Source organism: Perognathus longimembris, chromosome 10 (genome assembly GCF_023159225.1).
Source record: "Perognathus longimembris pacificus isolate PPM17 chromosome 10, ASM2315922v1, whole genome shotgun sequence".
NCBI lineage: Eukaryota > Metazoa > Chordata > Mammalia > Rodentia > Heteromyidae > Perognathus > Perognathus longimembris.
Genome location: NC_063170.1, coordinates 48,158,055 through 48,446,412, shown reverse-complemented (window position 1 = coordinate 48,446,412; position 288,358 = coordinate 48,158,055). Strand labels below are relative to the sequence as shown.

The window sequence follows — 288,358 nt, the reverse complement described above, 5'->3', positions numbered from 1 at the left end:
TTCAGTGTTTCTCTCAGTTAAGTCCCAGGAGCATCCAAGACATGGCCAGGACACCTCTCCACCTTACCTTGTGGAGCCCGGTAACCTTGGGCAGGTACTCAACAGAGTATGTCTTGTTCTTGTCACTGTCAGGGGTCACCTGTGCCTAGGAGAGAGGATGAGAAACAGTAGCTGCCAGGGGTGGGTGAACAGCATTCAGTGTCAGACGAGGTCCTACACCCCAGTCAGAACCCTGTGGTTCTGGCTACTTCCTGTCCCTTACTCCCTCAAAGGATGCCAGCAAAGCGGCAGCCACACAACCACACAGCCAAGCCTGGATTCTCGCTGTCTCCAAACTGTCACTCTAGATGACAGAGAACCTTAAACATTTACAGGCTCCAAGTTGTTAAAAAACCTATGAAATACCAGACTTGGAAAAGAATAAGCAAGTTGGGCATAAGCCCTTCCCCAGAAGGGAAAACAGACAATTCATCAGGAAATTTAGTATTTCCAGAGTTTGTTTGCATGCTCTGAATAAAGTATGGCCTTATGAAAGTAAATGAACAGAGAGAATAGCAATATGCAAAGGCCCTGAAGACGGCTCAATGATTGCTGTGAAAAGAATAGGGCAATCATCACCACAGTCTCACACCTCAACTAACAAGACGTTTGCTCAATCCCAAAAATCATTTTATTAAACCTTCTGGTGCTGGGAATCAATGTATATTAGATGCAAGGCATAGTTCTTGGGCAAATTAACCACCAAAACCCTCAATATCCTTTTTGGTAAAGAATATTTTGGCTGAGCTATAGTGGGGGAAACAGAGGCATAGCCTCTGGGGATGCTGGAGAGCACTTTCCACATACCTCTTCCTTATTCCCTTCAGGGTCTTCAATAAACACCATCACATCTCCCTGCCCGGCACTGATGGTGTCCACAGTGAACTTGGCCGGCTGCTTGACCATGTTTCCAGTAGGCTCAATCCCTGTCATGAGTGTATACAGCACACTGTCATCTAGGTCAGCCCTGGCACAACCCCCCACCTGCTGTGTCTCCTTCAGGGAACTGGGGGATGGAAAGTGGCCCTGTAGATCTCTTGTGAAACATAAGGACAAACTACCAAGGCAGGGTAATCAAACAGGTCCAAAGGTTTAATTATGTTTGTATAATTTTTTTTGGCATGTATGTCAGTCTTGGGGCTTGAACTCAGGACCTGGGAGCTGTCTCTTTTGTGCTCAAGACTAGCACTCTATCCCTTGAACCACAGCTTCATTTCTGGATTGGAGGGGGAGGTAATTAGAAATAAGAGTCTCATGAACTTTTCCTGCCCAGGCTGGCTTGAAACTACCATCCTCAGACAGCCTCCTGAGTAGCTAAGATTACAGGTGTCAGCCACTGGCACCCAGCTTTCTGTAATTTAAGCAATGTCAATTCTAAACTATCCAGAGAAATGTAGATAATAATGGTTAAAAAAAAAAACAAACAAAAAACAGTTGGCAATTAGCAATCGGGGCTGGCCTGGGTAGAGGCAGAAAGTGGAAAATAACATAGAGCACTTTTCATTAAACACTGTTCTGCATGGCTTTCTCATTTTAAAAATTGCATTCCATGATCATTTCTTCAATTAAACTGTTATACTACAAGATAACTGGGCAAATCCACCTCAGATAGAGCCCCATGTTAGTGTAAGAATTTATATCCTTTACTCCGTTGCCCTTAGTTGTAGCATGGGAAAGCAAGATTCCACTCAGCCAGGCTGCTGGACATGGACTTGGTTATGCTACAGAATACCCCATCACCACAGAGATCCTTCAGGCTGCTGCCCTTTTAGAGCCTCACCTCCTTCCCACCCCACCCTACTCTTATCTTGACAACCACTAATCTTATCTGTTCTCTACTTCAGTAATTTTGCCATTTCAAGAATGTTACATAAATGAAATCCGACACATTTCAACCCTATGGGAACTGCCTTTTCCTCCAAAAATTCTCAGTAGAATCATGCAGACGGATGCATAGTCCAATAGCTGCTATTATTTCTTTCACACTGAGTACTATTCCATGGTATGGAATTGTGTAATCATTCTCCCACTAAAGGACATCTGGGTTGTTTCTGGGTGTCAATGACTTATAATTCACATACAGGTTTTGTGTGAGAATGTTAACGGGAGATGATAATTCCTGAAAACCATCCCATCTGCTGCTGATTCCTACAAACATCTCCTGAAACTCTTGCACGTTCCTGAGTGGGAAGGGTTTGAGGGATGACCTAGGTCCTGACACAGGCTGCTAAACTCTTGGGATTTCCTGAGTGACAGCATGTTTTGTTCCAGAAATCCCTGGGACTGGTTACCAGAAAGGCTCATACCTGTCATCCCAGCTACCTGGAGGCAGAGGTAGAAAACAGTTCAAAGCCAGCCTAAAGAAAAATGCAAAACTGAAAAATAAAGTGGACGGTGGCTCCAGTGTTGAGCACCTACCTAGCAAGTAGGAGGTGCAGAATTCAATCCCTAACTGCTCACAGTGAATTAGAGAGCTAGTTGCTGTAGGGAAAAGGCCTGGTGTTTGGCACAAGGAGAAAAGTACTGAGGGTGGAAGTAGAGGAAGAAATTGCTTTTCTTTAGTTGTGACTGAGAGAATAAAAGGATAAGTGGTTTTTCCTATATAACTAGATTTCATGCTTCTGGGATAAATGCCAAGGCACATGCTTGGTCACATGGAAGGTACATGTTTTGATTTTTGTTGTTTTGTTTTGTTTTAAGAAACAGCCGAGCCAGGGTGCTGGTGGCTCATGCCTGTAATCCTAGGTGCTCAGGAGGCTGAGATCTGAGGATTCTGATTTGAAGGCAGCCCAGGCAAAAGTCTGAGATTCTAATCTCTAATTAATCACAGAAAAAGGAAGAAGTGGCACTATGGCTCAAGTGGTAGAGCACTAGCCTTGAGCAAAAGGAGCTCAGGGACAGTGCCCAGGCCCAAAGTTCAAGCCCCTAAGGGAGGTGGGAGGTGGGGGGGAGAACAGCCCAGGCCGGGCACTAGTGGGTCATGCCTATAATCCTAGCTATTCAGGAGAGTAAGATCTAAGGATTGAGGTTCAAAGCCAGCACAGGCAGGAAAGTCTGTGGAACTCTTATCTCCAATCAACCACCAGAAAACCAAAACAAGCTGTGTACCAACCTTGAACAAAAAAGTGCTCAGGGACAGTGCTAGAGTTCGAACTCCAGTATGGGAATGGGGAGTGAACCCCAGCGCAGCCTCTCATTGTGATTTGAGCTATATTTGACATGAGGCCCAGATGTCCTATAAGTAGGGCAGGGACTGGGAGAGGAAGTGACAAGAGTGCTCCCTGTCACTGAAGAAAGTCCTCAACAGCACACAAAGACAATTCCTTGTGCCGAGCTCAGACTTTGAGATTATACCTTGTTGTTTGCTGGTCTAGGGGCTTGAATTCAGGGCCTGGGCTCTGTCCCTGGACTCCTTTTGCTCAAGGTCAGTGCTCTACCACTTGAGCCACAGGACCACATCTGGCTTTTTCGGTAATTTAACTGGAGCTAAGATTCTCACAAACTTTTCTTTTTTTTTTTTTTTTCCTCACAAACTTTTCTGCCTGGGCTGGCTTCGAACTGTGATCCTCAGACCTCAGTCTCCTGAGTAGCTAGGATTACAAGCATGAGCCACTGGTGCACAGCCAACCCTGAGCTTCTTTTGCTCAAAGGCTAGTGCTCTACCACTTGAGCCACAATGTCACTTCTGGCTTTTTCTGTGTAGTATACTGGAGATAAGAGTCCTACAGAGTCTCCTGCCTGGGCTGGCTTCGAACCTTGATCCACACATCTCAGCCTCCTGAGTAGCTAGGATTACAAGTGTGAGCCATCAGCATCTGACTGAGATTGTAAATGTTAAGACTTGAAAAGTTTTTAGTCTGATGATCTAACCTATCAGGTGCTACTTTTGCAGACTGTGCTTCTAGCATCAAATCTAAGAGAATCGTTCTTTTTTTTTTGGCCAGTCCAGGGGCTTGGACTCAGGGCCTGAGCACTGTCCCTGGCTTCTTTTTGCTCAAGGCTAGCACTCTGTCACTTGAGCCCCAGCGCCACTTTTGGCAGTTTTCTGTATATGTGGTACTGGGGAATTGAACCCAGGGCTTCATGTATACGAGGCAAGCACTCTACCACTAGGCCATATTCCTAGCCGAGAGTCGTGTTTAAAAGCTCAGGAGCGGCAAGCACAGCCCCATCTGCTCTGACACAGTTTGGGGAGGACATATTTACATTTTCCTGATCACAACCACATCAGCTGTGGGGTTTTGGTGGCAGCAACTCTATACTAAATTGAGGAAGTTTCCCTCCATTCCTCTTTGCTTAGTTCTTATCACAGATAGCTGCTGATGCCTGTCAGTTGCTTTTTCAGCATCAACTGATAGAATCATATAATTTTCCTTTATTAGCCTGTTAATGTAATATGGCAGATCCTGCTGGCAGTTTTTCTAATAGTGACCCAGCTTAGCATCATTGGAAGACCCTGATTGGTTGTGATGTGTAATTTACTTTACATATTGCTACTTAGATGTTCCTGGACTTTACATTAATTGTCCTCCTGGATTTTACATCTGTATACTTGGAGACACTGCTCTGCCCTCTTTTACTGGGATCTTTAGTTTTGTTATAAATTTCTTATTCTCTCTTCATACTTTCTGAAAATTGGTTTTAATTCTTCTCTAAATGTTTGGCAAAATCCTATAGTGAAACCATCTGAGCTTAGGTTTCTGTTTCAAGAGCTTAAGAGTTTTAACAAATTAAACCTCCCCAGTGGTTATGGTATTATTCAAGTTATCTACTTCATTCTGGTTATATCTAGATATTTGTGATTTTTGAGGAAAGTACCTCTAGACAGCCATCATTTTGTTTACCATGGTCTATCTTCCTGTTATTCCAAGATCTCTTTTGTTTTCTGTCTGTTCCAAGAATTTCTGTTAAAAGGCCATTTTGGGGAAGTGAGGGAGCAAAAGAGAAAAGAGCAGCACTGGGACTTGAACTCTGGCCTCTGCCTGCTAGGCAGGTGCCCTACTATCTGAGGCATGTGTCCAGCTCTTCTTTTTGAGGGAGAATGTGGAGGAACTTTCAATATTTTCCCAAGTAGGGCTCATATTTTTGCCTGGGTCAGCCTCATACTAGTAATCCTCCCACCCACAGCCTCCTACATAGCTGGGAGGAGAGTTATGAACTATCAGTGTATTGATTGAGATAGCATGTCCAAAACTTTTTGCACAGGCTGGCCTTGATTCATGATCTTCCTGCCTCCTGTCCTGAATAGCTGGTAGTATAGATATGAACCAATATACCCAGGCCTTTAAGGAGATAGAACTACAGGTGACAAATATTTTTTCATTTTCCTTCATCTGAAAATGGAGTAATGTCCTCTCCTTTCCTAGAGGGTATTTTCCCAGGACACAGGATTTTAGGGTGCCAATGCTTTTCTTTCAACACTTAAAAAACTGTTGTTCTATTTACTTCCCTCTAGCCTGCATGGTTTGAATAAGAAACCCATTGTGCTATTTTTCCCCATTGGATAAGTTATTGGTTCTTTCTTACAGCTTTTAAGTTTGTATGGTCTCTGGTGTTTTTGAAGTTTATATAAGTAAGTCTCATGGACTTTTCTGCCTGGGCTGACTTCAAACCACAATCCTCAGACATGTCAGCCTCCTGACTAGCTGGGATTACAGGCATGAACCCTATGTACCTGGTCACCGGCCTCTACAACTACCAACTTACAGCCAATGCTCTGACCACTGACCATGCCCCTCCTGTGTCATTCAAACCCCAGACCTCACATCCTCATCTGTAATTCACTGTCTTTAAAAGATGTTCTTCAATGCAAATTATCACAATCCAAAAAAAGTCTTAATAACTTCAGTCAAGGTTCAAGTTTCCAATTATACGTATCATGAGTTTTTCTAAAAGTCAGTTTGGAATAGGATCCAAATTAGGCTCACATAGATTCCTCAATCTCTTGTTTCGTTAATTTTTAAAAATATTCTATCTCTTTGCCTATCTTCTTCATTGTTAAAGACACTGGGTTGTATGTTAGTGTAAATATTCCACACTGTTAAGGAAGAAATGCCAGATGGAGAAAACACATGATTTGAACTCATTTCAGCACAGGCAAGTGTCTAGGAAAAAAATGTCTTCAACTTTGAAGGGAAAAAAAAAAAAGAGACTGACAACTGTAAAGTGGACTTTTGCCTTCTACATTTTCATTTTCTCTTGTGCTTTGGGTCATTTAACAAATTGATTTAAACATGTGCTAACAATACTGACAAACACCAACACCTATGACTCAGAAACAACTTACTCTACAGCTTGTCAAAGGCTGGGCTGGGTTTGTGTCCCCTGGCTAACCATGGTTGGTTAGGAAGCTGAACCACATCCCCGCACAGTAAACTGTACAGCTGAGCTTTGCTGGCCATGCAGAGAGACAGCGGCTCCCTTTCATTATTCACACTGAGGGGGCATAAGGCTGGCTGTGCAGTAAATGCTTCATACAGAAACATAGGTTTTGAAAATGGGTTCTACTTAGGTCATGCATGGATGCTTTCAACCCACCTACCCCCACAAGGAAGCCCACCACAAAGACCTCTCTGTGGATGTAAATTCTCCTCACTCAGCCCTCTCTCCTTCACCCCACTCAGACAAGGCAAGTCAGGGCTCCCTGAATGGATCTGCAAGTACAAACCAACTGGCCACAGGGATCTATACAACATCCAGAAGAGAAAATAAACTTTTCAAGTCTGTTAGAGAATAGAGAGTATTCTCCATTCCTGCAGTAGAGCCCTAGAAACTAAGTAATGTATCTACATGGGAGAGAAAGGAAAATTGCCTTGCTCTATCTCATTACTGGGGAAGGATGATGTCTTAGTGGCCATACATCGTAGCCCTGTCACCTAAAATGAGCATTTTGTTTTTCTACTTTTAAAGTGGAAAAGAAGTTAAATGCAAATCAGGTGTCTGAGTCTCAAACCTATAATCCTAGCTACTTGGGAAGTTGAGATCAAGAGGACTGTGGTTCAAGTCCAGCCCAGGAAGAAATGTCTGTGAGACTATTTCAAGGAAGTAAGGGGGTGTGGTGATGTATACCGGCCATTCCAGCTAGGACTGGAAGGGTAAACTAGGCAGATCACAGTCTTGATGCAGCCCCAGGCAAAAAACAAGACCCTAGCTCAAAATAACCAGGGCACAAAAGGGCTGGAGGCCTAGCAAATGTGAACCCTTTAGCTCAAACTCTAGCACTTCCCTTCCCCCACTCAAGCTACACATGGAATGATCACATGTTCTACAACTTCATGTCTGGGCTCTACCCAAACAATTCAAAGCAACGCCTCAGATCCTTTCTGAAAGGATATATCCTGGCCATCCCAGAGGACCATGCGGAGATAATCACAGACAAGGTTCAAGAGAAGAAGGTTCATAAGGAGGTTTATTAGTGGAGCCAAAGTTCCCACGGGAGAGGGAGCTACATGGAGTCTGCACCTTATCCAGGTGGCAGCTTCTCTCTCTGGGGGTAAAGGGGAAGTAGGTAGGTAGTGAGTAGGAGTGGCTCATTAGGTATAGGTGGATCTGGGGGCTAGTGGGAGGAGCTGAGGACCTGAGGCTAGGGAAATGCTAACACTTTCCACCCATGTTCACAGCAGAATTACTCAGAAAAGCAACAATGTGGAAACAACCCAAATGCCTATCAACAGATATACGGATAAACAAAACATGGCAGAAATGTGATACAATACCATACAACCATAAAAATGAGTGACATTCTGATACATCCTACAAACATGAATAGACTCTGAAAATATATGCTAAGGGAAGTAAGGCTGACACTAAGGCACCAAGACTGTAGGACTCCATTTCTAGGAGGTACACAAGCAGATCAGAGAGACAAAGGAAGAACACAGCTCACCAGGAGATGGGGGAGAGGAGGCAGTGAGTGTGGTATTCGCCTCTGGGAAGGTGAAAACCCCTCTTGGAGATAGAGAGCTGATGGCTGCATGACTAGCACAAACTGTATACTTAAAATGGTAATCGTTTGAAAATGATTAACTGAAAAACAATGCAAAAACTACACATGCACAGAGGCATGAATGGGAAAACAAGATGTGTTTCCTCCCACAGTACACAACACTTACAAAGAGCAGAAGGAAACCCGTGACCAGCCACATTCCTGAACTATAGCATTGTGAAGAAAAACCATCCCACATTGACAATGGGAAAACAGGATAGGCAGTGATAAGGTTATTTCAAACAAGCATTTTATGCCCTGAATTGATGCATTCCATGCGGCCAATTAAGTTGACAAGGGATTTATATGGCTCTTTGCAGCATTTCCGCCATTAAGGAAGCATAATCTTTAAAGTGCTGTGCTTCTTTTCTTATTTTTCCTTTTGCTGTTACTGGGGATTAAACTCAGGGAATGAGTGCTGTCCCTTAGCTTCTTTCCTCAAGGCTGGCACTCTACTACTTGAGCCACCTCTCCATTTGTTTTTTTTTTTTGGTGGTTAATGCAAGATAAGAGTTTCACAGGCTTTTCTGCCTGGGCTGGCTTCAAATCACAATACTCAGATCTCAACTTCTTGAGTAGCTAGAATTACAGGTAGGAGCCACAGGCACTCAGCTTCCAGTTTATCTTTCTAATCACCGTCTTTGGTTATGGCACAGAGAGAGCAAGTATGAACATGCCAACCTCACAGTGACTGTCACAAAGTGACACCAGTAACACAAGGCCTGCACAGACCCTATGACCCAGCCAGACAGAACTGTGAATGGCAAGCGTGTCTGCCGTGGCAATGGCAGGCACCATGCCCTAAGAGGCAGATGAGGAGATACACAGGATAGAGTGTGTGTGTGTGTGTGTGTGTGTGTGTGTGTGTGTGTGTGTGTGTATGAGACCTCGCCCTGCTGATCTTTATCATCAACAAAACTAGGCTGCAGGGGGACTCTTCTCTTTTAAAGAATGTGTGCTTGAAATCAGGTGTCACCCACAGCACCAAATGGCTTGAAATGGTTTTGGTCACTGCATTGTGAGCAGCAGTGTCCTGTGGATCCTGTCATAAACAGGATGTCTCAGCAAGGAAGTGCTGCCAGGGGTTAACAATAGCTCCCATCCCATCTAGAAAGCTGAGGCAGCTTTCAGCTACCAGGAGAGATGAATCAGCAGCCAGATGGCCCAGACTCTTGCCCCACCCCCACTAGACTAGTAATCTTGCAGAAGACCCATCTCCCCTTCCCCAAGTGGGCCAGCCCCCCATTCCTCTTCTGAAAACTGGGAGCTATGGCCCTGGGTAATTCCAGAGTTAATGCACTGAAGGTGCAGCAAGTTCATCATGCAGTGCTACATGAAAGCAAAGGCACTTCTTCCAGCCTCAGACTCACAAGCCAGAATACAATACTTGTGCACAAATAAGCATTAGGCTTCCCATGGTATTTCCACTAAAACATGCCTCCTCCACTCTAGCATGTTTTCCTGGTTACTTTGGAAATGGAGTCTCAAGGAATTATCTGTCCAGGCTAGCTTCCTATCACAATCTTCCAGATCTTCTCAGCCTTTTGAGTAGTTAGGATTACAGGCATGAGCCATCAGAGCCCAGCTTAGTATGGTATCTTTAAGAATTAAGTTTATCTTACTTTCTTAATTCTAAGCACATTCCTCCCAAAGCTATACTCTTTATAACCAGAGAATCGACACATACCTCGGCCATACGCCCTGGCTTTCTTTGGGTTGAGTTTGGGTTTAAGAGGAGCGCCTGGCTTGAGCTTGGCTTTGGGGAACTGAGAGAGGTAAGTCATCACCGAATGCTCGTCCACATCAGGATGAATAATTTCTTCAGGAGTGATGACCTAGAATGACAACACAATGCCATCAATGCCTGCATCACTTGGAAATCCATATAGCGTTTTATAACTACCTCTTAAACTGAAAACTACAAATATTAAGAAAATGAGTCAGTGCTTCATTTAAATAAAATTACATTAAATCAAGACACCAAAGATTATTGGGTATTTCAACCTTTTAAAGGTGTCACTGTCCCCGTTGGAAGCTGGAACGTCCTCTCCAGAAAATTCTGGGTGTCATTGCCAAAGATTCAAAACCCCTGCTCTCCAAAGACTCCATTTACTTCCCTGGCCTAATATTCTAGAAAGGATAAATGAATAAACAGCAGCAGGAAGAAAAACTAAGCACATGCCAAAAAAACAGAAGACATATATATAAACTAGCTTCTCTTGCTTAGCTATCCAATGTCCACATCTCTATTAACTCAGCTTCAAAGAAAAATATAAAGGAAACCAAAAAGAAGCCAGGTATGGTGGCATGAGACTAGCCTGGGCTGCATAGTGAGATCCTGTCTCAAAAAAACAAAAATATTAAGGGACAACACAGGTACACATAAGCTATGGGGTAGCAATCAATTGGGAACCATTAAAAATGGGAGGGGGCAAACAACTGCTGACATTCAGCTGAGGAGCAAGATGAGACCCAGGTGGACAGGTGATGTCTCTGAAGATCTCAACAGACTAGGTCCAGTTCTACCATCTGACCTGGCCCTAGCCGCATGCCAAGTCCTCCCTGCCTACCAATGGTGCCAGGTGGTAAGCTACACCTCTTCAAGTGAAGATAAAGCTTTTTCATGAGCTAAGTTTTAACCAAATGTAATGAAAAGATATACCAACACTTCACTACCTAAGATAGGAAGGAAGGAAGGAAAGAAAGAAGAGAGGGAGGGAGGGAGGAAAAAGAGAACGGGATAGGAAGGAAAGAGGAAGGGAGGGAGGGAGGAAAGAGAGAAGGAGAGAAAGGCGGGGCGGGGGGGGGGGGGAGACCATTTTGGTGCTTAGCCTGCAAGAAGAAGAAAGTTCCTGGGATTTGAACAGCTGCCTACAATACAATCCACTAAAAAGTTGGATGTGTGTTCATTTGGCATTTCTTCCCAGTGGCTCCTTTAACAACGGTACAGTGCCAACATCACATGAATGTCAAAAATAGATGGTTTCAAGTTTAACAGGAGATGAAAAATACACCATTCAACTTCCTGAGTGGGGAGAAGGAAGCCAAGAAGCTGAGACATGATTCAAAGACACAGGCAAATTTTCCTCCCTTGCAAGAAATGTTGTAATAAAATACACTGAACTCAGAAATGGAGTCTCGTTGCCTGAGACCTTGACCCAGTCTGTTTCTTCAACAAGGACTTTTACCATCGAAGTCATAGAGCTAACTCAGTGGGGAGTTTTTAGAAGGAAAACACTGGCTATTACATTATACATGGCTAAGACTTATTCAGCTCCCAATCCTTTTTATTTCCATGATGGCATGGATTATAGACAACACAATTTCCTCAACCATTTCCAATAATGAGTTATCCTGGATATATATTTCTAAGTCTTAAAGTGTGAGATTAAAATTGCCTTCCTTACGGGAGAATGATGGAAGAGGTAACATTGATCAAGATGCTTTGTACTTACAAAATGACATAGTGAATTGAAACCCTTTGAACAACGACTTAAAGATAATAATAAATGTCTTTTTTTTCTTAGTGGGGGTGGGGAGACAGGGGGCAGTGTTGGTCCTTGAACTCAAGGGGCTTGAACTCAAGGCCTGCACACTCTTCCCTGAGATTTTTTTTGCTCAAGGATAGTTCTCTACCACAGCTCTACTTTTGGCTTTTGGTGGTTAATTGGAGATACAAGTTTAATGGACTTTTCTGACCAGACTGGTTTCAAACTATGATCCTCAGAACTCAACCCTCTAGTAGTTAGGATTACAGGCATGAACCACCAGTGCCTAGCTTACCTTTAAAAAAAATTGCCTTTCGGGGCTGGGGATATGGCCTAGTGGCAAGAATGCTTGCCTCGTACACATGAAGCCCTGGGTTCAATTCCCCAGCACCACATATACAGAAAACGGCCAGAAGTGGCGCTGTGGCTCAAGTGGCAGAGCGCTAGCCTTGAGCAGGAAAAAAAAAAAAGAAGAAGAAGAAGAAGAAGAAGAAGAAGAAGAAGAAGAAGAAGAAGAAGAAGAAGCAGCAGCAGCAGCCAGGGACAGTGCTCAGGCCCTGAGTCTAAGCCCCAGGAGTGGCAAAAAAAAAAAAAAAACCTGTCTTTCACAGCCTAAAAACATATAACTGGGCACTAGTGGCTCACACCTGTAATCCAAGCTACTCAGGAGGCTGAGCTCTGAAGAAAAGCCTATGAGACTCCTAATTCCAACTAACCAGCAAAAAGTCAGAAGTGAAGCTGTGGCTCACGTGGTAAAGTACCAACCTTAAGTGATAAAGTTAAGCAAGAACACAAGGCCCACAGTTCAAGCCCCAGTACCAGCAACAAAAAATAAGTAAATATTTTTTAATTAAAAAAGAAAAAACATTCTGGCAATTTCTTATGGCACAACCTAATAGTACTCATGCTCTATCTGGGCTTTTGAGCCTTCAAAAAGTATTTGGAGCACAAAGAATAGAAAGTTAGCTGGCATGCGACTGAGTGACATGAAGATTCCTGAATGTGCTCAGGCCCTGAAGAACCTATTATTATAGGTAAACTGAGGAAGATGGGAGAATGTCACAGGTATTGATCAATGCTCTTTGGAGGTCAGATTGTTGCCTGATCCAGAAAAGCATCCATTTTACCACAAACAAGCCACTGGCAGTCTCAGGGGCCGCGGCCAAGGCAGACACTATACCTGTGGGACGCCCAGCCAGTCGTCCGCCTGCTGCATGGCTTCTCGTGCGTTATCCACAGGCTTTCGTGGATCCCAGGATTCCCAGTCCGGACACAGGCCTGTTAACATAACACAAAAGATGCTTTTAGCATTGGTTGACTAAAGAGATTAAAAGAATTCATGTGCCCTAAACTAAAACCAGTTACCCATTTGGTGTCTGTCTGTCTGTCTGTCTATCTGTCTCTCTCTCTCTCTCCTAATAAAGTAGTCCCTTATATATGTTTTTATTTCACTATTTTTAAGTAGACCCTACATATTGAATACAATGTGTTTATCTGTATATTCATTCGGTCTCTGAACTCAGAGAAAAACATTGGCTCCAAGATTTCACTGAAGTAAGGGCCAAAGGCATGGATGGTTCAAGTGGCAGAACACATGTACAACAAATCCTCCCAGTTCAAACCACAATACTGAGAAGGAAAAAATAAAAAGCTCATTGAATTATATATTGTATGGAGAAAAATAAAAAGAAATGTACCAGTGAGGAAATTATTTTACATTAGCAAGGATTTCTCCACTAGGCTGTTATCTTCTTGCATTAAGACAGGTATTATCCATTCCTTGAAGATATGTAACAAACAAGGCCTATAAGACCACTTGGATACCAGATGTTGGTGGCTCATGCCTGTATTCCTAACTACTCAGGAGGCTGAAATCTATGGATTGTAGTACAAAGCTACCAGCACCAAAAAAAAACAGAACAAAATAAAAAGAACACCATTTGGGCCTAGTACCTTTGTACCGGGATTTTATTTATTTATTTCAAAACGGGCTTGAAACTCGGGGCCTAACACTTGCTAGGCAGGAAGTTTATTACACTCCAAGCCCAGGATTTCTTTTTTTTCCTGCCAGTCCTGGGACTTGAATTCACTGTTTCTGAGCATTTTTTTCCTCAAGACTAGTACTCTACCACTTGAGCCACAGCTCACGTTCTGGCTTTTTTGGTGGTTAACTGGAGATAAGAGTGTCATGGACTTTCCTGCATAGGCTAGCTTGGAATCTCAATCTTTAGATCTCAGCCTCCGAAGGAGCTGGGACTAAGAATGTTTTTTCATAGTATATCTATATATACCTAAAAAGATTAAACTAGTATCTTGTGTAATTCAAACATCCATATAAATGTATAAAAATAGTTATTTCAGGGGCTGGGAATATGGCCTAGCGGTAGAGTGCTTGCCTTGCATACATGAAGTCCTAGGTTTGATTCCTCAGGGCCACATAAACAGAAAGGGCCAGAAATGTAGCTGTGTGTGGCTCAAGTAGTAGAGTGCTAGCCTTGAGCAAAAAGACAAAGAAGAAGAAGAAGAAGAAGAAGAAGAAGAAGAAGAAGAAGAAGAAGAAGAAGAAGAAGAAGAAGAAGAAGAAGAAGAAGCCAGAGACAGTGCTCAGGCCCTGAGTCCAAGCCCCAGGACTGGACAAAAAAAAAAAAAAAAGTTATTTCAAAAGCTTTTCAAAGTACACATTGTTTAAAAATGGAGTAAAAATCCTGATTTCAACTAAAAAGTGGTATCCTAAAGTGGATCCTCAGATGGATGAAAGAAAGCACTAGGAAATGCTACCCTAATGCTATCCTTTGAATTATTCTCAGATGATACCAATTTATAAGAACAATGGAGGAGTCTTCTTTCTTTACCCAATTGACACTAGCCAGCAGTTCTGCTTTGAGGGTGCCAAGAACCACTACCTTACTAAACATGATGTGCCCGACCCATAAAGAACACTCATCAGGGCTGAATTGCAGCTCCGTGTAAAGTGTCTTGCCTAGCAAACATTAAACCCTGGGTTCAATCCGCAGTACTAAAGGTACTTTTGAAAAGACAACTAAATTATATATATATGTATGTGTGTGTGTGTGTGTGTGTGCATATAAAGAGCACTCAGTAGATGGAAAATATGATTATTAGAACAGATTTTTAACTTAATAATTTGGGAAGGCATATAAACACTGGCGGCTTTTTTTTCTATTGAGAAAAAGGCACCAATCTTAAGCCCTCCATGATGATAATTACAATCTTGTTGTATACCCAACCACTCAGAAAACAACCCATCTGGGTAGGAAAGGCTCCAGCTGGATCTTAACCAAATACTACTCCACTGTAATACAGAAAGAAAAGGGCAAAGAGAGCCATATATAGTCAAACCAGTGGTTAATCAAAATGGGTACTTTTCACTCAATGAAGTTTTTGGATTTTTTTTCATGCCAAACCACCTAACAGGGCCACATATTTCTGCCAAGGCCAACAAGAAACTAGGCACCAGTGTGGGAAGACATAGGACTTTTTGATTTTTGGAGCTAAACCTAAGGTCTGCTCCAAGCCATCACTGGGGATTTAAATAAACACTGGAATCAATGCTCAAGCATGCTATGAAGATAGAGCTAAAAGATCTGGTACTGGAAGGGTAACAAACCAGTTTTAGTCCCACATCTGTCTGTCTTACAGTAGGTAGAATCCAGAAGACACCCACCAATCACAGTGAAGCCAGCTTTCCCACAGAAAGCCAGGAAGTGTAGGGCCTGCACATTCCCATCTCCAATATATGGTTAAGGCAACTGTCAGCTTACTTACCTGGAGCACAGCTGTCTACCAGGGCTCCCAGGGCTTTGCCATCTTGCCAGTTCTGGTTAAAGTTGGTAATGGGCAAGTAGGGGATCTTGTTCTGAATCCATCCCAGCAACCTCTGCTTTGGCGTCTGCTTCTTGGCATCATCATCCCCTTCATCCTCCCACACGGGCATGGAGATGGAGTAGTGGAGGATCAGCGTCCACACCAGGCCCAAGATGAGCTTCAGGTTCCCATCCACGATGGCTTTGCTATCTAGGAAGACAGGCACAGGCCTGGTCATTCTTCTGTTCTGAGTTATACAAGATCACACTCATGAAAAACTGAAGTTCTTATCCACAGAGAACTATACTGAGATTTTTAAGAGTGAAAAGACATGACAGTAGGATCTGTATATATACTGTGTGTATGTGTGTAGAAAATACTTAAGCATGGAAAAAGAATGATTCCAAAGGGTTCACTAATGCCTCAGTGAAATGCATGAATCTGTCTCTGCTTTTGTGTATGCTTACATTTTTCCCATAACATTTTTTATTTAAAGAAATCACTTCAGAATTATATACAATAAATAACCCAGTAGCACATAGTCTACCAAAATACACACACACACACACACACACACACACACACACACACACACACACACACACAGAGCTGGTCCTGGAGCTTGACCTCAGGGCCTGGGCACTGTCCCTGAGCTTCTTTTGCTCAAAGCTAGCACTCTACCACTTGAACCACAGCACCACCTTTTTCCACCTTTTTCTGCTTATGTTGTACTAGGAATTGAACCCAGGGCTTCATGAATGCTAGGCAAGCACTCTACCACTAAGCCACATTCCCAGCCCAATAGATATCCTTTTGCTGGGAATATCTTTCACCTCCATTTCCTCTGGGACACATCTGTTCAGGTTCTGGATGCCCAGGCTGATGGTGCTCCACTCATACTGTCATGTGTAAGTGCCTTAGGGCCTTCTCCCTCAATACTGTAGGGGCAGTCCATCTGATCCTCTGCCTCCCATCCCTGTGCTAGAACAGAGTGCTGTTTTCAAACTCAGTTCTTCCATTCCCTGCCTCCCCACCAAACTACCTGAACACCGGTTAAAGGCACGTAATGAAACCCAACTACAGCCACATGGACAGCTCATGCTGCTCAAAACTGAAAGGCTCAGTGGGGGCTTAAAAAATACTAACCTGAGGCCAGGTGCTTGTGGCTCACAACTGTAATCCTAGCAATTCAGGATTGAAGTTCAAAGCCAGCCTAGACAAGCAGGGTCATGAAATTCTTACCTACAATTAACCACCAAAAAGATGGAGGTGAGCTGGGTGCCAGTGGCTCATGCCAATAATCCTAGCTATTCAGGAGGCTGAGATCTGAGGATAGTGGTTCTAAGCCAATCCTAGCAGAAAAGTCTTGTGAGACTTTTATCTCCAATAAATCACTCAGAGAAAGCCAGAAGTGGTGCTGTGGCTCAAGTGGTCGAACACTAGCCTTAAGTGTAAGAGCACCAGCTAAAGAATCATGCAGAACATGCGTGAAGCCCTAAGTTTAAACTCTGGTGCTGGCAAAAAAAAAAAAAAAAAAAAAAAAGGAGGAAATGCTGTATCTCTTTCTCTGCCCAAAAACCACTGAGAATTTAGAAATAGCAAAGCATTAAGTCAAACATTGGACATGTGACCATGAGCCCAGCCCTGTGTCTGAGGTCTTACATTGAATGTAGCAGAAATGGTCCATGTAACACTCAGAACTCTGAGCGACTCACTGCATGGACCACAGATTTCTCCTGCTAGCAGTCCTTGATGGGAACTAAATTTTATGTATGAGATCTCCTGTTATGGGAGGTTGTCTTTGAGTACCAAGTTACTGCGTCGTGGTCAGCCGAAAGTCCAGATCAAACAATCTTTACACCAGTTTCCTCTATGGAAACTAAAGCAAGAGCAGAGGAGGAGGGGGAGGAGGAGAGGGTGGTGGGGATGGAGAGAAAAGAGAGAAAAGAAGAAAGGTGTATACATCATAAGACTTGTAAGGTAACGGGGGCTGGTCTGGCACACGGCAGGGTTTGAGATTGAGTATGAAGTCTCACCCGGCCTCAGTCATCAGTCTGCAAAACTCAAATTTCCCCCAAGTTATATGTTAAAGGCTTTTCACAAGCAAACCTGCAAGTTTAATACGTAACTCAAAACATGAAGCCAGTCACTCTATTTTTATCCAACTTACACATGTTGTTCTAAAGGAATGAGACAAGAGTCTTTTTCAAAAAGATTCTGGGGGAAATATGACCCAGCTAAAGTCTGAGCCAAATTTATGGAATATACAATGCCCAGGACTTCTGTTTCCAATGAATTCAAGGTGGGTGTCCAAACAGGAAAACCCCTATTACAGCCTCCCAGGGATAAATGATACCTTCACTCTGCTATTCTAAGAAGCCAGAGGGAGAGAAGTCCTCATTCCAAAAGTGATTTTGACAGGTGAAGGTTCAAATACTTAACCGAACTCTTGGAAAAATAAAAAAGATGGAGACTTGCCCAAAAGGCCTCCCCAGTTTCCCTCAGTGGGAAACAGGAGAATCCCTAGGCTTGGACCTGAAAATGCTAAACAGCATGGCAGCCTCCATGTCTGACCGTAAGCAAGGACGTCAGCACTCTCAGCCTTGTATTTGCTCTGCAGGGTTTATGTGACTTTAATAAGCTTGGAGCAGAGCTGCAAAGGAGGAGAAGGAGGAAAAGGCTGGATCCACCAGGAAGCCTCTCCAAGCAGCTCTTAACAAGCCAACGCCCAGCCCAGCCTGCCCGCTCAGCCTCTCAGCATCAGCTCTGATTCTGGTGGGCTGGAACATGGCCCCCGACTCCTCTCCAATCACAACTCCCACATAACTATTCCTGGCTCTGGACACCACTGACCCTAAAAGCCACACATAGTTTCTCAAACTACTTAAAATTATCCAGTGTTGCTCTTAGGTAAAACAGTGTCTCCCCTCCCCATTTTTACAAAGTTCATTTGAGCTCCTGAAAACATAGGGTGAATTTTTGGGGGAGCCGGGGAGGGTAATGGACAGGTAGGGGAAGTTCTGGGGCTCAAAACTAAGGGCTAAGATGCGTATGTGTCTTACACTTATGTCATTCTTGCCTATCAGTTCTCCAATCCTTGTTATGGATTTGTATCAAATCAGCTACTTTTAGCCTTCTTTAGAAACATCCTAGAAACCTCTCTTCAGTGAACTCCTCCATTCCCAGGGATCAGAGAGATGGTAGCTTTTCCCCTCCTGCTCTCATCAGCTGGGCTAGATCTGTCCAACCATCACTGGACCATCCCCGGGGTTCCCACAGCCAAACCCAGCACCTTCTCACCTGGCTGCCAAGGATTAACCAGGACAGCAGGGGTTAGTAACCTATGAGGAAGGACATCCAGGTTTTTGCTATACTGAATGAGGACCACAGGTCATTCTCTGGCCCCAATACAGCCAACTAGTGACTGCAAGAAAGGAGGAGAGATGGCATGCATGCTTGAACATGTCGCTAAGTCTCATTCTGTACTATAGATTGGCTATCTGAGGAACTCTGCTCTCTGCCTACTCAGCAACACCTGCTCAGAGGCAGGGTGGTGATAAGAACAAGCTTTGGAAGCAGCAGCTCAACTGTATGCCATTTTGGATTAAGTCAGTGTCTCTGAGCCCTCTTCCCCATCCACCATAATTAGGTTAGAAAAGGCAGAGAACTGGCACACAGCTAAGTGCTTAATAGAAATGTTGACCTCTCTCCCCTCCAGTATTTACTCACCAAACATCTTGGTGACTGCTGTGCTAAACTCTCCAGCCCAGAGCGGAAGCCATAATCCAAGTGTTATGTGCAAGCAAGAAACAAAAGGAAATACTCTGGATTTACGTGTGGTTGGGATGTTCGATTTCATTTTGGGGCCAAGCAAATCACTAGCAAGACCATGGCCACAGCCACCAAGACCTCTGCCTCCCGGCCTACCCCATGCTGCAGTGCACCTCAGGCATGCAAGGCTTCTGCTAGGAGGGAGCCTCAGCTGACTGAGCGGCCCACATGGCCTGGGAGACAGCTGACTGACAGCTGGGCAGACCTTCCTGAAAGACAATGTGGTACTCAGAGCAGCTCACATGGCCAGGTATTTTTTGGCCTCTTTCTTCACTTCTGGGCTTCCTAGAACCCCAAGTTTTTTCTTAATCCAGGCTTCCAGCTTACATGGCCTGGAGCACCCTTCTCATCCCCGATCTGGCCTGGTTACAGAATAACCCCTCTTAAGGTAGGAGCCCTTCTCTATCAGGGCACCTTGTAACTGTGGCTAAATAATCACCATGTGCGTTGGTCTCCTCTGCACAAAAATCAGCTCCACTGAGTCAGGAATGGAGCCACTTTTTCTCTCTGCTGTTCATGTAGTACTTAGCTCTCTGGGATAGAGTCTGGCACACTCGGCTCCTGCCTCCTCCTCCAGAGTCCTAGGACAGGCAGCACTGCATGTTACAGATGGGTTGCAAAATAGTGAGCAGCTGGACACACTTGTAATCCCAGCTGTTGAGGAGGCCAATCTGGCCTCAAACCCTGGTCCTCCTGTGGCTGGGATTACATGGGGGGTGCCATCTCAAGGCTTCTTGTGTTATTGATTGTTCACATGATGATACAGCCAGCCATGGTATAGGCACATGTTGTGGAGAGTCACTGTGGAGGACTCAGACTCAGCAAGAATGACTGTGAATATTAATTAGCCCATGCCTGCCATCAGAATGACTGTGGCACATTGGCAATACCTGCCCTGGCCATGGTGGGGAGAGAGGGAAGGCCTTACTTCTCTGCAACAGAATTGAGCAAGCATTCCCAAATCCCTGATGTGAGATCTCTACTACAGGCCCAGAACACATTCCTTATGCATAACCTCACCTTCAAATTTCCTACTTTGCAAGCTATTCCTTCTCACATATGCAACTATTTTTCCATAAAATAAAAACTATCAGAACAAACCACTTCACAAATACCTGGATTTTATTTTGGCATTGAGAATTTGGTGAATTTTCAGATCATAAATACTACCACAGATGTGTTCTGATGACCAATTTGTCCCAAACACCCTATTTTCCATTTAAGGGCCATCCTTTTACTTTAAAAAGTTCCATTTTCATCACTCTGATTTTCCTGTCAATGTCACTTTTGAAAAGATTTTTTAAAACCACTTTCAAGGTTTATTTTAAACTCAACAACATAGCCTTACTGAACAAAAGGATACGTAAAAACTGGAGAATGCAAAGGAAGGGGTGACAGTGTCTAAAAAGAAATGTATTCTTTAACTTATGTAACTGCAACCCCTTTGTACCTCATCTTTATAATAACACTAAAAAGTTAAATTAAAAAGCAATAAATGAGATGCGTACACATTAAAGGCCCTAGAATATAGCAAATGTCCTTGAGCTCAATCTTCCTGAGAGATTCTTTAGAAGTTAGACTAAGGACTGGGTTCCAGTAGGAAAGAAAAAAATGCAAAAACACTCAAACATTGTGAGAGCCGTTCATGTAAGGCTTTTAGGTCCCTGCACAAATTCATTCCGTTGTTGCCAGAGTTCCTGGGTAACTAACAGGACAAGATCCCCAAGGACTCCTAAGCAGGGGTGGGGAGATGTGGGGCCCACGGTCCAGCCACTGGGAGCTTCAGGATAAACCCCAGCATGAGGCCTCACCGCACCAGCACCACGGTGGCCACCAGCCTCTGGCTCCCAGCTCTGGCTCTGAGAACAAGTCCAGCTGAAATAACAAGCGCTGGCTGCGAATGGAGATGTCTGTGACCTCTTCACTCCAGCTCAGTTTGTCGTGTGGAGAGGCCACCTCATCTGAAGTGCGGCTAGCTGCCTCATCAGCTAAGCCAGGCCCACCCCTGGCTGGGTCCATGTGCAGCCTAGGCTGGAGATGGGGTGGGGGGAATTTAGAAAGAGATGAGTGAGAGCAGGAGAACGATGCCTGGGTACACCCTCAAACACTGCTCCCCTTCTGTCAACAGCAACAAAACCATGACAGCAGCCCTTTCTTCTCTGGGCCAACCCCTGTATGCTGTGCTCCGCCCACCCCACCCCCACCCCCTACACACACACAACCACAGCTTCATGAGGGTGCCTTTGGTGGTTACTTCCATTTTACAAATGACATTACAGAGGTCTAATTTTACTGCCAAAATCTTACTGCCATTTAGGTACAGATTCTGTTAGCACAGCCAACGTTCTTTCTCTACTGCCTTACATTCTGTGACAACAAGCCAATGAGAAGAATCTAGTCATAACTGTTTGCAGAAAAGGTGACTGGGTATTATTAGTTGCACAGTTAGGAAGACTGTATGGCTAGAGGAAAAACAGGCTTCTCTAACCCCTGGAGCAAGGACTCTGGATTTCTGCCAGCCCCATTTATTCTCATCATCCTTCACCTGCAAGGATCAGGGAGAAAATATGGCAGCATGAGAGGCATAAACCAAGACTTTCTCAGCCTCTACTGTTCTCTGGAGTGTCTGGTGATTGAGTCCTCTTCCTCCATCCCAGACGTCTCCATGCCTGCCTCCTGTATGGGCAGGAGTTACCCTGAGCCATCACTGGGAGAACCTCAAGTTCTGTCTCAGGGGCACAAACTTTGAGCCTGTCTTTGTCCTGGAAAACTGAAATTAGGGTTATTCAGAGTCTTGAAAGCCCAATTTGTTCTCTTCTGTTTTCATAACTAACACTCATTTCCTAACAGCCAAGGGAGAGCCAGGTCCAGCACAGGATACAAATTATACTTCTAAAACAGAAAGTGATTTAAAACACGCCATAAGGAGATGGTAACATTATTACAGTGAAAGTGTTTATAACAGAACAACAAGAAAATACGTTATAGAATTTATTTAAAGGAAAAATGAAAACCTGTGTCTTTTGTCTTTCATACTAGATTAAGGTTTCTGAGAGTTGTTTTTTTTAATAATGAAGGGTAAAACTTAAATATAGTAAGGCTAGGTATTCATCCTTCGATTGCAAACGTGTAAATGTTGAACCTGGTTACAAAATCAGATCAAAGCGGCTCCCTTGGCTTGGAAGGGAAGTAAGACATCAGTTTCCATTTTCCCCCTGTAACTCAGCTCATGTTACAATGCATACAAGCCTGTTACAGACATGGCAGCCTGCCCAAAGATTGTGAAGTCATAAAAGGAACAAAACTCCCAAATTAAAGTCATGACTAGAATCAAGCTGAGGGAAATCGCAAATAATTTATAACCACTAGTTCTCAGGATATCACTAAGAGAAAGCGGATGAAACTGGAGGAAAGAAATTCTCAGAGGCTGGCCTCCAGACACAGCCACACTTTGCATAAAACTGATTTCCCCATACTAAGATTTAACTCAGTGAACAGCAAGAACCTGTGTCTGTGAATTGGAACCTGTCGACTCACAATGACACAAGGCAACCTCCAAAGGCAATCACGTCTCTCCTCAGTCAGGATCAAACTCTCTACAAAGCTGTCGGCCCAGAGACTAGTCACCTTCTTGCAGGTGGAATTCCACACTTCCAACACCGATGAGTGGTTCATGGAGATGGATGGACTTGAACTCACTCCACTGCAGGGTGGGTCACTTGTTCAAGTAAGGGGGGGAGGGGGTGCGGTGGGAGGGGAGCTGTTCAGGTACATTAGGTGAGTGATTGGTGGGACAGTTGAAGTTCATATGTCCTGTCTAGGAGGGTAAAAGGTGAGCCAATGCAACAGAAATACTTACAAAACTATATGCTGTAAACCAACTGTACAACTGGGCTGGGGAGGGAATTGGGGAGGAGGGAAGGTGGGAGAAAAATGAGGGAGGAGGTAATAAGCTGAATAAGAAATGCACTCACTGCCTTACATATGAAACTGTAACCCCTCTGTACATCACTTTGACAATAAATACATCTATTTAAAGAAAAAAAGAAAAGCCTGGTTCACCTCCCAAGCACACAATGTGTTAGCTGGTGGAAGAGGATGACTGTAAGTTGGCCAGTTCTATGGGTTCGGTCTCCTCATGTGAAAAATGAGAGATAACCAGGCTCACTTTATCAAACCCTGGTATCATGGTACAGTAAACCAGGTAGCAAACTGTCCAGAGATATTAACAGGGATTGTTGATATGATGTTAGCCTGGGGACTAAGAATACCCAGTAAGGATTATAAACAATATTCAACACCATCCTATTCTACTTCAAGACTGCTAGAGCCCAATGCCCCAGGATTCTGCCTTGCACACAGAAGAGTGTTCCATCTGCTAGCAGAGCACATGAGGGACCCAGGATTAAGGCTGATAGAATCAAGATGTTTTTTGCTCAGTGAGCTGCTGAATGGGCCTGGCAGTCTACAAACACTGCAAGCCACCTCGACCCCTCCAGCAGATTCCTGAGCAGTCTGTAGGGGCCAAGCCAGGCCACTGCTGACAGAAAATTAAGTTCAGGGTCAATAAATTCAACTTGAGGCATAAAGTATTCAAGAAAGTTCTCTAACATGACTTTTTTTTTTGTCCCCCACTCAGAGACTGGGAGAGGTTTTTGGCACTAAAGTGATTGTTAACTAGTAAAGCAATTCATTACAGAAACATGATAGGGGGTGGAGGGATGAAACTACCTAAATACCTCCCAGACAATAAGTAGTTAAAAGAACTTTACTTTCAAGCAAGGAAATGACAGACTGTTAGGAAAAGGAATAGGAACGATATGTTAAATGTATTAAATAAGGAATCAAGTAATTTACAGCAAAGGATGGGATGTGTGTGCAAGCCTGCTTTTGAAAAAGCCCGGCTGCATGTGAACAGCAGGCCCAGCTGCGGGCTCACCTCTCCTCCCTGGCTCTCTGGGAGGAAGACAAAGGATGCTATGCCAAAGATGACCTTTCCTTGGTGGTTGCTGATACCTGCTTCTGTAATGCTTACACTTTCCAAGTCTGTGCTGTATTTACTCCTTTTATGATCAACTTTCCACATACTACCAAAGAGAAAGAAATTTTATAATAATGCACATAGGAAAGAACTCTTCAATTGAGGACCGTAGTTCAAAGCCAGCCTGGGTAGAAAAGTCTTTGAGACACTTATCTCCAATTAACCAGCAAAAAGGCACAAGTGGAGGTAGGGCTCAAGTGGTAGTTGACCAACTTTGAAAAAAGCCAAGTGAAAAAAAAAAGCAAGAGGCCCTGAGTTCAAGACCCAGTAGTGGCATAAAACAAAACAAAACCCTCTTCATTTTATCTAGTCAAATTGTCTATTAGGATTTGTAGGCATTAGTATACACTAATGTATACATACATATAGGATATATAGGATATAATAGACACCAATACATACAGGGGATATATATATATAATATGCAGGATATATTTATACACACATTCATATATACACATCTAAATACATATATATCTGGTAGTACTGTTTGAACTCAGGACCTCATACTGGCTATACTCAGTAAGTTCTGTACCACTTGAGCTATGCCCCTAGTCCTTTTTGCCTTAATTATTTTTCAGATAGGGTCCCACATTTTTGCCTGGTCTGCCCTTGAACTGCACTATCCTCTCAGAGATTTGCCGCCTGAGACGCTAGAGTGAGTGCAGTAAGTTTGCGTCTGAGTTCCCCTCCCCCCTGAAGGAATGACATACTGGGCCCGTATCTTTGTACAGAATCCTTCTGGAAGACATAAGAAACTGTTCACCAACTCCAGTTGCTTCTGGGTGGAGGAGCAGGGCATGGAGTGAGGAGGACTGGGAAGAGATGGCCCTCAGCCCCATACTCGTCCAGTGACTCCCTCCGTGTATTCTCTATCCACACACGACACTTTGCACATTTATCCGGTTGTCTTTCTGAGCATCTCCTTTGCCCTCCTTCCTCACAGTGGTCATCCAAAAATGCCTTCCCATTTCTTCTCACCAGAGACACCTTTCTGGACCAGCAGCCAGTGGGAGCTAGCCTTGGCTGGGAATGTGGCCTAGTGGCAGAATGCTTGTCTTGTATACATGAAGCCCTGGGTTTGATTCTTCAGCACCACATATATAGAAAAAGCCAGAAGTGGCGCTGTGGCTCAAGTGGTAGAGTGCTGCCTTGAACAAAAAGAAGCCAGGGACAGTGCTCAGGCCCTGAGTTCAAGCCCCAGGACTGGCAAAAAGAAAAAGGTGAAAAAGTTTACTAATAAGTAGAGTCTAGGGGCTGGGAATATGGCCTAGTGGCAAGAGTGCTCACCTCGTATCCATGAAGCCCTGAGTTCAATTCCTCAGCACCACATATATAGAAAAAGCCAGAAGTGGCACTGTGGCTCAAGTGGCAGAGTGCTAACCTTGAGCAAAAAAAAAAGACAGGGACAGTGCTCAGGCCCTGAGTTCAAGCCCCAGGACTGGAAAAACAAAACAAAACAACAACAAACAAAAAAAAACACAAACACAAAGTTGAACAAGTAAGAGCAGTAGAGCAGGGGGGTTTGAACCCAGATCATTAACTGCAGAATCTGCTTTCCATCTTCCACTCCTGGAGACCAGAACAGGCCTGCAGAGAAAGAGGCCCATACACAGGCATCATGGCCTTCACAAATGTTTCAAAAATGTAAATGTAAGCATCGAGAAAGTGGGGGGGGGGGGGGGACACTGAGGGTTACATCATCTTCCTATGAGAGATTTATCACCCTGCCCTGAACTCTGTCCCATGATAAATGGTCATGACATTAAGATAAACAGTCAACACCAGTAGGACACCCTCACTCCGAAAAGGGAAACACATTCTGACATTCCTGAGGCACACTGTCCAAGCAACAGGGCAAGTGAGTGACACGCATTAACATTCATGCCAACACCCCAACCACCAGCTGTTGCATGAGTAAAGACACACAGTCTGCAGCCAGATCTCTTTCTTGCCAGTTCATTGATTGTCTAGCTTCAGACAGAAGTGGCCTGTAGGCCTGCAGGAGCACCAGCTCCTGTCTGAATTTGGATTCTCAGACCACACAAAAACCTTTCTCGAGCTCCTGGCTACAGGGTTCTTCTACTAGTGTTTTCCTTCAGTCAATTCACTGTTTTCCACCTCTTTAAGGGATGACACCTGCAATTAAAAGTCTGAGATACTAGTTGCATTTTTAAATGCCTGTTACAACTGTTAAATGTAGGTTTGCTAACAGTATCATCTTGAGTGCCATCTTTTAGGAAAGACCACACTAGATGCTCACTGGCTTTTTCCAGACAAAGAGGGTTTCTGTGGACAAATAATTAGGGACATGCTAGATTTATCTTTTAATTTTAAGTCTCATTACGAGCCTGGCACTGTTAGCTCATGATTGCAAACCAAGTTATTTGGGAGGAAGTGACCCAAAGAATCAAGGTTCAAAGCCAGTCCATGCAGCAAAGTCCATGAGGCTCCATCTCAATTAACCAGCACAATGCCACACTTGAGGTGTGGCTCAAGTGGTAGAGCATCAGACATGAGCAAAAAAAAAAAAAAAAAAAAGTCTTGGAGAAACCCTGAGTTCAAGCACCAGAACTAACCCACACAAAGATTCATTATGGGCTGGGAATGTGGCTTAGTGGTAGGGTGCTTGCCTAGCATGCATGAAGCTCTGGGTTCAATTCCTCTGTACCACATAAACAGAAAAAGCCAGAAGTGACACTGCGGCTCAAGTTGTAGGCTGATAGCCTTGAGTAAAAGAAACTCAGAGACAGTGCCCACACGCTGAATTCAAGCCACCCACCAAGTAACTGCTACTATGCATAGTACTGAACAATTTTTGAATTGCTACAGGACTTATCAGAGCCTTTAATATGCAAACAGATAATGACAATCTTCAGGAGAGAGCTAGAATGTGACACTGTATTTATATTGGGCTTGAACTCAGGGCCTGAGCACTGTCCCTGGCTTCTTTTTGCTCAAGGCTAGCACTCTACCACTTGAGCCACAGAGCTACTTCTGGCCTTTTCTGTTGATACGATGTTGAGGAATCAAATCCATGGCTTCATGCATGCTAGGCAAACACTCTATTGCTAAGCCACATTGCCAACCCTGATACTGTATTTCTAAATGTTGTTGGATTTGAGAACTTTTAAAAATTGTATCTTGTGGGCTGGAGGCATGGGTCCAGTGATAGAGTCCCTGCCTAGGAAAGCCTTGAGTTTAAACTTTAGTATTATAGCAAAATAAACAAGCCAACAAACAAATTATATCTCAGAGAAAGGTTGAGATGGTACACTACTTGCCTAGCACATTTGTGAGGCCCTAACTTTAATCCCCAACACCACAAAAATAAGCAGGGGGGGCTGGGAATATGGCCCAATGGTAGAATGCTTGCCTCATATACATAAAGCCCTAGATTCAATTCCTCAGCACCACATGTATAGAAAAACCCAGAAATGGCGCTGTGGCTCAGGTGGTAGAGTGCTAGCCTTGAGCAAAATGAAGCCAGGGACAATGCTCAGGCCCTGAGTCCAAGGACCAGGACTGGCAAAAAAAAAAACACCCACATAAATAAATGAATACATATTTACCCTCCAAGCAAATTAATACACTACAGAAAGTAGTTCAAGGAATGTTAAACTATTCAGACCCTCCACAAGCACTTTCTCTTAACTGTCCCCCAAATCTGGGCAATTTACATCTTACAGAATAGTGAGGTACAGGGAGAGGGAGACGGGAAATAAACATAAAAGAAAGAACTCAGGACGGTTAGCTTTTGCTAATCTGCCGCTGTGACTGTGGTAGTCATTAAGAAAGTGGAACCCTGCCACTTGGAATCAGCAAGTTGTATGGATGAGGGACAGAAGGGAGAAACTGCCCTCCTCCAGAATTGTTCATAATTAAGGGTGCTAAGGGAAGTACAGCCCTAAACCACAGCGTTTATGAAACCCTGCTGATAACCAACTCACTCCACAAACACATTGAGACATCTTCTTATTCCAGGGCAAACTGTAATTCTTAAAACAACAGGCAATGATTTAGAGGACTTGGGGCCCAAACCAGCCTCCACCCTACTGGATTTGCTTTAGAGCTTCTCATGTCAAAATTTTCATCAACAGAGAACACATTGCTAAGTGGGAGGAGGCAGAGGGAAGCCCAGAATTCAGACCACTGTTTAAATGGATACAATGAGAGGATGTCGTCCTGATGTGATGAATATCTAATTATGTGGCAGCCCAGTGCTGGTGGCTCACGCCTGTCATCCTAGCTACTCAGGAGGCTGAGATCTGAGGATGATAGTTCAAAGCCAGCCAATACAAGAAAGTCCATAAGACCCTTGCCTCCAACCACCAAAAAGCAGAAGTGGAACTGTGGCTCAAGTGAAGGAGCACCAGCACTGAGCCCAAACCAAACCAAGGACAGTGCCTAAGCCCCTCAAAATAATCATGACACAGGGGCGGTGGGGGGGGGGGGGGGGGTAAACTTCCAGATTCTTCACCCAACTGTCACTTTACACTTCTTGGAGAGGTCTTTAGTAAAACTAAGGATGAGTTCTACAGTACTGAAGGCATCCAAGGAGCACCCACAGTGTTGCTTAAGCATAAATGGCTCATGAGCACGACAATAATAAATAGCATGAGCACCCTGTTTGGGTGCTGGAAATCACTCTCAAAGCTGCCTCGCAGCATTAGCTCTAAAGCTGAGATGTAGTCAACAGTAATGTGTCTGTCTTTAGCATCACTGTGATTCTAGAACCTAGTGTGCTGCCTTCCTGACAACAGAAAATGAGAAAAAGGAGCTGTGTGGAATCGCATTCCTGTAATAACCCAGCACTCTGGAGGCCGAGTTAAGGCCTGGCCTGGGCTACATAACAAGACCCTGTTGATAGAAAATAGGGAAGAGGAAAGGAAAAAGAAGGAAGGGAAGGAAGGAGAGGAGGGAAGGAGAGAGGGAAGGAGGGAAAGTGGGACAGGGGATAAAAGACACTACTATTATTTACTACCTAACCAACAACCACCCACCAACCAGTCAGCCCACCAATTATAAACTAGCCCAACCAAATAACCACAAGCTATGAAACAATCATCCACCTACCAACCCAAGATCAATCAAATTACCACCACCAATCAGCCAACTAACCAAACCACCATCAAGCAGCAGACTGGCCACCCAGATAATCAACTAATGAACTAGCCCTAAGAACTCCAATAGCCTCATTCTTGCCTACTACCATTTCCCACCAAATCCCTTCTTCCCAGTCTTGCTGGCTGGGACTAAGTTGTTCTGCAGCCCAGCTAATATCAATCAAGCTCCCTTTAAACTCCTTCTAAGCCTACAAATGCAAACTCCTCCCACATCGTCCACAGACCCCCCCAAAGGGCCTTCCACTCCCCTGGGTACAGACAGATCCTTCTCAGGGACTACAAAACAATTCCAAAGCTGGGTAGGGTCAGACAGATCAGAATCAGCACACCCTGTCATCATCAGTTGCTAATTTTAATATTCACAGAAACTTCATGGCACTGGAAAAAGGACTCCAGGTTACTTTTCATGTATCCCAAGGACCTCCAAGTACACATTATGATTGCTAAGAAATCGACTGTAAAATAACTGAATTACCCAGGGCCAAATATTAAAACATAAATATAAACAAAAAAAAGCACAAAGTCAGGTTGGGGGTGTGGCTCAAACAATAGAAAGCATATGGCCCTGGGTTTTAACTCTGACATTTGCAAAGTATCCCACAGTAATACACACACAAAAAAAATTTTAAGTGTGAAGGTAAGTGTGTTTATGGTACTTGGTATGCAGGGCTCAGGGGCCAATGTCTTCACATGCCCCAGCATCCTGGACAAAGCAGGAGTCTCTGATGTCTTCACTGTGCCTGAGTGCCACACTCTAACCCCCTCTCTCTCCCCTTACTCTGCAGCCTCTCACCTATCTGTCAAGATTAGGCTTCCTGTGACACATTTCCTTCCCTCTGGTGCTGTGCTTTTTGACTCCAGAGAAGACCTCACCAAGTACACCTTCTCATAAAATGTGCTGGAGGAAGCTAAATGTCCAGGACAATTAGCACAGCAAGCTCCCATTCTTTTCTTTTTTTCTTTTAAGTCCCAGATCAGGACTCTTAACTCAATACCTGCCACTTTCACTCACTGGCTAACACTACCAACTGAGCCACACCTCCAATCCCAGGAGCCACCACTCTAAATAACTCCACATTTTAGGGCCTGATCTTCTAAGTCAGAGACTCTTGCATGAGGGCCTACGAACTTAAACAGGGCAAAAGTTGAATCTTTGTTTTTAGCAAACTCTCTCTAAAATCTAGCATTACTTTCCATTATGAATGAAGACGATCATATATGGGAATATTAGCAGTACCTGTGTTTTGCCATCAGTGAAATCAGAGCATTTCCTATTATGTCACAGTGCTGGAGACAGCCTGAAATACCCTTTATATCCATGGCTTCATCAAAATTGTGGTTACTTATTAGGCTCACAGTTATATCTTGTTCCTAAACATTTTAGGGCTGGAATGTGAGCTGAGTGGTAAAGCACTGGCCTAGTATGCACTAGGCCCTGGGACATCCCTAGTGCTGTAAAATAAATAAATCATTTTTGAGATTCTTTACTCCCCAGCAACTGAGGCTTGCTGCCTGCCAGCCAGTGGGGACCCTAGGCTTGTATTCCAGCACCTCCCACTTCTGGGCTCTTTGCTCCAAAGTTCTACAACCCAGAATATCCTTTGTTTCCTGAAAATAGTTAGCAGCCCCACCCGAGCCACAGGCCTTCCTGACACCCATCTGCAAGGCTCTGTAATGAACCAATTCCTGTAAAACACTCCCAGCAACCTGGGCACATAGTTTTTTCCTTCTAAGACAAGGCCCTCTTCTGAATGCCGCGCTTTAAAATTAGAGTGCATAAAATTTTCAAAATGAACACATTAACTGCAGCCAAAGACCTAATAGAAGCTCATGCGTGCGTGTGTGCGTGCGTGTGTGTGTGTGTGTGTGTGTGTGTGTGTGTGTGTGTGTGTGTCTGAACTCAAGGCCAATGCACTCTTACTTTTTTTGCTCAAGGCTGGCACACTACTCGTTGAGCCATACCACCATTCCTGGCTTTTTGGTGATTAATCAGAGATAAGGGTCTCACAGACTTTTCTTCCCAGGCTGGCTTTGAACCATGATCCACAGATCTCAGACTCCTGAGTAGCTAGGATTACAGGCATGAGCTACTAGAGCCTAGCTTCCAACTTTCTACAAACAAACAAATATTTTTGAAATAACTAGTTTTATCTAGAAATCTGTTGGTTGCTTTTTGGAAGTTGGAATCTAGGTAAAGTTGGAAAGTGGAAAGCTCCACTGGGTTTCAGCTCTACAGCACAGGGGTTGGGGGAGGCCAGCCATGGTGTTAACATCCCACCCCCATCCCATGGTCCTGCTCACTCTCTCCTAAGACCTTTAAAACCAGCTGACAGGGGCTGGGGATATAGCCTAGTGGCAAGAGTGCCTGCCTCGGATACACGAGGCCCTAGGTTCGATTCCCCAGCACCACATATACAGAAAACGGCCAGAAGCGGCGCTGTGGCTCAAGTGGCAGAGTGCTAGCCTTGAGCGGAAAGAAGCCAGGGACAGTGCTCAGGCCCTGAGTCCAAGGCCCAGGACTGGCCAAAAAAAAACAAAAAACCAGCTGACAGGAAGGGGGAGCATGGAACAAAGCTGCCACCAGACAAATGCATGGAAGGAGGTACTTGAACTAGAGCTAGCAGGGACAGGTGAAGAGGCACCATGGGCTCCAGTGGAAACTATTTGGTCGATCAGCATGACCCTTTACCCAAGTGTGGCCCTGACACCCTCTGAGCACATACTCTTCACCCCATTAACTAGTACTTCCTCTTATCTCTGACCCCAGGCCTGAAGTCATTTGGGAAGAGTCAGTGCATCCCTTGGGTCACCAAGGGATGACCATATAGCCATGAGCTATAAAACTGTGTGCTATTGTCCTGTCTTCTCAAACAACCTGTCACCTGCTGGATGTCACCCTCAGAACAGTCTGGAAAATGCTAGGGCTTGCAGCTTCTTTGAACAGTTCCCCAACTCACCAGCCGCTGTCAACAGGCAAACTGCTCTGAAGTTGGGGCCATTTTTGAAGTTAGATGTGAGAATAGTTTGTAACCCAAACAGACTCATTGAAAACAAGTTCTTTTTGGTTTCCTTTGAACTCCGCTTTATTTGGGTGGTGTCTACCACTTGAGCTGTGTCCCTAGCCAGGCAATTTGTCAGATAATTAGGAGATGGATTCTTGAGGACTTTCCCGCCTGGATTGGCTTCCAAACTGTGATCCTCCAGATCTGAACCACAGGGTGCCTGGCAAGTTCTTAATTGAAGGACTGGATTTGCAGACACATGTTAGTATTGAGATACATGGGATGATTTCTTTCTCTGATCGTTAGATTTTTTCCCACTTATAAAATACTCCACCACAATCAACCTAAATTTTATTCATGTAAATATAATGAAGTGACTCTCTCCCCCAGCCCTATCCTGCGAAGCCAGCTCTCTAACAGGTCAGGTAGCTTAGTGCTATCGCCAGGCCCATGACCTCAGGTAGTGCCTAGTCAGGCCAGGCATGACTTTCTTCTAAAGCCTCAAACACTACTGCAGCTCACAGTCTCAACTCTGGCTACATGTGGAACAGATTTTTTTTTTTTTAAGTTCCTCCCTCCACCCCCATAAGAAAACAAAATCAGCATCTCTTGGGTTTGGAACAGGGATCCACAATTTTAAAACTTTTTAGTACATTCTCATGACAACCAGCATTTGGAATCAATGTCTTTGTGAATAGGCCTCACAGGAATCCCACCAAAATTACCACCCAAGAGCAAGACTCTTCTTGTATAAATGAGCCAGAGACAGCCCAAGGAGATAGATCAAGAAGAAGAAAAGCTGAGAATTGTATGGGCCGAAACTCTTCAGTGTGTCAAGGCAAAGGTTAGTCTTGCTTGGATGACATAAGCACACCACTGTCTCAAAGCAAGGAAACCATACTCTAACAAAGAAAAGGGTGATTGTGCCAGTACCTTGGAAGAAATTGCTTCAATGGTTCAATTTCTCTTTCTTAAAGAAGAATAACTGAAGCTGGGTGCCAGTGGCTCATGCCTTTAATACTAGCTCCTCAGGAGGCTGAGATCTGAGGATCATCATTCAAACCTAGCCTGGGTAGGAAAATCCATGAAATTCTTATCTCTAACCACCAAAAAGGGGTAAGTGAAGTGGTAGAGCACTAACCTTGAGCAAAAAAGCTGAGGGACTGAGTTCAGGCCCCAGTGCTGACACTAAAAACCAAAAAGAAGAAGAAATAGAAAAACTGGCAATGATAATGAGACCCCACTCAGGGCAGAACAAAACCATGTTGCTGAATTTTTTTCATGCATTAGAAAAAATAAGATTACATCATTTGCAGGGAAATGGATAGACCCAAAGCAAATCATATTAAGTGAGGTACAGCAAGCTCAGAGAGACAAACAGTGCATGTTTTCTCTCATATGCAGAAGCGAGATATAAAACACACTGGGGCATGATGAAAATTATACAGGATTCTAAGGCAGTCACACACAAACAGTAAGACTAAACATGGATACATTTAGGGAAGAAGCCCTTAAACATTTAAAATACTATTTCTAGAAACAAATTCCAGAAAACACAGATTTTTGTTGTTGGTGGTGATGATGGTGATATGTTTCTACTTTTTTGTTTGTTGTTCTTTTTTCTGTCTTTTGCAGAAAGAAAGGGGGTTTAGAAATGGAGGGAAGAAGGATGAACAAATGCAGGCATGGTGCTCTGTAGATACTTTGTGGAAAATGAGCTATGCAACTTGTGGGCAGGAATGGGAGGGGAAAGTTGAAGAAGAGGTGACATTGTCCAAAAACAAATGTACTCACCACCTGACTTAAGAAACTGTAACCCCTCTGTACAACATTTTAATAATAACAATAAGGGTATATATTTTAAAAAGAAGAAGAAGCAAACATTCATTGGAGAGACCGTGACTATTATTCCTCACATTAAAGCCACAACCATTTCCAGTGATGACTGGCAAGGCTGGGACCAGAAATACACAAAAGCTGAAGTGTGCTGACAACACTGACTTCTCCTAAGATGTCCTTCATTCACCTTGCAGAGGCTCTACTATTTGCCCAGTGGGACTCCGGAACTCCTCCTCTGTCCACAAACATACATGGAAGAAGAACAGCAATATGAGTCTGTTCCAGTCTCCCATTTCAGGAGATATCCAGTGCACCAACATTGTTACAGGGGACAACATTGGGGCCACAATGCTCCCAAGTTCTCATCTGACAAAAAAGCCAGATAGGATGGTGGCCCAAGCATCAGAACTTCCATACCCAATGGGACAAGTGGGCAGTCAGGACTTCAACTGGGCAGAACTGCTTAGGTCACTGACTTAACAGTACTGAGGTTTGAACTCAGGACCTCTACTTGCTAGCTAGGCACTTTACTACTGAGCCATGCCTACAGCAAGGGTCACCAACTCCTTAAGTGGAACTTCCAAGAAGCCTAGAGAGACTCGAACTGTAACACTCATCCATGATGAGAACACCACCGCCACCCCCACCTCCAATCCTTGGAGCTCCTTTTCCCAGACTGTTTTATGGGAGACTTCAAATAAAATTAAGTGGCTGTGGTTACCCTACTCAGTACTTGATTTAAGTACCCTCTCCCATCAGATAGCCTACTCCAACAGAGCAAATTACCCTTTAAAAACTGGGGGAGGGGATTTTAAAGCTAGTTGTATTTATTCCAACTACCAAGGTAAATTAGGGGTACTGTGTCTAAGTCCAGAGGGCTTACATGATTACAATCAAGGGTGAGATGAGATGGCAAAAGGACCCAAACAGTTACAAAATGTGAATTTTCTACAACTTATGCTGATGCAGCCTAATGAACAATTTCCACATCAGCCTCCCAAACCTTCCCAATTTAAGGGCCCCATTCAGAGCTGCCAAAGAGTCTTCACACCCCCTTTTGCAGCTCCTGGAGTGTTCGCAGAGAGCTGTGCCAACTTTTCCAGGGCTTAGGGCCAACAGTATAATCACTGGCCACATTAGAAGCTTCTGGTTGCTCATCAGAACCCAGAAACCTGGCTGGGGGCTGCACAGGCAGGAGGCTCATCAGGCTTCCGGTCATAATAAATTCCTCCAGGCCCCACCTGTGAAACTCCATTCCCATTTATTACCAAAGCTGGAGCCATGGCTCTGGTGGTTTTCCTGAGGCCTGGAAGCTGGCAGATCCAGCTGATGACATCACTGACAAGCTCCTGACAATGGCTCCCAAGAGCCTAAACCTCAGCTAATACCTAGCAAGAGCACATTCCTCCCCCATGAGGTCATATTTAGCTAATTGCTAATCTAGCCCCCACCCCAGTGCCCAAAGCCATCTCAATGAGGTGCCAGGACAGTACCAGTTTCCCCCCTGCTCCTGGGGACCATGTATAGTTGCAAACACCAGCCCACAGCAAATAAGTAAGCAGGGGCAATTCTGGGCTGTCAGTAAGCCCTAGAATTGCCAAGTTTTGCAATAAAACTACAGGATATCCAGCTAAATATGAGTTTTGGTAAAGGACAAATGACTCGAGTATAAAGTCTGCTCTATTCTACGATTGAAAACACACAAGCACTACTTACACATGGGGCATGCTTGCACTAGAATATCATTCGCTGTGTACCTGAAATCCAGATTGGTGTTTTCCATGGTCACCCTACTGCAAACACATGTAAATCCTTACTCTTCCTTCAGCTTGATTTCCTAATCTATCAATTATACAATACAACAAATGTACTGCAGGAAAAGAACAAAAAAGGCTGGTGGTGTAGCTCAATGGTAGAGGAGATGCTTAGTATGCAAGTGAAAAATCCAGGGGTGAGGAAGAGGTGGAAGCAGAAGGCTGAAAACTTCAAGGCCAGCCTGGAATATAGGGAGGGAATGAAAAAGGAAAGAAGAAAGACAAAGTTGCCTTTAGAAAACAGATTAGAGGCTGCCAAATTGTGTATAAGTGAAGTCACTGAAGAAATGGAGATGGTAAAAAGTATGGAACAGAATTTGGGATGATTGTGCTTCATACTTGGGAGTTATGAAAACTAGAAATTAGTTGAAGCTCTCAACATGATTTAGGGAAGAAAATCCACAGCCTCCAGCCAAAGTGTTGATGGTTGGGGGAAATCACTTGGCCCTATATAAAACACAAGGAATATGTTCTGTGGAGCAAGCAAGCATTCATATGCTGACCTGGAACAATGCCAAGCACAGAGCTTAGAAGCTCAGGTGAAGTTAAGGAATAATGACGTTCCTAAAAGTAACCCATTGATCCAACATCCCTTCCTGAAAGCATACCCAAACATATGTATTTTGGAATCTTGTTTCTTGAATTGTCAGGAAACCAAAATTTTATACACAGAAAACCTACAGATAACATGGAATATGTTGATTTGTTTAAAAAACAAAACAGGGCTGGGAATGTAGCCTAGTGGTAGAGTGCTTGCTTAGCATGCATGAGGCCGTGGGTTCGATTCCTCAGCACCACATATATAGAAAAACCCAGAAGTGGTGCTGTGGCTCAAGTGATAGAGTGCTAGCCTAGAGCAAAAAGAACCCAGGGACAGTGCTCAGGCCCTGCGTTCAAGGCTCAAGACTGGCAAAAAAAAAAAAAGTTATTTCAAAAGCCTTTCAAAGTACGCATTGCTTAAAAATGGAGTAAAAATCCTCAGATTTAAACTAGGGACTGGTGGTTCATGCCTGTAATCCTAAACTACTCAGGAGACTGAGATCTGAGGATCATGGTTCAAAACCAGCCCAGGCAGGAAAGTCCATGAGACACCTATGCCTAATTAACCACCAAATAAGCCAGAAGTAGAGCTGTGGCTCAAGTGGTACACACACACACACACACACACACACACACACACACAGGCACACAGGCACACAGGCACACAGGCAGGAAAGAGGGTGAGGAGGAAGAAAGAAAAAGAAAAACTAGGGCTTGGAATGTAGATCAGTATAAGAATTCATGCTCAGCATGTATAAAGACATGGTTTTAATCCTCATCACAAAAAAGGGGAAAAAAACAAATTAATTCAATTAACATAGTTCATGCATCCACTATGAACAGGCCTATGTTAAGCATTTCACAAAGTCAGCTTCATACTTGGAACAACCCCAGGAAACCAAAACCCATTATTATCCTGATTCACAGACAAGGAAATCAGGGCTCAGAAACTTGCCCAAGGCCACACTGCTGGTGAGATTAAGAACTAGATTCTTCTGCCTGTGAGCTTAAACACTCTGCCACCCTAATCTTCCTGTACCCAGACCAGCAAAGCAACAAGGCAAAGGAACTGTTCAATGTTTAAGGCTGTCAAGCACCTAGACCTTATTTTTATTTATTTATTTATTTTTTTTTGGCCAGTCCTGGGCCTTGGACTCTGGGCCTGAGCACTGTCCCTGGCTTCTTTTTTGCTCAAGGCTAGCACTCTGCCACTTGAGCCACAGCACCCCTCTGGCCGTTTTCTGTATATGTGGTGCTGGGGAATTGAACCCAGGGCCTCATGTACACGAGGCAAGCACTCTTGCCACTAGGCCATATCCCCAGCCCCCACCTAGACCTTATTGTAAAGCATCCTCACAGCTTCTCAGGACGGGAAAGAGAAAGAAGTTCTGAGAAGGCACATTAATTCAAGAGCACTCTGTAAGTCCAGAGACACTTCTACTTAAAGTAAATCCTTGAATACTCCATTTGGTCAGCCAACCCAATAATAATAATAATAATAATGTGAGAACTGCTTGCTCAGTTTAGAAAAGTGACTGTATAATCAGATACTTAGGCATCTTGATTATAGTCCAGTCCTACAAGCAAGACATGGAGATTCTCAAAAAAAAATTTTAAAACCAATTTTCTTTTAATGCAACATAATTGGCAACTAGCTATTCAGGAGGCTAAGAGCTGGAGGATTATGGCTCAGTCAACCCAGGCAGAAAAGCTAATTGGAGACTCGTCTCCATTAATTGGAGACTCGATTTCCAATTACCCAGCAAAAAGCTGCTAGGCTGGAGGTGTGGCTCAAGTGGTAAAATGCCAGGCTTGGACAGGAAAGTCAAGTGAGATGGCTAGGCTCTGAGATCAAGCCCAGTACTGATAAAACAAAATACATACAACGGTAGCCCCTGGTTGAGGAAAAAAGGGGCACTTCTCACAGGAATCATACAAAATAGGACAAAAGGATCAAAATTCTGGGAAGCTGTAGAAGCCAATATTTACAGTACAAATAGGATCAAGTCAGCCACTAGTTACAGGTTAAAAATAAAAATATTCATACAATTAATTGCTTGTTACATAAAAAGGCATGAGTTGCCAGCAGGGACTTATAAATGCAAGATGCCATTTTTCTCCCAAAGAAATAGTTAACTAATGGATGAAAACTGCTGGGCAAGAATATCTCTGTGCAGCCTCAGAGATTAGTTATTAATTATAATTACAGATTACTAGATAATTATAGTAGAGGAAAGGTACCATCCCAACGCCAGCCAGCAGACTCCACTTAGACCAAACGATCACACTTAGCACCACTAATGACAGAACAAATTGATATGATGTTCTTGCTGGAGCCGGGCCATAGGACATTGGAGCACCTAGGAAATAGCACTTGCACAAACTTTCTCCCTGAATTGAATAATGAGAAAAGAAAAGTTCTAGAATACAGAACAATTCTACAGTCTCTTTACTCCAAGGGTGGGCAGCAAGTGGCTGGTGTTGACATCAACTGGGTGTTAGAAATGCTAGAAATAGGGCTGGGGATATAGCCTAGTGGCAAGAGTGCCTGCCTCGAATACACAAGGCCCTAGGTTCAATTCCCCAGCACCACATATACAGAAAACGGCCAGAAGCGGCGCTGTGGCTCAAGTGGCAGAGTGCTAGCCTTGAGCAGGAAGAAGCCAGGGATGGTGCTCGGGCCCTGAGTCCAAGGCCCAGGACTGGCCAAAAAAAAAAAAAAGAAATGCTAGAAATACACGCTTTCTGGCCAGATACTGGTAATCTGTAATCCTAGCTACTCAGGAGGCTGCGATCTGAGTATGGAGGCTCAAGGCTTGAAGCCAACCTGGGCAAGCAAGTCTGTGCATTCTTATCTCCAATTTATCACTCCTTGAAATGGAGCTGTGGCTCAAGTGGTCAAGTGCCAGCCTTGAGTGAATAAAAACTAAGGGAGCATGCCCAGGCCCTGAGTTCAAGATGCAGTATCAACACAAAAAGGAAGGAAGGAAGGAAGGAAGGAAGGAAGGAAGGAAGGAAGGAAGGAAGGAAGGCTGGTAGACCACACTATATTCCAAAAGACAATATTCTAGTCTTGCATGTTACCAAGATGCTGCTTTACCTTACTAAAGTTGAAGACATACTGGTTCTACAAGACCCAGGGCCTATCTAGCTTCTTCAACAACACCACTGTCATGAAAGACAAAAATGAAGTTAGAGGGGCTGGGAATATGGCCTAGTGGCAAGAGTGCTTGCCTCGTATACATGAAGCCCAGGGTTCAATTCCTCAGCACCACATACATAGAAAATGGCCAGAAGTGGCGCTGTGGCTCAAGTGGCAGAGTGCTAGCCTTGAGCAAAAAGAAAAAAAAAAGAAGCCAGGGACAGTGCTCAGGCCCTGAGTCTAAGGCCCAGGACTGGCAAAAAAAAAAACAAAACAACAACAACAACAAAAAATGAAGGTAGAGGGACTACTGTAGATTAAAGAAAAATTATGAACTAACAGTTGATAATCTTCCATTGGCTTATGGCTCCTCAAAATGCAATTAAAAGAAAAGGCCCCAAAAGCTACTTGGAAGCATTTAGAGAAGCCCAATATGAAATATTATTATAGTATCACAGCCAACCTCCTGGATATGCAGTGACACTGGGTAAGATACTCTTAGATGGCTACTGAGGTGTGAGGGAAACGACATATCCTAGGCCCTTCCAAACTGCTCAATGAAATACAAGCGGGGGGCTGGGAATATGGCCTAGTGGCAAGAGAGCTTGCCTGGTATACATGAAACCCTGGGTTTGATTCTCCAGCACCACATATACAGAAAATGGCCAGAAGTGGCGCTGTGGCTCAAGTGGCAGAGTGCTAGCCTTGAGCAAAAAGAAGCCAGGGACAGTGCTCAGGCCCTGAGTCCAAGCCCCAGGACTGGCAAAAATAAATAAATAAATAAATAAATAAATAAATAAAAAGAAATACAAGCGGGAGGGACTGCGAATCTAGCTCAGTGGCAGAGTGCGTGTGGGGCCCTACACATGGCCCTGGCTTTTTCTTCTGGTACTGCAACAACAAAACAGCATGCCATGTGTACTTCCAGAAAGAATGTCAGAATAAGCATATGCAGCAAGACCCTAGCAATGATTTTATGAGAGCTTGTAGTAACATTTTTTGGTATTATCTGTAAGATTGAGGATTTTCAATAAAGTTTGGAGAGAAAAGAGGGGAAAAAAATTACATCACTGTTAAAAACCCAAAAAATTTCAAAGTCAGTCAAGCGTTTGGAAAATAAATATAAGGAAAAGGTTAATTGCAACTCTGGCTATTGAACTTTACTGTTAATTAACACGGATTGATTTTCTTGGCAATATAAGAAATATCTCACTTTGTTCCAGAAAGCAACGTTTCCTCCAGGTGTCAAAATATTTCACAAAAGCAGCAACTACCCAGGTACAAGCAGGCTAAGAAAGCCACATAATCTCCAAAGACAGAAGAGACCAAGCATTCGGGGGGGGGGGGGGGGGGGGGACGACGACACTCACTAGGCAATGGAAAAGTAAATCTGGAAACATAGTTTTGTTTCCTCCAGTGCTAATGACCAAGCCCAGAGTCTGAGCATGCTGGGCACCAGCTCCTCCTCAGAGCTACATACATCTTCAATCCCACAGCTTTATTTTTAAACTCTAATACATTCTTTTTTTTTTTTTGGCCATAAAAAGGGATAAAGTATGAATCTAACAACCATGGATGAACCTTGAAAATCCTCTGCTTAAACCGAAAGCGCAGTGGATCACATGCTACAGCGGAGCAGTGAAGTCCACTGATAAAGGTGCTCATTAGTGCCTGCCAGGACCTGATGGGAAGAAGAAATGGGGGATGATTACTAATGGGGGGAAGGGATAAAATGTGAAATTATATAGGGGTACTAGTTGTACAGCTCTCTGAATGTACTACAAAATTCACACATTTAAGGTGAAGTATATGGCGTGTATAGATGGATATGGATATATGCCGGGCTAGATTTACCTCCCCTGGTGCTCTACTTACTCCCTTATCAGTACTCCCCTTTTCACCCTCTCCCCTGGGCACCCGACCCGCAGGCGGCCAAGGTGGAGCGAAGGGACACGGGCAAGCCTAAGGTGCACATGGCCGAACGAGATCCCCTTTTCCTCCCTCCTTACCCACCAAGGAAGCCAGGCACAGATAGATCTCGGAGACGCTTTGGAGAGCAATCCAATTTAACCGGGAGGGGCTTACAGTAATATAGTAGTGATGACAAGGATTGAGCATGAGCTGGCGAGCTTGTCCATCCAAGAGCAGCTCCCAAGGACCTCCCTCATGGGCTAACGTCACTTCCCATAGTACCGCCCTCTGGGCAAAGCCCTCGAAAGGACAGCACACGTGCTCTCTGGCGCACGGTGGGGGATGGTCTCAAAGCTACCCCTTCTGGTTCCAGACCCAGAAGGAGATAGGTGTGGCTCACTTCCACACTGCCCCAGGGCTGGGGGAAGGGTGGCGTCTCAGGAGAGCTCTCATTGCCCTTCCCCCCTTAAGGCCAAGATGAATCCTCAACAGATATATCAAGATGGTTTGTTGTTATTTTGCCTTGTTTCAAACCCCAAAACTGGAGTTTGAACTCATGGCTTTTTCTTGCTGGGTAGGTACTCTACCACTGGAGCCACACTCGCAGGCCTTTTTGCTTTCATTGTTTTTCAACTAGGGCCTTGTCTTTATGCCCACCGTGATTCTCCTAGTCACACTTCCTGTGTAACTGGTCATATGCCACTGTGCCCAGCTTTTCTTCTGCAAGTCTCTAGGATTATAGGTATGAGCCATCACATCTGGCAATAAAGTAGTTTTTCAAGAAACTACTATATATGGGGACGTGAAGGAAAACTGGGAGAGAGAGAAGAAAGGGGTAACATTGTTCAAAAAGAAATGTACTTATTATCTGACTTACGTAACTGTAAACCCTCTGTATATCATCTTTATAATAACAAATTTAAAAAATGAGAGAGAGAAAAAGAAACTACTATATATTTCTCCAGGCTATAAGCTCTGCCCTATTCTTCCTAATAGGAAAGAGCACTACAGTTGTAAGAAGACAGGCTGACTCCTTGTGACTTAGGACCTGTCTAGGGGGCCTGGATTGTAGTCCAGCCCCCATAACTTCTGTGTCACCATGAGTAGAAGCTGGTCCTCCCTGAGATTGTATCTTCTAATATGTAAACTCAGGGCTAGATCCTGGATCTGAAAGCACTTCAAGAAGCTCCAAGTCATTCTATTAAAACCAACTCTAAGTTCTTTAGTTCTATTTTAGACAGCTGTCATTGAACTTCCCTGGACTTGAGAGAATAATAAAAGTTCACTGAGTTTATCTAAGATCAAGTTTTAGATGGCAGCAAAGTCACTTCCTTTAGATGGTGTTTGGGATGTGATAACATGGTATCTCTCCTCACAACCAGCAATGTAATTCTGTTAAAACACACACACACACATACACACACACACACACACACACACACACACACACACACACACACAAAGAAGCAAGAGAAAAGTCCATTTCAACACTGACAATGACATTGAGAACTCATGAAAGTTTTCCCTGACAGCCCTGAGAATTTCATTTAAGCAAGCAATAATAGGATCTCCCAACACTACTGGCAAATGTTAATACTGGGAGCAATGCCAGCCAGTGAACTAGGAATTTGGTAACCAGGGATTTTCACACCTAGCAGAAGTCAGGCTGGTTGGTGGGACACATCCCTTTTTCCAGGCCCATCCTTGCACGCTCACTGCTCATCTTCTGGGCCACAGAAGTCAGACACTGGAGCCACAACGGACCAAGCTCCTCAGAGCCAAAGCAACACACTGGAAGTAATCAGTGCTGATTACTGCTTGGGGAACTCCTTGGCCTGAGCACATACTTTGATTCAGGTTTTCCAGTCAAAGCTGACTTGGGCCTGGAAGGAGGAAATTCCCATTCATACTTCTTCGGCGGTGCTGTCTCCTCTGCAGGAAGGAAGGGCCCACACAAGAGTGCAGGCCAGCTCTGAGAGGTCCCAAGGCACTGATCTGGGCATCACTTTCAGGCAGGAAGCAGCCATCTAAGTTGCTGGATGGGAACCTTGGCTGACATTTTGCTAGCTTGGAGGCTTGGTACTAGTTATTATCAACATTTTGGACTAAAGAGTTGCTTAATGTGTCTCAATCAGACAAGAAGACCTATCTGTGCCTTCAGAGTTATCTATGTACATCACAGCTTTAAGGGCAAATTCCACCCACCCACCCTGTGTGTCTTTTTTTTTTTGGTTGGATAGTTGGTTGTGGGGCTTGAACTCAGGGCTTGGGCGTTGTCCCCCAGCTCTTTTTTTTTCTTTTTGCCAGTCCTGGGCCTTGAACTCAAGGCCTGAGCACTGTCCCTGGCTTCCTTTTGCTCAAGACTAGCACTCTGCCACTTGAGCCACAGTGCCACTTCTGGCTGTTTTCTATATGTGTGGTGCTGAGGAATTGAACCTAGGCCCTATTCCCCACCCTCCCTGAGCTCTTTTGCACAAGGCTAGCATTCTACCTTTGAGCCACAGTACCACTTCCTCTTTTCTAGTAGTTAACTAGAGATTAGAGTATCCTGGACTTTCCTGCCCTGGCTGGCTTTGAACAGCAATCTTCTGATCTCACTCAGCCTCCTGAGGATCTAGGATTACCGTATAGGCATGAGCCATCAGCACCATGGCAATGGTTATTTCTGATGTGGTATACGCAGCTGGGTACATGTGCAGGCCTAAGCACAGTGAGCGGTTCATTGAAAGGCCTATTGCCATTTAAGGGGTCTACACAGTAAATCCTGGGATTTATGTGGGAATTGAAAGCTTTCTGCTGCTGCTACTGCTGCTGCTCTCCCTCTTCATCCTCCTCCACCTCTTCTTCTTCTTCGGTGACACTGGTAGTTGGACTCAGTACCAAATGAACCATACCCCAAACCTTTTTGCTTTTAGCTTGTTTTTCAGATAAGATGTCCAGGGTGGATTGATCCTGATCCTCTTACCTCAGCCCCAGAGTGGCTGGGATTACACATATGAGCTGCCACACACAGCATATGCAGCTAAGCCTGAAGCAATGTGGAGATGACATTAAATCAGGCTCTGGTGACCCTTTTGAACCCTACACCCAAGGGACTGAAACTTCTCAGTTCTTAGGCAAGTGGGTGCTTTTGACTTCAAGTAATTCCAAATGGATTTCTACACATAACCTTCTTGACAAAAGAGTATTTTTTTCACTTAAGCTAGCAAGTTTTTCTCACTTGCATTCAAAAGAATGGTGTGAAATATGTTTTCAGCATAACCTTCCCAGTCTACACAGCTGAAATTTAAGGCTGATTTTCACAAAATTACCCAGTAATATCAGAGGAAGAAGTCCATCAGACAAGCTGAACTCCAAAAGTGTAAAAAAAATCACCAATAGAAGCTGGGGTCCCTCTAGTAGCTCAGGCCTATAATCCTAGTTATTCAGGAGGCTGGATCATAGTTTGAAACCAGCTTGAACAGGAAAGTCAGAGAGACTCTTATCTACAATTAGCCACCCCCCCCCCCCACAAAAAAAAAGCCAGAAGAGTGCCCTAGCATGAGTTCAAGCTTAGTGGAGGGTAAGAACTTAAGAGCTGCTTTGTGGCAAGAGATGAATGAATTGGGGATAGGCGTGCTACAGACACTAAAAGCTCCTCTTAAAGGTAAATAAGCAACAGCACAAGCTAAGACGATCCTCTAGTCAAACAGAGCTATTGTGCTTCTGATTTCCCTGTGTAAAACATCAGGCCAATCCACTGTGGCCTTTCCCAGCCAACCTGGGAAACCAGGCTGGGACACCTCACAAGTTGTTCAGGATTCTAGAAGACTTTGTGTACCAAACACGGGCAGCTTCACTGAAGACTAAAGCAAAAACTGGAGAGCACTTCCAACAGCCCCTATAGGCCACAGGGTAGAATGGGGCCAACTGGGAAATTGAAGAAATAAAATGGTTTACCAAGTAGGCCACAGAAAACATCTCAAGAATGCTAAAATCTCTACAGTCTCTTAATGAGTCACAGAAACCCTGAAAAGAGAGGGCCCTCTCTCTTTCCCCTTTTCTGGGGCTGTTTGACAGTTAAGTTGTGAGGCTGGGACCACCCAGTGGGCTCAATCAGGACCAGGCTGGGAGGGTTGCTTCAGAGGAAAGAGCACAAAGAAAAGCCAAGCAGGCCTCCAGGAAGGGCTGGAGAGGTAGACGACGTGAGGAATTTCAAATACAGTCCAGATGACCCTAGCAACCACACAGCTATGTTAACCTCTGTTGGCTAACACAGAGGGGCTACTGATCCCAAGACTGTTTGGCTCAAGCTAGATTTTTGGGTAAACAAAACATTTTAATTCCCCCTGCCTGATAAGTGCCCCAGATACCAAAGGTAGGAGGAGCAGGTACACTACCTATATAATTAGATACTATGTTAGAAATGAAGAGGTTCAGACACTTGCCCCATTGGGGTACTGGTTAGGAGAGTGAGACATTTGGGGAAAGCAAGGAGCCCTCTGGGTCCAGCCCCAACCCCTGTGAGGTTCTTAGCAAGTGCCATTTACATGTAGAGAGGCCCAGACAGCCCAGAGGTCCTGACTTGGGAGTCTTTTGGCTCAGAGACCCACCCAGCAACACACCAGGTGCGCTTGGCTAGCAGAAATGGATTCACGCTCTAGATGACTCTTTGCTCCAAATCTCTGCTTGCACATTTTCTTCTAGAAATTAGAACAAATAATGCAAGCTATTGTAATAACAGAAAGTGATACCAAAAGCCAAAAGGATACAGCTAAGTCCTTCTGTCCACAGATACCAAAGTTCTGGTCTGTGGATTCCATGCAGATCTAGTCCAGGGCCAGCCTCAGTCACTTGCTTACCAGCTGGGTCACCTCCAATGATGCCTCAGTTTCCTCATCTGTGCCATTCCTCAGTCTCTTTAGGAACCAAACTTTTTGTAAAACACAAAAGTTTACCTATTTTTGTGATCTACAAAAAACAATACAGATTAAGGAGACAACTGGGGAGGGAGGATGGAGGTGCTGCAAAGCTACAGAGACCTGCCAGGCAAGGGGTGGGGGAGATAAAAAGACTTAGGAAAAGTAGAGAATGTAGCTTAGTGATAGAGTGCTTGCCTAGCATACATGAAGCCCTGGGTTCGATTTCTCAGTACCACATAAACAGAAAAAGCTAGAAGTGGCACTGTGACTCAATTGGTAGAGTGCTATCCTTGAGCAAAAAAAGAAGCTCAGGGACAGTGCCCAAGCCCTGAGTTCAAGCCCCAGGACTAGAAAAAATAAAACCAGATGCACTCAATTTCTACGTATGAATGGGAGAGAAGGGAGGTTGAAGCTGTTTGGTTTTTGTTATTGCTGGGATTGGGGTGGTTTTTTGTTTGTTGTTGTTGTTATTCTGGAACTGGGCTTGAACTCAGGGCTTTGGTGATGTCCCTGAGCTTTCTTGCTTAAGGCTAGAGCTCTACCACTTGAGCCACAGTACTACCAGCTTTTGAGTGGTTAATTGGAGGTAAGAATTTCTTGGACTTTCCTACCCTGGCTGGCTTCAAATTCTTACACTCAGATCTCAGCTTCCTTAGGAGTTAGGATTATAAGCATCAGCTATTGATGGCCAGCTTTGTTGTTGTTTTGTTTTGTTTTAAAGACAAGGCCAGGCTGGGAATATAGCCTAGTGGCAAGAATGCTTGCCTTGTATATATGAAGCCCTAGGTTCGATTCCTCAGCACCACATATATTGAAAAGGCCAGAAGTGGTGCTGTGGCTCAAGTTGGCAGAGTGCTAGCCTTGAGCAAAAAGAAGCCAGGGACAGTGCTCAGGCCCTGAGTTCAAGCCCTGGCAAAATAATAATAATAATATAAAATAAAGACAAGGTCTTGCTATGTAGCCAAGGCTGGACTTGAACTTACTATAGCCCAGGCAAATACCCTCCCCCACACTTCTAGGATTAGATATGCACCACTATGCCTAGCAGATGTATGTTTTAAAGAAAACTATGTCCTCCAACCTAGCCTCAATCCCATGAGGATTTACAGGCAAAGAGCCCAAGGCTCCACCCTACCCCCCATTTCAACATAGTAAAGCCAAAGGCTCCAGGAGAATAAGCTGTAAATGGTCAGCTCCATGGGGGTGGAAGGTAAATCTGTTTACTCACTCCCCAGCCTAGCCTAGAGAGTTCCTGCCTATTTACTTTTGCTCCCAGGGTCAGAGTGTCCTGGACATTCACCAAGCCTAGGGCTGCTCGTTAAGCACAGTGCTGGAGGGGCGGAGGGACTGGCCACAGAGCACCAGAGGGGGCCCCACCCCCACCCCTATCTGCCTATCTTCTACCTCCTCTTCACAGTAGGGGACTAAATCTCCAGGCAGGGGCTGGGACTCCAGCTGAACACCTGAGCCAATTCCTGAAACTCCCCTGTATCAGTATAACTTGGTACTGTCTGTAGAGGGCAAACAAACAAAGAATAGTAGACAGTGACATACATGACTGGTGTCCTTCCATGAGCAAGTCAGAGCTCTTCCCATTCTTTGGGAGGAAAAGAATCAATAGGTTTCTACTTCAGAGCTCAGAAAGCCAGTTGTGTGGAATGCCACTGTGTTGGGCCATTGTTTCTGAGAAGTTAAAGGAAAATAGAATATACAATCTAGTAGGAAATATAGCAACCAGGAACAAAGCATGGAGTGACCATCTCCAGTCCACACAAGTCAGCTGCTGCTCAACCACGAGCACTTGGGCATCAATGCCCCATCTATGAAATGCCTACACCAACCCAGTTGTCCCTATATGTAAATGGCAAAAGTGCCATCTTCCATTAAGAATCTGCTCAAAAGTAACCAAGCGCCAAGCACTGTGGCTCAGACAAGTAATCCTAGCTGACAGGGATGAGCACAGTTTAAGACCAGCCAGGCAAAAAGTTCCAACTCAACTCAGCTGAATGTGATGGTTCATATCTATCACCCCCCAGCTACATAGGAAGCATCAACAGGAGGATCGAGGTTCCTGACCAACTCAATTATAAACTCAAAACTCTTATTTTTCTAAGAAACCAAAAATGTACTGGAAAATGGAAGCAAGAAAATAAAACAGAGTGAAGATGTAAGGTCCCATCCCTGGAGGGCTCCTTGCAGATGCCCCCTACCCGGTTAAGTTTCCACCCAGTAACCTGGGTAACCAGCAAACCTGGAGGCAGTTACCTTCCCCTTCCCTGAGGTCACATCCTAATCTACCTGGGCTGGGAGTATGGCCTAGTGGTAAAGTGCATAGCCCGTATACATGAAGCCCTGGGTTCGATTCCCCAGCACCACATATATAGAAAAAGCCGGAAATGGTGCTGTGGCTCAAGTGATAGAGTGCTAGCCTTGAGCAAAAAGAAGCCAAAGACAGTGCTCAGGCCCTGAGTTCAAGCCACAGGACTGGCAAAAAAAAAAAGACATCCTACACAGAAAACAAAGGGGCATGATCTCCCTGATATATGACTGTTAACAAAGGGAGATGGAGAGACAGTAGAGACCAAGTCTGTGAATACTGTATATGTTCTTGATACATTGTATATTGCATATATGTCAACCTGACCTAGACAAGGGATAGAAAAACAGGTCGTAAGATATCATAAGAAATGTACACACTGCCCTACTATGTAACTGCACCCTCTATGCACAACACCTTGTAAAAAAATTTATGTCCAATTAATAAAAAAAAAAAAGAAAAAAAAAAGACATCCTAATCTACCTGGCTACACTCTCCTTCCCCTGCCCTAGATAAGGCAGGGGCAGGTAGGGGTTGCCCCCTCTCTCCTCTCTCTCTGGCCATGCATCATCTCAGCCACTGGCCAGCAGTTCAGTACTAAACTTTTCTCTCCTGCCTGAATACCATGTTCTCCTTTACCTTGGTATTCTCCTTTATCAGCTACCTACTTTAAAAACCTAACAACAGACATTTAAATTCCATCCATTCACCAAAAAATCACATTGTGGTGTTGAGGATGTAGCTCAGTAGTACAGTGTTTGCCTATAATGCATGAGGTCCTGGGTTCAATTTCTACTACCACAAGAAAATTTAAAATAGTCATATTCTTTCAAGAAGCAAGCCTGTCTTAATTGGGTCCTTAAAGAAAGACTTCAGTAACTGTGCACTAATCTGTCTGTAATCATTAAGAACAATCTTCAACAAGCTTTTCAAGAAATGAGTAATATTTACTTTCCCTGGCTTTGCTTCCCATTTAAAGAGCAGCTGCTTATTCTTTTGGCAAGTGACAGTCGTTTTCTATTTCTATGCAAGTTCTATTGTTTTCTTTTGAAGTAAAGGAACATAAAAATGAGTACATGCAACAAAAACTATTCAGAAAGTAATACTGAAAAACGGTGGTGACAGAACAAAGCCACCTGCTTAGTGGCTGGGCTGGAGGTGAGCCATGGTCATAAATGGAATCATGGTCATTTGATTGTAATCTGTGTGTCTAATGCTATGGGAACACACAGGAAGAAATGACTCACTCTGTAGGGACTAGAAGAGAGGGCTCCACGAGGAATGATGGGACATCTTAGTTTTGTGTGTGTGTGAGAGAGAGAAAGAGTGCACTAGTCCTGTGGCTTAAACTCAGAGCCTTACATTTTCATTTGGCTTTTCTGCTCAAGGCTAGTACTCTACCATGTGAGCCATGCCTCCAGCTCTTCCCCTTTTTTTTTTACAGTCCTGGGGCTTGAACTCAGGGCCTGAGCACTGTCCTTGGCTTCTTTTTGCTCAAGGCTAGCACTCTGCCACTAAAGCCACAGCGCCACTTCCAGCTTTTTCTATATATGTGGTGCTTAGGAATCGAACCCAGGGCTTCATGTATACGAGATGAGCACTTTACCACTAGGCCATATTCCCAGCACCCAGCTCTTCCTTTTTTGCTGAATGTTTGGAAATAAGTCTCACAGACTTTTCTACCCACCCTAGGTTCAAACTCAGATCCTTAGATAGAAACCTCATCCAACCCACTTGGTTCTTGAATGACAAGAATGAATCAGTGGCCAGAGACAAGAGCAGGTGCACAGAAAAGAGCCCTGAAGGAATGTGCTATGGTGGAAGTGGGCGGCAGCATCTCACCAAGCCCAACTTGCTTCTGAGGCACTTTACAGGATAAAATTCAATCTCAGACAGGGGCTGGGTATGTAGCTCAGTGGTAAGTGTTGGGAAAATGGAGGAGAACGGAAAGGGAATAGACCAGATTCAATCATCAACAGGCAAGGACTGTTTATTGAAGAACATTGAGGGGTACAAACCTTCTGAAGGGTTTGGAGATTGTGCTGCTGACTGGGTTTTGGGGTGGGCTTATATAGGGCTTAACAAGGAAAGAGCAAACAGAAAATGATTATGGTCCCAAGTGATGTCTTTGACCAGCCCCACAGTGGAATGCTCCACCTGAGGTGAGGAGCTATTGTCCCTTGGGGACCAAGGGTGGTGTCCTTGGCCCAGCCTGGATTGAAATGGCCTTGGACAAGCATGTGACCAAGCTTGCTGTCTTGTTTGACCTTGGGAATGAGACAGGAATCAATCCTTCATATTCCATCTTTAGATACATAGAAAGAATGGGCCTAGAAGGGAGAGGTAAGTCCTTCATATAGGATCTTTGGGTACATAAAAAGGATGTGCTGAGAAGGGAACAACATGGAGTTATGAGAACAAAGTAGATTCCCATCAGTAAGAGCACTTGCCTAGCATGTACAAGGCACTGGGTTTGACCCTCAATACCACAAAAACATCATAGATGAGTGTTGCTTGCTGAATAAGTGGGTTTTGCTTTAGTTTATTTTTCAGATAAGGTCTTAAGCTTCCTGACCAGAATTGGACTCATGCCAGGATTTTCCTACCTCTGCCTCCTGCTTAGCTCAGATTAGATATGACCATCATGCCCAAACCTCAGGTAGTGTTATCAAGCTATAAATTGATTTCATATCTAAGATCAAACTAGCATCAAGCCTAGGTCAGCTAGGAAAGAAAATTATGACTGGGATATCTGTCATAGACAAAGTAAAGAAACAGGGCTGGGAATATGGCTTAATGGTAGAGTGCTTGCCTAGCATACATGAAACCTTGGGTTGGATTCCTCAGTGTCACATCAAAAAAGCCGGAAGTGGTCCTTTGGCTCACGTGGTAGAGTGCTACTAGCCTTGAACACAGAGAGGCTCAGGGACAGTGCCCAGGCCCTGAGTTCAAGCCCCAGGAATGTTGAAAAAGAAAGTACAGAAACAGTGCTCATGACTTGCTGAGCCTGATTCTGATCTGGTTCTCAAAATTAACAGATGAAGAAACAGAGGCCTAAGAACACACAGTTGGTGATGAGCAGTCAGTTAGGATAAACCAGGAAACCAGACCTCATTGGCTCATACCTGTAATCCTAGGTATTCAGACGGCTGAGATCTGAAGATCATGGTTTGAAGTCAGCCTAGACAACAAAACCCATGAGATTCTTTATCTCCAATTAACTGCAAAATAATAAAAGTGGACTGGGAATGTGGCTTAGTAGAGTGTTTGCCCAGCATGCATGAAGCCCTGGGTTCAATTCCTTAGTACCACATAAACAGGAAAGGCCAGAAGTGGTAGAGCCCTAGCCTTGAGCACAGAGAGGCTCAGGGACAGAGCCCTGGCCCTGAGTTCAAGCCCCAGGACCAGAAAAAAAAATTAATAAATAAAATCCGGAAGTAGAGATGAGGCTCAAGCCATAAAAAGCACCAGCCTTGAGTAAAAAAGCTAAGGTACAGGGCTCAGACCCAGTACCCAGGGCTCAAACTCCAGTACTGGCACCTGGCACGCGTGTGCATATGCGCACACGCACACACACACACACGCGCACACACACACACACGAATCCTGACTCCAACTTTCTTGTTCGGTGTTCTAGGATCCTCTTCCATCTGAGTCACACATAGTTAAGACCATGGATTTATTTAAGAAGATAAGTAAATCTGTCATAAGACTTGAGGCAATTAATTAAGAAGCTTACATTTATGCATTCCAAACAATTAAGCTTTGAGAAACAAGGGCTCTGGTGAGCTCACCAGAGAGAAAAGGATGATCTCCATTACAAGTACCTATCTGAAGAAAGTTGGCCCCAATCAAAATCTTTCCATGTTGCCACCCCGACCTGAGCCTGAGGCAGCTCATCTGTCAGGTGAGGAAGGGGGTGTTCTGTCATAAGGGGCCACTCTGACTCCAACCAGGAGTTCTCCAAGCTTCCACTTTCCTAGTAACAGAAGCTCCCATCTGGAATAACACTCAAAATGACTGAGGCTGCTGGCTTGTCACAAGTCCAAGCCCTATAACCACGATCTTTTCTTAGTTTTTAATTGGGGAGAGTCACTGTGGCTGAGCTACATTTTCCTCTTCTTCAACACAATCCCTGGAAGGCATTCAAACCAGCTACTCCGCACACATTCATACTTCCTTTCAAGTGTGTGGGGGGAGTGCTTTCACTAAGCTGCCATTTTGCCTCCCCTTCAAATGGGAAACCAAGTCTGTAAGTTTGAGGTTCACAAACAAAGTTACTTTGTGTTTTAGAAGGCATGGAAATTATGCCACTTAAATTTGAAATCAGATTTTATTTCCTATCCACATCTAACACCTTTTAATTATATAGACAGCTTAAAAGAAACCTCACTCTACAATTTGCACATGTGTGCATGCATAGGCATCCTGTTTGATCTGTCTGTGAAGAGGCAAATCTCCCTTCACAGATGCAGACCCTAACCCTGCATCACAGCCTGTGACACTGTGTTTCCCAAAATAAAGGGGGAAAATGGTAAGCATAGCAAAAACAGTGGATTCTATGACTTTCCTCTTCAGTATCTCCCATTTCAGATTAGGGTTACAACATGTGATCTAGGTGAAACCAGCCCAACAGTCAAACATCCTGGCCAGTGATCGGTCAAGGAATGGACAGGTGACATAGGCAGGACCAATCACAGTGAAGCTCGGGGCTTTTCTGGGTGTGCTAGGACCCATGCCTGCCTTCTTTCAGAATGGTGTGCGGTGTGTCTCTAGGAGAATTGGGGCCAGGGCTCTCTGGTGATCTACTTTCTATTCAAACCATGTCATGCCTTACTCCTAGACTTCACAGTTGTTGAAGCCAATGAATAATTTTTTTTTGTATATATACCTGAAGTGTCTGGGTTTCTTTTCTTTTCTTTTTTTTTTTTTTTTGCCAGTCCTGAGCCTTGGACTCAGGGTCTGAGCACTGTCCCTGGCTTCTTTTTGCTCAAGGCTAGCACTCTACCTCTTGAGCCATAGCACCACTTCTGGCCGTTTTCTATATATGTGGTGCTGGGGAATCGAACCCTGGGCTTCATGGATAGGAGAGAAGCACTCTTGCCACTAGGCCATATTCCCAGCCCAAGTGTCTGGGTTTCTTATGACTTGGAACCAATGGTATACATCCTAACTGGTACATGTTCAAATTCTGTCTGTAGGGCTGGGAATATGGCCTAGTGGTAAAGTGTTCACCTCATATACAGGAAGCTCTGAGTTCAATTCCTCCACCCCACATATATAGAAAATGGCCAGAAGTGACACTGTGGCTCAAGTGGCAGAGTGCTAGCCTTGAGCAAAAAGAAGCCAGGGACATTGCTCAGGCCCTGAGTCCAAGCCCCAGGACTAGCCAAAAAAAAAAAAAAAGAATTCTGTCTGTACTACTTCCTGATAGCAAGTTACCTAACCTCTTTGTGCCTTGTTTCCCCATGTATAAAATGGAGGTAATGCTCATTTCAGATGAGCATTAGAATTAGTTGGGCTATGTGAGGCAAAGCAGCAGGTGAGCACAATCCCAGAGGCAGAGCAGCTGTTGGCTTCCTTGCCCATCTTTGACTGATGACTGTGACAGGTTATATTTTGTTTGCAAGAAGTGTCCACAACTCCACCCCAATAAACCATGGGTTAGGACCACAAGGATGTTTTCTTGTAATTAGTCATAGAAACTATGGACAGAGGGCAGATAAATTAAAAAGTGACAGAAGGTCAACAGCTAGCTTTAAAAATACAGTACACACACACACACACACACACACACACACACACACACACACACACACGCTGGGCCAGGCACCAGTGGCTCAAACCAATAAACCTAGCCACACAGGAGGTGGAGATCTGAGGATTGAGGTTCAAAGCCAGCCCGGGGAGACAAACCGAGTAGAAACTTATCTCCAATTAACCAGAAAAAAAAAAAATGGGAAATTAGGCTGGGGATATAGCCTAGTGGCAAGAGTGCCTGCCTCGGATACACGAGGCCCTAGGTTCGATTCCCCAGCACCACATATACAGAAAACGGCCAGAAGCGGCGCTGTGGCTCAAGTGGCAGAGTGCTAGCCTTGAGCGGGAAGAAGCCAGGGACAGTGCTCAGGCCCTGAGCCCAAGGCCCACGACTGGCCCAAAAAAAAATGGGAAATTAAACCGTGGCTAAATAGTCGAGTCCAAACCATGTGTGGAAAAGCCATGAGGCAAGAACGTGAGGCCCTGAGTTCAGGCCCTGGTATTGGCACACAAAAAAAGAAACAAAGCAAAACACAAGCCAGATGTGGTGGCACACAGTAAAATTCCGGCACACAGGAAGCTGAGGCAGGGAATCTGGAGTTCAAGTCCAGCCTGGGCTACATAGTAACACCTCTCCCATCACACATACACACACACAAAAAAAATAGACAAAAAATCTTTTGAAGCTAGCTATGTTCACTGTCTTGATTGTGGTGATGTTCTCTTGCTGTGTTTTATACATATAAATGTATATGATATATTACATGTTTTATATATGTGTGTGTGAGTATGCAGAGAAGCTTGTAAATGGTACACTTTTAAGTGCCACTTGTTGCACATGAGTCATATTCAGTGAAGCACTTTTGGGCTCATTTATCCTGATACTAGGACTCTAAACACTTGTCACATCAGCAGAGTATGGTGGCAGTACAAAGGTGCTTTAGAACGTGCCTCTCAGCTGGGTGCTGGTGGCTCTCAATTGTAATCTCAGCTATTCCGGAAGCTAACATCTGAGGATCCAGATTCAAAGCCAGTCCAGGCAGGCAAGTCTGTGAGACTCCATTTAACCATCAGAAAAGCAAGAAATAGAGCTCAGTCTGTGGTAGAGTTCTGGCTTTTTTTTTTTTTTTTTTTTAAGCTAAGGGACAGTGCCCTGTCTCTGAGTTCAAGCCCAGTACTTGCACCCTGTCTCCCAACACTCATTCCACTATTGAGACATCCCTTACCTGGACTTTCACCTACTTTCAGAGACAATGCAAATGCTTCAGCAGTCCCTTGAAATACTGCCTTGAGAAATATCTCCTGCACTTGGACAAAAAGCTATTGAGTGGAAGCTCCTGAGGCAAACTTCTGAAACTCTATGACTTTGAGAACACCAAACTTGCCATGTTCACAAGCGAGAGGAGGGCCTTACATTGGAAGGTAATTGACTCATGTGTTTCAACATACTTGGGAGGGGAAAGATGGGAGGGGGTGTTAATCCTACTCAACACAAATGAATGCCTTTGTCTTAATGTCATCCTGACATCTTGAAGATGATCTATTTTATTCTTACAAGCTTGGCCCAAACTTGTCTTTAAAGAAAATCAACAAAATAATAACCCTAAAGTAGTTTTCTCCTTCTCTTGGTTAAGCTGAATATCTATCTGTTTGTTTGTTTGTTTATTTATTTCTTATAGGCTAAATCTCAATATGTTGCCCAGACTAACCTTAAACTCCTGGGCTCCTTTCTTTCCTCTCCCCTTTGTCCTACCTACCATATCTGGGACTATAAATGTACGCACTGCACCCAGCTGGATACACAGCCCCCTCCCCCCAGTATTCGTATTTGAATTCAGAACCTCACACTCTTGCTTGTTTAACTGGTGCTCTACCACTTAAGCCACATCTCTAGCTTTTTTTTTTTTTTTTTTTTTGCTTTAGTTATTTTTCCAGTGGAGTCTCACATTTATGCCTGGGCCCAGGTATAATCCCTTCTACTAAGGTGGAATGATAAGCTTTGTCCACTATACCCAGTATTATTTTTTCTTGCCAGTCCTGGGGATGAACTCAGGGCCTGGACTGAGCTTTTTTTCTTTTGCCCAAGGCTAGCACTCTACCACTTGAGCCACAGTGCCACTTCCAGCTTTTTCTATATATGTAGTATGAGGAATCCAACTCAGGGATTCATGTGTGCTAGAAAAGCACTCTACCACTAGGCTAAACTCCCGGCCCTCCAGTATTTTTTTTTTTAGACTAGGTCTCACCATGTTGCACAGCTAGCCAAGTTTTTGCACAGGCAGGCCTCAAAACATGAATTCTCTAATGTCCTCCACCCACATACCTAGATTTCAGGCTTGAACCACCATGCCAGACCAAACATCCACATTTCTGTGTTAAAAATGTAATTTCTATCTAGGAAAAGAATGCTACAAAATTATACTTAAGTGACAGAAATATTACTAACCACATGACATGCCTGCTCCCCCCCAAGATCAAAAGGCATGAAATAAAGATTGTTTTAGTGGTGGGGTTTGGGAATCCAACTTTGCTAAATCTACTCTCACAAAAATGTGTCTATCCAGAGACTGTTCCAAATCATATGATACAATCCTACAAGAAATACATCTTACTAATTTCATTTAGTTAAAAACAAAATGCAGGGGCTGGGGATATGGCCTAGTGGCAAGAGCGCTTGGCTCATATATATGAAGCCCTGGGTTCGATTCCCCAGCACCACATATATGGAAAACGGCCAGAAGGGGAGCTGTGGCTCAGGTGGCAGAGTGCTAGCCTTGAGCGGGAAGCCAGGGACAGTGCTCAGGCCCTGAGTCCATGCCCCAGGACCGGCCAAAAAAAAAAAAAAATGTAGGTTAGGAATATGGCCTAGTGGTAGAGTGCTTGCCTCGCATACATGAAGCCCTGGGTTCAATTCCTCAGCACCACATATATAGAAAAGGCCAGAAGTGGTGCTGTGGCTCAAGCAGTAGAGTGCTAGCCTTGAGCAAAAAGAAGCCAGGGACAGTGCTCAGGCCCTGAGTCCAAGCCCCAGGACTGGCAAAAAAAAGAAAGAAAATGCATGCAGGTTTATACCAGTAATCCTAGCTACTCAGGAGGCTGAGATCTGAGGGTTGTGGTTTGAAGCCAGTCCAAGCAATAAAGTCTGTTAGACTCTTACCTCCCAAAATCCAGATGTGGCAGTGTGGATCAAGTAATGGAGCCTAGAGTGAAAAAGCTAAGGGACAGCACCTAGGCCCTGAGTTCAAGTCCTATTAATAGGAGGAGGGGGTGTGGAATGGATGGATAGATAGACAGACAGACAGATTTTTTTTTAAAACCAAGCCAATTTAGATGGTTTAAAAAGAGGAATGCGGGGCTGGGGATATGGCCTAGTGGCAAGAGCGCTTGCCTTGTGTACTTGAAGCCCTGGGTTCGATTCCCCAGCACCACATATACAGAAAATGGCCAGAAGTGGCGCTGTGACTCAAGTGGCAGAGTGCTAGTCTTGAGCAAAGAGAAGCCAGGGACAGTGCTCAGGCCCTGAGTTCAAGGCCCAGGACTGGCAAAAAAAATAAATAAATAAAAATAAAGAGGAATGAATGGGAGGGCAAAGGGAAAGTGATAGAAGGGGTGAGTTTGATCAGGAGACATTGTATACATGTATGGAAATGTCACAACTACTGTATGCTAATAAAACATAATTAGCTCTTAAATCTTTACGCCCATTCTCTGAGAGACTATGATTAGCCTCAGTTTACCAAGTCCAGCGAACACACCTCTGAGTCCCAGAGTAAACCCCAGACAACCTCAGAGCTGCCTGGCTCCATTCCTCTCAGAAACTTTAGGGCAGCAAGTGGTTCCCTCAGCTACCTGACTTGCAGGCAGAAACATCACACCTGCCTATCAAAGGACATCACATTTCCTCAAAGGACAGCACACATTCCTAGAGATTAACAGCATTGCAGAGAGCCATTCTTGATGTGTGCCTTACTTTAATAGGAGTGGAGTGAGTTTGCAAAGACATCGTGGGGCTTCTCTGTTATTTGGAAGGTGGTGGTCATCGTGGTGGTGGTGATGGAGGTGGTGGTTTTTGGAAACAAGGCCTCCTATGTAGTCCAGGCTAGCCTCTAAGTCCCTGTCCTCCTGCCTCAGCCTCCCAATATGCCACCAGTCCTAGCACAACCACTTGTTTGTCTCATCTAGTTATAATCAACATAATTCCAGGGGAGTCTGAAATTCAAATCAACTTTTAAGGGAGTTAGTTATATCCTAATCCCATTACATAAAACTCTAATGAAGTTTCTATAATCATTTTGGACTGAAGTAAGTTTAGTGTACTTTTCACAGGAAATTCAAATTCAAAAGAGAAACAGTCTAAACAACTCTTATTATGGACTCTCAATATACATGGCAGGATTCAGTCCTGTGGTTTTCTGCTCTTCATCTACATTTGCTCCACCCCTGTGCCTGCATCTCCCCTCCTAAAGGATAAGTAACTGGAAGTTAACGAACCCCTTATACCCACATAAGCACGCAGTAAAGGCTGTACAGGTATGTGAACAATGTCAACATAATAGCCTCCCCCTCTTATCTATGGGGAATCCTTTCCCAGACTCCCACTGGGTGTCAAAAGCAGACAGTACTGAACCAGTAGCTCACTTCCTTTGCATTTCAACTAAGCACTTGTGCAGGGTGGCAGCAGCTCTGCAAACTGAAGCATCTCAATAAATCTCATATAAATCTTCATAATTCCTCAGGTTGATCAGTAACCTTGGCATAGGGATGTGTGTGTGTGTGTGTGTGTGTGTGTGTGTGTGTGTGTGTGTGTTGCTAATAGGGCTTGAACTCAAGCCTTAGCTTTTACACTCAAGGCTGGTGCTCCATAACTTGAGCCACACCTCCACTTCTGGATTTCTGCTGGCTAATTGAAGATAAAGTCTCACAGATGTTTTTCCTAGACTGGCTTCAAACAGATATCCTTAGATCTCAGCCTACTGAGTAGCTAGATTGCAGGTAGCTAGATACAGGCACCTAGCCAGTTTCCCCTTTTCATTGAAAGAGTGGAGACCTCATGCTGAGAACAGGCAAGCTGCTGGCTGAGATTTAATAACACTGTTTTGGGTTTATTTATGTGGTTACCTTCCATTTACTTAGTGACACTGCCTTTCCATTATGATAGTGACACAAAGTCTCCTTTGCAAATACTTTGGTTGTAAAAGGCGAGTCAACTGCAGGGGAAAATCATATTAAGTGAAAATTGACATGGAGACAGACACAGGACATGGCAAAGGTAAGGTTCTTCTCCAAATGACTAAAGTGTGGGAAACACTGGCCTAGCCTGCTCTCCCATCTTTTTTTTTTTTTTTTTTGCCAGTCCTGGGCCTTGGACTCAGGGCCTGAGCACTGTCCCTGGCTTCTTTTTGCTCAAAGCTAGCACTATGCCACTTAAGCCACAGTGCCACTTCTGGCCATTTTCTGTATATGTGGTGCTGGGGAATCGAACCCAGGGCCTCATGTATACGAGGCAGGCACTCTTGCCACTAGGCCATCTCCCCAGCCCCCTGCTCTCCCATCTTGCAGACAGAAAATGGTTCAGAGATGAGAGTGAAATTGGTATTGGAAGCAGGGCTAAGAATAAGAGCTAGTGTCTGAGCCTGCCATCCACTTGGCATCTGCAATTCTGTCCAAATTCATTGCCCCAGACCTTTCCCATGGCCAGAAACTGGCCTGCTGAGGGGCCATGGTTAACACCTGCTGATTTCATCGATCACACCTAAGTGAGAGTCAATTTTAATAGCTGGAGAAACAAAGGCATTGTACAAGCCCTTCCACTTTTGCCTTGTCACATGGAACAAGTACCTGGGCTGACTAATTTTTTCCTAAGTTAAAATTAACGATCTGCATTAGTCACTCATTCTAGTCCCACCTTCCCAGAGTCTTCCTTTGGCAGAGCTGGTGAGCCCAGGAGAGATTGCCTAAAAATGACAGTCACATTGCACCATTAGAAAACTTGTGGTAGACTGCTTGTCTCTACCATACAAGGCCCTAAGTTCAAACCTCAGCACTGCAAGAAGGGAGGGGGAAAAAGGGTAGGGAAGGAGAGGAGGACCTGTCCCATTCATAGAAATCAAGGAGCAAGTGGGAGACTTAGAGGGCTTACACAAAACACAGACAGATGGATCTTCATCCTGGCAGGGCAAAGACTGGCCTGACTCCTGAAAAGAACTGAGAACCCTGGGCCCTTAACTTGCCACCCTTTCTACTCCCCTGGCCAACAATCTACATACAAGTTAGCTTTCAAGCACTACTGTACAAATATTGTCACATGACATGAGGTTGAGTGAAGGCTGGATTGTTGGTGCTGGGTTGAAGGTCACACCCAGGATGGTGATAGCTCTATGGTGAGCCCAGATGTCAAAAAGCTAGGCTTAGGAGACAGGAAAAAAAGATGCCCAAGGCCAAGGCAGAGACAGCCAGACTCCTGAGAGTGGGAGTGTCTGGCATACCTCCCTCCGCTTGAGGCCAAATGCTGCCCAGGCATTAGTGGGAAGCTGGAAGTACTGGGACTCAGCAGTGCAGCCCAGGCTGATGGCACGTTTACTAAGCACCAACACTCACTATGTGCCAGGCAGCCAGGCACAGAATTAAGAACTTCACATTCTCTTTCGCACCTCAGAACTCTGTGAGGAGAGTATTTTAGATTTTCAGTGGCTCTTTTTGTTTTGGGGTGTGTGTGTGTGTTTCTGTTTTTGCTTTGGGTATTTTTGTTTGTTCATTTTGGAGGTCTTGTGCCTGTACTGGGGCTTGTACTCAAGGTCTGGGTACTGTCTAACAGCTTCATCACTCAAGGCTGTTACTCTACCACTCAGAACACAGTGCCACTTCCAGCTTTTGGGTGATTAATTGGAGGTAAGTCTCACAGACCTATCACCTGCCCAGGCTGGTTTCAAATGGCAATCCTTAGATCTCAGCCTACTATATAGCTAGAATTACAAGCATGAGCTAACAGTGTGCCCAGTTCTGTTTAACTATTACTTCTAGAGTTGGTGGTGGTGGTGGTTTGTTTTGTTGGTTGTGGGGCTTGAACTCAAGGCCTGGGTGCTTGCTGTCCCTGAGCTCTTTGGCTCAAAGCTAGTACTCCACCACTTTGACCATGGCTCCATTTCTGGTTTTTGAGTGGTTAGAGATAAGAGTCTTATGGAAACTTTTTCTGACCGGGCTGGCTTCAGACTGCAGTCCTCAGATCTCAGCCTCCTGAGTAGCTAGGATGACAGGTATGAGCTACCAGCACTTGCCTAACTTCTGTTTTAACTGTTATGTGTGAGCCACAGGTACTTAGTTGTTTCTGTTGTTTTTTGTTTTGCTTTGTTTTTTGTTAGTTGTGGGGCTTAAACTCTGGGCTTGGGCACTGTTGCTGAGCTCTTCAGCTCAATGCTAGCACTCTACCTGTTGAGCTGCTGCACCATTTCCAGTTTTCTGGTGGTTAACTGGAGATAAAGAGTCTCATGGACTTTCCTGCCCAGGCTGACTTGGAACCATGATCCTCAGATCTCAGCCTCTTAAGTGCTTGACTGGGACTATATCACTAATCTCTAATGGCACAAGCAGGGGAGTGAGTCCTGCCACAGCAACAAGCAAGAGCTGTCTGTCTGGTCCATGATCCCAACCACTTGGGATCCACAATCCCAATCACTCAGGAACTAATTTCCATTCCATTCCCTTTACCTCCAGAAAGGCTGATGTGTGATTTCATGAACTTGGTGTCCAGAGGGCTGATGGGAAAATGAAGCCCAATGCTATGAAGCCTGAAAGGCAGCAAAGAGAGAGCCAAGCTGCCCAAACCTATCTGGTTACTTTTGGGTTTGTTTGTTATTTTTCATTTGGAGTGGGTGCATGCACCAGTACTGGGGTTTGAACTTGGGGTCTCAAGCTTTCCCTTTTGGCTTTTTTTGCTCAACATTTTATCACTTCAACCACACTTCCAGATCTGGCTTTTTGCTGGTTGACTGGTGATAAGAGTCTTAGACTTTTCTGCCCTGGCTCGCTTTGAACCTCAATCCTCAGATCTCAACCTTCTGAGTAGCTAGGATTATAAGCATGAACCACTAACATTTGGCTCATCTGGGTACTTTTAAAACACACTTAAATTGCAGATGGAGCTGAGCAACTAAAAGCAGCAACTATGCTGCTTCTATATTTCTATGCCGGGCTAACCATGAGACAAAGTCATGAGTTACCAAACATAATCATTGCTATTAACAGAACCTAGCAATTCCAATAAAAGTTGGTCTTAGACAGAAAGTGGCTGGAGCACTGGTACTCCATAGTTGACCAGTACAAATTCCTGGACCAGTAATGGCTTCCAAACCACAATAAGACTTCCAATTTTAGTGCTGGCTAAGGCACAACAATAATTCAAAAGTGAATCTTGTTACCACCATCAGTTATGACCAAAATGATTTCACAAGACATTTCTAGTCCAGTCCCCTTGTTCGCTGAGAAATGCATCTCCTCTTCACATTCCAATCAAACGGCATTTGACTTAAGCAAACCTCTCTGAAAGGAGAAAAAAAGTGTGCTCCTTACAGGTGATTTTTCTTTTTTCTGGATCCATGTCTGATCCTTGTGCTTGCTCTGCCACTTGAGCCATGCCAGCCCTGCTTTTTGGGGTGGTTATTTTGGAGAGTCTCACTGCCTTTTCTGCCTGGCCGCAAACCACAATCCTCTGGACCCAAGCCAACTGAGTAGCTAGGATTACAGGCATGAGCCCCCAGCACCCAGCTAAAATGTTCTGTCTGTCTCTCTCTTTACTAGAAATCATTAGTTAGATGGGGAAATTTCTGTTCCTCTCTTCCCTCCCCCCAACCCCAATATTGAGGCTTAAACTCAGGACAAAAGTGCTCTTATTTAGCAGTTTTCACTCAAGGCTGGCACTCTACCACTTAAGCCATAGCTCCACTTCTAGCTTTTTTAATGGTTAACTATAGACAAGAGTCACCCGGACTTTGCTACCAGGGCTGGCTGAAAATCAAGGTCCTCAGATCTCTCAGCCTCCTGAGTAGCTAGGATTATAGACATGAGCCATTGGTGCCTGGCTCGCAAATAGATAGATAGATAGATAACAAAAAACACTGAGCATTGAAAGTAAATTTCAGACTTCTGAGCCAAGCCAAAGGCTTTCAAGGGAAAGCCAGTAGGACAGGATTCTAATCTCAAAAGAGAGTCTGAGTAATAGGTATCCACATCCCCACTTGCTAGGCAGGGTGTGCCTTGGTTTCCTCATCTTCATCAGTATACTAGACTGCCACAATAACTATGTGGTAGAGTTGCCATGAGGTCCCTTCAACTACTGTGGGGAAGCATTTATCACATGCCTGCAACTCACTGTGTCTCCTGAAACTGACACTGCCATTATGGTGGCTCTCAGTGGCTTCTTATTAAATTTGTTTCTGGAACTCCATGCAGCAACTAGGAAAAGACCTTGTTCTTTACCAGTTGAAGCAAATCATCGATGCCTGGGGAAGATGCCTCTGAAGTGCTAAGTTCTCCAAGCTCCACATCACAGTTCCCAAACCCAGGTGTTCCACAGGAAAACCAAGCCCAGTTCCACTACACATCGTTGCTACTTCCCTACAGGCTGCAATGCTTTGTATTTTCTGCAAACAGAAGCATCGCAAACAAGTCAACCTACTGAGCTTCTTATTCATTTAAGAATATGCTCTATGCTACAGACTGCTTGTTCCATAAATTATTTATTAAATTCCTACTAAGTGCCAAGCTCAGAGCCACAGAGAACAAGGGATAGAGCCCTGACCTGGAACAGTGGAGTTTCGTGGCAGAGGAAGACAGGCAGGTCTGGAGACCAATCCAGCTGGGGGGGGGGGGGGGGGGGCGGGGCACTAAAGGAAGAAGGGGGCCTGGCCTTCAACTAGGGAGTAACTCCATGAATGCCCAACAGGAAGGCCAAGGAAAAGGGACAGAGAGCTGATTATCATGAGAGGCAGGCATGCAGGAAGTGTAATATGACACCTGGATACGTCCGGTAAAGGGCTCCCAGACCCAGGGGCATCGCAGGTGCCAGCTGGCCTCTTTCTGCTGTGAGGAGGAATGTGACAATCCGAGCACACAGGTGTTTCCAAGCCAGGATCCACCAGGACTCCTGGGCACAGAACACGTTTTATTTTTTGTTTTGGTACTGGGGCTTGAACTCAGGGCCTACCTAGACACCGTCCCTTAGCTGGCACTCTACTGCTTGAGCCATAACTCCATTTCTGGCTGGTTTGGGTGGTTAATTGGGGGTGAGTCTCATGGACTTTATTTTTTGCTGGGGCTGGCTTTATATTGCCATCCTCAGATCTTAGGTTCTCCTGAGTAGCTAGGATTACAGGTGTGAGCCACCAATGCCTGGCTCAGAACACTCTGCATCCTGCCCCCCAGATGAAGAAGTTCAGCTGAAGGTTCCTGCTCTTCAATCATGCCTCTACCCACTGCCCTCTTGTGAAAAAGGAACCTTGTAGCTAGAATCCAGAACTTTGCGCCATTCCTGGAACTGCCAAGTGGCAAAGGCCTTTTCGGGTCTCAGCCCCTTATGTCCTCCCTCTACCTCTTTCTGCTTAACCCCAAGGAGACCCAGGTGCAGAAAGCCAAATCATTCTTGTTTCCTTAGAACCTGTTAAGTTACTACAGGGAGGCAAAAGGAAGAGTGACTTACACTCAAGTCACACAAGCATAATACCAGCCTGATAGGAGATGGACTGTTGTCTTGAGGGAGTGCCCAAAGGGGACATCACGGACTCTTATTGTAGTCACTGGAAACTTTGTGCAGTCCAGTGTCCACTCCAGCACAAGGCAGAAGGAGGCCCTGTGGCTGGCCTTGTGCATCTGAAAATCTGAATGCATGTGCCATAGCAAATTTACATGCCCTGCCACAAATCCCCACCCACTTCCCTATACAGTGAGAATGCCAACATTCCACTCCAGGTTCCAAATAAATTCTACCTCATTGGTTGCCTTTGTATCTAAAAGGAAATTCCAGAAAAGTTGTCTGGCATGGCAAAAGCTGCCCAGGCCTTATGAAAATACCCAGAAAGGTGACCCATTTAGTCAAAAGAGCTTTCAGATCTCCATGAGAAAAGGAATTCATGCCAGCATAAAGGGCCTTCAGAGAAGGAGAACAGGAGTGTTGTGTTAACGCCCAGACCTTTCAACAAGCCAGCCCTGAGCGGCTGTGGAGGCTGAGCGCTGAACCGGCTAAACACACCACCTTCTCTCAGAGAAGCCCTTGGGGAACAGGCCCGGCTCCCAGCTGCTGTGGGAGCCTCCAGCAGCCTGCTTGTCCCTGAGATTGCCTAAAAGTGAGCACAAAGCCTCTTGTTTGAATTGCAAGCAAACTGGCCACTGGGCCAGAACCACCAGCCTGACAAAGGCCAGTGCCAGGTCAAGAAAGAAAGGCACCCTCCCATGGGTTAATGTTTAAAGGTAGCACAGGGAGCGACGTGGGTGAGTCATTTTGATAGACCCCAGCTGGGCCAATGTCCACTGTCACTAACATTTTCTGGCATGCTGACTCTCACTAACACACATACACACACACAACTGTGGTGTCAGACACACACCTCTGCTTTGTGGTATGCACTAGAGCCCCCAGGATGCAGGATAGAAAGCAGGAGGAATTCCAAAGGCACCTCCTTTCTCACCTCTGGTTCCTGGCCTCACACGGCAAGCCCTGCCCAGCCCCCTCCAAGAAAAGCAACCTCTTATTTAGTTGGTCACTACTGTCTACTTCTGCAGTGGTTTCACTGCCATTGGGAACTAATGGCCAGGAAAGAGAAATGGCTCCAGAAACTGTGGGAAAGGCCTCGAACAAAGCATGGAACCCAGAAGTTTTATCTTATGGAAGGCAATTTCAACATCACATTAATCAAGCACAAATGTGTAAATTTCATAGGAAAACAAACTACAAAACAAATCAAATGCAACTGACACATGTAGCAAACAGTCCTTCCTTCCTACAACCCCTCACTAAACAATCAACCTACTTTACGTTACAATGAATGCAAGCCCAGCACAGACACATAAAAATACTTCACAGCATGATGCAGGGGAAGCATTGAGCCCAACCTGAGGAGTAAGGCAGAATTGAGTCTTGCTTTTCTCATCTATTAAAAACAGGACGACATCCTGAGCACGGGTGGCTCATACCTGTAATCCTAGCTACTCAGAAGGCTAAGACCTGAGGATCATAGTTCAAAGCCAGTCAAGGCAGGAAAGTCCAGGAGACTCTTATCTCCAATTAACACCAGAAAACCGGAAGTGGAGCTTTGCACAAAAGAGCTCAGGAACAGCACACCAACCTTGAGTTCAAGTACCATGACAGGAAAGAAAGGAAGGAAGGAAGGAAGGAAGGAAGGAAGGAAGGAAGGAAGGAAGGAAGGAAGGAAGGAAGGAAGGAAGGAAAAGAAGGAAAGGGAGAAGCTACTCCTCATAGCTGGTTATGGTGGTACATTCCTTTAATCCCAGCACTGAGGAGGGTAAAGCAGAAGGATGAGTTTTGAGACCAGCCTGGGCTACATAGTAAAACCCTGTCTCAATCAATAAAGCCATGCAGAGTTTAGAATAAGGACTGGAAGTAACAAAAGGCTTCAGACAATGCTTAGCAGAAGAGGCATGAAAAATACTCTATATTTTATGGATGTCTGAAGCTGGATGGGACCATCAGGTCAACACTGTGCACACAATCAGCAACATCTATATGAACTGCTGGAACCAAGAACAGCCTTAGAAAAACAGAGGGCAAAGGTCTTCCTTGCCAAGCTTACTACCTGCACTGCTTAGAAAAAGGCAGGCTAAGTCAGATGCTCTGTCAAAATAATTCAAAGTTGTACTGATAAAACAAAAAAACAAACAAACAAAAAACCTATTTCTTCACTTATATATGGTACAAGAAAGTTTGATTAAGGACATTCTACTGCTTGGGGACTGGCTGAAAAGGGGATGAATGATGACAACTGTCCTTCAGTAAGTTTTGTCATTATCTATTAGTAAAGCATGATGGTACATGTCTATAATCCCACTACTTAGGAGGCTGAGATCTTAAGTATTCTGACTTGAAGCCAGCCCAGGTGGAAAAGTGCACTGGACTCCATCTCCAAAACAACCAGCAAAAAAGCTGGACTGGGGGCTGGGAATATGGCCTAGTGGTAGAGTGCTTGCCTCTTATACATGAAGCCCTGGGTTCAATTCCCCAGCACCACATACATAGAAAAAAACCAGAAGTGGTGCTGTGGCTCAAGTGGCAGAGTGATAGCCCTGAGCAAAAAGAAGACAGGGACAGTGCTCAAGCCCTGAGTCCAAGCCCCAGGACTGGCAAAAAAAAAAATGGTGGACTGGAGGCATGACTCAAGTGATAAAGCACCAACAGGACAGCTTTTTCCTTTACCTTGCACATAGCTACTCTCCTCTACTTTCATCACTGCAATCTTAAGAAAACCTGTGATTTTCTGCATCTTTCTCAAGTACTTTCCCTAAGACATGGAGTTAGTTTCCCATGGAAAGTGATATGGCCTCCTAAAAACCCTAGACTATTTCCCCACCCCAAAGTACTGTTGTATTATATGATAGCCTGAACTCATTCAGTGACTACTAAACCCATTAATGAATAACCAGATTTACAGCAGCAAGGTAAGCTAGCTGCTAGTCAAATGTCAAGAAAGGCAACTGTAATCACTGCAAAACAGGAAATAGCACCGATTTATACTGAAATGGCTCATTCCACTGGATTTATTCAGTTAAACTTATTGGAGGATGGGGTTATACGACACAGGTTCAATTCCTTAGACTAACCAAGGAGGAAAATTAAATTCAAAATAATGATATGGAGGGCTGGGAATGTGGTTTAGTGGTAGAGTGCTTGCCTAGCACGCATGAAGCCCTGGGTTCGATTCCTCAGTGCCACGTAAAAAGAAAAAGCCAGGAATGGCACTGTAGCTCAAGTGGTAGAGTGCAAGCCTTGAGCAAAAGAAACTCAGGGACAATATCCAGGCCCTGAGTTCAAGCCCTAGGACTGAAAATTAATAAAGAAGGAAAATTAAGTGGCTATAGAAGTAGCTAAGTACTAGACCACTTGCTTGTATGCACAGGACCCTGGGTTTGAGTCCCAACACCACAAAAAGAAAAAGTAAACTAAAAGAAAAAAACTAAACCAAAGGTAGAGATATGGGCCCTCACAACATATATGGATTCATACAGCCAAGAAATGGTAGATTCTTTTGGAGGGGTAGGGAGTTAGTCATGGGGCTTGAACTCAGGGCCTGCATGCTGTCTCTGAGCCTTTTCCACTGAAGGCTAGCACTCTGAGCCACAGCACCACTTCCAGCTTTCTGCTGGCTGATTGGAAATTAAGAGCCTCAGACTTTCCTGTCTGGGCTGGCTTTGACCCATGCTCATCAGATCTCAGCCTCCTGATAGCTAGGATTACAGGTGTGAGCCACTGGCACCAGGTCATAGATATTTATTTGGATTTCTTTTCCAAAGAGACTAAGCTTTACTAATACTTGATACTGATACACACACGCACATGTGCATGCACACACACACACGAAACATACTTACAAAAGTAAGGAGAACATTTAAAAGTTTGCATTGACAGGAATGAGACCCCAGCTCAGATGATCTTTACTGGGTTTACCCACCCTATCCTAAACTTGCCCACAGGGGACACTAGACAGACATCCTTTCAGCCTCAGACAACCCTGCCTACCTGTCCTACATCCCTCTCACCCAAGTACTTTGACCAACCTGACACATTCTTTGATGCTCAACTACTGCCTACTTGCTTGCCTAATTTTAGTCAATCTTTTCTACTTAGTTTAAGGTCCATTCCTCCATGGAATCTTCCAGATTGCCAACTCCAGCCTGGGTGTAGGTACATTAAAATAAGAAGGGAGGAGGAGAAGAGTTCTCAGTATGTAATCCAGGATGGTCTTGAACTTCCTGCCTCAGTCTCCAGAGTGCCTATGTACTTTGAAGCCCTCTTCTTGTGAGGGGCTGGCATCTGGCTCCTTGTTGCTCACAGCATAGACTGCAGGGAGCTGGTAGGAAAAGTGGATCTCAGCCTTTTCCCCAGCCCAGCTCAAGCAGGTTTACATTGTAAACCAGGTCCCAGGTGAGGTGCATGTGCCTGGAGGGGGGGGGAGGGGGGGGGGAGGGGGGGGGGAGGTCCTACTCCGAGCTGCTCTCCAGTGAGCTGGCTCTTTTCCCCTCCAAGCAATGTGTGAGGAAGGCAGTGGACAAGACTCTATTCTTGTGGGCTTTTCCAACTAAAACTGGACTTGGTTCAGAATTAGTTCTAACACAGCAGACAAAAGCAACAGTGCTCAACGCACTCAATTGGCTGCAGAACAAAGATCTGAGCTGGGGTTCAAAAACACAATAATAAACCAAATGGTGTGGCACATTCCTATAATCCCTGCACTCTTTCAAGGCAGAGGCAGGAGGAGCAGAAGTTCAAGACCAGCTTGAGCTACATAGGGAGACTCTGGCTCAAAACAACAAAACATATACACACAGGATGAATGCTAGTGGTTCACACCTGTAATCCTAACTACTAGAAAGGGTGAGAGCAAAAAGATTGAGGTTTGGGATCATTGTGGTGTGTTTATGAGACCCTATCTCAAAAAGAAAGAAAAGAGAGAGATGGAGATAGAGATAATACAGGACTAGAGGTGTGACCAAAGTGCTATAGAGTGGTACAGCAAATGTGATCCTCTGGGGTCAAGCCTCAGTGTACCACCACAAACACAAAAAAAAGCACAATAAATACTCATAATAACGTTAATATTCTGTTATACAACTTAACCTAATCAAATATAAAGCTGTCAGTAACTCGAAGCTATTCTCCTGCATGTTATTCATGGAGAAACAGACTGTGAAAAGCCAAAACCTGGGACCAGAGCTGCACAGTGGTTAGGGGCAAAGCAGGGATCACAGTCCGGGAAGGCCAGCTTCAGGCCCATGCCCTGAGGCATGAGGGTTTTGTAGAGCCTCATCAGAGCAGACCTGGAGGTAGAGAATGACTGTGCAGGATGAATAGTACCCGTAACCATGGAGCTGCTAAAGGCAGCTCAGAGCATCTACTGCTCTGAAAAACAAGACAGCCAACCCTCAAGTAAGCCAGCAGCCCTCGATGCCCGCCTCGCAGTGCAGCACCCAGGCCCATGGGTAGGAGGGCCTGCAGACACACTTGGCTCCAAATCAAAGCCCTCCTTCCGCACACTCTCCAAGAACGAAGACGGCTGCTGGCTGGTACGCGGGCCCTGCTGCTGCCAGAGGAACCCGGCAGAGGCCTCACCACCATCTGGAAGTGATTTGGCCCAGAGATTCCTGACCGGGGTGGAAAGTTGGAATGACCAGCCGCCTGGAGCTCCCGTCCAGCTCGGAAACAAAGCGGGTGTGAATGGGCCCCTGAGGCAGCCATAACATCCCAGGGTCACCCTCTTCCCAGGGGGACACCCTTTAGACAGCTCCCAACTCTATTTTGGCAGGGAGGAGGATCAACAGCAGCTTACCAAGCTGGTCTCCCAGAGTGGCACTGACTTTGAATGTCCCTTTGGTGTGCAAGCCCTCCATCATGACTTTTGAGAATACTATGGGAATATTATGGGTGCTTTATTTAGTCAACAAGTATTCACAGAGCACTTATTATATACTCTGAACTATTCCAAGCATTTTCTTAAGATATTAACTTGTTCCATCTTTATAACAACCTTTCAAAAAGGTACTTATTATCCTCATGTTAGCAACAAGACAACCAGGGCAACAAGAAAGTTCTTAACAGCTACTTTGTGACAAGTGGGATTTGAATCAAGTCTCCTCACCTTTAACCCTATAGTCATGTGCTACATTGTTGCAAATGGCACAGCACTTGTTGATTATGACAAATTATCCCACTTTGCTACTTTTTAAGTGCTCTCTGGGTTTGGACTACATTGTATCCAAAGCACACATGGAGCAGTTAAACTAGGAACAGAGGGGCTGGGAATATGGCCTAATGGCAAGAGTGCTTGCCTCCTATACAGCAGGCACTGGGTTTGATTCCTCAGCACCACATATACAGAAACTGGCCAGAAGTGACGCTGTGGCTCAAGTGTCAGAGTGCTAGCCTTGAGCAAAAAAGAAGCCAGGGACAGTGCTCAGGCCCTGAGTTCACGACCTAGGACTGGCAAAAAAAAAAAAAAAAAAAGGAGCAGAACTTGAGTTTTGGGTACCTAATTCAGTGGTGATGGCCCAAAATGGGGGAGGTAAGAGAAAGGCACTGGGTACAATAGTAATCAATCCTCCACCACCACCACCACCCTGTACATGTGCGTGCACACACACACACACACACAACAGCCCAGTAATCCTCCTGAGGTGGCCCACATACAAGTAAATTAAGCAATTAGGGTCAGGCCATATCCATCTGCTTGTATCTCAAACCTGTAATCCTTGCTTATTTAGGAGGCTGAGATCAGAGGATCACAGTTGGAAACCAGCTCAGATGGGAAAGTCAATGAGGCTTTGGGAGACTTTTTTTTCCTCCAAGTTAGCTGAGCTGTCCAGAGAGCCAGAGAGATTTCTGGAAAGACAAGTAAATAAAACTGCTAGCTCTAGCAAACAACTAGAGCTAAATATGCTGAGGTCTCAGGCCATAACAAGAAACTAAAGAAACATTTTCAACTTTGGGATGGAGCCTAGGGTGGGCCCATCTTCTGATGAACCACAAATGTGAGTAATTAAACAGGCAGGGTTGATTTTCAGTGGGTTCTAGGCAGGCATGCCAGTCCTCTGGTATCTTGTGGTCTCACAAGCAGGCTCACATACACGATTCTGGTGGTTCCTATGATGTATATTGTTGGGAGCTACCCAAGGCTCATAAACACCAGTATTCATCCAATGGTACCTTCTCTAATTATGGAGTAAAGCACAATGTACTAGATAGCAGGAAATCTAAAAACAAAAGACAACCAATGAGCAGAGCACTGGTGACTAATTCCTGTAATCCTAGCTACTCAATAGGCTGAGATCTAAGGACCAAAGTTCAAAGCCAGCCCCGGCAGGAAGTAAAGAGACTCTTATTTCCAACTAACCACCAGAAAACTGGAAGCGGTGCTGTGGCTCAAAGTGGTAGAGCATTAGCCTTGAGCAAACGAGCTAAAGAATAGTGCCCAGGTGCTGAGTTCAAGCCCTCAACCACAAAAAATAAACAAAAACAACAAACACCAATGAAGACACACACAGCACGCATTCCTCAACAGATCGGGGCCAATGGACCCCACCTCCTACATTGACATGAGATATAACCCCCTGGGACTGTCCCCAATATTCAGAGAACCAATCCTGTCACTCACAGAGAGCTGTCTTCTTTGATGCCAGAGATTTAAAGTACGGGTATCCACTTACCATCCCAACAATCCAGCCCTAAAAAAGGGGGGTAAGTGGGGGCTCAATTGTACCAATCTCTGACATAAGCAAAGTCAAGTGAAGCTCAATTTTGACAGCATGGGAAACCTGAGTTCCAATCATTGCGATGTGCTTGCTCAGCTGGGTCACTTCCACAAGTTACTTCCCTCCTGTTTCCATTCTTTAGGGACAATAATATAAGCAACATCAACAGTAACCACAGCAACCACTTTCTAAGTACTTTCCATATGGCAGGCAGGATAGAGCCAAGCATTTACCCTTCCAGGGTTTTCAGAAGGGATCATTCTTGAAGAGGGTAAGAACTGCTATTTGTCAATGACTATCATGGCTATTCAATGCCAGAAATCAACAGAACACAATAAATACCTGGCAATTGCACCAAATGGAGCTAGCTGGGGTCACTCTCGGCCAAAGACAACATAATATCAGCAGTAAATACATGAACTGAAGTCTTTTTCATGACTTTTGCATGACTGCCTGTCTCCAGAGGCTGGAAAATCTGTTTGCTATGAGATCTTTCTGGACAGCAACTAGACAGGAGTCAATATGTGATCATACCTGTTGACCCAGGAATGCTACCTTGGGGAATAGGAACCAAACAATATTTTTCAAAGGAAAATGAAAGCCAAGGGCTGGGAAGATGGCCTAGTGACAAGAGTGCTTGCCTCATATACATGAAGCCCTGGGTTCGATTCCTCAGTACCACATATACAGAAAAGGCCAGAAGTGGTGTTGTGGCTCAAGTGGCAGAGTGCTAGCCTTGAGCAAAAAGAAGCCAGGGACAGTGCTCAGGTCCTGAGTTCAAGCTCCAGGACTGGCAAAAAAAAAAAAAAAAAAAAAAAAGCCAAGTGCCAGTGGCTCATGCCTGTCATCCTAGCTACTCAGAAAGCTGAGATCTGAGGATCACAGTTCAAAGCCAGCCCAGCCAGGAAAGTCCATGAGACTCTTATCACCAATGAACCAGCAAAAAAAAAAAAAAAAAAAAAAAAGGCTGGAAAATGGAGCTGTGGCTCAGGTAGTAGAGCTCCAGCCTTGAGTGAAAAATCTTAGGGACAGTGTCTTGAGTTTGAGTCCCAAGACCAGCAAACACAAAAGAAAAAGGAAATCACACAGTGTAAACTGTGGTGGTCTACAGAAAGGCTGTCAATAGCTAAGGCCCACCAGTGGAGGAAAGGAAACCATTCCTGCAATGGCAGGACAATGGAGGCCTGAGGCTCTGAATGGCCTCAAGAATGAAAATTACAAGGACCAAGGCCACCTTTAACACCTTCCAGCCTCTAGAATGATACACAAGCCCAGAGCACCAAAGCAAAGTCATGCTGGACGCAGCTGCTGCCTGTGTAAACAGTTGGTAAATTAGGCAGCCCAGGGTTTTTCTGGAACTGTGGTTTCTTTTTTTAAGAGATTCTATGTCATGTTTGGATACTCCTGGTTTACTTTAAGTTTCTTTGTTCAGTTAATTAAATAAATACACACTTTTTAAAACAAAGAAGAATGGATCCACATTGACTCAGCCAGGCCTTGCCATTCATTCCTCAGAAGAGGAAAGAGTTCCAGGGGAATTATGAGGTTCTCCTTCAACACAAGGGAAGACCCCCCCTCCCCCTAAAAAGACAACAGACACCCTCCCCCAGAAAGCTCCCCTCGGTAAAGATACCACACCCCTGGAAGGGGAGGCCTGCTGAGAAGCTGGCTTGGTAGTCATAGCTGCCTAGTCCCAGGAAGTAGGAAGCAGCTCTACCTGCCAGAACAGGTGTGGGGGAGGGCAAGGCTGGGAGGAGGCTCAGCCTAGAGGGAACCCCTTTTGCACTGGAGAAAGTCCCAGAAGCCACACCCTTTCTGACCGGAGTCTTTTCTTTCTGACTGCAGTGTTTAAAATGACCTGGTTTTCGCAGGAAGAGACCCCAGCCCCAGGCCAGTACTTCCCTAGCAAGACAAACACACACACACACACACTCACACTCACACACACAGAGCATACATAATTGCATATTCACACTGTGCGGGAACTCTTTAAATATGCAGAGTACATTTATACAGTATGCTCCTACTTGCCTAGTGCATGTGTGCCGACAATGAACACACATGAACACAACACATTCCTTTGTCCCTATTATAACAAACCCCATCCTCAGCAACCCCGTGACCCTCCCAGAAGCCCCCCAACTATCCGAGGCTACAAGAGAGACTACATCCCCATTCTTGCTCCTCAGTGCAAAGGGACAGGAACCCGAAATCCAACTCCCCCTCCTCTCTCAGGAAGACTGAAGGTGGGGGCAGGGGAGAGGAAAACAAAACCCTAATTGTCTCCACTCTTTCGATTCTCTGGCCCCCTAACCGTGTGACCTTGGGTAAGTCAACTCTCCGGACCTGCCAAATGTAAAATGGGTCTCAGGACCCTTCGCTCCTGGGATGACTAAGGCCGGTGATGAACGTGGAAGGCGGGGGCGTCTCAGCTGACGCTAGCTGGGCCCTCCACAGGACGGTAATGACTACTTATCACCACCTCCAAGGTCTCCCGACTACCCCAACCAGCGGCGAGTCGCGCCGGCTGCGCGCCGGAGCAGGCAGGCCACACCCCCGCGATCGCCCGCCGCGGGTCCCCGCGACGGCAGGGGCGCGCGCCAGGTCCCGTCCCCACCTGGGCGGGGAGGTCCCAGGCGGGGAATGCCCGCTCCCTCCCAGGTCTCCGCGGCCCAACTCGGAGCCAACGCCCGTCCGGGGGCAGCCAGTGCACGGGTTTGGGTGCACCCCACGAGTGCTTCGGGACTCGCCCACGGGGGCGGACCACAGAACCGGTTCCCAGTCCCCCCCCCCCCATCCGCCCCAGCTCTCATAGGGGCGCCCCAGGCGCAGAGAGAACACACATCTCCATCCTTCCGTCGGGTGACCTCAATCCTCACCCTCACCCCACAACCAACTCCAGGGCGCACGGTGGGGAGCGCCGCGCTGGGCAATCTCGCCAGGTCCCAGCCCGGGGATGACACCGGGGATGGCACCTAGGTCCTGAGGTCCCTCGCCCCAAGGATGACTCCCCTGGCCTGGGCGGGGCGGTGGAGCGCAGGGCAGGGAGCCCTCCCCCAGCTTTGGCGGGGCGCACGGGCGGGAAGAAGGTGGGCCCCCGCCGCCGATGCCTGGGCCGGACCCGGACACTCACCGATGGACACGAGCTTGATGCTCTCGTGGTCCAGGAACTCGAGCGCCACGGACACGTTCTCCAGCTGCATCTGGCGGAAGGTGGGCCGCTGGTGGTACTTGCGGTACATGCGCTTCTGGCTGAGCACCTCGAGCAGCGCGATGAGCCGCAGCCCGTCGCTCAGGTCGGTCTGCAGGTTCCCGATGCGCTTGTTCACGCACTTCAGGTGCTCGTTGCACCAGCGCGTGAACGTGTTCTGCTGGATCTTCTTCCACGGCGCGTCCTCCGCCAGGTCCTTCTCGGTCACCGGCATCCTGGCGGCAGGGAGAGAGCGCGAAGAGCAACGAGCGGAACGGTCTGGTGTCCGAAGGCCCCACAGGCCAAGGGAGAGAGAACCAAAGGGGAGCGGGAATGGGACTCGAACTCGCTGCTACCAGAGCCGCGGCCGGAGCTGCTCTGAAGTCGCCCGACCCAAAGCGCGAGAGGCGCCTGGCCCCGCGCCTGCGCGCTGCGACGCCCCGCCCTCCAAAGCCCCGCCCGGTCCGAGCCTAGAGCAAGAACTCCCTGGCCACGCTCGCCCCCTGCCTCCCGCAGAGGGCACTGCGCCAAGGTCTCCAACGTGTCCGGGGCATCTCTTCCTTCCCGCTACCACCCCAGCAAGCTACCTTTGCTGCTGCTGCTTTTTGATTTGGGTACCTAGAGCCACACCTCCACTCCCGCCGTGTGTGTGTGTCTCCTAGGACTTGAACTCAGGGCCTGGGCACTGTCCCTGAGCTTTTTAGCTCAAGGCTAGCACTCTACCACTTTGAGCCACAGCTCCATTTCCAGGTTTTGCTGCACAACTGGAAGTAAGAACTTCAAGGACTTTGCTGCCCAGGCTGGCTTGGAGCCTTGATCCTCAGATCTCAGCCTCCTGTGTAGCCAGGATTTCAGGCTTGAGCCACCAGCACCCAGCCCATTTCCAGCTTTTTGGTGGTTAATTGGAGATAATTGTCTCCAGGACTTTCCGGCCTGGACTGGCTTTAATTCACAATCCTCAAATCTCAGCCTCCTGAGTACCTAGGATTACAGGTATGAGCCACCAGCAGAAGGCTTTGTGTTCATAATTGAAAGCTAAGGCCATGCCTGGCTGGCCCCCAGAAGGGCCTCGGTAATTACTTAAATGCTCATGCCCCCCCCCCCACTACCAATTAAGCAAAGTAATTTGCTGGGGGTCAGCTGGTGATTACTAAACAAGGTTATACTGTTCCCTAATGGCAGCACCTAATCCCCAGGAATTAGCCTTTGTCCCTCAGCACCCCCTTCCCCCTCAGCAGATTCACCAAAGGCAAAGCTGGAAATCTCAGCCTCCCCTCAGGCCCAGAGCTCAGTTTCACATACTTTGCTCCACCCAAACTCATCCAGCGAAACTTATCAGCCAGAGTGATCAACTCAGCCCAACCAGCAGGCTGTGCATCGGGTAAGATTCCTCTGTAAATATCATTTTCAAAGAAAGAGATAAAGTTAATTATAGTAAGTCACAATTAGAGCAACGATCTGTCTGGTTTTACCCAGGATGAAGGCATTTCTTGAGGTACAGGTCTTTCAGTGCTAAAAGCAGGAGAGGCCTTGGCAAACCAGAACCTCCACTACATGCACAACATCATCACGCCAACGAGAAATCGGTATTTGCAAATACTTTTCTGTTTATTTCTCATTGGTTCTTTCAAATCCGATGTGTGCTTCCCCTCCCACCCCTATCCCCTTTTTTTCTCTAGTATTGGGGTTTGAACTCTGAGCCTAGGTGCTGTCCCTTACCTTTTTCTACTCTAGACTCTATCACTTGAGCCATGGGTCCACTTTTGGCTTTTGGGTGGTTAAATGGAGAGAAGAGTCTCCCTGACTTTCTTGCCTGGCAAGGCTTTGAACCTGGGTCCTCAGCTCTCAGCTAGGATTACAGGTGTGAGCCACCTGCACCTGGCTCAATGTGTACTTTATTGTTTGCCTGCTTGTTTTTGCAGGGCTAGGGATTGAACTCAACACCTGAAGTGATGTGTATTTTCTGCTTATTGCATGTATCACCTCTGAATAATCACTTTGGCTGCTGGTGGCTATCATAGTGGATAAGGCAGGACAGAAACACTTGATGTTGAATAAGCTAGTTCATAACTGGGAGATGTACCATACATGTCTAGAGTCTTGACCTTGGGCCACCATCTCTGCCTGTGAAATCTACCTCCAGAACTTCAGTGTGTGAGAGACATCCCAGGAGAATCTCCATACTCTGGTATCCTGGGGTTTACTACTATTATCACATGTCAGGATATTCAGCGCTGATAATGTGGCTTAGTGGTAGAGTGCTTGCCTAGCATGCATGAAGCCCTGAGTTCGATTCCTCGATATCACACAAACAGAAACAACTAGAAATGGCGCTGTAGCTCAAGTGGTAGAGTGCTAGCCTTGAGCAAAAGAAGCTCAGGGATAGAGCCCAGGCCCTGAGCTCAAGTGCCACACCTGCCTGCCAAAAAAAAAAAAGTCAGGATATTCATAATACTTAAAAATAGCAGTAATGATAAATAGAGCTGGACACTGGTCACTCATACCTGTAATTCTAGCTACTCAGGAGGCTGAGATAAGAGGATTGGGATTCAAAGCTAGTCCAGGCAAGAAAGTCACAAAAAAATCTTATCTCCAATTAGCCAGCAAAATATCTGGAAGTGGAGCTGTGGCTCAAGAGGTAGAGCACCAGCCTTGAGCAAAAATGCTAAGGACAGCACCTAGGCCCTGAGTTCTACCCCAAATTCTGTTACACCACACACACAAAAGTACTTTCCACTTTGGGAGTGCTGGCATTATCTCATTCATTGTTCACATACGCCTCGGAGGTATAAGTATTTCCATTTTACAGGTGAGAAAATTGAGGCAGGTAGGGGTAGTCCGATGCTTAGGGACACTAAGTGGCAGAGCATAGATGCAAATGAAGCTGTAGTCATGATTTAGAGCAGGGGCCTGTGGCTGGGCATGTAACACAATCATAAAGCACTCTACTAGTGGGATAGGAAGGGGGACCTTAAATTTGGTTCCCAGGTCTACAAGAAGAAAAAAATAAAAGCAGAGACCTGAAGCTCCAGGACCTTGCTTGTGTCTCCCAAACTAGTCATGATACAGAACAAAGTACAATAGTATGAATCAGTGAAAAACAGCTAGAGCGCCTAGCATAGAAGTGCCCTCCAGAGGACTGATGCGGCTATGCTGTGATTATTACCAGAAAGCTGGGGCTGAAAGCTGCAGATCCATTGATAGATAAATTGTTGTTGTTTTTTTATGGTGCTAGGGTTCTAGCCCAGGGCCTACTGAGCTCTAGGCTGGGGCTCTCTCTCTATCTCTAAACTCCACCCCAGACTACAAGTTGTGGAGTGTGAAGCCCACTTTCTATAGGGAACAGAGATGGAGAACCTGGCCTGGCAAAAGCACTGGCCTTCTCTGCAGGGTGGAGTCCCAGTCCTCTTTGCCCCAGGGAGGGGCCTTCCTCGTGGTAATTTTACACCACTGTCCACACCCTGTGGCCAAGAAAAGAAAGCAAAATCTATCTGAGAATATTTGCTCAACCTCTCCCTCCCAGGGGAGGAAGCCGGTTCCCCTAGCGGCTCACTGGAGAGGTGACAGCACACACACACACACACACACACACACACACACACACACACACACAGATCTAGTGCTGGCTGTGGGGACCTAAGAGCAGCTCGGGCCCCACTCGTGGAGAAAGCCCCTCTGTGGGAAGGGGAGGACGGTGGTGGGAGAGCAGGCCTTCCCAAAGAGGTAGCAAAAGCTGATGAAGTTTGAAGTTCCAAAAGATCCTGCCAGCCTTGCCTGAGATAAGGCAGAGGTCACTGGCAGCGTTTAGAAGACCCATTCTTTGTTATTTTGTGAGCATGTGTGTGTGTCATTGATGGGGCTTGAACTCTGGGTGTTGTGCACTTGCTAGACTTGGTTGCTTAAGAGATGGCACTCTACCACTTGAGCCACACCTCCAGCCCATCCTTTTGCTAGTTAATTGAAGATGATGTCTCATGGACTTTTCTGCACAGCTGGTTTCAAACAGCAACCCTCCAGATGGCAGCCTCTTTAGTAGTTAGGACTTTATGCACGAGCCACTAGTGCTTGGCTGTATAGTTTTTTTGAGACAGGGTCTCAATATATAACCCATTCTGGCTTCAAACTCCTAATTCCCCTGATCCTCCTGCGTCAGCCTCCCCAGTACTGGAATCCCAGGCCTGCAGCACCATGCTTGACAATGAGAGACCATATAAGCAACTTAACATCAACTATCTTTTAAAAAGTTTTTCTCAACAATGCTGTGATGATACTATTATTATTATCTCCTATAAGTAGGGAAACTGAGGCTAACAAAAGAGAAAGCTGGGCTGGGAGGTACTCCACATAGAGCACTTGCCTACAAATGTGAGAACCTGAGTTCAAACCCCAGCATGCCCCTAACCAAAAAAAAAAAAAAAAATTACTTACTGAAGGTCTTAAAAGTATTGTCAGAACCTGGATTCAAAATCCTGTCTAGGCTGACCCAGTGGCTCAGCTACTGTTATGCCAAGTTGCGAAACAACCACCAAGAAGGCCACCGAGACTCAGACATTCCGAAATGCAAAAGCAAGGCTTTATTCAGGCGAGCTGCAACTCGGGCCTCGTCCTACCCACCGACACAGCGGAGGTTAGGAGGAAGCCCCGAGCTGCGCTTGCACAGGGCTTATAAAGGCAAAAAACAAAGTTACAGCAATTAGGTGTTCAAGCAAGCAAGATTAGGACACAGGTACAAATCTGATTGGCTCAGGGCTCGAGGCACTCTGGGGGCAGTTAGAGTTAAGCATTCCCAGTGGTTAGAGTTCTCGACCGGCTGGGCCCTAATAAGCTTGTCCTGAGTTTGCTCACAGGGCCTGCTTATCTCAGGTTCACATGGTAAAGTGGGGTCCGTGTGGTAAAGTGGGGCCTGACTTCAAAGTCTGGCTCTTCACTACTACTACTCAGGAGAGAGATCTGAGAATCATGGTTCAAAGCCAGCCTGGATATGAAAAACTCCATGAGATTCTTAATCTCCAATTGACTACCAAACAGCTGAAAGTTGAGCTGTGGCTCAAGAGATAGAACACCAGCCTTGAGCAAAGGTACAGTGCCCAGGTCCTGAGTTCAAGCCTCAGAACTATCATTAAAAAATAAAAAGCTTAGTAGAAGCCAGTGTCTCACACCTTAATCCTAGCTACTTAGGAGGCTGAGACCTGAGGATTGCAGTTTGAAGCCAGACTGAGTAGGAATGTCCTTGAGGCTCTTATCTCCAATTAATCACAGAAAAAACTGGGAGTGATCCTATAGTTCAGGTGGTAAAGTGATAGTGTTGAGCAAAAGGGGCAAAGGAACAGCACTCAGGTCCTGAGTTCAAGGCCCAGTGTAAGGTCCATCCCAGGAGGGCTACGTGCAGAAGCCCCCCAACCTGGTTAAGTCTCCACCCAGTTACCTGGGTAACCAGCAGAACTGGCAGCAATTACTTCTCCCTTCCCTGAGGTCACATCCTAATCCACCTGGCCACACCCCTTGCCCCTGCCCTAGATAAGGGGGGGGGGGTAGAGGTCCCCGCCCCTTCTCTCTGGCCATGCATCATCTCAGCCACAGACCAGCAGTTCAGTAATAAACTTTCTCTCCTACCCGAATACTGCATGGCGTTCTCCTTTATCAGCTACCTACTTTAAAAATCTAACACCCAGGACTGATCAAAAAATAAATAGATAAATTAAAAAAACAATTAACTAGTCCAACCAAGTCTAGAAGCCAGCTCTAAGTCCTTAAGCTCTTCAGTTGCTCAGAACACACAGGCATGATAGCCCCAAGCCCAGCTTGATTGCCCAAAGAGGCTAAAGGAATGAAGCCAACCACGGCTTATTCCACATCTGTGTGCTGTTCATTCAACAAGACTGGGAGGCAGGGCCTGCTAAGGACCTTGACTTAACCCACAGGGCCTGCCTAGCACAAGGCAGAACCCAAGGCCAAAGCTTACTCCAACCCCAGCCTTGCTGGAATTGGAAGGGAAAAAAATGCAAATGGCTGTGGCTCTCTTTCTCCACCCAGTCTGGCTTTCACTTCTTTCTACGATTTATGCATAACTTTTTTGTTGTTGTTGTTGTTGTTTTTCTTAACTGTAGATAAAGCTACAGACAAATTTTCTGCTAAAGAAAGCTCTGTCTAGCCTCTGGTCACCTGACAAACCCAGTGCGCCTTCCAAGTGGAATAGCACTTCCTCTGTGGTGGCTTCCTCAAGCCCCTACCATCTCCCTTCCCCTACAAGCCAGCATTAGCAAATGGCTTTAGTCTCAGCACACTCAAGGATGGAAATTGTTTATCTTGATTCTGCGGGTCTAATAGAGAGGAAGTGATTGGACCCACTCTGAATTAGCATGGAGCAGGGACTGACTGGAAGTCACAGGTGAAGTGATTTCCTCAAGGTCATAGAGTCACATGACCAGAACCCAGCATGATGCCTTCAGATGCCTTAGTCTGAACCTTGATCCAAAATGTATGTCCAGGGGCTGGGAATATGGCCTAGTATACATGAAGCCCTGGGTTCGATTCCTCAGCACCACATATATAGAAAAGGCCGGAAGTAGCGCTGTGGCCCAAGTGGTAGAGTGCTAGCCTTAAGAAAAAAAAAGAAGCCAAGGACAGTGCCCAGGCCCTGAGTTCACCCCCCCAGGACTAGCAAAAAACAAAACAAAATGTATATCCAAAGGTATTTATTGCAACAGCTGGGCATAGTGGCCTGGCCTGTAATTCTAATACTCAGGAGACTGAGGTAGGAAGATTGTGAATTCAAGGTCAGCCTAGGATTCAGGGAATCATAGGGAGATACTATCTTACACACACACACACACACACACACACACACACACACACACACACACACACACACCAAAGTAGGTAGATTGATTCATGCCTGTATCCTAGCTACCTTGGGAGGAGGTTAAGAACCAGAGGATATCAGTTCCAGGCCAACCAAGACAAAAAAAAAAAAAAAAAAGTTCCTGAGACTTTATCCTAAAGACAATCAACAAGTAGGGCACCAGTGGCTCATGCCTATAATCCTACCTACTCAGGCGGCTGAGATCTGAGGATCATAGTTCAAAGCCAGCCCAGGCAGGAAAGTCTGTGAGACTCATCTCCAATAAACTACTCAGAAAAAGCAACAAGTGGCACTGTGGCTCAAGTGGTAGAGCACTATCCTTGAGCACAGAAACTCAGCTCAGGGACAGTGATCAGGCCCTGAGTTCAAGCTCCACAACCACCACCAACAAAAACCCCAGCAAATTGGGGTTGGAGGCATGGATCCATTGGTAGAGTACTTGTCAGTAATTGAAAGCATCAGGTACTGAGTTCAAGTCCCCATCTCAGATCCATAGAGAAAAAAGAAAAAGATAAAGATAGCCAGCAGCAAAATAGAGCATTAATATATGTTACTATATGCACAGAGTTGCGTTCAGTTGCCAGGGGGCTAGACAGCTTCCCAGAGTGCCAGTCTTGAGAGAAACTAACCCACCCCTGGACAAATAGGACCTCAGGTGGCCACAAGGGACAAACCTGTCTGAATGTGAAGTGATGAGCAGAAGCACTGCCCTGTCAAGGGGGAAGTTGAAATGTATACCACCACCATTGATCAAATTTTGCCACCAAGTCAGAGTCCAGCTAACAGGTCCTGTCAGAGCATCTGCTTGCTTCCAACAACTCAAGATCACTTTGTGTTTTTTGTCAGTCAAGAGGCTTGAACACAGGGCTTGGGCACTGTCCCTGAGCTTTTTTGCTCAAGGCACTCTACTACCTGAGCCAGTGGCATTTCTAGCCTTTGCTGTGTATGTGGTACTGAGGGATCAAACCCAGGGCTTCATGCATGCAAGGCAAGTAGCCTAAAACTAAATCACATTCCCAGCCCTAGAGATTTTTTTTTAGACATAGTCTCACTACATAGACCATAGTCTCACTATGCAACTTAAGCAAGGCTTGAACTTGCGATCCTCCTGCCTCAGCTTCCCAAGTATTGAGAGTGCATCACCACACCCAGCTGACCCTAGCGATGTGTTATTGCATTGCCTGAACTGCATCCCTGAACTGCATCCCTTTAAGATACCCCCAAGATGCTGGCTGGCTTGGCCTACTTCAATTCCAGGACAATTCCAAAGAAGCTAAAAGGCCAAGTTACATTGGCATATGTTAAAAAAAAAAATCCTTTACTTTGAAAAGAAAGAGGAATGTTATCTTTTATTAACAGAAAGTCTCTTTCTCCACATTCAGCCTAAGTGAATTTTGAGTAATGCTTTTTTAACTATCAGGTTGAGAGGATGCCAGATTATTAGACTATTCAAAACAGGCATACACCTCAGCCTCGCTCTGCACCCAACTGTGGAAAGCAAGGGAGAAGAAATATGGAAGGATTTCTGGCAGTGAATTAGGGCAATCATTAAGGAAGAAAACTGTAAGAACTTTTACTTTCTACCTTAGAGATTTTTTTGGCTACATTAAATGGTTTGCCAAGTTTAAATATATATATATATATATACATATATATGCATACATACATACATATAACAAGTGTAAAATGGCACAGCTACTTTGGAAACAGTTTCTTTGAAAGTTAAACAGGGAGTGGGACACTGGCGGCTCACGCCTGTAATACTAGCTACTTAGGAGGTTGAGATCTGACGATCATAGTTCAAGGCCAGCCCACGCAGTAAAGTCCATGAGACTCTTACCACCATTTAGCAAGCAAAAACCCAAACATGGAAGTGTGGCCCTAGTGGTAGAGTGCTAGTTTTGAGCAAAACAAGCTAAGAGAGAGTACCCAGGCCCTGAGTTCAAGTCACAACACACAATACTGGCACACACACACACACACACACACACACACACAGAGTTAAACATGACTAGTATGTGAGAGGCCCTGGATTCAGTCAGCACTAGAAAGAAAAGTTAATCATATACCTATCTACCATATGATCCAGCCATCCCACTTACAGGTTATTACCCCAAAGGAGTCTATAACAAGTCTTACATCTGGCTCTTTATATCAGGTTTATATGTAAGTGTCCAAATTTGGAAATAACCCATAGGACCAGTAACAAGTGAAAGGATGAACTACATGGTGTATTCACGCAGAACAGAGCTGAGCAAGAGAAAGAAGCTAACTGTAATGTACACAATGACATAAATGAACCCCAAAATAACTATGCTAAGTAACAGGAGCCACACCAAAGGAGGGAAACAGCACATACTGCACTATTGCATTTTTTCTTTCTTTCTTTTTCTTTTCTTGTGGTACTCATATGGTTGGTTGCCTCGTTTGACTGGTGTTCTACCACCGAAACCACATCTCCAGCATGTTCTTTGCTGGTCATTTTTTATCAGAAAAGGCAGAGTGTAATAATTACTATAAAAGAAGATATTTATTTAGTGGTAGAGTGCTTGCCTAGCATGCATGAACCCCTAGGTTCAATTCCTCAGTGCCATATAAACAGAAAAAGCCAGAAGTGGTGCTATGGCTCAAGTGGTAGAGTGCTAGCCTTGAGAAAAGAAGCCCAACTGGGAATATGGCCTAGTGGCAAGAGTGCTTGCCTCATATATGTGAAGCCCTGGGTTCGACTCCTCAGCACCACATATATAGAAAAGGCCAGAAGTGGTGCTGTGGCTCAAGTGACAGAGTGCTAGCCTTGAGCAAAAAGAAGCCAGGGACAGTACTCAGGCCCTGAGTCCACCACCCCCCCAGGACTGGCAAAAAAAAAAAAAAAAAAAGAGTTCCCAGAGAAAAGAAGCCCAGGGACAGTGCCAAGGCGAGGAGGAGGAGGGGGAGGAGGAGGAGGAGGAGGAGGAGGAGGAGGAGGAGGAGGAGGAGGAGGAGGAGGACTAAAGAATGTGGTACTTGGGGGGAGGGGGAAATGAGGGAGTAGGTAACAAACAGTACAAGAAACGTATCCAATGCCTAACGTATGAAACTGTAACCTCTTTGTACATCACTTTGACAATAAATAGAAAAAAAATTTTTTAAAAGAATGTGGTACTTAGCTGGGCGCTGGTAGTTCACGCCTGTAATGCTAGCTACTCAGGAGGCTGAGATCTGAGGATCATAGTTCAAAGCCAGTCTGAGCAGAAAAGTAGTCCGTGAGACTCTTATCTCCAATTAACCACAAGAAAACTGGAAGTGGTATTGTAGCTCAAGTGGTAGAGCACCAGCCTTGAGCTAAAGAGCTTGGGGACAGTGTCCAGGCCTAGAGTTCAAGCCCCATGTTGGACAAAAAAAAATGTGGTACTTTGTATATTTGTATATTTTGCTATAGAGCATATATGCTGACATTCCTATAAATATTAACCTCTGCATATATATACGTATATATATATATGAAATATATATATATGAAATGTACATTTCCGTGTCTACCAGATATTGTTTGCTGGTCATTTTGAAGATGGAATCTCATAGAATTTTCTGTTCAGACTGCTGTTGAACTGTGAGCTCCAGATCTCCGCTGGGGGTTGGTGACTCACACCTGTAATCCTAGCTACTCAGGAGGCTGAGACCTGAGGGTCATGATTCAAAGCCAGCCAGGACAAGTTCTTGGGACTCTAGTCTCCTGTTAACCACCAGAAAACCACAAATGGAGCTGTGGCTTAAGAGGTAGAGCAGTAGCTCAGGGACCTGAGCCCAATCCGTGAGTTTGGGGATTTATTTATTTAGTGCACGACTGGAACTAAATAAAAAGGTAAACAAATAAATAAATGGAAGAAGGGAGGGAGGAAAGGAAGGAAGGAAGAAAGGAAGGAAGGAAGGAAGGAAGGAAGGAAGGAAGGAAGGAAGGAAGGAAGGAAGGAAGGGCTGAGGAAGAAACACAGGAGATGCGGGCTGGGCACACAACAGAGTGCCAGTTGTTATTGTGACCACCATCAAGAAAGAAAACTACAGGCTCATGCTTGTAGGGTTAGCTAGTTAGGAGGTTGAGATTTGAGGATCTCAGTTGGAACCCAGCCTAGGTAGAATTCCTCAAGACTCCAACTGCAATTAGCCAACAAAATGCCCAACTGGAGTTGTGGCTCAAATGGTAAAACACCAGATGTGAACAGAAAAGCTGAGCAACACAAGGCTCTGAGAAAAGAAAGAAAGTGGAGCACTGGGGGCTGGAGATATGGCCTAGTGGCAAGAGTGCTTGCCTCATATACATGAGGCCCTGGGTTCAATTCCCCAGCACCACATATACAGAAAACGGCCAGAAGTGGCGCTGTGGCTCAAGTGGCAGAGTGCTAGCCTTGAGCACAAAGAAGCCAGGGACAGTGCTCAGGCCCTGAGTCCAAGCCCGAGACTGGCCAAAAAAAAAAAAAAAGAAAAGAAAAAAGAAAGTGGAACACTGGTGATTCACTCCTGTGATCCTAGCTACTCAGGAGGCTGAGCTCTGAGGATAATGGTTTGAAGCCAGCCAAGGCAAAAAGTCCATGAGACTTTTTTTTTTTTTTTGGCCAGTCCTGGGGCTTGACCTCAGCACCTAAGCACTGTCCCTGGTTTCCTTTTGCTCAAGGCTAGCACTCTACCACTTGAGCAACAGAGCCACTTTTGGCCTTTTCCATTTATGTGGTGCTAAGCCACTTTCCCAGCCCCTCCAAGAAACTCTTATCTCCAATTAACCATCAGGAAACTGGAAGTGGGGCTGTGGCTCAAAGTGGTAGAGTGCTAGCCTTGAGCAAAACAGCTCAGGAATAGTGCCCAGGCCCTGAGTTCAAGCCTCACAATGAATAAGAAAAAGAAGGAGGAAGAAGAAGGAAGGAGAAGAAGAAGGAAATGAAAAAGAAGAGGAGGAGAGAAAAGTAAAAGAGAAAAAAGAAAAAGATCTGAGGCAGGAAAATTGTGAATTGAGGCCAGCCTGGGCAAAACCTTGTCTCAAAAATAACAAGAGCTGAGGTTGTAGCTCAACAATTCTGTTCTCTTAACCCTGACAACTCCATAGACCTGAGGCTCTCTCCTACCTCCCTTTCTGCCATGTTTTTCCAGCGTACACATCCCCTTGTAGTGTTCACTAGGTACACTGGAGAACTTATGGATCTGCCTTCCTAACTAGCACCAAAAAGATGCTACTGCCTAGAACATGCCTGGTATATGGCAGGTGCTCAATAAATATTTAATGTCACACAAAGGAATGAATTCTTACTAGAGGTTTTGATATCAAAGGCTTCTCTCAGTCTGGCGACATGAATCAAGTCATCTACCTCTGGGGCCTCATGTTCCTTGGTAGAGAGAGGGAAGTAACATCTTTGATCCTGATGTCACTGGCAGAGCCTCAGGGGAAGGCACGGTGGTCATGGGAAAGTGCCACCTGCGCACGCTCCACTCAGCGGCTGAGGGTTTGCTCCTTGCCAGACGCTGATGCAGGCAGGGCAGGCATGTGTCAGAACGCTCCTGCCCTCGGGGAACCTGAAAGCTATCTGCAGACAGACACGTCAACAAATACTTCTAACCTGACTAAGCAAACTCCCAGCCACTGTAAGCAAGGTGCATTCTCTCGTGTCATCCTGTAAAGTAGCCACCAGCAGCCCTGAGTGTGTATGTGTGTGTGTGTGTGCCTGTGTGCACGCGCACATGTGTGCTGGTCCTGAGCTTTTATGTTCAAGGCTACTGCTCTGCCACTTGAGCCACAGCAACACTTCTGGTGTTTTTGTGGTTTATTGGAGAACCATGATCCTCAGATCTCAGCATCCTGAGTAGCTAGGGTCACAGACGTAAAAGTCTGGGGTATATGAGTCATATGACTCATATGTGTATATATATGTATGTATTTATATATATAATTTCTAGTTTTCTGCTGACATTTTTCTCATCTAATTTCCTAAATCATATTTCCTAGTCCTACCTCATACCGGGGGGCAAGTCCGAATTCCAGGCACATCTGTGTGGACCACTTTCTTTGGTGCGCTTGGTGAGCAGGTCGCCCTGCTCTGACCCTCCCCCCACATATAGGCTTGTTCTTCTTCTTTTTTTTTTTCTTTTTTTTTTGGCCAGTCCTGGGGCTTGGACTCAGGGCCTGAGCACTGTCCCTGGCTTCTTTTTGCTCAAGGCTAGCACTCTGCCACTTGAGCCACAGTGCCACTTCTGGCCATTTTCTGTATATGTGGTGCTGGGGAATTGAACCCAGGGCCTCATGTATATGAGGCAGGCACTCTTGCCACTAGGCCATATCCCCAGCCCCTTGTTCTTCTTTTTTTACAGTTCCTATTTTAATTTTTAAAATTGTTATTATAAAGGTGAGGCACAAAGGAGTTAGAGTTACCTGTACCAGGTAATAAGTATATTTCTTTTGGGACAGTGTCACCCCTTCCCTCAGTCTCTCCCAGTTTTTCCCTCCCATCCCCACCCACAAGTTAGATAGTTCATTTTCAGCCCAGTGTCCAGTGAGTCCCATTGCTGCATTTATTCACCCTTTTTCGCGAGGCTCTTCTGATAGATCAGAGTTTAAAAAGCATAACATTATAATGGCATTTTTTTTCTAGTATAGGAGCTTAGCCTAGACCTGGAGTTCACTCATGACTGGCACTCTGCCACTTGAGCACACCTCTACTTCTGGCCTTTTGCTAGTTAATAGAAGATAATAGTCTCTCAGTTTATCTGCCTGGGCTGGCTCCTAACCTTAATCCTCATATCTCAGCCTCCTGAATAGCTAGGATTATAGGCATGAACCACTGGCACCCAGCTGATAATGGTATATTGAATAGATTTTAATGAATGACTTTCCCTGGAAACCACACACACACACACACACACACACACACACACACACACACACACACACCCTAAAACAAACATGTAGGTTGGTGAAACTGCAGTTTTTAAAGTTGTGTTGCCTATTCATGTATCTGAGGAATATTTCCCCTATTTCATGGCATGGAAATTAATTTCTTAGGGGAATTAATTTTTTAGAGAATGACAAATGACCTCACACATCACCCAAATGAAATAGTTTAAGAGAACATACACGTGATTCCTCTCAGTTCTCAGACTCACTAAGCTGACCACAAGGTGTTGGCTGGGGCCACCCAAAGGCCTGGAGAGAATCTGTTCCCCTGTCCTTTAGATTCCAAAGTCTGCCTCTAGTCTCATGGCTGTTGGCTCTTCCTTCCATCTTTAAAGCCATCAGTGTAGCATCTTCAAATCTCTGTTTTGGGTTTAGGGTGGTAGTTCACACCTGTAACCCCAGCCACCAGGAGCCCAAAGCAGGAGGATCACAGTTTGAGGCCAACCTGGGCCAAGATCCTACCGCAAAAGAAACCAAATTCCCCCAAACTATTTTTCCTCTCTGCTTTGTCACTACATTGTCATCTGTCTTCCAGACAGATAGGAGGGAAACCCCTCTTGTAAGGAATGTTGTGATGACCTCAGTCCATTTGGATTATCCTTGAGAAACTCCAGATTCCTAACTGAATCACATCTGCCCAGTCTCTTGACCATGTAAGGCAACATTCCAAGGTCCCAGCATGAGAACAAGAACCTTGCAAGGGGCATTATTCTGGCTACCATGACACCACGTGCAGGCAGAGCCTGGAGGCAGGGGCTCTTAACCTAGGCAGTTCAGTCTCTCACTTAGTATCAGACCAACAGATCTGACCTCCATGTGCTCCCAGGCAGAGGTCGGCAGTGCCGGGAGAGGAACCCGGAGCAATTCAGACTGGCCCAGAGTGGTTCCTGGGGCAGGCCTTGGCTGGGAGCCCTGGCTCTGAGTCAGCTTCCACATGAGTAAAAGTCCCTGGTGACAGAGTGACAGTCCCCACCTCGTTAACACTGGATGTCTTAGGATTAAATGAGCAGAGACCTAGTAGCTGCTAATCTCAGTGCTTGCAACAGAGAAAGTGATCGCAGTAAATGCTGGTGATTAGGCATTGCCTTATGGCTGAAAAACAACTTCTAAAAATTACATTTTGTTATCTTTAAGTAGTTGGACAAAGGAACTGCCATTCAACAAAGTAGGATATGAATACAATGATCTTGCCTGATGTCACCCCCCCCCCTTTCATCATTCTTCCATCCCTCCAAACAACCCCTTTCCTCAATTTTTCTACTTTCATAGGACATGCATTGAATATCGTCACTGCCTTCTCACCCCGCTTCCTCTCCTCATTCTTCTAGCCCCTCTCTTTAACCTTAACACTATACATTTCAGGTATCCAATTCTTGTTATTCATTTTGTTGGACTGTGGGTTCTTCTAATCAGCTACACCATTTGAATTCCACCACTTGAATTCTCCCCTGCAAATACCATACATTGTGTACACGTACATACAACCCCACATGCATTCACTTGTACATTTGTAAATTAGTTCTGGCTCCCACATATGAGAGAAAATATGTGTCCTTTGTCTCTCCGGTTCTGACTTACTTCACTTAACATACATTTTTTCAGGTCTATCCATTTCATTGCAAATGGATGAGTAAAATTCCATTGTGTTTCAACACCATGTTTTCTTGATCCATTTGTCCACTGAGTGCATCTGGGCTGTTTTCATACGTTGGCTATGGTGAATAGTTCTGCAATGAACATGGTTGTGCAAGTGACATTACTGTGTCCTAATCTGCAGTCCTTTGGAAAAATGCCCAAGAGTGGGTGGTATTGCTGGATTATAGAGTAGTTCTATGTTTAGTTTGTGGGGGTTTTTCTTTTGCCAGTCCTGTCTGTCCCTGAGCTTCTTTTGTTAATGGCTAGCACTCTACCCTTGAGCCACAGTGCCCCTTCTGGCTTTTTCTGTTTATGTGGTACTGAGGAATTGAACTCAAGGTTTCATGCATACTAGACAAGCACTCTATCACTAAGCCACATTCCTAGCTCAGCAAAGTCACCTTTTTTTTGTTTGTTTTTTGTTGTTCTTGGGCTTGAACTTGGGTGCTGTCCCTGAGCTTTTGTGCTCAAGGCTAGTGCTCTATTTTGGGGGTGGTTAATTGAAGATAAGAGTCTCATGGATTTTCCTGCCTTCAAACCTTGATCATCAGATTTCAGCCTCCTGAGTAACTAGGATTACAGGCATGAGTCACCAACCCTTGGACTATTTTGTGTTTATTTGTTTGTTTTAATACTGGTACTAGGGCTTGAACTCAGGGCCTTAGGCTCTTGTTTAGTTATTTCACTGAAGACTAGCACTCTACCATTGAGCCACAGCTTCACTTCTGGCTTTTTAAAAGTGGCTAATTGGAGTTTCACAGCCTCTTCTGCTTTGGCTGGCTTCGAACCACAATCCTTAGACCTAAGCTTTGTGCACAGCTAGGATTAGAGGTGTGAGCCACTGCTGTCTGACTGTGCATTTTGACAATGATTGAAGCTGAGCTCTCACAGTACCCGGTGAGGCCCCTCAGAGCAACCCACCTGGCTTTGATGAATCACACCTTTTCCCTACAAGCCCTGGGCTGGCAACTCTGACTTAGTCACCATGGCTCCCACCCAGCGCACATCTTAAGTGCTGTAAAGATGCTCTTTTTGAGAGGGTTTCTGTTTGACAGACCAGGAAGCTTTGGGTAGAGGATCTGAAAGACAAATTTATAGTTCCCCAGTGATGGAGGTGGGGTGTTTCAATATTCAAAGTCTAGCTCATATCACTCCATTCCATCGGCTATGCTTAAATACCTTCTGTCTACTTGGCCTTGGGCCAATATTCAGGGGGGAATATTCTTGGGAATATTCATGAGGATAATAGAAGGGGTAACATTGACCAAAATGTGTTAAACTCATAAAATTGGCATGCTGAATTGGAACTCCTTTGTACAACTATCTAAAGATAATAAAAAAGAAATATTTAGGAAGCCAATGAATAAAGTAGGAAAGAACGTGTTAGTGAATTAGTGGCTAGTGACTCACGTTGACCTATGACAGTACAGGCCCTATGGCCGCGGGACATCACCTCACTGGAGTCCTTAACACCTGGAAGGGAGATGATGCACCCAGTGTTCACTGTAGAAATGAGAATGAAGCTGGAGCAGCTGAGGTGATGTCCTGAGGTCACATGGCTGGCGAGAGGAAAGGCTGCTCCTGATCTGTGTTTGAAATAGGCTTCAAATAAAGATCAAAAGCCAGGCACAGGGCTGGGGATATAGCCTAGTGGCAAGAGTGCCTGCCTCGGATACACGAGGCCCTAGGTTCGATTCCCCAGCACCACATATACAGAAAACGGCCAGAAGCGGCCCTGTTGGCTCAAGTGGCAGAGTGCTAGCCTTGAGCGGGAAGAAGCCAGGGACAGTGCTCAGGCCCTGAGTCCAAGGCCCAGGACTGGCCAAAAAATAAATAAATAAATAAATAAAGCTAGGCACAGTGATATATGTCTATAATCTCAGAATTTGAGAGGTAGGGTGATCACAAGTTCCATGCCAGCCTGGGGTACACACTGAGTTTGAGGCCAACCTGGGCTAGATAGGTTAAAGTTGTGCTGAAGTGGGTGTGGGCTCCAGGAAGCAGGAACAACATGACAAAGATGTAGACAGAAGGAATAACAGCCAACAGACAGTGAGAGTAAAGAATGTGGGACTAGCTGGGGGCTCACATCTGTAATCCTAGCCTTTCAGGAGGCTGTGATCTGAAGAGCACAGTTTGAAACCACCTAAGGCAGGAAAAGTCTGTGAGACTCCTGTCTCTCTTTCACCACAAAATGCTGGAAGTGGAGCTATGGTTCAAGTGGTAGAATGCAAACCACACACTAAAGAACTCAGGGACAGAACCCAGGCCCCAAGTTCAGGCTCCAATACAGGCACATGCACACATAAAAAAGTGGGAATTATCTGAGGAAAACAGCTTCAGACAGAGTACCATGGAGGTGAAACCTACTTTAAGGCTTGCACTCACTCCGTCTTGGCTGTGTGGTCCTAAGGCAACTACCCCACATCTCTGAACTTCAGAAAACTCACTTTTTAAATGGACATGACAGTATCACCCTGACAGGGCACCTGTGGGGTCTAAATGTAATCATGACAGATAAGAACAGCCAACATGGGAAATGGATTCAGTTTCTAGTCTGCGGGTCTCTTCTCGTCCCCCTTTACCTCACTTTTCATCCCTTTGGGAACCCCTCAACACCCTTAGCCTGACAACTGGGCCCAGCTCACCTTGGTTTTTGCCTCTTCCATGAAGCTACTCTGCTTCCTAGTGTCAGGGGATCTCAGGGCCCTGCAGCACATAACAACACACACACACACACACACACACACACACACACACACACACACACTCCCCACCCTAGTGAGATGTATACAAGATTGCAACTCCAGGAAAAGAAGCTGTGTTCACCTCAACCACAGCTGCGTCCTCTGCCTGTGCAGAGTTGGCCATATGTCAAATACAGGAAACAAATAAATGGGTAGATGGAGGGATGGATGAACGGATGGATGGCTGGACTGATGAACAGGTGCCAGGCTAAGGGGTGGCCTTCATCCTACAGGCTGTGAATAGCACTGGGCATTTGGCACTCACAAGTGTGTTGCCTCACTCTGATACTTCAAGCTTAAAAATCTACATCCTGTCCCTGCCCTGGGCTGGGTGTTTGCTCTCCTTTTATTTCCATAACGCAATTAATTGCAAACACTGTCAATCCAAGGAGACAGATTCTAGAAGGACAAACAGGCCCTCTCACATGAGCAGGAAAAAAAAAAAAAAAAGGAACCCATCTTGCTATTATCTGTGGCTGGCTTCAGAATCCTGAAGTTTGCATCCCCCAAAGGGCACTGTCCCACCTTTCTTTCTTCCTCCCCACCTTCTTTCTTCTTCTTCTTCTTCTTCTCATTTCTTCTTCTTCCTCTTCCTCCTCTTCCTCCTATTCCTCCTCATCCTCATCCTCAATCCTTCTTTTTTTTTGCCAGTCCTGAGGCTTGAACTCAGGGCCTGAGCACTGTCCCTGATCTTCTTTTGCTCAAGGCTAGCACTCTACCACTTGAGCCACAGCACCACTTTTGATTTTTTCTGTTTATGTGGTACTGAGGAATTGAACCCAGGGCTTCATATGCATGCTAGGCAAGCACTCTACCACTAAGCCATGTTCCCAACCCACAGTCCTACCTTTCTATTTCCCTTTTATCTGTAAGGAAACATAAAGCTCACAGCCTTTACCTTATCTCAGTCATTTACCATTCCCTGTGGTCTATTTCACCCCTTGTTCTCCTAAAAGTTAACTTACACCCAATTGAAACTATAACGTGCATTCCCCCAATTTGATGTGCATTCCTCATCTCACTTTTCCATGAGGTCACACACTAGTTTGTGTAACTGCTATGCAGAAGGTGTTCTCCTTGTTGTGGGACACCTGGCTACAGACTGGATCTCACTGGCCCAAGCAGCCTGGGGCTGGTGCGGAAGAGTGTGGCCTGGCCATTGTCTTTGTCTTTGTGTAATAAAGGTGGAACAAAACATATATTATGGTCTGCCTGTGCACAAAATAGCTCTGGGATGAGTCACAAGCAAACAGAGACAGAGCTAGGACAGACTTCTCTTTTTTGGCATATTTTGCATTTCCAATCATGAGATTGTGTGTGTGTGTGTGTGTGTGTGTGTGTGTGTGTGTGTGTGTGTGTGTGTGTATTGGGGCTTGAACTCAGGGCCTGGGTACTGTCCTTAGCTCTTGCCACTCAAGGCTGGTACTTTACCACTTGAGCCACAGCTTCATATCTCTCTCTCTCTCTCTCTCTCTCTCTCTCTCTCTTTCCTGATGGCCAACTGGACATAAGAGTCCTGCCTGGGCTGGCTTTGAACTGAGATTCTCAGATCCCTCCTGAATAGCTAGGATTACAGATACTATCAGTATCTGGCTGATCATTGTAAGGTAATTCAATTAGTAGAGTATGTGTGTGTGTGTTTATGTTTTAATTTTTTGTTAGTCATGGGGCTTGAACTTAGGGCCTGGGCACTGTCCCTGAGCTCTTTTGCTCAAGGATAGTGTGTTCTACCACTTTGAGCCACAGCACCACTTCTGGTTTTCTGGTGGTTCATTGGAGATAAGAGTTCCAGACTTTCCTAACTGGGCTGGCTTTGAATGAGGATCTTCAGATCTCAGCCTCCTGACTAGCTAGGATCATAGGCATGATCCACAAGCACTCGGCTTAAATTAGTATTTTAAATATAAAGATTTCTGCTGTAATTCTAGCTACTCAATAGCCTGAGATCCAGATAATTGCGGGGACAGAAAAGTCACGAAAGGTCCTGTGTTCAAAACCCTAGTACTGCCATGCGGGGAGAAATATATAAATATTTGGGTTCAGGCAGGAGGCATAGCTCAAGTGGGAAAGTGCATGTCTAATAAATGTGAGTCCCTGAGTTCACGCCCCAAATGGATTAACAAAAAAAAAAAGAAAAAGGAAAAAACAAAATAAGGCCCTCCTAATTTTTAGTGGACTAAAACAAGAAAAATAGCCCATTCATATATAATTATTTAGTAGTACTGGGGATTGAACACACAGCCTCTAGCAGGCTGGACAAGTGTTTTGCCACTTAAGCCATGCCCCCCAAGCTGTCTTGAATATAAGCTTTGTTTTCACTTGATTTTGGGGGCCCTGAGCATAAATTCACATGTTCCTCTTTTGGCCTCTGGGCCTCTGTCTATGGGAAAGGGACACCTCGTTTTCATCGCTGTTGCATGCTTGGCACAAAGAGAATGCCCAGTTACTGTCATCCAGGTGATCAGTCTCCATTTAATAGAATAGTGAGCTTCTTTTGTGGATGTGCATTTCATTCCACAGTGACCATGTAGCTCACTCAAGGAAGCAGGAAAGCCGGGTTAAACAGCCTCACGTTTCCCAGCCCTGTATGGTGTCATTTGCTAGCTGCCCACATGTCCCTTCAGAAGGTGCTAAACCCCTTTCAGGCTGGGATGGGTTTGTCCTATATTCTTCTACAAAACCCCTTTCCTCAAAAAAAATTTTTTGCCTCTACATACCTTTGGCTAGACCAGCAGGGCCATCATCATCTTATTTTTATTTTTTTTGCTAGTCCTGGGCCTTAGACTCAGGGCCTGAGCACTGTCCCTGGCTTCTTTTTGCTCAAGGCTAGCACTCTGCCACTTGAGCCACAGTGCCACTTCTGGCTGTTTTCTGTATATGTGGTGCTTGGGAATCGAACCCAAGGCTTCATGTATACGAGGCAAGCACTCTTGCCACTAGGCCATATTCCCAGCCCCCACCATCATCTTTTATTTTATGTTGATTGTAACAGCCATTTCTCATGTTGAAACATCCCCATCCACCCTGGTCAACAGAACTTTGCAGGTAGAAACACGGGTGCACCCCTATCCTTCTGTGACTCAGCCAATCCCTAGTATGACCTTCCCTCTGCTCAGTCCCCTTGCTGCCCAGGACGACCGCGTCTGCATCTCCCTTCAGAGGGGGTCCAGCAGCTTCCTTGCTGGCCATGGCTCCAGGGGAAGGTTTGGAGCCTAGAGCTTGACTGTTGCATCTGCTACTGTCCAGCAAGATGCCAGCCCAGATGGGGGAGTTTTTGCAATTATTCTCAATGTGCCCACCTGTAAAATGGGATCACATCCCTCTCATCAAGGCCATCAGAAAGCACTTTCAGTTCAAATGAGACCTCAAGCTTCCCCCGAGGGCTTAAGGGCAGGATGGAAAGTGAGAGGTGGAGGGGGGGAGGGGAAGTCCACAGCAACCTTTCCCAAAATATGCAATTTAGGAAGAGGACAGGAGGAAGCTCAGATTTTTAACTTCAGAATTCAAGAGAAATTCGATGTTCTACGCTTGGAGGTTGAGGTGAGCCTCAAGGGTGCTCGACCTGCTCACCAGCTTCTTGCTTAGGGGTGCCTGGCACTGACATTTCTGCTGTGTCTGAACATTCTTTGTAACTTCCGGTCAAACATCCCACGTGTTCCTTTTGCATCAGGCTCAGCAAACTATGCTGTGGGTCCTCTGTACTGGCTGTATGTATGTATGTGAGGGCTGGGGAGGGGTGGGAGGATGGCTGGATGCGCGGAGAGGAGGCTGGGAGCTTTGCCGCAGAGGTGGAGCTGCAGCCTCTGGGGTGGGTGGGGGGAAATCGCTGGAGAAGAACTGGGGTGGGAAGTGAACTTCTTAGGAAGTCTTGCTAGACTGGAAACCTCACCTTTTAAATTCCTAAGAAAGAAGTCTTGCCAGGCACCAGTAATCATCCCTATTTAAGATGGAGGAGTTAGATTCGAAGCCAGTCTGGGTTTAAAAAAAAAAAAAAAGTCCTACAGATTTCACCTAACTAGCCAGCAAAATGCTGAAGTTGGGGTTGGAGGTGAGCAAGTGGAGATCCTGAGTTCAAACACTAGGATGAGGGAAAAGAGAAAGAAAGGGAGGAAGGAAGGAGAGAAGGGAAGGTGGAAGGGAAGGAAAGGGGGAGGGAGAGGAAGGAAGGAGGGAGGGATAGAGGAAGGAAGGAAGAGAAAGAGAGAGAAAGAAAAGAGGGAAGGAGAAAGAGAAAGGAAGGAAGGAAAGAAGGAAGGAAGGAGAAAAAGAAAGGAACCTTCAGTGAAACTCATTTCTGAGAGTGGTGTGTGTGTGTGTGTGTGTGTGTGTGTGTGTGTGTGTGTACTGGCACTGAGGCTTGAACTCTGTCCCCTTAGACTTAGACTTTTTGCCTGGGGCCACAGATCCACTTCTGGCTTTTTGTCAGTTAACTGGAAGGAAGAGTCTCATAGACTTTCCTGTCCAAACTGGTTCTGAACCTTGATCCTCAGATCTCAGCCTCCAGGGTAGCTAGGTAGGACTTAGTTTTGGAGGGAGAGTGAGTCCCAGTTCACATCTCTGCCAGGGGGAAGAAATACGGAGCCTGGATTGGGTCTGTCAGCACTGGATCCCAGCCACCAGCTGGGTGTGCTCGCTGTGAGAGCATAATAAGCCAATAAGAAAGCTGAAGGCTTCCAGCTGCATTCTTGCATCTGACTAGGGGCACCTGTTAATTCTTTGGGTCTCTAACCTGCTATTCTGAAGGGTAGGAATACTTACTCCTAGTGAAGGGCTCCTCCTCTGGGTCTCAGAGAAAGAGTCACCCAACTAACAGGAAATGAAGGCACTTAGATCCTGGCCTGGCCCTCAGCCTTCTTCTGGTGCCTGAGTCCCACTTGGATGTTGGCCAGCCCCACCCCAGCCCCTGACCTGTCACACACTGCCTCTGGTTGAGGCCCCAGACACGTCAATACGCTCCTGCTCTTCTCTCGGCTCCACACCTTTGCTCCACTAAAACCACACCCCTTCCTTTACTGCTCCAATCCAAACCCTAGTTTAAGACCAGGGCCTCTTCAGTCCCTAGCGTCTCTGAACACTTGTAAGCACAACAGGCCACAGGTAGAGTCTGTGCCGTGGCTAGCCCATGGGCTCAACTTCTTTTTTAGAAGACTGATTTGTTTGTTTGTTTATTGCCAGTCCTTGGGCCTTGAACTCAGGGCCTGGGCACTGTCCCTGTTAGCACTCTACTTCTTGAGCCACCACACTACTTCTGGCTTTTTTTTTTCCTCTTTCTGTTTCCATGGTACTGAGGAATTGAACCCAGGGCTTCATGCATGCTAGGCAAGCACTCTACCACATTCCTAGCTCCTCAACTTCTTTTTTATGGTGGTTTCTGTGCTAGGTGTTCCGCTACTTCAACTTCCCCAATTAAGTTGATACAGTGAAATTCCATGTTGTAATTGGCTGAGTGTGAGTACTGGAGTCAGAAAGACTTGAATTCAAATCCTGGCTCTAACAGTATGATCTTGGGAGTCTTACTCAGCATTCCTGAGTCATCGTTTCCAGTCCTGAGTCATAGTTTCCCAGTTATGAGGTAAAGTTGATGGTATGGGTTGGATGAGATAATGTAGACATGAGCGGACACCAGTGTCTAGACACTGTCATTACTATTGGGACTGGGAAAGGATGAGAAGAACTCTGGATAGAATGATACAGATGATAGTAGCCAATAAAGATGCTAACTTAAGCCGGGCACCAGTGACTCATGCCTGTAATCCTACCTGCTCAGGAGGCTGAGATCTGAGGATCACAGTTCAAAGCCAGCCAGGTAGAACAGTCCCCATGGGACTCTTATCACCAATTAATCACTTAAAAACTGGAAGTGCTGCAGTGGCTCAAGTGGTAGAGCACTAACCTTGAGCACAAAGAGGCTCAGGGACAGCACCCAGGCCCTGAGTTCAAGCCCCACAACTGCCCCCCACCAAAATGCCAACCTAGCTGGGCACAGGTGATTCACACCTGAAATCCTCACTCCTCAGGAGGCAGAGCTCTGAGGATTGTGATTCGAAGCCAACCCGGGCAGGAAAGTCTCTGAACTCTTATCTACAATTAACCAGAGCAAGCTGGGCACCATGGTTTAAGAGCTACAACACTAGCCTTGAGCAAAACCAAACAAAAAAACCCAAACAAACAGACAAAACCACTCAGGAACAGCACCCAAACCCTGAGTTCAAGCCAGAATCAGCACATGCACAAAAGAAAAGATGTCAACCTATCAGATGCTGGGTTAATTGTAAGGATTCCTCTTCTTCTTTCTCCTCCTTTAACTGGGACTGGGTTTGGAACCCAGGGCCTTGTACTTGCTCAGCTTGATGTTCTATCACTTGACCCTTTTGCCTGGATTTTTGCTTTTACTTGCCAGTCCTAGGCCTGAGTGCAGAGCCCAAGTACTATCCTTGAGCTTTTTTGCCCAAGGCTAGCATTCTCCAACTTGAGCCACAGTTTCGCTTCCAGGTCTCTTTGAGTAGTATATTGGAGATAAGAGTCTTAGGGTCTCAGCATCCTGAGTAGTTAGGATTACAGGTGTTAGCCACCAGCACCCAGTTGCTTATTATTTTGAAGATGAAATCTAGGTAACATTTTTTTCCTAAGCTGACTTTAAACTGTGATCTTCTGGATCTCAGCCTCCTGAGTAGCTAGGATTCCAGGTGTGAGCCATCAGCTCTTGTATCCAAGTGCTTCATTTTGAAGGCTTTTAATTCCCAGGCTTTCCCTGGAAGGCAGATGTTATTTTCTTCATTATGCAGAGAAGGAAACAGATTCCCAGAGGTTATTTCATGCATTGCTTAAATTACCTCTGATTACAGGCTTGAGCCACCAGTGCCCAGCTGGGGTTTGTTCAGTACATATTTTGTATGGTGCTTGAATGATGTTCTAAATACCTAGATAGCCCTTGACAGAATAAACCTTCCCCAGCCCTGGATCATTTTATTTAATCCTCAGCACAACCCTGTGTGTTAAGACACCATGCTTATCTCATTTTGCAGAAGAAACTGTGCTCAGGCAGCTTAAGTATCTTGCTCGTTGGCAGGCTGCAGGACATGGTGTCCAGGTTTGTGCTACTGGAGGTACTGCAGGGACTTTCCTGGGTTCCTGGGGCCCAGTTGATTCCTAGCCTGTCTGTAAGTCACAGCTCATAAATCACAGCCGCAGATGAGGAGGTTGGGAGGGGAGTGACTCCCCTCCTCTCTGGCTGTAAGGATGTGAGGAGATCTGGTGAGTCTCCCCCTACTCCTCCCCAAACCATCCCCATGTCACAGTTGGCCGCTGGGTATGTGGAAAGGCCAGTTTTCCTGGAAGGCAGGATAAGGAGGGAGCTGCCTCCCATCCCAGTGAAACTTGGGGTGGGGAGGGTTTGTCATCCCAGGCTTGGTTGGGGTATAATCGAGAGGCTGGGCAAGATGACCACATGGTACCCACTTGTGTGGGATTGAACATCCTAACCCAAGAGGTGAGGGCTTTAGCTCTGACAGTGATGGCATCCTGTCAGTGCCATCTGACAGGATGGTGACTCCTCCTCCATTGGGGGGTTTTTGCAGATTTTTTTATGGCTATTCTGCTCAATCTGATCTCTTCCCCAAATACGCTGGATAGAGAACTCACCCCAGGTAGAGAACTTTCCTTGCCTTTGTTTCTGAGTTAATGTTGCTATATAACTTAGGCTGGCATAGAACCTTTTGCCTCAGCTTCATGAAACCCTTCTCTATAGCACTGGGACTACAAACATGGACCACCACATTTAGTTGGTGGATATTTGATAACAAATGATATTAGAAAAAAATTTCCATATATCCATTATCCAACTTGAGTCATCGATAAGATTTGCTCATACTTGTCTCAGTTCTCCTCGAGATCTCTCTTACTTGTATATGGGTGGGTGCATAGTATTTAAAGCAAATCTCTGATCTCATGTCCATTCATCTCAGTATTCAGTGTTTTAAAAATGTGAATGTTATGGGGCTGGGGATATGGCCTAGTGGCAAGAGTGCTTGCCTCGTATACATGAAGCCCTGGGTTCGATTCCCCAGCACCACATATATAGAAAATGGCCGGAAGTGGTGCTGTGGCTCAAGTGGCAGAGTGCTAGCCTTGAGCAAAAGGAAGCCAGGGACAGTGCTCAGGCCCTGAGTCCAAGGCCCCGGACTGACCAAAAAAAAAAAAATAATGTGAATGTTAGGCTGGGAATATGGCCTAGTGGCAAGAGTGCTTGCCTCATATACATGAGGCCCTGGGTTCGATTCCCTGGCACCACATATATAGAAAACGGCCAGAAGTGGCGCTGTGGCTCATGTGGCAGAGTGCTAGCCTTGAGCAAAAAGAAGCCAGGGACAGTGCTCAGGCCCTGAGTCTAAGGCCCAGGACTGGCAAAATAAAAAAAAATGTGACTGTTAGGGCTGGGAATGTGGCCTAGTGATAGAGTGCTTGCCTAGCATGCATGAAGCTCTAGGTTTGATTCTTTAGTACTACATACACAGAAAAAGCTGGAAGTGGCGCTGTGGCTCAAGTGGTGGAGTGCTAGCCTCGAGCAAAAGAAACTCAGAGACAGTTCCCAGGACCTCCTTAAGGACTGGCAAAAAAAAAAAAAAAAAAATGAATGTTAGCCCAGCAATGGTGGCTCATACTTGTAATCCTAGCTACTCAGGAGGATGAAATCTAAAGATTGAAGTTTGAAAGTAGCCCAAGCAGGAAAGACCATGAGACTCTTATCTCCAATTAAACACCAAAAAGCCAGAAGTAGAGCTATGGCTCAAGTGGTAGAGCACTAGCTTTGAATGAATAATAACAAGGCTGGGAACATAGCTTAGTGGTAGAGTGTTTGCCTAGCATGCATGAAGTCCTAAGTTTGATTCCTCAGTACCACATAAACAGAAAAGGCTGGAAGTGGAGCTGTGGTCAAGAGGTAGAGTGCTAGCCTTGAGCAAAAAGAAGCCAGGGACAGTGCTCAGGCTCCAAGTCCATGGCCCAGGATTGGCAAAAAAAAAAGAAAGAAAGAAAAGAAAAGAAAAAAGAATAAAATTCATAAAAAAAACAAAACAAAATTCAGGAACAGTCCCAGACCCTTAGTTCAAGCTCCAGGAGACACACACACACACACACACACACACACACACACACACCACAAAGTAAACATCACCTTTTTTAAATGGGCTAGAGGCATAGCTCAGTGGTACTGCCTCTGCCTACCAAGCACAAATCTCAGCAGACCCTCACTGAAAAACAAAGAACAAAAGTGACCATTTCATATATAACCCTAATCCTATTATACCTAATACAATTAATGGAACCTATTTTCCTTAGAAGCATTTCAAATTACAGCCTATCTTCTTTCAGTCATACATGCTCTAACTTTTCCTTTCGAGTGTACCACAGAACTTGCTATGTTGCTTACTACCCTCTTATCTGCCTTTATTCAGCTACCAGCTCTACAAGGGAAGGCATTTTGTTCACTGAAGTATCACTGGGCCAACAAAAGTCCCTGACATATACTGAATGCCCCAAGAGATACTGGCTGAATAAGTGAGCTTATAATTTAAGGCAACCTAATAAGCTAAGTGACGAGGCTAAAAGCCCATAATCCTCATACGCAGGAGGCTAAAGCAGGAGGACGCTTTATAGCCAGGTAAGATAGAGTAAAAATAAGTAGGAAAAAGGAGATGAAATGAAAGTACAGGGCTGGGGATATGGCTTAGTGACAAGAGAGCTTGCCTCGTATGCATGAGGCCCTGGGTTCGATTCCCCAGCACCACATATACAGAAAACGGCCAGAAGTGGCGCTGTGGCTCAAGTGGCAGAGTGCTAGCCTTGAGCAAAAGGAAGCCAGGGACAGTGCTCAGGCCCTGAGTCCAAGGCCCAGGACTGGCAAAAAAAAAAAAAAAGAAATGAAAGTACAATTAAGAAGAGACCAGGAGTAAGGTTGGAATCCTGAGAAACCATTTACTTACTATAAAGGTAGTTCATCAGTTAGGTTCTGAGCTTCCTAGATGAAAACCTTATTTATTTAACAACTACTCATTGTACATTCATTATATGTTGCACACTAGTACCTGGGAGATGCAACAGAGAACAAGATGAATGTGATTCCTGTTGTATTGTTGTTTCTATTTTAGTGGAGAGGGAGAGAGATAACACACACATGAATGAATGAACAAATGAATGAATGAATATTTATAGCTGGGCACTGGTGGCTCATATCTTTTTAATTCTAGCTACTCAGGAGGCTGAAATCTTAAGATTGAAGTTTGAAGCCAACCTGGGCAAAGAAATTGGTGAGACTTATCTCCAGCAGAAATGGTGGACTGGGGCTGGGAATGTGGCTTACTTAGCAGTAGAGCGCTTGCCTAGCATGCATGAAGCCTTAGGTTCAATTCCTCAGCACCACATACACAGAAAAATCCACAAGTAGCACTGTGATTCAAGAGGTAGAGTGCTAACCTTGAGAAAAATAAATAAATAAAAGGAAGCCAGGGACAGTGCTCAGGCCCTGAGTCCAAGCCCCAGGACTGGGGAGAAAAACAAAATGGTGGACTAGAGGCAGTGATAGTTGTGAGGGAAAATGCTGAGTGAATGTGCAAGGTCCTGAGTTCAAGTCTCAGTACACTCAATCAGATAAATCCAGGTAGTGTTCAATGCTAAAAAAGAATATATAACATTGACAAAAGACTTGGCAAAGGTCGATTTGGAAAAGATGGCCAGTCAGCCTCCTGAGTAGCTAGGATTACAGGCCTGAGCCATCAGCAACCAATTTCAATGAAAGTTTTGTGGTGATCATTTCCACTTTCAACAGCTAGCTGGGGAATCTGTTTGCCAGTGTTTATTAAGCACTTGGCTGTATGCAGAGTGAACTCTGTGCTGCAGGTCATGGAATTGCAGTGGAACCGTCCCAGAATCTCTGGATTATTCTAGATGTACAGACCCCTCACCTCATCCTAGTGAATTGTCACCAGTGCAATTGTCACCAGTGATTTCAATGTAAGGTGGATAACTTAGACCTAGTAGAGGCAGGGTGGAGGAGCTCAGCCACAGTCCACAAGGGCTTCATGGAGGTGGTGGATTCAATCTGTAAACCTCTTCCAGGGCTTTGCCTTCCCAGGTGAACAGGAGGCATTCCCAGATGGTGAGCCCTCACAATGACCTGCTTTCCTCTTCCTGAATACCCTCTGCTGATTTGGCCCAAATATTGGCCTTGGCTTCACTCCTGAGCAAGCAGGCTGGGAGTGAGAGAGAACAGCACCCTCTCCTAGGGCAGAACCCAGACTGGCAGCCATGTGCTCTCTGGCCTGATTGAGAGAACGGCTTCCCCATGCTGAGAGGGCCAGGACCTCTACAGCTGGGCCCTGCTTGAGCCTGGAGCCAGGACTTGTCAGTTCCCACTACTTGGTCACTCCTGTAGCTCTGGGTTCAATTCCTGTCTAATCAGCCTGTGACATCAGCACACCTTGCCACACCTCTGTTCCTGTTCTCTAGAATGGGGTGTTTACTGTACTGACTTCACAGCACTTCTGGTGGATTGAGAAAGACTCTCAGCATGGTGCTGGGTTCAGAGCCTGAGAAGGGTGGGATAGGCCATGCAGATCTGAGTGGGGATCTGAAGACTCCTTGGAATACCCCACTCTTTACTTCCTCTGAGCCTCAGTTACCATCTCTGTCAAATTAAAAGGAGAGTAGTCTCTGCCTCTTCAGTCATGTGCCATAAAGATAGCAGGTGCGTCCGATTTTGTGATTATCTCTGGAAAAACCCTTCCAAGTTGAACTGAGATGATGGTGCACACTTGTAACCCAGTACTTGGGAGATGGAGGCAAGGAAGATCGAGTATTTATTACCAGTCTCGGTGACCTACGGAGACATTGTCTCAGAAAGAATAAAACAAAAATGTTTCCAGTCATCTCAGGACAAAGCTTCCCTTCGATTCCTGTAGTCTGTAATGGGAGGAGAGAGTGAAACCAGCTAATTGTATCACTGATGGCACGTTGATGCTTTTAACCCACATAACACTCTGTCTGTTGCTGCTGCTGTAATGAAATACTTCACACCTGGGTGATGTATTTATTTTTAAAATAAAAAAAAAACAAATCTATTTGTTTATTTTCAATGGCAAGGGCCAAACTCAGGGCCTCCTACATGCTAGAATAGTACTCTAGCACTGAGCTACACTCCTAGCCGACCCCTTGACAGAAATTTAATTTCTTTAAAACAAAACAAAACAAACAAACAAAACCCTCATTTCCATTTCCTGGAAGAAATTTATTTTATGACAGTTTTGGAAGCTATCAAGTCCAAGATTCAGGCTCCAGCAGGTTCCGTGTCCTGAAGGCCACTCTTGGCTTACCAGCTTACAATATTGATCCTTACATGGAAAGAGGAAGGGTCAAGGACCAGTTGGTTGCTCCCACCCTTTCATGTGGCACTAATCCCATTCTTAGAGCCCTCAGGACCTCATCATCTCCTAAAGGTCACTCTTTTTTTGATGCTGGTCTGGGGATTTGAACTCAGGGCCTCTGCATAGTCCCTGAGCTCTTTTTGCTCTAGGCTAGTGCTCTACCACTTGAGCTACAGCACCACTTCTGACTTTTTGGTAGTTAACGAGATAAGAGTCTTGTGGGCTTTTCTGTCCAGCCTGGCTTTGAGCTACAATCATCAGAGCTGAGCCTCCTTAGTAGCTGGGATTACCAGTATGAGCTACTGGTGCCTGGCTCTATGAAACTCTTATTTCCAATTAAGCACCAAAAAAGCCAGAAGTGAAGCTGTGGCTCAAATGGTAGAGTGCTAGCCTTGAGTGATAAAGCTCTGGGACACAGTCTATAAGTTCAAAACCCCTAGTAATAGCACAAAACCAGAAGATCCAGGACGTAAAATGAAGACCCTCAGTGGCTCTCCCTGGTGCTAACCCTCCACATCCTTGGCCTGAAAGGAATGGCCCAGTAAGGCTGGGCTGTGGAAAAGCAGTATGGGTGAGTAGCTAGCCCTGGAGGGTAGTGGTCTCCTTGTGTTGCCTGTCTACCTCTTCCTTTGGCACCTGATGTCTCTGCTTTACCATGCCATTTATTACAAGAGGAACATGCATTGTAATGCCCAGATTATAAAGCACCCAAAGACAACCATCAGAGTCCACAGTCAAAGCCAAACTGCAAGGGTCGTTTTATTGCAAGTTCGAACCCAGTCTGCCCCCCACCCCCACCCCAGTGCACTCATTGCCAGTGACGCTGAGAGGCCCTGAGCACAATTCCAGCACAGCTTTTATAGATAAGTACAGGGAAGATGAGGAAGACCCCCGGTTACAAGTACAAGATTGGTTGACATTTGCCCTAGTTTACTGGTCGCCTCAGGATTGGCCTGGGTCTTCCCACCGGAGCATGGGTCAGATGGCCTTAACTCTGGGGGTGGGCCTCCAGGAGTGGTCACGTAGCCACATTCCTGGAGCCAGACGGTTCCTATCTCCTGTGCCCAGGTCCGGGCCGGGGTGTGAGAGCTGACAGTTATGTCCAACTTTGAGTGGGCTTCGGGTGCGGACAATTAATCACGTCCTGGGCCAGATTTGGGTAGTACAGAGTTCACGGTGGGGGGGGGGGGTGGTTACAGAGTAGCTATAGGAAGACTGCTGGTATTTTTTCACTTCCCCATGGGTTAGCAAGCAAAGGTACAGAAGCAAAATAGCTGTTAGGGGCATAATGGTCACAATTTTGTTCTCTACGCTCTACAGCATGATTGGCTTAGCCAATCAGAAAACCCCTTTCCCAGACTGTGTTCATAGGCATGTGACTCACAATAAGCCAATCAGATTCTTTTTCTGAATTTCTTTGCCAGAGCCTCTCCACTGGGGTCAGCATGCTGGTAGGATTTGAGGTGGGTGGCATTCAATGGACATGCTGGTCACCTGTAGGGAACAATGTCTGACGTGACTGATAAAAGCTGAGAGGGGCAGAGTCCTCATGACTATAGGCAGCTCAGTGACTGAGTCAGAACCTTTCCTTTTTTGGAATTGCTTTTCTGCCTTGACTAATAAGGCCCGGTCTCTCTCACCAGGCTGGGAATTTCCTGCTCTTTTATCTTCTCTTCAAGCACCACGCCCTCCTTCCCCTCCTGAGCCTGGAATCTGAGTCTGTCCCAAGGTTACCTAACAGCTCACTTGTGAACCCGGGCTGCTCCCCCTGGCTTGTGGAGAATACCGGAAGCTAGCTTCTCAGCTGAACACCCAGAGAAGGGAACCTGTGGCTGACAATGAACCCTTGTCATCTTGGTGGGATCATGGATGGGACAGCTGTTTGCTTGGGTGGAGGAATCCCCAGGGAGAGCTCCTCAGGGACTCACATAATGAAAGCCCACCATCACCCTATTCTAATCTCTGATGAGTTAATTGTTGACTGTCTAAGAGGGTTGTTGTTTTTTTTTTGTTGTTTGTAGGGCTTGAGCTCTGGACCTGGGCACTGTCCCTGAGCTTTTCAGCTCAAGGCTGAAAAGTAGGTAGCTGATAAAGGAGAATGCTACCACATGGTATTCAGGCAGGAGAGAAAGTTGATTGGCCAAGGTGGTGCTTGGCGGGAGAGAAGGGGACCCCCCCCCCAGCCCTGCCTTATCTAGGGCAGGGGCAGGGGGTGTGGCCAGGTGGATTAGGATGTAACCTCAGGGAAGGGGGAGGTAACTGCCTCCAGGTCTGCTTGTTACCCAGGTAACTGGGCGGAGACTTAACCATGTTGGGGGGGCATCTGCACTGGGCGCTCCCAGGGCGCACCTTATAGCTAATGCTCTACCAAGTTGAGCCACAGTGCCACTTTCCAGTTTCCTGATGGTTAATTGGAGATAAGAGTCTCATGAGGGCTGGGAACATGGCCTAGTGGCAAGAGTGCTTGACTCGTGTACATGAAGCCCTAGGTTCGATTCCCAAGCACCACATATATAGAAAACGGCCAAAAGTGGCACTGTGGCTCAAGTGGCAGAGTGCTAGCCTTGAGCAAAAAGAAGCTAGGGACAGTGCTCAGGCCCTGAGTTCAAGGCCCAGGACTGGCAAAAAAACAAAGTCTCATGAACTTGCCTGCCTGGGTTGGCTTTGAACCGCAATCCTCAGATCTCAGCCTCCTGAGTAGCTAGGATTTACATTCATGAGCCACCGGTGCCCAGCTTGTCTATGAGTTTTGAATACTGAATCTTTTGTTTCCTTAGCAGAACAAATCTGAGTGATTTCCTTCCTCAGATCTGAACTTCAGTTTTCTCATCTGCAAAATGTAGATAGAATGACAACCCCGTCCCCCTCCCCCTCCCAGGGGGTTGTCCCCAGGGGTAAAGATAAAAGGAGATGGCCAGGGGAAGAACTTAGTGTCTGGTACTTGGCAAACAGCCAGTACATCTGTGGAATAATAATCATATTCTGAAAATATTTTGTTTGAGAAGTAGAGAGGAGACACCCTGGGCTACTCGCCCATGAACAGCGAGGGGAGGAATGCTCCCCGTGGCTGTCAGGGGCTGGGTGTGAAGGGCCAGTGGCCACCCTAGGGACGTCCCTACTAGCCTGTTGGTGCTGGGCGCAGGGCCTGGTGTTTGCAAGCTCCCCTACCACACCCAGCCCCTCACCCCTATGAGTCAGCCCATTCCTTAAGCTACAGCAAACCCTCCAGTCACTTCCTGGCGGGCCCCAAACAAAGGCCTAGAACCAGTAGTCCAGGAACTGACCCCTCGCTGATAAGAGGGTCTGAGTCAGCCTCAGGGTTCTCCCTAGCCCAGGACCGGCTCCAGGCCCTGCTCCTGCCCTTCTGCTGCCCCGGGGCAAACTGCCTTTTTACTTTTTACCACTCAGCTCTCCAGCACCACCTATTGGAAGAAACAGGCTAAAACTCTCCCTGGGAGGAGAAGGCGGCCAGGAAGTGGGCACTCCCTAGAGTTTATCCGGCAGATTGGCCCTAGTGGGGCAGGGGACAAGAACAGTGTGGAGCTGGAGGTCAGGGCAAAGGTGAAAGGAAATGTCGGACACACCTCTAACTAGTACACCCACTCCAGGGAGAGGAGCCTGGCTGAGATCTCCTCACCCATCCTCCAGCTTCCCAGCTCCACTCCAACCTGACCACCCTCCGTCCACCCTGAAGCCAGAGCCGCCTTCTTTTAAAGCTCATTTGTGGGTTCCCATTGCTGCTCAGAATCTTGCTACATGCACTCTCCACTTTCCCTTGAGGGAGAGGCCAGATGTCTTAAACAGTACAAAATACCATGGACTGGGTGGCTTAGAACCCAAGGATTTTAAAGGAATATAAACATTTAGGCCACAGCATTGCTTGGCTTTTTTCTCCCCTGACTCCTAAGGTCTCCTGTGAAATGAATTATACACATTTCCTAGAAAGGACCCATAGTTGAGTGAGTGAATGGACACTTGAAGAAATGCTACCTGGTAAAAGCGGCATTTCAGTTATCTTGGTATTTTTAAATTTATATTTATCTATCTATCTATCTATCTATCTATCTATCTATCTATCTATCTATCTATCTATCTATCTATCTATCTATTTATTTTGCCAGTCCTGGGGCTTGGACTCAGGGCCTGAGCACTGTCCCTGGCTTCTTTTTTGCTCAAGGCTAGTACTGTGCCACTTGAGCCACAGCGCCACTTCTGGCCTTTTTTTATATATGTGGTGCTAAGGAATTGAACCCTGGGCAAGCACTCTTGCCACTAGGCCATATTCCTGGCCCTCCTGGTATTTTTTTGTGTGTGCTAGTTACGGGGCTTGAACTCATGGTCTGAGCACCATACCTAAGCTTCTTTTGTTCAAGGCAAGCCTTCTACCACTTGAGTCACAGCTCCATCTTCAGCTTTTTTGGTAATTTGTTGGAGATAAGAGTCTTGTGGACTGCCCAGGCTGGCTTTGAACCTTGATCCTCAAATCTCAGCCTCCTGTATAGTAGAAATTACAGTCATGAGCCACTGGCACCCAGATGTGGTGGTATTTAAACACAGAGAGAAACAGAAGAGGAAGATAGGTAGCTTCCAAATAACCATCACTCAGTGCTTTCTTGCTACCTGGGCTTGCAGTCTGGTCTTTTCCCAGGCGGTGGCTCTGTGGGTAGTTCAAGAAGCTCAACACGTGCCAGTTTTGCTGCCTTAGATGAGTATCTGTGAGTCTCCGCTGCTTCTCTAGAAAGTGAGCTGGTGCTGCCTGACAGCGGTGCCAGGGCCTAGCAAGGAAAGCGAGTACGATAGACAAATGAATGCCAGCAGGTGCTTGGTCTACTCCATCTGTGATGAGGGTTTTCTCAAGGGCAGTCTTGGCTGCTTTCCTGGTGTAGGTCAAAGGTAAGGGCCAGAGTAGAGGAGGAGGGGGGACAAGGCTAGGCCAACCCAGATTTTCCAATTGTTCCTGGCCACGTGTTTGCTCCATGGGGCCAGCGGGAGGAAATTCTCTGCACAAAGACCGGAAGACAGAGGTGCTCCTGTGTCAAGGACAAAGCTTGCAGTGGCGCCTGAGGTGACCCCAGAACCCACAGCATTTTTGGAGGAGGCATAGGAATCACATCTCTAGCCCCCTGTTGTCCCTCACTCTGTCTAAGAGCCTCAGGATGTCACAGATGGGAAAACTGAGGCCCAGAAGGGTTATGGATTTGCTCTCAGTCATATAATAGGCCACACCTTTCCATCAATCTCTTCCTCCTCCTCTTTTGATCAACTTCAGTATCACTGAGGCCCTCCTAGAAAGTAGTTAGTAGTTGGCAGTCCCTCGCCAATTGCAATTTTAAGAGAATCTAGTTTGTATATGTAAATATTCTGGCTCCATTTCCTTCCTTTGGCGCTGAGGTTCACGCATGCTGGGCAAGCGCTTTCCACCCGGAGCTACGCCTAGCATGTGTAAGTTGCCAACAGCTGCATTGAGAAGCAATTCCCACGCCACGCCATGCCCTCACAGTGAGCACACTGTGCTATGAGGTTTAGAAGTTGACACAGCAGTGCAGCCGCCCCTAGCAAGCAGTTTTTTTATATGCGTTCCTCACGCCATTTCCCCACCCACAGCCAACTGTTTACTAGTCCCAGGAAAAAACATAGTCTGTCTCTATAGTTTTATATTTTCCAGAAATTATCCTCATTTATACCCAACCCCCTTTGAAAAAAAAAAAAAGCCAAGCAAAGTGCCTCAGGCCTCTAATTCCATCACCCAAGTGGCAGAGGCAGGTAGATATTGAGTTCCAGCCCCGCCTGGGCTCCATTTCCAGATTTCTCTCTCTGAAACCACAACAACAAAACCAACCACTGAGAAAGAACCCCTGCCCCCTCCCAGGCCTGCAGAAAGAGCAGGAAAAGGGGGCCAAAGAAGGGGGCCAGACTCCTCCTGGTTCAACCCAGACTTCTCAGATAAGCCTCAGGCTCAGGCCTATGGGGTCCCATCAGCCCACGAGTGCCTTCCACAGGCAGGAAGCAACAGCAAGGGCAGCTGTAGTCTTTCTTTCAGCCTGGCCTGGCCACCTGTTGTTTACCTGAAAAAAGAGAGATCTAAAGACAGAAGCCAGGAAGCCCTCACTCCCTGAAGACCAACCCAGAGGCCATTTAACATGTGACACACTGGGCGCTAGTGATTCACACCTGAAATCCTAGCTATGCAAGAGGCTGAGATCTGTGGATTGCAGCTAAAGGCCAATCTAGGCAGGATAGTCTATGAGACTCATACCTCCAATTAACCACCAGAAAACCAGAAATAGAGCTGCGGCTCTAAGTGGTAGAGCAAAAGAGCTCAGGGACAGCACCCCAAGCCCTGAGTTCAAGCCCTATGACTGACAAAATATAAAACTCTGGGAACGTGGCTTAGTAGTACAGTACTTACCTAGCATGCATGAAGCCCTGGGTTCAATTCCTCAGTACCACATAAACAGAAAAAGTTGGAAGTGGTGCAGTGGCTCAAGTGGTAGAGTGCTAGCCTTGAGCAAAAGCAGCTCAGGGACAGTGCCCAGACCTTGAGTTCAAGTCCCAGGACTGGTATAAATAAATAAATAAATACATGTGACAAATCGTGTTTCCTCAAGTTTGGATGGCAAGGGCTAGACCTAGTGCTTCTTAGGCCTCCAACCTGCCCAGGTGGGTGCTGGGGGGACTGTTGGTCCTCATCAGGGCAGTGCCAGGTCCAGCTAGAAAGGCTGTGGTTCCCAGCCTCTGCCCCTGAGCCTGTGAGCAGTCTTCCAAGCTGACCATGGCTGTTAATGTTCAGAAAGGTGAATTGCTGCACCACCCATGAGACGGAGAAATCATCTTCTAAATCAGACCCAGAATAAGCAGCAGGGGAGCTCATACACAGGAGCAGGGCAGGTTGGAAGGAGGCACCAGGCTGGCCTTGGCCTGCGAATCACTGGGGCAGGTGAAAATCAGAGAGGTCTCTGTTGTCTTTATTAGGAACTTATCTTGCCATGTTTGTTTTGTTTTGTTTTGTTTTGTTTTTGTACAGTCCTGGGGCTTGGACTCAGGGCCTGAGCACTGTCCTTGGCTTCCTTTTTGCTCAAGGCTAGCACTCTGCCACTTGAGCCACAGCGCCACTTCTGGCCGTTTTCTGTATATGTGGTGCTGGGGAATCGAACCCAGGGCCTCATGCATACGAGGCAAGCTCTCTTGCCACTAAGCCATATCCCCAGCCCCTCTTGCCATGTTTTAAAGGGGGAAGGGACTGGAGATTTTCCAGTGTGTCCCACAGAATAGCCTTTTTCACCCCAAAAGTAGTAAAGCTTGCATGTCAGTGGAGACAATTAGGATCATTGTAATAAGCAGTTAACAGCCATGTGCCAGTCTGTGTGCTCATACTCAGGAGGCTGAGATATGGGCATTGAGGTTTGATGCTCACCAGGCAGGAAAGTTTGTGAGACTCTTATCTCCAAACACACACACACACACACACACACACACACACACACACACACACACACACCCCAAAGGTAGAGCTGTAGCTCAAGTGGTAGAGCTCCCAGTCTTGAGCAAAAGCTAAGGGACAGTACCCAGGCCCTGAGTTAGAGCCCGAGGACTGGCATGCACACACACTCACACACACCCCCACACCCCCACACCCCCACACACAGTATGTCATCAGCACTTTGTGCTAAGTGCTATTTTAGGGATATGTACAATTAGCATCACATTTCACAGAGGAGGTAACTGAGGCCCAGGTGCTGTCGGGAGTCATGTGTGTGTTTGGGGTGGGGGGGGGGGCGGAGCATGGATCTAGGAGCTGCCCAGGAAGTTGGCCCTACGGTCCTTCTTAATTTCCTGTGCAGTACTGACTTCTTGTCAGTAATTGTCTTTTGCTGAGCCCTATTAATAGGCAAACACTCAATACTAGAATGGGTCAAAATTGATCCCAAAATTGTTTGTGGTTTTGTGTGCGCATGTGTATGCACATGCATGCTGGTTCTGAAGCTTGAACTGGTTTTGAAGCTTGAACTCAGGGCCTAGACACTGTCCCTTAGCTTTTATGCTCAAGGCTAGTGGTCTATCACTTGAGCCACAGCTCCACCGCTGGCTTTTTGGTGGTTAATTGGAGATGAGAGTCTCATGACCTGGCTCAGACTGACTTTGAACTGTGATTCTCAAATCTGGGCCTCCTGAGTAGCTAGGATGACAGGCATGGGCCACCAGCACTCGCCTTGCCTGGTCTCCTTATACAGTGAGGGAGGCTCGGAGCCTGCAGGTGCACACAGGAGGAAGAAGCCTCCTGGCTTGGAAGAAGCCTCAGTGATTGTTTGGGGTGATGCCTGTACAGGCCAAGAAATGCCAAGGGCATCCAGCCACCACTGTGTTAATGGAATTAATGTAAGGCTTTCAAAATGAAACAATTTTGCATTGTCATGGGCCCTAAATCCAATGGCAAATATCCTTCCAAGTGACAGAATAATGCGTGAAGCTAGAGGCAGAACTCTGAGACAGGAAGTCTCAGGCCAAAGGGTTCCCAGGGTTGCCAGGAGCTGCCAGCAGCCAAGACAGGCAGGAAAAGAGTCTCCCTGGAAGCTTCCAGAAGGAACTAGACTCTCTGACACCTTGTTTGCAGACTTGGGGCTGTGTGAGTTATGAGAAGATTAGTTTCTGTTGTCTTAAATAATTCAGCTGGTGGTTATGTGATGGCAGCCCCAGCAAACTCACTGTCACTTTCTCAAACCCAGCTTGGTCATTTTGCTAGTTTCTTATTAATAAGTAAACACAGTGAGTACAGTGATTCATGCTTCTAATGTTAGCTACTCATAAGGTTGAGATGGGAAGGCTCAAGGCTCAAGGTCAGCCCGCGGGGGGTGGGGGGAACCATGGAGACTCCATCTTTTTTTTTTTTCCTGTTGGTTGTGGGGCTTGAACTCTGGGCCTGTGTGCTGCCCAAGAGCTCTTCAATTCAAGGCTAGCGCTCTACCACATGAGCCACAGCACCACTTCCAGTTTTCTGGTGGTTAATTGGTGATAAGAGTCTTATGGACTTTCCTGCCCCAGCAGGCTTTGAACCATGGTCCTCAGATCTCAGCCTCCTGAGTAGCTAGGATTACAGGCGTGAGCTACCAGGGTCTGGCTAGAGACTCCATCTTAACCAATAGAAATCTGGGCTTGATGGTAAGCACCTGTCATCCAAGCTATGGTGGGAAGCATAAACAGGAGAATTGCAGCCAAAGCTGGCTCAGGCAAAAAGCAGAACCTTATTTAAAAAGTAACCAAAATAGGAAGCGTTAGACTGAAGTGGTAGAGCATCTGCCTAGCAAATACAAGGCTCCAAATTCAAACCTCAATACTGCCAAAAATAAAAAATAAAAATAAGTTAAACACAATGATTTACAAAGGACAACTTCTAAACCTATACTTTGCCATAGCATGAAGTATAGACTCAGCAGCTACTGCATCTTACGCAGTCCACTGTTTAGTTAGCATCACCCAGCCCTCTTTCCCAGGCATCGGAACGTGCAGGCTCATGCTCCCAGCTCGCCTTGGATGACACTTTACCAAGAGCTTCACAAGAGAAAAAAAACAGTCCTCTCAGCTTTGGTCACTTTTTTTTTTAGCATTGCCAGTCTGGCAACAGAAAGCTAAGAGGCAGAGAGCAAAAGGCAGTGGGCAAAAGGAGGGATGACCTTTTCAAAGCTAATGCTCTGACTCCGCGTGTGAAGCACTGGGATCAGGGTTCAGTGACATGGAGCAGGCAAACAGCCCTGAGGACAGGGAGGTCATTTTGAAGCTGACTCACAAAGATTGGCAGAGAAATGTGGGAGGAGGAAGCAGATAGGAGCAGGGTCCGTTCATGGGACAGGCGGGGAGCAAGCCTGGGCTCTGATGCTTAGGAGTGGGGGGGCTTGCTATAGGGGCTCAGGTTCCACGGTGCCTCCTTCAGAACCTGAAGCCTGGGGGAGGGGGAATAGGAGCAGGCAGCAGATAGTTGGAGTCCCTTGCTTATTGACTGTAAGAGCAGGAACTGGATCCTGACCTTCCCTTGCCTTATTTGGAGAATGATCTCTCTTCCCACTAGTTCCCAAAAGGCCTTGACAGACTCAGTGAGAAAGCGCAGGGCCTGACATGAGGCTGGCATAGAAATGTTAAAAAATAAATTAAGTCATCCTTGAGTACAACTCCCTCCGCTTTTCTGAAGAAATCATTGCGAGAAGGAAGATGGGAGGCAAAAGCATCTTAAGTAATTCCCCACCCCCTTTATTGTACTAGTACTGGGATTGAACTTAGGACCTAGGTGCTCTCTCTTTGCACTCTACCACTTGAGTGACAGCTCCACTTTTGGCTTTCTTTGGTAGTTGGAGATAAGAGTCTCATGGACTTTCTTGCTCAGGCTGGCTTCAAACAGTGATCCTCAGATCTCACCCTACTGTGAGTAGCTAGGATTACAGGCATGAGCCCAGCAAGAGAGCCGTATGTTGAAAGAGAAGGGATAAGAAGGGCCTTTTGGGCTGGGACTGTGCCTTACTGATAGAATGCTTGCCTAGCATGCATGAAGCCCTGGGTTTGATTCCTCAGCACCACATAAACAGAAAAGGCCATAAGTAGTGCTGTGGCTCAAGTGGCAGAGTGCTAGCCCTGAGCAAAAAGAAGCCAGGGACAGTGCTCAGGCCCTGAGTTCAAGTCCTAGGACTAAAAAAAAAAGAGGGGGTGAGACTTTTCCAGGGTTACTTGCTAGAAGCTGCCTTGAGTGCTGTCTAGTACATGTGGATGCAAATCCAAGACTTTCCAGTATGGCCATCTTCTCCCTGCTCCATCGGAGACATACAAAATCTCCTTTGCCCAGAGTCTACCTCTAAGGCCTCTTGTGGAGCCTAAAATGCAGGAGGGGGGAGGAGACGCAGAAACACCAGCTTGGAGACCCTGGCTATGAATGAGCCTTCTGTTTGCCTGGCCAGTGCATCTGGAATTCTGTATGAAAACAATGAACTGGAGGGAGGTAGAGGCCTGTTCCCCATGGCTAGTCACCGTATGCCCTTCCCTGGCTTAGAAAAGACGTGCTTTGTTTGAAGCAAAGTAAAGGAGAAGGTGGAGGTTTATGCTGAGGTTTGGGGGTGCTCAGGTGTTTGGGATTGACATGCTAAAACTTAGAAGGCAGAAAGCAGAAAAGTATGAGGCCAACCCAAGCCTGAGGTTTTAGACACATAATATTCAGAACTACATTCATGTGAGTGTAATGCTTAATAGTTTGCAAAATACTGCTTCAGACCTCTCTCTCTTTCTCTCTCTCTCTCTCTCTCTCTCTCGAGCCAAAGCTCTGCTTCCACTTCTTTTTGTAGTAATTAGAGCTATGAGTCATGGATGTTCCTGCTTGGGCTGGCTTCAAACCTCAATCCTCAAATCTCTGCCTCCCAAGTAGGATTATAGGCCTGAGCTAATGTGCCCAGCTTGTCTCATTTTCTTTTTCTTTTTCCCCCCCCCGTTATTTAGAGAATACTTTATTAGTTTCCGTAATCAAACCCATGTAGATAAGACCTTACATATTTAATACAGTGCATTTACCCCTGTACAAATGGAAAAAAAATTAAGTTTAACGTTTCTAGACCAATATGGCTATTAATTTCTGTACGATGCCAACTCAACACGGTAAGCTGGGATACTTTTTCCAAAGTTGACAGCATGGCTAAATGTATCATTTTCTTTCTTTCTTTCTTTCTTTTTTTTTTTTTTTGACCAGTCCTGGGCCTTGGACTCAGGGCCTGAGCACTGTCCCTGGCTTCCTTTTGCTCAAGGCTAGCACTCTGCCACTTGAGCCACAGCGCCACTTCTGGCCGTTTTCTGTATATGTGGTGCTGGGGAATCGAACCCAGGGCCTCATGTATACGAGGCAAGCTCTCCTGCCACTAGGCTATATCCTCAGCCCGTATCATTTTCTTGACAGAGAGCTTGGGGAAGAACAAAGAGCAGAGATTCATACAGTCTTCCATCTGGCTGGCCAGGGATGGAGGTGTGCTGGGCACTGCAGGTACCATGCTTTCCTCACCACTATGCCTGTGTCCTTGGGCATTGGACAGACTGGGCGGAGTCATTTGGGACATGGAAAAAGTTCATCAAGGCACAAGTTGCTAAAGGAAGGAAGGTGTGGCTCCTGGAAGGCTAAGCATGAGGACGAAGGAAGTGCCTGGTATGAGAGGCTGGCTATTCAGACTGTATTCTATGGCAGTCATCAGCTGCCATGACTGGTTTAAAGCTGGGAGCAGTATGGTCTAGCCTAATGTGGGTGTTTTGCCTGCATGTCAGTCTACACAGAGAAACAGGGCATGGTGGCAGAGCAGCTGCAACAAGTCTAGTAAGTTGGGGGACAAGTGATAGATACACTGGTGAAGGAGCTCACAGAGCTAGGTGGGCTGTAGCTGTAGCTTAAGGAACTGTGCAAGGGCTGGGATTAATGGCTGTGAGAAAAACTGTCTTTTCTATCCAATGTTAGTTCCTGCTTTGGCCTAGTGGTTTGGCTGTTAAGGAAAAGAGGAACTGCTTTGGGATAAGCACATTGTGAATCTGAGCTCAACCAAGCTGAGCAAAGGGGCAGGGCCTGCGGAGTTAGGAATAAAAAGGGAGCAGCCTTCTTGCTCTGTGTGCTTGTTTGCCAGAGTTTTGGCTAATGGCACACCCTTCTGCACAGAAGATTTTGCATTGCTGAGACAATTCTTGTCTATTGTTGTGACTCCCGTTGTTCTTGGAGAGCATATTTATAACACAGTCCAGGGTGCTGTGCACAGAATTCCACTTTAACCAGAGCACATGCATCCATACTGAGATCTAATAAAGATTAGGTTTTAACATTCTTCTTCTCATTCAGAGGAATAGCTAAAGTCCTCACAACAGCCAAGTGGGGTCCTGGTAAGTTGGATTCCATTACCTCCCCGGCTTCTGCCCTTACTGCTCCCTTTCTTACCCACCCAGCTCTGGCTTCTTCTACTGTTCTCTAATGGAATGGGCACAAAACACCAGGCATGCTCCTGCCTTTGGGCCCTTGCACATACGAATCCTACTGCCACGTCAGTTCTTCCTTCTGCTATTCACACAGCTTCATCTTCAGATTTCTGCTCAAATCTCACCTTTTCAAAGGGACTGTCTGGGCCACTTGATAGGAAGCAGCAACCTACAGATAGTGGTGCCTACCCACCATGCCAGGCTGAAGCTTCTGCCACAGTGGAGGATAAATAGAAAATTACTATGAAAAGTAAGTCTACATGCTGACTTAACTAACTTGCTCACCTTATGCTCATGGAAAAAGCCAAGTTGCCTTTGGTTAAGCCAATACCTACAGGAAGTGGAGGGAACTGTGACTGCCTAGGTCTTCCTATGATTCAGTCCAGGCCCCTCTAAGCTTCCTGGTATGGAGAACACCCTGTTCTGAAGAAATCTTTGATCAGAAAAATGCCATCAATGTCTGGAGCCAGAGATCTGAATCTTTGCAAGGAGATAATATGCAAGAGGAAACTGAAGAAAATCTGAAAATTGCAGTGGGGGCTGATGGGTGGGGCAGGCCAGTACACAGCCCTGTTCGGTGTTTATAGTTTAATATGGAGAGACATTGCTCTGAAGTGGGAAATGCTCATGGCAATGGGAAAGACACAGACAAAGCCTTCCAGATGTTGAGAACAAAAAGGAGTTTTTTTGGCTTTTATTTTTGAAACAAAGTCTCCCTGTGTAGCCCAAGTTGTCCTGAAACTCATGGTCCTCCTGCCTCAGCCTTTTGAATAGCTGGGATTACAGGCATGGAACTGGCAATTTCTGATGGAGATTGAGGGACAGAAACAGAAATGCCTCTCATGGATCACACACACACACACACACACACACACACACACACACACATTTTTGGGGGCTCCTTCCAATGCAGAGCATGGATCTCTGTCACGGGACAGCCTTTGCATGCTGTGGATGTACACTTGAATGGCATTCCCCATCTCCCCAATCATTTCTTCCACTGGAAACTTCTTCCTGGTGTTCTCTCTAAACCTTGCCCTCCTTCAGGCCTAGGTCTGGTCTGTATGAAGACACTCATTCACACCTGTCATGTTCCCACCTTCCCCTGTAAATCCTGCTATGATAGCTCAAATCTTTCCTTTCAAGGCCTGTCTTTGAAGCCTCACTCCCTTCGATTTGGCTAGACTGCTCCCTGGAGAAGTCATTTGATTCAGTCAATGCAAAACACAGCCTGACTTGAATGGTGGAACATTTTATGCTCCCTCAGGATGCACAGACAGGAAGCTATTTGGAACTGACCAATCTCACCAGTCTTTGCAGTTCAGATCCTTTAGAAAGCCATTACTGAAAGCTGACAGATCACTGCTGTTCCACAGGGCACTCAGCAAAAAGGGCAACCTTGTCACATAATGGAGGCAGCCTGGCCCAGGGGCCTGCGTCTGCTGGGAGAGTCATGAAAATTGTCTGGGCAGCACCGAGTAGAACTGGGGCCCATGTAGCTGAGGCACTAGGAGACAGACTAGGGGTTCCAGTGGCAAAAATACTTCACACACCTATGCATGTGCCCTCCATGTTGCAAGAGGGAGTAGGGTAAACAGTGTGTGTGTGTGTGTGTGTGTGTGTGTGTGTGTGTGTAAGAAGAGCACTGCATAAAGGTTTGCATTAGCCAATCAGAAGCACCCAGATGTGTAATCACTAGTGCAGTTTCTAGTGGTCTAGAGGGACCTGAGAAAAAGAAGGCTAACATGCTGAACACAGGTGTTATCTATCAGGTCCACAAATCAGCTCTAAATCTTGTCTGTTAAGACTTCGTAATTTTTATTTTTTTGTTGGTCACAGGGCTTGAACTCAAGGCCTGGGTGCTGTCCCTGAGCTGTTTTGCTCATGGCTAGCACCCTACCATTTTGAGCCTCAGTGCCACTTCCAGTTTTCTGGTGGTTAATTGGAGATACGGCAATCATGTCTTAGGCCTCCTGAGTAGCTAAGATTTCAGGCCTGAGCCACAATGCCTGACTATTTAGTGTGTGTGTGTCCACAGTGGGGCTTGAACTTAGAGCCTGGGTGCTTTCCCTGAGCTTTTGTGCTCAAGGCTGGTATTCTACCACTTGAGCCACTTCTGCTTTTTGGTGATGAACTGGAGATGAGTCTCATGGACTTACCTGCTGAGGCTGGCTTGGAACCCTGATTCTCAGATCTTAGCCTCCTGAGTAGCTAGGATTACAAATGTGACCCACCAGAGTCCAGAAAGACTTTATGATGATGATGATGCCGGTCCTGGGGCTTGAACTCAGGGCCTGAGCACTGTCCTTGGCTTCTTTTTGCTCAAGGCTAGCACTCTACCACTTGAGCCACCATGCCACATCTGAAATTTTCTGTTCTTGTGGTGCTGAGGAATCGAACCCAGGGCTTCATGCATGCTAAGTGAGCACTCTACCACCAGGCCACATTCCTGGCCCCTTATTATTTTATATCTTCAAATGGCCGTATAAGGGAGTTGCAACTGACTTTTGTCCATTTATGTGTCCAGTGCTCCTGGATCAGAGTGACGTTCCTATCATTCTCCCTCATTATATATATATATTTTTTTTGCTTAAATTATAAGGCATTTATTATTAGAAACTAGGACAAAATGAGGCAAAAACTTTCCAAGCATGGTTGGTGACTTGTGAGGCTGGAAGTCCGTTATAAACTTCATGAGACTTTTCCTTTCATGATACAGGATCAAAATCTGAAGTCTCTAAAAATCAAGTTTTTTGGTTCATCACTAAAACTCATTTGGCAGAATGACCTGGTCTGAACTGACGGATGGTAATTATGGCCTTTACTTAGTCCATTTAGTTAAATATTTGTAAGGTTTACTGCAGAAAATTGCACTTTATATACACATTACCTTTCAAAATACAAACGTTCAGTTCTAATTGGCTTTCATGGTTTCATAAGGAATTGCAGGTTAGATGTATTAGTACATTAAATGTGTCTTTTGTTTTGGAATTATAATGGCTTTCTTGGATGAAATGAATTAATAGTAGCTGTGTGCACATTTGTTTTTTTGTTTTTTTTTTTTCTTTTGGCTAGTCCTAGGCCGTGAACTCAGGGCCTGAGCACTGTCCCTGGCTTCTTTTTTGCTCAAGGCTAGCACTCTGCCACTTGAGCCACACCGCCACTTCTGGCCATTTTCTGTATATGTGGTGCTGAGGAATCGAACCCAGGGCCTCATGTATATGAGGCAAGCACTCTTGCCACTAGGCCATATTTCCAGCCTTGTTTTCTTTTTAAACAAAAACTAAAGTGTGGTAAAATTAAGTAACAACTGTGAATTTAGTGCTAGGATTCTGGGAACATTTCACTGGCCTGTGAATTCTAGCTGCAGTGTAAGATACTCCTGGTGTTTTATGAGCTAGGTTGCTTAGGACAGAGGTTGACAGCTGTTAAACTGGGCCTTAGGTATGTTTTGTCCATCTTGTACTGACCTCTCTACTCCTCCCCCCTTGAATACAGAAAATGAACATAAAGTCCAGTTCCCAGTTTCTCTTGAAGTCAGAAGACGTTGGCAACGGTCCTAAACAGCCAGACTTTCAGTTGGAGCCTCATCTTCTTTCCAGCTGACACCAACACCTGATTTGCTTCACTGCCACTGGTCGCAGGACTAGAGTTGACTGCTTTTCCTAGATCAGACCTACTGGTCATCAGATTGCTTTTCTTTTGTGGTACCAGAGGTTGACTTACTCAGCTCGCTTTATGTAGCTGACACTCTACCACTGGAGCCACATCTTTAGCTCTGTTTTTTTGCTAGTTAGTAATAAAGTCTCCTGGATTTCTCTGCTCAGATGAAGATCTTCTAGATCTCAGCCTCCTGAGTAGCTAGGATTACAGGTCTGGGCCACGAGTGCCTGCCTGATCACCAGCTTTTTTTTTTTTTTTTTTTTAATTTTGGGGGGATGGGAGGCATGGCTCAGTTGGTAGTGGGCTTGCCAATGAGTAAAGTGTTATGTACCGAGTTCAAATTCCAGTCCTTGACCAAAAAAAAGTTTTTCTTTTGTTTTTTACTAGCTTACATGACCATCATCAGCTCCTTACAGGAATGATCCCCTTTTCATTGCAAAACAAGGAGGCTGCTGTGCTGTGGTAGGCCTGTACAGAAACAGGCCTTTTGTGGACAGAGGAAGTCAAGGAAGATAAAGAGCAACTCGTTTGGTTCAGTGGACTCCTGAGCTGATGACAGGAAAGAACTTACTTAAGAACTCCTTCTCACTTTCACAGACGTCCTTGGCAAAGCTCCAATAATCATGAACACTGTCATAGCTGGCCTGAGGCCCAGCAGCTCCAAGCCTGTGGGTGACAGTCTCCTTTGTCTATGAGGGTGGCATCAGAGGAAAGACAATTCCAGAAGAGTTTACATGCATATGAAGATGAGAGAACCATAAAAGGTAAAATAAATATACCACGTTTTGGTTATTCAGTTTAGTTTGGTTACTTGGCTTATACCTTTCTGGTTAACCAGAGCTACCATTTTAGTCTTGGTGGAGCTTGTATAGATAATATACCACTCACACAGCCAGTGCTCCCAGGTGCAATGCAAAGAGACCTCTTTTCCTCAAATGCAGACAAAACATGGAAGATAGCACAGAAAACACCTATGTACTTGTCACCCCAAATAAATAAATGTTGGGTTTTTTCTTTGTATCAGTTACTGAGGCTAGAACTCAAGGACTCATGCATGTTTTCCATTGGTTTTCGCTCCCAAGATTGGTGCTGTACTGCTTCCAGCTTTTTGCTGCTTAACTGGAGATAGTCTCATGGACTTTTCTCCTGGGCTGGCTTCAAACCTTGATCCTCAGATCTCCGCCTCCTGAGGAGCTACGATTACAGGCTTGCCTTACTGGTGCCAGTTTACAAATGTTTAATTTTGTTATGAATGTTTCTAAACAAATAAAAGGTAGAAGGGACAGTGTTTATGCCCTTGAGTTCAAGCACCAGTGCTGGCACACACACACAAAAAATTAAAGAACAAACACATTCATTTCAGCTAAAATTGCTAACCTTTTCTTCTTTTGCCTTCATCCATTTAAATTTCATTTCCAGTTGATCATCATTTCACAAGCAATAGAGGAAGCTGGTACTATTCTAGCACAATTTGTACTTTCCCTACATAGAAAAAGTCAGATGGTTTCCTTTTTTTTTTTTTTTTTTTTTTTTGGCCAGTTCTGGGCCTTGGACTCAGGGCCTGAGCACTGTCCCTGGCTTCTTTTTGCTAAGGCTAGCACTCTACCACTTGAGCCACAGCACCACTTCTGACCATTTTCTCTATATGTGGTGCTGGGGAATCAAACCCAGGGCTTCATGTATACGAGGCAAGCACTCTTGCCACTAGGCCATATTCCCAGCCCGGATGGTTTCCTTTTTATTCAATAGTTTCTACTCCATTGGAATAGATATAAACTCAATTCTTTAATTGTTGAATAGTGTCTCATTACATGGTCACAACACAATTCATGTTTCCTTACTGTTACTTTTCTCTGGCCCCTTTTGCCCTTTTATTCTCAATGTTCCTGTCTTCTTGATAGGTTTTAATTTCAAACTCTCATTAGTGTACCAATCTTTAAAAAAAAAGAAAAAGTGGCTCCAAAGATAGTCTTATTACCATTCTTTTAAAAAGGAAACTGTTCCTTTTAACTTTACACCCACCCCATGCCCCAATTTCAAAACACATCATTTAATTGTCTTGGTCATGGACATTTCCCAGATGAAATTTTGTATTTCGTTCCCATAGCTTCTGGTTATCAGAAAACCCATGCTTTCCTTTATTGAAGGAGTTTGGTCCAGCCGATGTTGGTGTATCCCTTCCAATATTCTTCATTCTCATCTTTGCTTCTGGAGGCATTTCCTCTGGCTCATTATCTTCATCTTCATTAAAAGCTGCTGCTACTGAAAGGGTTTTTGGAGCAAGAGTTGGAACACTTTCCTTGGGCTTAGTTGATCCAAGTTTAATGAATATGGCTGATGGTTTCTTTGTTGTATGACTACCTATGGCAAATCCAAACTTGGAGATCTTTGTAGGTTTTGTTGGGAGGTCTGCAGTTTCTTCTTCAGCTGATCGCTTCTCAACACTGCGACTGGAACTTTCCCCTCCATTACTCTGGAGGCTCCACTTCGCTACGGCTTTTCAGGCTTCTCCTCCCCGCCTTCCCATCCGCCATTTTCCCCACTGTGGCCTTTCTTATCTTCAATGTCTTTTTTATTCTTTTTTTTTTTTTTTTTGCCAGTCCTGGGCCTTTGGACTCAGGGCCTGAGCACTGTCCCTGGCTTCTTCCTGCTCAAGGCTAGCACTCTGCCACCTGAGCCACAGCGCCCCTTCTGTTTTCCATATATGTGGTGCTGGGGAATCGAACCGAGAGCTTCATGTGTTGGAGGCAAGCACTCTTGCCACTAGGCCATATTCCCAGCCCTCTTCAATATCTTCTATAACAAGGTAGCAAATCATATATCATAAGATGTGGTCTGGAAACATACTTAGCTGCAGGATAAAATACATAGCTGTGTAATCCACTGAGTAGGCAAGACACAGTAAACATATGCCTCCAGTCTATTAGTGGATTCATCAATCCATGTCTCAGCTCATCCACAGGAGCTTCCTTTCAGTGAGGTGGCTGGGATGTATGGAAATGTCATTAATCTCACTATGTAAATTTAGTACACACCAAAACTGTTTTAAAATTGGAAAAAAAAAGTGCTTCCCATTTGCAGTGTCTTTTCCAAGATAATCAAGCTCAGCCCTTCATGTTTGTTTTTTTTGGTCAGTCTTGGGGCTTGGATTCAGGGCCTGAGCACTGTCCCTGGCTTCTTTTTTATGCTCAAGGCTAGCACTCTACCGTGTGAACCACAGCGCCACTTCCAGCTTTTTCTCTTTATGTGGTGCTGAGGAATTGAACCCAGGGCTTTGTGCATACTAGGAAAGCACTCTACCACTAAGCCATATTCCCAGCCCCCTTCATGGTTTTTAAAGTCAAGTACTTCAAGAGAAACCACATCTGTTCTGTTCCCCCACCATCCAGAGGCACAACTCACCTTTGGCTCCGCAGCTGGCTATCCTTGGCTTGGATGACTGTGTGGCTGACACTGAGAGGAAATACACCCTTTCTCGGTGGCTCCACAGCTCCTGTGTCTTCTACTGCACTGCAGTGTCTATAGGGTGCTTCCTTGTCTGCGTTTGCCCTCTATGTTCAAAGCCCTCTGAGCACAGGGAGTAAGTACTGCCAGGATCTGGAACAGTACATATCAGACATCCAGTATTTGCTAAATAAATATATATACAGTCATTGAGACCCGGAGAGAAGCAGGGAAAAAAGAGAAAATCTTGGTCCTCAACTTTATTATTCCAAGTCAAAAACTCTCTGCAACTTTTCCCTGATAAGCAAAAGGTGAGAGTAGAATATGAAAGGTTTCTCTAGCATTCTAATTCTATGTATACACTTATAGATATGTAATCACTGGAAGAAGCAGCCAAAGTAACTGGGGTAGTAACTGAAGCAGAACCATGCACTACTAGTTGTGGAAAACTTCTGATCATACAGCGATGGGAATGGTCTACACCACACCAGTGGGTGAAGTGGCCCTGAATGTGGTTACAACTGAAATTCTAAACTGCGAGGAGCAATTGGCTTATTACCCAAGTAAGCATATTACTTCCTCAACAAGGTGATGGTGTTTTCTTGGAGTTCATAATGTTAAAATCATCTCATTCATGCACACAGAAATTCTGAATAGGCAAGTCATTCAAATGACTTAAAACAGATGTACTAGTTCACCTAAAACTTTGGTATTTGCAATAATTTTTCAGTAAGCATTCTCAGAAACACTTATCACAGTAATTGTACTTCACATAGGTTATATTTTTAATCTTCACAGTACCACCACAAATAAAAAGCATTATTTGCCATACTTTATAAACATAGATGAGGAAGTGGAGACTCAGGAAAGAAATCATTTACTCAAGGTAACAAAGCCACTAAAGGGCAAGGTGACAATACAATTCTTTTCATCTTCTATCCCCATTATGTAGCACCTTCAAATAATTCCTAAATATACATGATAGGGTTATTAAATTATTAGTGTGTGTGTGTGTGTGTGTGTGTGTGTGTGTGTGTGTGTGTGTGAGTGTGTGAGATGGTTCTGGGGCTGGAACTCAGGCCCTGGGCACTGTCACTGAGGTTTTTTTCTCAAGGCTAACACTATCACTGGAGCACAGCTCCACTTCTGGCTTTTTTTGGTAGTTTATTGGAGATAAAGTCTCATGGCAAGGGAAGGGTAATATTGTTCAAAAAGAAATGCACTCTTTACCTGACTTAAGTAGCTATAACCTTTTGTACATTGTCTTTATAATAACAATAAAAAAATTAAATTAAAAAAAAGCAGAGAGGGCTGGGGATATAGCCTAGTGGCAAGAGTGCCTGCCTCGGATACACGAGGCCCTAGGTTCGATTCCCCAGCACCACATATACAGAAAACGGCCAGAAGCGGCGCTGTGGCTCAAGTGGCAGAGTGCTAGCCTTGAGCGGGAAGAAGCCAGGGACAGTGCTCAGGCCCTGAGTCCAAGGCCCAGGACTGGCCAAAACAAAACAAAACAAAAAAAAAAGCAGAGAATCTCACAGACTTTCCTGTCTGGGCTGGCTTCAAACCATGATCCTCAGATCTCTGTCTCCCAAGCAGCTTGAATTACAGGTGTGAGACACTGGTGCTTGGTGGGTTATTCAGTTTTTAACTGCTATGTTTAAAATTTCACCGGAATACTCCTCTCTTTAACTTCAAAGCAAACTTCACAAATCTGGACACATTGCTGATGAATATACTCATTTATCTTCTTGAGAAAAACTGAAGTAAATACAAAACAACTTTATTCAAAGTTAACCAAGTAATTATTTTTTTATATTGGAACTTACATTTAATGAGCCTTTCCTGGCAAGTGGGTTACATTTTGACAATAGCCATACTAAGAGGGGAAAAATTAGAGAAGTTAAATAAAAGGCTGATGATATAACTCAGAGTAAACAACTCTGTGTTTTCTTTTCCTTTGTGTTGGTCCTGGGGCTTGAACTTAGGGACTGGGCTCTGTCCCTGAGCTTTTATACTCAAGGCTAGCATTTTACTATTTTAAGCCACAGTTCCACTTCTGGCTTTTTGGTCAATTAACTGGAGAAGAAAGTCTCATGGACTTTCCTGCCCAGGCTGGCTTCTAACTGCAATCCTCAGATCTCAGGAGTGAGCTACCAGTGCCCACCTGCATTTTCTTTTAAATGCTGAAGAACACCAATATATTATGTTGCATAGAGCCACTTCAAGCAAAGACTATGAACAACCAAATAGTAGAGTCCAAAGCAAGAATTTCAATGATATCCAACTCAAACATGCATAGGGAGAGTAAAGTTATTTTATTAAATCATGCACATCACGTGTGTTAGTGCAAATAGTTTAATCTGTACTCCAGAAATTCTATTGTACTTTATATCTTTACAAAATAGATTTCAAACAATTATTTACTTTAAAAAATGTAATTTTGAAGTTAAGCATTTCAGAACAATATTTGCAATAACCTATATACAAGAGGTACTGGGTACCACTGGCATATTAGCATTCTGTGGTGGAGTGGCTTCCTGCAACAGAAAATGATGAAATCAACTATATGACAGTATTTTCTATAAGTCATTTGTGACTAATTCCTCCATAAACCTAGTGATCCTCCCAACAGCAATCCCAAGTAGCTTAAAAACATAACTTTTAAAATATAAACAATGACTGGCAAACATCACAAGGCAAATTATACCCTAAACTCCCATTTCATCATCTGCCTAGATCTATGTATTTCCACAGAACATTGAATCCAAATCACTGACTTTCCCCCCCAGTCTTTACCGATGCCTTAGGACATTCTTTGACCTAAATAAACTTTACTGACATAACTATGGTGCTGCACATAACCATAGCTAAGCTTTCACTTCTGTGTTTTAAAATTTATAATATCAAGCAGTGTTTAGGTGCTTCACTGTGATTGGAACACTACCAATCTTGGGAACAGTGCTTCTAATTAACATAAAGTCCCAATTAACAAGAACAAAAGAAAATAACCATTTGCATACCTGACCGGAAATCTGTGGGTAGGTAACAAGAGCTCACCTTGATGTGAATTAGTTCGGAAACATCATAACCAAATTAAGTCAATAAAAGCTTATCTAAAAAGATATAAATCTTTCTTCAATTAAACATGCTTGGAGGAAAAGATGACAGAAAAAAAAATCATGCTTTCTAAAATGTTGTATATGAGAAAGTAACTTGGCTTTCAAAGAAAATATCTCTTTAAATACATGAGGTTTAATAAATTACATTCCAATTGACTCAACAGTTTGGTTGACTGCACTGAAATTGTGTAATTACTGTTTTTGCTCCCAAAATACTTCAGTTTGCTCAAGAAAATACACACTCTCATGGAAAGTTTTTCTAAGTTGATGTCCTCTACATCTTCAAGTCACATTAAGGCTGAACAAATGTGCACATATTCCCCAAATTATCACTATAACAGAATATTATCCAAATGTATTTTTCCTTAAAAAAAAAATTCACACAAATAGTTGTCTCTAAATCTTGTTCCCAATAGCTCAGTGGTTTTATAACAAGTAAAAATGGCGTAAATATGTAAAAAATATATCTATATATATGTGTATACATTTCAAACTGATAGGCACTGAGCACACAGGGCCTCTCTTCCCATGTATATGTTGCTTGTTTGGTTTGGGTAGTTATCAAATCAGAAAAATGAATTATCTGGCCATCAGAATTCAGAGTAAAATACCCATAAATTTAATGGTATAAATAATTTGGTGTACCAAGAAGCCTACTTTAGGCCACCATAATATTCAGAATCTCAACATACTAATTTAAAAATTACATGAAAAATTACAAGCAAATTATTGCTTACAGTAGAATAAAGTCACACTTTTATATCCTCTCTATAGACAGATACACTTTATATAATTTAAAGCAATGACCCTATAGCTGTATTCTTGCACTTTGCTGATTTAAGAGGTAAAAAGGAAGAAAATGGTTCTGTTTGTCTCCAGCATGAGTGTGATGCCAGCTTCTAGAGGGCGGGCGGTGTACAGACTCAAGGAACACTCTCACGGAGAAGCTCTGGCAAGACCTGGCACATACAGCACGATGGCTGTCACCGCAACCAGGGCAGCCAACATGGGCATCCAGGGCCAGGGTTTCTGTGTGGAAAGAAACCAAGAGTCAATATCACATTCTCCCCTCTTTTCATACCTAGTAACCCCTTGATTCCAGGGAGTCCTGAATGCTTAACAGAATATTGGAAAAAAATCTTGTCCTTGCATTGTAAGAATAAAGTGTCAGAAAAAAAGGAAAGAAGAGAGCAAATGCAAGGAAAAGCAGGGCTGTAACAGCAGGACCAATGCTGGGAAGTTCAATGCATCCCAGGAAAAACCTGGGAAGTTTTCAGTGACTTCTAAATACCCTCTGGGCTTTGCCTGCTTTATTTACTATGACATCCATAGATTCCAATATAAGTGATGCCTGCTGTATGTTTTTGCCCGAAGTGTTTATTTCCTGATGAACACCAGACTCACATGTTAGCATAGTTCTATACAGAGTCTATGGCTAAGGGAATAAAAAGAAAATGGTCTACCCGGGCTGGGAATATGGCCCAGTGGTAAAGTGCTCGCCTCATATACATGAAGCCCTAGGATGGATTCCTCAGTACCACATATGTAGAAAAAAGCCGAAAGTGGCGCTGTGGCTCAAGAGGTAGAGTGCTAGCCTTGAGCAAAAAGAAGCCAGGGACAGTGCTCAGGCCCTGAGGCCATGCCCCCAGGACTGGCAACAAAAACAAAACAAATAAAAAAAAAAAGAAAATGGTCTACCCTTTGATTCTCTAACTCAACAACCACAGACAACAAAATCAGGTCAGAGTCAGGATGGAAAAAAAAAATATCATTAGCTAGATCCTCTGACACTGTTAAAGATTTTGTCTAATGCAATGAAGTTACATGATCATTTCATATGTTCTGCTCATATGTGTGCCAGTTAGAGGCTAGCATAGATGGCCTATGACCTGTTAACTTTCAGAGGCCTGGCTAGGAATATGGCCTAGTGGCAAGAGCGCTTGCCTCGTATACATGAAGCCCTGGGTTCGATTCCCCAGTACCACATATATAGAAAACAGCCAGAAGGGGCGCTGTGGCTCAAGTGGTAGAGTGGTAACCTCGAGCACAAAGAAGCCAGGGACAGCGCTCAGGCCCTGAGCTCAGGGCCCAGGACTGGCAAAAAAACAAAACAAAAAAACTTTCAGAGGCCTGTATCTTTTATTATCTTTCATATTTATAGCCAGAGATGAAACAGGCAAATGGTTGCAACAAAGAAACTCTACACTGTAAAAAGGTAAGAGGGAAGAAAAGAGGGAGAAGAAAGCTGCTAAAAACTTCAAAGATGCAAACTCTTCATTTCTCATTCAAATCTGAATAAACATATAATTGGGAAGGGGATATGAATATTGTTGATACTGTTTACTCCAGTTTGCTAGAGATAAAGACTCAGTTAAAGGAAGCATATTAACAACTGGTTACGTTGGAATTAATTTAGGGTTAGCATTACTACAAAAGAAACAAGACAAAATGTTAAGTGATTAGTTGATTGTTCATTGGTATGACACAAATACATGGCATACTAAATGAAGGGTTTGCTTCAGCTAACAAAAACACCCGTGTGGTTTTGCCATGCACTATATTACAAATATGGCACAAACAGGTGACGGGGACATACAGACAAGGACTCAACAGTAGTGCTTGTACCTTTCTCTACCACAATGGACCGAAACACCAAAACAGGAAAGCCAGGAATAGGCCGATGAATACGGCTGGGACGGGTTGTAATATGGAAGGCTAAAGAAGGGAAGGGATATTAAAATCATTTTATGCTATGAAAAAATGAGATAAGATGATTTAGACCCCAGGGGGGTGGGAGGAAGGAAAGGAAAACTAAGGTCATAGAAGTGTATCACTCAGATTTCACACTGATTCAAACATTTTAAAGACATCTAACACAATCTAGAAGGACAAATTGTGTTACTTAGGTTGGCAAACTAGCAATTTAAAAGGTCATTATGGGTACACTAATGAAACAGCGCACATTAAGACAGAGCAATGAAACACTTCAAGTGATGCTCTGATTCATAATATTTTATTATCTTTGTTCCATATCTGAAATTCATTATTGGATAATATATATACTTCTTTGGTAATAGCTAAGATTTATTTTACTCTTCCATCAAAACCTTTTCCTTTCCCCACTTAAAACTCTTCTGCTTTTGAGGAGGTATTTCTTGCAGGCTTAAAAAGTGCCCTTTGTTGGGGCTGGGGTTATGGCCTAGTGGCAGGAGTGCCTGCCTCATATACATGAGGCCCTGGGTTCGATTCCCCAGTACTACATATACAGAAAATGGCCAGAAGTGGTGCTGTGGCTCAAGTGGCAGAGTGCTGGCCTTGAGCAAAAGGAAGCCAGGGACAGTGCTCAGGCCCAGAGTCCAAGCCCCAGGACTGGCCAAAAAAAAAAAAAAAAAAAAAAAAAGTGCCCTGTGATAGTGTACTTAAATTAGGCAAGAATGTGAAATAATGTATGATAAAGGGCTGGGAATATGGCCTAGCAGCAAGAGTGCTTGCCTTGTACACATGAAACCCTGGGTTCAATTCCTCAGCACCACATATATAGAAAAAGCCAGAAGTGGCGCTGTGGCTCAAGTGGCAGAGTACTAGCCTTTAGCAAAAAGAAGCCACGGACAGCACCAAGACCCAGGACTGGACCAAAAAAACCAAGTATGATAAACATTTGGTATATAAGGATAGGCAGCTTAGTTTCAGGAAGAAATTTATTTATTTGTTTCAGTGTGGGAGCTTGAACTCAGGGCCTCGTGCTCTCATTTGGTAGGATAGTAGAGTGCTACCCTTTAGTGAAATGCTGGATCTCTACCACTTGAGCCATGCCTCTGATTGAGCCAGTTCTGATTGAGTTTTTAAGTGTCACAACAAAGGGAAACTCACCCTAAGGTAAAATATAAATTTTTTATCACTATAAATACTGGGGAGGGGGTCCATTCTGACTATGCTAGATGTCTTCATAGGTTAACTTAGAAGAAGGTAGACTGAAATTCTATAATCAGAGGTATATGGATTAATACAAAAGAACAAAGTAATCAACCACTGTGATCTGATTTTAGAATTCTGTAATCTACTTTTAACATAAATTAATGCAATCCATTTTTGCTTAGCATAAAGCCTTCTTATTCAATTCATCAATTTCTAAAAGGCTTCTACATAAGCAGGAATCCTTTACTGTCTAAAATCTATGACTTTCTGAAGCAAAGACAGCTAGACACAACTCATGAGCATTCAGAATACAACTGCACAATTGGATGGCCATGCAATATCACTCTTTTGCACTTGTGTTTGTTGCAAGTTAAGCAGAGTGTCTTCTTCCACAGGAAGCATGTGGCTTACATCCACTGCAGTGTCCAAGCTGTGACAGACTTTTGTAATAAGTCAGAGCACAACCAACCACAATGAACATCCACCAGTTAGAGCCCACAAAAGGCAGTGACCACCAAAACATACAACATGACATTTATTTAGTATAACATCTTTTTAAAGACTATCTTACCAAGTGAAAAACAAATACCACCAAACTCAATTTATAGCAAAACATTCTTCCATCTATTCAACCTCATGTCTGCCTCACAAACACATCTAGAAAGCCCTACAGAAATCCACCAATTATTTCCTAGTCCTAATAGGGTGTCAGACAACAGGCTTTTTAGGAATGTACATTATTAATATTAAATGGCAACCATCTTAAATCTAAATTTCTCTTTTCTGATATAACCAAATGGTAAGGATCCACACATACTACTTTTCATTACATGAGCCTCTGGTGGTACAACGCTTCATTTCCTAGCAAGGAAGAAATAAGAACCAGATGATAGCTTCAGTGACAGAACTTCACACTCATCTGGAAAAAGTTCTTGAGCAAGTTGTTTAATGGTAAACAAGATTCTTCTTCCAGGTGGTCCTTAGGCTCTTTTAGGGATACAAGTTAAAGGGGCAAATCCTTATGAAAAACTCTGACATCACAATTATTCCATCATAGACCTGAATTCTAACCACTAGTTTCCAAAATCAGTAATAAAGTCCTCTGAAAATCAATTTCAAGTTCCTCACCTTCTTCTCAGTCAAAACTAAGCCAAGTTGGCAAAGACTTACATTATTTCCTTTCTCTCGGAGCAGCTTCAGGTTGTCTTTACATTGTTTGAGCTCATCTGTGATTGATTGCTTTTCCTGCTCAGTCATTTCAAACTTCAACTTCAGTTCTGAGAGTACAGTCTGTGTCTTTTCATACTAAAGGCAAAGAAAAAAAGAGTGTGCAGACTTGACTTAAAATGGGTATGAACTTATGGTTCTAGTTAGGCTTCTCTTTTTTTCCCCCTCAAGACCAGGACTCAAACTTGTTATCTGATGCTTGATTTTGCTAATTGGCTGCCACTCTTCCACCTAAGCCATGCCTCCAACTCTAGTTAGGCTTCTATGCCAGACCCTTATTTAGTTGCCTTCAACACCAAAGTAAAATCTTTTTATTTTAAGGAATATAGGAATCATTTGGACTCATAGTAAGAACTCTTTAGTGTTGACTTGATTCTATGTAAGAATTTTCTATTCCAAGAGTTGAGAATAATCAACAGAGGATACCATTCTGTTATCTAATATAAAAAGTCATTTTTTTTCCACCAAGTGAGTTGTGGGCAAATACTGGAAATTGCAAACTAAGCAAAAGAAAAGCAGGTGAGGAAAAATTCCATAGCCTAACTAAAATAAGCCTCAGTTTATATCCTGGTAAAAAAGCAAAGTCTAAGGGCTGGGACTATGGCCTGGTGGCAGAGTGCCACCCTAGGTTCAATTCCTCAGCACCACATATATAGAAAAAGCCAGAAGTGGCACTGTGGCTCAAGTGGTAGAGTGCTAGCCTTGAGCAAAAAGAAGTTAGGGACAGTGCTGTTCAAGCACCAGGACTGGCAACAAACAAAAGCAAAGTCTAAGCTGTTTTAGCTGATTTCAGTAGACATTCCCTTTCTCCACTTAAAACCTATCAATTTTAAATAATTTTTAAAATTCTGTTTCTGGGGCTAGATGGTGGTGGCTGACACCTGTACTTATTAAGAAGGCTGAGATCTGAGGATTGTAGTTCAGAGACAGGCCAGAGACTTGTCTCCAATTAACTACCTAAAAAAGCCAGAAGGATGTGCTGCTGAAAAATGCAAAACACTTTAGGATGACTAGAAGCTCATTATGCTTGAATCAGCTATTAAGAAGGATGGAAATGTTTTAAAGATTACAGAAATGGGGATACAGAGAGTTTAAAGTCAACATATAGTCACCAGAAAGGGTGAATATGTGAAAAAAATTGTTATTTAACAGCCTTTTCAGAACGAGTCTAGGTAGAAAGTTAGAGAATGAACTAAAGAGTAAAATTTACAGGCTTTATGACAATTTTTTTTAAAACAGTTGATGTGGATTTATCCCAGAAGGCAAAAGGTTATTGGCAGGCTGCCAAGGTAAAGTCAGTGTACCTAGACTAGTTTCGGCACCTTAGAACATAGTCAACACTCAATGATCTATGAACTGATTCTTAACAGTGACTAATAAAGAATCAGCAAAAAGTGCTTTGACGCCAAAATTTTCCCTTACTTTTCTACCATTTATACATTCAGACCACCCTTTATATCAAAGCACTTAAATCATTTCTCCATTCCAGGAGCTATGAAGCAGAACCATGAGACAGCAGCTCAGTTGGGAAGAGCCTGCCGCTTACCTCCAGCAGAGGGGTAGATGGAGAGGACTCTGGCTCCACCACAAGACAGTGAAGCCAAACAACTTGAGCCAGTCTTTCTTTGCAAGGTAGATTTGCATGCTCAATGTTTTATGAACTCTTGGTTTCGTTTCTTTTTGCTACATAGCTCCAACGGGCCTTGATCCTACTGCCTCAAGATTTCAGGCATGACACTCAGACAAACTCTTTAAATTACAGATATTCCTACTACATTGAAATATAAAGACGATTTCTAAAATCAAATGTAAAGATGACATACCATTTTTCTTTTAATATTGAGCACTAAAATGTGCTTTTCTCATATATTTTGATTGTTAACTATTCATATTAAAGCTGTCACATGCATCACATTTAGCAGGACAAAGGTCACCTTCTGCAGGCTGAATTTCATACCTTGCTTAGATACTATTTTTGTGCCATCTTGCTTTCTAACTCTGAGGTAAGAAATGAGTTTGTTCCTGATTAAGAGAGAAATGTCATGTAATATTACCAACACCTTAGTTCTTCTTCATAAAGACAATTATATCTGGGCTTGTAATAGTTTAGCTTGTTACAGTGCTGAAGATACATAATCATGACACTGTGCATATTAAGCATGAGTCTGAGAAAAGGAGAACAAAGGCAAAATGAAGGGGAGTAAGTGTGCAGTACTAGAAGGTAGGAATATATTTGCAGTGGATTACACAGTGATAAGAAACTCATTAAAGAATATTTCAGTTACAGACTAGAATCCAATACGTTAACATCAGGACAAACAGAATAATTTCACATTACAAAGGAATATGATGACTATAAATCATTTCACAATGGAAAACAGTGAACAAGAAAATAGGAAAGAAACATACTGACAAGCTCAGACATATTTTTGAATGTGCTGCATTTAATGCAATTCAAGACTATCAACAACTTAGATGCTGTGACAACATGCTACTGCCATGTATGGAAACAGGAGAAGCATCTTGCACTGATTGTTCAGTGACCAAAAGCAGGCAAATAAATAAATAATGCAACAAAATATCTAATGCATCCACAATAATATACAACAGAATCATCTTCCAACCACAATATTCTTCCCAAGTTTTGGAAGAATTATGGCATATGGATTGGAAGAACACAAAGTGCTTACAGTATTAAATACTAGGAAATGCTCTTTGGCACAAAATTTGTGTTCTAAATAAAGTGAGATTTCTCCCCCAAACACATATATCCTCAGTAAGGTAAAGACGAACACATTACAGAATCAACATGTCTACATGAAAATAAAGTAGGTTACAGGTTTTTTTCTTTAGGAACAAACATAAAGACAGAAGAACAATAATCATTTCCAAAATTAAGGTAACACTTCAAGGTAAGTGTACAGAAAAACTGTAGTGATTAAACAGACCTTCTAAAAACAAATTTGGAAAAATTCACTATTTAAGGTAAGAGTTTCTTTAGCTTTCCTTCCAATTTATATTAAAAACAAAAAAAAACTCCTTTAAGTGAGTCTATAGTTGGCTCATGCCTGTAATTGTAGCTATTCAAGAGGCTGAGATCTGAAGATCAAGGCTGGAAGCTGGCCCTGGCATTTAAGTCTTTGAGACGCTTAAATCTAATAAACTACCAAAAAGCTGTAAGTGGACTTGTGGCCCAAGTGGTAGAGCATTAGACTTGAGCACACACACACCAAAAAAATCCAACAACAACAACTCAGAGACAGCACCCAGGCTCTGAGTTCAAGCCCCAGGATGCCAAAAGAAAAGAGAGAAGGGGGGGAGGGGCATATGTCTTACTCAAGCCATCCCTCACCATTCTTAACATAATCTTGGGGGGGGGGGTTACTGGGGTTTGAACTCAAGAACTTGTGCTCTTGCTCATTTTTTTTTTTGTGATGGTCTTAGAGCTTGAACTCAAGAGCCTGAATGATGTTCCTAAACACTAGTACTCACCACTTGAGGTACAGACCCACTTCTAGCTTTTTTGGTGGTTAATTTGAGATAGGAGTCTCACACAGCTGCTAGGGATATGGCCTAGTGGCAAGAGTGCTTGCCTTGTATACATGAAGCCCTGGGTTCAATTCCCCAGCACCACATATACAGAAAATGGCCAGAGAAAGTGGTGTTGTGGCTCAAGTGGCAGAGTGCTAGCCTTGAGCAAAAAAAAAAAAAAGAGTCTCACAAACTTTCATGCCTGGGCTGGCTTTGAATCATGACCCTCAGATCTCAGCTTCCTGATTAGCTAGGATTGTGGGCATGAGCCATTGGTGCCCAGCTTTCTGCTTGTTGTTTTCTTCTTTTTTTCCTCTCAAGATATGTGCTCTACCACTTGAGCCACATTTCCAGTTCAGCATTTAAAAAAAATCTGTGCCAGTCCTGGGGCTTAAACTCAGGACCTGGGTACTGTTCTTGAGCTACTTTTGTTCAAGGCTAGCACTCTACCACTTGAGCCACAGCACCACTCTGGCTTTTTCTAAGTAGTTTATTGGGGATAAGAGTCTCATGACTTTTCTGGCCAGGCTGTCTTCAAATGGAGATCCTCAGATCTCAGCCTCCTAAGTAGCTAGTATTATACATGTGAACCAGCAGCACCTGGCCAGTTATTTTGCTGGTTAACTGGAGATAGTCTTACAGATTTTTCTGCCTTGCCTGGCTTCATGCTAGGATCCTCAAATGTCAGCATCCTGAGTAGCTAGGATTATAGGCATGAGTCACTAGCCCCTGGCTACTATTATTTTTCTCAAGCTCCTTTAACATAACTTTAAAAAAAGCTATCTAAGTCAAAGTTTTCAGCAAAATGACATAAAAACTGGGTGTGTGTATTTGGGAAAAAGATGAAAAGTGGGTAGGGGGCAAGGTAAGAAGTCATAGCATGTATTTGGATGCTTGGCTGTGAAGTGAATTTGAATTAAGTATTTAAGCTAGTTTGACTAGAGGATGTGGCTCTAGCAAAGTAGCATATCTTCATTTTCCTTTTCAAAAGTATTTTGATTTAAATATGCCACTGTCTTTGAAAGCTATACAATGCATCAAGTGATCTGATACAAAAAAGCTTCTCATATAGGTCAACTAACAGGCAAGGAAAAATTTAAAAGCAATTTCATGTGTTTATATTTTTGAGCCAAACCTTCCTAATGAATTCTCCACATATGGACCAAGGTACAAAACTAGAAATCACCACACAGTGACTGATGCTCCACATGTCAACTTTGTGACAGTTAATGTGACTTCTGCTTCCCTTCATTTCTAACTAGCATGGATATTTGATTTGCTTTTGGTTTTAAGTCCAACCATAATAGGGCTCATAATGTCTTTTCGCTTTACCTCTTTCTGTACATCCTTTGCTTGGTTTTCAGCCTTACAGAGAAGAGTCTTTAAATCAGCCGAGTCTCGAAGATGTTGTTCTTTCAAGGATCCCACTTGGTTCTCAAGCTCTTTCCTGGTCATCTGAAGGATGCTGAGATCACTTGTGAGCTCTAAACTCTGCTTTTGAGAACTGCAATGTAAACATTGACAAGTGGTTATTCACAGGCAGAAATGAGATACAGAATTTTGATTTCTTAAACATATCACCAGGTGAGATGGAGTGGATTTCAGAGGGGAAAAAATATGGGGAAAAAAGAGAATAAGACATTTCAATAAATAGAAAGCACTAAAATACTCTTTAAAATCCCCTACAAAGCTGGGTACCAGTGGCTCATGCTTAGAATCCTAGCTACTCAGAAGGCTGAGATTTGAGGATTGCAATTCAGAGCCAGTATGGGCAGACAAGTCTTAAAAGATTCTTATATCCAAATAACCAGAAAACAGAAATAGAGATGCAGCTCAAGTAGAAGAGTACCAGTTTTGACTGAAAAAGCTGAGCAAGAGCTTGAGGCACTGAGTTCACACCTCAGTACTGGCAAAAACAAAACAAACAACAACAAAAAACCCTACAGTGTACAGCTATGTGCTAACAATTATTCACAAAGGCTGAAAAATTTTTAAATGGCAATAACTATATAATGACATATTAAATTATATTAATTATATCACAAATATACAAAAATACACTTATTTCAACTATTTTCTTTCTCTTTTTTGTGCCATTCCTGGGGCTTAAACTCAGGGTCTGGGTGCTGTCCCTGAGCTTCTTTGGTTAGGCTAGCATGCTGCCACTTCAGCCACAGCACCATTTCCGGCCTCTTCTTCTTTTATAGTTTATTTGGAGGTAAAAGGCTCATGGACTTTCCTGCTGGGGCTGGCTTTGAATTGCAATCCTCAGATTTCAGCCCCCTGAGTAGCTAGGATTACAGGTGTGAGCTACCAGCACCCACCCAATTTTTAACTATTTTCTTATAAGGTTAAGTATTTGACAACTAGGATGGAGGTCAGGAACTAAAAGCATAGGAGCCACTGCCAACTCAAGTAAAGACAAATAAGAAGAACTAAGAAGCAGGATCTAGACCTGGCCCTGCCACTGTTTACCTGTGGGATGTTGAACAAGTTACTTACTGGCAATAAACATTTTCTGAGGTGATATTTGTTAAACAACAGGGGACGAGAGAGATGGTAAAAGAGTAAGCAACAAAAGGGGATTATTCTGATTACAATACAGTATATACATGTGTAAAATACCATGGTGAAACCCCTTGATACAATTAATATTATCATTTTATACACACCTCATTACACACAATTTGTCCAAAGATGATACTACACAGATGACCACACACACACACACACACACACACACACACACACACACACATTTTTGGCCTTTGTTTTGATTAATCATATACATTTAAAAAACCTTTTTTTTTGGTCATGGGGCTTGAGCTCTGGGCTTGGGAGCTGTCCCTGAGCTCTTCATCTCAAGGCTAGTGCTCTACCACTTGAGCCACAGTGCCACTTCCAGTTTTCTGGTGGTTAACTGGAGATAAGAGTCTCACAGATTTTCCTGCCCTGGCCTGCACTGGCTGGCTTTGAACCACAATCCTTAGATCTCAGCCTCCTGAGTAGTTAGGATTACAGGCATGAGCCACTGGCTCACTGACTGATTAATCATATTTTAAAATTACCTTTACAAACTTAACACATTCAAGAAAGTAATATACACAGTGATGGCTTATACTTATAATTCTAACTACTTGGGAGGCTGAGATTTGAGGATCACAGTTTGAAGCCAGACCAGGCAGGAACGTCCGTAAAACTCTTATATCCAATTATCCATCATAAAAGCTAGAAACAGAGCTGTGGTTTAAGTGGTAGAGCCCTAGCCTTGAGCAAACTAGTCCAGTAACAGTGCCCAGGCCCTGAAATCCCCTGGACTGGCACCAAAAAAAAAAAAAAAAGTAATATATATATATACATTAAGTGAAAGACTAAGGGAAGTCATAACAGTGGAAGAGAAAACAAAACAGAAGTGCTTACTAGATATTTATATTGAGAGTACTAGGTATCATGAGGGCTTTGGAGAATAAATATTCCTCCAACTAATTCTAGCCTTTTATATGTTGTAAATTTTAAAATCAACATTGCAATTCCTTTAATAAATACATAATAAAGATAATAATTTTCTGAGGTATCTAGTCTCATCTCTTTTAAAAAAAATTATTGTCAAAGAGATGTACAGAGTAGTCTCATCTCTTTTATTTTCTCTTAAAACTTATTTTGTTTTTTGCTAACCTTAAAATGGTTCTAGGAATATAAACAGAAGGGTAACAAGAAAGTGACGACTTCCACTTTTGTTTTTTTTTTGTTTGTTTTTGTTTTTTTGGCCAGTCCTGGGCCTTGGACTCAGGGCCTGAGCACTGTCCCTGGCTTCCTTTTGCTTAAGGCTAGCACTTTGCCACTTGAGCCACAGCGCCACTTCTGGCCATTTTCTGTATATGTGGTGCTGGGGAATCGAACCCAGGGCCTCATGTATACGAGGCAAGCTCTCTTGCCACTAGGCCATATCCCCAGCTCCCGACTTCCACTTTTGGTATGCTGAGAGAGGGCACTAAGACTGAGTTTTCATAAGAAACACATACTGCTTCATAACTGAAATAGAATGCAAACATCATTTATAAATTTGTGGGAACAAATCTAAGGTATTTATCAGTTTATTTGCAAGGTTCTAGAAAGATTTAACTGGCTTTAGAGAAATTTTAAGTTATATATTACTATGTATATTTTTTTGTCAGCAATAGGGCTTGAACTCAGGGCCTGGGTGCTGTCCCTGAGTTCTTCAGCTCAAGGCTAGTGCTCTATCACTTGAGCCACAGTGCCACTTCTGATTTTCTGGTGGTTAATTGGAGATAAGAGTCTCATGGACTTCCCTACCTGAGCTGGCTCTGAACCTTGCTTGATCCTCAGATCTCAGGCTGCAGAGTAGCTAGTATTATAGGCATGAGCCACTGAGGCCTGGTTTATATTACTATTTTTACATAGCAGCTTGAAATTCACTTTTTTTTTTTTTGGTGTTGCTATGTATCAAACCCAGATGCAAGGACTGTGCTAGTGAGCCACATCCCTAGTCTCAGCCTCTTTGAAATTCAGAAGCTGAATTTCATACCAAGGTCACTGGTATGAAAGATTAAACTTTGTATTTGAAATTTATTGTCATTTATTTTAAAAGAGAAGCTCAGTTACTGATAATAAACTCTACTGTTCAGGGCTTCGTGGAGGGGGAGGGAGAATTTAAAGAACCTATAGTCCACAGGTAGACCAAGATGAAGTCAAGTAGGATGGTGATGATGATAGGAAAAACAAACCATCAAGTACTTATTGAGCATGAGTAGCCTGCTAGATAACCAGAGTTTGGCTGATATTTTGTTTCCCAAAGGTATTTAAGTATAAAAATTAAACTGCACTTAGATAAAAGTTTAAGATGAATATTTTAAAGCTATAAAAAGAAAGCTTTTGCATACTTGTGCAATTCTTTTTCTTGACGCTGCAGTTCTGATGACAGCAAAACATTTTGCTCTTTTAGAGAATGGCATTCGGTTTCCAATACATTCCATTCCTCTCTCAGCTTCTCTAGTTCACCTAAAATAATTAATAATAGGAACATAAATTCTATCATAATCTAAAGGATAGAAGAAAATATTTCAGAGGATACACTTCCTCCCCCTTAAAGGCACGCAGATTTCTTTGATTCCCAGTACTTTGCAGCTATACCACAAAGTGCTATCACTTTAAACCCGAGTAGTGTTTTTCTACATTACTGTTTTAAGACAAACAACTTAAACAGTATTAGAAAGTATAAGATTGTAAGAATTAAAATTTATTACAGAACTTACAGACTTCAAGAACATATCCATAGACCTAGTAATGAAGCTTTTAAGGGTCCATTATATAATTGAAGCTATAGTAAAACTCAATCTGTACAAATCACAATATTATTGGGTTAAGAGTTAAGGTACAGGGCTGGGGATATGGCCTAGTGGCAAGAGTGCTTGCCTCGTAGCCTAGAACACAGAAAACAAAGGGGCATGATCTCCCTGATATATGACTGTTAAGAAAGGGAGACGGAGAGACAGTAGAGACCAAGTCTGTGAAACCAAAAACTGCTTGTCAAATAGTATTCCCCACAGGATTGGGGCAGCGACCCAACAGTATGTAACTAAAACCAAACAATTACTCAACATATAAAGGTCAAAAATTGACCTCTCAGGGGAATACAACAGCTCAAAAGCTATGTATGTACGTTCATATAAGACTACTGTCGACATATCTAATATCGACATTGCATTTAAAGCCCTAGGCGAACTTTCTTGGGCGTGGCCACGTGGCTACTGTATATGTTCTTGATACATTGTATATTGTATATATGTCTACCTGGCCTAGAGAAGGGACAGAAAAACAGGGCGTAAGATATCACAAGAAATGTATACACTGCCCTACTATGTAACTGTACCTTTTTTGCACAACACCTTGTCAAAAAAATTTGTGTTCAATTAATAAATAAAATTAAAAAAAAAAAAAAGAGTGCTTTCCTCGTATACATGAGGCCCTGGGTTCAATTCCCCAGCACCATATATACAAAAAATGGCCAGACGTGTCGCTGTGGCTCAAGTAGCAGAGTGCTAGCCTTGAGCAAAAAGAAGCCAGGGACAGTGCTCAGGCCCTGAGTTCAAGCCCAGGACTGGCCAAAAAAAAAAAAGAGTTAAGCTACGGGTTAAGAGCAAGTGAGGTGGAGCACACAGCTGTTGAGCTCAGGAATTCAAGCCCAGCCTGGTAATACAGTGAGGCCCTATCATGAAGAACTGAGGAAAGAGTAAAATACATTTCCTCACCTTGCAACTTTGTGGCTTCTTCTCTCTGCTGGTCCTCACACTGTTGACATTTGACTTGAAAACTGTTTTGCAGACTGGCGATTTCTTTCTCATATTCAGATGCTGCTTTCCGCCACTGCTCAAGTTCATTTCGCACCTTCTTAAGCTCTTCTTGTAAAGAAACAATGTCATTGTCTCTGTCAGAGGCAGCCTTTGCTGCTGCTTGATGAAGGAGCAAAATTTCATCTTGTGCACTCAGCAATTCATCTCTAGTGCTTGTGATTTCATCATCCTTCTCCTCTCGGAGATTCTCAATATCGATGTGTAACCTCTGCAGTTGGGCTATAAAAGTATATTTATCCATCATTCGTTTAGTCCACAGGAATTAAGAACAAATTAACAGTTCATTATAGGATCTAGCTACTACATAGCCTTGTGTGAAAAGTTACTTTCTTTTATTATTTTGGTATTTGGTTCTCATATTTATTTTTCCTTAGCGATTTAATTTTTTTTTTAGTAACTAAGTAGATGTACGAAGGAGATGTCATTTAAACACAGCAGTTTATGAATACAATGCCACCCTCTCCAACATTTTCCACCTCTTCCCCAACTTTTCTTAACTTTGTGGTATATACAATGAAAAAAAAATTTTTTTTTTTTTTTGCCAGTCCTGGGGCTTGAACTCAGGGCCTACCACTTGAGCCACAGCACCATTTCGGCCTTTTTCTTTTTATGTGGTGCTGAGGAATCGAACCTAGGGCCTCATGTAGGCAACCATTCTACTGCTAAGCCACATTCCCAGTCTATACAACAAATTCTTACTGGTATTTTAAATTCTTAACTATATTTTTTTCTCTTCTGGTACTGGGGATCAAACCCAGGAGGCTGTACTTGCTAGGCAAGCACTTTGCCACTGAGCTACATCCTAGAACTACAGTGAACTTGTGACTGCATTCCTCCCCTTTACCCCCTTCATTTGTCTACTCCTCTCCCCTTGTCCCAACCCTCACTTGCTGATTTTGTTAGGCTTTGACCTAGTCTTTTTAGAAAGCCATTACTTTTTAATGTTTAAAGTAATACATGTTGGATACAGAGAAAACCAAAATACAGATCCAAAGGAAATACATTTGATCTTTATTTCCTCTACACAGAGAAAACTGATTCTAATGTTTCAGTATTTATTCCTGTTTTTTTCCCATCCTCAAAAACATATGTAAAAACAAACATTAAGTAAAAAGGGATATATATGTATATATCATATAAATGTATTATATACTTGTTTTAAAACAAAATATTTTTATTCATTTGTCCTCCTGCTGATGAAGACTTTTCAATAAAAATAACTATACTGTGGCTTATATGGCCATGCTTTAATTTTAGAAATTTTAAGTGTTTAATTCCAATATGTAATGCTGCTCATAATGCAATCTGAATTTTTTTTTTTTTTTTTTTTTTTTTTGCCAGTTGTGGGGTTTGAATTCAGTGGCTAGGCACTGTCCCTGAGCCTTTTTTTGCTCAAGGCTAGCATTCTACTACTTGAGCCATGGTGCCACTTACGGCCTTTTCTATTTATGTGGTACTGAGGAACCGAACCGAGAGCTTCATGCATGCTAAGCAAGCACTCTACCACTAAGCCACATTCACAGCCCAATTAACAAGTATTTTATTGAGGATTTTTTGTCTATGTTCATTAAAAAGACTGATCTTTAATTCATTCTCTCTTTTGTGTGTGTCCCTAGTTGGTTGCTTAAGGAGACTCATTGGACTCCCAATGACAGAGATTATAAATCTAATTGATAATATTATTTTCTTAGAATGAATTCTAGATATAGAATTGCTTGATTAAATGTTAAACATTAAATATTTTGCTGTGTGCGTGCGTACATACTGGGGCTTGAACTCAGGGCCTCATCCTCATGCTCTAACCACCTGAGCCACACATACTTTTTTTTTTTTTTTTTTGCTGGTCCTGGGGCTTGAAATCTGGGCCTGGGTGCTGTCCCTGAACTTCTTTTGCTTCAGGCAAGCACTCTACTACTTGAGCCACATCGCCACTTATGGTTTTGAGTAGTTTATTGGAGGTAAGAGTCCCACATATTTTCCTGTCTGATCAGGCTTCAAACCACGATCCTCAGATCTCAGCCTTCAGAGTAGCTAGGATTACAGACATGAACCACTGGCGCCCAGGATGAGCCACATACTTGTACTTCCAGCTTTTCTTTTGCTGATTACTTGGAAATATGAGTCTCTCACATTCTTCTGCTTGTGCTAGTCTGGAACTGGCTTCCTCAGGTCTTAGCCCCTGTGTAACTAGTATGATAGGAATGAGGCACTGGCACCCAACTTTTTCTTTTGTGCTGGTTTTATCTTGGGGCCTCAAACTCTTACTTGGCTTTCTTGCTCACAGTTGATGTATCTATGCATCCAGTCATAAAATACTTAATTTCTTGATTTAGTTGTCTGTTCAAATGTCAATACCTTAAAGGAGGCTTCTCTGATGGCTTATTGAAAAACAGTATTGTTGTTCTTAGGCCCTTTACTCATTTTTCTTGAAAGCTCTTTATTGGGTATCACATAACACTTTTTTTTTTTTTTTTTGGCCAGTCCTGGGGCTTGGACTCAGGGCCTGAGCACTGTCCCTGGCTTCCTTTTTGCTCAAGGCTAGCACTCTGCCACTTGAGCCACAGCGCCACTTCTGGCCGTTTTCTGTATATGTGGTGCTGGGGAATCGAACCCAGGGCCTCATGTATACGAGGCAAGCTCTCTTGCCACTAGGCCATATCCCCAGCCCCAACACATTTTTTTTTAACTTTTTTTTTTTTGGAGATAAGAGTCTCATGAGGGGGCTGGGGATATGGCCTACTGGCAAGAGAGCTTGTCTTGTATACATGAGCCCAACACATTTTTTTTGTGTACTGTTTATCTTTTTTTTTTTTTTTTTTTTTTGCCAGTTCTGGGCCTTAGACTCAGGGCCTGAGCACTGTCCCTGGCTTCTTTTTGCTCAAGGCTAGCACTCTGCCACTTGAGCCACAGCGCCACTTCTGGCCATTTTCTCTGTATGTGGGTGGTGCTGGGGAATTGAACCCAGGGCTTCATGTATACCACACAAGTACTCTTGCCACTAGGCCATATTCCCAGCCCCTACTGTTTATCTTTTATACTAGACAGTATACACTGCATATGTAGGACCTTTTTTTCTCACTGCTCTATTCAAATACATAACAGTCTAAATACAAAAAAATATTGGTTGAACCAATGACCACATAAAATCAATGATATTTGTCTCTAACTGAAGAGGCATCTCTTATTAATGATCTGGTCTTATATTCCCATGATTCAAGTTAGAAACAAACGACCTATAATAAAGTTTTACTTGGCCATGTTAACACATAAGGAAACTATGGATTACTACATAAACAAAAATTAAAGGAGTTATTAGGGACTGGGGGTGATAAGAGTTCTTGCCCTATGTTCAATCACTAATACCACTAAAAAATGATACTAGACCTTCTAAGTTTATAAGAAGGACTGAAAAGTAACACACTCAAAAATCTGAAAAAAGCACTACAACCAGGTAAGATGACAAAAGATTGTTTACAGGTCTTTTTTTTATTTTGTGCAGGTCCTGAGCTTGACCTCAGGGTCTGGGCACTGTCCCAGAGCGTTTTTTGCTCAAGGCACCTGGCTGTTGCTGAGTCTTAGTACACATTCTGGATCGCACTCAATGTTAATGTTACATGAGCAAGAAGGCTTTAAGGCAAAAGGTGGGAGAGGAGTGATTAAGGGGAGAGTAATACCGGTGGTGAGTTTGATCAGGTTACATTATATGCAATCCGAAAATATTACAACGAAACTCCCTTTTACAACTATATATACTAGCTGGGTGTCAGAGGCTCAGACCTGTAATCCTAGCTACTCAGGAGGCTGAGATCTAAGGATCTTGGTTCAAAGCAGCCTGTACGGCAAAGTCAACAGACTCTCTTTTCCAATTAACCACTAAAGAGCCAGAATGAAGTTGTGGTTCAAGTGGTAGAGTATTTGCCTTTGGCAAAAAAGCTTAGGCACAACGCCAGACCCTAATTTCAAGCCCCAGGCTGCAATATACATAAAAAAGTTTGAAAAAGTCACACAAAATTGTCCATATGCTTACTGTGGAAATGCAGAAATGCATTATATTTATATAAACTAATGGCATTATAGTAAAAATTTAAAGAGTTCCAAAATTAAGTAAAAAAGACCAGAGTATATTTGAACAAATATCAAAAGCCTCACACAATGACTCCCATTTCTTATGAATTGCCTGCTTATTTCTTCCCACTTTGCTTCTCAGGCTAAAACCTGCCCCCCACCCCCTCTTTTTTTTTTTTTTGGCAATACCAAGCTTTGAACTCAGGGTCTAGTGTTTGCTCAGCTTGTTTGACTGCTGTTCTACCAACTGAGCCACACTTCTAAGATGGCTGTTTGCTGGTTATTTTGGAGAGAGTCTCATGTACTTTTCTGTCCAGGTTGGCTTCAAATCTTGGTAGTTAGGATTATAGGCATGAGCCATTGATACTCAAGTATTAAGCTAAGTTTTTATTATTTGGCATTATTTATTTATTTGCTTGTCCTAGGGCTTGAACTCAGGGTCCAGGTACTATCCCTAAGCCTCTTTGTGCTCAAAGCTAGTGCTCTACTAGGCTTTTTCTGAGTAGTTTTTTGGAGATATGAGTCTCATGGACTTTTCTGCACCTGGCTCAAGCTAAATTTAAAAATAATATTGGTTACTATTTTGACCATGAAGACAAAGTGATTTTGCTTTAGGAATTATACAAGGGCACAGGAACAAAGTCCTCTCTAGTGGTATCTCACAATTTGACCTTCAGGAGTTCAAGCCTGAAGTAGTCTTGACAGGCAAGGGTCTTCCTACTGATGTGTGTAATGACTTCATGATAACTCATACAAAGACAGGGAAAAAATGATGGTATTGAATGGACAGAAGCTACTATTAATGAAGGCAGTGCAGAGACCTTTACTCCATTCTGTATGGCATAATTTTTGTTGCAATGCGAATCATATTTTGAGCATTAGATACAATATCAGCAAACTAAAAGTGTGAAGGCAAACTAGTAGCTCAAATACACTTCCTGCCCCAAAGTTTCCTGAGTAGTGGTGACTCAAGAATGTCAGTTTTACTAAATACACATCTTCACCCCTTCTCTTTTTAGTCAATGTGTTTAATAATATGAATATGAAGGATTTTATATCTTCTTTAAACAAAAGGGCTCCAATAATTTAGTTCTAGCAGTTTCTAGAAAAGAATAAAAGCCATGACAAAGAAGAAACTTCTCCCCTTTGGTTTCCATTTCTTTTAAATTACTAAAAACAATAGCAATCTTAAATAGCCTGAGAATGTCCCATACCTTGAAGAACCTGTATTTGTTTAGCGGATTCCTCAACTTGATTTCGATAGGCTTTTCTTTCTTCATCCAAAAGAGCTACAAATAAAAACAGGGTTTATCTAATTTTGTGAGTTAATGGAAGAATTCAAAACTGAACAGCTGGGAATTTCTAGGACATTTTCTCCTAAAGCTTACCAAAGGACACAAACATTAGGCCATAAGTATCAGCAGTATTAGCTGTTAAGATTTTAGGAGCACAAAAAAGCAGTAAGTAATTAAGTTCTAGGTATTCTATCATCAAGCTAATATAGGTAAGTTTTTACATGACAAATTTTGAGGGGGTTTTGTTGTAGGGTTTCTAGGGTTAGATGGGGGCCTTGTAAATGCCTGTGGCAACTTCAAGTCTTAATGTTAATATTTTTTAGTCTTAAAATCCTCATGTTTACTGCCAAGCAAGAGTAAGCATTAAATTAAATACATGCTGACTGCAAAGTATTTTTGCTTTTTTTTGTTTTTGTTGCCAGTCCTGGGGCGTGGCCTCAGGGCCTGAGCACTGTCCCTGGCTTCTTCTTCTTCTGTTTTTGCTCAAGGCTAGCACTCTACCTCTTGAGCCACAGCACCACTTCTGGCCGTTTTCTATATATGTGGTGCTGGGGAATCGAACCCAGGGCTTCATGTATATGAGGCAAGCACTCTTGCCACTGGGCCATATTCCCAGCCCAGTTCTTCTTCTTCTTCTTCTTTTTTTTTTTTTTTGCCAGTCCTGGGCCTAGGACTCAGGGCCTGAGCACTGTCCCTGGCTTCTTTTTGCTCAAGGCTAGCACTCTGCCACTTGAGCTGCAGCGCCACTTCTGGCCATTTTCTATATATGTGGTGCTGGGGAATTGAACCGAGGGCTTCATGTATGGGAGGCAAGCGCTCTTGCCACTAGGCCATATCCCCAGCCTTTTTTTTTCTGCCAGTCCTGGGGCTTGGACTCAGGGCCTGAGCACTGTCCCTGGCTTCTTCTTGCTCAAGGCTAGCACTCTACCTCTTGAGCCACAGCGCCACTTCTGGCTTTTCCTATATATGTGGGGCTGAGGAATCGAACCCAGGGCTTCATGTATACGAGGCGAGCACTTTACCACTAGGCTATATTCCCAGCACTGAGTGCAAAATATTTTTATTGTAATTAAATATATTAGCCCTATGAAGGTTCAAGTAAATGAATAATTTCCTTCTAAGAAAAGTAAAACCAATTTCCTTTCTTCCTTCTCCCTTCCCTTCCTCTTCCCTCCCTTTTTCTTCTTTCTTCCCACAGTGCTGGGGACAGAACCTAGGGCCTTATGCATGCTAGGCAAATGCACTAAATAGCTATAAAACCACCCCTCAATTCTTCAATATAACAATTTCTTCAAGAAGAAAGGAAGGAAATACAGAAAGTTACAGTTCCTTTTTTCCTGGCATATGAATTTTCTTTATAGTTAGGAAGGCCATTTTAGAAAACATGAGGATTCTATAGACCACTCACTTTCTCATTATTTTAGGAAACAGCACTGATTCCACTAGCCTGACATTATAGACAAACACGCTTCTAGGGAAGAAAGAGGCCACAACAAAATTAGTAGACACTGTCATTGTGTGTGTGGGGGGGTGGGGGGATATAGGATTTAAACTCAAGAGTGCTCAGCAAGAGTGCTGAGCAAGTGCTCGGCAGGTTCTCTCCCACTTGAGCCATGCTACCAGATCTATGCCTTTTTCTTGAGGCAATCTCACTATGCTACTTAGGCTGGCCTCAAACTCACAATTCTCTTTCCTCAGTCTGCTGGGTAGCTGGGATTATAGAAATGTACCTCTGTGTCTGTTTCAGAAGACTGTCTAGCTTAATTTTGCTTGTTTCCTCTCATTTACTAATGGAACATAAAAAAAATCATCTTAACTCTTCTCATTTTACTGATCTGAAAAATAGGTTTAGAGAGGTTAATCTAATGGACTTGTGGATCTAGAGCAATATACCATGCCTCTGGACTCCAAGTTTGGGGCTATCCAACTATATTGTGCTGCCTTCATACATCCTCTAATGAATCAAAGTAATCTTGATCTCACCTTGAAGTTCAAAGCATTTTTGTTTACTTGTTCTAGCTAGCTCCTGGGCTTCAATCAATTCCTTGCGAAGATGCTGAATTTCTTGTTTTGCCTCAATTTCTGACTGTGCCCCCTGTAAGTCATCTGACAAAAACATGTTATTTTTAAAGCAAGTGTTAGTACCACAACTATTATCTCTATAACAGACTGGCAAACATTTTCATGTTTAGACATGTACAGTTAAGTAACATACTTAGAATCAAATAATAGTAAGTATTTTAGTCATTTTACCCTGGACAAAGAACATACATACTGTTAAACAAACAATGTCATTCATAATGTCACTATAAAATATATATCAAATTATTCATATAGAACTTCTTAAGGTTTAAAATTCAGTGACAAGGGTATGATGTTATATTCATCAATTTAAAAAATTTTGATAAGTCAGAATAATTTTACTTGAAATTCAGATGGAAAAATAAACCCTTTAAGAGAAAACTATCTTCGTAAAATTCAGTCAGTTGTGAAATACACAATTAAAACTAGGTTGAGGGTTGGGGATATATGGCTTAGTGGCAAGAGTGCTTGCCTCATACAGATGAGGCCCTGGGTTCAATTCCCCAGCACCACATATACAGAAAATGGCCACAAGTGGCGCTGTGGCTCAAGTAGCAGATGCTAGCCTTGATCAAAAAGAAGCCAGGGACAGTGCTCAGGCCCTGAGTCCAAGCCCCAGGACTGGCCAATAAATAAATAAATAAATAAAATAAAATAAAACTAGGTTGGAAGCTCTACTGTGTCATTATTTCCCTAACACCACATTCAAATTCTGAATTAAGTGAGGTAGTTTAAGTGGTTTAATTCAGTATTACATCTTAAGTAACTCAGCTCTTCTTTTAATTCATTAAAACTTTCTGTGGGGGCTGGGGATATGGCCTAGTGGCAAGAGTGCTTGCCTTGTATATATGAGGCCCTGGGTTCAATTCCCCAGCACCACATATACAGAAAATGGCCAGAAGGGGCGCGGTGTCTCAAGTGGCAGAGTGCTAGCCTTGAGCAAAAAGAAGGCAGGGACAGTGCTCAGGCCCTGAGTCCAAGCCCCAGGACTGGCAAAAAAACAAAAACAAAAACAACTTTCTGTGGCTGAACTCCGACAAACATTATCAGGTAACTCATTATACTACTGAATCTTATTTACTTATTAATTTGATTTATTTGAAATACTTCAGCCACATCTTCCATTCATCAGAATAGGGCTAAGAATGATTTTTCATAATACATTGATCTTGGATATTGCCTACATATATTTTCATATCCATACATTAGATAACCATTTTCCTGTCAAGGTGTTTTATTCTCGTTGAGTGAGACAAGCCTAGAACACAGAGAGCAAAGGCGCATGGTCTCCTTGATATATGATTGCGGGGGGGGGGGGGGGGGGAGAGGGTTGGGTGGGAGGGGAAACAGTAGAGACCAGGTCTGCAAAATAACAAACTTCTTTTCAAATGGTATCTCCACATGTTTGGGTCAGCGACTTTACATTATGTATCTAAAACCAAACAATTACTAAATAAACATAAAAAGGTCTAGGATAGACCTATCAGAGGATCACAATAGCTCAACAGCTATGTACATATGATTATATAAGATGAGGCTAAGCAAGATGAACTCCAAGAGAAGGAAACAGGATTTTATTGTTGTCGTTACGTTTAATGTACTAGGTAAATTTCCTTTGGCATACCTCATGTGGTTACTGTACGTGATTTTTTTTTTTTTTTTTTGCCAGTCCTGGGCCTTGGACTCAGGGCCTGAGCACTGTCCCTGGCTTCCTTTTGCTCAAGGCTAGCACTCTGCCACTTGAGCCACAGCGACACTTCTGGCTGTTTTTTTCTGTATATGTGGTGCTGGGGAATCAAACCCAGGGCCTCATATATATGAGGCAAGCTCTCTTGCCACTAGGCCACATCCCCAGCCCCCTGTACATGATTTTGATACACTGGATATTGTATATGTGCTTACCTGAACTAGGGATGGGAAAGAAAAATGAGGGAGGGTGTAACAAATATGACAAGAAATGTACTCACTACCTTATTATGTAACTGTACCCCCTTTGTACACCACCTTGTCAATAAAATTTAATTAAAAATAGAAAAAAAAAGATGTTTTATTCTTGAGAAAGGGTTGGAGGAAGGAGAAACTTGTTTTTGACTTGATTCATTTACTATAGTAAACTATCATTTCTTCCTTCAATGGCTCTTTTGGACTGGGTGAGGCATGTTAGGCAAAGACGCCCCTCTTCCCCCCACCATACACAAGTGGCAGGGATGATATTACATCAGCTATAAAGTTTTTCTGACAGACCTTTTTTTCTTCCCCTTTGCTCCCCTCAGCCCCTAATAGGGGTCATACTATGGTTCCCAGACTGGCCTCAATTCTCCTCCCTTAGCCTCTGGGACTACTGGGATTTATAGGTGTGTATCACCACACTTTCTGACAGCTTTCAACACTATCTTTTGGATTCTGCAAAGCTTTTGATCTTCATTTTTCTATCTGCCATCATGTAGGACAAAGTCTTGACTGTTTAGGCGAGAGTATGATGATGCCTAAATCTCATTTTTCAAAAACCCCCACAAAATTTCATGAAACTCGAGTAGATTTTTTTCCTAGCTCTATGCTAATTGTTTTTTGATCTTTCAATTCCACTCGATTTTGAGTTACATAATCCTTTGCTGTGAGGCTGCCCTGTGTACTGGTGGCATTTAGCACATTTCCTTGTCTCAATTGACTAGATGATAGTAGATATCCCTCCAAATTATAACAAAAGTGTCTGTAGAAGAGATGGAACACAATATAAATCCATGAATTCACTGAAACAAACAAATAAATACACGAAACTTTAAAAAGAAGTAATGAAGAATTATGAAATCCCTGTTTGGCAACTGCTATAGGAATCATTTGTTAGGCTAGAATCATAAATAGCGCTAAAACAGGTGATTACAATTCTAAGGGCTAACAAGACATGTGTACTATGATAATTCTCCATAGGATCATAGGATACTTATTATTATTAGCAAAAGTTAGAGACTTATTATCCTCACTAAATAATGAAAAGGGTCAGTATTTTAACTAGAACAAGTAAGATAGTACGTTTCAAAATTATGCATTCACATGGCTCTAAACTGTAACTGACCACACAAGTACAGATAACAATTTTTTTTTTTACAATTCATGTTTGATAAAATAAATACAAATGACTACAATCAAACAAGTGGTTAGTGTGCAGATTTCTTTCCTGACAACCAAGCATCAAATATTTGACCAACAATAATGAATAAACCTCCAGCTATTGTTGATCAAGGCTCACTGTTTTTCATATGATTATGTAGGAGAATGCTTTATTCATTTGTTGCTTAAGCTTAGGCCTACTCTTGTGTTGCCATGCTTTGTCCTAGACAGGAATTTTCTCTCAGTCTGTTTCACAACCTTTGCAAAGTCTGGTGACAAGTATTGGTGAAAAGCATCCAGACTAAAGCAAATGAAAGCTTTCTTAAACTAAATTCATTTTACTTATCCTTTGTTTTGTTTTTCCTGGGGCTTGAACTCAGGGCCTGAGCACTGTCCCTGGCTTCTTTTTGCTCAAGGCTAGCACTCTAATACTTGAGCCACAGCACCACTTCTGGCCTTTTCTATATATGTAGTGCTGAGGAATCAAACCTAGGGCTTCCTGTATATGAGGCAAGCACTTTACCACTAGGCCATATTCCCAGACCCTCATTTTATTTATCTTTTGAAATGGAGTTTTGTTATTTAGGTCAGGCTTCCTTATGATCCTTCTGCCTCAGCCTCTTAAGTAGCTGAGATTACAGGCCTGTCCCATCAAACCTGGCTCCATTTTATTAAGATGTGTAAGTAAAATGGAAATAACAGATATGATAGGAAATAGTAATTCCTGTGTTCAACTACTTAAAGAAAATAATAAAAGAGAGAGAGATGATAGGTGGAAATGTTAACAATCTTGTTTTCCCAACTGATTGCGATGGCATATATTTGTAACCCCATTCTGATCTACACAGTTAAACTCTGCCTCAAGGAAGATAAAAATAAAAACAAAACTAAGCCAAAGAATGTTTTGTTCCCTTAATATGATTCAATATCTTCAGAACTGTCTAGTGTATAGTCTGGACCAGAGGCTAAGTCCTGTAAATGCATACAATGTATAGACCTACTAGCTCTGATACACAGAACTTCTATATAATATCCTAAATTAAATCTCAAACTCTGTGGCAAACATGGTTGAGACACACTAAGCCAACATGGTAAAAGGGCCAAATCAAAGCATTCTGTTTCAACATATATTTAAACATGCATACTTCTGACAGAAGCAATCTAGCTGAGGCCAGGGTGCAATTTCTTTCTACTCCCATCACTTTTCCTGTTAGAAGGATTGGTGTTTCTAGGCTTGGTTTGTAAGAACCACTTTTGTGACAGAGAAAGATGATTGTGCCAATCTATATATGTGAGACAGTTCCAGGTGACAGCTGAAATGTAAAGTTTATCTTTGACACTGGCCTCTCATAGTTCAAATTCTCACCCCTTAGCCATTCTTCCGACCAGCCAGGTTCCTTCTTGATAGATGGATCTGTGGGTGGCTCCTTCATCACTCTCATTCTTTAGAAATTCCTCCTACTACCAACATTCATTCATGTGCATTCGAATCCCAAACCTGGATATTGCCTTTGACTAAGTCTCATCTTTCTTACCATCTTCTCCACAGGGCCTGTTTCTACCACACTCATGCTCCTATACACTTCACTCCGGACACATATTACTCTTAGCAAATATGACTTCTATTTGTGAACATTAATGGAATGCACAGTTACCCTTTCCCCTTTGGCATATTCTTCTTTTTGTGTGTGTGCTGGTCCTGGGGCTTGAATTCAGGGCCTGGGTGCTATGCTCTACCACCAGAGCCACAGCTCTACTTATGGCTTTTTATGGGTGGTTAACTAAAGAGTTTCACAGACTCCTGCCCAGGTTGGCTTTGAACTGTGATGCTCAGATCTCAGACTCCTGAGTAGCACAGATTATAGGTGTGAGTCACTGGCACTTGGCCTCATGTATTTTTAAGTGTTTCCTTTGGGAACCCCATTATGTCCTTGGTCAGAAAGTTAATTGTACTTTTCAAAGTTCTATTACACTTATTAAGATTTTTTTTTTTTTACACAAGCACCTGTTTGTATCTTCCAAGAAAAAAAGATCTCAGGAATAAATGAAAACAACTCTTTAGTCCCAGCATTGTTCCATACTACATTTACTCTTCCATTCCTAGTGTGATCATATAAAAGGGGGACATCTTTGAATAAGAGAATGAGTGCTTTTGATAAAGATGTGGGACAATGGAGATAAACAATTCTAGGCAAGCCAGAACCTGCATCATCCTTCTTGTTTACTAGGGGCCAAACTAAAACCATCACTGTTCCCAGAGGACGTTTCTTCCAGAAATAGATATTTCTGGTAATGAAATTACTATCCTTCCACTAATTTACGGTCCAATGACTTCTCATTGACTTCTCCCATATTTAGTTTCTCATGCCTATAGACTCTAGGTGAGATAACCAAGGGAGAGATGAAAGACAAGAAAAACAAAGCCTCAAACTGGATTGTATTTTTTTTTGTTTAAATTTCCCCAGCAATCATCCTAGTTCAAACTCTCAACAATAACCTAAGACTCCTAAATGTTGCCTTACATGTGCCCTTTACCTACTGCAAATCATCCAGTAAACTTTCCCCAAATGAAGGTCTCATTGTATCACTGCTGTGCTCAGAAGCCACCCAACCTTATAAAACATTGAAACATTATACCTATCAACCCCTAAATCAAACCCATATTTATTTAGCTTGTGGTTTTCAACAGTTGCTTTGTCTGAGAGGTATCTTGATTTTCCCCCCCTCTCTGTTCAATTAAAAGCATTACACATACATACTTAAATATAAAAATATAAACTGTATAAATCTAAAAGATTAAGACTATAAAATACTAACCACAATATCATTATGTTAAAAAACAAGCAAATTCTTGACCTTGATAACCTTACATTTTCCCAGTCTTTTATGGTTGAATTGTTTAAATGATATCCAAACAAGCTTTCATACATTGTTTTTGGTTGATATATCACTTGGAGACAAGAGTCTCATACACTTTGCTGTCCTAGCTGGCTTTGAACTATATTATCTTCATGATCTCGGCTTCCTGTGTAGCTAGGATTACAGTAGTGAGCCACCGGTGCCTGGCTAGAAAATGTATTCTTTCCTAACTTAGGCAATTTTAATTCCTCTGTACATCAGCTTTGTAGTAACAATAAAAAGATTTAAAAAAGCCACGTGATTTTCTGTATTCCTGGGGGAAAAAAAGTTAAAGCCAGGTTTTTTTTGATTTAAGATCATTTAGCTCCCTTCCCTCTACAGCCACAGCCACAGTCACCAGTGGGCAACTTGGCCAGCAGCAGGGCCACTGGGTAAAACTAAGGCTTCCTTCCTCATATTATCCCAAACCCAGGGTTCGCACTGTGATGCCCTTTGGTAGCCCAGGCAGAACAATAAGTACTTCTACAAAAAGGAAGTTTTGTAGGCTATTGCTCTGGTCCTAAAGAGCTTCCCAACATGTTTAACCCACTATGCTAAACTTTCCCTCTGTATAACAAACAGTAAATGTTGACCATCACAGGTGTAGGAATAAGCCTTCCCAAGACACTTTGGTTGTATAAACATGTTCATGAATATTGACTTATTTCCTATTTGGTTTACTTTAAACAAATAAATATGAAGAAATAATATACTTCCTTTTTAGAGGTAAGAGAAATTAAAGAGTTTATTACATGTATTGCTTATTTTAGGCATACTTGAAAATTTTCAGCCCAAAACTCCTTGCAGAGTATCTTTAAAATGAAATATATACTAGAGTAGAAGGAGACTGGGAAATTATGAAATTTACAGCTGCTATCACATGATAACAGCAAACAGCAAACAGATGATTTTTTTTCTAGAAATGTAAGATTTTTAACTAGTTCAAAGTACTAATAAGTTCCTATCAAAGACATGAGGATTAACATAAATACAGCTGCATTTTACATCCTCTCAATTACTGCTTTTCCTTTATAATGTTAAGTGATCCAAATTATTCTAAAATTTTTTTTGAACCTTCGAGCAACAACATCAACAATATCATATTTTAGTTCATACTGCTTTACAAAACCTGTTTTAATCTTAGCTAAAACTTACAACTTGATATATTACACAGAACAGACACTGTGGCAAAGGGTAAATCTGAGGAGCTGGTTTAAAATGTCATAAAACCATATTATAGTACCTTTTAGTAGAGACACTTTAGCAAGAGGTTCATTTAGATCTTGCTCATCCATCTGGGCATCTACAGAGGAGGAAAAAGAGAGATAACTACAAATAGTATCCACATCCACCAGAAAGCTAAAACTATATCAAATAAAAAGTAGAATTTACACAGCTTTTTTATTTGGATAGTACTTTTAAAAAAACAGCCAAGATTCCAGGGCTTGACTTGGTAAATGAAAGCATTGCTTTCCCCCAAACACAAACCTTGATATCTGTAATCTCACAGACCAGTATACTACAATACCTGCAGCTTTGTAAGAGCTGTTAAACTCACCCGTTGTGTCGTCACTGCTCTTTTCCTTGCTTGGACTCAGAGTATCTGATAAGTCTGATTCCTTTGCTCTCGCCTGGTTTTCTACGAAGAAAAAAAAGTAAAAATCTTGTTTTAATACCTTATGTCAAGAAAATTGCTTCAGGCTACAAATGCTCAAAATCTACTGCTTTGCAAATTACTTTTAAAAATGAATCAAGATTGTTGAATCTCTTACTTTTCACCACCCTAGCCCCAAATGGAATGCTGGGTATTATACGTAATTGTATTAAATTATAATGTGGCATGCCTCTGTTAGGCAGAGGGCTGGGCTTTTGTTCAAGGCTGTTCACTTGCCAACTAGAAACAAAATGAAGATAGCTTTGCCTAAAGTTCACAGAACTGTGACAAATACAGAATTCTTAGTACAATGTGGACTTTGTATAAAGATGATGGAAAAAAGACTATTACAGAAAAAAAAAAAAGCCAGAAGGCTCTCTTAGTAACCCTTACAGGCAATATAATATAACCCTGGAAATCACAATTATTTGTTATAAAACCACCATTTAAAATAAATGCACAGCCCGTTTCTTAAGAAAACATAACTATCTAAATCACAGAAAAAAACTTTAAAATTAAAGTTTTGAAATTATTTGCAAGAGATATTCTAGCAGATCCAATAAAGTCAGTCTAGGCTATTTTCAATTAATTGCTCTCAAAAATACTAATTGTAAACCAGTCTATTGATGATCAGCAATTAATTAGGCCTCTGGTTCTCATCTATAAACCCTGGGTGTTCTATAGCATCCTTTAGGACAGAATCTACAGGAGTCATTCCTGTGATCAAAATCCTACAGCATCTTCCCATTCCCCACCAAGTCCTAGCAGAATTAAGTCATAATCTGGTGCCTGCAATGATTCTCACAGGAGCTCTGCTTCAGTGGTTTGTGCTTATTTCTAGGCGAGAGCCTGTCAGCTCATTACTGCCTTCAAATCTTTGCCTGAGTCTGTATTTCCTCAATGACCAGTCTCTCTACCTGGCCTGTTCATTCTGTAAGGTACACTTTAAGCCCTATCACCTCTAAAGGTTTTCATTTCTCTAGCATGTTGTTTTTAGTCTATCTTTTCTTTCTTAAAATATATGTAAGAATTATCACTGTAGTACTGTTCATTATAGAAAAATGAGATATATGTATTTTAGAATAAAAATGTTTAAGATATACTTACTAATATTAAGTAAATATTAAGATGAAGATCAGTATATGTAATATAACCCTATGTAGGCTGATAAACACACATTATATGTACATGTACACACACACATACAAAATAAGGTCTCACTATGTAGCCTGGCTAGTCCCAAACTCTCAATCCTACTATCTCAACCTCCCAAATGCTGAGATTATAGGGCTGTACTGTCACACCAGGCAATCAGAATTTTTAATGATATATATATACACACACATATATATATATATATATTTTTTCAAACTCCACAGGCAGCTACAACAGAGATATTAATGGTTATTTCTGGAGGTGAATTCCTGGTGGGTATTTATTAATGTCATCCATGGTTGCTTGTTTGCAAAATTTTAGTGGCTATAAATCACTTTATAAACTACTAAATTTTAAGAGAAAATTTCCAGTGTAAAAGATTTAAGAAACATCTAAAAGTCATTCAGTGTCAAAATATTTAATACACATTAAAGCAAAATTATATGAAAGAACACCTGTAGAATTTGTGACTTAGCTTGCAAAATGTATAATAAATGACAAGAAATCTTTGCTTCTTGTCCCATGTCCATTTGTGGTAAAAAGTCAACTGCTGATTAACAACGGGAGCTTAGGTTAGAAGTGAAGTCACTAACCACGAAGGCCCATGGGAATCTAATCTATGACCTCTTTTGTATTCACACTGTGCCATAATCAGGCATTTCGGAATGTTCTAGTTTTGATTACAAAGTTATACTTTCAAACAAAACAGACTCATACACCTAATCTCTATAAATGGATACAGAGGAGGCCAGTCTGGAAGAAATTAAGGGAAAAGTGAAAATATGACTCTCCTTTGATTTAATATTTTTGGCAAGTTTATGATCATGATACTGAAGTATTTTTCAGTGTATTTTCTTTTTCTTTTTTCTTTTTTTATTTATTAAATTTTGTTGACAAGGTGTTCCAATGTATTTTCTTTTAAAAGTATCATTTTTGCTTTATTTTGTATTTTACATCTGATGGCCCCAAACTGAATACTTGGTTTGTCTCTTCTATCTTTGTGGTTCTTTCCATAGCTATATGGTCACTCCCAACAGCTCAAGTAGGCTGATCCTCATATAGTACAGAGAGCTTCAATAATCCCAGCTCTCCAGCACTTGTACCAAGGTCCTTCTATTTCACTGCAACAATGTCTGTCTCCTCTGGAGTTCTGCCCTTGTCTTGCCATTTGTCAAGTGTTCTAGGCCAGGGATGTCAAACAGGCTCCAAATAGTATGTCAACACAAATATATACTTGGAGCCCTGGTCAAAAGCAATGATAGAGGCATCCTGTGATCTATTAGTAGTCTGTTGTTCTGCTACCCAGGCTGTACAGCCTCAATGATCAGGTAGCTGAAGGTAGCCTGAAGCTAGCTGCAAGTGGCTTTCCTTTGCATCTTTTCCACTTGCTGCTTCTCCTGAATATACCTGATGGCTGCTTAAACTAGTCTGCTTGTTCAGGCAGCCTTGCTTGCCCCTGTTTCTTACTCTTTTTATTTCCCCCACTTTCAGGAGTTTCATTTCATCTTTATTCTTATTTTTCTTTTTCTACTTAGTTACATGGCGCTCTTTGATGCCTTTCAGCTTCAGAAGTCTCTTTTCAAAAGAAGAGTATTTCCTAGTTTTCTTGCAGCTTAGCACAAACTTTAACTCTATATTTAGAGTTTTAGCTGGGAAGATAAAGAAGCTGGGTGCTGGTGGCTCACACCTATAATCCTGGCTACTCAGGAGGCTGAGCTCTGAGGATTGCAGTTCAAAGCCAACTCTAGGCAGGAAAAACCTTGACTCTTATCTCTAATTAACTACCAGAAAACCAGAAGTGGAGTTGTGGCTCAAAGTGGGTGGTAGAGCACCAGCCTTGAGCAAAAGAGCTCAGGGACAGCACCCAGGCCCTGAATTCAAGCCCTACCAATGAAAAAAAAAAGACAGAGAGAAAGCAATGAAAAAAAGCACAAAACAACAACAACAAAAACTGCCTTAAAAAGTAAAGTACTGATCCTTCCATTAAGATCTCACTAGAATGGGTGGGTAGACTCTTAGAGGGATGGGGAATTCCCGGCCTTGAACCCTGTAACAATAAGAAGGCAAGTCATGGTCTATTGTTGTGTGTCCTGATACATTTTGTTGTGGTTTTGGCAGTACTGGTGTCTACTACTTGAGCCATGCCCTACACCCTTTTTGCTTGTATATTTTTCAAATAAGGGCTAATGATTTTTGCCAGGGCTAGCCTTGGACCTCTATTCTCCAATCTCTGCTTCTTGCATGGCTGGGATTATAGACATGTACCACTATATCTGGCCTGTTCTGAGACAGGGTCTTGCTAGCATTTTGCCCAGGTTGGTTTTGAACCAAGATTCTCCTATCTCTGCCTTCCAAGTAACTAGGATTATAGACATGAGCCATCATGTCTTGCCTGATACTACAGTCATATAGAGGCAAACTAATCTATTTAAGAATATAACATAAGGGGCTGGGGATATGGCCTAGTGGCAAGAGTGCTTGCCTTGTATACATGAGGCCCTGGGTTCGATTCCCCAGCACCACATATACAGAAAACGGCCAGAAGTGGTGCTGTAGCTCAAGTGGCAGAATGCTAGCCTTGAGCAAAAAGAAGCCAGGGACAGTGCTCAGGCCCTGAGTCCAAGGCACAGCTGGGCGTCAGTAGTTCATGTCTGTATTCCTAGTCAGGAAGCTGAGATATGAGAATTGTGACTCAAAAAGACAGCCCACATAGGAAAGTCCATGAGACTCTTACCTCCAACTAACCACTAAAAAGCCAGAGGTGGAGTTGTGGCTCAAGAGGCAAAAAAAAAAAAGCTCAGGGACAGCACCCTGAGTTTAAGTACCAAGACTGGTACAAAAAAAAAATCTATACAAACATCCACCCACCCACCCATCCATCTAATCTAATCTAATCTAATCTGTGTATTTATCTCTGGTATATTGAGTAGTGAACCTGGGCCTCACACATCCAAAATTTTGTATTTTTGTATTGTTTTAGAGATAGAGTCTCATTAAATGCCTGTGTAAGTATTGAAATCAAGATCATACAGTCTCTAAAGTACATGGATGTACTGTATACCCAGATGGAAAACATTTTATTTTATTATCTTTTTAAGTAGTTGCATAAAGAAGTTGCATTTGTATTATTCCCTGTGTGTATGTGCCAATAATAGGGTTTGAAATCAGAGTGTGGGTGTGCTACGGGCTTTACTACTTGAACCACAGCTCCACTCCTGCCATTTAGGTGGTTAATTGGAGATAAGAACAGATCTTTCTTGACTGGGTTGTATTCAAACAGCTATCCTCAGATCTTAGCCTCCTAAGTAGCTAGGATTACAGGTGTGAACCACTGGTGCCTAACTTGTGTATTATCATTCTTCAAGGACGAATTTTACTCATGGTGTGGACTTACTTGCCATAATTTGTTTAAAAGTTCTTACCATTGGGCTGGGGATATAGCCTAGTGGCAAGAGTGCCTGCCTCGGATACACGAGGCCCTAGGTTCGATTCCCCAGCACCACATATACAGAAAACAGCCAGAAGCGGCGTTGTGGCTCAAGTGGCAGAGTGCTAGCCTTGAGCTGGAAGAAGCCAGGGACAGTGCTCAGGCCCTGAGTCCAAGGCCCAGGACTGGCCAAAAAAAAAAAAAAAAAAAAAAAAAAAAAGTTCTTACCATTAAATAACTACATTTCCTTCTGTTCTCTTTATCTATGTTTTGTAGATAGGGCTTTACTACCCAGTCAAGGCTCAGAACTCACCTACTGCCCAGGCTAGGCTCAAGTTGAAGTTTTCTGTCTCCTTTACTGAGTTCTGAAATTACAGATGAGCAGCACCCAATCCTGTCCTATTGCTTTTTTTTTTTTTTTTTTTTGGCCAGTCCTGGGCCTTGAACTCAGGGCCTGAGCACTGTCCCTGGCTTCTTTTTGCTCAAGGCTAGCACTCTGCCACTTGAGCCACAGCGCCACTTCTAGCCGTTTTCTGTATATGTGGTGCTGGGGAATCGAACCCAGGGCCTCATGTATACAAGGCAAGCACTCTTGCCACTAGGCCACATCCCCAGCCCCTGTCCTATTGCTTTTAAAAAGCATTGAAGCGAGCATCTTTGTATATGTGTTGGACTTGTCCTAGGGCTTGAACTCAGGACCTGTATACTGTTGCTGAGCTTTTTTCCTCAAGACTGGTGCTCTACCTCTTGAGCTCTACTTCTGACTGTTGGTGGTTAATTGGAGATAAGAGTCTATGGTCTTTCCTATTTGGGATGGCTTTGAAACAGCTTCTAAGATCTCAGCCTCTTGACTAGCTAGGATTACAGGCACGAGCAACCAGCTTCCAGCTCATTCTTGCATATTTATCTAACTGGTTACTTAAGATAAAAACCAAACTTGGTATGATGGCACAGACCTGTAATCCCAGCACTCAGTGGACTGAGGTAAGAGGATTGCAAATTCAAGACCAGCTGTACCACATAATGAGACCTTGTTTAACAACAACAACAACAACAACCCAAACCAATCAAACCAACAAAAACTTGGAAATGTAGTTGCTGGGTCAAAAGTTATATTTAAAATATGTTTAATAGTTATTTTTCATTAATTTTATTTATTTATTATGTGGTTCCAAGGAATTGAAGCCAGGGCTTCCTCATGCCTGCTAGGCAAGCACTCTTACCACCAAGCCACATTCCCAGACCCAAAGCCATATTCTTAAATGAACTCCAGGAAATGGAAACAAGAGGTTTTTCTCTTCACTGCTGTTTTCATTTTCTTTCTTTCTTTTTTTTTTTGTTCAGTTCAATGCTTGAACTCAGGGTCTGAATGCTGTCTTTGACCTTTTTTGCTCAAGAGTAGCACTCACTTCTGCCACAGTGCCACTTCTGGCTTTTTTTTTTTTTTTTTTTTTTGAGTAGTTTACTGGAGATAAAGAGTCTCACAGACTTTCCTGCATGGGCTGGCTTTTAACAGCAATCCTCATATCTCAGCCACCTGTGTAGCAAGGATTATAGGCATGTGCCACTGGCACCTGGTTTTGTTTTCCTTTTGTCTTGTTTTTTCATTTATCTGTCTTTGGGAAGGTAAGGGGAGGCAAAGAAATGGAGGCACAAAGAGTAAACAAATCCAGCAGTCGTACTCAGGAGACACTATGTTGAAAATAAACTATACAACTTGTGGGTGGAGATGGGAGGGAAGAATTGGGAGAGAGTGAGGGAAGAGGTGACACTGTCCAAAAATAAATGTACTCATTACCTGACTTTTGTAAATGCAACCCCTCTGTATATCACCTTTATAGTAACATTAAAAAGCCGTGTGGGCTGGGAATATGGCCTAGTGGTAAGAGTGCTTGCCTCATATACATGAAGCCCAAGGTTTGGTTCCCCAGCACCACATATATAGAAAATGGCCAAAAGAGGCACTGTGGCTCAAGTGGCAGAGTGTTAGCCTTGAACAAAAACAAGCCAGGGTCAGTGCTCAGGCCCTGAGTCCAAGGCCCAGGACTGGCAAAAAGAAAAAAAAAATTTTAATAATAACAATAAATTAATTAATTAATTTAAAAGCCATATTCTTCAAAACTTTCAACATGCATTTTAGAGTTTATATTTAAAGAAATCATTAATAGTATACAAATACTTTAAAATGATGATACCACATAATTTCAAGCAAATGTATCCTGACTGAGATGCAATGTATTACACAGAGTTCTAAGACACCAAGACACTGTTCTTTTAAGAAGCACTGATTCTGCCACTCCAGCTCCACCCCAGCTTTACATACACTTCGAAGTGCTGGCTACTCAACCAACTAATCTGAATAGGTACTTAGAGGTGATGAAGTAAAACCTATTTTAAAGTCTGTTCTCATCTCACTTTAGTAGAAGAAATAAACTGCCATATGTACTAAAAATAGTTCACTGTTCTGAAACTCAATGCCTGTTTGCCAGAACAATATTAGTGCTGCATATTTTAGACATTCTTTCTCCAAATAAGGTATCTGCCATGCACAAAATGCAGAATGAAAGCCACTATGTACACAAAATAACACCATCTTTTAAAATATTTTAAAAAGCTAAATGAATCTAGTTGTTTTGGCGGAACAGAATGACTAAAATTAAATGTTCTTAAATTTTATCATTGTTTTAACTGACCAAAAAGATTAGGAATCTATTTTTAAACTTTATATCAGCAAAGAAGTCTGCTGAAAGTTCTGCCATGACAAAGAGCACATTCCACCAGATTTGCCTAAATTCCCTATGCATGAAAGTGACTTGATAATACATTTTAAATTCACTTTACTTCTCTAACTCTGACAATGCAATACAAAGAATTAACACAATAAACTAGTTGGGCTGTAACTGAACTATTTGTCCCCAAACATAAGTTTTGGGGACAAATATAAGTAGATTCTACATTGAAAAATTTATCCATTACATTTAAATCATACCAAGATGTCAAAACTTAAGGAAATACTAAATATCACAGAAATTTAAAAAATACCATCCTCTCCCAATAAAACTACAGAAATTTTTACTATCACAAAAAACATACATTGTGCTTGATTAAAATTTTTATATCAAAGCTGAAAATACTATGTCAGACAGAAAGATCATAACCAAACTTTAATACAAAAGAAACCTGTAACAAATATTACTCAAAAAAAACCCCACACATATGGCCATTTTGAAAGAAACTTTGCAATTAAGACATATTTTTTAAAGGAAAAAATCCAATTATTTTACATATAATCTGATATTGCTTACTGGATTGCATCTTGAGAGTCATAAGAAATAAACTGATAGTTAAAATATTATGACCTTCAAATTTATACTAACCTACATTATCCAGAAGAACTGTCAAAAATCATAGAAAAATCAGAGAACTAACCTTTTGAAAGCTTTGTTTCTTCTACCACTTTGGTTAGATGCCCCTCGACGATCAGCTTCTCTGCCAAAGAAAATAAACGTCACCACCCAAGCCAAACTGAACAGCATCTCCCTGAGCGGGACAGTATAACACATTCCATGACCAAATTTAAAGACGGTAACATTACTCCTAGGACTCCTTGAACAAAGAACTTGAACCTGGAAGGGGAACTCAAGAGAACTTCAAGGATGACAGAGCAACCAGGTTAACACGGGAACTGGGGACAGAAGACACTTTTTCTTTTCTTTCACTAGATTTCACCTTATTTAAAAAGTTCCTTTTCATAAAAGAATCAGAAGAAACAAATGGTTCAACCCTCTTTAAATCAAGGATATTGAGTTGAAATAAAGGAATTCCAAGTAGCTGTTTTACTTAGATATTTCACTTTTCCCAGCTGATACAACGCAGCAGAGGCTTAAGTAAGATATTTCAAGTAAAATGAATTTTAGAAGAGTTAACCACTTAGAGAAATAAAATATCCTTTTATGGAGGATGTTCTGTGAATATGCAATGTATCCTCTTTATAATTTTTGAATTCATTTCATATATTTTCCCATTCTACATTTCACTGAGAAGAATATATTTACTCTGTATCCTGCATACTAGTTGGTTTCTTTCAATTTACTCTTCTGCAGTATATGAAATCATTTTACTATTCTTTGACCCTTTTCTTTGTGTGCTGGTACTGGGGTTTCAACTCAGGGTTAGGGCACTCTCCTTTAGCTTTTTCCCTCAATGTTGGTATTCTACCACTTGAGCCACACTTCACTTTTAAGAATCTCACAGACTTTCCTGCCCAGACTGGCTTTGAACCTTCATCCTCAGACTTCAGCTTTCTGAATAGCTAGGATTACAGCCACTGGTGCTTGGCTTTATTCTTTGACTCTGAAGTAACAACTTGGCCCACAATCTACCCTCAACCTTAAGATCATTACAATCTTGTTGGCCAAAGCCTGTGGATCTTTTTCATATGTTTTTGATTGTTGGTGCTTGCCTTTCTTAAAGTAAAAATAATAGATTTAGATACTTCTTAAAGACATTAGTCCTATAAGATACAAATTATAACCTGTCCAGTGCATGCTGCCTTAGTCCCACTTCATTCCTGACATTCACTACTTCCAAGCAATAACTTGTCATTTTTAGCCATTTTTCTGTTATGTTCTTTTGTATTACTTTTTTATCATTTGTTTATTATTCATTTATTTTTTGAGATGGGGGTCACATTATATAGTTCAGGCTGGCCTAGAACTCAAGATCCTTCTGCTTCCAGGTCCCAAGTACTGTATTACAGGTGTGCTCTAGCATACCTACCCACTATATTTATATTTCTAAATAATACTGATTTAAAACCTTTCCATTTTAGACATCATTTATTAAGTCTTTCATATATGATTAGCTGTTTCATACTCTGCCATCATCTTAAGAGTTGCATTTCAACTATCTATAATCAGTAACATAAGCTATTTAATCTGTATCATCTAAAATGCTATGATTATATTTTTATTCCTGCTTACACAACAGCAATTTTGGACTTTATAATGCCTCATGTTTTGCTTTGCTAATGTTCTGTATCTATCCTAAACATAGTCCAAGTTCTCAAGGAACCATAAAATCTCTTATATGGTTAAACATATCAGAAATCTGCCATATATTTCCATCCCTCTCTTCTGCAGTTTTAGTCTTGTTGCTCTAGGCTGGAGTGTGACGTGTGTAAAACTCTCTGATCTTGGATCCCAAATCTTTCTTTTCTGATATATTCCTTTGTTTTACATACATCCTTTGATACAGTAAATATTTTGTGACCATCCTTCTGCCAATGTTGGCATTCTACCCTCATGCTTATCTAACAGTTTGATTAAACTCACAAACTATCAGTTTTTTTCCACCAGAATTTGCAAAGTAGAGGGCTGGTTGAGAATGTTGAAAGGTGTAACCTTGATCAAGATGCATTGAATTGATAAATTGCTTTGTTAAATGCCAAGTTCTTTGTACAACTATCTAAAGATATAAAAGTAAGAATTTTCAAAGTGTTGTTTCACTGCCTTCTAGCTTTCAACTAGAAGGTATGTAATACACACTCCTGTTCCTCAGTATGTATAGTAGAGGCTGTCTTTTCTGAGCACGGGAGGACTCTACATCCTAACCTAATACTGAGCTTCCTCAACCCATAGGACTCATGCTCACTAGGGCCAAAGCACTTGAGAGTATGACTTAAAAAAAACACACACACACACAAAAAACTTTGTCTTACCTATTGGCCCTACTACAGGAACTCTAGAAATGTGGTGAAATGCAGCATCAGATGGTAAAGATGCCACTGAACTAGATCCTTGAATGACAATGTAATGTCCTCCCTACCATGGACTTGGAGCATGAGAGAGAAATACGTATTTTCAGATAAAGCCACTGCGATTTTCAGAGAGAGGGAAGGAGAAAGGGGGGAAAAAGTAAAGATTCCAGGGTTTATTTACTGCTATATTTAATTGAGCCTATTATGACTAATATTAGACCCTTTTGCTCCTTTTGGAAGTTTCTCTAATTCTTCTTCTTTTTTTTTTTTTGCCAGTCCTGGGCCTTGGACTCAGGGCCTGAGCACTGTCCCTGGCCTCCTTCTGCTCAAGGCTAGCACTCTGCCACCTGAGCCACAGCGCCCCTTCTGGCCGTTTTCCATATATGTGGTGCTGGGGAATCGAACCAAGAGCTTCATGTGTAGGAGGCAAGCACTCTTGCCACTAGGCCATATTCCCAGCCCTCTCTAATTCTTTTTTTTTTTTTTTTTGGCCAGTCCTGGGCCTTGGACTCAGGGCCTGAGCACTGTCCCTGGCTTCTTCCCACTCAAGGCTAGCACTCTGTCACTTGAGCCACAGCGCCGCTTCTGTCTCTAATTCTTATATTGACTTAAATCTAGAACCACTTTTTTGTTGTTGTTGGTTGTGGGGGTTGAACTCAGGGCCTGGACAGTGACCCTGAGCTCTGTCATTCAAGGTTAGAGCTCTACCACTTTAGCCACAGCTCCTGGTTTTCTGGTAGTTAACTGGAGATAAGAGTCTCATGGGCTTTCTTGCCTGGACTAGCTTTGAACCACGATTCTCAGATCTCAGACCCCTGAGTAGATAGGATTACCAGCGCAAGCCACCAACACCTGGCTAGAACCACATCTTTAATAAATGCATTCCACACCTTAAACAATATAGCATCTTGTTTCATCCATGAAACATTACCTCTCTGAATAAATTACACCATGTATAAATTGAATTTCTTTTGCTTCTCTCCTTCCACATGGGTTAGGTATGGCTCCTCTCTAAGCTTCCACAGCTCTTTATCTTTGTGAAAATATATCGCAACTACTCATGTTTATGCATGCTGAGTGGCATGTACCACTATTCTTGGCCTGTTTCATTCACTTTTAAAGCCCCAACAGCTCAAATGCCAGGAAATATGCAGTAGATATTTAATTAATATTTGTTGAATACATACATGTATTGGGAAAACTATTTTAATGTTGCCTTCATCTTAAAAAACTGGGGATTAAAAACAATATACAAAAATGCTTTAGATAATACTGTTATACAAAAGCTGAATAATAATTAGCTGCTGATATTCTCATTATTGACAATGTTTTAGGTCATATCAAATCTGATGAAACACTAATATCCTACAATTAAAGAATTAAAAAATATAGATATCATTAAAAATAGTTTCTAAGTATTAATCTCAAATGTGGGGTGAGAACCCCAATGCTTTGCTGTAGGAATAGTCAGGACCACTAAAAAAAGTGAGGACTGAATCTGTCCTGACCTTACCCTATTAGAGACTGACGAGCGCTTCCATGCAATAACCACAGGTCTTAAAAGAATATTTAGCTTCCCCAGTGGCTCAGGCCTATAATCACAGCTACTCAGGAGGCTGAGCTCTGAGGATCAGGGCTCGAAGCCAGCCCAGGCAGGAAAGTCTGTGAGACTCATATCTCCAATAAACTAGCCACAAGTGATGCTGTGTTTCAAGTGGTAGAGCACTAGTCTTGAGCACAAAGAGGCTCAGGGACAGTGCTCAGGCCCTGAGTTCAAGCCCCAGGACCGGTGCAAAAAAAAATTTTTAGCTTGGCACAACTAAGAGATATACAGAACGAGAATAGAAGGCTTTTGTTTTGTTTTGCTTTCCTGAATACTATATAGCTCAGGTTAGTCTTGAATTTGTGATCCCTGCCTCCCCCTCCTAGATACTGGGCTAATAGGCACGCACCTCTACATTCAATATTTTTGAATATTTTCTTCTCTCTCCCTGTTTTTTAAAAATTCAGACAGCAAATATTTATTTTGGCTTTTTTTCTTTTTACATTTCTTCTCTTCAATTGTGATGCTTGGGATCAATCCTAGTGCCTCGTGTATTATGCTAGGCAGCTAGCTGCTCTGCCACTAAGTTATATTCCTAGCTTCTTTTATTATTATTATTATTATTATTATTATTATTATTTTGCTTTCTGTGATTAACTGGAGTCTCATGGACTTTCCTTCCCCAGCTGGCTTTGAACCATGATCCTCAGATCTCAGCCTCCTGAGTGGTAGGATTACAGGTGTGGGCCACTGGTGCCTGGCTACTGCAATTCTTATTATAGTAAACATTCTGTCTTTTCATAAAAACAGTTCCTGGAAGTATTTGTCTTAAAACACAAAAAGAACAAGTGAGAAAGAGAAAAGGATGTAGAATTCAAGGACAGATTGAAAATGAAATGTAATGAGCAATTTCAACAATGTTAAAAGGTCTTTTCTAAAAATGAACAATCCAGATTCTAGAACACTGATGGCATGAGTGAGACTCGCCTACATGTAATTATATTAACGAAAATCTAGAAGAAATGCCAGGAAGCTGGCTGCCTTGGGGAAATGACAGGTACAACACCTTCCATTGTATCCTAAACCAGACAAACAAAGAAATAAAAAGTTAGAAACACCTAGCTCACAAAGATTTCCTATAATAGAGACAAAAACTACTGAGAACAAGTGGCCACAAGTGTTTTCTGTTCTTTGCTACAAATAAATGGCTTTAAGAAAAGAAAATTCAAAAAGCTGTTTCATATAGCACGCACCATCAGAAAAAATCCTAAATTGTCCAAAGAGACTGATCTCATAGAGCAATGAAAAAGAAACATTCAGTTATACAGCAACATCGATTCAATGCATTTCTCCAAATAAGGGAATTTTTATGTGAGAACAAGCCCTAGCTGGACGGAGGACACAAAAGAAGTATACAGAGATAGTGACTGTAATTTCAAAATGGGAGTGGGAGGCAGAAAAGGAATATTTTGAAAATCAAGGGGAAAAAAACTAAGCAAAACAGTAAGACCTGAAACATTAAGATAATTGATGTTGTGCTTAACAACAATAATAAAGGGCTGGGGATATGGCCTAGTGGCAAGAGTGCTTGCCTTGTATACATGAAGCCCTGGGTTCAATTCCCCAGCACCACATATATAGAAAACGGCCAGAAGGGGCACTGTGGCTCAAGTGGCAGAGTGCTAGCCTTGAGCAAAAAGAAGCCAGGGATAGTGCATAGGCCCTGAGAGTCCAAGGCCCAGGACTGGCGAAAACAACAACAACAACAACAAAACAACAATAATAAAAATAGTAAACTTGGTACAAAGGCATGCCATTCACTTCAGGTACTTGTTAACTACCTCAACAAGAGGGGAATGACCCTGCAGGTATAGATATTTGGTCTCTACAGAGTAAACTGTAGAGGAAACTTGGTTTGGTACCTAGCAGTAATGTCTCACCTCCTCAGGATAGACTGTAGGAAGAGATATGAAAGGGGCAGATAGCAGTCAGAGAAGGCTGTCTTTACTGTGCTTATGATAGCAAATCATCGTGTCCTCAGAGAAAGCCTCTACCTTCACCTTTCCTTTGCTCATACCAATATAAGCTAATCAATGACAAAATTCATAAACACATTCATGAAAACATACAATCTATTAGCTCAGAAAGCATTTCTTTTAGGCAGGTGCTGACGGCTCATGCCTGTAATCTGAGCTCCTCAGGAGATTAAGGTCTGAGGAACCTGATTTGAAGTCAACTCAGGCAGGAAAGTCCACGAGATCATCAAAAAGTCTGACTGACCACCAAAAAGTTAGAAGTGGAGTAGAAGTGGTGTGGCTCAAGTGGTAGTACGCTAGCCTTAAGCACAAAAGCTCAGGGATAGTACCCAGACCCTGAATTCAAGCCACAGGACTGGTACAAACAATAACAAAAACAACAACAAACCACCACATTTCTTAAGTTATACAAGAGAGGATTTTCATGGTTGCCTTTCCATTTATAATTAATTCTAATCAATCTCACCTCTTTTATTAATTTTCCTGACTGCCTTCCCTTCTCAAAATAAGTTCAATAGGTTTCATTGTTCTATTTTCATAGCTGCTAATAATCAATTTCAGTTTATCAACTTCCATCATCCTTCTTGCTAGCATAACTGTGAGAGTTAGGCTATGTACTTGGTACTTTCCCCCAGTCCATTTCTCTTTCCCAGGCAGAATATATCTTTATCAGAACACAAAAGTCTCAGTGTATCCACTAAGTTAACAAAGTAAACCTGAAGTAACAAACTTTCAAGGAACACGATGGCTTTGAACAGCAATCCTCTAATCTCAGCCTCCTGAATAGCTAGGATTATAGGTGTATGCCACCGGTGCCCACCATCAGCAGCTTTTCTAAAAGCTCCTGCATTTCCTTAAGTATCTGCAAGGAGTGTTACACTTGATTTGTTGAATTTGTGTCCATAACTAAAATAAGAGTTGCGATCCTTAAAACCCTTAGGTTTTCCCAAAGTTGTGGATGAGGACTCAATATGCATTCATACTCATGAAATGTGATTGTAGCAGAAAAATGTCGACCACCATTAATTTCAGAGACAGAAAAAAGAAGACGAAAAAAAGTGCCTGAGAGCTTACACATACTTATCAACAAACTTTTACTATATCTGGTGACTTTTATTTGCCATTAAGACTGAGAATAAACTCACTTTTTGGTTATTATAGATTAAAACAGCAACCCCATTTTCAAATAAAAAGAAATCCAAAATAGTTTTGTTCAGAATTCAGCAATGCTCTAAAGTTAACTAAAAAAGCTAGCCTACAGTATCTTCAAAATATCTTTTCTTTCTCTTCCTTTTCGTTCTTCCCCTTCTTCAGTACTGGGGATTGAAATCAGGGCCTCAACTCTATAAGTTGAGTAACGGCCCTGGCCCTTTTTTTTAACCCTACATTTATTTTTTTATTAGCACCAATTGGTTATCCAAGGGGTTTTCATTTTGACATCCATATATGCATACAGTGTACTTCAATCAGACCCATCCTCTTCCAACCCTTTTGTTTTTCAGATAAGGTCTTATTACTTTGCCCAGGCTGACCTCAAACTCAAGACTCTCTTGCTACCTACCTTCTGTATAGATGAAGTTAGTTATGTGCTACCATATCCAGGCTTGCCTTAAAAACATTTGTAAAGATAGCCCTGCACAATTTCCCAAGAGTAGAGGTGACATCAGACTGTGAGGCAATCTGATGCTACTCCTGTCTGAGAAGTAGAAAGCTCATATTGCCTCGAAGGTCATCTTCAGAACTGGGTGTCCAAACAGAACAATTGTTTTTAATAGTGTCATTTAATCAAAGAATTTTACTTTAGGACCTCAAAACTACTGGGGGCAGCAACATGTGAGGCTGTGACTTGAAAGATCATAGTATGAGGCTAGCCTAGGCAAAAAGTATAAGAAACACCCATCTCAACTAATAAAAAGCTGGGTTCAGTGGATCATGCCTAACACCTCAGCAATGTGGGGAACATAAATAGAAGGACTTTAGTGCAGGTTGGCCAGAGCAAAAAGCAAGCACCTATATGAAAAATAATGAAAGCAAAAGTGTTGGAAGTGTGGCTCAACTGGTAGAGTCTTCCTGGCAAGTTCAAGCTTGAGTTCAAGCCAAAGAAAAAAAGTCTGAAAACTAAAATCTACAAACTAGAACTAGGTTATTATTACTATTTTCTTCATTAACTATCAACATAGAAAGTTTAGGTGCATGGCATTTTACTGCCTGCTCAATAATGACTTTTTTTTTTTGCCAGTCCTGGGGCTTGGACTCAGGGCCTGAGCACTGTCCCTGGCTTCTTTTTGCTCAAGGCTAGCACTCTGCCCCTTGAGCCACAGCGCCACTTCTGGCCATTTTCTGTATATGTGGTGCTGAGGAATTGAACCCAGGGCCTCATGTATAGGAGGCAAGCACTCTTGCCACTAGGCCATATCCCCAGCCTCAATAATGACTTTTAAGCAACAAGCTTGAAGTGTGTGTATGTGCATGCACATGCATATGTAACATGAAATGCTCAGTTCCATGACACAGAGTATTTTCTCAAAATGTAGAAAAATTTAAGACCCAATACTGACGTTAAAAAAAAAAATCAAGAGAGGAAAATAAATAGTATGAAAAGATTCGTTGCTCTCTGAATCTGAAGATGGCTCTTTGTGTGCTTATATATAATAACATATGCATTGAGATCCTCCCTTTTTTAATTTAACCCCTAATTTCATAAAATCAATGTGAAAAATACTCTGTACTCACTCTGGCATTCTATGAAATGATGAATAAAAGTGCAGTCCCCGCCACTCTTTGAAAGCAAGTGCTCTAATAAAGAAAGAAACACCTTTAAGGATAAAGTCTTTTTGCTGTCTCAGAAAACCAACAGCAAATGTAGGAAACGTGGAATGTATTAACATTGGTAACTCTGAGTGAGTAGAAGTAATAAAAATTGAATATATTTTACTACTAAAGCAGACATATTTTGTAGTTAAAGTTAAAAGACTGAAATTTGAGATTATGTAATCATTAATTTGTACCCTGTACAATTAACTTTTAAAGGTGCAGTTTTTATCCAAAGCTAAAAACAACAAAAAGAAAAGCTCACTCAAATGTGTTCTTTGAAAATGCTCTTCTGCTTTTAAAATATATCTTTCTCTATTATAGCTTAACAAATATTAAGAAAATTTTAAAAATCGTTACTTGTATACTTTCAAGTATATGTTCTCTAAAGGCTCTCTTCAGAGCTATTCAAAGAGGCAAAAGGTAAGAAAATGGAATAACACTACAAAATAATCCCTTGAAATTTTTATTTTTTCACTTTCACTTTCACAAGTAATCATCTCCTTTGAGTCCCTTAATCTAAGCCTCAGATACTATTAAATACTATGTTGATAATCTCTGCCCAAATGGTCAAAGTTAGCTTCTGGAGATTTTAAAATAAGACCTTCCTAAAATAGTGTTGCTAAGGTCAAATGGGACTTGGTTTTGGAAAAAAAAAAAAATAGAAGGGCTGGGAATAAGGCCTAGTGGCAAGAGTACTTGCCTCGCATACATGAGGCCCTGGGTTCAATTCCCCAGCACCACATATACAGAAAATGGCCAGAAGTGGCGCTGTGGCTCAAGTGGCAGAGTGCTAGCCTTGAGCAAAAAGAAGCCAGGACAGTGCTCAGGCCCTGAGTCCAAGGCCCAGGACTGGCAAAAAAAAAAAAAAAAAAAAAAAGAAAAAAAATAGATGAGGAAAGATCAAACTGTAAACATAGTGGTTTAATAAGAGTTACAGTCATTTTCTTGCAATAGTCTTCAATTACTTTGATTAGAAGAATTAATAACTTCTGGATCTAGATAAGACTCTTTAACCACATGTTTGTATCTTTCACAATTACCACACAGATTTTAGAAATATTAAACATATATTCCTAACAATTATCTGGAGGTGTGCAAGCACTAAAACTTATGGCAGAGAGCACACAAGACAGCCCCATGCTCACTGGAGACCCTTCATTCTCTTCTCCATCTAAATAAACACCTCTCACACACCTCCTACTCTAGTGACCATCCTCTCTTGTCATCCTTCCTGTAAGCTGCTTTCTTTACCTCTCAAATCGGCATTTTCCTTCACCTAGTTACATAGTTTTCAGAGCTTCCACTCTTCTTTTACTAAGAGTATAAGAAAAAACATAGGTAGAAACAAATGCAACTCATGTTTTGGAGTGACATGTGCAGAGATATACTATAGCTCCTCAGAAGAAAAAGCAAAGCAAACCTCTCCCTATAATAAAAATTTGAAAATCAAAGAATTTAAATAAATAGAATTTAACAACGGGAACTAATTTAAAGAGAAACAGAAGCCTCAATAGATTAACAAATGTCTAGGAGATATATACATATATACATACACAAATATGTATATATGTATATATACACATATATACATACACAAATATGTATATATGTGTATATATACATGTGTATATATGTATATATACACATATATACATATGTATAAATACACACATACACATACATATATGTATATATATGTGTATATATACACATATGTATGTATGTATATATATGGTCCTGGGGCTTGAACTCAGTCTGGGCACTGTCCCTGAACTCCTTTTGCTCAAGGCTAGCACTCTACCAACTTGAGCCACAGCACCACTTCCAGCTTTTCTGTTTTTGTGGTACTGAAGAATCAAACTCAGGGCTTCATGCATGCTAGGCAAGTACTCTACCACTAAGCTACATTCCAAGCCCCAAAAGTTATTTTTAAGTAAATTCTATGACAACATTTCAAAAACACAAACTATATAATACCATATTAAATATGAAATTTGGAGCCAATTTTTAATGTCACTACAGGGTCTTATGAAACTTATCCCCAAACCAAATTTCAGATTAATATCAAAGAACTTCAGATGACATTTATAAAAGCAAGCTATCTTACAAATTAATCATCCTAGTATCTATCTGGCTTGAATATATCTGAACTCTACACTAAAACATTTACTACTTTAGTTTAAAATCTATGATTAATATAATATAATCCACATGTACTTACATGTGGATTACTTTCACCAAGACTTTTTTATACACATAAAAGTCTTACAGTTAGTACATGTAAAGGATTTTGCAGGTGACAATTTTCTATTACTTGAATTCAGATCCTTGGGAGTTCACTTACTAGAAATACAAAAATAAGATTTCAAAGGGAAGCGGGTACTTATGAGAGTGAAGATAGGTGGTTTGATTCTAAATAGGGTTATAAGAGTGGGAAATAAACAAATATGGGAACATAGAGAATCACCACTCTACTTCAAATGCATTTTATTTATGTGTGAGTTTCCTGTAGGATTTTTTTAATATCTAGAATATCTTATCTTCAAATGTAGTTAATTTGAACAGAGATAAACCATTAAGATAAATGTACCATTTTTTCAAGCACTTAAGAAAAATTACTATGAAATGTTTCCTTAATAATCTTAAAATGCTGGTTTGAATAACATTTTGGATGTTGTGAATTAAACATATTAAAATTTGTTTTACTTGCCTGTTTCTTTAAACTTCGTTTTTGTGTGTGTGATTGCACTGAGGTTTGAATTCAAGGCTTCTACTACCTGAGCCACAATCCAACTCCTTTTCCACTTCTATTTTTTAAGCAGTCTCATAACTGACTATCTATCTATCTATCTATCTATCTATCTATCTATCTATCTATCTATCTAAATATCTACTTGCTAGTCCTGGGACCTGGACCCCTGAGCACTGTCCCTGGCTTCTTTTTGCTCAAGGCTGGTAACTCTACATGTTCAGCCATAGCACCACTTCCGGCTTTTTCTGTTTATGTGGTGCTGAGGAATCAAACCCAGGGCTTCGTGCATGCTAGATAAGCACTCTAAGCCACATTTCAAGCCCCTCATGACTTTAAGCAGATTTAGGACCATAATCCTTCTACTTCCATCTCCTCTACATAGCTTGAATTACAAGTATACACCAGCATGCCTAGTTCCTTGATTTTATTTTTGGTCTGTTATGGGATATGAACTAAGGACCGGGGCGTTGTACCTAAGCTTTTGTGCGCAAGGGTAGTGCTCTACCAGTTTGAGCTACAGCTCTAACTAGTTTTTTTGGTGGTTGATTGGAGATAAGAGTCTCATAAACTTTCCTGCCTGGGCTAGCTCTGAACTGTGATCCTCAGATGTAAGCCTCCTGAGTAGCTAATATTACAGGTGTGAGGCACTGGTGCCTGGCTCCTAGCTTGATTTCTGAGATAGGTAACTTTTTTGCTTGGCTGGCCTCAAAGAGAAATTTTACTGTATCTGCCTCTTGCATAGCTTTGTCTATAAGCATACATTCCTTTTTTAAAATTTAATGCAGCTACCAAACATTTAAAATTATACCTGTGACTCTGATTATATTTCTCTTAGCATTGTTCTTTTTCTTTTCTTTTTTTCTTTTTTTGCCAGTCCTGGGCCTTGGACTCAGGGCCTGATCACTGTCCCTGGCTTCTCTTTTTGCTTGAGCCACAGCGCCACTTCTGGCCATTTTCTATATACGTGGTGCTGGGGAATCAAACCCAGGGCTTCATATATAGGAGGCAAGCACTCTTGCCACTAAGCCATATTCCCAGCTCCCTTAGTATTGTTCTATATGAAGATATACTTGAATTATGATTATTTTATTAAATAAGATAAAAAATTCCTAGCACAAGACCTTTGTATTTAACAGCTTTATTGTATTGTAATTTCACAAATGGAGTTCACTGCAAAAAGTATTAATGTCTCTAAACATTTTTGAAATATTTTCTTATAAACTATACCTGGTGCTCTTTCTGCTAAAGAGAAATTTTAGTTTGAAAAAGTCATTGCTATCAGATTTTGAGTAATTCTGGCATGATTCACAATGGAGTAAGCTATCTATCTTACTCCAAAGCCTACTCTCTAAGTCTGGTATAATAATCTTTTTGTGTATATTAAAAAATGTCATACTTAAGTTTCTTTAAAAAGATTTAGTCATTCTCATACCACTCTATCACCAACAAAACATCTGCAAATATATTAATAAGAGAATAATAATTATAGTAACAAGCAGCCTTCAACTATCTAAAACTGCTCCACTTAATCATAAATTAAGAGTCTACAATATAAAACTCAACTACTATTCTTCAAAATCAATTGTAACTGGCAACAATTTTACATAGTGTTTTGACAACTCTAAATAACAAGAACATGTTTCTGTATATATAAAAGTATCCTCTTATATGACTGAATCTTCTCCCCTCCAAAAAAATTTCTCTTAACTGAAGAAACAGAAGGTTCTCCACTTAACATTAACACCATAATAAACACATATTCAGGTCAATAGAGTGATGGATTTGATTTAAAAGTGCACATGCCAGAAAGGAAAAAATAAGCAAACAATATTAGAAAATACAGAATCAGTCAAGGGAGATAGAAGAAAAGGATTAACTCATTTTATGTACACAAATATGTTTAATGAACAATATGTAATAACTTTGGACTATGAATATAAACTACACCTTTAAAATTCTTTAAAATTCAAATTGGAAGTTAAAAATTAATGCATTTTATAAAATATATAGAGAAAAGACAAATGGCAGTTATTAGAGAAACTTTTTTAAGAGATTTAAAATTCATTACTTATGCAATATCAGTCTTAACCTTAACAGCTCAATATACATGACTACCGGAACCTATTTTTCCAGTTCTTGATTAAAACCAAACCAAACAAACAAAAACAAAAGAAATCATCTTCTAATTTTATCAGTTTGCTGCCAAAGAACTATAAAGATATCCCATGATACATGGAAAAAATATTTAATAGGAAATCCTGGTATTGATCTGGATATCTTCCACTAATTTCTGCATAAAAAAAAAAATTAGATGAGATCTAGAGGCATGGCTCAGCAAAAGAGTATCTGGCTTGCAAGTGTAAGGCCTTGAGTTTAAAATCTCAGTACTGCCAAAGAGAGAAGGAAGGAAGCTATGGATGTTGCTCAGTGGTAGTAGTAGGGCACTTAACCTAGAATATCTAAGGTCCTACATTTGATTCATAGCACTGAAGCAAATAAATGAATGAATGAGTGAATGAATGAATGAATAAATAAATAAAACCATGAGATGAGTATATATACATAGTTGAGTATACAAAGAAAACAGTTTTACTCATTTAGTACAAACATCTACATTTGTGGCAAGAGAGAACCCATGCTACCCAGGAAGAAAGGGTTACAGAACCAAGAACTAACTAAGGATTTTTCTAATGGCAGAAACCATCGACCTCATTCTCTCTGATCAATGAAACATACATATAAAGAAAGAAAGAAAGCAGTTTTTGGGATTGGCCTAACAAGGAAGGTGAAGGAAGTTAATTATGAAACATTGTTTACAACTATGGGGGGAAAAGGTAGTTTTTAATCTGTCTATGGCTCAATGGACTGTTAGATACATTCATTTATTATAAAAGGGGATTTGGGGGGCTGGGAATATGGCCTAGTGGTAAAGTGCTCGCCTCGTATACATGAAGCCCTGGGTTCGATTCCTCATCACCACATATATAGAAAAAGCCAGAAGTGGCGCTGTAACTCAAGTGGTAGAGTGCTAGCCTTGAGCAAAAAGAAGCAAGGGACAGTGCTCAGGCCCTGAGCTCAAGCCCAGGACTGGCAAAAAACAAAACAAAACAATAAAAGGGGATTTGGAAATGTAGCTTGATGGAACAAAATGGTGGTATATCTCTTTAAAAGGGGAGTATGATTATATTCACTACTTCTATGATTAAACTTCATTTTCCATATAGCAAGGGATATCTAAGAATAGATCACAGTAGTAAGTCTTAAAAAAAAGGTGTCTGATTTTTAAAATACAATGGTTTGAATAGTTTGCTTTTCATTTCAAACACTTAAAACAATTTCCTATCCTGCTTAAATAGTAAAATATCATGACATTTAAAAAAAATTAAGTTGTTTACACTACCTTTTTCTGTGCTCCCATTTATTTTAGGTAAGAAGTCATCAACTTGTATCCCTAGGATTAAGACAGTGTATCATTGCCTGATCAAAGAATATATTACTTTAAAACTGGTTTCAAATGAAACCATGGCATTTGTATTGCTACACATTAAGACGTAGAGAAAACTTTATGCTTATTTTTATACAAAGTCAACTTGCCATTTTCTATTAATTCAGGCCTAGTGATCTTCCAGTGTAAAAGCTCCTGCTGTTCATGGATGTAAGAACATCTAGTGCAGAATTTTGATTCATCTCATGCACTAAACAATGGTGCCCACTAGTGGCAATAAAGTACCTTTTATAAGGAAAATTTCTAAGTATAGCTGTCTTATGCTTAACATGTAAAACATCTTTAAAGAAATTAAGTAACCAATGTGAGATGTAAACAGTCAAGAGCTTCATGAAAAATTTAGCTTTAAGTAACAAATATGGATGACACCTACCTAAGCTGCTGCATTCTTTAAGAGTTTTCTCCTGAAGATGCTCTAACCGTACTGTAAATAAAAGTCCAAGAAAAAGGTATTTCACAGACAAAAAGGAAAAAAAAAAGTTAAATTGAGCCAATTTTTGGATTAGCCATCTTACCTTGTAAAGCTGTGAGCCTTTCATTGGTGAAATCATTATCAGCTTGCAAAGCTTCTATTTTGGCCTGGAGCTCCTGTTCTTTTTCTTCCATTTCATCTATTTTATGTTGCAGTTCTTTCTTCTCAGCTTGTCCTTTCTGTTGGATTTCTTCTTGTTTTCCTTCTGCCACCTGTTGAAGGAGAAATATTCTTTAAATATTTAATAAAACCTGGCCTTTTATTAAAAGACCTAAGCCAGGACTGATTTTGTTCACTTAAAACTTCTAAGGAAGTGCTATAAAGTGTTTATAAAGATAGTTTACTAAACAAAGATAGATAGATAGATAAACAGACAGACAGAGTTGATGTAAAAAAATGATCAACACTACAGGCATTCATCGACAGCACTTAGAACAAACATATTTGAAACAAGCAAACTCAATATAAAGAAAGACAACGGGTCAAAGTGAAAAACTCATTTTTTAAGTAAGAAGATTTTTACCTAAAATTACTATTGCCTCAATTTGTTTCAATCTCTAAAATGTAACATTCTGAAAATTGTGTGTGTGTGTGTGTGTGTGTGTGTGTGTGTGTGTGTGTGTGTATACACGTACGTGCGCCCTGTAGCTTGAACTCAGGGACTGGGTATTGTCCTTTAGCTTTTGTGTTCAAGGCTGGAGCTCTACCACTTGAGCCTTAGCTCCACTTGCATTAGAGTAAGAGTCTCCTGGACTTTTCCCTGCCTGGCTACCTTCAAACCACAATCCTCAGATCTCAGCCTCCTAAATAGCTAAGATTATAGGCATGAACTACCAGCATCTGAATTTTTGAACAAAGCTGTTTAGCTAAAAGGATGAAGGTTCAAGCTCTTTGCAAAAAGATATCCTTTAAAGTTTCATCTTAACACTGTAATAAGTCAACTAACCATACATAAGACAAGTATGATTTGGTCTTTTCTAAGAAATACGAATCTTCTAGGCAGACATGATTTGGTTATATTAAGATGAGGCTTCACTAAGTCAGTTACAAGATTTTAAAGGACCATTCATTGGACATCACCCTGTGGTCTGGTCTGCATTTACTCTGATGAGCCACAGCTACATGAAGTGGAAGCTGAAGCAGAATGAACAGCATCCTTAAAGGGTACCAGAGGTCAAGCAGATTTCCCCATGATTCCTCAGGTCTTGTTTCAGAACTAAGTGCTGGGCTCTGCTTTCAAGATAGCCTTAAAATAAGCAGTTTCAGGTTTTAAAAAAAAAATCTGAATATCAGGTTTTGTTGATTCTCCTCTACTTCCAATTATCATAAAAGATACATATTGTAAATAACTAGCTACATACATCAACTACCATCCAGAAATGCCTAAACATTAGGTTGTGTCTAAGTGTGTTAGGAACTATTAGATTAACATACTTTCTGGTTGATTATACACATACCTTTAATTTATCAGATAAATCTTTAATCTCATTAACTGCTCCATTATATTTATTGGCTAATTCTCTTAATTCTTCCTGAGTCCGTTCATTCATTTCTTTTAGGTGGGTACATTCATCTTCAGTATTACTCAGACTTCGCTGCAATACAAATTCACAATCATTTGTTTAGAATGAGTGCACATTTACTATTTACAATTCATTTTCTAGAAAACAGAACTCTACAGCCTATTCTATATCTGCCCTGGACTTCACATAAAGCTGAATTTTAAAATGTAATGATTTCAGTTTCCTTTGACTGCATACATACTACAGACAACACAACCAAGAATATTTAAAAATGTTAGTGGGTCAGGGACAGAAACAGGATGGTTAATACACCTTGACACAATTACACTCTATAAAGAGCAATGGCTAGAACTTTTAGCCTTGAAAATACTTGAGGCCTATTAATTCCCTAGATTTTTTGTGTGTGGCACGAGGATTTGAACTTGGGTCCTCTTGCTCATTAGGCAGACCCTCTCCAACATGGGTTCACACCCTAGCACTGTCTAAATATGGTCCTGATTTTTGGTGGGGCTGGACCATGATGACTTTTCTGTGTATACCTCCTGGGTAGTTGATATAACAGACATGCTTCACTGCACCCAGCTTTTTAATTTTTTTGTCAGTTGTGGGGCTTGAACTCAAGATCTGAGTCCTGTCCCTTCCACTCTGAGCCACCATGCCACTTCTGCTTGTGAGGTGGTTAATTGGAGGTAAGAGTCTCATGGACTTTCCTGCCTATGCTGACTTTGAACTGCAATCCTCAGATCTTAGCCTTCTGAGTAGTTAGGAGTACAGGTGTGAGCCACCAGCACCCAACTTCAAGTGTATATTTCACTAATCAAATAGCAATGTATCAGGTGGTATGGGTTAATAGTACAGAAACTACCTAGGTATTAAGTTGTACTTTCAGTATAGTCTATAGCAGACATTTTAACCAAATCCAGATAATTTCTCTATTAATTTTACAGTAGTGCAAAGGGATAACCCAAATTTTGAATTAAGGTGTTTTTTTTTTTTTTAAAGCAATAAGAAACTTTTTCTTCTGTGCTGGGAATTAAGGAACTCATGTATGTTATACATGTTTCTACCAATAGCTACACTCATATACCAGGAAATCATATAATGATTTCTCCTAACAGACCTAGAAGGAACCCTGGAGATGTTCCCTTAGAACCTCCAAACTATAACTGTTTCTTCTCTGGAGGACATGTAAATAGGAACACAGATGTTAAGTTCTTGGTCATATAGTGACTATCCTCACCTAGAAGAAAAGCAAACATTGGCACATACAGTATCATTACAGCCATTGAGTCTTTTTAATACACACACACACACACACACACACACACACACACACACACACACACACTAGGGATTGAACCACATCGTGTATGCTAGGCAAGGGCCTACCACTTGAGCTGTGCCACCAGTCCTTGAGGTTAATCCTAATCAGTGCAAATGCTAAGATTCCTTGGTTAGGCTTTATTTATTGGTCATTGACTTGGAGCCATAAACCCTAGAACTCAAATGGCTATGCTAAGAAATTATATCAGTAAAAGCAGCATACCTGCAATTTCCCATGTAACAGAAAATATTTCCTAGCTAAATAATAAAACCTAATGGAATGGCCTTCTCTGAGGGGAAAGGAAGGGAAGCTGAAATGGAGGAGAGAGCTCATGAATGGAAGGGAAAATACAGTCATAATACTTAATGAACATGTGAAATTGGAACTAGGTAACTTTAGGAGATGAGTGGAGTTAGAATTCATGTAGGATGAGAAAAAAAGGGTAGTAGTGATTAAGATGTATTGTACTCATAAACTGAATTGAAACCCCTTTGTTCAACCACTTATTTAAAGCTAATAAAAATAATCTAATAAGGTTTTTAAAGTATCATGGAATATTTGTAACATTTTAAAAATACCACGATTATTTAGAACTTTTAGAAGTGAAATACCTCAACTTCTGAAAGTTTTCTAACGACTTCAATTTTCTCCTGAAGAACCCGCCTCAGGGACTCTTTGGCTGTTGTCTCATAGTTGTGTTTATCTTCTTGTAATGCTATAAGTTCCTTCCGTAAACTATCTTCTGTTTGATTCTAGAATAAAAGATATTTATAATCATAGCCAAGTTAATTTTTCTTTAACAAGCTGTTACCCTTTGAAAAAATAAACACATTATAATGCCATTTAAATTTTGTCCTAAGGTACCTCTAAACACAAATGATGTTGGCCCAGTATTAATTGAAGCTATATTTTAAAATCACATCAATAAATTATGCCTTCACACAAAAAGTTAAAGACAATTCTTTTTTGTATTTGAGATTAAATACCTACTTTGGAGCATGCCTGTAATTGGTTTCCCATAACTTCTAACCGTGATAAGAGTCTATCTTCATCTATTAAAGCCTGTTGAAGAAAAATTAAACATGAAAAAAATTCCAGACTAATTTGGTACAAAGGATTCTTGAATATAAAGACAATTGGAATACCTGCCAACTGGTATCTGAAGCCTCTTGGGTGATGGCTAGTAGCCGCTGAAGCGTGGCTAACTTCTGTTCCAACATCTGTTCCCGATGTAAGGCCTCCTAATAATGTAAATCACAAAAGATTCTAATAAACTCAGCACGGTTCCTTTGAAGAATAATCCATTTTCAGAGTACTTTGAATATTCTACCTTACCTCTCCCTTGATGCATTTCAATAAGTTTGATATAGATCGTAATTATGATTGTTGTTATGATGATTATGACTAGTGGTACTGGAGTTTGAACTCAGGGTCTTAGAGTAGGTAGGCAAACATTCTATCACTTGAGCCATTCCCCAAGCCCTACAATCCTTTAAAACATACATAGGTCGTGTTATTTCAGCTGCCATCTGTTGGTCTGTAAGTACTGCTATTTATTACAGGAGATTCTCCAGCTGCAGCTTTCCTCAAAAGTTGTCACTTGCTTCTGTTTTTTTACTCATAATTTGGGAGAGTTTCAAAGCGAACTAGAAAAGGCTAGCAAACATTTAGGCTTACATTTTATGTGCAAATGTAAAATATGTATACATCTCAGAACAAACTCATTTCAAACTAAAGCAAAATAATTTGGTTAGCCAAGAGACTCTGTAGTGGCTTAACTGTACAATAAGATGTCTAAAATAGTACTTGCTTTTATTTTTTCCCTTTTTAAGAAGTCGTTTATAGACTTACATACATAATATTTTATATGTGTGTGCATGTGAATATACTAAAGAGTGAGGCATGGTAACTTATACCTGTAATCCTAGCTCCTCAGGAGTTATGATCTGAGCTAGGAGTTACAATCAGATCAGCCAGACAAGTCCTTCAGATTCTAAATTAACTAGTTAAAAAGCTGGACTGAGGCTGGAGAGGCATGGCTCAAGTGGTAGAGTGCCAGCCTTGAGCAAGCAAGTCAAGTGAGAGCATGAGGCCCTGAGTTCAAGCCCAAGCACTGGCAATAAATAAATAAATAAATTATTGAATAAAGTAGGATTGGAGGGGTATCACAAGTAGTAGAACCGTGAGCAAAAATGCTGAGAGTGGTTCAAAGTCCTGAGTTTAAGCCTATGTACCAGGAAAAAAAAAATTAGATATATGAAAAGAGACTACTCTCACAGTCTACTGTACTTTCAGTGATTCGATCCTTGCCCTCATTGCACATTACTTAGGCAGAATTACTGTGCCCAAAGCAAGCAAGATTCCACTAATTCTGATTCAATATGACTAAGAGATAAAGAAACTGCACTTGGTGGCTCCATATATATATTTTTTAAATATATTTTTGTTTACAAAGTAAGTCACTATCCAGCAAAGCCTGATCTCTAGGTGACTTCTTAAAATTTGATAGCTGATAATAGAATAATGGGGTCTTCTTCATGGGGAGTTAGGGTAAAATGCTCACAGCATTTTGCTGTTATTTTTGGCATGCCTTCACCTTCTACTCCTGTGATTATCTAAACACTACCTTACTATCTTTGCGCTATCTCAACAGAAGCATATGCTTCAAACATTTGAGTACTTGAGATTTAATTAAAGTGCATGTTTATTGCTTTCCACATCTTTGATACACAATGATTAGGAAAAATCTGACCTAATTGGAAGTAATGCTTTAATGTAACTCTAAAAAAATAGAGACTAGAGAATTAAAATCTAAATCAACCCAGAATACACATCAAAACAGCTCACATATGAAAGAGATTATCACATTTATTTTATGTTCCAAACATCCCTTGTATCAAACAAAAAGCAAAGATACAAAATGTTTTATTGAAAAATAAACACCAAGCAACTATAATCTATCTACCACCACTAGGTGGTGTCATTTCACTTATTTTCTTGCTCTTACACTATTAGTTTCATAACTATGAACTATATTCTAACAGAAATTCTAACAGAATTCCAGGAATGGTCTTTGAATTCAAAGGCATAAAATGTATCCATCCAGCTTTTATTAAAAAGGTTTAAAATTTCCAACTTACATTAGAATTTTAACAATCTAATAAGGACATAATGAGAAAAGGCTGGATGGTATAATTTCCCTTTAAAAGTTAGAAAAAGGAAATGTAAACATATTCAAAGAGCTAGCAAAAACGTTGGACAGGGTGAAAGTAAGGCAGATTGACAGTCTATGATAACTAGTGACAACAATGTATACAATTAGACAAGTGATTTAACTTATAAACCCCCTATTTTTTCACATGAAAAATGAGGTACAGACCAAATTAACCTTAACATTTTCTTCCACTTCTAAAAAGAAAGACCTCCATCAAGTAATGTGTCTGCCAATTAAGTGGTAAAGGACTACTGATACTTACGCCATACACTGTATTTGACAGGCTCTGTTTTAAGTGCTTGGTAAATATTAACTCATATATTCTTCATAATTTAGAGGTAAATTCTATTGCTTTGCTCGTTCCCTTTATTAGGAAAACAGGGCCCAAAAGTTTTAAACCACTTTCTTAACATATCAGAAGTTAAAGCTCTCGATCAAAACTAGGCAATTCTGGCTAAAACCTACATTCTTACCTATACCACTAATATGCAAAAGTACAATACCAGTTCATTATATCTTGTGGGAGATAAGAGAATTAAGGTGTCATTTTCAGTTCATTTTCACAGTGCATATGCTCTTTTTTTAACAGGTTAATAAATGTTAACCTGTATGTTCTTAACTGAGGTAGAACTGTTCTCAGCGATCAATTCCTGTAAACTAATGTAAGGATCCAAGATTGCCAGTATGATTGTCTAATTTTAAATGACAACTAAAAACTTGCACAAATAAATGCATTACTCAAGCTCACATAATTAACTAAGTAGCAGAATCAAGATTAAAAACTTCTATCTCTAAACTCCTAACTTAGGGGTTTCCTTAATGAGGCTCTTTCACCATAATACAGGCTAAAAGAGCCATAGTTGGGCTGGGAGTTTGGCTTAGTGGTAGAGTGTTTGCCTAGCATGCATGAAGCCCTAGGTTTGATTCCTCAGTATCACATAAACAGAAAATGCCAGAAGTGGCACTGTGGCTCAAGTGATAAGAGTGCTAGCCCTGAGCACAAACAGGCTCAGGGACAGAGCCCAAGCCCTGAGTTCAAGTCCCAGGACCAGTAAAAAGAAAATGAAAAAAGAGCCATAGTCCAGCCTAATTCTACAGAAGTCAAGAAAAAGCACTTGTTTGCTTTTCAGATATTTGAATGTCTCTTTAAAAACAGAACTAAGTGCTCTAGGAGCCCATTCTAAGTATGAGCTCTATCAAGAAACCTTTCTGTGGAGCCAGCAGCATAGACCAACACATAGTAGGTTCTGTTAAACTCATACCAGGCACAAATCCCCATTTCTATCACATATTAGTTGTATGATATTATGTACATTATTAAATGTTCCTGCCCCTCAGTAACTCTATCTGGAAAAATTGGAATAGATATGGATATAGGTCTGTGGTAAAGATTAAATAAGTTTATACTGACATTCAGTGCTATATAATTATATGCAATTAGGATTGCCATTTAGCAGTCAAAACTTTCTCTTCTCTAGACTCAACAATCCAACTCTCTTTCCTTCAAAAGATTTTGTGTGTGTGTGTGTGTGTGTGCACGCACGCATACAATGGTCCTAGGGCTTGAACTCAGGGCCTGGGTGCTATACTCAAGTTTTTTTGCTCAAAGCAGCACTCCACTACTTAAGACACAGCTCCACTTCTGGCTTTTTGGTGGTGAGTTGGAGATAGGAGTCTTTCCTGCCCAGTTTGGTTTTCAATCATGATCCTTAGATCTCAGCCTCCTGAGTAACTAGAATTATAGACAAAAGCCACCAGTGCCCAGCTTCTGGAGGTTTTTTTTTCCTCCCTCAAGGCTAGTGCTCTACAATTTGAGCCACAGCCCCACTTCCGTGTTTTTTTTTTTGGTGCTTGAATATAAAAGTCTCACATACTTTCCCTGCCCAGGCTGGCTTTGAACCCAGATCCACAGATCTCAGACTTTTGAGTAGCTAGGATTACAGACATGAGCCACTGGTATCTGGAAAGAATAATTTTGTGTTGTTTTGTTTTCCTGGTCCTGGGGCTTGAACCGCTGTCCCTGAGCCTCTTTGTGCTCAAGGCTAGTGATCTACCACTTAAGCCATTGTGCCATTTCCAGCTTTTTCTAAGTAGTTTATTGGAGATCAGAGTCTCACAGACTTTCCTTCCCAGGCTGGCTTCCAACCACGATCCTCAGATCTCAGTCTCCTGAGTAGCTAGGATTACAGATGTGAGTCACTGGTACCTGGCAAGACTCTTAATCTTTGGTTCTTCTTTGAAAACCTTTTTCTTTTGTACTTACACCTAGACTTTTTTTTTTTTTATATACTGTGCTTGTGAAGTTGCAGAGTACAATCTAAATTGTATAATTCTACTTCCAAAGACTAATAAATAATTCTCAAGATTTACTTTTACCTGTAGATACTGAGAAAGTTGGAATAGTTCCTGAGAGTACATACTGGGAGTGTTAGCAGCAACCTAGAAACAAAAGAACACTGTCAACAGTCACAGAAAATACTGTACAGAAATTAAAGAACAAAAAAAAATCCTTCAAATATCTATGCACTTTAATATGTAGATAAATATATATATTTTTTATTTTTTTATTTATTTATTTTGGCCAGTCCTGGGCCTTGGACTCAGGGCCTGAGCATGACCATCCCTGGCTTCTTCCCGCTCAAGGCTAGCACTCTGCCACCTAAGCCACAGCGCCCCTCTGGCCGTTTTCCATATATGTGGTGCTGGGGAATTGAACCAAGAGCTTCATGTGTAGGAGGCAAGCACTCTTGCCACTAGGCCATATTCCCAGCCCAGATAAATATTTTTAAAACTAATCTATTTGTTTAGCTCTCAAGATATTTCTGGTCTATATCTAAGATTTATAAATGGTATTATATGCTGTTTTATAAGAAGGGTGGTGGGATAAGTGCTACTTATGGAAATATTCCTTGATATCCAAATCAAAAATTTGTAGCAGAAAAGCAAGACAACGTTTTTTCTTTCTTTCTTTTAGTGCTGGTCCTGGGGCTTGAACTTGGGGCCTGGGTGCTGTCCCTAAGATTTTTTGCTCAAGGCTTATGCTCTACCACTTGAGCCACAGCTCTACTCTTGAGCCACGGCTGTACACCTGTGGTGCTACTTGCCGATAATCCCAGATCTCAGGAGGCTAAGGCAAGAAGATAGCAAGTTCTAGGCTTGCCAGGGCTACATGAAGAGACTGTTTCAGAAACAAACAAAAAGGTATAATCTTTTTCAAAATGCTATTTGGAAGCATATGTGTGCTGTCAGGGGGAAACAACATGAAATCTAACGTTGTTCAGTGGTAAGAGGCAATGAAAATTGTTTGACTTCTTTTCTTTAAAATTTTCATAGGTACAATGATTTTTAAAACATGAGATAAAAGGTGTTTAAACACCATAAATCAAATTGTTTAGAATTCAAGAATATTAAAAGACATATTTGGTATAAGAGGTTTTTCAAGGCAGTGGAATAATATAACTATGACATTAAGAAGAAAAAAATGAGCATGTAATAAATTGCTATAATATTTACCTACATTCTCAATACTAATAAGATCTTATAGGATCATTCTTTATTAAGCATATTTTATTAATATAATTTTTATTAGAAGGCATTAAACTTTAGGACCATTATTTATTTCTGAAATAATTCTTGGTGTTATATAGGCTGATAATTAATCACTTTACCTCTACAAAAGGAGCCTAAGAGGGGCTGGGGATATGGCCTAGTGGCAAAAAGTGCTTGCCTCATATACATGAAGCCCTGAGTTCAATTCCCCAGCCCCACATATACAGAAAACGGCCAGAAGTAGCGCTGTGGCTCAAGTGGCAGAGTGCTAGCTTGAGCAAAAAGGCCAGGGACAGTGCTCAGGCCCTGAGTTCAAGCCCCAGGACTGGCAAAAAAAAAATAAAAATAAAAAAGAGCCTAAGAAACAATTCTAGTTTCAAGCATTTTTTACCCAAATTTTTTTATCCAAATAGAAGAAAAGATATAAAAGCAATTACTGTAAAGTTTGTTAAGATTGTTACAACTGATCACCAAAAGCAATTAGAGAATAATTTCTGTAACTTTTTATTTCCATACTACTTCCCTCAAACAGGAAAGTATTGCGTTAACAATTAGATTGAAGACTTAATAAGTCCCAGACAGAGCAGTATCTCAGAATATAGAGAAGTAGCTACCATTTCTTACCACGGGCTGGGCACAAAACAGATACTTTTAGTGTAGAAAACCAACTGTATACTGTGGCTTTTTCCAAAGAAATTCTATGCATACTGAAGAATGGAAGATTGCACTAACTATATAACACCGCATTTATTGTTATAAAACAGAAATGCATTTCTAAGTAAAGCACATTAAAAACAAGCTTTTAAAAGTAATATAATTAGTTTTAAAAAGTTATCATTACACCTGGCCAGTCCCTCTCCTTCACGCGTCACTGCTGGTATAAGTGTATTTGCCCTCCCCCTTATTAAACCAGAACACCCCTTGAGGGTTCTCTGGGGAGAAAAAAAAAAAGTTATCATTAACAACTTACTTTGTCAACAGGACTTGGTAATGGGGCATGGATGACGCTGAAAAGTAAAATTTAGAATTTTTATCTAATTTCCTTAAAACAGAGGAAATAAGAATATGAGAGTACCAGAATATTTTAAGTCACAAAATTGATGTATTTTCCCTCATATAATTAAAAAACATAAATTATCTTTCAATCCTTCACAAATATATGATGTTCTTAGAAAAGAAGGCAATATATATAAAAGTCAACCTTTTTGCAGATCAATATATTTCTAAAAACAAATTAAAAATCATAATGTAGTAAAGGTCCTTTAAGGACTACTACTTAATGAAATGGTGGTGAATTCCTTTACCACATTTCTATACATAGTAGAGAAGCCCCCCCCACCCGCCCCCCCTTTTTTTTTTAAAGATCAGAACTCAGGGCCTCATACTGGCTTAGCTTGGTTGCTCTAATAATGCTCTGCCACTGGAACCACACATCCTGCTTGGTTTTTTTGCTGGTTACTTTGGAAGTAGAGTCTCATGGGTTTTTCTGCCTAGGTTGGCTTCAAACTAAACTCCTCCAAAACTCAGCTTTCCAAGTACCTATCTTAAAAGTCATAAGCCACTGATGCCTGGTCAGAAAAGAAGCCCTCTTGAAATCACCCACTTTCAATTTTATAATGTAAAAATTAAGTTCTTGTCAAATTAAGCATTCCTATACTGAAAGTCTTAAAAAGCAAAGACTAGGGCTGAGAATGTGGCTTACTGGTAGAGTGCTTGCCTAGCATGCATGAAGTCCTGGGTTTGCTTCCTCAGTACCACATAAACAGAAAAAGCCAGAAGTGGCACTGTGGCTCAAAGGTAAGTGCTAGCCTTGAGCAAAAGAAGCTCAGGGACAATGCCTAGGCCCTGAGTTCAAGTTCCTGGACTGGCAAAAAAAAAAAACCCACAAAAAAACAAAGACTATACAATGAAATCTTCTTGAGTGAAGACCAACTGTAGTTGATAAAAACAGTAACTACTGTTCTCCACCTGGTCACCTCAGAAATGAACTCAAAGCTTAAATGTATGAATAAAGCTAAACATGTATCACTTTCAAACAAAGCCTTACCTTTTTTGCCTCGTAAAGAAACTGGTGTAAGTGAACTGAACACCTCTGGGGGGAGGAGGGAGGGGGGTATGAGGGACAAGGTAACAAACAGTACAAGAAATGTATCCAATGCCTAACGTATGAAACTGTAACCTCTCTGTACATCAGTTTGATTAAAAAAAAAAAAAAAGAACTACTGATGGAAAAGCAGTACAAGAGTGGTAAGGATGCTGAATTAGAGGCTATTTGGCCAGGTCCAAATTCTGGTTCTACTTACCACTGAAGGGCAGATTACCTTATCAAGACATCTCAGCTTCCTCATTCATAAAATGAAAGTAACTGAAAAACCATTCTAGTACGTTTATTTCTTTTTTTACCCAGGTTGTGGTGCTGAAACTCAGGGCCTGGGTACCGCCCCTGAGCTTCTTTTGCCTGAGCTTTTTTCGCAAGGCTAGTGCTCTACCACTTTGCGTCACAGTGCCACTTCTGGTTTTCTGATGGTTAATTGAAGTCTCACAGACTTTCCTGCCTGGGGTTGGCTTTGATCTTCAGATCTCAGCCTCCTGAGTAGCTAGGACAATAGACATGAGCCATCAGTACACAGTTCAGTAAGTTTATTTTGTATTACAAATGTTCATAAAAATAAAAAGCTTAAAACAATGCCTGGAACATAGTAAGCAAGTGATCACTACTTCCATAAAAAATAAATAGCAAAGGAAGCATGGATTCCAATTTTACAATGTTCTAAAAGAGCAAGGCTGACTTCCATGTACCTACTAGTTATTAATCACTCACATCTTGAAGCCTCTCTATTGATGACCAACTTGAAGGGAGACTGGGTAAAGCTCCCAAATTCAACAGCTCTATCATGTTGAAACTGCCAAGAAATTGATCTGGCATGACATAAAATACCCCAATACTAAGTACACATTTCCTCTTCGCTTTTCCCTTTCACTGTTCATGTATTTTACTGCAGTTCTTCTTTTTTTTGCCAGTCCTGGGCCTTGGACTCAGGGCCTAAGCACCGTCCCTGGCTTCCTTTTGCTCAAGGCACTCTGCCACTTGAGCCACAGCGCCACTTCTGGCCATTTTCTGTATATGTGGTACTGGGGAATTGAACCCAGGGCTTCATGTATACAAGGCAAGCTCTCTTGCCACTAGGCCATATTCCCAGCCCTATTGCACTTCTTCTATTACAATTATATGTCAGCAACTATGATCAATCACTTCTGCATCCCCAGTGGCTAAGGGGGATATATAAGAGGAGAGTCATAAGGCTCTAACAGAGCTGAATCCTAGTGAAGTTTTTTGCTTTTGATTTTTGCTTTTCCCCACAGGGCCTCTTCGCTTTTCCCTTTCACTGTTCATGTATTTTACTGCACTTCTTTTTTTTGCCAGTCCTGGGCCTTGGACTCAGGGCCTAAGCACCGTCCCTGAGCTTCTTTTGCTCAATGCCAGCAGACTACCACTTGAGCCACAGCTCCACTTCTGGCTTTTGATGGTTAATTGGAGATAAGAGTCTCATGGAGTTTTTTTTCCTGTCTGGGCTGGCTTTGAACCATGATTCTCAGATCTCAGCCTCCTGAGTAGCTAGGTTTACAGGCATGAGCTGTTAGTGCCCTGTTCCTAGTGAAGTTTTAAAGAAGTTATATACAACTTTAGGGGTTTTTTTTTGTTACTCTATAAAACTAAAACAGATACTTAAACATAAGTTAATATTTTAATAAGCAATATATATTGATTATGGAAAATATATAACATAAAATATGAAAGAACAAACTGAAGTAAGCTGCTAATACCCAGAGACAACCATTTTGGGTAGCCCTTTTCACTGAATATGTACATAAAGGGAAAAGAACTTAACACAATGGAAGAAAATATTACTAAGAGTTTTTTCTTGTTGTTTTGTGGTTTTCTTTTTTCTTTTTGTCAGTTGTAGAGCTTGAATTCTGGGCCTAGGTGCTGTCCTTGAGTTCTTTGGCTCAAGGTGGGTAGTACTCTACCACTTTGAGCACTACTTCTGGTTTTCAAGTGGTTAATTGGAGATAAGAGTCTCACAGAGTTTCCTGCCTGAGAAGGAAACAGGAGCAAAGACTAAAAGGATTGGGGAATTGAGGAATAGTCTGTTTCATGAAAACAGACCAATAAATCTCCATGCTCTATTACATGGAACCTGAATACACAGTTGACTCCTTGTGTAACTTCTCAAAACTTTTAACTCTAGGAAATAATTATTATCAAATCATATTATCAAATATAAACATCAGAGTCTTTAAACTCATGTCATGAGTTGATTAATACTTACTCTAAAAGTTTAACTTTTTACTTATAATAGCTAGTTACATTAAAGTTCTAAAGTTTAATTTTAATAAACCATAAATGTTTTCAATTTAAAATGGTTAAAAAATTTTGCTTTGTTTTTGCTATCCCTAAAATAACAACAAAATGCTAGCTCTTAAAACATAAAACACATGTTTCTAATGAAAGAAAGTAGACTATTAAATAATGGGAAGGCCTCTCTCTGCTTAATTTTTCCTCTTTCCTACTCACTATCTAACTCAGCTATTAAAACTAGATTTTAGTAGCAGAGGTAGCTTCTGAAGGATTGAAAATACTATGTTGAATACAGAAACAAGCTTCCAGCATATTCAAGTTTCCTCCCAAGTAAAAATATTAACATTTAAAGACTGTTCAACTCTCCAATACTTTATAATGGTAATCTGTAAAAATACAAAATCAAAATGACTATGCTTACATTTTACAATCTAGATTTCACTACAGATTTTTACATGGCTTTATGTAAAACAAGAATATAACATTGGAAAAAACTTTCTATCACTACTAACAATATATACATCTTCCAGGTCTCATAAGATTATGACACTGGTATTAACTTCAGAGGTAATTACAGGCTAAATTCTGTATTAAAAACAGGTAAAAAGGAATGGGAAAAAAAAGGAATGGAGTTATCATTTACTAGTAATTTACATACTCTAAACATTGTGAAAACAACTGCCCACCCAAATATAAACTGTAAAGTTAAATTTGAAAACAAAATAAGTTGCGTCTCTGATACATTATTATTTAGTACAGCTGCAACTAGATGAAGAACAATTTAAACTGAAGTATATAGTTTTAAAAGTACTATCTAAATTAATTTTCTAGTACTATTTCCTTAAGTATTATAAACAGTATATCACCAACTACAATATTATTAACCACAGTAATTAATCCAAAGACCCCATAGCATTAAATTATACTCACTCTGAGCGGAGCCGGGCTTCCATACCATCTGGTAGAAAAAGTTTTATCGTGGAAACAATACACCCATGAGTAACTGGTTAAAACAAATAAAATAATTGTTTTAAAAATACAAAACTTTGTACTTTTCATGTCTAAATGTACATTTTATTCTTAAAAGTAATAACTTCTAGGAGAGAAAATAAGTCTGGCTTAGTGAAAATATTCATTATTCTAGAGAAACTAATTCCTTTTTATAATGAATCACAAACATAGGGTAGACTTATAGGTACAATGTTTCAAAAAATACACCATTCTCCAATTCTACAACCAACACAGTGAGCTGAATGTTTGGCTTTATAGAGAGAAGAGAAAGTGAACTCTTGCCAATCTGCTGACTTCAAACCTAGCTCAACTCTTTAAAATCCAGCCCTTATTCCTAATTCTCTTGCCCACAACCTATCTCCTAACCACACTTCACAAAACTCTCAAGTACTGCATAACACAGTTTAGAATATGCCAGTCAATCCTCATTTTATCAGCAAGAAAACTAAGACTGCTGACCGTAAAAGTGCCTTCACAATGCTCTGCTAAGTACAACTTGCTTGCTACATCGGAGGATCTTTATTTCAGCCTAAAATTTTTGTTTTGTTTCTTGATGGTTATGTCTTCCTCCATCCCCTCCGCAATATCTTTTAATAACATCATACCAGTCACTTTACAGACAACTTATCATTGCTTCTCACACTTCCTCTTTTTCCTACTGAAGGTTTCAAGAGACAACCCCTACCCCCAATACAGCACTGTACAGTTTTTTTCATGTGGTTTGTGTATGCATGTGTGTTACTAGAGTTGAAATCATTGTCTTGTGCTTTCTAGACAGCACTTTACCTCTTGCTCTTTTTTCCTTGGTTATTTTTTAACAGCATCACAAGTGTATGCCTGGGCAGGCTGAACCACAATCTGACAATGTGACAACTTACTTACTCAGTTCTAAACAGCTGGGATTACAAGTATGAGCCACCAATGCTTGGCTTTTATAGAAAAAAATGTTTTCTGGTTTAAAGATTAGCTTTTTATCTCCATTCTTCAGATATTACATCTTCTAGAATTCAAAAGCTAAATTTGGGGGCTGGGGATATGGCCTAGTGGCGAGAGAGGTTGCCTCGTATACATGAGGCCCTGGGTTTGATTCCCCAGCACCACATACACAGAAAACGGCCAGAAGTGGCACTGTGGTCAGAGTGCTAGCCTTGAGCAAAAAGGAAGCCAGGGACAGTGCTCAGGCCCTGAGTCCAAGGCCCAGGACTGGCCAAAAAAAAAAAGTAAATTTGTTTAGTTCATCAAACTGATTTTTAAAAATTAGCTTTATTGGGCTGGGGATATGGCCTAGTGGCAAGAGTGTTTGCCTCATATACATGAGGCCCTGGGTTCAATTCCTCAGCACCACATATATACAGAAAACGGCCAGAAGTGGCGCTGTGGCTCAAGTGGCAGAGTGCTAGCTTTGAGCAAAAAGAAGCCAGGGACAGTGCTCAGGCCCTGAGTCCAAGCCCCAGGACTTGCCAAAAAAAAAAAATTAGCTTTATTAAACCTAATATGGGTGGACAAAAATATACTCTATTATTATTGGAGGTATGGTAATTACGTATATATACACACTTGTCAAAATTTGCCAAGTGGCAGATTTTTCAGAACAGCGCTAATAGGCTGCTCTCCCCAGAATCCTGGATAGTCTTGTCAGTGGGGGATCCTTGTTGCTGACCTCCCTCTCCTATTTCGTTCCACATTACAGAAACCCACAAATTCCTAACGTGCATGAGTGCATCTCCATCCACATCGGCCAGGCTGGTGTCCAGATTGGCAATGTCTGCTGGGAGCTCTACTGCCTAGAACACAGCAACCAGCTTGATGGCCAGATGCCAGTGACAAGACCATTGGGGGAGAGACAGATGCTTGCAAGCATGTGTCCAGGGCAGTGTTTGTTGACCTGGAGCCCACAGTCATTGATGAAGTTCATACTGGCACCTTTGTCAGCTTTTCTACTCTGAGCAGCTCATCACAGGCAAGAAAGATGCTGCCAGTAACTATGACCATGGGCAGTACACTGTTGGCAAGGAGATCACTGACTTCATCTTGGACCAGCTGGCTGACCAGTGCATAGGTCTTCAGGGCTTCTTGGTCTTCCACAGCTTTGGTGGGGGAGGTGGCTCTGGGTTTACCTCCCTGCTGATGGAACGGAACATCTCTCTGTAGACTATGGCAAGAAGTTCAAGCTGGGGTTCTCCATTTATCCCTCTGCCAGGTGTCCACAGCTGTAGCTGAGCCCATCCTCACTACCCACACCACCCTAGAGCACTCTAATTATGCATTCATGGTGGATAATGAGGCCACCTGTGGCATCTGTTGTTGTTGTTGTTGTTTTTTTTTTGGGGGGGGGGCAGTCCTGGGGCTTGGACTCAGGGCCTGAGCACTGTCCCTGGCTTCTTTTTGCTCAAGGCTAGCACTCTGCCACTTGAGCCACAGCGCCACTTCTGGCCGTTTTCTGTATATGTGGTGCTGGGGAATTGAACCCAGGGCCTCATGTATACAAGGCAAGCACTCTTGCCACTAGGCCATATCCCCAGCCCTGTTGAAGAAATCTTGATATTGAGTACACAACTTACACTAACTTGAACTGCCTCATTAGCCAGATTTTGTCTTCCATCAGCTTCCCTCAGATTTGATGGGGCCCAGAATGTTGACCTGACAGAATTCCAAACCAACCTAGTACCCTGTCCCTGCATCCACTTCCTCCTGGCCACATATGCACCTGTCATCTCTGTTGAGAAAGCCTACCATGAACAGCTTACTGTAGCAGAGATCACCAATGCTTGCTTTGAGCCAGCCAACTGGATGATGAAATGTGACCCTTGCCATGGTAAATACATGGCTTGCTGCCTGTTGTACCATGGTGATGTGCTTCCCAAAGATGTCAATGATACCATCACCACCATCAAGACAGAGCATACCATCCAGTTTGTGGATTGGTCCACTGGTTTCAAGGTTGGCATCAATTACCCCACTGTGGTTCCTGGTGGAGACCTGGCCAAGATGCAGCAAGCCGTGTGGATGCTGAGCAACACCATGGCCATGGCTGAGGACTGGGCCCCCTGGACCACAAGTCTGATCTGATGTATTCCAAGTGTGCCCTTGTCCACTGGCATGTGGGTGAGAGGATAGAGGAAGGAGAGTTTCCTGAGGCCCATGAGGACATGGCTGCCCTAGAAAAGGATTGAGGAGGCTGGAGCAGATAGCACTGATCAGGAAGAGAGTAATAGGCCTGTCTGCTGCTGCTTTACACTCCCATGTTTTGTGATTATATTATTTCTGGAATGGTCTTTTAATCCTGACCCATCAATAAAATGTTTCTGTGTAAAATGTCAAAAAGAAAGAATAGAGCTAATGCATTTGGGGGTAATTTACTGAATGATCACACCCATAAAGATGATACATAAACACAAAAGAATATAACTTATCTGTAAGTATATATTAAACTTAACAAATTTAGCCATTTAGTAAGTATTTATTTTCACTCTGGGTTTATATGAAAAGTACTAACAGGTAAAGTTTGGGCAGTTTTCTAAATTCTGCTTAGAACAGTAGCCATTGTCATGAACAATTTGGCTTTTTCCTTCCTTTCTGACCTTACCCTCTATCCTACTACTACAGATCTACTATACAAAGCCAAGCCTCACTATTAGCAATAATTATCCCTTGGTGTAAATTCATCTTAGTTGGGTATGTTGTCACTTTGGCTAACTGCCTCCTAAGTGACAAAATAGATAGTACTCTATGTTTTCTATGAAGAATACAAATTACTAATTAAATTTTAATTTAAAACTTTAGAAAAGTAAGAGAGGAAGTAGGAGTCTAAAATTTTAATGCACATATATTTAATGCAGCATTTAGTTTTTTATAAGCATACATTTTTTGTAAAATTAAATAACAGAAAAAAATTGATTTGTAAAAACAAATAGTAGGAAAAACTGATCCATACCCGTACCTTTCCGTGTGTTTTCTGTCACATCTACCCCAAACTGGATAATGTCACCGGAAAGAATTTCACATGGTGGACTTTCTTCAGAGCCTCGACTCAATCTCTGGCTATTTATAAAAGTACCATTACTACTTTTAGTGTCTTGGAGATAAAACTGGAAGAAAAAAAAAAGCAATGATTAATACCAAAATTACAAAAAAAAAATGTATTACCAGTTCTACAAACTAATGTAGGTGGATTTTCCCCTTATCAATTCAAACAATTTACCACATAATGTGGTAAACGTTCAATACCATGAAATTAAGGCAAAAAAAACTGGATTTAAAAAAAATTCAGCTAGACAAAATGGTACAACCCCTTTGAAAACTGATTGTCTGACCCTCAAATGTTAAGCAAATTACCCCCCAAATATTCCACTTCGTGGTATTTATCCAAGATAGCTGAAAATTCATGTCTTCAAGAAACTCTGTACACAAATTTTCTTAGTAGCATTATTCATAATAGCCAAAAAGTAAAAAAACTCAAATGTCCATCAATGAATGAATAAATAGTCTTGTATTTGGCAACAAAAAAGAATGACATACCAATATGCACTATAATATGGATGAAAACTTAAAATATCATGCAAATTTTTAACTCACAGCCTGGGTACTATCCTTGAGCTCTTTTGCTTAAGGCTAGCGCTCTACCACTTTGAGCCACAGCTCCACTTCTGGTGTTTGAGTGGTTAATTGGAAATAAGAGTCTGGGAGGGTGCAGAGGACTTTTCTGCCCGAGCTGGCTTCAAACCTCAATCCTCAGATCTCAACCTCCTAAGTAGTTGGGTTACAGGCATGAGCAACAGACACCCAGCTATATATACATATTTTTAAGTGAAACTTAGGCACACTAAATCTTTCTGGATATTGCACATAGGAGTAAGGATTCAAATAAGAGAAATAAGACCTTTCCCCCTATTACTTCATACTGACCTTCATGTTTTATTTGTCCTCTAGTCCTATCACATGCGCTCTTCCCAAATTAAACTCAACAAAGAAACATCAATTTGTAGAAAATGTAAAAGCAACATTTAATTAAATTCTTGGTGACAATTTAAAGTCCACTAGGCTTTCTAAAATGACTTTACCCATTTATAATTAAAAATAGACCAACTGTTAATTTAGCAGGCAGTTTTTATACTTAATTAAAGACTATTAATAAAATTTTGCTAATATTTAACAGGTCCATTTGAAATTTACAAGCCCTAACATTTCATACCAGGGAGATAAGCACAAGCAATATTTATTTTGAAGAGCATTTATCCTAAAATTCTTTCTGTACTAGAACTTACTGTATTTATTTTATGTTTTATATCATATTTTACTTATGCTTTATTTTATTTTTAGTAAGTATATTCTTGGGAAATATGACAATAATTGGATTCTGGTTTAGTTGTTTTCATTAATGTGTGCTGGGCAAGTCAGATAAAAAGACTATTCAATATTACAGTAGTTTCTCAACAATGATCTATTAGTTGAAGTGGTTTTAGTAGATTAAAACTAGCTTGTTATTTTTTTAACATGAAAAACATAAGTAGTATAGAAAAAAAGAATAGAAATGAAGAGTACACAAAATAAGGCTCAGAACTGTTTAGCAAAACTGCTGAAAAATAAACAGAAATACATGAGTTTTGTTGTTGTTTTCATTTTTGTGCCCATGGTGGGGCTTGAACATTCTCAATCAGTTGTTCCAATTAAGACTGGCATACTACCAGTTGAGTCACACCTCTTGTCCAGTTTGTTCTCCTGGCTAGTTGAAGAAAGAACTCTGTGGACTTTTCTGTCAAGGCTGACTTTAAATGTCTATCCTCAAACTTCAGCCTCCTGAGTTGCTAGAATTACACGTACGAACTACCAGTGCCCAGTTCCCTTCATTATTCTCAAGCCAGAAATAATGTCCTCTGTGGAAGAATACCAGGCTCCACATACACATAAATAAACACACACACATCAAATAAATCAGTTTTGAACACACTAAAAACTAGAGAGATAGATAGATGATAGATCTACCAAAGCCTAATTATCTTCCTTTCTCATGGCCTAAGCTTAGCTTAGCAATTCTAGTGTTTATGTTACCCAGGAGACATTCACTTTGATGCTGAGCAGGCATGTAAAGAGATTGAAATTTATAAAATCTCCTGTGGATAGCAGCCAAATTTGACAACAGTACTTTTCACTGTTTGCAGATTTTAATTCTCCTATCAACTTGCTTTCCCAAGTAAATGGCCCCAAATCAGGCATTTGTGATTCTTTTTTTTTCCCCGCCAGTCCTAGAGCTTGAACTCAGGGCCAAGGCACTATCCCTGCACTTCTTTTTCTTTTGCTCAAGGCTAGCACTCTATACTTTATGTGGTACTGAGGAATCAAACCCAGGGCTTCATACATGCCAGGCAAGCACTCTACCAATAAGCCACATTCCAAACTCTGTGATAATTTTTAACCAAAAGATTTTTTTCCCTGTCTCAATCAGTTTTCCCCATCTCTTGCTGTTTACGTCAATGACACAAGCACAAGTTGTGTCATTTACATAGGTTGCATAATTTGGTCAATGACTTTGGCAAAGTTCTTGCTATAAATTCATTTCATAAACACATGTATTTTGTACTTTCAACTGCTACAATCTGAAAATATTTATTTCCACTATAATAATACACTGCTTCTTTTCTGTGCTGATTGGTTTTGTAATAGCTTAACACAAACAAGTGAACCAAAGCTTCAAAACAAAGCACAAACTCAACAGCAAACTACTCAGTACAAACTAGGTCTATAAAGGAAAAATTTCAAAAAAAAAATTAAAGCATGAATGTAGACTGGATTCTATGCTTTACCACTTGAGCCAATGACCTACTTGGCTTTATTTACCAATTAGTTAATTAATTAATTTGTGCTTACCTGAAGACTCTCAAAGACTTTCCTGCCCAAGGTGGCTTTGAGCTGTGATCCTCAGATCTTAGTCTTCTGAGTAGCTAAGGATCATAGGCATTAAGCCACTAGCACCCTGGTGCAACACAGATTTTTAACCTGCCTGAATTACCACCTAAAAATCAAAATCACTGATCCCATAGATAAGAATAGGCAATGCATTATCCACAAAGTCCCAAACACAAGGGAGTGAAGAAAACTACCAGCAGTCACAGAGCTTGCATGGAGTTGGTATGTATCTGTGCAGGAGGATGCATAAGAAGTAATTGGGCTTTGAGAGACTTCTTGAGACACCAAGGTATAAGGCCAGTTTGAGAAGAGAAGCTGAAAATAAAAATAGTTTAGCTGAATGGAATAAGAAGTGAAGTTCAAGTTTAAATCCATCTCAAAAGACTAGAATAGTGTGTGTGTGTGTGTGTGTCTGTCTGTCTGTCTCTCTCTGTTCTCTCTCTCTCCATGTTAGGGGTTAAACCCAGAGCTTTTCTCATGCTAAGGCAAGGCCTACCCTCAACTACATTCCCAGACCCTATGCAATTGCTTAAAACCAACCTAGCAACTAAACATGCCTTTCAAAACAGGGCTCCACAATGAGAAACGGCTGCTGATAGTGGAACCAAAATTTGTCAAGGCAGGGACAATAAAAGACAAAGAAAAATAAAGTCCAAATAAAAACTAAAAACAAATAAAGGAAACCACCTATTTTTGAACATTTTACAAAACTAACAGAAGAGGGAGCTCTGTGAATTCAAAAAGTTGTCCTGAACGATGATGCTTAAATAAATAAATAAAGCCACAGGAAAACTAATTTCACACAAAAATACAACAAAATCTATCAGGGTCATACCCATATCCTTATTTTATTTATTTTTTCAGTCCTGGGGCTTGAACTCAGGGCCTGACTGAAATTCCCCTCTTTTCTTCAGCAAGCACTCCTTGAGATACTACAAAGTGCCCAAATAGACTAAAGAATTCTAAAACAGCTGCTTCAGGCAGTTCAGACCAGATCAGTAGTTGTTCTGGTGAAGAAGACAATCCTTGGAGCTTCCTAGTCCACCATTTTCTGTGTATCACCAACCAAAAACATTTACTTGGACTAAACCAAACAAATTTCTAATCTTTATTTACAGCTACCATGTGCTGACTGCTGCTATGTTCAGGTATTTAATATGTATTATTTCTGATCCTCCAAAGATTATTATCAAGGAGACATTACGTATCTGTTTTATAAAATAAGAAATTGAGGTCCATAGTATAGTAAGAGATAAGTCATGGCCTCATAGCTACTGCAGACTTGCCATTTCCCTAAACACTACCTGGTCTTTGATTCCAAACTTTTCATGACATTCACTTCATTTATAAAAATGTCCTAAAGTTATTGGAATAAGTAGAGTTAATCTCAACTCTAATTCACTATGAGTGCCTATCACTTACTTGGCACCCATTTTGGAAAGACTGTATATCCACAATATCATATCAGAGCAACCCTAAGAATAAATCAGAGGAGGATGAATTAAGTACCAAAATCCTGAGGGGCTGATGAGAGGTAGGTTTGCATTATCACTGCTAAATAGGCATTCATGAGGGTGGAAACTGGAATGAAAAGGTGAGGAGGAGGGAGAAGAACAGGTATTACAGTACATTTATATATAGTTAAAGCCTAGCCTTAATGGGTAACCAAAACCAAAGGAACAGGCAGAGAAATAAATGCAAGGTCAAATGACACTGAAAAGATAGGGCCTCAGCATTGAACTGAATAGTTGAGATTTCTTAAAACAGAAAGTACTATTAAAACATTTAATGAGGGCTGGGGATATAGCCTAGTGGCAAGAGTGCCTGCCTCGGATACACGAGGCCCTAGGTTCGATTCCCCAGCACCACATATACAGAAAACGGCCAGAAGCGGCACTGTGGCTCAAGTGGCAGAGTGCTAGCCTTGAGCGGGAAGAAGCCAGGGACAGTGCTCAGGCCCTGAGTCCAAGGCCCAGGACTGGCCAAAAAAAAAAAAACAAAAAACATTTAATGAGAGCGGGGCACCTGGGCATTGAGGAGGCTAACATCTGAGGATCATGGTTCAAAGCCAGCCCAAGCAGGAGAGTCTATGAGACTCTCATCTCCAATTAAGTGCCGAAAAGCTAGAAGTGGAGCTATGGCTCGAGTGGTAGAGTGTGAGTCATGAGTAAAAAAGCTCAGGGACAGCACCCAAGCCCTGAGTTCAAGCCCCAGGACCAACATACACATAGATATACACACAATTTGATCAAAATACTGTTTTACAGAGATTATTCTAGCAACTTTGATGATCTAGCAGCTCAGTGGAGGATGAACTACTCTCAGTAGAAACAGGACTTGTTCAGTTTTGCCACCAACAATTTAATTTTCTTTGAGTACTCACATAAGTGTCTTTGTAAGCATGTTCAAAATATACTTATTTACTTTCTGCCTGCCTGCCTAGCAAAATTTCCACGTTTCAGAGGCTGGAAAATTTTAACGGACCATTGAAAGGGGGGATATAAAGTTTTATTCAAACTTTTAAAAAAAATTCCTTTGTACCACTATTTAACAATAATAAAACTATAATTCAAAAAATAAAGTTTTATTCATATGCTAGAGGACAATATATACAGAAAATAATAAAATGTTTTCACTAGATAGAATGAAATCTCACATGTATACTAAAAAGTAAAACATACACAATGTGAAGCTTTTCACCCAAAAGTCTTGCAAATATTATGAATTTACCAAATTCTTTCCATCCTCAAAGTAACATTCCAGATATATTCATTTTACAACAGATCTGTCTTGTGGGACCAGTTCAGAAGGAAAAAAGGAAAAAGAAAGAAATACTTGTTCCTACATAGGTATAAAGATAATATTCTTTTTTTTTTTTTTTTTTTTTTTTGCCAGTCCTGGGTCTTTGGACTCAGGGCCTGAGCACTGTCCCTGGCTTCTTTTTGCTCAAGGCTAGCACTCTGCCACTTGAGCCACAGCGCCACTTCTGGCCATTTTCTGTATATGTGGTGCTGGGGAATCGAACCCAGGGCCTCATGTATATGAGGCAGGCACTCTTGCCACTAGGCCATATCCCCAGCCCTAAAGATAATATTCTGAAGAACAAAAATTTTAAAATTTATTCAGAACATTACAAAAACATACAAAATACAGCTAGAATTACTGTATCTCAAGCTTTCAAAATGTGACAATTCTTCACCAAAAATTCAGAACAAAATTTAGGTATGTGAATCTCAGCTAAATATGAAATAAAACTATTATTACATTACAGTTCTGAGAGATGAGACTATGGAAACCCTACATAGAAATTCCTGTTCCTCCTCTTTACCACCTGAGGGACCAAGAAGCAAAATCTGATAACTTCTTCCTCTTCTCACAAAAAGAAGACAGTTTTGTCTCTGAGCTCCTGCTTAAAAATCTATCATCCCATTGGTCCTTGGGTCTGCTCTTGAGCCAGTACCATGCTGCTTTTATTACTATAATACAACTTAAAGTTTGGTATTGATAGTCCTCCTGCACTGTTCTTTCTACTTAGGATTGTTTTTGCTATTCGGGGTTTTTCCATATGAATTTCTGAATTGCTTCCTCTATTTCATTGAAGAATGGTGTTGGGATATTGATGGGTATTGCATTGAATTTGTAGATAGCTTTTGGTAACAAGAGAATTCTATGCCTCTATCAGAAGGAATGACACTGCCCCATTCGTAAGGAAATGGAAGGACTAGGAAAAAATCATAGTAAGTGAAGTGACCCAGACCCAAAGAAACATAAACCCTATGGTTCCTCATAGGCAATAGCTAGTACATGATTAGTCTAGTCATGGTAGAAGATCAAAATACCCCAGTAGCTATACCCATATGATCACATAAGATGATGCCAAGTGAAATGAACTCCATCTCATGGAAACAAGAGATATACCACTGTTGTAACTATTTTCAATATGCCATGTGAAACTGTATCTTTTGGGTTTTTTTTCTTGTCTGTTTATTTGATTGTTTTGTTTCTCTTGTATTCTCTTCCTGTGGATGTACCCCAGCTACCGCTGTATCTCATCTGAATACCCTGGATACTGTTTATATGGGTATTAGAACTGGGGAAGGGAAAGGGAATATCAAAATCGAGAGACAAAGGACAAAAAGACAAACCATTTCAAAAGCAATACTTACAAAACCATTTGGTTTAAACCAACTGCACAACTCTTGGGGGGAGAGGGGGAGGGGTAGAGGGGAAATGAGGGAGGAGGTTAACAAGTTGAACAAGAAATGCACTCACTCCCTTCCATATGAATCTGTAACCCCTCTGTACCACACTTTGACAATAAAGAAAAAAGTTTTCCTTTCTGATCCGCCATCAGTGGTGGGATCACCACGAGGATGCAGATTTTCGTCAAAACCCTTATGGGGAAGACCATCACACTCGAGGTTGAACCCTCGGATACCAAAGAAAATGTAAAGGCCAAGATCTAGGATAAGGAAGGAATTCCTCTTGATCAGCAAAGACTGATCTTTGCTGGTAAGCAGCTGGAAGATGGACACACCTTATCTGACTACAATATTCAAAAGGAGTCCACTCTTCATTTAGTGTTGAGACTTTGAGGTGGTGCTAAGAAAAGGAAGAAGTCTTACACCATTCCCAAGAAAAACAAGCATAAGAGAAAGAAGGTTAAACTGGCTGTCCTGAAATACTATACGGTGGATGAAAATGGCAAAATTAGCCATCTTTGTTGAGAGTGCCCTTCAGATGAATGTGGTGCTGGAGTTTTTATGGCTAGCCACTTTGACAGACATTATTGTGGCAAGTGTTGTCTAACTTACTGTTTCAACAAACCAGAAGACAAGTGATTCTGTATGAATTCATAAAGGTATAAACTAAAAAAAAAAAGTTTAATAAAAAAACACCTAGGGGGCTAGGGATATGGCCTATTGGCAAGAGTGCTTGCCTCATATACATGAAGCCCTGGGTTCGATTCCCCAGCACCACATATATAGAAAATGGCCAGAAGTGGCGCTGTGGCTCAAGTGGCAGAGTGCTAGCCTTGAGCAAAAAGAAGTCAGGGACAGTGCTCAGGCCCTGAGTTCAAGGCCCAGGACTGGCAAAAAAAAAAAAAAATCTATGATCCCAAACCCAATCATTTAAACTCCAAAGAAGTTTTCAAATGTCAAAATTTTAATTTTCAACATTTAAAACAATTACACTTTTGTGAACTGTCATGTATTTCATTAAATAAGTTTTAGTGTGGTGACTTTTTGTTGTTTATTTGTTCTATCAGTTATGGAGCTTGAACTCAGCCTACTGTCTCTGAGCTTTTCTTTTTCCCTCCAGGCTAGCACTCCACCACTTGAGCCACAGCTCCACTTCTGGTTTTCTGGGGGTTGACTGGAGATAAGATCCTCAGACTTTCCTGTCCTGACTCCCTTCTAACCGTGACCCTGTATCTCAGCCTTCTGAGTATCTAGGACTACAACAGGTGTGAGCCACCAGTGCATAGCTTCTAGTGTGGTATTTTAAGTACACAATAGTCTGACTACACTTTATGGACCATTATTTTCCTCACAGAATGTTAGTTCAAATCATCCTGAGATCAGCGAAAACAACACAATTATGGCACCATCATCACTGTCTCTGCCAGTTAAAAGCCTCACCCATAGGCTAAAACTCTTACTTGCCATAAGTAATAAAACCATCTAATCACATTTGTGAGGAATAAACATACATACACCTGCAACATGTTAAATTATACAGGACTCTAGGCATTCACACAGTGAGACCAAAGGAGGATTTTCTTAGGAGAGGCACACCAAGATGCAATGTCTATATGCTTCAGATCATATAAAATAATATTTATCAAAATGAAAAAGAGAAAAGCCTTACATAGTGTTCAATACTGCACACAATGGATTCATTCAGTCAGTCTCAGATAACTACTATCAATTTAAATAGTCACCACGAGGCAGGAAAGATGGAGAAACTGAAAATAAAGTCTCCATTAAAGATGGGAAAAATTGGCAAAACATAAGATAAGGCTTACTAAGAAAAAACTGCCCACACATAACACTATTTATTTGGCAAACTAATTCAGTGGAAATGTTAAAAAATGCAAATGGTACATCTACTTTGCAAAAGAACATTCCTAGTGTTTTTAAATGCTTTATAAGGCAATGAAAATAATTGTGATGGCCTTTTCCATTATTTAAGCACAGCCATTCAAGATGACATGTACTTTCACTGTTTCAAACACTTCCGTCTTTACTTCTATGTTTCTATTTTTAGGGATAGGTTAATTCCTCAGAGATTATCTCCTCACAGCTTTGGCAATACATATTCATGGAGGAGATTGCTTTTAATTATAATAATTCTATTTTTAATATTCTATTCTAAAAAGAAAGAACAATAGTGCAAGTTATGAGAAAATCATTTTGACTGAGATAGAAAAGGACTATCTGGACTAAAGGAATAAACTGCTCACAGGATTAATGTAGTAGAGGCTTCCTTCCAACTGCTGCCACATGACTCAGATTTCACACAAACAATAGCCCTCACCATCGACATATCCACTGTTTCTGAGGATGAGTAATTATTCCCCTCCATTAAAAATCATTTAGTCTTTCAAAAATTTGGGCTGAAATTTAGTAACAGAAATTGTCACATTCAAATTCTACCTGTTTATCCTTAAACATATCTTAAACATTTTCCTTGGGCAAACTTTTTTTATATTATTATTATAAAGGTGATGTACAAATGGGTTACAGTTTCATAAGACAGGTAAAGAGTACATTTCTTTTTGGACAATGTTGGGGAACGTTTTGAGGCCAAAATTTTAAGTTGGGAAAATCCTTTTTTTTTTTTTTTGGCCAGTCCTGGGCTGTGAACTCAGGGCCTGAGCACTGTCCCTGGCTTCTTTTTGCTCAAGGCTAGCACTCTGCCACTTGAGCCACAGCGCCACTTCTGGCCATTTTCTGTATATGTGGTGCTGAGGAATCGAACCCAGGGCCTCATGTATATGAGGCAGGCACTCTTGCCACTAGGCCATATTCCCAGCCCGGGAAAATCCTTTTAAAAGGATTGATTTCCTTCACTACAATGAAAGGCAACACATATCAAGAATTCAGCTACACAGAGGTTTTAACCTTGGGAGCAAAGAAGAGTTCATTGCTCAATAATGACAAAAGAATGCCACAAAATTTGCAGTAATCAGTTTGTGAATGCTTATCATGTGTTTCGATAAACTTCTTTGCCTGAATGATTTTAATCTTTGCAACAATGTCATAAGGCAGTTATTACAATAGTCCCAACTACAGATAAAGAAATTAGGATTGAGGTTAAGAGTTAAGTAATTTGCAAAATTCCTCCCAAGCTAGTAAGAAGGAGAGAGGCACCCATTTGCACTTTTTTGAATCTTAATCATTCTGCTATATAGTTTTGGTTGATGGTATGTGTGCGTTTGTGTGTGTGTGTGTGTGTGCGTGTGTGTGTTTATGTGTGTGGTATTGAAGTCTGAACTCAGGGTTTTGAGCTTCTTAGGTTAGTGCTCTACCACATAAGCCACACTTCCAGTTTTGCTTTTGCTGGTTGTTTTGGAGATGGAATCTAGCAAACTTTTCTGTCCAGGCTGGCCTGGAACCTTGATCTTGAGGCTCTCAGCCTTTTGAATAGCTAGAATTACAAGGCTGGAGGCCCAGCTTGTCTACAATTTTTTTTTTGGGGGGGGGGGGGCCAGTCCTGGGCCTTGGACTCAGGGCCTGAGCACCGTCCCTGGCCTCTTCCGGCTCAAGGCCAGCACTCTGCCACCTGAGCCACAGCGCCCCTTCTGGCCGTTTTTCATATATGTGGTGCTGGGGAATCGAACCGAGAGCTTCATGTGTAGGCACTCTTGCCACTAGGCTATATTCCCAGCCCTTGTCTACAAGTTTATAGTCATTTTTTTCTGTTTTTCTCAACTACCCTAATAAACAGGAACTATTTCACTCATTTTATAATTTGTTAAATTGAGACCTGACAAGTCAATATGTAGCTATATATGTATAGTTGTAACAGTGAAAACAGTCAAACAGCAATCAGGAGTTCTAATGCCAAATCATCAGGAAAGGCAAACTTAAGATTTCTTTTGCCAGATGCTAGCTAGAGGTCATATCTGTAATTGTGGCTACTCAGGAGGCTGAGAGCTAAGGATCATGATTTGAAGCCAGCCTAAGTAGAAAAGTCCATGAGACACTTATCTCCAATTACCCAGAAAAAAAGCTGAATATAGAACTGTAGCTCATATGGTAGAGTGTGAAGCTTGAGCAGAAAAGCTAGAGAGCATGCCCTGGTCTGGAGTTTAAGCCCCAGTACCAGAAAAATAAATCATGAGCCTTGAATCTCCAATTAACCACCAAAAAAGCCAGAAACACATCTGTGGCTCAGGTGGTAAGAATGCTAATCTTCAACAAAACAAAAACTTAGGAACAGTACACACACATGCACACACACGCACACACACACACATACACACAGATAATATGCCCAAGGATTACAAAAAAGTAAAAACAACAAACAAGACCTACAAAATGCCTCATGATTGTTGCAAATTCCTTGAAGATTGAGCTGAGTTTTGATATTCTAACCCCTTAGTAAAATGTATGCTGAATAAGCATCAAATAAATATTTTAAATAAGTATTTTACAAGTGTAATGACTCATTCAATTATTTACCCACTATTTCCTGAGCATCTCATGTCACAAATTCCTGCAGTAGCCATTAATAATAGAATGAATATGTGCCTATCATAAACCACCCGCAGAAAATACATAATGGCAATAATAATACAGTAGTCCTCCTTATTCATGGAAAGTATATTTTAAGACCCCTACCAATGGGTACCTGGAACCTTAGCTAACACTGAACACTGACATCATATTGAATACAGACACATTTTCAGTTCATGTATTCCACCATAACTTCAAGGATTTTTCCACCTTAACTAAGCCCATACCACACACAGTAGCCCTAACTTTTGCAATCTAAGGAATGACAGCAAAACCAGCATGTATTTCTTTTCCCTTCTTGACAATTATCAGAAGATTCAGTCCTACCATAAATCTTAGCAACCTCAGCATGTGATTTACTTTTTTTCCCTTAAGTAGAGAACTTTGAACTGTTCACTAACATAAAGCACTTTATGGCTTCTCTTTGGCATACCTGAATGCCAACATCATTACTGACTTGGGTGATTATTAAGTAAAATAAGAGTTACTTGAACACAAGCTCTGCCAACACCACATCAGTAGACTGGAAGACCTTGGTGACTATTAAGTGATCACCAGTTGTGTGGACAGAGTAGACATGTTGAACAAATGGATGATTCACATCTGGGTAGGGCATAGCAGGGCTGTGATACATATAAAAAAAAAAAACACCTAGCTTCCATTGGTTAAGCAAGGGTGGAATGGAAGTACTTTTTTAATTTAACAGACGATAAGCCAAAGTATCACATCAAAATAACAATAAGCTGTACAGAATACAGTAAAAGCTAAAGATTTCAATTCAAGCTCTATGACTCCAACTCTAAGGCTCCAACTGTAGCTCCCCAAACAAGCCACGGGGCTCTGGATGTTTGCTAATGGGTGTTCTGACACAGGAGAAGCCCTGCTTCCACTCAGCCACACTCTTTACCTTTTAAAAGCCTCCTTTTCATTCTGAAGTCATTTAAACATCCTAACAAGACCCCTTTTAGATCATATTTCTCACTACATAAACACTTTTCTTCAACTAAATAAAAAGTTTGTCTTTATTCAAGTTAAGTAGCTGACTCCCAAACCTTTATTTCCAAAATCACATTTGGAAGACAATCCCATCTTTCCCCAACCTTAACAAACATTCCCAGTCAGAAAGTTCCAAAAGGCACAAGTCACAAATGATTACTTTAATGTAGAAGCAATAAATGAAATAACTCTAGAATAGAAGCCATGACTTAACAATGACTAGGCCTAACTATCACATCCAAATAACAATAAAATATACGAAGCACAGCAAATATTAAAGATATGATTTCCAGCTCTATGTCCTCAGCATGTACTGTATAAACATGAACAAATTATTTAACCTCTCTTAGCCTCCTTTTAATTATAATTAAATTAAAGATAATTAAGTAGCCAGATGACACTAAATGATATAAAATGGCGTAAAAGATTTATCACAGTATTTGTACATAGGAACTGATCAATAATCAGTAATTATTATTATTATTATTATTGAACTCATAGACTGCATAAATATGCAATCACTTTAACTTTCTTCAGCCAGGGAACTGACTCAAGACTTTATTGGTTAAGATTCTTAAAAAGATACATATATATATGTATACACACACACACACACACACACACGGAGAACAAGGCAAGACACTAAAACTCTCTCAAGATAGTCTGTTTGGTAGAGATTAAGACTAGAGATGCATATCCTGATGCTGGTGGCTCACACCTGTAATCTTAGCTGCTCAGGAGGCTAAGATCTGAGGATCAGGGTTTGAAGCTAACCCAGGCAAGAAAATCCATGATAATCTTTTTTGTGTGTGTTGGTCGTGGGGGCTTCAGCTCTGGGCCTGGCTGGGTGCTGTCTCTGAGCTCTTCAGCTCAAGGCTAGCTCTCTACCACTAGAGCCACAGTGTCACTTCCAGTTTTCTGGTGGTTAATTGGAGATAAGAGTCACACACACATACACACACACACACACACACACACACACACACACGACTAGAGATATTTGATTCTGGCAAGAACATGGAGAACCTGTATTCTCATACACTGAGCATGAATGTATAAACAGACACAACTTTTTTGGAAATGACTCAGCAATATCTATTATAATGTTAAATGCTTACTTTTTCACTCAATAATTCCACATTCAGACATTTAACATATGGTAAAAATAAAATATGCATCTTGGCAAACTCATAAATGTCTTCATTGGAGCAAGGTTAGTAGAAGTTGAAAACTGGAAACAACTCTAATGCCCATCCAAATTGTACTGTAAGCCGGTCATGGTGGCTCACACCTGTAATCCCAGAACTCAAGAGAATGAGGTAGGAGGGTTGAGAGTTTGAGGTAACCTAGATTACACAGTAAGACCCTGTCTCAAAAAGTAACAAAACAAAGAAACAAGCAAATAAAACCTGTATTATAATAATTTGGTGAAATATACCAAAACTATCTAGGAATGATAGTGAATGCCTGTAACCCTAGTACTTGAGAAAAGCAGTAAGGAGGATCGGGATGCTGAGGCCAATCTAGCTGCACAGTGGGTCTGAGTCCAAGGTCAGTCCAACCTTCTTCTTCTTCTTCTCCCCCCGCCCCCCCCAGTCCTGGGCCTTGGACTCAGGGCCTGAGCACTGTCACTGGCTTCTTTTTGCTCAAGGCTAGCACTCTGCCACTTGAGCCACAGTGCCACTTTTGGCTTTTTCTATTTATGTGGTGCTGAGGAATCAAACCCAGGGCTTCATGTATGTGAGGCAAGCACTCTACCACTAGGCCATATTTCCAGCCCAGTCCAACCTTCTTAAAAAGACACTTGTCTCCCCCACCCCCAAAAAAGTAGTGTGCAAGAAGCCATGGTTGACCCCTGCTACCATGAAGAAACAGGAGGGGGGAGAGAAGGGGAAGGGAAGGTAAAAGGAGAGGAAGAGAGAGGATGGGAGGGAGAGGTAGAGAGGGGAGGAAGGGAAAGGAGGATGGAAGGCAGGGGAGGGAGGCAGGGAGGGAGGGAAGATGAAAGAAGGCAGAGAGGGAATAAATCACAATTAAAAGAAACAGCTGAGTGCTGGTGGCTCACAAATCCTAGCTACTCAGGAGGCTGAGATCTGAGGATCAAGGTTCAAAGCTAGGCTGGGCAGTGAAGTCCATGCGACTCTTATCTCCAAGAAACCTCCAAAAACGCCAGAAGTGGTGCTGTGGCTCTAGTAGTAGAGTACTAGCTTTGAGCAAAAAAGCTCACGGACAGTGTCCAGGATCTGAGTTCCAGCCCTAAGAGGAGGAGGAAGAAGATGGAGGAGGAAGAAGGAGAAAGAGAAGAAGAGGTAGAAGAATGAGGTACAGCTATAGATGGAGAAGGAAAAGGAGGAGAAAGGAAAGAAAGATGAGGTACAGTTATTAGAATTAAAATGTAACCAGTCTGAGCACAGTGGTTTAACCTATAATCCTAGCTACTCAGGAATCTGAGAGGAGGACTCAGGAAGACAGTGGTTCCAAGACCAGCCTAGGCAAAAACTTCCTGACACTCCATCTTAACCAAGAATATACTAGGTATAGTGGTTCAAACCTGTCATCCCAGCTATGTGAGACGTATATATAAAAAGATCATAGTCCAGATCAGCATGACCCTAATCAAAAAATAACAGGAGCACAAAGGGGTGTAGGCATGGCTCAAGTGGTAGAGCATCTGACCACCAAGTATGAGGCCAAGTTCAAACTGCCACATTAAAAAAAGTAACCAAAATAGTGATCCCTTTTTGAAGAATAAAGGATCAACTGTAAGTCATGAGAACGCAAAAACTCAGATAACTTGTAATCCTAGCCACTCAGGAGGCTGAAATGTGAGGACTGCAGTTCAAAGTCAACTCAGGAAGGAAGGGCCATGAGACTCTTTCTCTCCAATTAACCAACAGAAAGCTGGAAGTGGCACTGTGGCTTAAAGTGGTAGAATACTAGCCTCGAGTGAAAAGGCCCAGGGACAGCACTCGTGCCCCTGAGTTCAAGCCCCAGGACAAACGAACAAAAAAAGAATGTAAAATTTTACTCCAAGCTGGGAGCTGGTGGTTCATACTACTGAGATCTGAGGATTGAGGTTCAAAGCCAGCCTAGGCAGAGAAGTCTGTGAGACTCTTATCTCCAATTAACTACCAGAAAACTGGAAGTGGCACTGTGGCCTTGAGCTGGAAAGCTCAGGGATAGTGCCCAGGCCCAGAGTTCAAGACCCAGAACTGATAAAAAAAAATTTTTTTTTTGTTCCATATAAAATTCAATTCCATATCATGGTCATTTGGTAGAAAAGAATGTAAAAAAAATGAAAAGAGAAAGGACATGAAGCCCTGGGTTCCATTCCTCAGCACCACATATATAGAAAAAGCCAGAAGGGGTGACGTGGCTCGAGTGGTAGAGGGCTAGCCTTGAGCAAAGAGAAGCCAGGAACAGTGCTCAGACCCTGAATTCAAGCCCCAGGACTAGCCAAAAAGAAAAAAAAAAAGAAAAGAAAAGAGAGGAAAAAGAAAGAGAAACAAAGAGATAAGAATTAGTACACAATGAAAAGCAGAAATGTTTAAAAATAGAATTTGCTAAAGAGAAAGGAGATAAGAAGGAAATAAATTCAGTAAATTCAGAAGGGTTAGTAAATTTGGTATCACCTTGCACATATGAAGAACAGAGTTCAGAAGTAAAACCACTGGCTTTAGGAATAAAATTGACTTTTGAAATATCCTTAAGAGTTTTCACAGCTCGATTATACTTTGTTCTTCCAGATTACAGGACCAGTTCTAAATGGGACGTGTGTACGTGTGTGTGTGTGTGTGTGTATATACACGTGCATGTGGGTCTTGAACTCAGGGTTTGGACAACATCTTTGAGCTATTGCACTCAAGGCTAGTGCTGAACCACTTAAGCCATTGCTCTGCTTCCAGCTTTTTGACAGTTAATTGCAGATAAGAGTTTCACAGGCTTTTCCTCCCAGGCTGACTTCGAACCACGATCCTCAGATCTTAGCTTCCTCGGTTGGTAGAATTACAGACATGAGTCACCAGTGCCTGGCTTGAATGGGACATTTTTAGCATCCTACCACTATGGTTTTCAGGATCCCTGTCCTTAAACTGAAAAGGCCTATCACTAACCTTTCATACCACATAGCACTTAATAGTAGCATTTGTACGAAACAAGATTTTCTGATTGAATGTATTGTATAATATGAAAGGAGTCAGGAAAAATGCAAGTTTTTGGCTTAAACAAATTAGAAGGATATAAATGTCACTATATGAGGTTGAAGAAGAAAATTTTTCATGGGGGGGCAGCGTTCAGCTTTGGACATAATAAATTTGCATTGTTAGATACCAGATGAAAGTGTCAAAAAGGAAGTTGGACATAAATTTTTCTCAACTTTTCCAAAAACTCAGTTGTATATAGGATGGAATATTATTCAGCCTCAAAAGGAAAGAAATACTGACATATGCTATAACATGGACAAACATTTGAGAACATCATGCTAAGTGAAACGTGCCAGTCAAAAAAGAAAAACACTTACATAAGATCAAAACCATAAACACAAAAAGGAGAAACAAAAATTGAGCGAGCTATGTGGTACACACTGGTAATCAAGGAGGCAAAGTTTGTGACCAGGCTGGGATACACTTTCAGGTTAGTTATATAGTTGAGTAGTAAACACTTTCAATGCTTAGCATTTGAAGAAAGAAAGAGATGGGGGCAAGAAAGGAAGGAAAGAAAGGAAGGGAGGGAGGGAAAGGAGGGAAGCAGGGACGGAAGGAGGAAAGCAGGGAAGGAGGGAGGGACGGAGGGAGGGAAAAGATGGATCCTTGTTCTGTTTATTACCCTTGATCCTTCTAACATCAAAGATTCTTCCCATTTCTGAGTTTAATTTGTGTTGGTAAGACATTTTGCCCAATTATTAGCATTGCTGATTTCTACATTAACCACAGTTAAACCTGTTTTTCCCATCACATAATACTGTACGATTTTTACAGTTAGCTGACTTACCATGAGGTCGCTTAATGAATATATTTAATACCACCACTAACTGATTTCTTAAAATGATTAAGATGGTAAATTTTATATTATGTGTATACTACCATAATATGAAAAAAAAGTTTTCATTTTTTTTTGGTGGTACTAAAATTTAAACTCAGAGCTTCATGCTTGTTAAGCACGTGTCTCCTACTTGAGCTACAATCTTTTTTGCTTTGCTTATTATTATTATTTTTTTTTTTTTGCCAGTCCTGGGCCTTGGACTCGGTCTGAGCACCGTTCCTGGCTTCTTCCCGCTCAAAGCTAGCACTCTACCACCTGAGCCACAGCGCCCCTTCTGGCCGTTTTCCATATATGTGGTGCTGGGGAATCGAACCGAGAGCTTCATGTGTAGGAGGCAAGCACTCTTGCCACTAGGCCATATTCCCAGCCCCCTGCTTTGCTAATTTTTGAGATAGGGTATCCCTTTTGTCCAAGCAGCCTGCACATCAATCCTTACAATTCCCACAGTAGCTGGAATGACAGGCATGCACCATCACACTCAGCCTTCTCTGTTGAGATGGTGTCTAACAAACTTTTTTTGCCTGAACTGTTCTACAACCATGGTCCTTCTGATCTCTGTTTCCCGAGTAATTAGAATTACATGAGTGAACCACCAACACCTGGCCAAATGAAACTTTTTTGTTGTGTGTGTGTCAGAAACTAGGCCTTGGGCTGGGAATATTGCCTAGTGGCAAGAGAGCTTGCCCTGTATACATGAAGCCCTGGGGTTTGATTCCCCAGCACCACATATATAGAAAACAGCCAGAGGTGGCGCTGTGGCTCAAGTGGTAGAGTGCTCGCCTTGAGCAAAAAGAAGCCAGGGACAGTGCTCAGGCCCTGAGTCCAAGGCCCAGGACTGGTAAGAAAAAAAGAAAAGAAAGAAAAGAAAAGAAACTAGGCCTCAAACTAGGTATCTGACATTTTCTTTTGCTCATTGGCTGGTGCTTTACCACCTGAGCCATACCTCCAACACCACATTTTAAAGACATCTTTATGAATCTAGTTATGAGAAGAAATCTGGTCTAGAGATGTAAATTTGATTATCATTAGAATATAAACATATTTTAATGTCAAAGAGACAGAAGAAAATCACCAAGAAAGCAAGATAGACAAAAGGTCCAAGGACAACCCTGAGGCAAATTCAAAGCTTAGGGAGATAAAGACCAAACAAAAGAAACAGAAAAAGAATGGCCAGTGATAGGTGAGGAGCACAGAGAGAAAAAGGTATGTCCAGGAGGCTCTGTGAAGGATACTTTCAAAGGATGTGGGAAAGGTCAAATATCAAATGAAACTGATCGGTTAAGTAAGGTAAGAAACAAAAACTGAGCACTGGAGAGAGCAACCTAAGGTCATTGATGACCTTGGTAAGAAAAGTAATGGGAAAAAAAACCCAGAACACTTAATAGAGGAGAATAATTCAAGAGAAAATGTGCAGAATGTGAGAACAAATATATAAACAAAATATTATGAGGGAGAGCAAAAGAAAGTAACTAGAAGGCAAGTAGACTCTGGAGATTGTTTTAAAAATATTTTCAGAAATTAAATAACAATATGTGATAGTCTTGTCATATGCCAGTTTGAGATTTTTTTTTTTTTTTGCCAGTCCTTGGGCTTGAACTCAGGGCCTGAGCACTGTCCTTGGCTTCTTTTTGCTCAAGGCGAGCACTCTACCACTTGAGCCACAGTGCCACTTCTGATTTTTTCTATACATGTGGTGCTGAGGAATCGAACCCAGGGCTTCATGTACAGGCACTCTACCACTTGGCCATATTCCTAGCCAAGAATAAGGTAAATATTACACTGTTTTATATATTAACAAGAATGATCCTGTAAAGAGGAGGAACACTGGATCTAATCCTCGGAAATCAGAGAAGGCTTCCTAACACAGCGATCCTATGCTGAGCCATGAAAGCTGAGTAAGAGTGAGTCACAGTGAGTGGAGAGGGGATTAAACAGTATGAGTGACAGGTAAGAAACAGCATAATATGTGGGCCAGTGAGGGGAGAGAGTCAGTATGGCTTCCAGGCAAAATATAAGATAGAATGACAGGTTCGTACAGAAAGCTAAGCAGCTGCAAAGCCTTGTAAGACACACCAAGCAGTATAATCTTTACAATAGAGATGATACAGATTTACCACTATCAGGTTTAGGCAAAAAGTACTCAGTTCAAACAAATACTTCATTCTGAATGAAAACAGTTTGAAGTATATTAGATTGAAGGCTTGGAGACAAGTTATAAGGCTGTTAAATAAAGCTCTGGGGCTAGGGATGTGGCTTAGCAATAGAGTGCTTGCTTAGCATGCATGAAGCCCTAGGTTGGATTCCTCAGCACCACATAAACAGAAAAAGGCAGAAGTGGCGCTGTGGCTCAAGAGGTAGAGGAGGAAGAGGAGGAGAGGAGAAGAAGAAGAAAGAAGAAGAAAGAAGAAGAAAGAAGAAGAAGAAAGAAGAAGAAGAAGAAGAAGAAGAAGAAGAAGAAGAAGAAGAAGAAGAAGAAGAAGAAGAAGAAGAAGAAGAAGAAGAAGAAGAAGAAGCCGCCGCCAGGGACAGTGCTCAGGCCCTGGGTCCAACTCCCAGGACTGGCAAAAATAATAATAATAATAATAATAATATGGCTCTGAACAATGACAGTGTTAAGACGTATCAAAAAGGCTTTACAGATCCTATGGGCTCCATGTTCAAAGTAAAAGTTTCTAGATTGGGCTACTGGTAATACCATTACCTGTTTATGGAAATACTAAAGGGAAGAACACTAGTAAATGAATCACTTCAGGTTGGGATAGGTACCTTTAGCTTCTCTATAGGACATCCAGGGAGTTAAATGTAGGCAGACAAGCATAAAACTCAGACATTAAAGCTCAATGTATCTTTGGTCTTTAAAAGTATACTATGTAAGTAATCCAAAAATCACATGGAGAAAACAATGACTGAAATTCTAGAAACAATTTTAAAGGAAAACCAGTGGAAAAAATGCTTGAAGGCATTTCAGACTGAATAGTCAGAAATGTAAGAGGAAAATCAGGAAACACCAAAGAAGCCAGGAAAACAGCCAAGGGCTAGTTAGCAACTCTATTCATATATAAAAAGAGAAGCCATGGTAAACCAAATAAGCAGTAAGAGATGAGAAGAATTCAAAGTTACAACCTATAGTAGCCTAGACTCTCTAATTCTACTCCATTTACTTTTTTCACATATTACCTCCTCACCTACAACTTCATATAAACTCATAAATTGTAAAAATCATACTGTCCTATATATGGATGGATGGGCAATGCAGAGAACACTAATGCTAGTAATTAGAATTTATTATCAACACAAATAAAAGTTGATCAGAAATGGGAAACATTTTTGATGTTATAAGAAAAAACTACAAGGGGAAATAGGCAATGATCCTTTTTTTCAGTGTTGAGGATAGAACCAGAACCCTGGTAGATGGTGGGCAACCATTCTGCTTCTCAGCTACATCCCCATCCTGAAAGTGTATTCAGTCTTGTCTTGAAATCAAGATGCTTCTGTCTTATCTTCTTTGCCTCATTGTACTGGTGTATACCACACAGGTGGCTCAACTTTCTTTTCTTGCTTTTAGTGGTGTGTTTTTTTAATCACTTTTTGGCAGAAAATTTGTCCAACTGAACTCTTGGATGACTATATTGCACTATACTGAGAGTGACTCAAGTGTTTGGCCCCACCTATACAGAAGAACTCCACAAAGAACTTTATAAAGTCAACAGGAAGAGTATTTTCAGATGAGTCCCAAAAGCAAAATTTATGAAGAGTAGAAAGGCCATCACAGAATTATTTATTGGAATGGGAAAGTTAACAGCATTTTCTTGGACTAGGGTCAGGGAAACTCCCAAGGTGTGAGTCATCAGATTAAAGACTAACTAGATTTAGGAGTCAGAGCTAGAAAATCAGGATTCAGACAAAAGCAGAACAAACACATAGTTCCCTGGGCCAGAAATTTTAAAAAGTGTTGGGTTAGTACCTTCAGAGTTTGGGTGAGTCAAAGAGAAGGAGTGGAGAGGAAGGCCTGACCAGACTTGACTTCAACTCATGGGAAAAACTACAGCCGGATTCTTATCTTCCCTCCCTCCCTTACTAATTTGCCCCTAAAACCTTCAAGAAAACTACCATGATAGTTACCTCAGAATCATTAAACCTAGCATATCAAGTTAGTTTAACAAATTTTGCTAATTTCACAAATAATTTGTACACATGAGTATGTGTCCTTTTATTTTTCCAGAATGCTAGGGGTGGAACCCAGGGTCTCACACATGCAAGGCAGACAGAGGTTTTATCACTGAACTACACTCATATACTTGAATCTTCATCTTTTTGGTGGGAGGAGTTGAAGCAATGAGTGTCCCACTATGTAGCCAGGCTGGCCTTCAGCCCACTGTTTAACTCAGACTGCCCTCAACTGGCAATCTTCCTCCTTCTGCCTCAACCTCTGGAGTGCTGATGTTACAGGCTTGTGCTGCCATGCTCAGCTTAATATATACCTTAAGTAAGCTGCCTACTTAATTCCTTGACTTGTTCATCTAAAATGATCTTGATGACCACCTTTTATATGGGATTTCTGTTAAATTTAACATGTTATCCTTATTCAGTCCTGTCATAATGAATGCAAATCATGTGGCATTGCTACTTTTGATGTTATTCTTGGAATTGAACTTTAGATTTAAAAAAATCAATTTCTTTTCAGCTTTACTAGTTACTTAGTATCAATAATTTCTAAAGTATTTGCATTATTATACTGCATGCTTTAGAATATCATGCTTATCTGCTCTAAGCATTTCACTTCAGCTTTTATCATTCAATTATATATTTCTTCTCTAGTATAGAACTATCATCTATTCTTTAACAGACACTTTCTGTGGTTAAGTAAGTTCCAAGCAGTTCTACTCCTAGGTATTCCACTCAAGAGAAATAAAATATACAAAGAATTATACACAAATGTTTCCAGCAGCACTGTGCAAAATTACAAAACACGGAAACAATCCTAATATTTATCAACCACTGAATAAACAAAATTTGGTATGTAAGCAATAAAAGTGAATGAACTATTGATACATTCTACAACATGGATGAATCATGACAACATAAAGCCAAGTGAATAAAGCCAGACTCAGAAGAATGCACATTGTATAAAATCTCCAGAAAATGCAAAGCTATAGAGACAGAAAGCAGATCAGTACTACCTGAGCCTGGTTATCAGTAGTAGTGAGCCTGCAAACCAGCATAAAGAAGTTCCTTAGGTAACAGAAATGTTTTACACGGGGCTGGGAATATGGCCTATTGGTAGAGTGCTTGCTTAGTATACATGAAGCCCTGGGTTCGATTCCTCAGCACCACATATACAGAAAACGGCCAGAAGCGGTGCTGTGGCTCAAGTGGCAGAGTGCTAGCCTTGAGCGGGAAGAAGCCAGGGACAGTACTCAGGCCCTGAGTCCAAGGCCCAGGACTGGCCAAAAAAAAAAAAAAAAGCCAATAAACAGAAAAAAAAGGTAAAAATATATATATAAACACACATCCCCCCTCCCCCCCTCAGCCTCTTCTATGTAGAAAAGCTGGTCTCACTCAAACTTCTGATTCTCCTGCCTCAGCATCCTGATTGATAGGAGTGTGTTCCTTGCTAGGCCACACACATACATCTTAAACAGCCTTGAAACAGATAAATTTAAGGGGTTCAATTTGCTACTGAGAAAAAGCAAAAAGCTTTTTTTCCTTTTTTTGGGGGGGGGGAGGGTACAAGAACTGGGGCTTAAACCCTAAGTTTAGATACTGTCCCTTAGGTGTTTTTGCTTAAAACTGCACTCTACCATTTTGGTCACAGGTCCACTTATGGCTTTTTGGAGGTTAAATGTAGATTAGAGTCACATGGACTTACCTGCCCCAGCTAACTTTGAACCTAGATCCTTAGAACTCAGCCTTCTAAATAGCTAGGATTAGAGAAGTAAACCACCAGTGCTTAGCCAACCCTTTTGCTTTTAGTTTATTTTTCAGATAAGGTCTCAACCTAACTTTACATGGGATGGACATGAACCACAATCTTCCTGTCTTTGCCTGATATGTACCATACCCAGCACCAGTCACATATATATGTATATATACATATGTTATATATATTATATTATATATATGAAGAAATGGACCATTTTTGACCACAAAATAAAAGTTAGCAAATACAAAAAGGCAGCTTAAAATGTTTAAAGAAAAATCTCACAAATGTGAGAAACAGAAACACTCTAAGTAATAGGACCCAACCAGTCGCAGGTAGAAGATACAAATTTATAGGGTATGAGTTAAAACTCTAGGAAGACAAAGTAAGATATTTGACAGGCAGAGAGGAATTCTCTCACATCTAATATATGCTTACACTAAATATTTTTTATTTGGCAAGGGCTGGGAATGTGGCTTAGTGGTAGAGTGCTTGCCTAGCATGCATGAAGCCCTAGGCTCGATTCCTCAGCACATCATAAACAGAAAACCGGAAGTAGTGCTGTGACTCAAGTGGTAGAGTGCTAGCCTTGAGCAAAAATAAAAAAAAGAAGCCAGGGACAGTCCTCAGGCTCTGAGACTAGCAAAAAAAAAATTCCGTGGCAAGAGCTCTCCCTTGTCAGTAGGTCACAAACTGACTCCAATGGCTGCATCTGTCAAGCTACAAAGCAGACTAACTCGCCTGTGATGAGAGTTAGCTAAGTATGTTTTATGAACCAAAATTATTACAATTAGCCAAAAAAATCCTCCCATTTTGTTATTAATAACCAAGTGTGTCCCTTGACTGTAGCACACTCCTTTGGCTTCTTGCAAAGTTGCTCAGCTGGGTTGTACTATGAGAAAAAAGCCCTTTAGTAGGCTGCCACTCCAACTACACTGTGTTAGTACTTATGAAGATACAAGAATAAATGTATTAAAATGCAATTTCACTCCTACCCCCATAAGGAAAAGTATAATCATCTTTATAATAACTGCCACTATAAACTTAATCACAGAGTGATTTGCTCGCTGACAAAACTTTCAAAAGCAATGCGACAAATGATTCACTATTTACTGAAAAACTTAGTTTTTAGCACGGGCAAAAGCATGGGACCCAATCTAAAATCAAATTAAGAAGAAAAAGAGCTTGGGGTGTGGCTCAAGTGTAAAAACTTTTGAGGCACTGAGCTTCAATCTCTAGTACTGCAACCACATATCTGTCTCTTTCTTTTTTTTCTTCCTTTTTTCTTCTTTTTTCTCTCTCTCTTTCTCTCTCTCTCTCCCCCCCCCCCTTTCTTCTCCTCCTTTCTTTCTTCACACCATGGGAAAATTCAAGTAAAATAAGGGCTACAAGGAGATAGATGTAAGTGAAAAAGTTAAGCATACCACTGTATACAGACTAAGTCTATAAACTCTGGTTCATGCCTGTAATCCTAGCTACTCAAGCAGCTGAACTCTGAGGATTTGGTTCAAAGCCAGCCCAGTCTGGAATGGCCATGAAACTCTTATCTCCAACTAACTACCAAAAATGCTGAAAGTGGAGCTGTGGCTTAAGTGGTCAAGTGCTAACCTTGAACAAAGATGCTCAGGGACAGCACCGAGGCCCTGAGTTCAAGCCCCAGGACCAATGTGCACATGCACACACACATACATGCACAGTACACATGCATGCATGTGCATGCACACACGTGTGTGCACACACAAATACTAGGCAAAAAAGCTGTGCATCATGCTCAGGAGGCTAAGATCTGAGAACTGAGTTTGAAGCCAGCCTGGGAAGACTCATTTCCAACTAACCGGCAAACTGCAATTTGGAGGTGTGACTCAAGTGTTAAGAAAGAGTGCCAGATGTGTCTCAGTTCAAGCTCAAGACACTCAGTTCAAGCCCCAGTATCAATACACACACACACACACACACACACACAATTTGAATCTAAAATATGAGGTAAAACATATCATTAATAGATGTCATTAAATGAATCCATTTCAATCTGAAAGTTAGTAAATGCTGTAAAGTTTGAGATTTACCATACTAATTTTTGAGTATTTAATCTCAGCTGATTCAGATGTTGTGCCAACAAGTTTAAGCAATTTTTATAGTTTTCTACTAGTACTAAAGTTCATTTGACAAAATTCCTGGTTGGTTTTGTTTGTTTAGAGGCATTTTGCAGTATTGGAGATCAAACCCAGGCCTTGAATATATAAACAACCACTCTACCACTGAGCTTCCACCGGTAGCCCTATCTGAGATTTAAAAAAAATAAATTATTCATACCTTAACTTTTTTTCATTCTCCAACTGTTTTTCAACACTGAGAAACTTAACACTGTTCCAGGCATGTTATCTTAGTGGCAGAGCCAAATTTACACTAAGGAAGTGACTGTGCAGATTCTAGATTTTGACATACATGCTTTGTAGATGGGCATTGTGTAAGTAAACAGTACTAACACTCTAAACTACAGCTAAATAAAATAGCATGTTCTTATTTTTGTGTGTGTGTGCTGGTCCTGGGGCTTGAACTCAGAGTCTGGGTGCTATCCCTGAACTTCTTTTGTTCAAGGCCAGTGCTCTACCACTTGAGCTACAGCTCCATTTCTCGCTTTTTGATTTGTTTTGTTTTGTTTGGTTTGGTCACAGTGTTATACACATATAATCCCAGCTCCTGGGGAAGCTCAGGTAGGAAGATCTTGAGCACATGGTCAGCCAGGTCAATATAACATGACCCTTCCTTCAGTTCCCCACCCCTTTAAAAGACAATTGATACACATGTATCCTGGGTCCCAACTCATAAATATATATATATATCTCAGGCTGGGACTGAGGCTTAGTGGTAGAGTGCTTGCTTAGCATGGATGAAGCCCTGGGTTCGATTCCTCAGTACCACATAAGATGGGAAGAAAGGATGGGAAGTGAAGCTGTGGTTCACTCTACCAAGTGGTAGAGTGCTAGCCTTGAGCAAAAAGAACTCAGGGACAGTGCTCAGCACAAGTTCAAGCCCCAGGAGTGACCAAATGTGTGTATGTATGTGTGTGTGTGTATGTATACATACATATATAGTATATATGTGTGTATATATAGTCCTAAGACAATGTGAAAATGTGAAAATGGAGCTAGGAAACTTGATGAGATTAGGAAGAAAAGGGTTGAGGAAAATGACAGAAGAGGTAACTCTGATGAAGATGCTTGTACACATAAATGGACATGTTACTTGAAGTCCTCTTTTAAAAATAACTTAAAAAGAAAATAAATTTCATATTTGAATATTCTCTAAAACAAAAAAAAATGTTTTCTCTAACCTCTGCTTCAGACACATATGTTTTTCTATGTTTAAGATAACTTTTTTCCAGTCCTGGGGCTTGAACTCAGCCTGGGCCCTCCTGTCCCTAAGCTTCTTTTGCTCAAGGCTTGTGCTCTACCACTTGAGCCATAATTCCACTTCTGGCTTTCTTTTTTCTTTTTCTTTTTTTTTTTTTTTTTGAGGGGGGGGAGGCTGGTCTGGCTTCAAATTGCAATCCTCACATCTCAGCCTCCCAAGTAGCTAGGTTTACAGGAGCGAGCTACCAGTGCCCAGATGTAGGGTGAAATTTTTGACAGCTCTCCTCTAGTCAAACTTAGTTTCTAGCTACCTAGATTATAAAATACATCCATATATATGATCTTATTAAACAGCCTTCAAGCCACTCTGTTATTGGGTGAATATATATGGAATGTCCACCATAGTCTTATGAGTTGAAAGCTTGGTCCTCACTCTAATGTTCAGAGTGGCTTTTAGGAAGTGAAGGAATCCTGGGGCTCAACCTTATCAATCTATCAATTCATTGAGAGATTCATAAATTGAATAAGACTATTAGAGGTGCAAAAGATGGGGTGAGATTGGAGAAAGTAGGTCTTTGGTATTGTGCCTTTTGTTACCACCGTATACTTAGCATAGTTGTTGTGTTTTTGTTTTTTCCCCCAGGACCAGGGCTTAAAACCAGGGTCTTATACTCTCATTAAGCTTGTTTGCTAGGCAAGAGCTCATCCACTTGAGCCATACCTTTGTCTGGCTCTTAGCTGGCTAATTGGAGATGGAGTCCTGAGGACATTTTCTACTCAGGTTGGCTTCAAGCCTTGATCCTTCAAATCTCGGCTTCCTGAGTAGCTAGGATTATAGGCATGAGCTGCTGGCACTTGGTTTAACATAGTGTATATTCTTGAGTGCTTCTACCTTCCTGGTTTTCTTAAGATGAGTGGCTTTCTTCTTCCATATTTCAGTCTCACCACAGGTCTAAAAGCATTGGAACCAAGCAACCATTGGTTGACATCCCTGAAATGGTAAGCAAAATCAAATCTTTCCCCTTTAAGTTGGCTTGCTGAAGTATTTTGTTATAGCAATGCAAAAGTGACTAACAAACATCCCTACCAACAAAATGCATACAAAGTAACATTTGGTCAATAAGAAATGAAGTGATGTTTCAGTACTATTAATAAGTCCCTTCTCAAAAATTCTCCTCTGCGGGCTGGGGATATGGCCTAGTGGCAAGAGTGCTTGCCTCGTATACATGAGGCCCTGGGTTCAATTCCCCAGCACCACATATACAGAAAACGGCACATATACAGAAAGTGGCACTGTGGCTCAAGTGGCAGAGTGCTAGCCTTGAGCAAAAAGAAGCCAGGGACAGTGCTCAGGCCCTGAGTCCAAGCCCCAGGACTGGCCAAAAAAAAAAAAAAAAAATTCTCCTCTGCCTGTACCTCACAAATCCGACCTTTCCTGTTCCTCTTCTCTTTTTTTTTCTTCAAAGCTTAATTCAATTTTATTATCCACTTGTATGTTCCTATTCTCTTTCTCTTCTCTCCTGTCTATTTTCTTTTTCTCTGCTAGCTGTTTAAATGTTGGCCATCTGTAAGGCTCTTCTCTAACTGCCAACTTCCTGGGGACCAACAAACTTCCCTGGCTGTGTGTGACCTACATCTTTTACTACGTAAGTCAATAATTCCCATACCTACCTCCTTCCACCAGGATGACTTGGTTACCATCCTCTCCCCCTGCTTTTATTTTTCCTCCGGCTTCCATTCTAGAGCTGCCCCTTCACCATAAATTGCTAAGGAAAACAACAGTGCATAGAACTGCTTTCAATCTAAACATGAGCGGTAAGAAGCATGAGCAATAAAGCATACTTTGTTGTCTTAAGGCATTGGGTTTGGAGGTGGTTTATTAGCATAGCACAGCTAGCAAAAACTGATACACTGAATTAGACACTTTTCCTCTACAATATCATTTAACATCCAGACATACATGATTATTAAATTATACTATATCTCAAAGCTTTTTATTCTGTCTTACTCAAATAGACTAGGTTTCAAAAGACTAGACACTTTGGGTTGTTTTGGTTTTTGTCTCTGCCATCTTAATAGTAGTAGATTGATAAATACTTGCTGAAAGAACTATAAAGGTACTTATATTTTCCAGTCAATGTAGTTACATAGTCAACTGGAAAATAGAAAAAAAACACTCTAAAGAAAAGCTCAAGAGGTCTCATAACTATTTATGATCTGTTTTATGTAAAATGTTTTCCCTAAAAGGTTTGGGGAAATATCTTTATCAGAAAATCCAATAATACTACTGTACTTGTATTTACTCAATAACCAGGAAGGAAAAAAGAAAAGTAGAGAAGCGAATGGTAAATACATGTACTGTACAATTCACATGCCTCCCATTGGATCCATTCTTACATATTTTTAGCTATATAATAAACCCAGTCTTATTCAATCTTATTACACACAGTTTTGACAAAGCATGGTTAAAAAGATAGTAATCAAAAGAAGTTTTAAAAAATTTTAAATTCCTATATACTTATTAAGCAGCTCATCAGTCAGTTCTGCATTATCAGTTGCATTCTAATTGTTGTGTGATCTGCAGTTTTCCTGACCTTAATTTTATAAGACTATGCCTTCCCCAAAGCAAATGATGCCTCAAACAACAAGACAAAGTTAATGTTCTTAAATTAAGTAATAAAAGTGAATTTTTATATCTCTTGAAAGTCAACATATCTTCAGCAGAAGTTGGTTGTTGTGGAAAAAATGAATCACATATTTGCAGAATGGTACTAAACTCTAGGCATGCACATTTTTCCTCAACAGCTTTCCCGGCACTGCAGAAATAGCCAGTGTCTAATGAATACTCAATGGTTAAATTAAGGATTAAACATGATCAAAGTTCAAAATGAGAAAAGGGATGAATCAATGAGAATTAGGGCAACTGCTAAAATTTCACAAAAAGCATAACTAGAACACTAAAACTAGAACTAGAACACTAAAAAAATAATCCAGATACATCCAAAACATCTCCACATTTGAGATGGTTAAGTACAAAACTCACCATATGATATCAATAGAAAATGGGAACTACAATAAAAGCAAAAACATTAAATATCACATAATTTTTGTGTGTATCTATCAGTACTAGGGGCTTGAAACTCAGGGTCTTTTGCACTTGGCTTGGCTGCTCTGGCTCAAGGCTAGCACTCTACCACTGGAGATACACTTCCATTTCCTACATAAAGCTCTGTTTTGTGAATTTAAATTGGTGATATTCATATATAACTCAGATTTACCCAGTCCAATTCTGAAGATAACTAGAAAATTCAAAGAAAAGACTCAGTGGAAAACAGAGTTCTTAGCAAGTTTGAGGACCTGGGCTTGATCCTCAATGCCAAAACCAAAAGAAGTTAAAAAGTAAAGAGAAAGTGACAGACCAGATGAGTTAAATCACAGAATTAATGGTTACCATTGTCAGGGTAGTACTATAGTACTGATTTCAGGACAAACTGTCTCTAGTAAGTCTTGCTAACGCAGCTGAACTTGAAAAACCAGGTTTTCTTTAGCAGTCCCAACAACCACATATCAATACTCCAAATATTTGGTTTGAGGAATTATATTTTGACAGCAGGACTTAAATATCAAAGTTAAACACTTGATGTCTGTTAGAGAGAGCGTGTGTGCATGAAACATAGAGGCTAATAGCTAGCTAAACAGCAGGCCTACAACAAAGCAGCAAATTCAAAAATCAATTTTCTATTAAACTCTGTAATTTCCTTAGCATATCTAAGCTTTCCTACTGCTAGGTGACAAAACAGTAATAATAAACATTTGTAAAAGAGGAAAGGCCAGCTGTGGTTTCTCATGCCTATGTAATCCTAGCTACCTGGGAAACAGAGTTCAGGAATATTGCGGTTTTTGCCAAGGCAAAAAATATGGCCTAGGGGCTGGGGATATGGTCTAGTGGCAAGAGAGCTTGCCTCGTATACATGAGGCCCTGGGTTCCATTCCCCAGCACCACATATACAGAAAACGGCCAGAAGTGGCACTGTGGCTCAAGTGGCAGAGTGCTAGCCTTGAGCAAAAGGAAGCCAGGGACAGTGCTCAGGCCCTGAGTCCAAGGCCCAGGACTGGCCAAAAAAAAAAAAAAAAATATATATATATATATATATATATATATATATATATATATATATATATATGGCCTAGTGGTAGAGTGCTTGCCTGGCAAGCATGAAGCCCTGGATTCAATTCCTCAGCACCACATATGCAGAAAAAGCCAGAAGTGGCACTGTGGCTCAAGTGGTAGAGTGCTAGCCTTGAGCAAAAAGAAGCCAGGGACAGTGTTCAAGCCATGAGTTCAAGCCCCAGGACTGCCCCCCCCCCCAAAAAAAAGTTAGCAAGACCCTCACCACAACAAAATAAGCCTACTGGTTGTACACACCTTTATCACAGCTATTGGGGAGCCCACAGGTAGGAAGAGGTTCAAGTCCAAGTGGGCCCAGTCAAAAACTTTGCCGTGGGGCTGGGAATGTGGTTTAGCAGTAGAGTGTTTGCCTAACATGCATGAAGCCCTGGGTTCAACTTCTCAGCACCACATAAACAGAAAGGGCCAGAAGTGTTGCTGTGACTCAAGAGGTAGAGTTCCAGCTTTGAGCAAAAAGAAGCCAGGGACAGAGCTCAGGCCCTGAGTCTAAGCCCCAGGACTGCAAAACAACAACAACAACAACAAACCCATGACACACTGTTAGAGGGTGTTTTTAATCATTTTCTCACACGTTATTTAAATAGTTTGTGCATCGTTATATCAGCTTTCAAGATAGCTACAGCTAAAACAAAGGATAAAAGTTTGATACAGTTTTCAAATCAGGTTACTGATAAGGTAGAGGGGAAAAAAGAACTACTAAAATCAAGTATGACCAACTCAAAATGGAACAAAGACATAAGTGTAAGACCTAAAACTCTGAAACTACTAGTAGAAAATATAGAGGAGATGCTTTAATATGAGCAGAGATTTTTGAATATAAACCCCCAAAAGGCAATAAAAACAAAAACTGACAAATAGATTATGGAGCTTCTGTGTAGCACAGACAACAAATGAGTGAAGATGTCTGCCTATAGAATGAAAGAACATATTTAATTTCTAGAATATAAAAGGAACGCAACTGTTCAACAGAAAATGAAACTCAAGTAATTAAATTTTTTAAATGAGCAAATAATATGAATGGAAATTTTTCAAGACAAATGACAAGCATATGAAAACAAATGTGCAGTGTCACTAATCATCAGGGAAATGCAAATCAAACCTAAGATATTATTTCATCCTCAGAATAGCTATTATGAAAAAGAAAAAAATACTGACAAAGATATGAAAGAGAACTTTCATATACTGTTGGTAGAAATGTAAATTAGTACAGCCATTTTGGAAAACAGGATAAGGTTCCTAAAAAACTGTAAATAGTTGGATGTGATGGCTCCTCAAATCTATAGTCCTAGTTCTTTGGGAGGTAAAGATTGGAAGATGGCAGTTGGAGGTCAGCCTGGACATAAAAGCTCATGAGACCCCAGCTTATCACTATCAGAGCTATAGAGAAAGCACAGTAGCAGGCACAATACTACTTTCTATCAACCCAGTACAAAAAGGAAGGACTAATGAGAGGATCAGCCTAAGTATTAAATTAAAAACAAACAGCAGTCAGATGCCAGTGACTCAAACCTGTAGTTCTAGCTACTTAGGAGGCTGAGATCTGGTGATTGAGGTTCTAAGCCAGCCTCAATAAGACTCTTAACTCTAATAAACCACCAAAACCCCAGAAGTAGAGCTATGGCTCAAGTGCTAGCTTTGGGCAAAAAAGCTGAGAGACAGTATGAAGGTGCTGGGTTCAAGCCCTAGGAATCAGCATACACACATACACACAAATACATACAAAAATTAACAACAACAAAAAGTAAAAATTGAACTACCATAGGATCCAGCTATTCTACTTACTCTAAATGAATCTGCACTCCACTCATTTATTACAGCACTATTCACAACAGCAGAGACATAGAATCAATCTAGGTATCTACTGACAAGTAGGTAAAGAAAATGTGATACACACACACATACACAATTGAGCATTATTTGAAGCTAAGTGCTGTAGTTAAGATATTAAGTGTTCTAAGATCTTAAAGGCGTTAAGGTGCAATCGCTAGCTTGTGGCACTACTGTGCAGTGGGGGAACCTTTAAGAAGGAGGGCTCACTACAAGGAAGTTAAATCTTTGGAGAATGTCCTCTGCATTGGAAAATGTTCTCTTTTGCATCTGCTATCATGAAGTGAGCATTTCCTCTGCTACACATTCTCCACAAGGATGTGCTGCTGCCTCACCACAGACCCAAAAGCAACAACACCAGATTGAAACCTCTGAAACTGAGAGTCAAAATTAACTCTTCCTTATCAGTTGATTTATCACAGGTATTTGTTACAGCAACAAAGCTAAGTCGTGGACAAGCAAACTAGGTTCATCCAAATAAACATGTCACTCTCACACTTTACCAGAGGAGTCAGTGTTCTAGAGGGAAGGAACAGACAGGGTACTGGTACAAGAGAATAATGGAAGGAGTGACTGATGAAGAAGTACAACACAATGGTAGGCATTTGCTATGGTGGCAGACCAGGAGCATCTACTTTCCAGACACAGCAATGACCTTTCCTGTCTAGCACTGAGGTTTCTAGTGTTCAAGGAATGCTACAGCTGTGTCAGTACCAGACTACTTCTGTGGCATGTTTTCGGTTATGATTCTAACATTAAAATTTCTAAACCTAGGTGTCTATCCCCCCAAAGCCCTCTGGATATACTACTACTCTGTTTAAATCAGCTACAGGCAGTGCTAGGGAAAATATCTGAAACTGTATCTGGGATACTGCTCTTATAGACTCAACTGCCTCCTAAACATACCTTTGGTTTTGTCTTCTTTTTTGGTTGGTCATGGGGATTGAACTCATGGCCTGGGCTCTGTCCCTGAGCTCTTTTTGCTCAAGGCTAGTGGCTCTCCCAATTTGAGCCACAGCACCACTTCCCACTTCCCTTGTTCTGGTGGTTAATTGGAGATAAGAGTCTCAAGGACTTACCTGCCCAGGCTGGCTTTGAACTGCAATCCTCAGATGTCAGCCTCCTGAGTAGCTAGGATTACAAGCATGAGCCACCAGTGCCCAGCTGGTTTTATGTCTTTTAAAGCAAATCCTTACATAACAAGCACATATACCCTACTTTCAATCTCTAGGATCTAATTCAAATCCATCTTCCTAGAAAAGCTGTCCCACCTAGATGATATAGTGTTCTTTGTTCCAATTAGAACATACTTCTTCCCTAATTCTTTATGACAGTTTGCTTCTGCTTCCCATTTAAGCCAAAAGCTCTTTGAAAACTGATGTAATATCTAAATACCTCATATGCCATGTTGCCTGATATGGTATAACAAGCTTTAACATGTTTCCTGGTTGACTAGATTCCTGCCTTTTAACTTGTCTCCTTTAATTTCAAATCTTGAAGTATGCTTCTGATTTTTCTTGCTTTAGAGGGAAACTACACAAACTTAACAGTATTATATAACAGATATCAATTAAGACTATTTTTAACATATTCAAAAGAATTTACTTATGAAACTCTAAAGACAGATATTCAAGCTGGGCATCAGGGGCTCATACCTGTAACCCCAGCAACTCAGAAGGATTGAGGGTCCAAGGCAGATCAGGAAGAAAAACCCTGTAACCTCTATTTCCAATTAACCAACAAAATGCCAGACTGGAGCAAGCTGAGGTCAAGCCCCAGTGTTGGGGCAAATTTAGAAGAATTAGCATACGGATATTAATATGCAAACATACCAACTGAGCTAAGAATAAAAATTAATAGCCTCAAGTGGAGTAACTATCCCATGTCAGATGCTTTACATAAATTCTAATTAAATCTTGACAACATGCCTTACCCAGGTGGCTCATACCTATAATCCTAGCTACTGAGGAGGCTGAGATCTGAGGAACACAGTTCAAAGACAGCCCAGACAAGAAAGTCCATGAGACTCTTACCTCCAATTAACTGCCAGAAAACCAGTAGTGGAGCTGTGGCTCAAACTGGCAGAGCGCTAGCCTTGAGCAATAGAGCTCAGGGACAGTGTTCAAGTCCCATGACCCATGTCAAGAAAATCTTGACAATAGTTCTATGCGGTGAATTCCACTATTGGCCTTCTTTTACCTTTCCCTTTCTCTTTGGAGGGAAGCAATACTGAGAGTGGAACCCAGGGCCTTGCACATGTGAGGAAAGTGCTCTACCACTAAGCTGTACCTCTAAACCTAAAATAAATAAGGGGGAGGGGGAATCTGAAAGCCCCTAGGGAGAAAAGTCGATCTGGTTTTCAAATATCTGAGGTAGTAGTTGAGTATTATTGGTGACTGAGGCCCAACTGGAGGCAGACTACTTTTTTGGAGTTTGGCTACCTGAGTATAGAGTCTGCTAACCAGTGGGTTTGCACTTCCCAGAACACATCATTCTCTTCCAGGCCTTTCTGCCTTAACCACACAGTTCCCTTGGGGTAGAATGCATGCTCTATTTTATCCAGCCTGCAAAACTCTACTCATTCTTCAAACATTGTCTTAAAAACAACTTTTGTGAAGCCCTCTTCATTCCTCCCACATTTTCTGCCCCCATTCCTGGGAAAAGGCACACATCACACATCTCTCTTTTAGTTTCCTGCAAATAATGATTCACAGGTAGTTCTATTGTTGAACTGATTTGTACTGTAATTCATTTACAGGACTACTTCCTGGGCATTACTCTGTCCTGCAAGTAAGTATTAGACACTAAGATACTAGGAAAATATTAGAATGCATACTGGCTTCATGTTAAGTTCAACTGCAATTTTAAATATCATTCGTTCTAAGAATGTTTTATCAGCCTTTATGTGTCTGCACTCATCAAAAAGCCACTGCAAGTAAAATCTTTATCTTGTACTTCCCAGATTCGGTTTAGGAATAATGCTCTATCGCTTGAGTCACAGCTCTACTTGGGACTTTTTCTTTGTTGGAGATAAAAGTGTTTCGGACTTTCCTGCCCAGGTTAATTTCAGCCTCCTGAGTGGCTAGGATTACAGGCATGAGCCACAGGCACTTGGGTACATATTGGGACTGTTAAAAGTGTACTTTATCAACCATTTCTTGATCCTTACATTAGGACTCTAACAACTTCAATACCAAAATTGCACCCAGTAATAAATATTTTAGAATTAAAAACACTAAACTTAGTAAGAAGAAATACGTACAGTCAAGAGTAAGATAGTCACATAAAGGAAACAGAGACAAAAATAAAACTATACTATACTTCAAAATCCTCTGTGCTAATCCTACCCACATCTGAATACTCACTTTCTTCCTCTCTTTACCCCAATCTGTTTTCAGTAACTACTACTCTACCTAGCATTCCATTTTTATGAGCTTGAGATATAATTGTATATGCCATACAACTGCCTACTTAAAGTACATGATTCAGAGTTGTGTAACTATCTCCATAGTCGAGTCTTCATTTTCATTATTCCCAAACAAACCTATTCCTGTTTTGCAGCCACTCTCTATAATATTTATGTGATAGCTGAAGCAGAACCAATAGCACAGGCATAGTAGCTAATGCCTATAATCCCAGCTACTCAGGAGGCTGAGATCTGAAGACCACAGTTCAAAGCCAGCTTGGGCAGTAAAGTCTATGAAAACTCTATTTTTTATTTGCCAGAGTTCTGAGGCTTGGGCTCAGGGCCTGAGCACTGTTATCCCTGGCTTATGAAAACTCTTATCTCCAAAAAAAAGCTGGATGTGGAACTGTGGCTCAAGTGGTAGAATGTGAGTCTTAAGCAAAAAGTTCAAGGACATCACCCAGGCCATGAGTTCAAGCCCCAAGAGTCATGCGTGTGCGCACACGTGCACACATACACACACGAAGTAGATTACAAGATGATACATGCAGTCCAAAATTTGCATCATCAAGCTAAAGACCCAGGAATCTTCAGTTGCTGCTGTGTTCTTGAGTTCAGTGGCTCCCTGAGGACAGCACTCCTTAGACTTTTCTCCTAAGGCCTTCAACTGACTCAATGAGGCATGTTACATTACAGGAAGCAACTGGTCTACTCAAAGTCTACAGTATAAATGATAAAGAAATATCTTCATAGCAAAAAACTAGATTGGTATCTGACCAAAACCTGCCTACCCAGCCTAGCCAAGTTAGCAACCACTAATCTACTTCCTCTATGGATTTGCTTATTATTCATTTCATATGACAAAATCATAGAACATGTGGTCTTTTGTATCTGGCTTCCATTTCCTTAGGAGAGGTTTTCAAGGATCATCATTTCTTTTTCTCACAAATAATATCCCATTATATAGTACACCATGTTTTATTTATTCATTCATTAGCTGATGGAGATTTGGATTGTTCCTGTCTTTTGGCTGTTAATAACATTGGTATAAAAATTCATGGTTAAACATTTAAGTTCAAGGTATATGTTAGACATTCTAGTATATAAACATTTTCACATGTGAAATATTTTCATTTCTGTTTAGTATATACCTTGGAGAAAAACTGTTTGGTCATATAATAATTATATAATATTCCTTTTTCAATAACCAGCAATTTCAATTAACCAGCAAAAGATACCACACACACCCCCCCAAAAAAAAACAACACAACAAGAGCCGGGCACCTGTGGCTCACACCTGTAATCCTAACTACTGAGGAAGCTAAGATCTAAGCATCACAGCTCAAAACCAGCTTGGACAATAAAGTCCATGAGAGTCTCATCTGCAATTAGTCACAGAAAAGGCCGGAAGTGGTGCTGTGGCTCAAGTGATAGAGTGCTAGCTTGAGCAAAAGGAGCTTAGGGAATAGCATTCAGGCCCAGAGTTCAAGGCCCAGGACTGGCAAAAAAAAAAGAAAAAGAAAAAGAAAAAGAAAGAAAGGCTGGACTGAAGGTGTGGCTCAAGTGGCAGAGTATTAATTTTGACCAAAAAATGAGCAATAACTCAAGGCCCTTAATTCAAATTAGTGACACCCTACCTGAAGCCAGGCATGGTGGTGCATGCCTGAAATCCCAGCTCCTCAGAAAGTAGAGGCAGACGGATCACTGGGCTACATAGTGGAAAAGAAAATACTGAGGATATAGCTTAGGAGAGCTCTTGCCTAACATGTACAAGGACAAAAGCAAAAGACTGGAGTTGTCACTTAAATGGTACTACACAAGCACAAGGCCTTGAGTTCAGGCCCTAGCACTACGAAAAAAATAAATAAGAAAAAAAGTTTATATGGCCAAATAATTTTTCCCAAGATTGCTTCATTAGTTTGCATATATTCTCAAATCCAAATCTGATGCCTAAGTATATGCCAAAACTAAAACGTATTATTAGGAGGCACATGTAGAAAAATGTTAGCTGACTGAGAAATAATTACCTTGGGTTTTTAAGTCTTAAACGTGACAAACATTTTGGTTTTGCATCACAAAACAAAAGCTTAAGTCATCTTTGAAGATGGCCAAAAGACATACTTCACTAGAATTATTTTATTTAAAAAAAAATAGTTCAGCTGGGTGCCGGTGGCTCATGCCTGTAATTCTAGCTACTCAGGCAGCTGAGATCTGAGGATCACAGTTCAAAACCAGACAGTCCCTCAAGACTCTTATTTCCAAGTAATCACACAAAAACCAGTAGTGGAGCTGTGGCTCAAAGTGGTAAAGCATTAGCTTTAAGCAAAAGAGCTCAGGGACAGCGCCCCAGCCCAAAGTTCAAGCCCCACAACCGACAGAAAAAAAAAAAAAGTTCAGAATATATGTCTAGTACTTAACTTTATGACAAGGGGAAACAAAGTCTAGATCCTAGTTCTAACTCCCTTAGTTACTACATGATAGCCTTGCATAAATAACCTCTAAATACCAAACTGTCTAAACAAAAGGGGGCTGTAGCTGCTCTACACCTCTTCTAAGCATCCTCCAAGTTATACAGAGCACATGAAGTATCTCCACCAACGAAGTAGTTTTGCCTAGTAATGGATACATATGTGATAGCTCAAACTATTATCATCTATCACAAGATATGCAATCCCAAAATACTTGGAGAAGTGTCTCTTGCATAGTGTAAGTGTGTACTGTGAATGAATTCAGAGGAGTTTACAGCAAGCAAGTGTCCTACAACTTGAGTCACATCCCTAGTCCTTTTTTGTAACTATTTTATTTTTGATACAGGTTCTCACTACCTTTGTCTTGACTGGCCTGGAACTCCTCATCCTCCCTCCTTCACTTCCTGAGTAGTTGGGATTACTGGATGTACTACCATGCCCAGCTGCAATTCTCAACAAGTAAATAATTGCACAAAAACTACATATTTGTAACTGAGTCTGCAATCGCAAATTAAAAGCTTGAATGACCTCTGCCCTATAACCCGCCAGGGGTTTGTAGAAATTCAGACTGCTGCACTGTCCACAATTCACTGATTCTAACATTTATATAGTGCCTATTCTTTGTTCTCAAGAGCACACATCTGGCAGGACAACAGTATATTTGCATTAGACTTATTTTGTTGTCTACATCCCCCAAAAGAAATCATTTGCAAAGCTCTATAGGAATATATAGAGAGAAACAATTATTTCATCATAGACTGAGAGAGTCAGGGCAAGTTTCACAGAAGAACTAAGCCTTGAGAAATAAGGGAGAGGTCATTCTGGAAGACAAAACATCCGAAAAAGGCCCTTGTTCTAGGAACAGTAAGCACTTTCTATAGCTAGTCTGAGAAGGAAAAGGAGTAACTGAAGATGAATGTAGAAAAAAGGAAGACAATGCGAGAAAGAAGGAAATGAGATGCATATTTTAATGTTAAAAAGTAGTGGGACAAAAAAAAATCAAGACTTTTTAGCAGGAGCATGACTGTCTACAGTAGTAGTAAGAAAAGCACACACTCCAAGAGAGAAGAGTCCTCAGAACATTTCAGCAGCTATTAAATGTCACTCTTGTTCTTCTCCACTCAACCCTACTCCACTCCACTTTTTTTTTTCCACCTCTGGGGATGGAACCCATGACCTCAAGTATGCTAAGTAAGTGCTCTACCATTGAGCTATATGGTCAACCAGCCTTTCTGCATTCCAAGAACTTTAAAAACCAATCTCACAATCTTTTCACTTAAACTCTAAATGACAGACACTCTCCTTCCTATTTACCAAAGAGAATAGACAGTAAGCTCTAACAAATACCACTTAAGAAAACCAAATAGGAGTCTGAGAAGGTAAAGAGTGAATTTAATCTAAGAAGCAAAGTCAAATAATTGAGGGGAAAGGGGGTTAACTGTATTCACCATTTACACACACACACACACACACACACACACACACACACACACACACACATTGTATGCCTCGTCACTGTCCCAAGCTATTTGTGCTCAAGGCTAGCACTCTACCACTTGAGCCACGGTACCACTTTGGCCTTTTGGTGGCTAAATGGAGATATGAATCTCCTGGACTTTTCCTGTTGTGGCTGGCAGAAACCTCAATTCTCAGATCCCATCCTCCTAAGAAACTAGAATTATAGTCAGAAGCTACCAGTGCCTGGCTACCATCCATATTTTTAATAACTTGAAATAATAAAATATTTCAATTTCCACTATTACAAAACAGAAGGAAACGAATATGTGCTTTGAATATACAACTATTAAATATGTCACATACACAACTTTCTCACAAAAAACAGGACCTCTTAATTCGCTTTTTACTTTAGGCTACAAAAACAAACACACAAATAAATAAATTCGATGATTGTTTAATCTTCCAGTCTCTCAAAAGCTGAGGCCATGACCTCTTAAGCCATGTTTAAATGCCTACAGGAAAAGGAAAGAAACAATCCTGGTTTCTTCCTTTGCGATGACTTCCTTGCAATGTCACTTGAACTTAACACACAGTATTCCATTTTCTACCCAATTCCTCCCACCCAAAGCTCTTTACCTGGACCAACTCTCATCTACAATAGGTGTCCTGCCCTTTGGTGAAGTCCTATAGCCTAGCTCAGAAGGCATTTCATCCATGAAACCTTCCCTAAAAACTTCAGTTCTTAGAGAACTTCTCCCTTTGCTGTAGTCCCAGCCACCAAGTTACTTTTAAACGTCTATCTTCCTGGACTTTCTAGCATTTAATCATTATCACTTGTACTGTCAACCTGTTCTCTCTTACAAAAATCACATCTTGTGCAAACAAATTACAAAGCTTTGGAATGGCAATACTGCTTTTAAGCCTGGCCTCAAGACTGTGAAGACAAGAGTAAAAATACTTGGATGGACTCAACCCTTTACTCATTTATTAGTCATGTGAACTGGGAATTTGGACAAGTTAACTTAATCTCTTTGTGCCTCAATTTCCTCATATTCATGTGGGAAAAATAAGCACCTTCCTCAAAAAGTTGAGGATTAAATAAATTAACATGTAAAGCTTTTAGAACAGGCCATGGTTTATTGTTAGGCACAAACACTAGTTAAGCAGTTACCCACTTTCCCTTGCTCCATAGGCCATTCTACACACCGCTGTAGCACTGTCTTAAATGATGTCTTTGGTATGTCAGTGCTCAGCTCAGAACCCAATGGTGTTTAATAACCCAAGGGTCCGTGTCCTTAGCTATGTAATCACAACACTACACAACCTCAAACCACACAATCTTCTTAACTTAATTTACAAAGCATTTACTTTATGCAAAATAGTAGGAACAAAGTCCTTCTCCCCCAGTGACTAAAGATTAACTGCACACAATGATTTCACCTATAGAAAAACTCTCCAATCCAACAAAATGTTTCTACAGCATTAGGAAAATGTTAAACGTTCATTCAAAGTTTCTGCTTTTACTTGCTTTACTCCACCCACACTCACCCTCATCACCATAACCACCATCACCACCACCACCCTCCGCAATGTTCTTTGCCACTAAGTTATACCTGTAATCCTAGCTTTTTAGGAGGCTTAAGTTCTAAGGTTCTTCGCTCTAAGGCAGTGTGGGCAGACAAATCTTTGAGACTCTTATCTCCAATCAGCAAAAAGCCAGAGTGGTAAAGCAAAATTGCTGAGTGAGACCAGGAGGCTAAGTCCAAGCCCCAGTACTTGCACAAAAACGAACATATTTTTTCTTGTCTTATCTTTTTTTTTGGTGTGTGGCAGTACTAGGGTTTGAACTCGGCCTCACACTTGTTAGACAGGCATTCTACCATGTGAGGTATTTCACCCTTTTTACATGGTTTATTTTCAAGATGGGGGTCCCACTTTGTCCTCAGTCTGGCCATATTTGTGCTTCCCACATCACTGGCATGACAGGCATGTGCCACCACATCCAACCACTGGTCAAGATGGAGTCTCATTCTCTTTCCATTTAAACTTACATTATCTTTTTTTTTTTCCTTTTTTTTTTTTTTGCCATTCTTGGAGCTTGTGAACTCAGGGCCTGGGCACCATCCTTCTTTTGCTCAAGGCTTAGCATTCTACCACTGAGCTACCAGGCCACATCCGGTTCTTTCTGTGTATGTAGTACTAAAGAATCGAACCCAGGGCTTCATGCATGCTAGGCAAACACTCTACCATGGAGCCACATTCCCAGCCCCGAACTTACAATGTCTTATCTCAACCCCTTTCAAGGGTTTAAGCTCACAGAAATACTCAGTTCTTATCACTTCTCCCCTCCCTCACTACCACACTCTTCTTAAAATAGGGTGGAACCGGTGCTCAAAATATCTTTAGTTTAAGCAAAAATTAAGATTGGCCCTAGGCAACCAATACTACTAAGTAAACTACAATGAGAATGGGAGACCACTACTTTGTCAACCACTAGCCAGTCTCCACAGCATCAAATCAAATAGTCCCCCATCACATGACCACTGATCATCTCTTCTGTTTAATCGCCACATGGTCAGACCTGACCTGCTTTCTTAGTGACACTTTTGAGGCACCTGAAGGATTAATAACCATTTTATTATCTGCTATCATATTTTAAGAATTTGAACTCCACAAAGGAGTGATTCACAGAAAGATGATTCACAAGCCCAGGATCCAATTAGGTCAACTATTACATTCCTGCAAAGATTTTATTAAATTCCACTTTACAGCAAATCTGTCACCTACCCTCCAACATGCAGGTTTATGTACAATAAGACATTCCATGAAGTTATCATTAAGAAGTATCACCTAGATTTCCATCTGCCTACATTTTGCAAATTTTCTATAATGAACATGTATTACTTGAATAATCAAAGTTTTAAGTATTAATTATTTATTGCAGTCAGTCCTTGGCTTCCCATAATGGCTAATGCAAAATACAAGTCACCCACAAACTCAAAGTCAACCAAAGGGCATATTACTCCAATTTTCCACCTCCCAGGCAAAATGCCTATTAGGACAAAGTTATCAACTCCACTCGTTTCTATTTTGAAAATAAGTTCCACATGTACCATCATAATAAAGAAGATAATTTCTCATTACCTTCCTAAGACTCCACAGTACAAAAAATCACACAGTTCCCTACCATTATCCTCCCAACTAAGAAATGAGCCTTTAAGAGCTAGGCACAAAGTGTTAAGTGATTTACCTAATTATCTCAATCCTCAAAATAAGAGGAGGAGGCTGAAGGTGTAAGTCAATGGTAAGACTAAGTACTTATATGAAGTCAACCCTAGCTGAAACCCCTCCCCCACAAAAAATAGGTGCCATTATTATGCCAGATGAGAAAACTGAAGCCTTAGAAATCTGCTGTAAATATATATTAGAACAAGGGTTTTGTTGTGAGCCAATTATAGCAAAAATCTCCACAATACAAATTATATATACAAATCAGTAAGTGATATTCTGTCAACTAACTTGGTACTTCTCTCACTAGCATAGGATTAGATGCTCAATAACAGCCTGCCTGGTCACACCGAAACTTTAAGATGCTAATTCCTAAAACAAGCTAATCACATTTCAGTTATTTTAACTAGCTTAAGTGGTTTGATAACCAAAAATTATTCATACATAAAATAATGGTGTCATATTATGTTATTTTAGCTAATAAAGCAGAAGGAAAAACAAGCAGAAATGGTAGAAATAAACCAAGTGTACCTTTCAAAGACAAGTGTTTCCATTCCAATTCATTCACGGTGTTGGGGAATCTAACCCAGGCCCTTGCATAGACTAGGCAAACACTAGCATTTAGCTATACATCTAGCACCAAGGTAAGTTTTTCTAAATAAGAAATTTCATTCAAATGTTTAACATGTCATCTGAATTCATAGCTAAACACTCAACCATGATCCGTTTTCAGATACTTCAAAATAACCTACTGTGAAGGGTTTTGCACAACCATGGAAAGCACGGTTCATACAATCACTATTTTTCAAATGAGAAAAAAAAATCTACTTTGAGTTTTGAATCAAAGAAATTATATTTGCAAAATGTACAGTGAATAAATGTACTATCTGATTAGGTGAGACCTAACTGCTGTCCTGAGGCATAAAACAGCAAAAATGTAAAGGTTGGTAGAGTTAAGGCACTGATGTTTTAATTCAGTTGGCTGGAAAGATGGACTAGGCATACGCCTTTTAAAGGATAACAGGTAATCCACAAAGAATTTGAGATAGCCAAACTTTAGCTTCCAGGAAGAAAAGGGAGGCTGTTCCACAGGTAAAAGAGCATCCGGTGTTAGAACAAATTAGCATACTTTTCAGTTCTCATCCTACACACAGAGTAGGTTAAAGGTATTATGCAAGCACAGAGCACTTGGGCAATCTTTTTCCTCCTTCTTTGAAAGATAATTTATATAATAATTCCTTAAATCAGTACTGTATAAGTATTTTTTGCTCTCTTTCATTTCCAAACATGATTTTTGAAGACTTCAATTCTTCTTTTATGACAGGCGTCATCATGTAACTCAAAGAGGGGCAAAAAGTCAGGAGTTTGAAGCTTTTTCCCATTTGTATTACATAACTTACTTTCAGTTAAAAGTGATTCAGTATTTCAACGAAAACCTTCGGTTTAGGGACCAAGATAAGCTCTTTAATGTACTTCCATATGTGCACAGAGATTTCAAAAACTGAATGATCCTATTCTTTTTTTTAATAAAAATACAAGCATGCAAGTAAATCACAGTGCCAGCATTTAAAAATTGCTAAAAGCTACACTTAAATGAAAAGCACTAACTTCATTCATATAGTCAAGTAATGCCATAACTGATAGCACTAAGTATAATTTCCAAAACTAAGTTAATTTCCTAATACCAATATTTGAATCTTACCCCCTATGTATACACTATGTATTTTATAACTGCTGCAGAAAATACTACAGTGGTTTTCAAAAATGTTCATCTAACTTTGAAACAACTCTGGAAATGTGTAGTTATTATTCAAACAAACTGTCTTCGAATATTACAAATTATTCCTTCAAGGGCAAATCTGTTTCGATCCTTTCAAAATCAGGTGTACACAGCCGTTAGCCTTACTAGAAAGGCCCTGAACTGAACTCAACTAAAAGCTCATGTTAACTACACTTTAAACTTCACCACTAGGACACTTGAGCCAGAGCCTAATAATACTGGTCACAGATTCCCAGCATTGCTCTGGAAACTGCTGCTTGCTTAATCCAGTACTGAACTGTAGATTCGTAGATTCGCCTTTCTAAAAAGACTGAAAGCAAGACGCCAAGTTTTACTATCTAGTTTTCCGAAAAACGAATCAGGGTTTGGGATTTCACTGGGAATGACCAAGTTATCAGGATGCCATCGCCCTCCCGAGGCATTTAATTACAATACCTTCTCTGTTTTCCATTGAAGCACTTCAATTAAATTTCCACTAGAACAAGGCACACAAAAGCTTGATTCCACAGCCTTGCTGAGAAGTGTCCTCTGGGGGCAAGGCCTGGGATCTCTTGGAAAGGGCAAGGGAGAACAGTGAGGACTGTTAGACAAGGGTGGTGAGATTGTTAGCCGACGTGGTGACATTACCTTGTTGGTCTTGTGATCAAACCAGACGAGAGCGTGGTTCCTTGACAGCACTTTGCAATCGAAGGTGGCATTATTCTGCGCCGGTCGACAACGTGCCACCGAGCGACCAATTTTGATGGGCTCGTCCAGGTAGACATGGCGCTCCTGAAACGGGTGCGAGTTCGGGCGGCAAGTAAAGATGGCCAAGGCTGACGGCATCGAGGACAGACTGGGGGTGTCTCTCCTACCAGGTACAATGAGGAGTTCCTCCAGGTTCGGATTGCTCTTCCCAAGCCTAGACCCCTAAGCCCCCCCAGAATTTGAAATTAAAACAAACTGTACATTGTCTACGCATCACCAGTGAACATCAACAACTCTTCACTTGGGTGGGAAGACAAGCCAGCGCAAGCCCCATCACCACCTCTCAAACACGGCGACGGCAGCAGCAGCAGCACCCTGGCCCCCAAAAGTCCCCAAGTGGCAGCTTTCAGTCCATCTTCCCCGGGAAGAAAAGGCTCACACATGGGGCGGCTCGGGCCACCAAAACTCCTGGAAGACAGTTTGAGGACTGGAGGGATCCGGGCAGATGAGTCACACCCCGACTCTCGGGTTTTGCAGGAGCTCCAGGCCGCTTCTCCCCCTGGGTGGCGGAAACGTCGCAGTACTGCAGCATGAAGAGGGTGGTCGGCTCGGTGCGGCCGGCAGGGTCCTTCGGGGGCCCGAGGATGGGGGTCGCCGCGCGCCTCCGGGCAGCCACCGCCGATCCTCGAGGGTCCCCGGGGATGGGGGGCGGAGAGGCGTCAGGCCGTGGAGGGAACCTAAGGGGCCCGCGGGGCAGTCTGCATGGCCCCGCAGCGCGGAGGCCGCCCCGGAGTGAACCGCGGATCCCCGGCCCGGCACGAAGGCGTGGGGGTCGGCAGCGGCGCGGGCGGGCGACGACTCCCGGGCACCTGGTGGGTGTCCCCGCGACCAGGGTGGGGACCCAGCTGGACGAGCCGGTGAGGACCGAGCGAGGCGCGGCTGCAGCCGGGCCGGCGGGAAGTTGGCTCCCGGACGCCGGGGCTCCGCGGCTCAGCACGCGGGCCGCCTCCCCTCAGCGCCGGCCCCGGGAGGGTCGCATCTCAGGGTCGACGAGCCGCGGCTCCCGGAGGACGGGGAGGTGGGGGAGGAGCCGGCCCGGAGGGCGAGGGAGGGAGAGGCCTGGAGGCCCCGGGTGGTGTCCGCCGCAGCCTCCGCCACTCGCGGCCAGCGCGGCGAGCTCAGGCTGTGCCCGGCGAGGCAGGAAACTTTCCGACCTGGTGGGGAAAACACCAAAACAAACGGCCGTCAGGAGCCGGTGCCCGCCCGCCTCAGCCCCGGCCCCGGCTCCGCCAGCCTCCCGCCAGCCCCCGCCGCTGCCCACGACCTCGGCCGACCTCTCCGCGAGCTGGCTGCGGGGATGCGGGACCAGGACGCCTGGATGCGTCCTGCCTCCTCCGCCGCTGCCACCGCCTCGGCTTACCTTGCCAGCGCCGGCCGCCATAGTGACTCTGACTGAAACCTACCCGGTGCACCGCCACGGGAACGCGCACCCTTTTCAAGGGCCCTCCTACCCCCTCTCCCGTGCCGTAGTCCGGGGATGACATGTGAGTGACGCCACGGAAGCCATGTTTGGTAAGGGCAGGAAAGAGGGCAAACTACTTTTTAACGACCCTCCTCGGCGCCATCTTTGTTAAGGGCTAAAGGCTTCAAAGGTCGGGACAACCTTGACGACCATTTTGGTTGAGGGCAAGGAAGAATTTGAGCGGTTCGGGATTTCCCAAACAAACGGCACTGACTTCCTACCTCATCGGTGCAAGTCGGAGGCACCGACTTTTGCTGAATTTTGCCCTCTGTAGTCCTCACTGATAGTACTTGTGAGTACAGACCGCAGACTCGGCCGAAAGAGAAGATCGCGAGCAGCCATTGCAGCTGTGGGCAACGCTGTCACCCACCGTCACCCTGTGAGTGAGCAACAAACTCCACAGGTCTCAAGATCTGAGAACACAAGGATGGTGAAATTCTTCTTTGTTTGGTACCCGGAGGAAAACTCGTCGTTCCCGGGTTCCATTTCGAATGCCCACCCCCTTTCGACTGGACCTACTGTGTCTCCCCCGAGGGCTCCTGCGTGGATTCTACCCCGGAAGGAGACTTGAGAAAGTTTAAAAGCAGGTTGCTTCCAAGGAGTCAATTTCCAACATGGAAAAGGGGTGGGGGGGGGGTGCCGCGGGGGGAAAGTAGTGTTGCACCACTAACAGTCCTAAAGTAGGTAAGGAGTCATTGGTCTATGACTTGGCTAAATGAAAACTTCAAGCCTAGATGAGAAGGAATTTTAATCATTTCGAATCCTGTTGATTTCATTCTTGAGATTCCTGTGACAACCCAACACTAACTTTGGACAGGTTTCTAAACTTTTTTGCAAGCCTCTTTCTCTCTTCTATAACATGGAGATAATAACACTTAACTCTCTTTTAAGAGAGACTTCAATATGTCAAACCAGGTCGTTCAATGAAGAGTAGTTAATCATTCTGGTACTTATTTTAGAGGGTGTAGTCCTGTCCTTTGCTTTGTACACAACCCTGGGATACAGGTTAAGAAAATTCTATCCCCTTAAAAGAAAATTCCTATCCCTTAAAAGTACAGCCAATATTGTGGGTTAGAGCAGGAGAAAAGAGTAGCAGAGCAGATCCAGACATCATCTTTAATATAACCAGAGTCCATTTTTTTAAGTTGATTTTTGTACATGTGTGCCAGTCCTGGGGCTTGACGACAATGCCTAGGCCTGTCCCTGAGCGTTTTTGCTCAAGGTTAGCGCTCTACTTCTCCGAACTTTTGGTGGTTAATTAGACATAACAGTCTCCAGGACTTTACAGCCTTCCCGCCTGGCTGTTTTCAAACTGCAACCCTCAGAAGCCTCCTGAGTAGTTAGGATTACAGGCATAAGCCACCCACCAATGCCTAGGTAATCAGTTTTAAAAAGCAGGATTTGAGTTCTGAGTGCTAAAGAGTCAGGGCTACCTTTCCTCTTAAAGGTAACCGAACTGAATGAAAGAAGATAGGACCACAATAAATATGGCATTTGCTGAATGGTTTTCGTAAGTTTCCAGGAAGAGGGATGGCAAGAAAAGAAATGAGGTTGTTTGAAGTATCCACCAGTGTGTCTGGCACGGTGGCTAAGTAAATATTTGATGCATGAATGAAAATTACATACTGTTATTCATTACTAGAGAATAAAGTAAGAATGGCTTAAAGTGAGTCTGGAGAAAATAGTCATTGTACTATGAAGATCTGGGGTGTGTGTGTGTGTGTGTGTGTGTGTGTGTGTGTGTTGCTAATTTAAGGCCTCATACTTGCTAGGCAGGCGTTCTATGCCTGAGCTACAACCCCATCCACAAGTCCTTAGATACTTCTTTTAAGGCTTTTTTCTTTTTTTCTTTTTTTTGCCATCCTGGTGCTTGAACTCAGGGCCTGGGCACTTTCCTTGAGCTTTTTTCCTCAATGCTAACCATAGCTTGACTTCTGACATTTTAGTGGTTGGTTGAAGATAAGAGTTTCATGGATTTTTCCTGCCTGGGCTGGCTTGGATTCACAATCTTAGTAACTCAGCCACCTGAATAGCTAGTACTATAGGCATGAGCTACCAGCACCCAGCTCTTAAGTGTTTTTTTTTTCTTATTTATTGTCAAAGTGATATACAGAGTGGTTACAGTTTCATACATTAGCAGCTTTTAAGTTTTGGGGTTTTTTTTTAGTTGGTCATGGGGCTTGAACTCAGGGCTTGGGCACTGTCCCTGAGCTTTTTTTTTTTTTTTTTTTCCTCAAGGATAGTGCTCTACTATTTTGAGCCATAGCACCACTTCCAGTTTTCTGGTGGTTAAGTGGAGTCTCACTGGTGATTAATTGGAGCCTTACAGACTTTCCTGCTCAGGAAGACTTTGAACCGTGATCTTAGCATCCTGAATAGCTGGGATTACAGGCATGAGCCCTGACACCTGGCTTCTTTTAAGGTCCTTTATCATTTCAGAAAATATATAAAATATATATTGAATAACATGTTCCAAGTACTTTATTGTAAAGAATAACAAGGGAATACTGAAAATTTTACTATGAGAGAGATAGAGAGAGAGAGAGAGAGAGAGAGAGTACCAGTAGTGGGGCTTGAACTCAGAGCCTCACACCCTTTCTTAGCTTTTCCCCTCAAGTTGGAACTGAAGAATTCAGGGCCTGGGAGCTGTCCTTTAGTTTTTTTTGCTTGAAGCTGGTACACTACCAACTTGACCCACACCTCCACTTGGGGTTTTATGCTGGTTAGTTGGAGATAAAAGTCTTATGGACTTTCCTGCCTGGGTTGACTTTGAACTGTGATCTTCAGATTTCAGCTTCCTGAGTAGCTAGGATTAGGAGAGAACCACTGATACTCGACAGGTGAAATTTTTTTGGTTGTAATTTTTAGGTTTATATGGAATAATGTACGAAAGCCTCTCCTCCCTAATGAGCTATGTGAATAAATTTATAAGCCATTTGTTCTTTTATTCCCTGTATAAGCAGTTAGTTAATTGGATACACAGTGTGAAACAGATACTGTGACAGGCCCTGGAAATGTAATAATGAAGGAAAAATCAATCTCTCAAGTTGCTTATAGTTTAGATGATGAAACAATGAGATTCCCTTGCAATGGAATAGATCAAGAATAATGAGAGCATGGTGGAATAATCTGAACAAAGGTTTTCAAAATAAGTAGGTGTCTATGGATCAATCTAGTTCTTAGGTACACCACTCACCTTGCAGGTGCAAGGCTGGTGGGGGTGGGGATAGCATCAGTAGGTCAGTTAATCTGGCACTAGTGGGATAAAGGCATTGTAAGCCAAGCAAATATCCACAAAGGCCCAGACACTTGACAGAACTGGACTTTATGGATATTACTAGGAGGTCTGAATTACTGGAGTATAAGTAAGGAGTGGGAGGGAAGTCAGAAATGTAGTTTCAGCTGCTGAAAATTATTGTAGGCAATGCAACAAACTCTAGAACATTTCCATCTTCCTCCTAGTATGCAAAAGTTGAGTAATGAAAGGGTCAGAATCAGGCATTGGCATCAATCACTATTTACCAACACTAAATGCCAAATGATTTAAGTTTCAGTTTAAGTCTCAGTTTTCTCATCTGAAAAAAAAAAGTAGACAACATGTCACAGATTCTTGTTAGGATTAAGTAAGACAATACAAGACAAAATATGAGCTACAATGTCTCAAAAATAGTACTCGGAGCAGTTTAATTTTTTTCTTTTGGTCGGTCAAGGGCTTGAACTCAGTGCCTGGGTGCTGTCCGAGTTCTCTTGCTCAAAGCTAGTGCTCTACCACTTGGGCTACAGTGCCATTTTTTACTTTCTGGTGATTAATTGGAGTCAAGCGTCTTACAGACATTTCTTGCCCAGACTGGCTTCAAACTGTGATCCTCAGATCTCAGCCTCCTGAGTAGCTAGGATTACAGGCATAAACCAACAGCGCCCAGCTGTTAGTTTTTATTAGTGCTTATAGTAAGAATTTCCCCAGCCTTTCTCATATAGTAAAGAGTGAGTTTTATCTAGTTTGTAAATGAAGAATCTTAGTCATCAATGTGAAAACAAAAAAATATCTCTTTATATTCATTTCTGCCACAACAGCTCTTAAAATTAATATTAAACAGACAGAATGGGATTTCTTATGCAAGAAAAAAACATAGAATGCTATAACCTGGCAGAGTAGAGACTCCTACCAAGCTACACAGGGATCTGGAAATGCCAAAATGGCACTGAAGGCGTTCTTCACCCACGGCTATTTGGCAAGTGCAGAAAAGGCTTAAATTAAGAAATCTTTTACATGAGATATTTTGGATTCTAAGCCATGTGGGTGTTCTTCTGTATGAGTCTGTATCCATACAACATTTTAATTAAATTAAAAACATGTCATGTTTAAGCAATCAGAATGGCAATATTTCCTTATGTTGTAACTCTATCTCTCCCTTTTCAAATTTTTACCTTTATAAAGATTGGTAATTATTAGCAATACTATGATCCAGGCTACTTCTTAATCTTAGAAAAATAAAAAAATGGTATAGCTAATATATCAGTGCCATCAAAGACGGTCAATTATTATTATGTTAGATATATAGGAGACAACTTGGCAAACTCAGTTAATACCCAACCTACCCTCACTGATAATGACCTAATTGGATTTAAAGTAATGACTTTGGATACAATAAATTATGGAACACTTACATAATTGCTTGGGTAGCTAAGCTAGCAGGATTACAAATGATTTATAGGTAAGCAAACCAATGAAAGAGGAAGTCAGGATTACTCAAAGATCAAGTCAAAAAAAAATAGACACATACTGGTTTATTAAAACTTATGGTAATGCTCTTCCCCCTAAAGAGAAGGTGGATTCTCTTCCTTCTCAGGGAGATTCTAATGACTGTAAACTGCCTGTCATTTCCCAGGTGTCAGGGTGGAGCTGCCCAGACATTCCTGAAGCACTGCTCAACACGTTTTGGTTTCCTGGATCTTCAAAAAGTCAAAGGGAAAGAATTATCTAAAGACAAGTGAAGACATTTATTTTTCATTTATCAGCCTATTTCTTTTTTTTTTTTTTTTTCTTGCCAGTCCTGGGCTTTGGACTCAGGGCCTGAGCACTGTCCCTGGCTTCTTTTTGCTCAAGGCTAGCTAGCTAGCACTCTGCCACTTGAGCCACAGCGCCACTTTTGGCGGTTTTCTGTATATGTGGTGCTGAGGAATCGAACCCAGGGCCTCATGTATACGAGGCAAGCCCTCTTGCCACTAGGCCATATCCCCAGCCCCTATCAGCCTATTTCTGTGACTATACAAAGAGAGAATCAGAAAGAATCAGTTACTCCATAGTCCTCATTTTATAAGCAAAGACCCTGAGGCTCAGAGAAGGAAACTATTGAATATGTACTTGCCATGTGGGAAGGATTTTCCTGTAACAACTCTGTGTGGTACTAACCGTAATTTGTTGTTGATGGTGGGTTTTTTGTTTGTTTGGGGGTTTTGTTTTGTTTTGTTTTGTTGCCAGTCCTGGGGCTTGGACTCAGGGTCTGAGCACTGTACCTGGGTTCTTTCTACTCAGGGGCTAGCACTCTGCCACTTGAGCCACAGCGCCACCTCTGGCTGTTTTCTATATAAGTGGTGCTGAGGAATCGAACCCAAGGCTTCATGTATATGAGGCAAGTGCTTTTGCCACTAGGCCATATTCCCAGCCCCATTGATGGTGTTTTGAGACAAGGTTTTGCTAGATAGCCCCAAGCTTGCCTTGAAATTATGTTCTTCCTACCTCAGTCTTTCAAACAATGAGATTAAATGCTTACACCACCATGCCTAGTTTTATAGGTAGAGAAAATTAAGAGGCAAAATTAAGATTTTTCAATATGATGGATGCTAAACCATGGTTGGGTTCAAAGTACATTTTGAAACCTCATGCCAGTGACTCATACTCGTACACTTGTAATCCTAGCTATTCAGGAGGCTGAGCTCTGATAATTGCTGTCCAAAGCCAGCCCAAGCAGGAAAGTCCTAGAGTCTCTAATCTCCAATTAACCAATATAAAGCCAGAAAGAGAAGTGTGAATCAAGTGGTAGAGCTCTAGCAAAAAGCTAAGGGAAATTAACCAGGCCTTGAGTTCAAGCCCCAACACACACACACACACACACACACACACACACACACACTACACAAATTTCATATTTTTCGTGATTTTTGTAGGAAAGTAAAGTTCTTGCAAATATTTTCATAAACAAAAAGAATTAAAGTGAAAGTCCTGTTTAGAGACATCACCTGTCTAGTGTTGCTAACTGCCTGTCATCTAGATCCTTCCAGGAGATTTCTTTTTTAAGTGAAGCACGAGACACACTCTTTTAAAAGCACTACATATTTAATAAAAAGGGAAAGTCAACACAGAATCTTTTCATTTTTTTGTGTCAGTACTAGAGCTTGAATTCAGAGCCTGGGTGTTGTCCCTGAGCCTTTTTACTCAAGGCTAAAGCTCTGCTACTTGAGCCACAGCTCTAATTCTGCCTTGTTTTGGTAGTTAATTGGAGATAGGACTCTCAACTTTCTTGCCCCAGCTGCCTTCGAACCTCTATCCTCAGCTCTCAGCCTCCTGAGTAGGTAGGGTTACAAGCATGAGCCACCAGTACCCAGCCTACATAACTTTTTTCAAAGTTTTAAGAAAATCTTTAAGTAGTTGTACAAAAGTCAAAGTATTTTAATATAAAAAATTTAAAACATGCATAAAGGGGGGTGGTCCTTAACTCCACTAGCCAGGGAGAATCACCATAAGCAGTTTGATGGTATACAGAAAGATAGTATCATCTTAAACCTATGACTTTGTCTATGTAAAATGACACATTTGTACTTTTTTTCATCCTGAACCAGAATATTTTCCATGACTCCTATAGTAGGCAAGATAATGGCCCCTGAAAAATGTCGACATCCTAATTCCTGAGACATAGACATATATGTTACATGACAAAAGAGACTTTCAAAATGTGATTAAGAGTGCAGAATTTGGGCTGGGGATGTAGCCTAGTAGCAAGAGTGCTTGCCTCATACACATGAGGCCCTGAGTTCAATTCCCCAGCACCACACATACAGAAAATGGCCAGAAGTGGCGCTGTGGCTCAAGTGGCAGAGTGCTAGCCTTGAGCAAAAAGAAGCCAGGGACAGTGCTTAGGCCCTGAGTCCAAGCCCCAGGACTGGCCAAAAAAAAAAAAAAAAGAGTACAGAGTTTGAGCTGGGGAGATCATCCTGGATTATCTGCTTAGATCTATTCAGTTACATGAGTACTTAAAAGTAAGAAAGGGAAACAGACAGTAGATCAGAGAGATATGACATGAAGACTCAACCTCAGGTGGCTGACCTTGAAGATGGAAGAAGGGGGCCAGGAGCTAAGGACTGAAGGCATTCTCTGAAAGCTGGGGAAGGGCAAGTGAAGTGATTCTCTCCGGGAAAGGAACTTGGTCCTGACAACACCTTGATTTTAGCCTAATCAGACCCTGTCAGATTTCTGACCTACAGAACTGTCAGATGATAAATTTGTGTGGCTTTTCACTCACTGACGTTTGATAATTGCCTATGGAAGCAAGAGAAAACAACTGTACCTTCTTACTTGTAATTTGCTTTTGAAATGTCTTTTTATCTTCTATTTGGCCTTGACAGCAATGATGATTAATGCGTTGAGAAAAATAAAGGCAAGCTCTCTAGATTTTTCTCTGAGACAGGAACTAGTTCTTTTGTGGGGGTTTTTGGGGGTTGGGGACAGTTAGACTCTGTATATAATAATGAATTAAGGAAGAGATGATTCTCCAGTTAGTCAAAGAACCTCACTTGGAGTTATGAAACTTACTTGCTTTGCAGAAAAGTTCACTACTAATCTCCCTCACAGATCTTTGTGATTGCCTTTCATAGCATTAGTAACAATTTGATTCGTGTAATGTAACATCTTGATTAATATTTGTGTCCCCTCTGGACTATAAGAAGTGTGAAAAGGGGCCCTATTTCTGCTTTCAGTATTTGTGCAAATACCAGGGGTTGGACTCCGGGCCTTGCATGCACTAAGAGCTTGTTGGGTTTTATTTTGTTTTGTGGCGTGTGTGTGTGTGTGTGTGTGTGTGTGTGTGTGTGTGTGTGTTGGGGCTTGAACTCAGGGCCTTGAGCCTTGTACTCTTGCTTACACTGGTACTGTACCACTTGAATGACTCCTCCATCTTGGCTTTTTTGCTGATTAATTGGAGGTGAAGTTACAGAGACTTTTCTGCCTGGGCTGGCTTCAAATCATGATCCTCTAGATCTCATCCTCCTTAGTAGCTAGGATTACAATCATGAGCCACCAATGTGGCTATTTCAGCCCTATTTCTGCTTTCCGTTATTTCTCCAGCACTTATCATAGTTCCTGGCACATATTAGTATTTATTCATAAATTTATTTGTTTCTTTATTTTTATTTTTTTGCAGTGCTGAGAATCAAACCCAGGACTTTGCATGGACTGTGTTCTACCACTGAGCTACACCCCCTAGTTTATAGTATTTATTAAATGATTACAAATTTGATTATTCAAAGATAAGACAAGGTCTGATTCTTGAGTGTTTGTAAAGCCTAACTGCTTTATACAAATCACAAATATATTTTAAAAAGAAGGGAGAGACAAAAAGGTGGGGCTGGGAATGTGGCCTAGAGGTAGAGTGCTTGCCTAGCATACATGATGCCCCAGGTTTGATTCCTCAACACCACATATACAAAAAAAGCCAGAAGTAGCAAGGGCTCAAGTGGTAGGATGTTAGCCTTGAGCAAAAAGAAGCCAAGGACAGTGCTCAGGCTCTGAGTTCAAGCCCCAGGACTGGCAAGAGACAGAGAGAGGGGAGGAGGAGAAAGAGAAAGGTTTCAGTATAAGTTTAGGAACTCCTTTGCAGAAGATTATTATACTCTTAAAGAGATTCTCCCCCCTCTCCCCATAATGTAGGTTCAGATTACACTATCAGAATTTCATTCTGGAGACATCAGTGTGTTCTTGCATATGGGTAAGTTCCTGCTAAAAGTTGTCCCAGGAGGTCAGGAACAGATTGTCAAGAAAGACAATGAACAGTGTCTTCACTTCCTGTTGGCAGCCAGCCCCAGTGCCAGGCAGACAGAGAATCCACCCTGGGCTATTATGCTCAAATCAGATTGCATTGTAGGATACCAGCACTCAGGTGGGAGCAGTGTGGGGGCATGGGAGTTAAAATAACCTCTGATTGAGGCAGTACCCCTTTGCTGGAGACATTCCAAAGTGTTGTAACAGAAGGGCCATTCTGTTTTTCTGGAATGTTGATTTCTGGGACTGTGAAAATAGAATGTCATTAGACTAAAGCATAGAGCCCTTCCACAGGAAGCATTGAGGAAGGATTGTGCCCAGGGCTAACGTTCTTCTTTGCAGTTCTATTGGGGCAAATGTTTCTGAAAGAAAACAGCAACAGGGCTTGGAATATGGCATAGTGGTAGAGTGTTTACCTCACATACATGAAGCCCTGGGTTGGATTCCTCAGCACCACATATACAGAAAACGGCCTGAAGTGGCACTGTGGTTCAAGTGGCAGAGTGCTAGACTTGAGCAAAATGAAGCCAGGGACAGTGCTCAGGCCCTGAGTTCAAGGCCCAGGACTGGCAAAAAACAAACAAACAAGAAAGCAACAACAAAACTAAAATCAGCTCTTACTCATGAGTCCTGTGTTGTTTATTTTTATTACTTTTTTTTTTTGTCAGTTGCAGGGCTTAAACTCAGGGCCTGGGCACTGTCCTTGGCCTTCCTTTGCACAAGGCTACCACTCTATCACTTGAGCTACAGCTCCACTCTTGGCTTTTTTTGGTAGCTTATTGGAGATAATGCCTGGGGTGGCTTCGACCTGTAATTGTCAGGTGTCATCCTTATAAATAGGTAAGACTATACATGTAAGTCACAGGCACTTGGCTTACTTGAGTTTTTTTTGTTGATTAATTGCAGATAAGAATCTTAAGCACTTTTCTGCCTGGACTGGTTTTGAATCATGATTTTACATTGAGTTAATGTTCATTTTATGGGTAGGAGATCAGAGCACTTTGAAGGACAGTCCCAGTAACTCTGTATGCAATGGAAGAAGAGCTATTGCCAAAGGAGGGGAAGGGTAGCTGAGTAGGCAAACCCCATCAGATGATCAGATGTGCCCTCATCAGCTTACTCACTGCTCATGTAGCCAGGAACATTCATCTCCTAAACCTCTCAGCAACGAGATATGCCTGCCTATGGAATCCACTTCATATAAAAGAGCAGGTACAGGGCTGGGAATATGGCCTAGTGGCAAGAGTGCTTGCCTCATATACATGAAGCCCTGGGTTCGATTCCCTAGCACCACATATATAGAAAACAGCCAGAAGTGGCGCTGGGCTCAAGTGGCAGAGTGCTAGCCTTGAGCAAAGAGAAGCCAGGGACAGTGCTCAGGCCCTGAGTCCAAGGCCCAGGACTGGCCAAAAAAAAAAAAATAATAATAATAATAATAATAATAAAATAAAATAAATAAAAGAGCAGGTACAAGTAGTCATATCTCCTCTCCTTACCCCTAAATGTCCATGCAATGTCTTAGATTTTAGGGAATACACACTGAAGTAGTAAGGGGTAAAAAAAAAAAAAAAAGCAGGATATATGCAACCTGCTCTCAAAATATTCAGAAGAAAAAATAGAGAGCGAAGGAAGAAGAATTTGTCAAGATGTTTAAAAATAGTGCATTTAAATGAAATGAAGGGTATGTGGGAGTTCCTTATGTTGTTCTTGAAAGGTTTCTCCCTAATTCTGTAGTTTCAAAATGAAGTTGAAAACAAAGGGCAGTGATCAGGGCAAAAGGAAATGCATCTCTCCACTTGCATGTCCAAAAGTTTTTTCTAAATTATTATGTGACAAGCGACCATTTGTTATGTTTGTATTTTTAGATCCTAACTCTCTAGGGGAAGTCTGTAGTGCCAAGACATGTACTCCATGGTGAATTATTTCTGTTCGTGTGACAGAGCTCCACTGTGAACCGGTAAGACACTGAATGAGGCCTATCTATTTACTCCTCCTAAGTCTAAGTGGGTGGAAACTTCCTTTAGCTTTTATACTTTTGTTTTAAAGGTTGTTTGGAGACCATATTTCAGACACAGTACATATAGTTGGTGCTTTATACTTCTTTTTTGTTTGAGACAGCCTTACTTTATAGCTCCAGGCTGGCCTCCAACTCAAGATTTACTGCTTCAGTCTCCTAAGAGCTGCGTTTAGAGGCTTGTACCACCACACCCATCTTGCTTTATATATTTTGTTTTGTTTCGTTTTTTGCCAGTCTTGGGCCTTGAACTCATGGCCTGAGCACTGTCCCTGGCTTCTTTTTGCTCAAGGCTAGAACTCTGCCACTTGAGCCACCGCGCCACTTCTGGCCTTTCTATATATGTGGTGCCTAGGACTCGAACCCAGGGCTTCATGCATGCTAGGCAAACACTCTACTGCTAGGCCATATTCCCAGCCCAAAAGAACTTTTGAGGGTAACAATATCTCTATCTTTATAGAGATTTAGATTCTAGATTTAGTACCCCCCACTCGCCCCCCAGTAATAAGGTTTGAACTCAGGGCCTTACATCCTCTCAGCTTCCTTGCTCAGCTGGCACTTTGTCATACCTCCACCCTGGGGTATTGCTGATTATTTTGGAGTCTTATGGATTTTTTCTGTCCAGGTTGGCTTTGAATGGAGAGCCTCAGATCTCAGTTTCCTGAGTAGAATTACTGGAATGAACTATTGGTACACAACTAGATTTACTCAAGATTTGTACATTCTCGTGTATTGTCAATTTTACTTTAAAAGAAAACAGTCAAATGTCAGTGGCTCACACCTGTAATCCTAGCTATATAAGAAGCCGAGATCTGAGGATCACAGTTTTAAGCCAGGCTAGGCAAGAAAGTCTTTGAGACCCTTATCTCAAATTAAGCACCAAAAAAGTAGAAAGTGGAGCTATGGCTCAAGTGGTAGGGTGCTAGCCTTGAGCAACAAAGCTCAAGGACAGTGCCCAGGCCCTCAGTTCAAGCTTTAGAACCAGCATCAAACAACAACAACAATAAAAACTCACTAGACAAATTGGACTTTAATTAATGGTTTTGATATCTGGAATACACCAAATAGGTTGAAATGTAGATGGAATAAAGAAAGTATAAAATATTAATGATAACTACTGTATATGTTTTTAGTACACTGTAATGTATATATGTCTACCTGACCTAGGGAAGGGAAAGAAAAACAGGGTGTAAGATATCACAAGAAATGTACACACTGCCCTATTATTATAACTGTACCCCTTTTGCACAACACCTTGTCAAAAATTTGTTTAATTAATAAACACATTATTAAAAAAATTAATGACAGAATCTAAGTGATGTATTTGATTACTTAAAAAATTCTTACAGTTTGTTTAAAATAAATTCTATTTTCTGGTGCTGGAATGTGGACTCAGGACCTCATGCTTGCCTTGAAAGCACTTATCTGTTCAGCCACACTTATAGCCTTAAAATTTTTCTTACTAGAATGCCAAGAAAGAGTAAGTACCAATCATCCATTGTTAGACTGAACCTGTATATATTTTATTCTTATAAATTAAATTCAACAGATTTAATTCTGGGTATTGCCCTCAAGAAAAATATTGACTTCCTTGAATTGGTAAGCTATATATATGCATATATGTACATATGCCATAATTAGTTACAGGGTTATTGATATTATTTGGATAAGTCTTATTAGTATTGGGAGTGGTAGTTTGGGAGGTGATAGTACCTTTAAGAGGTGGAGCCTCTTAGGAGGTTTTTTACTCACTGTGGGTATGCTTTTATAAAGAGAATCTTTAGGGACTGGGAATATGGCCTAGTGGTAAAGTGCTCACCTCGTATACATGAAGCCCTGGGTTTGATTCCTCAGCACCACATATATAGAAAAAGCCGGAAGTGGCACTGTGGCTCAAGTGGTAGAGTGCTAGCCTTGAGCAGAAAGAAGCTAGGGACAGTGCTCAGGCCCTGAGTTCAAGCCCCAGGACTGGCAAACAAAACAAAACAACAAACAAATAAGAGAATCTCTACAAAAGAGAATCAGCCCTTCCTCTTCCTCTCTTTTTCACACCTTGTAATGAGGTGTTGGTGGTGGTCCTTTTCCATACATTCCTGCCATGGTATATTGTGCCATCACAGGCCCAATTCAGTGTGGACAATTTTTCATGGCCTGAAACCTCTAAAGTTGTGAGCTCAGATAAAACTTTCCTCTTTATAAGTTGACTATATTATATCATATTATATCAGACATATTGACACAGCAACAACAAGTTGACTAACATGGCTCTCTGAGCTTGGTAACTGCAGTTTCATTACTCCATTTCATTCCCATTTTGCAATTCTTCATCATTTTAATCAAGGACCCTATATTTTCATTTTACAGTGAACCCTACAAATTATGCAGCTAGTTCCAACTAGTGGACAGTGGTGATAGTACTAACACATTATGTTTTCCTTGTGCCAACTACTGTATAAACTTCCCACAAATTATCTCACTGATTTTTCAAAAAGCAAACTGAAATGATAGGTGTGTGTGTGTGTGTGTGTGTGTGTGTGTGTGTGTGTGTGTGTGTGAGTTGGTACTGTGGCTTGAACTCAGGGCCTGGGTGCTGTCCCTTAGCTTTTTTTGCTCAAGGCTGTTACTCTACCATTTGAGCCACAGCCCACCTCTGGTTTTTTGTTATTTATTGGAGATAAGAGTCCCATAGACTTTTTGCCCATGCTGGATTTGAACTGTGATCGTAGACCTCAGTCTCTTTGAGTAGTTAGGATGATAGGCATGAATCACCGGTACCCAGATCCAGCTTCTATTTTTTGATATCTGACCTCCATGCTCTCTAATGAAGAGGAGGACGTGCTTTCCAACAAGTAATTACAGCAGGTGACATAACCAAGTTGGCTCAAGCCAGCATTTTGATGAGCGAAGCAGCTGGAAATACTGACTTCTCAAAGCAGAGGATTAAGGTTCCTTTTGGTACTGATTGTTACCTCATCCTGGGAAATACCCTGAAGTAGTCTCTTTATATAAATGCAAAGCAATCACTCATGTCTAGTTCAAAGTGAAGGCCTGAAAATTTTTGAGATAAAGCAAAGGTACATGTTTCAGGCTAATAGACTATTTTTAATAGTTTTCACTAATATCTATTGATTCCTGTAATGAAATGTTTTTCCCTAAGTGGGGAAATACTGGTTCCTGCTTGTGCATTACTGTGATCTTTGCAGAGACGGAGGAACTACTTACTCTTCAGGAAGTTGTTGGATGGGATGTGTGGAAGGTGAGTGTAAAGGAGTGTACTGGCCTTTTCCCCACCCCTTGCCACGCCCCCCACCCCACCCCCACCCCCCGCCAGCTAGTGCTGGGGGAGAAGCTGTGGATCAAACACAAAGTGTGCTTACCTCAGCGTTCATGGCATGGATTGCCAAATTCTGCCTGTGGAAAATCCCAGACCTTAGGAATTGGACTAATGACAGACTGTGCTATACTTTGACTTTTCTAACACACAGGACAGGAGGACACCCTCTGGTGGTTGTAGAATTTATGGAGAAACCAAGTTTGTACCAAGTCTGATGATGGGTTTAGACTGTGAATCCAGTGTGAGCTGCCAGGTCTACTTCCTATCAACAGAAATCTAGGAACCTACGAATTGCCAGAGCCTGCTCTCCCTTGGGTTTTGGGCTTACTAGGCTTTCTTGCAGTGGTGACAAACACCAGTGCATGGCAGCAGTGTCCACCAAAGCTTCAGATTCCTAAGGTTGAGAGATAGTGGAGCTGCAGCAGATCTCGAAGGCTGGGGCCGCAGAACAGGGGGAAATGCTCCTGACAGCACAATAGCTACATTTGGGGAGGTTATCAGAAATGTTGAAAGAAGAAAGGATTGCTCTCTCCTTTCCTTCCCTTCCATTTTCTTCCCTTCCCTTTCCTCTCTCCTTTCCTTTCCCTTTCCTTTCATCTTCCCTGCTTTTCCCTTTCCTTTTCCTACCTTCTCTACCCTTCCCATCTTTTTCCTTTTCTTCCTTTCCTTTCTTTTATTTCTGGCAATACTAAACTTGAACTTAGTTCCTGATACTTCCTAGGCAAGCATTCCACCACTTGAGCCACACCTCCAGTTCAAGATTACTGTTTCTAGGAAATGAGCCATGTGAGCTTAAACATTATAATTCTAAGACTAAATGAAAGTATGATCATACTGGATATAGTGTCTCACTCAGTTGGTGGTTAACTACTCAGGAGGCAGAGCTGGGAAAGGCAATTGGAGGCTAGACTAATCAAAAAGTTAGTGAGACCTCCAGCTCAACAAATAGATTGGGTATAGTGGTCATACCTGTGACCTCAGCCATGATGAAGGGCAGAGAAAGGAAGACTGCAATCTGGGATGACCCCAACCCACAACATGAGACCCTATCTGTGTGTTTTTTTTTTTTTTTTGGCCAGTCCTGGGCCTTGGACTCAGGGCCTGAGCACTGTCCCTGGCTTCTTCCCGCTCAAGGCTAGCACTCTGCCACTTGAGCCACAGCGCCCCTTCTGGCCGTTTTCTGTATATGTGGTGCTGGGGAATCGAACCTAGGGCCTCGTGTATCCGAGGCAGGCACTCTTGCCACTAGGCTATATCCCCAGCCCCATGAGACCCTATCTGAAAAAAAAAAAGCAACAACCAAAGAAACAAACCAAAATAGCAAAGCATGTTATTCAATGATAGAGTGTGAAGCCCTGAGTTCAAACACCAGCACTGCTCATTAAATACATAAATGCATGATAGTAATATACAAAATATATAAGCAACTGTAACAAGGAAATAATCAAATTTAAAGGAATGAAGACATTTATCAAAAGAAGACAGGAGGGTTGGGATGTCGCTTAGTGACAAAGCCATTACCTAGCCAGTCGCCCTAGGTTCAATCCTTAGAACCAAAAAAAGACAAGACAAAAAATTACAGTTAAATACCCCCTCCTCTCCAAAAAAACCAAAGACAGGAAAATAGCTAACAGGTATATGAGAAAAGTACTCAAAATCTCTAATCAAATGAAAACCACAGGGAAATAACTTGAACTTCTTAAAATGACTAAAAACAGATGTAAGATAATAAATGCTGGTAAGGATGTGAAGAAAACCCTTGTATATTGTTGGTGGATATGTAAATTTATATAGCTGCTATAGAAATCAGTATGGAGGTTTCTCAAGAGAGGAAAAATAGACATACTAATCTCACTTTTGGGGGAGCACATATAAGCCATGTCCAAGTCATATCTGCATTCCCATGTTCATCTCAGTGTTGTTCACAGTAGCCAAGAGGTGGGAGAATGTGTTTCAAGACCAACCAGAAGAAAAGTTCACTATAGTCCAGCCTCAGATCCTCAGATCTCAGCTTCCTGAGTAGCTAGGATAAGGCATAAGCCACCAATGCCTGGCCAGAGGGGGATTTTATTGTTACGTTTCCACACGTTTACATTATACTCCAATCTGTCTCACCTCCTTCCTCCTTCCCAAGACAATTTCAAGAGGTTTACTTGTTCAGTGTTCGTTGTTGCAATAAGCTATTTCAACCATGTTCATCTTCTTTCAAAATAGATTTCAAAAATCCTTCACCCTCTACTATTCTTTTTCCTTTTCCTCCTTCTCTGTCTCCTCCTAAGTGATCCCTTAGTTAGAATCATATTCTACGTGTTTTCAAATGTATAGTTATAAGGTATGTAAGTGGATATATTTATGTAGGTATATGCATACACATAGATAGATATAGGTATAGATGCATTGTATATACTTGTATATGTCCATGAGTAAGATTTTTTTTTTTTTTTTTTGCAGGGGAAGAGTTTGAATGATTTAAGCATTTTTTTTCCTTTTATTTTTAGGTTGTTTTTTTTTTTTTTTCCTTTCTGTTTTTGGTGGTAGTAAGACAGATTACAGGGACTATCTCTGTCTGGAGTCCTAGAGCAGGAGTTAGGTGGTGTTAGAACATGGTTAAATATTACTTATTTTTATTTTTGCCAGTATTGGGGCTTGAACTCAGGGCGTGGGCACTGTCTTTGAGCTCCTTTTGCTCAAGGCTAGCACTCTACCACTTGAGCCCCAGAACCACTTCTGGCTTCTTCTGTTTATGTGGTACTGAGGAATCAAACCCAGGGCTTCATGCAAGCACTCTACTACAAAGCCATGTTCCCAGCCTGGTTAAATACTATTAAATCACTGCTACTGATAAGCCTTATTGCATGTATCCATTTTAATGCTTATTTTTTCCTTTAAATAAGGTAAGATGTTGGATGTTGGGGAAATCTGACTCCCTATTTAACAGCTGTTAGATTGTTTTTTGGTGCAGTGGCTGCCTTGAGTGTGGGACTTATCAGCCAATCAGCCACCAGGATTGCCCTCATGCCAGCACTGGGTGCTTTGGGCACTTCCCAGACACCATCTGGAAGCTACAGGGTGACCACAGCTACTTGTTGCCAAAGCACAAGCCTACGTCTTTAAAGTACTTTCAAGCCATGACAGTGTCACAGCTTGCAGCAAGCTTTTGTCACGACAGTCCTGGATGACCTCAAAATGACCTTGCCATGATTTCCATTCAAGCCCAACAGAGAGGAGATATTTCCTCAGGTAGCACAACAGAAGGCCAGTGACTGGTATAAACACAGTCTTCTGTGTTTATAAGGGACTGCCATGACTGGTGACAAGAGGGACAGTGCCATGATGGGTGGTGCCATGATAGGTGGAGGATTACAGTAAGAATTGTGATCAGACTGGTGTAACAGGGTTAGAACCAGATAGAGGAAGCGAAAGTACCTTGATGACTATCTTTTAGTATTTTTCAGTTTTCTGAGGGTTCAGTGATAATCCATATCTGGTGGCCAGTAAAATGTGGGGGCTGAGCCCTGAGCTGGTGACTCATGCCTGTTATCCTAGCTACTTAGGAGGCTGAGATCTGAGGATTGAAGTTCAAAGCCAGCTTAGGAAGGAAAGTCCATAGTCTTATCTCCAATTAACCTCCAAGAAAACCAGAAGTGGACCTGGGCCTGAAGTTTTACAGTGCTAGCCTTGAGCAAAAAGAGCTCAGAGACTGTGCCCAGTCCCTAAGTTCAAGTCCCACGACAGAAAGAAGAAGAAAGAAGAAATAATGAAGAGACTGAAATAAACGAGAGTCTAAAAAAACCACTCCCTTCCTCCCCAAATATTTTCTTTTTAGATCTGCCTGTCCCACTGGCTTCTAATTTCCAAGGAGTTCAAATTTAACTTGACCTCCTTTCCAGTACATTTATATCTGTTTCCTGATGACCTGATGCTTTCTCCTTTTTCGTTTTTCCTCTTCATTTTTTTTGGAACAAAATTCTTTCCTCTTTGTTGAATATATAACAGCTGGCAGAGTTATGAATTCCTTTAATGGGTGCTGCAGGGACATGGACTTGTTCTCTATCTCATTATCAATAGCCATCTAATTCTTTGAAATTCTTTCTCAACTAATAGAGTGATTTTCATCTCTAATACCCAAGTACGGCCAAGTACCCAATGCTCTAGGAATTGGGGTTCAACCAGTTCACTGTATCTAGGCTGATCTATTTACCTAAGAACTATATGTTAAGAAATATCATGGGGGCTGGGGATATAGCCTAGTGGCAAGAGTGCCTGCCTCGGATACACGAGGCCCTAGGTTCGATTCCCCAGCACCACATATACAGAAAACGGCCAGAAGCGGCGCTGTGGCTCAAGTGGCAGAGTGCTAGCCTTGAGCGGGAAGAAGCCAGGGACAGTGCTCAGGCCCTGAGTCCAAGGCCCAGGACTGGCCAAAAAAAAAAAAAAAAAAAAGAAAAAAGAAATATCATGTGGATACAGTGCCTATCACATTTAGTGTTTCAGAGATTAAAGAAAATTAACTCGCTAGTAATAGTTTTGTAATCAACTTGGGAAGAAGAATCACTTCAATAAACCTGCTAAAGTATTATACTATGAACAGTACTTTCTCCTTTGGTCATTTCAATAGTATTTCTGTCTCACTAAAGAATCAGTATCATCTGGATTATCAGTGGCTCACATTTGCGATCCTAGCCACACAGAGGTCTGAGATCTGGAAACTGGTGGGTCAAGGCCAACCCAGGAAGAAAAACGGACAAGACTCTATCTCCAAAAGAACTGGCAAAAAGCCAGACTGGAGGCATGTGTCAAGTGATAGAGCACTAGCCAAACAAGTAAATTGAGGCTCTGAGTTCAAACCCTAGTACATATTGGCCAAAAAAAACACACACACAAAAAAACAAAACTAATCAGTGCAGTTCATCATCTTGTTTGTGGAAATAAATCTACTTACCACCTGACTTATGTAACTGTAACCTCTCTGTATATCACCTTTATTATAACAATTTAAATTTTTTTAAGAAAAAAAGTGACAACTTTTGTCAGCAACAACAACAAAAAAAAAGCAAGGAAAGAAATAAAAATATAATGCAAGCACTTCTGAAATACCATAGTGAAACCTCTTGGTACAATTAAAACATTTTTTTTTTTTTTAATGGCAGGAATGGGCTAAGTGGTAGGATGCTTGTACAGCATGCACGAAGGCCTGGGCTCGATTCCTAAGCACCACATAAACAGAAAAAGCTGGAAGTAGTGCTGTGGCTTAAATGGTAGAGTGCTAGCCTTGAACAAAAAGAAGCCAGGGGGGCTGGGGATATAGCCTAGCAGCAAGAGTGCCTGCCTCGGATACACAAGGCCCTAGGTTCGATTCCCCAGCACCACATATACAGAAAACGGCCAGAAGCGGCGCTGTGGCTCAAGTGGCAGAGTGCTAGCCTTGAGCGGGAAGAAGCCAGGGACAGTGCTCAGGCCCTGAGTCCAAGGCCCAGGACTGGCAAAAAAAAAAAAAAAAAAAAAAAAAAAAAGAAGCCAGGGACAGTGCTCAGGCCCTGAGATCAAGCCCCAGGACTGGCAGAAAAAAAAAAAAAAAAAGGAATGTAAAACAAGTTCTGTTGCAGGGGAAGTAGATGCCAGAGGAATTGAGGGAGTGCTAAAGGAGAGGATAAAATGCTGAACATGGTCAAAACAGGGTTTTTTGTTTTGTTTTGTTTTTTTGCACGTATGAAATAGAATAATGCAACCTGTTGAAATTGTCTTAAGAAAAGGAAAGTAATGGAGAATGATTGAGGGGTGTGGGTTTGATTGGGATACATTGTCACAGCAAAACCCCCTTTACAATTAAGAAATGCTAATAACAATAGATTTTAAAAGCTGGGTGCTGGTGGCCCATGCCTGTTGTTGTAGGGAGTACAGCTGACTCCATCTTGACTAGGGAAACATGGTAGGAACTGTTGGGGGGAGTAGATTAGGTCAACCTGACCCCAAAATTCTGCTTCTGTAAATGGCTTGCTTAACTTGTTTGTTACTTGCCCTACCCCCTACGTCAATCCCCTACATCTGTGCTATGCTTTTACCTTTATAAACCCCAGCTCGAGGACTGTCAGGTGTCACAGTGTCAGTGCCCAAGTCTGCACTGTGTCTCTGGCCGGTCAGCCAGATTTTTTTTTTTTCTTTTTTTGGCCAGTCCTGGGCCTTGGACTCGGGGCCTGAGCACTGTCCCTGGCTTCTTCTTGCTCAAGGCTAGCACTCCGCCACTTGAGCCACAGCGCTGCTTTTGGCCGTTTTCTGTATATGTGGTGCTGGGGAATCGAACCTAGGGCCTCGTGTATCTGAGGCAGGCACTCTTGCCACTAGGCTATATCCCCAGCCCCGGTCAGCCAGATTTTTATGGTTGCAGTTTCTGCTCCCGAGTCTGTACTGTGTCCCTGGATGGTCAGTTTACTTTTTCTTCCCCCAATATATCCATCTTTTTGCTTGAGAGTATCTCTGAGTGGTAGACTCTTGGAGGGACGTGGAATCTCCTCCCTCGAACCCTGTAACACCTGTAATCTTTTATTAAATTTTTAAAAAATTAATTAATTTATTTTTGCCAGTCCTGGGCCTTGGACTCAGGGCCTGAGCACTGTCCCTGACTTCTTTTTGCTCAAGACTAGCACTCTGCCACTTGAGCCACAGCGCCACTTCTGGCCATTTTCTATATATGTGGTGCTGGGGAATCGAACCCAGGGCTTCATGTATATGAGGCAAGCACTCTTGCCACTAGGCCATATTCCCAGCCTAATCTTTTTTTTTAAATTAAATTTTATTGACAAGGTGTTGTGCAAAGGGGGTACAGTTACATAATAAAGCAATGAATACATTTCTTGTGATATCTTGCACCCTCATTTTTCTTTCCCTTCCCTAGATCAGGTAGGCATATATACAATATCCAGTGTACCAAAATCATATACAGTAACCAGATAGGGTATGCCACAGGAAATTCACCTAGAACATTAAGGATAACATCAACAGTCAAGCCCTCCTGTGTTCTTCTCTTGGAGTTGTTTTTGCTTATCCTTGTCTTATATGATCACGTGTACATAGCTGTTGAGCTAGTGTGATCCACTGATAGGCTTATTCTAGACCTTTTTGTTTAGTAGTTGTTTGGTTTTAGATACATAATGTAAAGTCGCTGACCCAAACATGTGGAAATACCATTTGAAAAGAAGTTTGTTGTTTTGCAGACCTGGCCTCTACTGTTCTCCTCCCTCCCTAACAGTCATATATCAAAGAAACCATGCCCCTATGTTCTCTGTGTTCTAGGCTTGTCTCGCTCAACATTATTTGTTCAAGTTCTGACCATTTCCCTGTGAATACCAATATTTTATCTTTTCTAATCTCTATGTAGTAGTCCATTGTATATAGGTACCACATTTTTTGAATCCATTCATCTGTAGTAGGGCATCTGGATTGTTTCCATACTTTGGCTATTGTGAATTGTGCAGCGATAAACATGGATGTGCAGATGTCTTTTTGATATCTTGAGACCTGTTGTTCAGGATAGATGCCTAGGAGTGGTATGGCTGGGTCATAGGGTATGTCTATGCTGAGCTTTGGAGGAACCTCCATATTGTTCTCCAAAGTGGTTGTACTAATTTGCACTCCCACCAACAATGGAGAAGGGTTCCTCTTTCCCCACATCCCCTCCAGCATTTGTTGTTGCCTGCGTTCAGAGTATAGGCCATTCTAACTGGGGTGAGGTGGTATCTCAGGGTTGTTTTTATTTGCATTCCCTTTACTACCAGGGATGTTGAACATTTCCTCATATGTTTCTTTGCCATTTTTATCTCTTCTCCTGTGAAGTCTCTCTTTAGCTCCTTTGTCCATTTAATAATTGGTTTACTGGGTTTGGAGGGGGTTAGTTTTTTTAGTTCTCTGTAGATGATGGATATTAGGCCTTTGTCTGTTGCTGTGCTGGTGAAGATCCTTTCCCATATGGTTGGCTGTCTTTCTAGTTTAGTGGCTATGTCTTTAGCATAACACCTGTAACCTTAGCTACTCAGTGAGGATCATGGTTCAAAGCCAGTCTGGGCAGAAAAGTCCATGAGACTCTCATTTCCAATAAATTACTCGGAAAAAGCCAGAAATGGCACTGGGACTCAAGTGCTAGAACTCTAGCCTTAAGCACAAAGAGACTCAGGGACAACTTCAGGCCCTGAGTTCAAGTCCCAGGACCTGCAAAAAAAAAAAAAGATTTAAAAATGTAAATGAAGTGCTTAGTGTGAAGAGGAGTGTTGGGGTTCAGCTTTGGCCTTGAGGGGGAAGGGCAGAGGAGAGCGCTCCCGAGATGCTGCCTTTCCCCCAGCCCTGGGAGAATGCGGAAGCAGGCCACAATTCTCTGGGTCTGGAACCAGAAGAACTGGCTTTGCGACCAGCCCCTCAACTTTCTCACCAGCCCATGTGCTCCCCATTCTCGCGGGCCTTGCCCATGGGGTGGTGCTATGCAGGTGACGTTAGTTCATGAAGGGGTCTTATGACAAGCTCGCCAGCCTATCGCCAGCTCTTGGTCAATCACCCCTTTTCTTGTCACCCCTACTATATCAACTGTTAGCCACTTCCTTATTAAATCAGATTTGCTCTTGAAGCGTCTCCGAGACCCGTCTGCGCCTGGCTTCCTTCGTGGGTAAGGAGGGAGGACAAGGGATCTTGTACGACCGCGTGCACCTGAGGTCTTTCCTGAGCCCCCCACTCCACTCTGGCCTCACCTGCAGGTCGGGTGACCAGGGGAGAGGGTGAGAAAGGGAGCGATTAGAGTAGAACCTGACCCCCCTGTGCCAGGGGAGGTGACCCGAGCCCAGCATTTTGGCGGCCCAACGTGGGGCACAGAACCCACTCGAGGAAGTCCATGGCTCCCGTTAGATCCTCAGGGAAATTGGAGTGGAAACTCCGGGACGTGCGGTCCTCCCATCCGGGTAAATCAAAGACGATGGGACAGATTCAAAGTAGGCAAAGTAATTCGCCCCTTGAAATCCTGAGGTTAACCCTCCGAAATGCGGGGACGAATATCTCAGAACCCTGTGCCATGCTTATTTGGCAGGAGCTAAATCTCAGGGTCCCGTGGCTAACTGGAGCCAAACCACTTTTGTGGGAAACTTGGGACCGGCTAGAATGCGAGCTAGAGGAGACGGAATGGGGAGAAGAACTCCCACTTGCGGCCCTGCAAGCTTTTAACACCCTCAAGGCTTGCTTCTCCTCGGACCCAGGGGAGAATCCCTGGACTCAGGAGAGGGAAGCCGGAGGGAATTTTGGTCCGGAGGGGGCCCCGACGCCCCGCTCCAAGAGGCCCAGGGATGAGCGCCCTGCCAGTTTTAAACTCAGAGCCCTTATCACTTCGTGGGAGTTGCAGGAAACTAAAGATTTCCATGAGTTCAGGAGGGTGGTCCTTGAGAGAGGCGGGCCGAACATGCCCTGGGCGGAGCATCTGTTTTACGGCCTGACTTACCAATTTTCCACTGACCAAGGCAATAAGCAGCCTGAGGCCCTCTGGGCAGTCCCAATTGTCCCAGAAATGAGGCCAAAGACAGAAATTATTATATCTGGAAAGAGGTTCCGAGTCTTAATCGATACAGGAGCAGATCAGACCATATTAAATTAGGAACTAGTGCCTCCATGGTGGGACCTAATCCCCGGCCCCCAGACCTTGGGGGTGGGAGGCACAGTTGGGAGTGAGACAACCAAGGACTGGCTTTCCTGGGATGATATGAATGGTGGCAAGGGACTAGTACGTCCTTTAATAATAACAGATTCACCAGATAACCTGCTAGGACGGGATATCTTGGGAAAGATTAAGGCTGTGGTCATCACAGGCCAGGACCTGTCAGGCGGCCCTAGTGGCTGCTAAAAAGCGCCTCCTCTGAGGCCTCAGGGCAGGAGGCTCCTGATTCTTCTACAGGGCCTCACCCCCAATCCTAAGGGCCACTGTTCCTACCGTCCCCGCCATTCGATGGCACCCGGGCGCCCCAATTTGGGGGGAACAGTGGCCTATTCCCTCAAACAAATTAGAAAAGTTAAAGGAAACAGTATCAGAACAACTATCCCTTGGGCATATTAGACCCTTGCTGAGCCCTTGGAACAGCCCTGTATTTGTTGTACAAAAGGCCTCAGGTAAATGGAGGATGGTACAGGACCTAAGAAAGATTAATGAGCGGATAATCCCCGCTGGCACTCCTTTACGGGGTCTGCCAGGGATCGCCTCTATTCCTCGGGATCTTAATTTCATTATAATTGACATCAAGGACTGTTTCTTTTCCATTTCCCTTGACCCCCAGGACTGTGAAAAGTTTGCTTTCTCCGTGCCCTCGGTTAACTACCAGGGGCCAGACCAGAGGTATGAGTGGGTAGTCTTACCTCAGGGCATGGTTAATAGTCCTGCCTTCTGCCAACATTGTGTCACAAGTTCTTCAACCTCTTAGGAGCCAGTCAGATATTATTTTATATATTTATATGGATGACAACATTATTGGAGAAGCAGATGTCCAAGTGCTGAACTCTGCAAAACCTCCTACAAGGAGGAGGACTGCATATAGCCAGTGACAAGGTTCAAAAAGTATACCCCTTTAAGATCTTGGGGGCAGAACTTAAACTAGACTCTGTGTGCCCCCTTAAGCCCAAGTTATCCTTCCAGTCATCTTATACTCTGGTGGAGATGCAAAGACTGTTAGGTGAGATTAACTGGTTAAGACCCTGGCTTCACCTGCCTACAGAGGAGCTGCTTCCACTCCATGACTCTTTGAAGGGCAAAAGCGCCCACTGATGTTATTACAATAACTCCATCACTTCAAACAGCCTTCCAGAAAATCCAATTGGCCCTAAATATGGCACAGCTGGCACGCTACAAGCCTGAATGTCCTCTTTGCCTTTGGATCCTCCCTGGATCCGAACTCTCCTCAGCTGCTATTACCCAATCAGGCAAGCCTCTTCAATGGGTGCATGCATCAGTGGGGGGAGCTCCCAGAGTTTATTCCCAGCTAGACCAGCTAGCTGACTTGATAATCAAGGGCAGGGATACTTCCCTGAGACATTATGGGAGAGATCCCGATGTGCTAACCATTCCCTACCGGTTGTCAGATTTTGAATGGGTCAGAAGGAATAATGCACGTGTGTCCAGTGCCCTGGAGGGCTTTATAGGAAAGGTAGATTGCCACTATGGCACCTCGAGGTGGGTGACCTCATTTTCCAGGCTACAATGGACACCTCCTGTACTTTTCTCTACCAGGCCTCTTGTCAAGGCTGCCAATGTTTTTACAGATGGGGGAAGAGCAGGGGCTGCCGTAGTGGTACGCTCCGCCTCGCCCCCTGCCAGTGGGAAAGAAAACACCCATTACTTTGAAGCAGTCACTGGATCTGCACAGTTTAAGGAACTGTACGCAGTCTCCCTGGCACTGACCCATGTCAAACAGCCAATGAGGGGGCTGGGGATATAGCCTAGTGGCAAGAGTGCCTGCCTCGGCTACACGAGGCCCTAGGTTCGATTCCCCAGCACCACATATACAGAAAACAGCCAGAAGCAGCGCTGTGGCTCAAGTGGCAGAGTGCTAGCCTTGAGCGGGAAGAAGCCAGGGACAGTGCTCAGGCCCTGAGTCCAAGCCCAGGACTGGCCAAAAAAAAAAAAAAAAAAAAAAAAAAAAAAAAAACAGCCAATGAACTTGTTTTCTGATAGTCTGTATGTGCTACCCAACCTGGTATTCTCATACATTAAAATAGATGAAAACCCAGTCACCCCTCTGATGATCCAAGTCAGGTCTCTGTTAAAAGAGTGGGCTGAGCCTATATTTTTACAGCACCTTCGTGGACACCAAGGATTGCCTGGGGACCTGGCACAAGGTAATCGTATGGCAGACCAGCTGGCCACTAATGGGACCATTATAGCTATGGCCATTGTACAACCTCAAAACCTTCAAATGGCCCAAGGACTCCATGAGCGTACTCACTTAAATTGGAGAGGGTTACATCAGAGATTTCCTTCAATTCCTATAAAAGACTTAAAAAAGATTATAAGGACTTGCAAATCATGTATGCCCTCCTGCAAGTCCCTCCCCTGCAATCTCCTGGGGTTAACCCCAGAGGCCTAAAGCCCAATGTTATCTGGCGGACTGATGTAACCCACTACGCTCCTTTTGGAAGGCTAAAATATATATTTATGTCTATTGATACACATTCACATGCCTGCTGGGCCTCTGTGCATGTGGGGGAAAGAGCACGGCATGCTGAAAGCCACTTCTTACAATGTTTTGCTATCCTAGGGCTTCCTTTACAGGTGAAGACAGATAATGGACCTTGCTTCACCAGTAAGCCTTTACAGGCCTTTTTCCAAATGTGGAATATTAAACATACCACTGGAATACCATACAACCCAAAGGGTCAGGCCATAATTTAGAGGCATAATAAGACCCTAAAGGATCAATTATTAAAACAAAAAGGGGGGGAAGCCCCCATGACCAGCTGAGGACAGCGATGTTTACATTGAATATTTTAAATTTCTCTAAGGACCAACCTCTGTCGGCTTTCCAGAGACACTGGTCAAGCCAAACACCCTACTTAAAGGTGGAAGTCCGTTGGAAGGACCCCCTCACAGGGGCATGGCAAGGCCCAGACCCACTTATCAGTGCGGGAAGGGGCTTTGCATGCATTTTCCCAACTGGGGAACCGAATCCAATCTGGATACCAGCTAGAGACTTAAAATATTGTTCATCAGAATGACCACCCAAGGGCACTTGCCCTTGAGGGATGTCTCTCCTTGTTTCCTCTCAGGAAAGCAAAGAGCATGGTGGATTTTTCTATGGAGAAACAGGAAAGCCTGCCTGTACCAGTGATGGACCCAGTGTCAGCCCTGTTTCTTCCCTGGACCTGGCCTGGAGCCTTTTGGAGTAATGTTTGCTGTGGCAGCGTGGCCCACAGTGTTGCACAAGAACCAAAGGGAAATTTTGCACACTGTTGTTCCTCCCTTTGCTCCCCCCTTTGCTGCTTATCTTAGGAGCCCCCATTGGAGGGAAATAGGAGCTAAAGGCTTTGGACACCTTAATGTTTTATGATAAATGTTTACAATAAGCAAGGGATGGGCACCTTGCTGCAATGTTTACTATAAAGTGTTTACTAACCTCAACCGTTAAGTTACCAGCACCCTGGCTGCCAAATCGCCAGGGCCTGAACCTACCTCTACCTCACCATTGAGGAAAGGGAGAGCCATCTGCACTACTTTGAGTGACACCAGAATGGACCAGGGTTCCTCTATTTCCTATGGACTAAGCCAGATAAGAGACTCTCCATTGCTTTGTGCCTGTGTTGTAATTGCTCATGTGTTACAGTTGCTCATGTTTGCATTTGCCTTGTATTACGATTGCTTATGCTCATGTCTGCTTTATGCTCCCATTTACATTATGTTTTCATTGCCCTGTGCTAGACACATGGGTCTCTTATATTGTAAGCGATAGGCCAGAGCTGTCTAGATAACAAGTGGCCTTTGGCCTTTTAGCCATCTAGGAACCCCATGAGGCTCGTCACATGACCATTAGGACCTACTGCTCACTGAGGTCCGCTGGCATGAGAGAAAAATTATCAGGGCTTTCTTTCAAGTGCCAATCCCACTCTCCCCGAGTCCTCTCATCGGGCTGGCCAGCCCGGCAGGCAGGTTAGCCTGAAGTGCAAGGGCGTTAGCCCAGGACGGGTATGACTCCCCATGGGGGTGGGCAACCTAAGACATGGCGCGCCCTTGAGTAGGGTGCCTCCTGCTGTTCAAAGAAAAAATAAAAAATAAAAGTAAAAGGGACAGATGTTGGGGTTCAGCTTTGGCCTTGAGGGGGAAAGGCAGAGGAGAGCGCTCCCGAAACGCTGCCCTTCCCCCAGCCCTGGGGGAATGCGGAAGCAGGCCACAATTCTCTGGGTCCGGAACCAGAAGAACTGGCTTTGCGACCAGCCCCCCAACTTTCTCGCCAGCCCATGTGCTCCCCATTCTCGCGGGCTTTGCCCATGGGGTGGTGCTATGCAGGTGACGTTAGCTCATGAGGGAATCTTATGACAAGCTCGCCAGCCTATCGCCAGCTCTTGGTCAATCATCCCTTTTCTCATCATCCCTACTATATCAACTGTTAGCCACTCCCTTATTAAATCATTTTCTCTTGAAACATCTCCGAGACCCATCTGCACCTGGCTTCCTTTGTGGGTAAGGAGGGAGGACAAGGGATTTCGTATGACCGTGTGCACCTGAGGTTTTTCCTGAGCCCCCCACTCCACTCTGGCCTTACCTGCGGGTCAGGTGACCAGGGGAGAGGGTGAGAAAGGGAGCGATTAGATTAGAGTAGAGCCTGACCCCCCTGTGCCAGGGGAGGCGACCCGAGCCCGGCAGATGAGCACAAAAAGACACAACTGAAGTTAATTTTTGAACATTTAATTGATGAAAATAGAAACTTGATAAAATTTCTGAAGTTAAAGAATATCTAACAAGGGCTGGGAATATGGCCTAGTGGCAAGAGTGCTTGCCTCGTATACATGAAGCCCTGGGTTTGATTCCCCAGTACCACATATATAGAAAATGGCCAGAAGTGGCTCTGTAGCTCAAGTGGCAGAGTGTTAGTCTTGAGCAAAGAGAAGCCAAGGACAGTGCTCAGGCCCTGAGTCCAAGGCCCAGGACTGAAAAAAAAAAAAAAAAAAAGAATATCTAACGAACCAGGTGGTGGTGACTCACATCTGTAAATCTTAGCTACTCAGAAGTTGAGACCTAGAGGCTCATAGTTCCAAGCCAGTTCAGGCTGAAAGTCTGTAAAACTCTTATCTTCAATCAGCAAAAAGTATTGATAGAGACATGACTCACGTAGTAGTGGACAAGCTGAGCAAGCAAAAGGCCCTGAGTTTAAACCCTAATACTGCCCTCCGCAAAAGCTGTGATGAATGTTTTAAATTCAGGGTTATATAAAAATTGTTGGTACAACAAAGCAGCCTGGGGATGTAGTTCGGGTCGAATAATTTCCTAATATTCACTGGATCCTGTTTTTGATTGACAACACCTCAAAAAACAAAGGGAGCTGAGCACTGGTGGATTATGCCTATAATCTTAGCTACTCAGGAGGCTGAGCTCCGAGGACTGAAGTTTGAAGCTAGCTCTGGCAGGAAAGTCCATGAAACTTTTATCTCCGGTTAACTACCAAAAAACCACAAGTTGAGCCATGGCTCAAGTGGTATAATGCCGAGCTTGAACAAAAAAGCTAAGGGAAAGCACCGAGGCCCTGAGCTCAAGCCCCAGTACTGACACACACACACACATACGCACAGACACACACAAAATAAGTGAAACAAAAGGAAAAAAATTAGCAGTACATTTTTTCTATGATGACAATGTTTTTCTTTTCTGGCTACATAATTGAGATATTCCTATTTTTAAAAGTAAGTTAATGAAGAAAAGCAGGAAATAAATTATATGAATCTCACAATCCACAGATAACTATTGCTAACATTTTGTGAACTTGTTTCCAACAATTCCTTTCTACATATATTTGTGTGTATGTACATAGTTTGACTTACATAGAATTGCAATCTTCACACTTTTGTATAATGATTTTTTTCCATATTGTAACACATTGCAAGATCTTTTACACACTTACAAATGTAAATCTAGTCCTGCTTTCTAAATGATACCTAGTATTACATTCAATATTAATATACAATTTAATCAACCTTTCCCACATTGTTGAAGATTTAGGTTGTTCCAGAAGTTTTCTTTTAATTAACAATGCCATGTGGATATTCTTGTTAATTTAATTCCTTCATGTAATTAAATTAATTTTTCAAGTAAAACATAACTTAGAGTGCCTACTCATTAAGGTAGGTAACAGTTATTTCTAGGATTTCTTCCATATACAAAACCTCTACGGCTTGAATGCAGTAAAGCTATTGATATCCCTTTGTCTGACCAGATAGCTCTCTGAGGTCTTCTCTATACTTTGTGCTTCTAGCACTGCACTATCACTGTTGCTTCAAGGGTCTTAGGACTTAGTGTCCACTCTCCCAGGCATGCTGTAGCCATCCCAACCTGAGTCCTCTGCGGGATGCTCTTTTTTGTATGTGTGAGTGTGTTTCAGTACTGAGTCTTGAACTTAAGGCCTCTTGTTCTTCATTGGCTTCTTTGAGCAAGTGGTAGAGCACTAAGCCACACCTTCATTCTGGCTTTTGCTGGTTCTTTGGAGATAAGCTCACATGGACTTTTCTGCCTGGGCTGGCTTCCAACTGCAACCCTCAGATCTTAGCCTTTGAAGTAGGTAGGCTTATAGGTGTGAGCCTCCAGCACTAGGCTGCAAGATGGTCTAAGAGGGAAAAGTTCTTGGAGAACAAGAGTCTGTTATTGTTGGTTTTCTTTCTGAGTCATGGAATTGCCAGGTTATTTTCTTTCTTTTGTTTTTTTTGTTTGTTTTTTTGTCCAAGACTGATACTCAAACTTAGTACCTGACAATTTTGCTCATTGGCTAGCGCTCTATCAACTGAGCCATACCTCCAACCCCCACCAGGTTATTTTCTTGAGAAGATAGGGAGTAAGTAAACAACCATTCACTCTTTCCAGATAAACCTATAACAAACAGACATCTAGACAACTAACTTTGGAGAAGTTACTTAACCTCTTTAAACCTCAAATTTTTTAGCTGTAAGACAGCAACAGTAAGAATTCTATCCTTCCAGGTGTAGAGGCTAAAAAAAAGAGCTATCTTTAGCTCCTCTTTTTCTCTGGCTCTCAAGCCATCACACTCTGTTGATCCTTCCAAATGGTTCCAGAATCTCATCACTTTCCCCCACCACTACAGCCTTGAGCCAAGCCTCCATTATATCTTAACTGGATCCTTACAGGATCTAGTTACAACTTTATAATAGGTCTATTGTCCCTATTTCTCAGAGATCAATTTTCAAGGCAATATCATGTGACTCTTTTAAAATACATGATGACTGGGGCTGGGGATGTGGCTTAGCAGTAGAGTGCTTGCCTAGCATGCACGTAGCCCTGGGTTCAATTCCTCAGCACCATATAAGCAGAAAAAGCTGGAAGTGGCACTGTGGCTCAAGAGGTAGAGTGCTAACCTTGAGCAAAAAGAAGCCAGGGACAGTGCTCAGGCCCTGAGTCCAAGCCCCAGGACTGGCAATAAATAAATATATACATTCATACATACATACATACATGATGACTTGTGCTGGGAGCTTGGCTCAAGTTGTAGAGTGTAAGACCCTATGTTTAAGCCCCAGCACCACCACATACTTACATTTGTGTGTAAGTATAATATTGCCCAACATGTTAAGCTTGCCCTTTACATTTGTTCTTTTCTTTGCCTCTAGCGGGCCCCAAGGCAAATGGCTCTCCAAGCAGGTATCAGCTTAAACCATTACCTTTATGGAGTCCTCATATCCATTTTTTATCCCTTCTTTTTTGGTTTATATCACTTACTTCTCACATGTTATCTATTTATCTACTTACTTTCTTTTAAAACTATAATGTAAGCCTTATTTAAGGATGGGACTTACCTATTTTGCTTTTATTTTTTATTTTTATTTATTTTTTATTTTTGGCCAGTCCTGGGCCTTGGACTCAGGGCCTGAGCACTGTCCCTGGCTTCCTTTTTGCTCAAGGCTAGCACTCTGCCACTTGAGCCACAGCGCCACTTCTGGCCGTTTCCTGTATATGTGGTGTTGGGGAATCGAACCCAGGGCCTCATGTATACGAGGCAAGCTCTCTCACCACTAGGCCATATCCCCAGCCCCCTATTTTGCTTTTAGAGATGAGCACATTAGGCGCTTAACAAATATTTGCCAAATGAAACTCTCAGAGTTGGAGTGAGAATTCATTGAGATGATGTAATGTCATAGTAAAGGAAGGACTATGTGAATGTAGACTGTTAAAACATTATTATCATTATTATCTTAAACATAATACTATTATGTTATGATAGGCTTTGAAGTATGTACTAGACTAAAGGCATTCCAACAAAGATATTGAAGCAGGGGTTTATAAGTAGGAAATGCACTTTAAGGGAGGTGACCTACACTAAAGCTGTGTGAGAAAACATGTTTTTAGTAAGTGATAAAACTGGAAATAGTGATGGAGCAGAATGTGGAGGAAACAGAATTTAAATCTCCTAATTCTGGGTTTTGTCCCTAACAGTAGAAAATAGCTAGGATTTTCAACTCAGGAAGATTCTTGTGTTTGAAACTACTGTGGTGATAACTAGCTATTATAAAGTTGCATATTTTAGCTTTCTGGGAGTGGGTTAATCAGAGAAAGCAGTGTTATGGGTGGATAGGCTCTAACCTTCTAGAGGACTAAAAGAAAACTAAGTGTCCTGTGAAAGTCACAGGTTAGGGCCTATCAAGGGCCTCTCACACTTGCTTGGCTTTATCATTCTTGCTTGGCTTTTTTGCTCTAGCACTAGACCATGCCTCCACTTCTAGCATTTTGCTGGTCTATTGGTGATAGGAGTCTCTGGGGTTTGTCTGACCAGGATGGCTTTGAAACTGAGATTCTTAGATTCAGCCTCCTAACTAGCTAGGATTACAGTTGTGAGCTACCTGCACCTGACTCTAAACTTAAAAATACTTGTGACTATTTAATGCTTATGTACCATATATGTGTGTGTCTACATATATGTATTTATGTATAGTTCAATGTTCTACTTTTTTTTGTATGTGTGCCAGATCATGTGGCTTGAATTCAGGTCCTGAGCACTATCCTTGAGATCTTGTGTTCAAGGCCAGTGCTCTACCAATTTGATACACAGCACCATTTCCAGCTTTTAGTTAGTTAATTGCAGAGAAGAGTCTCATGAAATTTCCTGCTCAGGCTGGCTTTGAACCAGGATATTCAGATCTCCTGAGTAGCTAGGATTACGGGTTTGAGCCACATATATCTGGCTTCTATCTACATTTAATACACACAGGTTTACTCACTAATTATTTGGCTACACTTAACCTATGAGTTTTACCAGTCTCACTTGTTTTTATTTTTGTCTGCAGCATACCTTCATATTCTTAAAACAGTATAGCAAATGTCCATTATATGTATGCTTTCTATAGTGTCCTTCCTCTGGCTCATCACTAACTAGCTCCTGAAGAGCCTTTAGGTCTCAGTGGACAGGTCTTCTCCCCGAGGCCTTCCCTGATCAGTCATTGGCTAATGATGGAATTAAATCCTCCAAAACTTCTTAGATTGGAGCCGCTTACTCCACAATGTGACTGTGTTTAAAGACAGGGCCATAAGTTTAAGTGAGGTCATAAAGGTGGGGATTCTAATCCAATAGGATTAATGTCCTAATATGAAGAGGATAAAATAACACACTTCTCCCTTTTCTCTTTCTGTCTGTCTTTCTGTCTCTTTTTCCAGTCCTGGAGAAAAGGCCATAAAGAGGATGAAGCAAGCAACCTGCTGTCTACAACTCAAGAAGAAAGGCCTCAACCAGAAACCAAACCAATAGCACCCCAATCTTGGACTTCTAATCTTGAACTCAGGGCCTGAGCACTGTCCCTGGCTTCTTTTTGCTCAAGGCTAGCACTCTACCTCTTGAGCCACAGCGCCACTTCCGCCTTTTTTTATATATGCGGTGCTGAGGGACTCAAACCCAGGGCTTCATGTATATGAGGCGAGCAGTTTACCATGAGGGCATATTCCCAGCCCCATGGACTTCTAATCTCCAGAACTTTGAAGCTTAAGGAAGACCATGATTTGTTTTTACTTATAGTACTTCCAACTCTGGAAACACCAAGTGGGTATCCAACAATTCAACTCGCTTCTGACACTACTAGGGATCGCCATCAGATTCCACAACTTAAAGGTCCCATTTTACTGCTCTCACTTCTGATATTAATCTCAAGACCTGCTTGCTACTTGCATTTCTGACCAGTAAGATATAACTTGGAGTTCCAAATCCCTATTCAGGTTTGATAAGCTTCTAGAAGGGCTCACAGACTTAAACACTTGTTTAATTTTATAAATTTATTATGAAGGATACAACTCAGGCATAGTCAAATGGAGAAGATGTGTAAAGCAAGCTTGAGGTTGGGGGTAGGGATGGTGCTTCTATGCCCTCTCTAGGAGCCCCACCCTGTAAGTATGTGGATGCATTCTTCCTCCACGGTCTCTGAACCCTGTTCTTCACAGTTTTATGGAGGTTTCATGACTTAGGCATGATTGATTGAATTATTATTTTTTTTTTTTTGCCAGTCCTGGGCCTTGGACTCAGGGCCTGAGCACTGTCCCTGGCTTCTTCCCGCTCAAGGCTAGCACTCTGCCACTTGAGGCACAGCGCCGCTTCTGGCCGTTTTCTGTATATGTGGTGCTGGGGAATCGAACCTAGGGCCTCGTGTATCCGAGGCAGGCACTCTTGCCACTAGGCTATATCCCCAGCCCACGATTGATTGAATTATTGACATTGGTGATTAAGTTAATCTCCAGCACCTCTCTCCTCCCCAGAGGTGGAGTTTGGGAGAGGAAAGATAAAGTTGAAAGTTCCAGCCATTTAATCATACTTTGGTCTTTCTGGAAATCAGTTCTCATCTTGAAGCTATCTAGAGCCACTCAAATCACCAGTCCCCATATTATCACACACCATATTATCAGCTTGGAGATGCCAAAGGTTTTAGGAACTGTATGACCAGAACCAGGACAAAGGCCAAATATAGCCATGCAGTATATGATGGTAGAAAACATGTATGATGATATTATATCACCTACTCACATTGTAGTGTTATGCCAAGTCGCAAGAAGACCACCAAGAAGGCCACCGAGACTCAGACGTTCCGAAATGCAAAAGCAAGGCAAGGCTTTATTCAAGCGAGTTGCAACTCAGGCCTCATCCTACCCACCGACACAGCTGAGGTTAGGAGGAAGCCCTGAGCTGCAATTGCACAGGGCTTATAAAGGCAAAAAACAAAGTTACAGCAATCAGGTGTTCAAGCAAGACAAAAAGCAAAGTTACAGCCATCCGGTGTTCAAGCAAGACAAAAAACAAAGTTATAGCAATCAGGTGTTCAAGCAAGCAAGATTAGGATACGGGTACAAATCTGATTTGCTCAGGGCTCGAGGCATTCTGGGGGCAGTTAGAGTTAAGCATTCCCAGGCGGTTAGAGTTCTTGACCAGCTGGGCCCTAATAAGCTTGCCCTGGGTTTGCTCATAGTTTAAACAGACAACAAAACGGGGGCTGCCTGAAAATGGGGTTTACTTTAACTCTTCATTCCCCCCTTCAGTAGACCTAAGCACACTCTGCTGTTCAAACCACAACAAAGTTGAGCAAGAATTCATATTTCCTAACTTCTTGTGTGATGCATGATGTGTGTGTGTGTGTGTGTGTGTGTGTGTGTGTGTGTGTGTGTGTGCTGGTACTGGGGCTTGAATTCAGGGCTTGGGCACTATTCCTTAGCAAAATTTTTTCGCTCAAGATTGGTCTCCATGCTGGGAACATGGCCTAGTGGCAAGAGTGCTTGCCTCCTATACATGAGGCCCTAGGTTCGATTCCTCAGCACCACATATATAGAAAAGGCCAGAACTGGCACTGTAGCTCAAGTAGGCAGAGTGCTAGCTTTGAACAAAAAGAAGCCAGGGACAGTGCTCGGGCCTTGAGTTCAAGTCCCAGGACTGGCAAAAATAAATAAATAAATAAATAAGATTGGTCTCCACCACTTGAGCTGCAGCTTCACTAGTGACTTCATTAGTTAATTGGAGGTAAGTCTCAAGATTTTCCTTCCTAGGTTGACTTTGAACCACAGTCCTCAGATCTCAGCCTTCGAAATAGTTAGGATTACAGGCATGAGCCACCTATAGTTTTTTTTTTAATCATTCAGTTCTATCTGACAAATAAACCATTTTTTAGGTTCCTCCAAAGTATGTCTTTTCTCTCCCAAAGGTCTGCATCTTAGTATGTTTATTTCCACACATTTATTACAATTCATCACTACTTAGTTGCTTACTTACTTTCTGTTCATCTGTTTTTCTCTTGAAATTCTGATAAGGCTATAATTATTATGTAACTATAAGCTTTGATAAAGTTGCAACTATGTCTGTTTTGATCACCATTGCAATTCCAGCAAGTTGTCAATGAGTACTTGTGAATGGAACTTCAAACTCAAAGTCAAAAAATAAGTGAGTCACAACCTAAAGTACAGATTAATATTTATAAAATTGTCTACAGATAGTAAGCCTGATTCTTAGAATTTATTTCAATATACTATGTACTGGAAATAAAAATTTCTCTTATTTTGGGAAAATATACGTAACATTTAATCATTTTCAATATGATTTAGTGGCCCTGAAACAAGGTTTTTATGCCCCAAATTCAAACTGCAGGAGTTCCACATTAGGTTCAGCCTCTTGCCTTCATATGTCAAATAAAGAGACACAGTAAGTTTAGGTAAGGACTTGTGACATGGTAGCCATGGGAAGATACTTTAGTACAATCTTCAGGAGTCCAGCATTGGCCTTAGGTTAAATACGAAGAATTAGGGCGTGAGAAAGGTATGCCTAGTGCAAACAGTCCCAAGTCACAGTATGCTTGGTTGACTATTAGCTCAGTCTTTTGTATCTGGAGTTCTGGAGAGGATGGCATTTGCTTGGAGGGAACAGGAACAAGCTGCCTGAACGTTGGGCTATCTTGTTTCTTTGGAACAGTTTTGCCTTTTGCTATAAGATAAAGAGATGATGTTGGGCTGGGAACGTGGCTTAGTGGTAGAGTGCTTGCCTAGCATGCATGAAGCCCTGGGTTCGATTCCTCAGTACCACATAAACAGAAAAAGCTGAAAGTGGTGCTGTGGTTCAAGTAGTAGAGTGCTAGCTTGAGAAAAAGAAACTCAGGGACAGTGCCCAGATCCTGAATTCAAGCACCAGAACTGACCAATTAAAAAAAAAAAGCAAAAACAACAAAGAGATGGTGTTGCCTGTCTGAGGGGCCATTTGCCATTGGCCACAAGATGCTTAGGTGTGGTAAATCTTGTCTTTCCTAGAGGACAAGGTGAACACACAATGCAAAGTGACTCCAAGAGACAAGGGCTCAGATCCAAGGGCATAGATGTAAAGTTGGAACTGGGTGCCCAGCTTTTATCATGCTTTTAATTTATAGGCCTAGCAAAAGCAGTAAGTACACTCACAGTATTGTGCAAATAACACCTTTAATAGAACTTTTTCATCATACCAAACTAAAATTCTGTACCCATTAATTAATTACTCCACATTCCCTTTGCCCATCTACCACTGTCAGGCATTACTTCCTCTTCTCCCTTTTCCTCTTGTGCTTGGCTTTTCACTCAAGGCTGGCACTCTAGCACTTGAACCACATTTACACTTCTGGTTTTTTTTTTCTGGTTAATTCAAGGTAAGAGTCTCACAGACTTTCCCGCTTGGGCTAGCTTTGAGCCACGATCCTCAGATCTCAGCCTCCTGAGTAGCTGTGATTATAGGTATAATTCACCAGTACCTGGCTCTGGCTATTACTACTTTATTTTTTTTTTTTTGGCAGTCCTAGTCCTTGAACTCAAGGCCTGAGAACTGTCCCCAGCTTCTTTTTGCTCAAGCTTAGCACTCTACCAATTAAACCACAGCACCATTTCTGGCTTTTTCTATATATATGGTGCTGAGGAATCGAATCCAGGGCTTCATGTATATGAGGCAAGCACTCTTGCCACTAGGCTATATTCCCAGCCCCTACTACTACTTTTTGAGACAGAGTTTTCCTATGTAGCCCAAGATGGACTCAGACTTGTGATTCTCCTGCCTTAGCCTCTTCATTGTTGGGATTACAGATGGAGACCACCACACTCAGCTACTGTTTGTTAGTCTTTGGTAAGAGGGTGTCTAAAATCTAATATTTCCTTTATTTTCCCCAGACCAAACTCTCACTCATAAT

At 42.2% G+C, this 288,358-nt stretch overlaps 3 protein-coding genes, 1 long non-coding RNA gene and 2 pseudogenes across 37 annotated transcripts in view; 3 read left to right on the top strand and 3 right to left on the bottom strand.

Moving 5' to 3' along the window:
- The window catches only part of Flnb (filamin B), a 151,545-nt gene extending 74,946 nt beyond the window's left edge, over positions 1-76,599 (bottom strand). For all 5 annotated transcript variants that reach the window (XM_048356033.1, XM_048356029.1, XM_048356032.1 and 2 more), the window contains exons 1-6: positions 76,156-76,599; positions 15,298-15,546; positions 12,692-12,789; positions 9,711-9,858; positions 847-965; positions 68-145 (exon numbers count right to left, since the gene is read on the bottom strand). In XM_048356033.1, the coding sequence (XP_048211990.1) occupies positions 68-145; positions 847-965; positions 9,711-9,858; positions 12,692-12,789; positions 15,298-15,546; positions 76,156-76,447 (984 nt within the window). In that variant the 5' untranslated portion in view covers positions 76,448-76,599. The remainder of the gene's footprint in view (positions 1-67; positions 146-846; positions 966-9,710; positions 9,859-12,691; positions 12,790-15,297; positions 15,547-76,155) is intronic.
- Positions 76,600-125,385: 48,786 nt separating this feature from the next.
- Positions 125,386-127,809, bottom strand: LOC125357941 (PEST proteolytic signal-containing nuclear protein-like). Its single transcript, XM_048354776.1, has 2 exons — positions 127,746-127,809; positions 125,386-125,910 (listed from the first exon to the last, which is right to left on the bottom strand). Exons 1-2 carry the CDS (start codon positions 127,807-127,809, stop codon positions 125,471-125,473), a joined length of 504 nt encoding a protein of 167 aa, XP_048210733.1. The 3' UTR covers positions 125,386-125,470.
- A 1,352-nt stretch (positions 127,810-129,161) lies between these two features.
- On the bottom strand, positions 129,162-250,141 carry LOC125358678 (sarcolemma associated protein). Of its 30 annotated transcripts, none has more exons than XM_048355999.1 (25): positions 249,995-250,141; positions 248,515-249,788; positions 202,516-202,663; positions 198,495-198,567; positions 194,175-194,211; positions 192,032-192,094; positions 187,587-187,682; positions 187,432-187,503; positions 187,053-187,193; positions 185,052-185,189; positions 183,638-183,806; positions 183,496-183,546; positions 183,018-183,068; positions 176,785-176,847; positions 168,144-168,203; positions 160,037-160,117; positions 159,722-159,781; positions 152,374-152,496; positions 150,310-150,384; positions 144,929-145,249; positions 143,561-143,678; positions 139,992-140,163; positions 135,072-135,206; positions 132,612-132,701; positions 129,162-131,015 (listed from the first exon to the last, which is right to left on the bottom strand). In XM_048355999.1, exons 2-24 carry the CDS (start codon positions 248,710-248,712, stop codon positions 132,618-132,620), a joined length of 2,529 nt encoding a protein of 842 aa, XP_048211956.1. In that variant the 5' UTR covers positions 248,713-249,788; positions 249,995-250,141; the 3' UTR covers positions 129,162-131,015; positions 132,612-132,617. The 30 variants fall into 30 exon arrangements, with proteins under 30 accessions (XP_048211956.1, XP_048211954.1, XP_048211953.1 ...); XM_048355997.1 differs by having other exon boundaries at positions 160,037-160,121; positions 168,145-168,203; XM_048355996.1 differs by lacking the exon at positions 132,612-132,701.
- Positions 198,765-202,366, top strand: LOC125358358 (annotated as a pseudogene).
- LOC125358680 lies at positions 209,852-210,332 on the top strand (annotated as a pseudogene).
- Positions 216,174-217,029, top strand: LOC125358681. The gene is made up of 2 exons (XR_007212355.1): positions 216,174-216,769; positions 216,996-217,029. It is a non-coding gene; the product is annotated as an uncharacterized LOC125358681 (long non-coding RNA).
- Positions 250,142-288,358: the final 38,217 nt, after the last annotated feature.

Excerpts from the sequence above, each read along its gene's own strand:
- LOC125357941 (XM_048354776.1), bottom strand. The coding sequence starts at position 127,809 with ATGGGGATAGAAGATGAAAAGAATTGTATTGTCACCTTGCCCTTTAGT. Across the intron at positions 125,911-127,745 it reads TAGTGGCTTTGTTACCTTGA|CGAAGTGGAGCCTCCAGAGT; the intron begins GTAAATGATTTC and ends GAAAAGCCGTAG.
- LOC125358678 (XM_048355995.1), bottom strand. The coding sequence starts at position 248,712 with ATGCCGTCAGCCTTGGCCATCTTTACTTGCCGCCCGAACTCGCACCCG. Across the intron at positions 168,204-176,784 it reads TCATTTCATAGAATGCCAGA|AGAAGCTGATCGTCGAGGGG; the intron begins GTGAGTACAGAG and ends TTTCTTTGGCAG. Across the intron at positions 159,782-160,036 it reads GAGCAGTGACGACACAACGG|ATGCCCAGATGGATGAGCAA; the intron begins GTGAGTTTAACA and ends CCTCCTCTGTAG.